The 288358-nt window shown below is 40.3% G+C and overlaps 4 protein-coding genes and 1 non-coding gene across 27 annotated transcripts in view; 2 read left to right on the plus strand and 3 right to left on the minus strand.

Annotated features, from left to right (window-relative positions):
- Positions 1-1040: 1040 nt before the first annotated feature.
- On the minus strand, positions 1041-121524 carry Ppef1 (protein phosphatase with EF-hand domain 1). 3 transcript variants are annotated; one of them, XM_042269333.2, is made up of 18 exons: positions 121362-121524; positions 106554-106653; positions 97995-98151; positions 67707-67834; positions 65427-65487; positions 55681-55844; positions 48814-48928; positions 45177-45223; positions 25382-25548; positions 22390-22426; positions 21412-21561; positions 18706-18858; positions 14767-14952; positions 12801-12943; positions 10059-10165; positions 4484-4647; positions 2824-2908; positions 1041-1654 (listed from the first exon to the last, which is right to left on the minus strand). In XM_042269333.2, exons 3-18 carry the CDS (start codon positions 98038-98040, stop codon positions 1455-1457), a joined length of 1953 nt encoding a protein of 650 aa, XP_042125267.1. In that variant the 5' UTR covers positions 98041-98151; positions 106554-106653; positions 121362-121524; the 3' UTR covers positions 1041-1454. The 3 variants fall into 3 exon arrangements, with proteins under 3 accessions (XP_042125267.1, XP_076417581.1, XP_076417580.1); XM_076561466.1 differs by lacking the exon at positions 67707-67834; XM_076561465.1 differs by lacking the exon at positions 21412-21561.
- A 12666-nt stretch (positions 121525-134190) lies between these two features.
- On the plus strand, positions 134191-134263 carry Trnav-uac (transfer RNA valine (anticodon UAC)). Its single transcript has one exon. It is a non-coding gene; the product is annotated as a tRNA-Val (tRNA).
- Positions 134264-152685: 18422 nt separating this feature from the next.
- Cdkl5 (cyclin dependent kinase like 5) overlaps positions 152686-288358 on the minus strand; it is a 201750-nt gene continuing 66077 nt past the window's right edge. For 4 of the 21 annotated variants that reach the window (XR_013048080.1, XR_013048084.1, XR_013048082.1 and 1 more), the window contains 17 exons: positions 242682-242727; positions 232696-232832; positions 226458-226578; positions 223562-223621; positions 221118-221208; positions 217063-217252; positions 209019-209099; positions 204024-204175; positions 197496-198462; positions 193951-194052; positions 193559-193678; positions 189396-189519; positions 183189-183288; positions 177650-177769; positions 173988-174204; positions 156127-156209; positions 152686-153076 (listed from right to left, as the gene is read on the minus strand). Coding sequence is in view for 11 of the 21 variants with exons in the window: in XM_076562113.1 (XP_076418228.1) it covers positions 173818-174204; positions 177650-177769; positions 178980-179102; positions 183189-183288; positions 189396-189519; positions 192603-192620; positions 193573-193678; positions 193951-194052; positions 197496-198462; positions 204024-204175; positions 209019-209099; positions 217063-217252; positions 221118-221208; positions 223562-223621; positions 226458-226578; positions 232696-232832; positions 242682-242727 (2925 nt within the window). In the remaining 10 variants the exon portion in view is untranslated. Of the gene's footprint in view, positions 153077-156126; positions 156214-167260; positions 174205-177649; positions 177770-178979; positions 179103-183188; positions 183289-189395; positions 189520-192602; positions 192621-193558; positions 193679-193950; positions 194053-197495; positions 198463-204023; positions 204176-209018; positions 209100-217062; positions 217253-221117; positions 221209-223561; positions 223622-226457; positions 226579-232695; positions 232833-242681; positions 242728-288358 lie in introns of those variants that run through there. The other 17 variants (XR_013048081.1, XR_013048085.1, XR_013048086.1 and 14 more) reach the window with 9 other exon arrangements.
- Positions 157158-160745, plus strand: Rs1 (retinoschisin 1). The gene is made up of 4 exons (XM_076562283.1): positions 157158-157215; positions 157467-157608; positions 158052-158247; positions 160593-160745. Exons 1-4 carry the CDS (start codon positions 157158-157160, stop codon positions 160743-160745), a joined length of 549 nt encoding a protein of 182 aa, XP_076418398.1.
- LOC102911457 (gap junction alpha-6 protein-like) lies at positions 266290-271809 on the minus strand. Its single transcript, XM_015992123.3, has 2 exons — positions 271635-271809; positions 266290-268694 (listed from the first exon to the last, which is right to left on the minus strand). Exon 2 carries the CDS (start codon positions 268632-268634, stop codon positions 267780-267782), a length of 855 nt encoding a protein of 284 aa, XP_015847609.1. The 5' UTR covers positions 268635-268694; positions 271635-271809; the 3' UTR covers positions 266290-267779.

Here is a 288358-nt window from a genome sequence, read left to right on the forward strand (position 1 = left end):
AATGACTTCATTTTGTGATTGTGGAACATTCAAATGTTTCAGCCCAAGTCAAATTATTTTGGGCTGTTTTCAGTCCCTTTAAAAGTCATGCATTACCCATTCCTAAGTTTGACAGGAGCCATGAATTTGAGAGAGAGCAGGGGAGGGGGGGGCATATATGGGAGAGGTTGCAGGGAGGAAAGGGAAGGGGAAACAGGATGTAATTATATTTTAATTTTAAAAAAGAATGAAAAAAAACAGTATGGATGTATTTTTAACAAGCCGCTAGCTTCCATCAATCCATTCTAACAGTGTCATCGATAGTGTGTGAGGCCTATGATGGAGAATTCCACACTTTGCTATAACTCTCATAACCAATGTTTCCACCAATGTATTGATGTGTTTTGATATATGACTTTCTTTTTTTTTTCACTGTAAAACTTTATGAAACTGTTGCTATGTTAGAACATAGAATTGGAGGTAACATAGGTTTCTGGGCATGGCCATACATAGTTAAATAAATTATCACTTATTCTTTGAGGTGAAAGCTGCGTTTCTACATCGATAGCATCTTGTCTGATGCTAGCATTACCACGATTTTGATTATACCGTTTTCCTGCCCCTGAGGGTTTCTTTTGCTTTTCTATAAGATTAGATAGTCATTTCAAAAGATACCTGGTACAGTTCATCCATTATTTCTGATATATGTAGCAGGCAGGCTTGTATGATCTGGATTGTTTCTTGATCTTGAGTTCTAAAGCTTTAAAAATAATGAAACATAGCCTCACCCTTAGACAGAAATAAATTGTTTGATATACAATCAGAACAGCAGAATAAGTTGTATAGTGTATATAACCAGGGCCCTGTCTTATCAGTCAAGTTGTCAGACCACATTAATTATAGGACTCAATCTGAACATACTGAATTTATATTTCCAGCAAACATGAAAAATAGAGGTACTATCGTTCTCAGTCTTTCTCAGATTTTTATATGGCCCTCATCCCTGAAGGTAGTCCCCCACTGAAGATGGCTGGTTATGGAATCTCCAAAAATGATTACAGTTTGATGATGGAAATATTTTATTTCAATAATAGTTTAGCATTCCTCTCCTCCTCAGCCACTCACAGATATTACACCTAATGGTATTCTCTCCTGCTATGCGGGTTCTTCAGGATGCTTCCAAATTGCTCTAGCCTCCTGATTAGGTATCATCTGAGACCAGCACTAAGCTCAAGCCTAGTTTATCACTGGCAATGTATGGATCCCAATACTGGAAGTATATTTCATCACTGATATTTAACCTAGTCTTACCAATAATGATTTGCTAAGGGCTACCAACACTCACACTGTGCATCTGCCTGCAGTGTAAATAAGGCTCTACTTTTCTCTACTACAATGGATTTCAAGGGCCCTGGTTAAGACTGGAAGTTGGGGTCAGCTGTTTTCAAGGAGGCTGGAAGAAGTTTTTGTTCATCTTAATCAGGATGGCTGTCTGGCTTCTCATATTTATGTACTACATAGAAAGCTTTTAAAAACTCATTGAAGTCTATGCTTCCATCTTTGTTGAAGTCCATTGTGTTGGCAAGCTCATCAATTTGGGAATCATCAATATGAACATTGTAGTGAGTATTGAAAAGTTTCCACATGGTCCGGAATTCATCCATAGAGATCATACCTAAAAGGAAACAGGAGAAGGTTAAGTGCCAATGTTAAGACCCCCCTGAAAGAGTAGGGGAGAAGCCACACTGACTGAACAGCCCTAATTACAAGCTCACTAATAGGCCTGAGACTCAAAACACTGAAGGAAACAGAAGAATAAGATCATACATGTAAGAAACAGTATGCCACTTGCAACTACCAAGGATCCTGGGAATATTCTAATGCCAAAAAGAGTAACAGGTGAAGACATAGTGAGCAGATGTGGACAAAAATGGTGTAGAAATTATAAGAACTAAAATCCTAGGGTGCAGGACATAGAAGGATGTCAGAATAGAGAGCAACATTAAAACAGGAGAAAGTATCCTGAGAGTCAATAAGGTGGTGTGTGTGTGTGTGTGTGTGTGTGTGTGTGTGTGTGTGTGTGTGTGTGTACCCACAGCCCAAGCCATATTGCACATGCTGAGATCAGAGGACAACTTGAGAGATGAATCTTGGGGATTGAATTCAGATCATCATGGACAGCAGCAAGCACCTTTGCCCGATGAGTCATCTCATAAACCCACTGTTGCTGTTTTTATATGCCATAATCTACTTTCATGGATCACTACTGATACTTTGTCATACTCAAATGTCTCTGCACAGAGGTTGGGGTGGTGGCAGGGTGCTGAGGATGATACCCAGAGCCTCCTACACAACAGGCAATCTCTCTACGACTGAGCTCTCTTCCCAGCCCTGCATCTTTAAGTTAGAAAATCAGTAATTATATATCAAAGCTAAATCAAAACTGATTTTCCAATCCCTTGAACAAAATTAGAACTCTTTTTCATATTAGCTAAGATACTAAAGCAGAAAGTGAATTATCCTTAATTGGTTCTTAGCCTTGTGGCTAAGATCAAGGGAGAGTGAGTTGTCTTTCTCATCTCTGCTGGTGGTTTATAGAAAGGAGCTATTCCAGGGAGACCAGTGACTTCAAAGGCTTCTGTAGAACGCTGTGGTCTCCAGCACAGAATTTGTGGCCAAGCTAAATTACTAATGATTTTAAACACTAGTTTATCTTTTCTCTTCATGTTTCCCCAAGTTTGGATGAAGAATGAAATTGGTGAAAACTGAGTCCTGAGTTCAAGGAAAAAAAAACAAACTAGTTTTTGCTTTGTAGTACTCCTGAACCAATCAACGTTCACTTACCTGAGTGATCAGTGTCGATGACATTAAATATGATTTTCAGGTCAGATCGGTATCTGTACAAAGTTTCAATTAGACTAGATTTCATCTAGAATAAAAAAATTTTTAGGTGTTAAAATACTAAGGATTAACAATGCAGATTAATTTTAGCAAATGTAACGAATACAAAATAATCTTGCAAATTCTTTTTCCTTTCTTTTTATCTTTTTATGGTGCTAAGGGATAAACCCACAGCCCCATAAGCATGCTGGGCAAGTGCTTTACCACTGAACTAGGTCTTAAGAGCATGGACTCATATACGAGAAGGCAAGCCATCACTTGGCCTAACCAGTTTGAGTTAGATTAAAGATTTGCTCATGTGCTCTACAGGGACAAACAGTCAACATGACAGCAGGAAATAACACTTGCAAATCTACAGAAAGGTCTTCAGGGATTGTTCAATTTCATCTTCTACGGTCTTTTTCTATTAAGAAAATTTTTTATTCCTTTTACATACCAATCACAGATCCCCCTCTTCCCTTCTCCCACTCCTCCAGCCTTCCCCCCACCCACAATTCACCCCTCCAGTCCCTCCTACAAGAAGGTAAGGCCTCCCATGGGGAGTCAGCAAAGCCCAGCACATTCAGTAGAGGCAGGACCAAGCCCATGCCCCTGCCTCAAGGCTGTTCAGGGTGTCCCACCATAGCTAGTGGGCTCCAAAAAAGCCAGCTCATGCACCAGGGATGGATTCTGATCCTACTGCCAGGGGGCCTCTTAAGTAGATCAAGCTACACAACTGTCTTGCTATGAAGAGGGCCTAGTCCAGTCCCATGCAGGCTCCATAGCTATTGATCTAAAGTTCATGAGTTCCTACTAGTTTGGTTTGGATGTCTCTGTAGGTTTTCCCACGATCTTGATGCCCCTTGCTCATAGAATCCCTCATCTTCTGTGGTCTTAAAGGATAGGGACAGAAAACAAAGAAGTAAAGCAACTTTCCCAGAGGTAAGGTAGCCACTGAGTGCCATTTGGATTGTTTGTAGTCCCTCTGTGCTGGAGCCTATGATCTGACTCATTGTGGTAAACTGTCTCTACCATCCAAAGCCTTCTTCCTATGGCTAGTTTCCCATCTAGCCTACATGATTCTCTCTGTTCTTCCCATCTTCCCTGCAAATGATCACCCAAGTCTTCCTTCCCATTCACTGTGTTTTATCGCTGATGAATTGCTCACTAGTTAGATGGGATCTGATCAGTGTTCATGTGGTATTGTCATTTTAATAAGATATTTTGTATCTTTTAATACTTTAGGGGATATTCTAGGACATGTCAGCAAGTCTGTACATGTATGTTGAGCATGTGAGTGGTATTTTTTATGAGAGACTGTTGTTACATTGTTATATCTGCCCTTTTGCCGGACAGCGCTTGAAACTAAGAATGTCAGATTTGATGGAGATTTGCTTACGAAGGTTTTGCTGTTTTATTTTGTCTGTTCTACAGAGAATGCACACATTTCCCAACCTCCTCACCACGTTCCTGGGAGATTCCCTTTTGGCCTTTCTTGAAACTGTCATTCCCATTCATTAGATAACTCCACCCTCACCTTTTGAAAGCATTCTGTTGCTTAGAGGTTGTCCAAAGGGTCTTTTGAGGGAACCCGATTTTTAGCTGGAACCAATATGTCACCCACCTCTTTCACAGGCTTTTCAATGTGGACATCCTGGAAGCTGGACATGTAGTCAACATTCCCATCACTGTCGATGTTGACCAGGTGTGACCGCAGAGATCTCCATGGTAAGTTCAGCCCCAAAATGCTCTCCATAGAAAAAGCCCACTGGGCCAATGAAATCTTCCCTAACAGCAACAACAAAAGCCCATATGATTGGTGTATAATTTGACAAGATAAAGGTGCATGCTCTCTGGCAGAGCTAGTGGCAGCCCGTAGTTTTTGAGGCCTGAGGGCCCCCGGCTCTCCTCCACGATCTAGCTGACCAGGCTCTAGAGCCTTGAGGGAACAATAAGTAAAGAAATTTTTTGTTCTGTAAATCTTACAGTCACATGAAAGAAATTCCATTTGTAGCTAGGCACTTGGGAGGTAGAGGCAGGTGGACCTCTGAAAGTTCAAGGCCAGCCTGGTCTATAGAGCAAGTTCCAGGACAGCCAAGGCTACACAGAGAAACCCTGTTTCAAAAAAACCAAATAAACAAATAATAAGTAGAAAAAAGAAAAGATCTTTTTCCCTGTATCTAATATACAAAGTAAGGTATTACAGAGGATTTGAAGACACAGAAAAAAGACTTACTTTCATTTTTAATATTTTAGCATATCATTCATCTATTTTTCCCAACTAATATTTTTTGGTTTAATATTATATTGTAATTTGTCAAACCACAGATATTTTTATTTTTCTGATTATTGAAGATATATATTCATTCGAAGCAACTTTTTGTTGGGGATCAAACCTAGTATATATAATAAGCAAGCTATATTTCCAAACCTTGGCTTTTGAGACAGAGTCTCAATATATAACTCAGGCTAGCCTTGAACTCACTATATAGCCCAGGCTGGCCTCAAACTTACAATCTTCCTTCATCCTTTCCGACAGGTGTGAGTCACCATGCCCAGCACTTAAATGATTTTGAATAATCACATTTATTATTTCTAGTCTTTCTACTAAGTATATCAATATTTATCCATAAATACATATATATAGTTTGTCTTTCACTATTAGACTTACTTTATGTGACTGAATGTTTTGCCTGCATGTATATCTGGGCACCATATGTGTACAGTGCCCATACCTTGAATACAATATGTAGCTGAAGCTGGCCTTGAATTCTTTATCTTCCTCCCTTCACTTCCCCAGTGCTAGAACTACAGGCATGAGCCACCACATTCAACATTTATTCTTACTTGTCTAAATGCTTTTACAAACCATGAAATCAGGTCTCAGGATGGAGCTCAGTTGGTAGACTGCTTGTCTAGCATGCACAGAGCCCTGGGTTTGATCGCCAGTACCACATAAATTTGCCATGGTGGCCTAAATCTATAATCTCATCACAAAGGAGGTGAAGGCAGGAGGATCAAAAGTTCAGGTATTCATCCTTAGCTCCATATGGGGTTTGAGACCAGATTGTTGTAGACACTTGTCTCAAAAATTTCCAAATAAAACTAAACCATAAAATAGGATAAAATATATCAAATAATTATTATTTTTTTTTTTTTGGTTTTTCGAGACAGGGTTTCTCTGTGTAGCTTTGCGCCTTTCCTGGAACTCACTCGGTAGCCCAGGCTAGCCTCGAACTCACAGAGATCCGCCTGCCTCTGCCTCCCGAGTGCTGGGATTAAAGGCGTGCGCCACCACCGCCCGGCTCCAAATAATTATTTTTAAGTGAATTATAGGATATCTTTATGAAAATATCAAATTACACTGACTGGGTTTTGAATGACAAAACAACTTGGAATTCCCAGTATTCATAGCAAAATCCAAATTTGGTTGTGATATTCTAATATTTGACTATTTCATGTTTTTTCATATACATTTATCAATAAGATCAGCCCTCTTGCAGGCCATAAGAATATATTATAGAGATTCAGCTGTGTATAAAAGCTATACTTTGATGGACCAAGGGTCCGTCAAATGGGAAGCCATTTATCACGGAATATTTGATGTTATACAGCTTTAATATTCAGCTGCACCTTGCTATGAATTTCTTGTGGGCCTGTATACTACTAGACCATTTGGCAAACAGTTCTGCTTCTCAGACCTGCTGAACCTCTAGGTAACTGACTCCTCCACTGAGCCTTGGAGACAAGCAGGCTGTAGATGCACAGCTTTGCTTCTTGTGCATCCCTTTCCTTCAGGCCTAGTGGCTTTCCAGAGCAATTGACTGAGAACAAAGGAGGTTTTTGCATAACCAGGTGGAGTAAGGACTGGAGTGGAATTCCAGAGGCAGACACAGAACTGCATGGCCAGAGAAAAGAGAGGAAAACAGAGATTCTGTAGAGAGTAAGGCAGATCTCTTGTAGAGTTTATCAGGGCCAGGGGTAAGGAGCCAGGAAGGATAGATGGAGGAAGAAGGAGCAGACGAGGAAGATGGGGACTTAGTTATTACCAGGGCTATGAGGGGACAGAAAAAGTAGGTACAAAGAGGAACTGAGACTCAGGATGAAAGTGAAGCTGTATAGACAGAGTTTTGTCATAAAGGAATAAAGCAAATGGACAAAAGAGCGTAGTGTATATAGATTCCTTTCCCTCAGATACCCCACACCCGATGTAGGTCTTCCTCAAGACTCTGGGAGGAATTTTCTCAGGGCTGGAACTTGGGAAATTTCCATTACAGCCCTTAATTGTCCTCCATATTCTTGTTAGGTTTAAGCACAAAGGTTAGACTGACCTCCTAAAAGAGTCTGTCCTTAGTCTTTATAAAAGGGGGTGTAAGAGTTTTCTTCAGTGCTTGCTGTCATGCTGAGTGAAGCTGCCTGAAATCAGGGATTTTTTATAGAAACTTCCAAATTTTATGATTCAGTTTCTTTAACAGTTACAGAATCATTAAGACTTTTGATTTGTTTCTGTCTCAGTTTAGAATGTGTGTATAGAGGTATATATTTTAGGAATATGTCCATTTGATGTAAAGTTCTAATTCATTGCCAGACAAATTTTCATAATGTATCTTATGATCTTAATGATTATAAATTCCATAATAACACCTCTTTCTATCTTACTATTGGTTAATTGTACTTGAACATGTGTTTTCTGTGTGCTCTTTCTTCATTTTATCAAATTTTCTAGTTTCTTCAAAGAACTATTTTCTTTTTTTTTTTTTTTTTGGTTTTTTCGAGACAGGGTTTCTCTGTGTAGCTTTGCGCCTTTCCTGGAGCTCACTTGGTAGCCCAGGCTGGCCTTGAACAGAGATCCGCCTGGCTCTGCCTCCCGAGTGCTGGGATTAAAGGCGTGCGCCACCACCGCCCGGCGAACTATTTTCTTATTAGTTGACAACAGTTTCATCTTTTAAAATACATGCATTCAAAGTGACCAATGTTTCTCTTTGTATTCTGTAAACTTTACATGGTGAATTTCCATTATCATTCAGCTTGAGTATTTTAATTTCTACTGTGATTTCTTCTTTGATTCAAGGATTATTCAAAAGTACATTTCATTTCCAAAAGTATGTATGTGTGCGTGCGTATGTTTGCACATAGGTGTGTATTTTGTTATATATCACAGGCTAGCACCGAACTCATGATTCCCTTGCCTCTGCCTTAAGTGTTGGGATTATAGGCATGTGCCACCAAAAGGGATTTTTATGGTTAGATTATATTGAGCTGTACCGCTGCTCACTCTGTCAGGGTATTATCTTTGGTCTGCCTCCTTTAGTTGCTGAGGGAAGAATATTAAAATCTCCCACTATGATGGCAGATTTTTCTACTTCTGCTCATTGCTCTCTCAGTTTTGTTTTACATATTTTGAGGCTATATCAGTAGAACATAAACACAGAGAACAAATTTGACTGGCAAATTAAGTGTTTGCTATCTTGAAGTGTCCCTTTTCATGTCTAGTAACGTATATTTCCTCGGAGTCTACTTTGTTTGCTATTAAGAGTAGTTCCAGCTGTGTTTCTGTTAATGTTTTCATGCTATTTTTCTAAACAGAACTTCCAATCTTCGTATATATGATCCACTATCTACTGGCTTTTTTTTTCTCAGTTGCTGATTAGCCTATCAGTCTAACTGCTGTCTGTGTCTTTGTAGCAATGTGTTTCCTCTCTGCCTGTATTTGAATGTCCTCTTCCCTATTGGCTCTTTGCAGCTTCATTACAAGTGAATGCAAGTGCGGATCTGATTTTATTTATTTGAGAATCATTGTTCCTCTTTCTCGTCAGGAGTCTGTCATCCATCCTGGAAGAGTTGCAGGCATTATCATGTTGACTATAGCTTGCCTCCCCTTCAGTCTCTGTAGTCTTCCTTTCTGGTACCCTGATATATGTTAGACTTTGATCCTGACTAAATATTTGTTAAACCTTCACTTTTTGCTGTCCATAACAATTTTTTGAGACAGGGGGTAACTACATAGCTCAGGCTAGCCTTGGGGTTACTGTGCAGTTTAGGCTAGCCTTGAAGTTCATATCTCTCAATCTAATTCTTGAGGCTAATCTTCTCTTTAACACATTCATTATGAACACTCTCTTTCTCACTCTCTGGGGTTTTGTCTTTGTTTTGAGACAAGGTCTCACATAGCTCAGCTGGCTCAAATTCCCGACTTCCTGCCACCACCTCCCAAGTGCTGGCATTACAGGTATGCAGTGCCAGCTCTGTTTTCCTCTTTATTTTAATAAACACAGTGTTATAAGTATTTGCTGCTTCTTCAAACCATATCATATTTCAAATATTTCAAGCATGTATCTGTGGTTCTCCTTTGTTCCTTTCTTAGACATTTTATATTTTGTATATGACAACTCCAACAGCTGATTTCCTTGGGGAAACTAGCTCCGTTATTTGCTGGGGTTTGTTGTTGACTCTTAGTCATCATAGCTCACCTCATCTGTTTAATAGTCAGTCCTTAATTGCAAGCTCATACTAATTGATGTTAACCTCTGAATATACTAGTGGCTACAATTAAGGATGTTTTCCTCAAAGATGCAGCTGGGAACATTATTTAGCCACTTGGAAGGTACAGCAATTCAAAATTCACCTTTTCTCTCTTCCTACCATCCTGGAATTTGGTATCAGGATGGTTGCTAGAGCAACATCAGCCTTCATGGCAGCACAGTCTAGCCTTTGGTGCTTACTCATCGCGTCATGCTTCCATATGTCATTCAAATCCTCTTTTTGTTATGACTGTTGTTTTTCAAAGACAGGATCTCTCTGTATAGCCCAAGCTGGCCTCATACTCATAATTCTCCTGCTTCAGCCTCAGCCTGGGAATCACAGCCATGTGCCTCTATAGCCGCCTCGACTAATCATTCAGAAGAATGGCAGCCATGAGCCTAAGACACCGGAAACTGACAAACACATTACAATTCTGCATCCTCCAGAATCTGTTTCTTCACAGGCAACCAAAAGAGAAGTCTAATTCGGGGCTGTTAGTCTCTGGAGCTCAAAGAAGCTTACTGTAAAGGAGATACATAGTGATATTTTTTAGTGATTAATGGATTCTTTATTTTCTATCATTCCTTTCTAGCAACAAAGAAGAACTAAAGTCTCATTGAAGAAAACCTACTCTGCATATAGGCAGATACATTGAGAAATGGTAAATAATTTATTACCTGATCTACCATAGTCACGGAGCTGGAAAGCATTGATGAGATCAGTTTTTCGTGAAAGCATTCTTTCTTTTAATATCTTGAAGGCATTGAATTCCATAGCATTCACCCTGTGTTAAGAGAACAGCATTTCAGTGAAACTTACATAAATCATCTGTTCTACTTAATTTTAATGTGCTATTTTACCACATACCAGTTTCCACTTTAAATAAATTGTCTATGTTTATACATACTATGTCGCTAGGTAGTAAATTTAACATATTGTGTGTGCATTTCGAGATCTGTTAGACATTTGAAACATTACTATTATTGTATTTATTATTTGTATATTGTTCCTTTTTCACTTCATAGACATTTTATATTTGACAATTGGATACGGTGATGGGGTTGTGTGCAGTATATAAGTGCAGATCAGAGGACAACTTTATGGAGCTGGTTCTCCTCTTGTACCTTTATAGATGTTCCAGGGCTCAAACACAAGGCACTAGGCTTGCACAGCAAGTGCTTTTACCTGCTTAGCCATCTTGATGATTTGAAAATTCTCTTTTAAGACAGAGCTTAAACTATCCTACAATCCAAAATCCTCCTGCCTCTGACTCCCAGGTGGTGGGATTACATTTATGTACGGGCATGCTCAGCCATTTTGTTAATTTTTATTTTGCATTTTGTTTATGATCCAGTTTCACATTCTCACAGGGTCAGCAATTACAACAGCCACAAATAGTATTTTCCTGGATTTTTTTTTTAAGATTACAGATTTTACAGAGTTTTCTGGAATTTGAAAGATTCATATAAATAATTATTTGAAAAAAGGAACTTGTTATATGAGATATTGAAATTTGCCATTATATTAGTGCTGTGGAGCAATCTTTTTGTACACTGAGAATATTTGTTGCTCTCATTGATCTAATAAAGGGCTGAATGGCCAATAGCTGGGCAGGTAGAAGTTAAGCGGGACTTGTGGACAAAAAGAGAGCAGGGGGAAGAGGGAGGGCTGAGTTGCCAGGAGACACAGAGGGAAGCAAGATGAATATGCTGTGCTGAAAAAGGTACTGCCACATGGCAGAGGGTAGGTAAGAAATAGGCGTTAATTTAAATGTAAGAGCTAGCTAGTAACAAGCCTGAGCTATCAGACAAGTATTTACAATTAATATTAAGGCTCTGTGCACTTCTTGGGGAGCTGGCAGTCTCGATGAAAAACTGCCTACACATTAGTGAGACAAAATGGGTTCTGGCTGTGATAAAAGAAGATATGCACATGAGTAGAATATAACAGGAACTTCAAAAAATAGATCCAAGTATTATGAGAACACATACAGCTAACAGAGATAGTATAATTTAGTAGAAAAGACAATCTTTTGATCGATGCTAGAATACTTAGTTAACTACCTCAACATGAATTTCTACCTCAGATCATTCATAAAATGAGTTTGAAGGAGGAACAGAAGAACAGAATAGTCCTGAGACAGACATCTTCAGTATTCAAGGAGTATAGATTCTAGGATACAAAATGGATTTTAAAAATCTGAGGCTTCTCTCCAGGACAGTCAGGGCTACACAGAGAAACCCTGTCTCAAAAAAAAATCCACACAAACAAACGAACAAAAGGTAGTTTTTCCGAAACTGAATGATCCTAATTTTGCCAGGTGATCATTGCTGGGTTCATCATTTAGGTTTTGTGAAGGAAGTGATCTGGTTTCATTGTGCCTTTTGTTCTCAGGTAAGCAAAGCAGACTCCCTATGTTCTGATAACCTCAGTTCTTCCCTAACTTAAAGCCATGTTGAGGGGCTCCACTCCCAGTTCCTGGGTCACAGTGAATTAACCCCTAAGGCGGAGCAAACAATGCAGATACGATTTAGAAAGACGTGCACTACATTCTGTCTGTTGAGAAAACTGTCCACCTATGGAAAGTCGTCGTGACACAACAGTTCTGGTTTGATCAGTCATTTGTTTAAGTATGTATGCAAGGTGGATCCTGGCTGAGTGAACATTGCACTATGGATACGTATCTGTGTTTACATGTGATTGGACAGGAGTCACTGTACATAGGAGTGTTGCTCTCAAGTAATATTTGCAAAACATGCGAACTTCTGTATCTGGAAAAAATAATACAGGTTCTTGTTGCTATGTGTCAGTCACATAAAAAAAATCTAAGGCTTCTCAATTTCCTCAAATAAACCGACATTGTATTTGCATATAATTGATGTACAACTTCCTATATACTTTAATTTATAGATTATTTATAATACTTAATTTAATATAAATAGTTGGTGTATTGTATTATTTGGGGGATACAATAAGAAAAATGTCTGTACATTTACAGAAAATACTTTTTAAACATATATTTTCAGTGTGGAGCCCACGAATACAGTGTGGGCTATGTATTAAAAACATAAAATGGCAGATTAAAATATGAATGATAAGAGCATATGTAAGTAAATTAAGCAATCAACCAAAAAAGACAGAGATTATGAGACTCAAATGCGGCTTCAAAATAAAGAGTGTCATGCTAATAGGAGACAAAACAGACATTAGATGAAAACTGAAAACTAGAATAAAGGGGGACAATTCTTAATGACAGAAGATAGCAAACCTAACAGCAGAACTGAAAACTACATGAAGCACAAACTAAAAGAAACAGATAACTCAATAACGATGTCTACAAACTTCATTGGCTCTTAGTCACTCAGGACTCATTCTACTTGGTCACAAATACAGTCCTTAGTATTTTCAGAGCTATATACCTTTGGTGAAGAGGGCTCAGGCATGATGTACTAGTTACTTGGTACTGGAAAAATTGTGGAGATGTACCATAACCTACTCTGATGTAAGCTCCTCGGTTGCTGCCTTCTTCATAATAATTGGAAGCAGAAAATACAGTAATAACCTGATTAAAGGAAAAGAGGATCAAGTTCATTACATTAATTCTCAAAAGGTCATTCAATAAAAGCCAGAAATAGCTCAATTCGCAAAAAAAAAAGAAAAAAGAAAAAAAAACCACACAAACAAACCTCATAATCTCTGCAAATTATCTGGGTCTGACATGATTTCATATGATTGATTCCCTTGGAGGAAAGGAAAGTCTTCAATCAGTGTCTCTAGTACTAATTTCTAGCTTTTCATCCAGTATCCCCAGGGTATGGACCTGAGTTCCTATACACTATTGTAGTGCCAGACCTTAGAATTCTCTTTAATGTTTAGTTTTATAAATTCTAATTTTCAACGGAGATAAATCCCATATTTTCTTACCTTGTGATGTCTGAGGGTTCAAAATAAAATTTGCTTAGAAGCTCATTCTTTTTCTTTTGCACAAAGATGAGTGCTTTAGAGGTTTTAGAGCTGCACAAAACCAATGTTTTAAGAGAAGAGACATAATGGGACTATGACCACCACCTTAGGAAGAAATCAGCCTTGAAGGCATGGTAGGTCGATTATAGAAAGATAATACTCGTTATGAAGAACCATCCCAGGGCAACTGAAGACAAGAACCAGTTTGTTAGTCCTCGCCTCTTCTAGCATTATTGACATAACTGAAGAACATGATACTCCATTTTCATGGCCATAGTTAAACTGACCACAGTAAGATACTTGCTAGTGATCACCTCTCAGCGAATTGAAAGAAATGTGCTGTGTGTTTTCATTTTACATTCCAACCACAGTTCCCCCTTCTCCCCTTCTCCCACTCCTCCCCACCTCCCCCACATCCGCTCCTCAGAGTGGGTAAGGCCTCCCTTGGAAGAAGAAAGAAAACTGGATTGGATCTGCTTTGTAAGGACAAGTGCTGTCTGTGGAAATTGTTAGAATTGGCTTGCAATTAGTGAAAAATGAAAAATGAAGTGTGTGTGTGTGTGTGTGTGTGTGTGTGTGTGTGTGTGTGTGTGTGTAACAGAGAGAGAGAAAGGGAGGGGGAAGGAGAGAGAGCATACTTAGTGTTACTGTTATGGTTTAAAGTGATGTATTTGGGTATCAAGTTGGAAAGAGGTACACTTGTGATGGTTAATTTTATTTGTCAACTTGATCAGATTACTGAACAGAGCATAATTCATAATTCTGGGTGTGTCTGTGAAGGCATTTCCAGAGAACATTAATTAGGAAGGAAGATTTTCCCTGGATGTGGATGGCACCATCACTTAGTATGGGGTCCTGGACAGAACAAAAAGGGGGAAAGGGAGGAAAAGGATGGTGCACACCTTTAATCCCAGCACTCAGGAGGCACAGACAGACAGATCTCTGAGTTCAAGGTCAGCCTGATCTACAGAGTAAGTTCCAGAACAGCCAGGGCTTCATAGAGAAACCCTGTCTCAAAAAAGGTGGGGTGGGGAGAATGTCAGCTGAGCATAAGCATCTCTCTCTACTTCCTGGTCATCTGAGATTTGAGAAGTGGCCTGCCACCAAGTCTTCTCCATCATGTCACTATACTCTCAAACTGTGAGTCAGAATATAGCCTTCCTTCCTTCCTTAGGTTGCTTCTTGTTACTTGGTTATAACAACGAGAAGAGTAATTAATGCAATCACACATCAGAATTTCTGCTTCTGGGAGTAGTGAAGATCGAGAGATAAGCCAAATATTTCTAAGGATAAGAGAGAGCTAAGCCCCTTCCGTCTTTGTTTTCTGTTTGGAAGTAGTGAAGATGTTGCATGGCCTGTGTGGAGAAGACCAGGCTTGTGGCAAGGATGTCTGTGAGAATTTCAGCCACGATGCTAGCTCACCTTTCCATCATGACAGATTTCATACCCATCGGGTTTACACTCATGAGACCTAATGAGCATCTTCAACTGGTTTCTGCTAAGAATCTTGGAGGTAACATCTGGTCCAAAATAGCAGCCCCCTCCTCGGCTTGTGTTTGGATAACAGCCTTTTCTTCCTTTGGGGTCACTCCAAAGAAGATCAACAATCTTGAAACAACAAAATAAATTAGGCTTCTACTTACAAGTAACAGTTTATCATCTTTTTTCTATTCCAACTTATTTGGCAGAAATATTAAAGGTATCTGGTGTTACAGACATGAACCACCATGTCTGGGCTAAATTCAGAAGAGAAAGTAGTGCCTTCCAGTGATCGCATAGTAGGTGTATTAATATATTTAAAGAGATTAGATAGATCTCCCACCCATTGGCCCAGATTTTTTGCCCTGTTGAACATAATAAGGAGACCTAATATGTGTTCATTGGAAGGTACTACTTTCTCTTCTGAATTTAGTCGGGCATGGTGGTTTGTGTTTCCCCAAGAACTTCCCCCATAGCTTCTTTTGCTCTTTTGCCCACATAACGACGTCCTCCAATTCAGTAGTACATTCACCCATTGACTAGATTCCACCAGGCATTCTAAACCCACAATGATTTTTTTCAGCTTACTATTTCCTCAGGTGGCTAGAAGAAGCAAATGTAGGTCACACAATACCCAGGACTGAAGACTCAAATTTCTAAGAATGTGAAACACAAATTGCTAAATGGTCTTATCAATAAAAAAAACCTGAGTAAAACTTGAGAAAAGCAGAAGGAAGCCAGCCATGTTCTTACCATTTGGAAATCCTTAGCCAAAGAGACTTACTTCCTGTATACCCACACCTATATGCCTTTCTGTTCTGCCATCTCATTTCCTCTCTTGGCCCAGCTACATCACTTCCTCTTCCTGCCCAGCTCTGTCACTTCCTGTCTGTCTGTACAGACCTCCAAACCTTTATGGTTAGTGCTGGGATTAAAGGTATGTACCACCATGCCTGGCTCTGTTCCCAGTGTGGCCTTGAACTCACAGAGATCCAGTCGGATCTCTGCCTTCCAAGTGATAGGATTAAAGGCATGTGCTACCATTGCCTGACCTCTATGTTTACTATAGTGGCTGGCTTTTTCCTCTGCTCCTCAGATAAACTTTTTTGGGGTACACAGATAAAATATCACCACAAGAATGTTTTCACAGAAAGTCAGAGGCTTCGGAGTCTCTGATCTACATTGAATATTGAACTCAATTTTTTAAACTACTATTGTAACAAGAACTTAAGAAAGAGTAGTTTAAAAAAAACAAAAACACAAGCTTCATTATCACTAAAGACAGTGACAACCTTGAACAGACAACCATCTGTGTCTCACTTTGAAAGTCCCTCAATTATGTATCAGGGGTCTAACAGACAATGCTTCTAAAAGTCTACTATTTTCCATAGTTTTCTCTGTTGTTCCTATGTGTGCAGAGAATTGAATCCAGGGCCAACTGTAGGCTAGGCCAATGTAATACTTCTGAGCTACTCCCAGCCCCTCCACATCTACATGTTTCTTTGGAGAAAAAGCATGCAACTGAAATTTGTATGTGTGTAGAAGCCAGGTCTACATCAGGTGTCTTCCTCAACTATTCTCCTCTCTCACTGAACCCATAGCTTAACAATTTAGTTAGACTGACTGGCCAACAAGCTCCAAAGATCCACCTATCTTTGCCTCCCCAGTGCTGGGATTACAGTTGTGGACTGCCACAACCAACTTTCATGTCAGTGCTGGGGCTAGAAGTTAGGAGCTCATGGTTGCCCACCAAGCACTTTCTGACTGAGCCATCTTGTCAGGTCTCTTCAATTGAAAATCTCTGGTTATTCTAGTAAGTCCAAATCAGGTCTTTAGAAGAGGTCCAGATACTGCTGCTCCACTCAACTGGGCTGGGCAACCATTTCTAGGTTTGATATAAAAGGAGACCTGGAGATAAGTGAGAGAGGGGACACAGTGGCAGAAAGAAGAGCAGAAGTGGAAGAACCATTCTGGGATGATCAGTACCTGGTCAGCACTAGAGATACTCTGTACCGGGCTCAGACCAGACAGGGAGTTTCTGATGACTAGTTGATGTGAGAATTAAAATAGCCCAAAGAAGAATCACTCCAAGCATCTCCTTCCTTCTCACTGAATTCCAATATTGGCACAATTGTATCCTACACATAAATATAATGTAACACCTATAAGTTCTGGTGTTTATGACAAAAATACCACTTGCATTTCAAACCGAGTCATCTCTGGCTCTTATACAATGAACTCACATTGTGTGTGTGTGTGTGTGTGTGTGTGTGTGTGTGTGTGTGTGTGTGTGACTTGACCTGTAGTATAATAAAGGAGGAAACGTGAAACATAAGGGGTCATATTTTATTAGGAAAGGATTGTGGCTAGGCGGTGGTGACCACGCCTTTAATCCCAGCACTCGGGAGGCAGAGGCAGGCGGATCTCTGTGAGTTCGAGGCCAGCCTGGGCTACAAAGCGAGTTCCAGGAAAGGCGCAAAGCTACACAGAGAAACCCTGTCTCGAAAAACCAAAAAAAAAAAAAAAAAAAAAAAAAAAAAAAAAAAAAGGAAAGGATTAAATTTTCAATTCCTACATGAACATAGGTAAAATTTCCTCTGGAAAGCATCTTAACTTACCCTTGAAGTACAGCATACATTATGTTATGCACTTAACCCTATATAGGAATATATATAAAAATATTTTGTGTATATGATAATGGATGAATATTCCATGATAAAGTATATGAAAGTAAACTCTCAAAGCATCTTCTTTTCTTTTTTTCTTCCTTTTTACCACTACTACCAATACTCAAAATTTACATAAATTACATATACATATGAGTGGAGCATGGAGGTATACCTTATAGGGAGGCAGAGGCAGAAGGATTACAAATTCCAGGCCAACCTGGGCTATGCAGCAAGTCCCTGTCTCAAAAAACTAAAGACTAACACACACACACACACACACACACACACACACACACACACACAGTAATATTAGAGTATTAGAGTGCCTACCTAGCCTACATGAAGCTTGTGTTCAATCTCTAGTACTATAAAAAAAATGCAAGTAACATTATATGGACTGACCAGGATGTATACAATATTTAGGTCATAGATAGATATAGATATATGCAACAGCAATTAAAGCAGTGGTTCTCCACCTGGGAGTCATGACCCCATTGGAGGGCTGAACAACCCTTTCACAGAGGTCTCCTAAGACCATTGGAAAACACAGATATTTACATTACAATTCATAACAATGGCAAAATTATAGTTATGAAGTAGCAATGAAAATAATGCTATGGTTGAGGGTCACCACAACGTGAGGACCTGTATTAAAGGGTTGCAGCAGTAGGAAGGCTGAGAACCGCTGAATTAAAGGAAAAGAGGTCATGACTTTAAATGAAAGCAATGGGTCCATGGGAGGAGTTTGAGGGAGGAAAGGGAAGGGGGAAATGATGTTATTATAATCTTTAAAAAAATTAAATCATTTAAAAATACATATTGCTGGAACTCCATTGAGACAGAATAAGTACCAGCCAAGGGGCTTCTTCTTCAGTAGTTATTTATGTTACCTTGAGTAAATCACTTTACTCACTTGAGTCTTATTAACAAAACAAAGAAGTATCTATTATTCATTTTTTTATTGACTTAAAATCACAAGAGCTAACAGTTTTAAGAAATGAGTTTCTCTTTCAGAATTCATTCCATGAGTTCTAGATTTCTTTTTTCAGCCTGGAAATATACTTGATTATATGTAAAACACTGAGATGGATTTCGAGGAGATGATCTATTGTGCTTACAAAGGTAAAGTCATTTTAACCTGTATCGTAAAGGACAACATCATCACTGTTGAAGAGTTGATGTTACCACTCTGGGGAATGTTTTGGTGACCTACTTGTTCCCATTCCTGCTTTGTTAGCTGTTCCAAAGAGGATTTGTCTAATTCAGCCTTCCTGGGTCCCCCACTGATCGAACCTGCTTTATTTCTCTTTAAGTCAATGGCATGCTCTCGATTTATCGACATTGGTGGCATCAACACAGATCTCATCTGTAAAACATAGAGTCATACTTGAGTTAAATACCGTATGTGGGGACCTCAGCTCTGGTTGGAAATCTGTCTATACCATGCATCAACGCTGAAAAACCATGCCATTTCCCTTTTCATCTCACTCACCTCATAGGCATTGTTAATTTACTAATTTAAGGTGGGCCTATTAAAATGAAAAACTAAAACAAAAAAAGAAAGAAAGAAAAAGAAAAGGTTTTCGAAAATACAACATGATAAGCTCACTTGATTGTCTTACATAATCTGAGACTGGAATTTTGTTCTTGTCTCTTCTAAGCATTATACTTTCATTCAAAGAAATTAAAATGTTTTTATACGTGTGTGTGTGTGTGTGTGTGTGTGTGTGTGTGTGTGTGTGTGTGTGTGTGGCGCGCATGCATGCGCGCGTGTGCGTGCGCCTCACTCCACAACACATAATGGAGGTCAGAGGACAACTTGTAGGAATTGGTTCTCTCTTTCTACCATGTCAATTCCAAGGACTGAGCTCGAGCTCAGGTGGTCAGGCTTGGGGACAAGCATGTTTACCCATGGAGCTATTTTACTGGCCCACAAAAAGCAACTTGAAATAATATTTCTGTTACACTGGTAGCCATAGTTCAGTGATGGACAACTCTCCATGGCAGATACTTAGCTTCTTCACTAAACCATGGTATGAGATTCTGTTTTTATTTTTCAAAACTAAAACTAAGGTTTATTCTAAAGTGTCCTCATAAAGTTGGTTAGAAACTCAATCTCAGCTACTAATTACTAGTCTATAGCCTACCTTGCCTTCCCCAAGCAAATGATCTTAGGTCTTAGGCAGAAAAGAATATTCTGGGTAGACCTTCCAGCATTATGTCCACATAATTTATTTCTGATTAGCTCATTAGGCAAGGCACATGGTCACGTAAGAACATGGAGCTCTGTAGTTTTCAATGCTATTTAGGATTGGGATACTTTCCCTAGACCCCCATAAGGCACCACACCACCATTTTCTCTTAGGAGTCCTACTAACCATCTTTCTCTATACTCCTGCTTGGAAATTTGAAGACTTCTAAACCAGAGCCTTTGTCTTACAGAATGTTATTTCTTGGCATTGACCCCTACTCTGCTCACCTTACAAAAGGCCTTTAATGAATCTAGAATGGAGGCTGCCATCAGGCTAAATCACCTAGAAGTTTTTATTCTGTATTTTTGACATCTTGAGGCCTTGCTCATGGTGGAGACTGCCCCTCTCAGGGTATCACCATAGACCAGGGAAAGGAGTTTTAAGAAAATTCCTATCCACTTTTATTTTGCCCTGCTTTGGTCGTAATTTCTAAAGAAGTATTCAGCAAATAAGACATACTTATTACATCTCAGGTACTGGAGTTTTGCCAGGGATTGGAGAAGCATGAGAATATAGTAAAAAAATTGTATCACCATTCCCTACTTGAATTTGGTAACTTATGAAAGACATGTATAAAGGCCTTGAGAGTCCAGAAAGGGGACCTATCCAGCCTAGAGGTTATAGTAAGGTTAAAGTGAAAGGCCAATGAGAAGATGGTAATTTTATCATTCACATGTGTACTAAAGTAGGAAGGCTCCCAAACCTCAAGGTGCAACTGAGACCACATTCTGTCTATCAGATCAATACCAGCTTCAGCCCCACCTTTCCCAGAGTGACTGGATATTTATTTTGCGTCTTTAAAGATACTGGCTCAAGTTTCCCACGTGGACCATATACCATCCTTTGTTCTATAGCTACTATTGATCTTCCTGCCCTCTGGCACCTGGTTTATTTCTAGGCTTGGGGCTTCAGCTTGGCTCTGGTATAAAGGAGGAAGATCTGGTAAAGGCTCTAGTTGTGTGTAAGGTACAGCCCAGGAACCCTTTAGTAGGTGTGGAATCTTACAGGCACCATAGAGCCAGTTCCCTGCGAGGGTCTACACAGGCTCTTGTCCTGGCTGTGTTGTATTGAATGATTGTTTAGAGTTAAAAGACTCTGAGGATAGTCACTCTGCTCAGTTGAAATAAAGGGGCAGGATGGCAATTCAGAAACAAATCTACATGAGTTACCTAGAGTTCATGTGGAAAATGTTGGTCATCAGAGCCAGAAGGAGAGGGAAGGGGGCATTACTGTTTTATAGGCATAGATTCAGTCAAGGAAGTTCTGTGAGTGGATGGTGGCCACAGCGGTGACAACACAATGGGAATGCACTCAGTGCCCAGGAACGTTAGACTTACAAAAGATGACAGTGCCAAATTGTGTTTCTTTTGCCACAATGTAAGTGAATGTGTTTAAACTTTACTTCTAAAACAGCTCGCTTTTAGAAACTATCCGATGTGCTAATGCATCCCCATTTTCCATTTTCAACAGGATTTCTTTTTTAAAAATGTACTGTGTATAGAAAAACCACCTAGTTGTCATGCAATCAATCACAGCTTTTCTTAAGACTTTTACTAATTCTCTCAGCTACACCACCAAAGCACATAACTATTTAAAATGACAAAGGAAAAGAAGCATATGCCATTATAAATCTCCGAGACAAGATCCATGCACATAATACTTCTTACTTTATTTCTTTGTAAGCAGCGGAGTGTATTCAAGTCTGTGGACTCTGATACCCCTCCATGTATGATCAGGATTTCATCGTCAATAATTGTACCAATTGGGAGCCAGGTATAGACTTCTTCCAATATTTGCAAGATTTTTCTTCCATGTAGCTGTAAGTAAGGGCCCGAGTAAGTTTTATTTTCCTGATATGTCCTGTTAAGTAAATAGTCTCAATATATAGACAAAAGCCATGTTTTCCATGTCAACCAAAGGAAGCCATCAGGGAGCTATCAACCGACCATCAAGTATTTAGCATGGGGAGTTTTCATTCTGTATTTTTGATACTTTGGCATTTTGGGGCCTTGCTTAGGGAGGAAACTGCCCCTCTCAGGGCTAAGTCCTAGAGATCTTAAATGACTGTTTTCATGTACAAACCAGCCATTTCAGATTCCACACTAAAGAATTCTTTTCTTGGACTCTAACCCAGGGCAAGATAGTAGACAACAGTGATACCCTCATGCCCCTCAGCTGGCTGCCATTGTTCACACTACTCAGCTTTCAACACTGAGGGGCTTTGCCCTTTCTCTCCCCTGAAACCTAATAAATGTCCTTGTCTGTGTTTTCTTCTGGCTCCATCTGCCCCTGTCTGCCTCTGATAATTCCCCATGTGGCATCCCTAATGTGGCATGCTATGCCTCCTGCATGCAGGTAGCTGAATAAAACCTCCTCCTTCATATTGTTCACTTCTCTGCCTGCCTGTTGTGCTACACCTGAATAAAAAATTCTGGATGGGTATCTTTAAAGCAATGCAATATATTCACAGCCATGCTGAAACTGATCCAACAGTCATAATGAAAAAGAAAATCTAGGATTCCTGCTGTGCTTATTATTTTATTGGCACAGTTTCTAGCTAATTAGCCCATCACCTTTCTTAAAGCAACAATCTGGTCTTCATTAGCTCTTTTTTTTCCTCACAGAAAAACAAGTATGAGTCTTACCTTGTATTTATGTAAGACTTCTCTTGTAAAGCCGTACCTGAAAAATAGATTTTAAACTGTTAATTATTGCAAAAAGGAGAGCCATTGATGTCTCACTATTACCAAGGAGTAGGAACTCAAGAAACTAGAGACTTCAGTTAAAATGCTTAGCAGAGTCTCTCTGGAGCATCATGAGAAAGAACAAAAGCAATCAATGGTACAACCTTTATTCTCAAGAAAGCTAGAGTATAACGAGGGAAAGAGAACAGATCTTGGTGGAACAACTGTAAGACAACTTAACAAATGCATGCCATGGGCTATGTGAAGGCTCTGAGTCTTTGGAGAGGTGTGAGATGACAGTTAGAGGAAGCTGTACGCAGAAGACTTCTCATCTAGATAGCATTGCTCAGACATTGGATGATTCAAAATGAATGATCAAGAAGAAAGAAGAGTGACAAAGACAGAGAAAAGCACACAGGCAAGTTGGGTCTTCATGTCTCCTCTGATACGGATCATGTGAATGAATGGTACTACAGGGTTTAACAGAAAGTATCAGGAATTTTAATGCCTGGCTAAGAAAAACGAAGGGAGGTTTTTCAATTACTTTATAATATTGTATACCCATTTTCATGTACCCCTGCCTCCTGAGTGCTGGGATTAAAGGTATGCAATACCAAACCCAGATAATAATGTGTACTCTTAATCCCCAACAGGCAAAGTAGGAACAAAGCACACTTGCCCCTTTTCATACAAACCACATCATGTCAGGTTTCTCTAGTATGACACTGTATTTTTCAAGGTGAATTCCCTCCCTGTACTCACCAAAGGCATCACAGTGTTAGACCAATATACATCTTGCCATCTTTGATGGTTTGAATGAGAATGGCCCCCATAGGCTCATATATTTGAATGTTTGGTTCCCAGTTGGTAGAACTGTTTAGGAAGGATTTAGAAGGTGTGGCTTTGTTGGGAAAGGTGAGGGTTGGCTTTGAGGCTTCAAAAGCCCAAACCAGGTCTATTTTCTCTCTCTCTCTCTCTCTCTCTCTCTCTCTCTCTCTCTCTCTCTCTCTCTCTCTCTCTCTCTCTTTCTGTGTCTGTCTGTCTCTGTCTCTCTGATGCTTGTGGATAAGATGTAAGCTTTCAGCTACTACTCCAGCACCATGCCAGTCTGCCACCATGCCTCCCACCTGATGGTCATGGACTCACACTCGGACACTGTAAACAAGCCCCCAATTAAATGCCTTCCTTTATAAGTTGTCTTGGTCATGGTTTCTAGTCATAGCAACAGAAAAGTAACTGAAACAGCATCCTTACCTTTCTGGCCTGCTCTGAAACACTAAATATAATTGGCTGTACTATCCTTCTAGAAAACTTCCTCTCTTCCATTTTGTGACAGTAAGCTTTCAGGGTATTCTAAAATGACCTCACAAGTTATCTTCTTCCACATAACCTCTGTTGTTAGAATTCTTTCATATTCTGTCCTAGGCTATCCATTACCTTCAATTTCTTCCTTAGTACTCTCACTCCTACCCAGTCAGGGTTTCAGTTACTATCTAGTGTCAATACTATAGGGTGATATTCTGGGTAACACTTCACTTTTATCTCTGGACCTATACTCAACAATACACCAAATAAACCTACCTCAGACTGAATGCATTCCCATTCGGAATGATGCTGTTATACCCTTAAACTCAACCATGCTCATCCTCTTTCAAGGCCTCCATATCAAGTTATTGGGTGCTAAACTTTCATTGCCTAAAGTCTTCTTAAGTCTATTTTTTTTGCCATCTCCATTGCCATTATGCTAGTCTAAATAGGAAGCTACCATTTGTTCAACTACTTCCTAGTCAAACTCCCTCTATCCATTCTTGGCCCTCTTCCAAATCACTCTTCTTTTAAAAACAGGTGTAATATTCTTCAATGATATTCTCTTATCCTTAGTTGCATGCTCATATTCCTTCACAACACTCAACCGTCTTTTACATCTCCAATCCTACCAGGCCTAGTTGGGTCTCTATTGCTGTGGTAAAACACCATGACCAAAGGCAACCTGGACAGGAAAGGGTTTATGTCAGCTTACATGTCCTAATCACAGTCCATCGTGAAGGAAACTCAAGGCAGAAACCTGGACATAGAAGACCTCTGTTTGCTGACTTGCTCCCCATTGTTTGCTCAGCCTTCCTTCTTATAGCACCCAGAATAGGCTTCCAATAGCACCTCTAGATTCTTGTTCTTTATAGACTTTGCACTTGGGAATTAGAACTGAAATTCTGTACTTGAAGACAAAAGTGATTTGCTAAAGCTTTGATCACAGCACCCAAAAGCCTAGGACCCAAAGCCTGAGACATCCCATAACCTTATGGTTCTAGAACAAATTGATTTCTGTTTTCCATAAAAAGAAAAGAAAAAGAAAGACAGGAACATTTATTACCTACTGTGCCTTTCAGACAGAATTCATAAACCATTTAAGCAGTCTTTATCCCTCAAATCTCCAGTGAGTCAGATAGTCCAAATGCTATGTTACAGCTGTTCTCAAAAAATGTTTATGAACAACTATGCCAGAAGCAATTACCAGGACACAAAAAATGCACACAGCAATGTAAAACATTGTGCTCGCTTCTGAGACAGAATTTATAGCAAGCCAAGAGAAGCAACAGAAACTTCCATCTAAGTCTGCTCATACAACCTACCAGACCCACAACCCTGACCTAACATGCCTACCCAGCATGCAGTTTGGACTGTGAAGGGTAAGTATGTCAGGAAAAACAAGAATATAATAAAGAGGAAGAGGAAACACAGGACTGGAAGAAGAGATAAGAAAAGAGCTTCAGAGCAGGTGATACTTAGCTGAAAAGACTGGAGTTGGTGAACAAGGGTAAGAACTTGGAGATTTTCCTTGAGATTCATCTTATCTCTCCTTCTACACAGCTAGGCTTAAACATATCTGCTGGGAACTAAACACAGCATCAATTCCAGAGTGAGATGAAAAGATGAAGTCTAAAGTCAATCTTACCTGAGATTCATCATAAAGTCTTCATGGTTCCCCCTGTTCAGATGCACGTCGGTGGGGTAGACAAGAAAACTAACTAACAGGATCATTAGGACTTCCATAGAATTGTTCCCTCGATCTACAAAATCACCATTAAAAACATACAGATTGTTCTCTGAAGGCAGGCCATTCTGGGGAAGGAGAGGGAAGAAAACAAGGAGTTAAAAGAATGTTCTTTGAAAAGAAGGGCTATGTGTTTGCTCCTGCAGAAACAGAAAAGAGGTCCAGTCATTTCTTTTACTGGGAATAATCTGCTCACTGGCTTGAGCTTCTTCCAGGGTACATACCAGCAAGGGACCTGAAACCAAAGAATGAGCTTGGGACAGGAAGATTTCAGGGAGGATGGGGATTGCTTATTCTACCCATCACATACCATGCAATTTTTGTGGAAGGAGCTAGGATTTGTCCTATCAAAAGTAGATACCCTTGTGGGAGAAGGGATAATTGTAAGAAGAATGTATTGTATGAAAAAATCCAATAAAAAAGAAAACACATAATGTAACTACCAAAAAAAGTGTATAGTCTTATCCCATTCTTCTCTGAAAAGAGGGAAACTTCTACCCAGAGAAAAACACTAAATTAACAGTTGGAGCACTTTCATTCAAAGGGCCCTATATTTAACTTCTATGGCTTGCAATTATTTCAATCTACAAAATGTAGATGACAATATATCCCTTGCCAAATCCTCTGTGATAATGGACATGTAAGAACTCAGGCAAGCCAGGCATTGGTAGTGCATGCTTTTGATCCCAGCACTCAGGAGGCAGAGGCAGGTGGATCTCTGTGTGTTCGAGGCCAATCTGGTCTACAAAGTGAGTTCAAGGACAGCCATAGCTGTTACACAGAGAAACACTGTCTTAAAAAAAAACCACAAAAACAAAAACAAAAATGACCCCCCCCCAAAAAAAAAGAACTCAGGCAAGGGGCAGTTCTTTAAGATATGACTGGAACAGGACTGCTGTGGATATCGCTCTATATAAATAAAACACTGATGGCCAGTGACCAGACAGGAAGTATAGGCGGGACAAGGAGAGAGGAGAATTGGGGAAACAGGAAGAAGGGGGGAGAGACACTGCAGCCACCGCCAGGACAAGCAACTTGTAAAGATGCCGGTAAGCCACCAGCCACGTGACAAGGTATAGATTTATAAAAATGGGTTAATTTAAGATAAAAGAACAGTTAGCAGAAAGCCTGCCACGGCCATACAGTTTATAAGTAATATAAGCGTCTGAGTGGTTATTTTATAAGTGGATTGTGGGACTGCGGGGCTTGGTGGAACCTGGAGAGAAGCCCTCCAGCAACACAGGACTGACATACCAGTGGGCAGATATAACCATACCTGGTACCTCTAGTCAGTATGTATTTTGATTGATTGATTGCTGACCAGGCCATATCAGATATCAGCTACTTTGAGTATCACTCCTGAGTATGAGATATTATTTTTATTATTTATTTATTTATTTATTTATTTATTTATTTATTTATTTATTTATTTATTTATTGTTAAGATAAAAAGTCTTTGTATGAAAAGAAACTGAGAGCAGGGGAAAGCACTCATTTTAAAATAGCTGTTAACCTGTTCAGTCTTTCACTACAAACTCTAAAACCAAACATATTTACTATGACATGGTTACATTTTCTCAGTGTCACACTTGATAAGGAAATATCCAAGTGCATTCCTACTGCACAGCAAGATACAGTCAAATGTTTTGAAATGCATTACAAAGAGGAAAGCCATGTCAAAATATACACTTTCCCCCAGAAATGTTATCTTCAAGAAAGAATACACATATTCTAATTATTTTACTGTTTCAAACTATTTTCAAATTCTTCTTTTGATAGATTTCAAACTATGTAAGAAAATCTCACTACTTTATTTCAACGTTCTACCATTTATGGGCATTTTAAATCATCTATCTCAGTATAAAAAGTAATTTAAAACAATTCAGGTTATAACACATGACTTAGGGATTCCCAAAATTATTTTTACAGTGTAATGTGTTCTGAAGGTAAGTGGGGAAGGGAATCAGTGGTGTATTGTAATAAGGTCATTAATATCACAGTCCAGCTCCACCTATAACACAGTTATCTTTGAGAAAGTTATTTAACCTTTTCTTCGTCTGGAAAATGGGAATGAAACCCCTCTTTAATTACCATGCAATAACATTTGGGAACTCAACATTATATGTACAAACAATTCCATGCAAACCATAAACACAAATAAAGATTCATTAATTATGATCTCCATGCTATTTCTAATTTTAAGATTGCATTACTTAACATTTTCTTTTTTAACTTGCTTTTCATTTATTCTTTGTGTCTTTCACATCATGCCTCCCAGTCCCCCCCCCATAATAAAACAAAATAAAATTTAAGAGAAAAAAGGGAAAAAAGGGGGGTGGGGAGAAAGGGAGGATCTCATCATGGAAGGTGCAGTGTGACACAGTGAGTCACGCAGTAAATCCCCTTATCCATACATTTTTACATGCGGGCGTTCATCACAAAAAAATTATTGGTCTGGTTCAAGGCCCTGGTCTCTGCTACACCATCGACACTAGGCTCTCGCTGGGACTCTTCTTGGACATCCCGTTGTTGCCCTGTGTCTTGGAGATCCTGAAGCCCTGAGTCCACAAAACTGACCCCACCAACCCCTATCCTTGTGCTCCAGCAGATCACAGATGGGCTGGATGTTGGGGTGGGCCAACACATAATCCTGGTTCTGGGCCTCAGTAGTTGCAGGGTGGGTCAGCCCGCCAGCTCTCCCATATCTTCGCCACCAGGGGGAGCTCTCCAGCATTGCCCTGGTGATAATTCACCGCTAGCAGCAATGAGCAAGGGGCGGGGCCAGTTCTCCTGCTTTCACATCCTCATGGTCAGTTCTCCCACACCTACATCTTCAGGACCGGCTCTACTGTGTTGCCCAGGTGAGGTATAGGGTCCACTCTCCCAAGTGCTGCAGCTGATGAGGAGCACAGACAGCTTTTCTGCTCTTAGGACCTCAGGGTCAGCTCTCCCACCTGCCTCAGGAGTTGATGGGCAGGGGTGGGGTTGGGGGGGGCATCTCTCCATCCCCTAGGCATGATAGATGAGTAATGAGGACAGCTCTCCCATGCTCACAACTTTCGGGGCTGGCTCGCCCACATCCCTGCCAACAGGGTCAGCTCTACTGTGCTGCCCTTTTTCTGAGTGGGCTGCAGCTTATACCCTCAGGGCCAGCTCTGGTGTGCAAAGAAAATATATCTTCAATAAAAATATTTAAATAAGAAGTACTGCTCTTGCACAGGATCCAAATTCTGGTCCTAGCACCACATCTGGTGGCTCACAATCACTTGCAAAACCAGCTGCAGGGTGATCTGATGTCTCTAGTCTCCAAGGGCATCTGCATTCAACTACACACACACACACACACACACACACACACACACACACACACACACACACAATACAAATAAATCTTCCTAAAATTCATGACATTAAAATAAGGTATTTGACTTTTAAAAATTAGTGGATTAGAGATAACTAAAGAAGAGCTAAAATATATTACTGGCTTCAGAGATCAAACAGATTTTTAAAAACCAAAAATGACAGAATTCATAAAGAATAAGTAGGAGCCATGCACGGTGGTGTATGCCTACAATCTCAGCATTTGGGTGTGAGGTAGAGGCAGGGGTAACAGGAATTCAAGGTCATCCTAAGAAACACAAGGCCCCTCAAAAACAGAAGAAACAAAGGAACAAAGAAAAATAAGAATAAGAGAAAGGGAAGCAAGGAGGGAGAGAGACAGCTCAAAACCAAGAAACTAATATACTAATAATAGGCATTCCATGTTGGGGGGAACAGATGGAGAAGAAATAATTCAAATAATACTAAAAGGAATTTTCTATGGCTAAAAGACTTCAGGAGCTAGAGTGACGGTTCAGTGGTTAAGAGAGTTTGTCTTTCTTGCAGAGGATCCAGCACCCATATTGGGTGTCTCAAACCACCTGTACACCCCAGAGGAAGAGAATACAAAACCTTCTTCTGGCCTTTATAGGCATCCATATTCATGTGCATGCACACATGTATGCAGAAACACAAACACACAAATTAAAAATACAATTTTAAAAGGAAATTTCAGTTTGATGTTTGAAAGAGCTCATTACTCTTAGGCATAATGAGGGAGAAATTCCATTACCTGTTAAAGATCTTAGAAGATGCCAAAATAGCCAGGTGGTGGTGGTGGTGGTGGTGGTGGTGGCGGCGGCGGCGGCGGCGGCGGTGGTGCATGTCTTTAATCCCAGCACTCAGGAGGCAGACGCAGGTGGATCTCTGTGAGTTCAAGGCCAGCCTGGGCTACCAAGTGAGTTCCAGGAAAGGCTCAAAGCTATACAGAGAAACCCTGTCTCGAAAAACAAAACAATAAAAAAGATGCCAAAATAAAATAACAAAGGGAAAAGAAAGAATAAGCCTGGTATTATACTTATCATTTGAAGTAGAGGAAGGCAGAAGATGGCAGAATAAAAATCTATACATTAAAGAGAAAAACGAGACTATGAGACAAGAATTCTATATCAACAAAGACATCATTAACATCTAAGAATAGCAGAAAATATTTACACAAATATGTGAGGGTTCAAAGGTTCTTCAGGGTAGAAGAAAAATACGTAGTGGTTTAGTACCACAAAAACAATGAGTATGTATACATGTATACCAAGCACAATTTCAGGTGTGAGGAACAAACAAGTTGATAATACAAAGCCACTGTATTCAATGCAGTTGCATTCATATGTTTCACAACAGAAAGCACTCAACAAAATTCTCTAACCAAGTTACAATAACAACTAAAATGTCTTCAAGCCAGGGAAAGATTAAGAGGAAAGAGTACTGTTGTGGAATAAACTTTTTGTACACACGAAGATGTGTCTTTGCCAAAGTGCTTTGTGATTGGTTTAATAAAGAGCTAAATGGCCCATAGCTAGATAGGGAAAGAGGTTAGGAGGGAGTTCTGGGGACAGAGAGGTCTCAGAAGAAGAAAGGCAGAGTCACTAGTTGAATGCAAAGGAAGAAGGACATGTAGAAGGAGAGGTAAAAGCTACAAGCCACCTGGCAGCACATAAATTAATAGAAATGGGTTAATTTAAGTTATATGAGCTAGTTAGAAACAAGTCTAAGCTAAGGCTGAGTTTTCATCATTAATAAGTCTCTGTATGGTTATATGGGAGCTGGCAGGCAGGACTGAGAAAGACTTGCTACACATGGCGCCCAATGTCTGGCACATATAGCCACATAAGGCCTAAGAAACATTTTTTAAAAAGTTCAGAACACAGAGCCAAATGAGGCTTCCTGGTGACAGAGGTCTCTTGGGTAGGCTTGGCATACAGAGATGCAGCTACCGGCCACTGCCTGGGGGCTGGAGCCAGCTGTCAGCACCGTGTGCTAAGCTGAGCTGTGCAGCAGCTGACATGACAGTTTAAGATTTGTCTTACTTGGTCAGAGAACACTGAAGACAGATCCAGATGGAACAAAACTCTAAACAGGTTACCGTGTGTTTAAAAAATGTGCTTAGGCTTAAAAAAGAAAAGAAAATGGGTATAGAGAATCATAGAAAAAATAGTTCATAAATAATAAGATAAAGTCTTCAAAGAGAGAATAAAATAATATAAAAAGGATAAGGCAAATAATGATGGAAAAATATACCCATATATGGTGTCTTGTTGACTTTGAATTTTTTGATTACTGGTGAGTGAATAACAGCTGCTGAGAGACATGGGATTGTAACAGGGACCGCTGAATTAAACCAGCCTGGATATGTTAAGGATGCCTTAATTTTAAAATGGAAGTCAGAAAATGTATTGCTTTGATGAAGAGGTTATGCTTTTGTTTCCACAGAAAATGAAAGGCTGTGGATTCCTTCAAGGTTGATAGAGATCAGGTTTGATCAAGAAAGACCCCCTGAAAATCCTGGCTACAGACATAAAGAAATAAACCTAAAAAAGCTACAATACAGGTAGGTATAATTTACCTGCTCAAACATAAAACAAAAGTCATCTTTGGCTGGCTTATGTACAACGTGCAGTCTATACTTGTGTTAATGCAGATATGTGTTACCTTTGAAAAGTTTCTGTGTTTTGAGATGAAGGGGATCAGACACCAATGAAAATGAGTAGCCCAGGTGATCCAGCCTCTCACAGTGCCTCTGTTGCAGTTTCCTCAGAGTTCTGTATCAAGAACAGCTTTAAGGCTGCTGGCTGAGATGGTCCAGCCTCACAGACTATTCTAGCCAGGACTTCAGATAAGCCTTGTGCTTTCCCATTGCACAGAGACTGGACAACAAATGTTACAGCTAGTTTTCCCAGGACTGACCATTATCTCAATTTTCTCAGGTTCCCTAAAGATGCCATCACCCATAGACAACAGGAAGCAGTCAGTCTAGAGAACACAATGCCCACATTCCCAATAGGTGGGGTAGGTAGCTTTTGGTTGTTAGGTGGGCTATGGCTGTCATCATTTAGGGTGATTAGTTACACATTGGGAAAAAACTAAACAAAGAAGATTAGACTCAGGAATCTATTCTGAAGGGAAAAAGGGGGAATATACTACAGAAATGATGGGATAAAAGGGTGGATTGTTGAGCCTACTTTTGAACAATCACTAGTCTTAAATATTTTTCTTTGGATTTTTGTATATTGATACAAATTTAAGGTTATTTTTTGTTATAACACACACACACACACACACACACACATTCTTGTTTAAAGTATTGTACCTATACAGCTTATTTAAAATGTAAAGTTTTAGTCCTTAAAAGCTATTTAGGATAATAAAGAAATACAGGTTAATAGTCATCTATAACAATCAAACTTATAGTCATGTTAGGTATATTTTCAAGGTTAATCAGAGACATATTTTAAATAGATGGTCTTCAAACAGAATTTGGCATTTTAATGTTTTAATGACATAGGGCTTTTTATGACAATGACACCTCTGCTCCTGGCAGCACCAATCTACTTCATAAAAGGATGATGGGAATCAAAGAACCTCCATCTGGAGTTTGCTTTCTTTATGGCAAAAGCTAGCCATTTGGACAAGAAACTGCCCTTGCCTCAACTGCTGACAGTATGCTGTTCAAAATGGACAAGCAGGACACAAAGGAAAGCAACTGCTTAACTTTGTCAAGTCAAGGTAGGACAGTCTTTCAAAATCCTGCTTCGCAGAAAAGTTTGTCAGATATTCTAGGCCCATAGGCCAAACAAAGATAGATGCCCCAATGTTAGAGTGGAACATTGGATGACTATTCAGGCAGCCAGAAGTCTCTGTCATTTCTTAATTTTGGAAGTCACTCTCTCTGCACTTCCAGTTTACTCAAATAATATTTTATCATTCTTGGGTCTCTGATGGGTATTGAAGATTAGATAGTTATAGTTTTATAGTTTTCCTTGTTACTCAATTCAGAAAAGAAACTTACATAAAAGATACAAAGTTTATAAGGTTGAGAGACATAAAAGTTTAAATTGTTTATCTAAGAAAATGTTTTGAGTTCTAAAAAGATAGTTTTAAGATGGTAATACAAGCTATGATAGAAAATGTTTTAGGCATAAAACTTTAAATTCATCAAGATAAGATAGATAATATAGTATTTTCTCTGAATTTGCAAAATGCAAATGGACTGGACATTATAGATGTAATTCTTATCTCATAGTTTTTCTTATTGTATATAGTTTTACTATGTTAGAGTTTAAAACCTTTTTTTTTTAGGCAAAAAGGGGGATATGTTGTGAAATAATCTTTTTGTACACTGTGAAGATGTATCTTTGCCAAAGTGCCTTCTAATTGGTTTAGTAAAGAGCTGAATGGCCAATATCTAGGCAGGGAAAAAGGTTAGATGGGACTTCTGGGTCAAAGAGGTCTTGAGAGAAGAAGAAAGGTGGAATCACCAGCCAGACATGGAAAAAACAGGATGGGCAAAATGGAGATGAAGTAACAAACACGTTGAAGAACACAGATTAAAAAATATGGGTCAATTAAGTTATAAGAGTTAGTTAGAAACAAGCCTAAGCTAAGGCTGAGCTTTCATAATTAATAATAAGTCTCCATGTCATTTTTTGTGAGCTAGTGGCCCAAAGAAAAATCTGTCTACAGAATACAACTATGAACAGTTAGCATTCAAATATATTATTAAACATAAGTCAATATGAAATTATCAAACTTATATTTAATTACTAAGCAATAATTCTAGAAACAGAAGAGGAAATTGTTTAAAATTACAAATACATTATTCAGATTCAATAGACAGAAATTAAAGTTCAGAATCTCAAAAATGGGGCTGGAGATGTAGTCTGCTAGCTTAGCATGTGTCTTAAGGTTTTCTATTGCTGTGTAGAGACACCATGACTACAGCAACTCTTATAAAGTAAACATTTAACTGGGGTGGCTCGCATACAGTTTCAGAGGTTCAGTCCATTATTATCATGACGAGGAACATGGTGGTATGCAGGTAGATGTGGTGCTGGAGCTGAGAGTCCTACATCTTGCAGGCAATAAAAAGTCGACTGATAGTCACACTGAGGGAAACGAGCAAAAGAGACCTTAAAGTCCACCCCCCACAGTGACACACTTCCTTAACAAGGCCACATCTCCTAATAGTGCCACTCTCTTTGGGGGCCATTTTCTTTCAAACCACCACAGCACACCTGAAGTCCCTAGTACCACACAATACTGAGCATGATGGCAGTCAACTGGAATTTCAGCACTTGAGAAATGGAGACAAAGGAATCAGATATTCAAAGTCATCCTCAGCTACAAAGAGTTTAACACCAGCCTAGACCATATAACATGAGACTTGGTCTCAAAAATACATACATACATACATACATACATACATACATACATACATACATAAGAAATAAATGATTTACTCAGTAAAAGAGAATCATGGTGTACTTGCTAGTTTTATATCAACACAAGCTAGAGTTATCAGAGAGAAGGGAGCCTCAATTGAGAAAATGCTTTTATAAATTCAGACTATAAATCCTGTGAAGCATTTTCTTCATTAGTGATTGATGTGGGAGGGCCCAGCCCATTGTGGATGGTGCCATCCCTGGTCTGGTGGTCCTGGGTTCTATAAGAAAGCAGACTGAGCAAGCCATGAGGAATAAGCAAGTATGTACCAGCCCTTCACAGGCTCTACATAAGTTCCTGCCTGCAGGTTCCTGCCCTGCTGAGTTCCTGTCCTGACTTCCTTCAGTGATGGACAGTGCTGTGGAAGCATAAGGCAAACCAAAGCCAAACAAACAAAAAACATTCCTCTCAACTTGCTTTTGATTGTGGTGTTTTATCACAGCAATAGTAACCCTAAGTAAGAAAGATGGTGTAAAAATAAATGTTTAACTATTTAATAAATACACACAATGTATTAGAAACATCAAGAATAGGAAGGAAATAAGAATAAATGGGAAAAAGTTAAATCTTCAAACACAATTTTAAAAATTAGAAGGAAAAATTTCAAACATGTAAATGAGTTAAATTTTCACATTAAAATATGAAAGCTATGTTAAAACAAAAACTCAGGTAAATATTACTTCTGAAAAATATATACATATTAGGTTAGAGAAGATTAAAAACAGGTAGATATAACAAAGAGAAGATAAAAATGGAAATATTGTCAGGAGAATTTAAGATTAAAATGTTAACTGGGTGCTGTATCGTAACATCTATAATCCTAGTACTGGAGAAGTAGAAACAGAAGGATCACAAGTGTTAAACTAACTCAAGCTACAGAACAGGTTCAAGGTCAGCCTGAGTGACATAGTGAGATGCTGGCTCAAAAGCAGGTGATGGTGGTAATGTGCCTTTGTGGTAGAATACTTGCCTAGCACACAGAAGGCTTGGGTATGATCCCTAGTACCCTAAAAATTAAAGTGTTTAATAAAATCATAAAGTTTCATTATAACAGGATAAAAAGCACTTCATAAACAATATACATTTTATGAACTTGTAGTCAATATTCAAAGAAGGAATATTTGTTTCATATTCTAACCACAAGTGCAAAAATAAATTGTTTAACAATACAAAGGTAAATCTTGACACTTTTTTTAAAAGGTAAAATCTAATTTTCTTCCCCTTGAGTGGGACAGACTTAATGGCATGCTTCTAATAAACAGAAAAAAAAAAACGTAGATGTGATTATGTGAAACTTTAGAGACTTAAATCATAGAAGACAGTGCAGCTTCTTCTTTCTGTCTCTTAGATTGCTCACTTTGGGGAAAACCAACTGCTATTGTCATGAGAATGTTCAGCCAGCCTTGTAGAGAGGCTCGTGAGTTTAGGAAGGAAATGAAATGCTGCACCTAGAGCCGTATGAGTCTCTTTCTGTACTTTCAAAAGATTTAAAGATTTATTTTGTGCATATGAGTGCTTGTCTGTATACACACACACACACACACACACACACACACACACACCATGTGTGTACAGTGCTCTCAGAGGCCAAAAGAAGCCCTGAACTGGAGTTAAAATGGTTGTGCAGGGCCATGTGGGTGCTGGGAACCAAACATGGATCTTGTGCAGGAGGAGTACTCTTAACTACTCTGTTTTCTCTCTAGACCTGAGTTAGTCTTCTTGAAAATAGGCTCTTTTGATCCAGTCAGTCTCTCAGATGACCACAGCCCTGGCTTACCTAGAATCCCATGAGAAATCCTGAGTCAGAATCATGTAGCTAAGCTGCACCCAAATTTCAGACCCACATAAACTCTTACTTAGACACTAAATTTTGTCATTTCAAGGCACTAAGTACGAAGGTGACTAATTATTGTAATATACAATACACATACTTAGGCAACTAAAATAGAAAAGATACACAAATTGAAAAAACAATAAACTTTAATAGATATATAGAAAATTTTACAAATACAGTATAATTAATTTTTCAGATGCCCATGCAAACTTGGTGAAAATTAACTTTATACTTGGCCTAAAAGAAATCCTTAATAAATTCAAACTGAAAAATATCTCACAGGGCATTTTCTTATATCACAATTCAATAATATTTGGAAGAAATAATACAATGTGACTGGAAAAATTCTTGCTCCATGAATTGATTCTTAGAAATTAACAGTTGTATTCTTGATAAGCAGTGGCTCAAAGAAAAAAATGAAAGCAAGACTCAAATTTCACCTGAGGGCCGAGGAGAAGGCTCAGTGAGTAAACTAGTTAGTTGTTAGGCAAGCAGGAGGGCCTGAGTTCAGATTCCCAGAACTCACCATAAAGATTGGCGTGCTGGTACATGTGTGTAACCACAACACTAGGGGACAGAGACAAGTGGATCCTAGGACTCAATGGCTATCCAGCCTAGCCAACACAAGAAGCACCAAGTACTTTGTAAGACCCTGTCTCAAAATATTACGTGGAATGTGATGAAGGAAGACACTGATGTCAACCTCGAGCCTCCATATATGCTAGCAGAAGTGAGCACACACACACACACACACACACACACACACACGCACGCACGCACGCACACGCACATGCACACACACACACACACACGCACGCACGCACGCACACGCACATGCACACACACACACACACGCACGCACGCACACGCACATGCACACACACACACACACACACACACACACACACACACACGCATGCATGCACAGACACCACTACCACTTCCCCACTTCCACAATTTAAAAAAAAATTAAGAAATCTTAAATGTATACTGACCTAACTGTTAAGCCTCTCAAGACAATGGCTTCAAGAAAGGCAAGATTTATTTGGATATATTTCTGTCTTGCTTGTTCAGGATTAGTCAAATTACTTTGCATAATCTAAGTTAGAATGCATTTTAGTCTTCAAATAATAAAGGAACTAAGTCTCCTTAGTTACACGAGTCTCTAGGCTCCTGCTACTGAGAGCTCTCTCAGTTCCTTTCAAAGGAGCAAAACTTCTTCACTCAGTTCCAGTAAACTCAGATTTGCACTGTAGCTAATAAATAACACATCACTCACGACATGGAGATTAAGCCAAGAATTACAGAAAACCCAGGGTAACTATAGTTTTGAAAAGCACTCAGATGATCTGCAAGGGAAAAAAAGAAGCAGAACATAATTAACTTAAATAGACACACACAACAGATGAGACATTTTTCTATATTCTTGCTTACTTCCTACCGAAGTATTTGATAATAGACATCTGGAGGTTATTTCAACATATCTGGACACACCCTAAAGCATATCAAACAATAACATCTGGACTTCAACTCCACAATATTGCAACTTTCATTTTTCCAACCTTGATTTTCAAGATCTACTCTTCTCAAAAAGGAAACGACTTTATCCCAGTGGCAGCATGAAGTATCCCAGCGATTGGGAATAAAGGGTTTGATTACCTTCACAGTGGGAAAGCTATGGGCATGGGCTGAGGTGGAGGAGTGTGGGCAAGAAAGGAAGAAAAGTGAAACAAGACAGCATGGAACCCAACAAACAGCATCAGTATGATCCCCACAGGGTTAAGAGTTAATTAGCTGCTGCTCTGTGATCACCGCCAGCTCCTTTTCAGCTTCAGGAGCACCACTGTCAGCACCAATTTAACAAACTAATTCACTAATACTTGATTTACAGTTTCAAGCTTTCCATTCAGCGAGGGAAAATGTCTTATAATGTTAGCAAGACTGAGGCTCTAAATGAAGTATTTCAAATTGGTCACTCCAATTAAGCAAAAGTGGCTGATTAGACTTAACCTTTTCAGAAAATAAAATCTAAAAACATGACCTAACTAATGATATGTAAATTGCTTCACTTGATGATAAAATTACATTTGAAGACATATAAGTGGAGGTGCCCTTTTAGCAAAGGTCTGTTGTGGTTAGGAGTATGGCACCTAGAGGGGAAAAATTCTTTCCCAAGCCAGATGGGATTGTGTGAGCTGAAAATATCTCAATATTAAAGTGCTAAATGACAAAAATATTAAGGATAGTCAAATACTAAACAAACAAACAAACAAAAACCTAAGAACAATTCCTCAAAAGCAATCATTGCTCTGAAATTGCAGTATAACACATGAAAATATATAACAAAGTCTTCCCTACCCTTCAAGAATTTCCTTTATGATTTGGGCCCTTACTTACTGATTAAACTCCCTTAAAAGGCTTGTCAAAACTACTATCCCTTAACCCAGGCATTGCAGTACATTCCTGTAATCCCACAAGTATTCAGAATGCTAAAGGATAAAGATTTTGAGTTCAAGGCTAGTGTGAGCTGTACAGTGACACTGTCTCAAGATAAAATAAAATGATAAATCAGGCGAGATGCCGCACACCTGGAGTCCCAGCATTTGGGAAATTGAGGGAGGAGGATTGCTACAAGTTGGAGATCAAACTTTGGTCCACAGCAAGATCTTGCCTCAAACACAAAAACTAGCCACTTCATCCAGGAAGTCTTCAGTGAAGTTAGTGTCCCGCCAATATGCTCCTTTAGAACTTCAAATTTATCCCAATCATAACACACCTTCTCTCAATTATCTTTTGTTCCTTATGGTCCCCACCTCCATATCTGTGCTAGGAACTGATTCCAGGGTATCATATCTTTTTTATCAATCAAATTTCCCACTAAACACTGTCAAGGCAATAATTTCCTCTTAGTCATACTATGTTGCCAAGTTTTAGCATATTATCTCATATATAACTGGTATTTAATAGGTATGAAATGAATGAACCCTATAGTCCATCTTTGGATGTTGCTCTAGTTTGTACATGATGCTTATGCCTTCAGCACCACAGAGACCAAGTAAAAAGCTTACTAAGTGAATAAATTAGTGAAAAGATTCATTTTTTGCACATGATCAGATAGAATGTTAAAAGTTTTGACCCTGAAATCCCACTACTTAAGAGGATGAGGCTGGAAGATCACAAGTTTAAGTCATGTCTGGGTTCTGGAGTGAGTCTAATGTCTCAAACATTTAAAAAAAAAGGAATAAAGGATTGAGGATATAGCTCAGTGGTAGAGTGTCTGCCTAGCATGTGGGAGGCTCTAGGTTCAATCCCTAGCATTTGTAAAACAAAGTCTTGAGCCAAACCAATCACTTGGAAGGGAAAAGTAAACTGATAAGGCATTCCAGTAATGCTGCTATCTGTCAGACTTGGTTGACCTGGACCAAACCTGAGTATATAGCCTTGCTCATATGATAATGTACAGAGGAACTGATGAGGAAGAAAGGTTATAGCAAAATGCCAACTGAGAGGTGAATAAGAATTTTTCATTAAAGCAAAGCTTCTGGTTTCTTTAGGGTTGACGGAGAAGAATAATTTGGCCAAAGGAAGACAAAAACATCAGGTATTTCTAGCTTTAAAATTTTCCAACAGGATACAGTTGAGCAAACTGTTCTGCAAAATTCAAAATTTGTTTCCCTTAAAGCATAATAATAAAATCAACATAAGTTAAAGTATGACCATTAGCTAGCTCTAAACAAGCTTTGGAGACCAGGGTTCACACCAACATGACTCAACCCCTAGCTCCTGCCAATGAGCTGGAGTGAATCATTGCACTGGACAGGGATTCAGTGACCTGTTGTTGCACTAACTGAGAACAAAACATTGCAGTGAGAATCAGAGCCCGTCACAGAAATCCTACCATGCCCTGAAGTGTTCACTTAGCGCCTAGCTGTGCACCTGCTACAACCCTGAGTAAAAAACCTTTGTATCTGATGCCACAATAAGATTCATCCATACTGTAAGCATTGTTTATATTCATTATCCAGGTCGTGGAAACTTACTCCTTTCAAAGTTAAAATAGTTTGTGAGTTACTTTAACCTTCTTGGTTGGGAATTTGGAAAATGTGTCATTTGTTCATCTTCTTAACAGATTATATGGCATACAATCTAAAAATTTCTTCGTCACACAGCCTCATTGATCTAAACATCCCCTCGGGTGCGTCTGCAAAGTCTAACATGCTTCCTAACATTACTCAGTCCATGGTAATGTTGTTTTTATAATTACACACCTCCTCTTACCATAAGGAAGCATGTTCACTTTCTGTTGCTGCCATTGTAGCTGACTTGTGCCTCATCTCTTCCTACTGACTAATCGCATGTGGGGTGAGTAGCAAGATAGGCAAGTTTATGTGGACCTTGTGTGAGAAAATGTTTCTGTGGTATATGATTAATGATCTTTGAGTTAGAGCCTATGGCCTGTCCTATGAATAGTCAAACGGATTCATGACTATTTCAAGAGGTCAAGAGATTAGATTTGAACCCAGTCCTCCGTTTGAAACCATAGGAGTGACAGTGAAGAAAGGAATGCAGTTGTAAGTTTGACAGCCTGAGAGGTGAGGTATCCTTTTCCTGATATGGAAACACAGTTTCTAGAACAGTTTGTATACTTGGTTTTATGTAGGACCACCCTCATGCAAAGTGTTACCATTCTGCATTTAAATTACGGACCAAAATGAGACAGAGAGGGCCAAAATGTTGACTTTTGGAAATTGGAGAGTGCTTCTTTGCATGTGTCTTTTGTCCTGACTCTTCACCTCACTGTCTTTATCGAAGGTATTCAGTTGTCATAGGCTGAGGCCCAATAGCATCATCATAAGATCTTCCTGCCATTTCTTCTCCCTGATACCATTAAACTGCATCTTCTCAGGCATTTTCCCCAATATGATAAAAAAAAAACTTTATTCAATTGGTATAAATGCTTTTCAAATAATAATATGAGGCTTGGCATGGTGGCACATGTCTCTAATCTCAGCACTCAGAGGCAGAGGCAGGATCTCTGTGAGTTCAAAGGCAGCCTGGTCTACAGAGTGAGTTCCAAACCAACCAATGCAACATAGTGAGACCCTGTCTCAAAACAGTAATAATAATAATAATAATAATAATAATAATAATAAGCTGAGCATGATGATTCAGATCTGTAATCTTAGCATTCAAAGTAGAATCATCCTGAGTTTTAGGGAAGCCTGGGCTCATTGAGGACAGCCTGGGTTACAAAGCAAGATCCTGTCTCAAAAACTGAAACTACACACACACACACACACACACACACACACACACACACACACACACACACACACACGTATGAATGTAAGGTTTCAGCACTTTTTCTTGTGCCATTGTTAAAAATACTAATGATATTAGTGCCAAACTCCCTTGCCCTCACTACCTTATCATAGTTACTCCTGACTTCCTTTTAAAAGTTTTAAAAGGTTATTATTTCTTTAAAATTTTTTTCTTCCTTTTAAAAGGTTATTATTGTATATGTTTCAGATATATGACATGATGTTACAGGCTACATACAAAGACTAAAAAAGGAACCATAGTGAAGGAAATCAACATACCTATCATCTCACATAGCTACTCATTTTTTATTTTTTTGGCACACACCACTAAAATAAACTCATTGAGCATGAATATTAGACAGAGTAAGTAACTGAACACAGTAGGTTCACGTCTTGGTGATCATAAACCCAAAACAGGTGTGACCAAGAAATGCACGCGAGGGAAGTTTGCTCCCTGTGGTAGGTAAGGGAACAGCAGACATCCTCTCCCAGTGAAAGCAGCATAGGGGTTTTACATGGGAAATCTCTGTAAGGGTGGGCACGTTCCTGGAACACTCACTCAGGAAGTACATTTTTGAGCATGTTCAGTTTAAGAAGGAAAGACAGTGGACACATTTTTGAGCATGCTCAGTTCAGAGTTATGAAGCACACAATTCAAAGGTTAAAATGATAGATGGGGACACTTTGGGGTATGCTAAGCTTGTCTTATAAAGATGGCAGAAAGGAAAGCATCTGGGCATGCTTACTTCCCACATTTGGTTTTAGCTGCAGAAGGAGAAGGACACTTGGAAAATGCATTAATACAGGAGTTTGTCTCTAAAAGCACTTACCTCGTAACTCAGCAGCCAATAAATACAATTTGATTAATATAGTCCTCACGTTGGCCATAGATCTCTTTGCAGTTTCTTCAAAGGGAAACCTCGCCATCATCAATGGTCCTTCCCTCCACTCTCCATTAAGTCAAGCAAGTGATGTAGATGGCTCATTCCAGGCCCCATCTGCATTTTACCTTCTCACCTTGAGCTTGGCAAAATCCTAACCCAGGGCTCTTCTACATCACTCCAAAATGTCCCCCAATCCATGCTTCCTTCTCTGTTTCTTCAGGGCCTCTAATCTCCATTCCCTGAATAATGTCACTGGAGAACTCTTGAGATGTTTCTTGCTTCCATGTGGATGCTATATTTTCACCTTGAGTTCCTTTTATGTTTCTTACCGCCCACCGCCTCCTGTTCAGTCTTTACATTAGCACCTTCCAGTTTTATATGTTCCATGTCACTTTGCCAGTGCAATTAAAGAATGGTGTCAGAATACTCTGTTCTGACCTCTCTACTACGGGACTCAGTGTCTGATCACACCCCAATACCTTCAGCTCCCCCTTGAAAAAGTTTCTTTTCCAAATGCCTTGGAATTTAGAGACCACTTTCCCCATTTAACTTGTTCAACCAATTTCCTTTTCATGTCTTTTCTAAAGTCTCTAGGTAAAGACTTGCCAGATAGTTTTGGTTATTGCCAGATCGTTTTGGTTATTGCCAGATAGTTGTGATTATTGCTTTCCATATCCCCGTCCTCAGATCATACTTTTGGACATTTAGTATGGAGTATTATGGTAAGTCAGAGAAATATTCCTCACATTGGGCAACCGGAGACTTCCCTTTACCACTCCATCCTTCATCTCCTACAGCTTTCCAATCTGGCCAGGGGTATCCCCATATCATAGTAAATAAGCTCCCTCTAATTCACCTCATCCAGAAAGAATTCTCTCCACAATGTGGGCCTCCTTTAAGGATGCTGCTGGACCCCTGACTCCAGCATCACTCTGGAAGAAAAGAACCCATTTCCTGCAAGGATAAACACTTCGGGGTCAAGGTAGGGGAAGGCCTAACACTTTGCATACCTGCTTTCAAACCCAGAACCTTTGACTAAATCTCTTGCTCAGCTCCTCAGCTCCTCCGCTCTAGCTAGGTCTACGGGGCCAATTCATTCAACACATATTTTTTGCCTTGTACTTGCCCTCCTTGTTGCTGATAATTTTTTTACTCATCCTTGTAGCTTGCCTTCTGATTCTACCTCAGACCTCATATCACCTGGGAATATTGCTCCTGCAATTTCCCACCCATCCTGCTTCCTAAGGCCCTTCCAGCTACTCCCTGAACCTAGTGAGCGTTCTAATCCTTCAATACTCCCATTCCTCCCACACTGGCTCTTCCTTCCTTCCTTCCCTGGCTTGACTCCTATGGCTGATAGCCAAAAGTTCTCTTTACTAACTCCCTCAGTTCCCTACCAGTAAGCCTTTGTCTGAAATTCCTGTACCACCAACAGCCTAGGGAGCTTCCAACTTCCTATGAACACCCTCCTTGCTTAGGCTGCTGGAAGTCTCATCCAAATCTGCTCCAAAGTGCCAGATCCATTGACCTACTTCTAGTTTGGCCTATCCCATTTTCTTCCAAGTTGCCATTATGAATGAATAAAACAAAAGATTGCACTTCTGTTATAATGTAGTTCTTTAAAAATGCTGCTGGGTAAGCCAGGCATGGTGGCACACACCTTTAATCCCAGCACTCTGGAGGCAAAGGCAGGTAGATCTCTGAGTTCAAGGCCAACCTGGTCTACAAAGAGAGTCCAAGGACAGCTAGGGCTGTTACATAAAGAACCTCTGTCTTAAAAAATAACAGTAAAATTGCTAGTGTGTGTATGTGTGTGTGTGTGTGTGTGTGTGTGTGTGTGTGTGAGAGAGAGAGAGAGAGAGAGAGAGAGAGAGAGAAAGAGAGAGAGACAGAGAGAGACAGAGACAGAGACAGAGACAGAGAGAGAACATGAACTTGAAGTTGAGTTGGTAGGGACATGGGGAGGATCTAGGAGAAATTGGGAGAAGGGAAAGAATATGATCAGAATATATTATATGAAAAATTCAAATAAAAATATAATAAATAAGAATTAAAAAATAAAAATGCTCTTGGATAATTCCATTATTTTATCCATAACATAATGTATGGAATAGAAGCCCAAGATAATATGGAAGCTAAAAAATTAATTGTGGTTAATCTTGCTAGTCACGAGGATAACATAGGTGAATAATAAATGCATCAAACAAAAAGAGACATTTAGAATAGCAGTATTAAAAGATAGCCCTGGAGTCCCAGGAACAATTTTCTAGATGTCATCATCGGCTTGGAGAGAAGAGTGAATCCAGTCAAAGGGATCCAGATCGACTCCATGGCAGCCACACTATGTTATACCCTCCGTGAAAAAGATGACACACCAGCAGAGCCACTGAACTCAGAGCTGATGAATCGAGGGAGAAAAGACAGCAATTTGAAACTTACTAAAGGAATCTCTTTTCACACATAATTAGTGTGCAATCAAGGAGAAGACTCATTATGCGATGTGTTAATTTCCAAGCAAAATAAAACAGACTACATTCCTCTTCATCCTGTACCACTTCAACCTCTATGGCATAATAAAGGTACACATTCTAACTGATACACAGATAGCCACAATGTTGAACAAAGAATCTAATTACATTTTTTAGCAAATCTCTGAGATGTGTGAAAAAAAAATCAAAAGACATGTCTCTACAAATCTTTGAGCTTCTAAGATTAAAAAAACTGTTACATTACATTTGTATTTGTGTGTACAGGCATGCATACAACGAAACTAATATTGTTATATGCCCTAGGACTGCCCTCACTCACCAAAAGCACAAATAGTTAGGAAAGCAATCATTTACCTTATAGAAGATCAACAAAAGATCATCCAATTTCCCATGCAAATCACCTGGAATACAAATGAAAAATCATTATTCAGTAGGCACCAAGATGCAATGCTTACTTTGTTATGGAATTTTAAGTCTCAAATACCCTGAGTACTCTCATGGGATTGGGTTTCCACCTTAAGTCGATGATGCTAATTCAATATGCAGCTTGCTTCAACGGACTCTTTCTTCCCCTCCTCTGGTGCCTAGAGGGGTGGGGGCAGCATCTGGAAATCTGGAACTGTTTGCTCCAGCCATTTATGTAGGGCTTCATTTATTCTCAGCTAAACTCTATACTAAGAATTTTATGTTTATTTTCTTGTTCAATCCTCAACAACCATTCTATGAGATGAGTAGTATTGTCATCATTCTTATATTCCAAAGGAGGCTCAGAGTAGTTACGAAACTTATCCAGTCACCTAGCCACCAAAATCAGAGCTAGAATTCAAACCCAGCATACTCTCAACTCAAAATTAAAACTCAGAGTGATTTCCGCTGTATTGCCTATATTTGAATGCTCAGGAGTGCAACAAAAGTACTTATCTCAGGGAGCATTAGCTCTCTCCAAGGACCTACCATAGACCCTAGAAGATTGCAGGCACTCAATATGTGATATGCATTTAATCACTAAATCCATAGCCATTCATTGTTGGGTTTTGCTTTATTTTACTTCTAACTTTAAAAGTTTAAAAATTATGACTAGATAGTTGAGATTCTCTTGATGAGCCAGTTATAGGAAAAAAACAAAATCCAACTAAAGCTATTGAATATATGACTCATTAATTAAAAAATGAGTGGCTATATGAATATTCAACATTTCTATTTGGATAAATAGTTTTAAGTAAAATATCTATCTTTCATAATCTTTTCTCAAAATTTGTTTTCAACTTAATTACCATATAATTTAATTTAGGAACATTTTTCTCAGTTTATTTAAAGTCCCACAAACAAGATAAATCAAGTATATGTGACAGAAGACTTGAATTACACCAGAAATAATAAAGTTTAAATCCCACATCACCAGCACTTATTTATAAAATTGTTATAATATTAACAATAAGATAAAGGGTATGTTGATGTGTCTGAATACTTAAAGGTCAATACTTTTAGATATTCTCACTCAAAAAGTTACACAATTAACTGTTGAGTATATTTTGCTAATTATTTTGTTCTAATTTGCATCAGAGTCATTTGCCTTTTGAAAATATCAGTATTTTGGCAGTGGAGATGATTCAGCGAGTATAGTGCTTGTTATTCAAGCCTGACAACCTGAGTTCAGATCCCCATCAACCAAGTCAAAAACAAGTGCATTGGCACCCACCTGTAACCTCAGTGCTGCAGGCAGCAGAGACAAACAGAGCCCCGGAGCTCACTGGCCAGCTAATCTTGCCAGTTAGTGAGCTTCAGGTTCAGAGAAATACCCTGACTCGAAAAGTGAAGTGGATAGCAATGGAGAAAGACATCCCTCATCAATCTCTGGTCTCCATATGCATGCACACACATTCCCGTGTGCATGCGTGTGCACATGCACACATGTATGTGCGAGCACACATACACAGACACCACCACCACCACAAACACCACCACCACTACCATCACCACATGTAGAGAAATTTGAATATAAAGTACTATGATAACTGGATGCTAAAATATGAAGTTGTTTCAGCATATTAAAAGTTGAGGATCCTTGGTTCGAGTCACAGCAGATGGGAGAAAAGAAAGCTATACAAATATTTTTAGGGACTTAAGATCAACATACCATGGGAAGGCAGACATAAAGATATTTTCACTGCAAACAACAACATGAATACAGAATTGATTATGATTTATAACACCATCCTATATTACACAGTGAGTTCCAGGCCAGCGTCAGCAACATGAGACACAATCTAAAACATTTTTTTTCTTAAAAATGAAGGTGGACAGAAAAAACTAATTTATGTTAAGGAAATGTACTGGTTCTGGCGTTTTCTTTACCAAAGGTGCTATGCAGTGGGAAAAAACCTGGAAATAAATGCTCCAAATGTAGGGTCCCTTAAATGAATGGACTTGTCCAGTATACCTGGTCTCCAGTACTTTTCTGATGAAGATAAGTGAGAAATAGACAGACAAGTACAAAGGTAGCACTCTCCTTAGTCTGGAATATAGAAGATCTCATTTTTAATACCAATCCTAGCACTGACTAGTTGAGCAAGGTAGGGTACAGGGTACTACGTAGAAATGAATTGATGACAACATGTATTTCTCTCTGGGCCTCTATTTCACCCATATGAACAAGATATAAGGGCTGGGAATATAATTCAGTGACAGTGCTTGCCTAGCATGTGCAAAGCAGGCCCTGGGTTTGATCCCTAACATGGGAAAAAATTTAAAAATGTAGCTTTCAGTAAAGGAACCAGTATATCTCTGTACAAGATTTTTTGGTACTGGGGAATTCTAGGACCTCCATGCCCTCTAACTCATTTCTTCTTCTAGGGTGCAGTGGCACACATCTGTAACCTCAATGTTGCCAGATCTGAAATGGCAACTGGAGGGTTAATGGAAAATGCACAAGAGCAGATCCTAACATCTGGTTTGGACTGTTAAAGTATATTCTGCTAGAAAACCTAGCCCCTGGCCTCAGAGGCTTCACAGGTTGGCATGGTTTACTAAGCCTTATGACCCATAGTTCTTTATTTCCATCAAAAGCAAAGCCTCTGTGCTTAGGTACATTATTATCTAGAGAGATCTGGTGGCCTGATAAGGTTGAAATTAAACCATTAGAGACTCTTCAAAAACCGGAGTCAGGCCATGTCATGAAACACACACTGCTACATCAAGTCCCTGTCACCACTGTGAGATGCTGGGAATGGAAAGGGTTTAATTAGATTGTCAAATCCACTTCTACCTGCCAGCATAAGAGAACGTGGGCTAAAAACTGATTTGGAAAATAACAATCACTGTTTTGTAACCTAAAGCCTTAATTAGAAGTTAGGGAATTGCTGTTCCTTCCATGCACCCCACTCGCAGACAGTGTAAGCATGCTGAGCACCAACTGTGATGAATTTCAATGTGTACTGTTTCTTGAAGCAATATCCTGCCAGGCTGGCCTATAAGATAACAAAATCTCGAATCTTGTTATTTAGAAGAACAAGAAACAGATTTTGGGGACATTCCCACTCCTTTAAAAGCTGCAAAGACCAGTTGGAAAAATCCAAAACAGCAGCCAAGGGCAGAAAAGACTATAATCTCCACCCTGCCTTGGGTGTTTCTCTTCCCAGTAGAAGCGGCATGCACACAGAGGCCCACCTGGGAAAAGCAACATGGGACGTAGATAATGAGAGCTAGTCAGGGCAAAGAACACTTATTCTACCCATTAGTGGCTTTCCATATTAAAATGCTATCTGCCTTTAGAAAAAGCTACGAGAGTTCTTTAATTTCCCACATAATTAATTCCTGCCAGCTGGTATGCAAAACAAAGACAAGATGGGGAACAGTATTATCATGATAGATAATTCTATATTAACATTTTCCCCTTAACACAATCCAATTTCCATAGTTTTCAAGTTAGGCAAATGATGCAGGACCAAGAGGCTCCTAAATATTAATGTGACAACTCTCCTCTGAAACTTACCACAGATTGTTACCTCTTTGCAGGGAAAGGTTTTGATGTGAGTGAAATTCGGCATTTGCTTCAGGACTTTCCTAGCTTCAAATAGCACCTCTAAGACATAATGAGCATGAAGTGTCTGTGAAGGGGAAGCAGAGGAAATAGAGATAATGAACGAGGGAGAAAGACATGGCTGTGTAGAAAACTATAAAAAATGAAGCATGTGAGCACATTTTAGGTCGCTGTATTTCAGGATAATCTTTCTTCTCAAATAGATTATTCTAACATAGTGTCTAGTATATAAAAAGCTCTCAGGAGATATTTGTAATTAAATAAATGAATGGTTCCTAAAATTATTTATAGTCTCATGTTCTTTTTTGACATTATACATTTGTTTAGAATATTTTTGTTTATTTTTGGTGTAGATCCCAAGAGGAGAAATGGGGAAATGGGGGTGGGGTTCAGTTGCCCAAAGAAAAGTTTTAGACAAGAGTAACGATAAGAATCCTTTAAGGCTGCACGAGGTGTCCCATCATAGGTAGAGACAGGGGGAAGGGCTTGGACTTGCCTCTATTGGATGTGCCTCCCCATGGGAGGCCTTGCCTTCTTGTGGGGGGTGAGTTGGGAGTGAGTTGGGGGGAAGGCTGGTGGGGGCTGGAGGAGGGAAGAGGGGGATCTGTGATTGGTGTGTAAAATGAATGAAAAAATTCTTACTAAACAAAAGAAAGAAAATAGTGGGCATGAGATAAAGGACAAAAAAAGAGAATCCTTTAAAAGGGGAGGGGAAAGGGAAACAAGGAAGGAAAAGCAAAGCAAAGCGCCTGTGGCTGAGGTGTAGCTTTTCATTGGTTGACACACCTTGCCACTTGTGTAGCAGGTGTTGCTGAGCACAGAGACCTCACTGGGGAACCACACAAGCTCCCAAACCTCCGAAGTATAGCTCCAGAACTGGGTGTACAGAATGCTCAAGACAGCAAGCACATTGTGTTAAAAGTCTAACTAGAGAAAATGTTCCAATCTCAAAACACTTGGGATTACTTCCTATTTATTACTGACTTACCACACTCCTCCAGTTACAGCATCAATGGGGTCATTGCTTTCTACAGACTTACTGTCCTCTCCCTTAAGCTTTTAAAAATCCACTGTGTCTTTCTCCTTGGTTTTAAATTATGAATTTTCCAAACACATACTCCACAAGAAAAGATAAAAATATGTGATTATCACACAAACTTAACTGATGTCAACATAGCTTTAGTGGTCAGATGGACTTAGAATTGGGATGTTCAATATGGTAGCTATTTGCAATATGAGATAACAGAGTATTTGAAATGGGGGCTAGTGAGAATTGAGATGTGCTATGAGAACAAATTTCAGGCAAGGTGGTGGTGGCACATACATTGGGGAGGCACAGGCAGGCAGCTCTCTGTGAGTTCAAGGCCAGCCTGGTCTACAGAGCTAGTTTCAGGACAGCCAAGGCTGTTACACAGAGAAATCCTGTCTCAAACAACAACAAAGAACGAAATTCAAAGTGGATTTCAAAGACTTGGGATGGGAAAAAAAAAGCACAAAATGTCTCAATAATTTTAATATGATTGTATATTAAACTGTTTTATATACTAAGGTGTACTGAGTTAAATATATTGTTAAAATTGATTTTGTCTTTTTTATGGGAATACTAGAAAATTCTAAATATATGGTTCATATGCTTCTATTAGACCATCATTTCCTGCCCACATAAGCCAACGGACTCACAAATCTTTTCCCCTACAAACGTATTCTAAAGCCATTCAATCCACAGCCACATTTTATTACTTTTTAGTTTTCTATTTATTTATTTAGATTTTTTTTCATTTTGAATACCAACTACAGATCCCCCTCTCTTCCCTCCTTCTGCCCCCCAGACTTCTCCCTCCAACTCACCCCTCATTCCCTCATCCAACAAGGTAAGGCCTCCCATGGGGAGTCAGCAGAGCCTGGTACATTCAGTAGAGGCAGGTGCAAGGCCTCCCGCACCCCCACCCCCCGCCTCAAGGCTGTGTGAGGTATCCCACCATAGGTAGTGGGCTCCAAAAAGCCAGCTCATGCACCAGGGATGGATTCTGATCCTATTTCCAGGTTAAGTAGATCAAGCTACACAACTGTCTCTCTTATGAAGAGGGCCTAGTCCAGTCCCATGGAGGCTCCACAGCTGTTGGTCTAAAGTTAGATTTTTAACACAGGGCCTGGATCTCATTATGTAGCACAGGTTGACTCAAACATCATGACATCCCTCCTGCCTTAGCTTCCCAAGTCCTTGAATTCACATTTTATTTATAGTTTTATATTTTCTTATGTATTTTATTGGGGAGTACATACATGTCACAGCACATGTGTGGAAGTCAGAGGACAACTTATGAGAGCTAGTTCCTTCCTTCCACCATATTCCTCAGCTTGTGTTATGTGCCTTTACCCATGATCCATCTCAATGGCCCCTGGATAAATATTTTTAAAGAATGGGCAAAAATGTTGCTGTTTAATGGTTTGTTTCTGTTTGTATATTTAATCTACAGATTTCTAATGCTGGTTTAATGTGCAATTGTAGCTTTTCTGGACCATTGTATCACTAATCAGAATAACTGCATCTAAAGTCGTCTTTATTTTCATTTTGTTTTCTAATGTTAACAAATTTCACTGAAAATATCTTATAAACAGAAAATTCTTAATATTAATATAGTGTTCTTGAACATCCTTAAGATTGACTAAAATAACTTTGTTACTATTAGTACTTGCTTAGAAAGCTATATATCAACAGGATTATAATTGTTATGTTTATAACCAAAATATTAAATATTCAAAGTAGTTTATTCAAATGTTGGATTTTACATTTATAAACACATCAGATAAAAGAACCACTTAAATAAAATATTAACATTATCATAAAGGAGTTCAAGGAAGAAACTTCTACTTTGCAAGGATATTTTCCTCTTTGTGTGTGTGTTTGTGTGTGTGTGTGTGTTAATGTGTATATGTGCTTGTATGCATGAGAGAGAGAGAGAAAGACAGAGACAGAAAGGGAGATGAGGCAAAGAGAGAGACTGGCTATCCTAGAACTAGCTATGTAGACTAAGCTGTCTCTGCCTTCATTTCAAGTTCTGGAATGCAGACATATGCTACCATGCCTGGCTTATTTCTGTTTTTAAGTTGTTTGTTGAGACAGGGTCTCACTATATAGCCTTGGCTTGCCTAGAACTCACTATAGAGATCAGGCTAGCCTTAAACTCATAGTGACCCGATTGCCTCTGCCTCCCAAGTACTGGGATTAAAAGCATGTGTTACTGTGACTGGCTCAAGTAGCTTTTAAATGACAAACAACACATTCTTTTGGCTGAAATAAAAAAAATCATTAAAAAGGGGTAGAATAATGAAAAATTATTTCCCCTTCCCCCAGACCTTTGTCTCTTAATCTCTGTCCCTCGAGACAGCTAATGTTGATAATGTTTTGAATATCTTTCCCCAAAATATTCTTTGTTTATGAGCATATAAAAATTAATATAACCACACATTAATATTCAAATGTAGATATAAATGTTTAATTCCTTAAATAAATGTGATGTTATACATGGAAAGTAACCATACATTAACCTAAAATATAGGAATAAAGCACTGGTTTATGTAACAACATGGATAAACTCTGAAAGCATTATGACAAGTGAAAGAAGCCAAACACCAAAGGCCACATATGTTCCATTAATATGAAATATCCAGATTATTGACTGTCAGGAGCTGAGGGTTGGAGGAAAGAGAGTGGTTGCTAATGAGTATAAAGTTTCATTTTGAGATGACAAAAACAATTGGGAAATAGGAGCCCTTGCCTGATGTGGGAATGTCTTTCTGTATGCTGTGAATATGTGTCATTCTGATTGGTTGATAAATAAAGCCATTTGGCCTATGGCAAAGCAGCTTAGAGGCAAGCGGGAAACTCAAAGAGGGAGATAAGAGGAAGGCTAAGTGAGGAGATGCCAGCCCACCATCCAGAGAACAGCATGTAATAGCACACAGGTAAAGCCACATAAATGTGGCGATTTATAGATTAACCAAAATGGGCTGAGTTTAACTGTAAGAGCTAGTCAGTGGTAGGCCTGAGCCAATGCCGAGCTTTTTAATTAATATAAGCCTCTGTGTGTTTACTTGGGTCTGAGGGGCTGCAGACCAGGCGGGACACAGGAAATCTTCAACTACACTTGCCCAGTATATACAAGGCTGAGGGTTCAATCCCTAATACTGAAAAATAAGTATTTTTTTTAAAAAAAGTTCTTGAAATAAATAGTGGTGACAGTTGTATAGCATTTTAATATATCCAAAACAATATCTTAGTTACTTTTCAATTGCTGTGACAAAACAACATGACCAGGGAAACTTATAAAAGAGAGCATTTAATTTAGGGCTATGGTTCCAGAGGGTTAGAGTCCATGATTGTCATAGTAGGGAGCACAGCAGCAGGAAGGCAGGCAGGGTACTGAGGCAGTAGCTGAGCGCTCACATCTCCTCAGTCAACAAGAACTAGGCAGAAAGAATGGTTCAAGTCTTTTTAACTCTCAAGAGAGAAAGAAAAGAGGAAAGGAAAATAAAACAAAATAAATCTTGCCTGATTTTTCAATTTTTCTGCAAAGATTGGGCCTTGGAGTTTCCTACACCACCCTTTTCTCTGACAGCATCCCAAACTGTCATTCTCTGATTAGGACACTAGAAGACACACCCCAGAAGTAAGAGTGATCTGGAAGTGATAGATTGGTTTTGCTGGAACTGAAGCAGAGCTTTGAATCATCTAATTCCTAAAAATGATTTGAGATCATACTAGAAGGCTAGTTCTTCTGGCCACCTGCTAACAGCAAGTTTAAATTATCTGGAAGAAAATAGGCCTAAAAATATTTTTATAGTTTTTCATATATAATGTCCAGAACTCGGTATAACTGTAACCAGGCCTATGAGGTTATAAAATACATGAAATAAAACTGAGGCAAATAATAAGCAATGGCAACAGACTGGTAGAGTATTTAAATAATTACATCATTAGACTCAGAGTTAAAACAAACATGGATAGTGTGTTCAAGTAGATAAAATATGCAACATTGATTCAAGGAACCATTATAGAGATGTTAATTTTATTTACATGTTAATCATTTTGGATCTATAAATATGGAAAAATTATATTAAGAGAAGAATCAAGGTTAAGCACAGTATATAATGCATTCTCATTTGTGAAAATAAATCAAGAAATATGTATATTTAAAGTTGAGATAAAATTGTATTTCATAATCGTATAAAAATTGATCATTTTAACTATTTCAAAGTATATGCTTTGATGTTTGTGTTGGTCTGAATGAGAATGGCCCCCATAGGCTCATGTATTTGACTATTTGGTCCCCTGTTGTTGAAGCTGTTTGGGAAGGATTAGGAGGTGTGAACTTGTGGGGGAAGGTGTGTCACTGGGGGTATGTGTATAATATATGCATGTAACAGCAATTAGTGAAAACGAGGCTAAAAAATTGAAGAGTGGGGAGGGATATATGGGAGGGTTTGGAAGGAAGAAAGGGAAGGGAGAAATGTTGTGATTACATTATAATCTCACAAATAAAAAATACAAAGTGAAAAGACAAACTAAAGAAAGGAGAAAATGGTTTCAAGTCATATGTGATAAGGCACTTATATCTAGAGAGAACTCTACAACCCAATAATAAAAAGACAACTGATTTTAAAATGGGCAAAGGTTCTGCATTGATATTTCTCCAAGGAAGTTATACAAATGGATGAAAAGACTGAACATTATTAATTAGAGAAATGTCAGTCAAAACTATAACTAGACATCACTTCACATACATTAGGAAAGCAATAATCAAAATAAAATCATAAATGTCAAAAAGTGGAGTAAGTAGAACCCTTATATACTGCTGGTAGAAGTGTAAAACTATTCAACCACTTGTAAAAAAAACTTTAGCAGTTACTCAAAAACTTAGACATAGAGTTAACTACATAACCCCAGAATTCCTCTCCTAGGCACATATATAACCAAGTAAATGGGAACATGTCCATTAAAAATTGGATGTGATTTTCATAGCAGCATTATTTATAGCAGCCAAAAGGTATAAAACATTCAAATATCCATGTGTTGATAAATCAATAAACAACTGTATAGTATACAATGAAATATTATTTAGCCATAAAAAGAAATTATATATATATTGGTTTTTCAAGACAGGCTTTCTCTGTGTAGCTTTGGAGCCTATCCTAGAATTCACTTGGTAGACCAGGCTGGCCTCAAACTCACAGAGATTCACCTGCCTCTGCCTCCTGAGTGCTGGGATTAAAGGTGTGTGCCACCATGCCTGGCCTAAGAAATGGTATATTGATACATGCTCCAACATGGACAAATATTAGAAACACTATGTTTAGTGAAAGAAGCCAACTATAAAAAGCCAATTTAGTACATCCTCATTTATATATATGAAATATCTGGAATAGGCAAATCATCAGAGACTGAAAATGAATCAGTAGCTGCTTAGGGCAAAGGAGGAATAATAGTAGATGGTGATGATGAGAATGTTCTATAATTAGATAGTGCTAGTAAGTATACAAGCTTGTGACTACATTAAAATCTTTGAACCATATATTTTTTTAAGTAACAAACTTTATAGTTTGTAAACTATTCTCAGAAAACGAAAAGAGGAACATGCTGTAGGCCTACAAAGAGGAAGTTACTGTGCACCCAAGGAAACATCTATTTATTAGGTTAAACAAAAACAGTAATTGTCACACAATGAAAAACATTCCCCATGGAAATACATGCTACAGCATTTTCATTCATGCATTTGATAGCTGCGAATGAGAACCAGAGCAGCTTCTGCTTGAGGTTACCTGCTGTTGCTTGAAGGCCTGAAGAAGTAAATCAATATCAGTAAACGTGAGAGGAAATTGCAGCCGAGGACCATCATAAGAGTCGGGCACTTCTATCAAACCCACATAGTCCTGTCTAGCCTTGTTTTCTTGAATGGTGCTTTCAAGAAGTCGACTTACTAATGCTGAAAAGGAAAGACAAAGAGGTATAAGATGGGAAATCAACATTCTAATGCTTCAAAACACCCTCTTAAATATCTGTCATACAAGGCACTGTGCTGTTATGAATGCCAAGTCAAAGCACATAAAACTATGAGGAATAACTGATTCTGAAGGCAGCAACCACGATTGTCCCTTCCTGGAATCATATTTTGTCAAAGCAGTGAGTCCATAATCAATGGGGAGAAGACCACAAAGCATGTGAAAAACTGCTCAGTGAAGAAGGTATTCTGATGTTTGGAAGTTGAAGCTCCAATTCTTTTGTCCACTCTTACTCATCAGACTCTTACCAGCAAGGCTAAAAGCATGAACAATGCACTGCATTTGGTTCCAACAGCTGCTGCTATTCATGATCTGCACGAAATTAAACTGCAATATTCAATTTTTCCCTTGTTAAATACTTCAGAGGATTTTACTTAGCTTTAATTGATTTGTTTCTTGCTTTATGTACAATGTTTCTTCTGTGATTTTTCTCTTTTATTCTTGGGAACAAAGCAGATAAAACTTAAAGGACAAACCATAGGCAGAAATGACCAAAGGTCTCTCTCTCCCTTAGATATTTCTGTATTGTGACAGACTGCCTGCATTGCCCATTTACTAAGGCAATTTAGTATGGCTGAGACCCACAATCATTTCTTGCCAAGTTGCCCATGAAACGGCCCCTGAACAGAAACCTAGACAATTCAGGCAGAGAAAGATGCAAGGATGTGGTAGACCAGCTGCAAAGCAGCCTCAATACTGTATCCTAACTTCTATCCATGTTTCTTAGAATGTGATTTTCATCAAGAGTCTACTTGCCCTCGCTTTCAAGATGAGCTAGGCTCATAATTTTATACTATCCTCAACAATGTAGTCTAAGAGCTACCTAGCAGCTCCAAGTCCAGGTCTCAAGAAGCCTTATATGATTCCGTGTTCTCTGTTTGGGAACATAGCCATTTCCACCCAACCCAGGCTTTTCCTATTGAAAGGCCATGATTACAATGAAACAGAGCAGATAAAACCTAGCCAAGGATGTCCTAGATCAGCTAACAGCCAGCAGACCTCTAGACACACCAGTAAACTCCAGCCAATATTCAAAAATCTGTCAAATCAACTATGCCAATGTCAGAAGTGTTCAGCTAATTTGTAGACTTGCTAGGAAAAGAACCCACTTTTTTACTATGTCACTGAGATATTGTGGCTCCTTTGCAGTATTATAACCGACCCAGAGGCCAATGACATACTCTTTAACCCATTAACACTTATTCGTTATTAAGGCTATCACCTTAAACTCTCTGAAAACAAAAGCAAAAGCAAAAACAAACAAAACAAAAACAAAGATAAAAACCCAAACCCTATCATTTCTGAATGTTGAAAGTTGGTCACCTACAGAAAATAGGATGCTAACTGATGTAGATAGAATGTATGTTTTCCGTGACCAATTATGATGAGCAGTAGTAAGTCAAGAAATTTGAAAACTTGTTCTGAACTAAGAAATAACATTTAATAATTGCATTAAAATATATTCTAAGTTGTTGTGTAGCCCCAGTATATTTTGGTGATAGTTGCTAATGCTTTATACAAAGTGGAACTGAAGTATAATAACAGCTGTATTCAATGTGGTCAGCAGATATCATTTTTCTCCTTTGGTTTTGGTCTGATATTTAAAAACAACTGAATTTTTCAATTTATTTAGAAACCAGAAATGCAGGACATCCTGGTAAACTTGATTTCAGATTCATCATGTAGACAGTGAAGTCTAAATAGTCTACTTAACTATCCTAATGTTCATGCCATCCATTTTAGTTGGGAATTATCCTCCTGCAAAGGAAAGCTGAAATATTAGCAACTCTTAGGAATATAACACTCCTGCCCAGAGAAACTCCATAAGAATCCCCAACAGTTGCACTGTATCAGCTAACAGAGTCACAAATATTTTGTTATAGACTCTATGAAAGAAAGTGAATATGGAGCACATGTGATCAGAACTGAGGGATCTTGTCTTTTAGGTGAGGTATATTTATGGCATGACTATAGTGTTCATGGAAAAGGCTGTACCTGACTAAAACATGGATGCTGGCAGAAAAGAGAAAAAGTTGAATATATAGATTTGTATATGCCAATATATATAGAGACCCACACACTCATGCAGCCCCTTTCTAAGTCCTCAGAAGCTTGGCAACCTTGGGAGTCACTTTCTGTTGTCTGTATCTTCAGTATAATCCTCTCTTCAGGCTCTGTAATACAATAAAACATGGCCAAAGACATGGCTAATTTAAAACACTGTCCTTGGATCACATGTTTGCTTTTACTGACATTTCTACATTAATTGTTCCTAGTTTTTTTTTCTACCCTTTGACAACCCTTACTTCTTTATCTTTCTGCTTTGGATAAATTATATTCATCCTTCAAAACTCCACAGGATTCCCATGTTGAGTCCCCAAACTCTACCTTTTCAATAACAAAATGATGATGATGATGACGATGACAATAGATAGCTTTAACTTACTAAATGCTTATTATGTACCAGGCAGTGTTATAAGAAGGTAAGGATTGCTATTTTCTCATTATATACATGAAAATGAAGCAGAGCATCTAAGTAGAGAAATGAAATTGTGTCCCTAAACTCTCTGTGTATCTGTGAATGTGTATGTGTGTGCATACACATATACACATATGTGTTCAGGTGAATGTGGAGACCAGAGGTCAACATCAGGAGTCTCCTTCAATCACTCTCTAACTCATTTTTTAAAGATTTAATATGTATACAGTGTTCTGTTTGCATGCCAGAAGAGGGCACCAGTTCTCATTACAGATGGTTGTGAACCACCACATGGTTGCTAGGAAATAAACTCAGGACCTCTGGAAGAGCAACCAGCACTCTTAACTGCTGAGCCATCTCTCCAGCCCTCTATCCCATTTTTTGAGACAGTGTCTCACTGGACCTGGAGGTCACTGATTTGCCAGGCTGCTTAGTTAACAAGCCCCATGGATCCTCCTACCTTGCCTTTCCAGCACTGGAACTATAGGTGCACACCACTGTGCCCAGATTTCTATGGGAATGCTGGAGATCCACACTCAGGCAGGTCTCATGCTTATGTGTCAAGTACTTTACTGAGTCATGGACCTAGCCCCCAAACTCTTAACCATTGTGATTTTTACTATATATGAAAATACATTTATAGTATTTATATATTCTTAACTGATATATTAAGGAAACCCAGCTTTGTGAGACATAAATAAGAAACATCAACAATAAAAACTTTATTTGTGCATTAACCAAAATAATTCATTTTAATAGATGATGAAAAATGTTAACTTTTTTAATTGAAGGAACTATTCCATTTTCCTGGTCACTGCCTTCACACCTGATGCCATTTGTCCCCTTTCCATCGGCTAATAACAAGTACATTCTCTCAATGCCAGTGATGAAAACACAACTTCAATTGTTTTAAGAACAAAACAAAATATCCTTTTAAAATCAATAGCTCAGTATAGTTCTTCCTGCCAGAGATGTAAAAACATTTAAGATGGATTAATAAAAAAAATACCACTTCTCTAAGCAAATTCTTCAGTAACACTATGCAACATATTTTATTCTAATTTTGGTTTATGTGTATGAATTTCTGCCTGCACATATATTTTTGACCATCTACATGTCTGGTGCCCACAGAGGCAAGAAGAGGACATTGGATTCCCTGGCATCAGAGTTACAGAAGGTTGTGAGCTGCTATGTGGACACTAGGAAATGAACTCAGGTCCTCTGCAAGAGTAGCAAGTGCTCTTAACTGCTGAGCCATCGCTCCAGTTCCTGTTATGAAATATTAATCTATATTAAATCATTATCCTTCTGTCAGGTTTTTATCAACATGAAAATTAGTAACAGATTCTCTTCTAATAACTAGTGTGTATCATGTACGAAAATTAAGCTTTAATATTTCTTTCTTTTTCTTTTTCTTTTTCTTTTTTTTTAATTTTGAGACAGGGTTTCTATGTGTAACAGCCCTGGCTGTACTGGAACTCACTTTGTAGACCAGGCTGGCCTCAAACTCGCAGAGATCCACCTTCCTCTGCCTCCCGAGTGCTGGGATTAAAGGTGTGTGCCACCATCACCCAGCAAGCTTTAACATTTCTAATGCATATATTGTCGTTGTGGCCCACAACTAATAGACAATAATTCAATGAATGCAAGCAATATATGAAGATTTGTGCAACATTTAATTGGAGTTAACCCTTAGTTATTTGATTTATAACTTTGTGAACATGGAGCTAAAGTAATTAAATATAATAAAATATTAACAACCAAATGATACCTCTACGAGTTTTTATAAGAAAATAACTTTTAAACCCTTGCCTTAACCCATGCTGCCGTTTCTCTTTCTCACTAGCTGATAACAAGTATATTCCATCACTGCCAGCGATTACAACTCAAAGAAAAGATCTTTTCTTTCATCTGAAGAGGGATAAAGTACATTTTTAGGGAAAAATTCAATCTGTAATTTTTTTCACACAGATAATATCAGCTTATACTAACCACATACTCCTTTGAAAATAAGGCCCACATGTTTCTGGACAAGGAGAAACACCATTTGACAACATTTATAGTTATTTCATTTCCTAATTATAAAGCTGAGTCAAAATCATTAGTGTCCATATATTAAATCCAATGGATGCCAAAATGACAGTTAATAAAGATAACCATAAATCTCTGTCAAAATCATTAGTGTTCATATATTAAATTCAATGGATGACAAAATGACAGTTAATAAAATTAACCATCAATTTTTTATTTAAAAAACATGGAATGGAAGGATATATTCTTGACATACTTTTTTGACATAATTTTTAAATTAAATAAATAAGAGATATGGGTTTCCATTAAATCATCAACAAAAAAGGCTACCTACTTTTATCGGTTTTTAATATACTTCTGTTATCTCTAACTAATGCAATAGGACTTGAAGCTGAAATAAGAATAGTAATTATTATACAAAAATAGATAATAATAAAATCTGTTGATATGATTAAAAAATAAACTCAAGAAAAACTCTAAAAACTGATAAGAGAATTAAATACAATACAGAGATTAATCTCACAGGCTTGAATAATATTTTTCTTACTGATGAAATAAAGAACCTTGGAAGGGTACCCTCAAACCCTCAGATTCTACACTTATAAAAGGTAAATAATTAATACTAGTACTCTTATTAGTTTGTCATGAAAACTAAATGAAATGACATAAATTATTGAAACACCATGGTACATGGTAAAGTTTACTGAAAAAAATCAATAATAATATATGAACTACTAGTAATATTCAGTAGAATCACAAGATGAGATATGGATATAAAAATTTAATGGAATATTACAAATAAGTAATGAGAAGATAGCATGCTAGAAAATATATTCACCGTAACAATAAAAAAATTTAAATACTCTAGCACCACAAAGGTTAAAAATATAAATACATACGTGCACACAGGTAGTCCTAAAGAACATATGTGTAAGCTATGTGACCTGAGGGGACATTTTGGCTGATGGGGAGGCAGAAGAAAAGTCTAAACACCACTTGCATATGACTCAGCCTACTCCCACCAGCCTCTGCTTAAACCTATGGCAACTATTCCTTTTTGACTGTAGAAGGAATTGTTATAAAACGCACACTGGGAACTTGTATGTGGACTCTACTCTCTCTCGAGTCTATGGATCTGTTTGAGCTCTGCAAGTAGGAGAACAGGGACATAAGCTGGCATAACTGAGTTTTGCATAAGATGTAGTGTGCTTGCCGGCACAAGTACTCCGTTCGGACCCCTCTTTCCTTTGGAACCAAAATGTCTTGAGATACTCTGCACTTCAAAAATTACTTACTAACCTGGCCTCTTTTCTGGGAATGATAAATAACTTTCTGGCTGCTAAGAGATCTTAGCACTTCAGTTAAAAGTTCAAAGGTGGGAGAAATCAGCTTACAAAGTATATGCATAATGGCATATGCCTGTCATTCCAGCGCTCAATATGCTGAGGCAGGATGAGTAAGAGCTCGAAGTCAGCTTGATCTACATAGATAAAGTCACCTCACACATACTGACATTCTGCCTCAGGAAAGGAGAAGGAGAAGGGAGAAGGTGTGGAGGAGAGGAGAAGGAAGGAGGCAGGAGGATGGAGAAGGAGGAAGAGAGTGACGAGAAGAATGCATGATCACCCAAAGGGACGTGTATATAAATATGCACAGCAGCACAATTGTACTGCCAAACTGAAAATAACTCTAGCACACATAAACAATAGAATGCAGAAATTATAGTGTCTTGGTAAAATGGAATGCTATTCAACAGTAAGAATGACTAAGTTACAACAACATGAATGATCTCACAAATACAATGCTGAGTCAAAGAAGCTAGATTCAAGGTCTATTCTGCATGTTTCTACTTATACAAACAAATTTAAAAAACAAGCATAATTAAGTAAGTTGTGGTATAGACAGTCAAAACTAGTTCCATGGTGCTGTGGAAGTTGGGTTGTAACCAGAAGAGGCAGAAGGGAGGCTTCTGTGGCTCTAATAATGATTGAAGGGTATATTTTTGGTTTTTGAGACAAGGTTTCAGGTAGCAAGGATGACCTTGAATTTCTGATCCTCCCACCCCCTCCTCAAAAGCTGAGATTGCAAATGTATGTCACCATGCTTGATTTATGCAGTGCTAGGGACTAAGCCCAGGACCCCTGCATGCTAAGCAAGCACTCTACCAGCTGAGATCCATCGCCAGCCATCGTGTTTCAGTTCTTGTTCTGAGTACCTATTTTCTGGGCATGTTTTCTTTGAGAAAATTTCAGTCATTTATTATTTGTATACTTTCCTATAACATATTTTATATATATTTCAAGGAAAGCACTGTTCCTTTCTTTGAGAAGAAACATTCTGTTATATTTTTTAAATCATCTGCAATTTTTTTTTCAAAATGCAGATTTTGAAAAATGGAGAATCTGAGCTGTAACCCAGTCATATGTGGCTCTAAAACCCCATATAAGTGACTATAATCAAGTGAGTCTAGGTTGAAATATTAGGTCATTAACAGAAAGAGTCATGTTTCATTTCATCATTATTATATTTTCTCCCCAAAACATTTTTGACCAAGAACATGAAGCAGAAACGACTGTCTTCAAAATGCAGCTACCTAAAATGAAGAAAATGGCCAAGTACCCACTTCTTTGCAATTTCCACTCATCGGGTTTGGCTATTCCACCACTCAGAAAACCTCTATAGATCCATAAATGCCGTCATTAGTTTCATACAAATATACTTGTCTCAAACCATGCCACTAAAATGCCACTCTTCTTCCCACTTTAAAGAGTATTTACAGGCTGAGAAGATGCCTCAGTGGGTAAAGTGCCTGCTGCCACGCCTGATGACCTGAGTTCAATTCCTAAAATCCACATGGGAGAGAGAACCAAATCCTGCAAGCTGTCTTCTGACCTCCACAAACATGTCAATGCACATGTGTGAACTCTCATTCTCTCTCTCATTCTCTGTCTGTCTGTCTGTCTGTCTGTCTCTCTCTCTCTCTCTCTCTCTCTCTCTCTCTCTGTGTGTGTGTGTGTGTGTGTGTGTGTGTGTGTGTGTGTGTAAGAAAATTTTAGAAAAAAGTATTTATTGGCGTATTTAAAGATGCTCTTAGGGGGTTAGGCAGATGGCACAGTGGGTAAGAACACTTCCTGTGAAAGTCTGAGGATCTAATTGTGGCTGCATGTGGATTCTACGCTCCCACATAAAAAGCCAGGTGTGGCTTCACACTTCTGTGACTCCATCACTGGTAGAAGCCAGAGATATGAGGCTTGTTGGCTAGGCAGCCTACCTGAAAAATGGTGAGCTCCACATTCAATGAGAGACTATGTTAAGGGGATAAGGTAAAGAGGGATAGAGCAGGTAACCTTAGATCCTCTGCTGGCCTCTGTATGCACACACACACACACACACACACACACACACACACAGAGGCATATGTACACATGCACATGCATGTATGGGAGTGTGTCCTAAATACATTGCATGTTGTTAGAATTAAAAACGGTTTGCTCAAGGTGTTTTTTTTTAAACAGCTTTTAAGCTTGGCATCTACTTTGGAAGTAACAGGCAGATTTTATTTAGCTTGAGAAATATATGTCTTATGAATAATTATAATTTTAAACTCGTATACTGCCTGCATCAATTCAAAATGATTATATAGATGATAGACAAATAGATGATATAAACACATCACACAAAGTACCTTAGTCTAGTTTTTGCTATTATAACAGAATACCACAAACTGGATAATTTAAAGCAAACACAAGTTTATGAATGGGACTAGTTGTTTTTGGATTCTTTTAAATTCTGGTTCAGACAAAAAACAAACTAAAATGAGTTCACATGTACCTTAAGTCTGGAACTGTTGACAATTTTTAAAGGGAATTATAAAACCAATTAGCGTATATTACAGATTTTTTAAAATGCAGGTATAAATGAGAAATAAAATAAAAATCACCCACAGTCTCCATACCAAGACCAAATGACTGTCTAAGGGCTCTAAAGTCTGGGAAATGGAAGACCCAGGAGACATGTTTGGTGAGGACTTTATGCTGTAAGTCGTAACATGACTGAAATGAGGGTCCATACTTTACAAGGTCACCACTGTTCAAATAACGAATCCATTACGGGGGAAGGGGGTCTAACTTAGACAGCTCTTACAGGTCCCACTTTCAACATGTTGCATGAACTTTGGGGAAAAGATTGAAGACATAGCAGGCATACAGAGTGGAGAGAGGGGAAGAGATTACATTTTCACCTAGACTCCACTGCATGAAATATTCAAAATACTCTGGTTTCTTTTTTCTTTTTTTTTTCAAGACAGGGTTTCTCTACGTAGTTTTGGTGCCTGTCCTAGATCTTGCTCTGTAGACCAGGCTGGCCTTGAACTCACAGAGATCCACCTGGCTCTGCCTCCCAAGTGCTGGGTTAAAGGTGTGTGCCACCACCGCCCGGCTTAATTTGGTTTCTTACCATAAAACTTCTGTGGGTAAAACACAAGATCCTCATTACTAAGTTACTGTTGTGTATCAACAGATTGTGGTTCAAGACAAAATATTTAACAAAGGAATGCTGAATATTGCTATTTTCTAATTAAATGCTGATTTAGCAAATTCCATCCATGCATGGTGTGTGTGTGCATAGCATCTACCATCTTCATTTACATTTTCAGTGAAGACAGTTCAATATATAAAACTGCTTTTCAAAAGACCACACTTTAGAAGTGGAATGATTGTTTGGCAGTTAGGAGTATACACTATTCTTGCAGAGGACCAGAGTTCAGTTCCCAGCACCCACATTGTGTGGTTCATAACCTCCTGTAACTCCAGCTCCAGAGAATCTTATGTCTCCTTTTGGCCTCCACGGACCCTGTACTCACCTTCACACACACACACACACACACACACACACACACACACACACACACACACACACACTTCCCCCCACATAATTTAAAAATAAATGTGAGTAACACCTTAAAAGGCTAAACCTTTTTTTTTTTTTTTTTGCTTACCTGAATCTTCCTTGGGTGTCTTTGTGTAGTTTTCCAACATGAAGGAAAAGAAGTTGGACAGCTGCACAAGATAAAATGATATACATCATTAATAAAGACTGAGGAGCTGCTGCAGCAAATATCGGAGGTCTATGCAAGTCTCTTATTCTCCTGCTGTACTCATCTTCCTGCTACACTACATGTCAAGAGTCACAGATGGGCAGCACCACACTGAGCTGCATAGAAATGATATATGCACCCCTCCTGGGAAGCTGCCCATATATGACTGACTGAAGCAAAAGTGTAACAACCCAGTCCTCCACCTCCTTGCCATGCATGGGACAAACAATGATCTATTTCACATTTAAACACTTCTCATGGGATCAGGCTGAAGTTAGACTTGTCCAGAAAGTATAGTTCTTCCTGGCTTCTTTGTTCCTTATGGTCTCCTTTTTATCTCTTGGGTAGCAAAATTAATACTGTTTAAATTGACAGCCTACATGGGTTTGGAGGGATTGCTCAGTGGCTAAGAGCACTGGCTGTTTTCCCAGAGAAACAGGGTTCAATTTGCAGTATCCACATGGCAGCTTACAACTATCTATAACTCCAGTCTCAGGAATCCAGTTCTCTCTTTTGGGCACTGAACACACATGGTGAACAGACATACATGAAGGCAAAACACCTATACACAAACAAACAAATAAACAAATACTTGAAAAAAGACAGCCAACACTATGAGCTCCTAATAAAAGCAAAGGGAATATTGAATGACCTGTCTCTTTTGTTGTTGGTGGGTTTTTGTTGTTGTTGTTGTTGTTGTTGTTGTTGTTTTTGGTGGTTTGTTTGTTTGTTTGTTTGTTTGTTTTTTGAGACAGGGTTTCACTGTGTAGCCCTGGCTGTCCTCAGACTCACTATATAGACCAGGTTGGCCTCAAACTCAGAGATCCTCTTGCCTCTGCCTCCTGAGTGCTGGGATTTAAGGCATGCACTACCATGCCTGGCCTAACCTGTATCATTTTAATAGCTACCAAGAAGAGATTTGCCAACTTAACTCTTTATGAAATTTGCTTAGTTCTCTTTAAAGACTAATTCTGATACTTAAGTATGCTTGTTAAAACTTCAGCCAATACCAAGGGAGCATACCATCTCTCTTACCATCCCTACCCACTCATCAATGCCACCCTTGTCTCTGCCAGTAGCCATTATGCAGAGTTTGCTGTGTATCTTTTTTCAGAGTTGGTTAAATGCTTCATTTTCTCTTCCATGCATGGGACAAACTCTAGGTAGTACTCCGTAAGTTCGTTCTTTCATTAATAACTATATTGAATATTTTTCAAGATCATTTTATGGTTAAAAGGTGCTCATTTTTATTAGTGAGTATTTAAGCTAGAGTTATGAATTTGTGCCATCATTTTATAAAGGACTTCCACATTCACATATTTTCTTTTAGAACTTTCATAGGCTTGTTCCCTGGAAGACCTTCTCTATTTAAGGCCTAAAAGTCGCCTGTCTGAAAGGCTTTGGAGAGAGCTTAGTTGGCAAAGTGCTCACTATAAGGACCTGAGTTTGATCCACAGAACTTATATTAAAAAAGCCAAACAGTGGTATTTTTGTAATCCCAGAACTGGGGAGGCAGAGATTTTAAAGAGTCACCAGGAATCACTTCCCTAAAAGCCAACCCAACAGGGTGGTATCCATTTGTAATCCCAGAACTGAAGAGGCAGAGATTTTAAAAAGTCACCAGGAATCACTTCCCTAAAAGCCAACCCTATTGGGAAGTTTTAGATCTCACTGAAAGATCCTATCTCAAAAAAGCCAGGGTGGACCGCTCTTGAGGACTGATACCCATTCCACACACATACACACGGATGTGCACACACTCCTGCACCCACACACACAACATATGCAAACACAACTATTCTTTCTGGGCTGAGGCTATGGCTCAGTGGTATAGTGTTTGTCTAACATGTACAAGGCTCTGGGTTCAACCCTTCCACTTCCATTTTTTTTTTTAAATTCCATTTATAAAGCAACGATTTTATTTACCATTATGGAATATGCTCAAGAAATAGAAAAAGACTATTTTTATTAGTTAGCTAGACATCTGGCATTGCTCTAAAAAATGTGAACTTCAAAGCTGAGAAATACCATCTCCCTAAATGACAATCTCTTAACAACTAGTTACAAAACAATGTCATTACAGCCTCTAAGAAAGCATTTCATCAAGGTTCCTCAGCGTCAAACAGACCCAGTTTCATGCCTTCAGTAACAAGAAGGGGGGTGGATGCTTGCCAAACAGACCTGCATTTGGCCTTGCTCATCAGCATATTCGATAGACTGGAAGATGGCGAGGGCATAATGTTGTCTAACCCTCAGTCGGGCTCTGTACCGTCGGTACCAGGTTTGGATGATTAATGCGGCTTTCAGCGCTGCAGACCCACAGGATATGAAAGGCAGAGAAAAACAATTACATACAGCTTTAGGGGAAGCAGGTGTTTTAACAAAAAACAATCAAACAATTTCTTAGTCCTAGGAAATAGGAACATTATAAACAATGAGTTTGACCTTTATGCTTTTTATAAAATGTTCTTAAGTTTCAAACACTCAGAGACCTCAGAGAACAATGATGTCATAGCCATTAAGGGTAGAAGTTTTAAAGTAAGATTGCCTGAATTTGATGCTTCCTGGCTGTCAGTCACTAGGGAAAAAAGTGTAGACTTGCAGTGAATACATACCATGGAGTATCTTGCCACCATTAGAAACAATGAATTAGGCCGGGCGGTGGTGGCGCACGCCTTTAATCCCAGCACTCGGGAGGCAGAGCCAGGCGGATCTCTGTGAGTTCGAGGCCAGCCTGGGCTACCAAGTGAGCTCCAGGAAAGGCGCAAAGCTACGCAGAGAAACCCTGTCTCGAAAAACCAAAAAAAAAAAAAAAAAAAAAAAAAAAGAAACAATGAATTAAATAAACCCTTGGAAATATGGGTGGGCTGGTTGCTTTTTGTCAATATGATAGAAATCTAGACATATATGGGAATAGGGGAAACTTAATTGAAGAAAAAAAAACGCCTCCATAAGATTGACCCATAGGGCATTATCTTGATTCATGATTGATGTGGGAGGGTTCAGACCATTGTGAGTGGTGTCACCTCTAGGCACGTGGTCCTAGGTGGTATAAGAAAGCAAATTGAATAAGCCAGGAGGAGCAAGTCATTAATCAGCACTACTCCATGTCCTCTCCAACAGTTCTGCCTCCAGGTTCAATCTCGGCTTCCCCAGGAGTTACTGTATTCACCAAGTACAGAGGTACTGTTCAACAGGTTCACCAAGTATTTGAAGAGTCCCTGCAGTCTTCCCAACACTATGAAGCTAAGAGAGGTGGAAGTACCTACTTAGGCTCACTTAGCTAGTAAGTGGAAATGGACAGTGAAAATTTGAACACAGATCTGACTCCAGAGCCCAAGCTTTTCACCTCCAAAGACATGCTGACCTATCACTGTGCATCAGTTTCCTCTGTTATACAATGATATAGTGAAATAAATGATCACTGGAGTTTCATCTACTAAGTATTAACAATGTCAAATAATACAATGTCAATAATAGACAACCATGCTGATTTCTATTTAATAATAGAATGATCTACTTCAAAACTTTCAGTGCCCACAAACATCATCATCTCCATGCTACATGCAAGGAAACTGAGTTCAGAGTAGCAGGTGTGTTGTTCAAAGTCACCTAACATAGACACCTCTGATTCCAAACCCTGAGCTCTCTCCATCTAGGGCCAGTTACTTTATTCCCTAATTCATTTGTACCTTTCCTTTCTTTGAATAATAATAACCACTAAATACTAAATGCCTACCATGATCTGGCAGTAACGAGACACTACATAGACTACCCTTTCTGCTCCTTCCCAACACAAGGAGAAATGGGAGCTAACATCCTTCTGTCTCTGCTTGGTCTCTGTTCAGTGCATGATTGAAATCCTACCCACATGGGAGGAGTCATTGCTTTCTCTGGTAGACAGCTGCATTCATGGGGTTCTATTCTAAGGCAGGATAGAAAGACAGGGATGTGGAAGGGAAGGGAGCCTCTCATCCTGGAGTCTAGTGAAAGTCTTCAGCGAGCTGAGAGTCAAATATTCCACAGGTATAGGGTATCTCCCTATGGTCAGAGAGACCCCAGAGGCCCCCCAAATAACACAGCCTATTGCTATTACTCTTGTTTACTCACCCAAACTAGATGATAAGACCCTATTTCTGGAGGCACAATGTGTATTTGCTACATCATATATGTAATTCAGTTGGTAAATCAATTTGGAAGCTTCCTCCCTGATGGCTAACTAGTTTAGTGCTGAAAGGTACTATGTAGAATTTGGGGGGAGAAAAGTTATCCATAGTCTTACCCAACTGTGAACTCTGAGGTCTACAATACACTACCCCAAGCAAGACATGCTCACTGGAGCATGATGGTTATGGGGGTAACCAGTTTCTGATTGGATTTGAGGTCCACTCCAAAGGAGGAAGGCATGCCTGGTACTGTGAATCTGGCTGATAGCTCATGGCTGAGGAGGTCATAAGGCCCCAGGAGGAAATTCACTACTATTGTTTGGCTAAATGGACATGATAGCAAACTGCCTTCTAAATATTTGTGTTTATACCCATAGATTGGTGCTACCTTTAGTCTGGGTCAGAGAAATTTCTGTGTACAGTGGGAAATGATTAATGCAAAGACTCATAACTAGTCAAAGTGCTAATAATAAATGACTTTTAAATGCAAAGGCTCATAACTAATCAAAGTGCTAATAATAAATGACTTTTCAAAGATATTTAAAATTTTATATGTATGGGTGTTTTGCCTACATGTATGTATGTGCACCATATGTATGCCTGGTGCCCACAGAGGTCAGAAGAAGGTGTTGGATTCCTGAAACTGGAGTTATGGGTGGTTGTGGGTCACTATGTTGGTGTTTAGAACAAAACCTGGGTCCTCTGTAAGAACAACAGGTGCTTGTAACTGCTGAGCTATCTTTCCATCCCCACAAGTGACTTTTGAGTGCTCATCCCCAAATGGAACATCTATCTATATTACCCCCTTCAAGGCTAATGAAGCATCAACTAAAAAGAAGTATAAAGAATGTAAGTGCCAGAGGATGGAGAAGAACATCATGAAATGATGTCTTTTGGACTGAACTGGATGTTACATCCATGAACTCACATCAGTGGGGATTATCTGCACATGACTGGGCTCATCAACATTCCACCATAGATGGAATAGGAGCCCCTGTAGTCCCACCCCTCCATAAGGAGCTATATTCAGTTAATGATATATATGGTGGGATGGGGAGTCATATTCCTCAGTGGTATAGCCACTGGTAAGTTGTTCTCACTCAAGTAAATAAATAACCCCCAACCCATGCTCATGCAAACAACCCCAATTAAATCCCCCCCTCTCTACACACACACACACACACACACACACACACACACACACACACACATACACACACACACACACACACAAAGACAGGAAAGTAGGAAGGGGATTTGTAGGGGAAAAGAAGAAGTTCAGTGTTGGGGGGATAAGAGAGAAAATAGGGGGAATATGACAAAATATATTTTAAATGAAATATATTATTAAAGAAACAAAAATAGTTAAAACAACAACAAAAAAGGAAAGAAAGAAAGAAAAAAGGAATTGCAGCATATTTGAGGTTGGAGGACTGTACCTCAGTTGCCTATCACGCACAACACCCTGGGTTCAATGCCCAGTACTGCATGAAACCAGGTGTGGAGGCCTGCGCGTGTAATCCCAGCATTTAGAAAGTGGAGGCAGAGCAGCAGAAGTTCATTGATCCTGGGCTACAAAGCAAGTTAAAGGGCAACCTGGACTGTATGACACCCTGTCTTAACAAAGAAAGAATTCCAGTGCAGATCACATTTACTGTGAAGGTTACCTACAGAGAGAAGGCATTCCTCTTATATATACGATGGGAATGGGGAATACGAGTTGAGCATCATACAGAGCCATTCTATGTTCTGCCTTGTGACTTGTGGCTGATCCCAAATGCCATGTTCGGTTCTATAGCACAATGATCATGCACTTAAGTTCTAGATTAGAGATCTGAGTCTTGCTCTGCATTCTCTCACTGACAAACAAGGTGACCGCAAACAATTTATCTCTGGATCTCAGTTGTCTTAATTTTCAAACTATGGCTTATTGGTGAAATTATTAAGGCCACTCCACATAGTTAAAAGGGAGGTTTATTTAGTGGTGTAACTTACAAATGAAGGGATAGGTATGTTGCAGGGTCTGGGAAAGGTATAGCGCACTCTGGGGTGTTCGCTGGAGAACTCTGCTCGGTCTACCTCCAGCGTCCAGGGTCCAGGAACCAAGAGAGCTGGCGCATCCAGATCTCGGGTCTTCAGGATCCTCTCTTGGCCCCGCCTTGTAGGCATGACAGTTACCGAAGCCTCAATGGGGGTTGGAACTTCCAGATCAAAGCTGGAATGGCTACCCACTACAATGGCTAATGACAATTCATAGGAAGGATTAAATCAAATCAAGTTATCTACATCATGATGTCTGCACAAAGTAAATGTCCCTGATTTGTCTTGCTCACCCACCTCTTACCCGGATTTTTTTTTTATTTCTGGTAAAATGCCACAAGAATAATCAACACCAGAGACAAGAATCTATTTAAACAAACAAACAAACAAACAAAAACAACTTGGCAATAGAAAAACCATCCATGCTGGGGGAAAAAATGTTGGATAGGTAACTTACTAAATAAACCTATGCTGTTGCTTTCCAAGGGATACATATGGCAGTAACTCTTTTTTCCTCCTGCATAGGATTAATATGATCAGGAAGACAGACCTTCTTACACATCAATACAGCAAGATCTGAAGCAGCTTTAAGCTGTCCAAAAAGGTGACAGTTAAGCAACACAGATCTTCATCTCCTTGGGCTGGATGTATCGAAGCTAACAACCCCTCGGGTAGTCTATCACATCTGGGTTCTACCTCGTGCTACTTTGGAATTTTCCAATCCAGAGGAAGGTCGTCAATTGGCTAGTGTTGCCCTGCAGTGTGTAGCTGGATTCTCAGGCACCAAATAAGGTTTTAGAGGCCTGCTGTTGGTATGCCTACTCCTGCCCTATCAATCTCCTAACCTCTCCTGGAGGGGTTTCTGAGGAAGTTGAATGCTCAAAAAGACAACAGTAGGGTATGGATCAAAATCCATTTTATTGGTCAACTGTGGCCCAAGTATTCAAAATACCAGTGTAGAATTCTAGAAGGGCCTGAGTTGGAGGACCCAGGAAGTTGAAAGCTTGAGATCTAAGCAGGTCCTTTTTTTTTTTTAACTCCACTGAGACCAGCCCCCACCAAATGCCCTCCAATTCCAGTCCTCTCTCCTCATACTTTCTCCATCCATTCCTCCCCCACCACCTGATCCTTCCTGTTCCCATCCCTACCCGCCCCCGCTTTACCCAGGAGATCTCTTCTATTTCCCCTTCCTAGAGAAATCCATGCATTCCTCTTTGGGCCCTCCTTGTTACCTAGCTTCTCTGGGGCTGTGGATTGTAAAATGGCTATCCTTTACTTTACAGCTAATATCCACTTATGAGTGAGTACATGCCATGTTTGTCTTTCTGGGTCTGGGTTACCTCATTTATACATTCATTTTTTTTTTAAAAAATGTAACAAAATAAAATACAGTAAGATAAAAATAAAAACTAGCACATTGAAGTTGAACAAGACAAACTAACAGAAGGAAAAGAGCCTAAGAGAAGGCACAAGAATCAGAGATTCACTCTTTCTATATGTGTTTCTCTTTATGGTAACTGGTAGAGATGTCTTATCTTGCCTGGTTCTTGTTTTTTAAACAGGAGCTTCCTTGGCAGGCAGTTCTTTAAACCTGAAGTTTCGTATTTGGAATGATAAGGCATTCAGACTCTGCTTTTGAAATTCTGCTGGCAAAGGTCTTCTGAGGAAGCACCAGGATGAGCAAATTGCTAATGTACTTTTAAGGAGCCTGGCAGCCAGTCAGGAAGACATGGAGCACAAGTGCAATAGAACTGATTAAAAGGAATTCAAATGAGCTGGAAAGAGAATGGATCCTCTAGTGGCAAAAGGCTTTAATTGAGAAGGAAACACACCCATTCCCTGAACTGCTCAAAGCATGGTTAAGACTAGAGTATGGCTCACCCCTACAGGTGTGATTCTTGTTAGTTTTGCTTATCTATATTCTATAGCTGCCACCTGCAAGAGAGCGAGGTTATTCTAGTCCTTCTTCCAGCGCCACTTGGGAGAACATTAAGCACATGCTTTGCAGACATGAGATGGCCGCAAAGCCTACTTCTTGAAGAGTGCCATGGTTTCTATGTTAAATGTCAGAGTCATACAAGGCATGGTGATTCACACTTGTAGTGCCATCACTCTTGAGGCTAAGGCAGGAAGATGACTGTGAGTTCAAATCCAGCCTGAACTACACAGTTAGTTCTAGGCCTTCCTGGGCTACAGAATCTCTCTCTCTCTCTCTCTCTCTCTCTCTCTCTCTCTCTCTCTCTCTCTCTCTCTCTCTCACACACACACACACACACACACACACACACACACATGCACACATACACACACATGCACACTAAAACAAAATAAACCAAAAAAAAGGATATGATTGCTAGCATGACAATATTAAGAGATAGGACTTCTGGGGTGTCCTTAGGTCCCTTATCTTAGGAGTGGGTTCCTAAGGGAAGGATGATGCAGCCCCATTCTTCTCTCTGCATGCACAGGCTCTTTGACCATATGATGTCCTTAGTCATGTTATGGGGCAGCAAGAAGCCCTTTATCAGATGTCAATACCTTAATATTAGACTTCCACTTCTCCAGCACTGTGAGAAATGCCTTTTCTTTATACATCACACAGTCTGCAGTATTCTGTTACAGCAGTAGAAAACGGATTAAAATAGGAGGCAAGCAAAGCAACGAGCTTATTGCGCCTCATTCATCCACAAACTCTGGCTTCTCTGCAGAGCAAGGGATAGTCCTGAAGGACACACTTTGACATTTTTAAACTACACTTATTTATTTACTACTGTTTCTGCTTCTGCTGCTGCTGCTGCTGGTGCTGCTGCTCTTGTGTGTGTGCTATAGTACACATAAGGGAGACAGAGGACAACTTGCAGGAGTCATCATATGGGTGCCAGGATCAAACTCAGGTCTTTAGCCTTGACAGCAAGCCCTTTACACACTAAATCAGCTTGCCAGTCTCTGAAAGGTATTTTTAAAACGGTTTTTTGAAGTGTGTGTGTGTGTGTGTGTGTGTGTGTGTGTGTGTGTGTGTGTGGAGAGAGAGAGAGAGAGAGAGAGAGAGAGAGAGAGAGAGAGAGAGAGAGAGAGAGAGAGAGAGAGAGGCCTGTGGACACTAGAAGCATTAGACCCCTGGAGAGGGAGTTGCAGCTGAGCTGTTGTAGATGGGTTCTGGGTACATAACTCCATTCCTCTACAAAAGTACTGTGTGCTCTTGACCACTGAGCCATCAGCCCAGCTCCAGACATTTTCTTAAAAAAGAAATGAAATCAAGAAGCCCAATCTCCAAATGATGGTAAGTGTTTTAAAACCATCACATCAAGTGACAATGGAGATGATAAATTTATCTTTGTCAGGAACCCCTGGCTTTCCAGTTAGAGAAGAGTAAGAATTAGAAGCCATTTATATTACATTTTATTTACTTGTTCATCCACCTACCAACCCTATCTATAAGAGTTTAAAAAAAACCCAAAACAACTGAGTTCTTAATTTGTAATTAGAAGACTTCCATTTTGGTCTTTACTGACCCAGGTGCCAGCTGTGTGACTTCAGGCAAATCATGTAACCTCTCTGGTCATCATCTCTCCTGTGAACACTGACAACTTCGGGCTTCTGTGATCTCTAAGATCCTTTCCAATTAGAAAATATTCAAACCATCGGCTTTTTTAGTGACACAGCTGCAGCCAAACTATTATTGCACATAGCAAAGTTGAAAATAGCTGTTGAGGGACAAAATATGACGAGGAAAACTTAATGCTCAATCAGAAACTTCTGAAAAAACAAGACAAGTTCCACAGGCTATTCAAAACTAAGAAAGACTTGATACAGATGTAGCCTAGTGGAAGAACACTTGCCTAACATGTATAAGACCCTGATTTTCATCCCTACTACTGCTAAATAAAACTAGATAAACAATGAATAAATAAATTATCCCTGTAGAAAAATATAAGTAAAACTACAAAAACCTCTTGTTTTGCCATCAAGTTGTTTCAGGAAAATTATTTTTTTCCTAGTATGACCTTTTGTCTCAAGTCTTGTTTTATTTTGTTGGTTGTTTGCTTTATGGCAGGTTCTCTCTATATAGTCAAGGAATTTGCAATCCTCACCTCTGCCTCTAAATGTTCAGATTACAGGCATGTGCCACCACTCCCAATTTACCTCTTTAAATGCTCTACAGTGTGATTGCTGGGGCTAAGCTGTTAACTGGCATGGTCAAGGGTGGGGAAGGATAAATGGAGAAGAAAATTAAGCCCAGAGGGAACTGAAACCAACAGGCACACAGGCAAAGCCTAAGGTATAGAGGTTTCCATGTAGACAAAGAGGTAAGAGTATGAGACAGTAACTGCAAAGATTTCAGAGGTAAGCCACTGTGGCAGGAAAAGAAAGTAAGCAAAGAAATCTCAGTAGTGGAGGAGGCTGCTAAACTCCAGAGATCAAAGAACTGAGGTGTCACCAAACATTGTAGGGGCAGGGGAGGGTATCAGGATGATGAGGCTTGGAGAAAATCCTTGGAAGAATTAGAAGTTAAGGGAAATTTCCCCCCACTGAAGCATCTCTTCAGCCCAACACTGAAATTATTGAAGAGTACAGGATAGTTGTTTATAAAATATCCCTCAATTTTAATTTTTCTGCTATTTCTTCTCAATTCTATTTGGGTTATATATTTTGCTAGGGTAAGCAATGTGTTCTTCTTGGGACAGTTATATCAAGAAGCACATGATGGAGCCAGAAAACTGGCTCAGTAGTTATGAGCACTTACTGTTCTTGCAGAGGACCAGGGTTCAGTTCCCAGCATCTACATGATGGCTCACAAGCATCCATGACTCCAGTTCCAGGAGATGAAATACCCTCTTCTGACCTCCCTGGGCACCAGGCATGCACATGATGTACATGCATACATGCTCATAAAACTACTATACACATAAAATAAAAAGTGAATCTAAAAAATGTAAAAGGCAACCTTTAAAAACATAAGCACACGATGTTCAGTCTCAGCGATGATTATGCTAACTTGGATAGCTTGGTAAAGGTGGTATTCAAAGGACCAGAAATCCTCTACCAAAGAAGTACTGTTTTGTATCCTTTTAATAAACAATTTGAAGTACCATGCTTGGAAACTATGTGGATAGTCTGTCCTACAAAATATCAGAGTTTTGCTTAAAGCAATTGCTTCTGTTGTGGTCACAGAACAGCCATGTTCCAACTCATTCTTTCTATATTTATTAGGACTTGGATTTTTAAATACCCCATTTAAAGCCCCATTTTATCTAATAGGGAGATGGCACAATGCCATCTTATGAAAGTTTATATTACAAGTGTAATCCTTGGCTACACTAATGTAGGAAAACGTGAAGATGCATCTAGGTAATACCAAAATAAAACAAGACAGCTCAGTAAAACACTCAGAACAGAACAAAAGCAGTATCAAATTTTCTAAAAGAATAATTATTGTGAAGATATCTAATTTGTAATGCTATTATATTCTTAACTATCTAAAAGAAATGTAGACAAGTATCAACATCATTTTTAATTATTTTAATTTTTTCTTATAGGAAATGTACCCTATGCAACAGTCTAGTAATGATCTTTAATCTTACTTAGAAAAATATTAACTATCTTGATAACAATTCTGTTTTGTCTCCCTTGCTATTAATTACTAATCTGAGTTATATTACCACATTTGTTATTCATAGGTCAAATACAATCAGCATTTTGTCATTTACACCTGCTAAAAGCCTAATAGACTATGAATCGCAATTATATAAATGTTCTGATTATGAAAAATAACTGGCAACTGGAGCTTAGGTACTGCCCTTTATTAATTTGAAATATGTTCTCTCTGCAACAGGATTTTCTAATGATTAACAGGATGCAGCCGTAGAGATGGCACATTGGCCTAGTAAAAACTTGAAGCTGGTGGAAAAAAAAAGTCACTTAAATAGATAATGCCACATCATTTAAGAGGTATTTTGTTTTCTGCCTTCTAAAGACTCCTGATTCAAAAAATGATACTTAAATAGCCTCTGTCAGGGTCTGAAAATAATGAGGATTTTAAAAGCAAAGGTGGGCTAATCACACAGAATATAAAGAAAAAAGTGAAAATCCATTTAATTGGTATACAGAATGAAAAGGTTGTTGGAACTAGGCTGTTATTTTGGCTTGATTTGGGATTTTTGCCCATTTTACTCAGACAATAAATGTTTGGAATATCAATCCTACACAAGTCTCGAGGCAAACATATTACCATATCAAAAAGTGATCGATTCACTATTATTGAGAGGGACTACAATTTGAAATGAAAAACAAGTGATCTCCTTTTACAAAGAGAAGTCCTTATGATAATTCTCAGTAAACTAGGAATACATGATGTGGTGAAAAATGAAGACTTATGATTAAAGTCATAAAGCCACCAAAGGGGAGTATAAGGGTGACAAAGTAAGAGGCCTAAGAGAAAGCCACAGAATTTCGGTATTTAAAAGTTGGAAGAAAGTGGAGCCAGTGTGAACATTTAAGACAAAGACATAAAAGGAAATCCAGGAGAAGGTGTTGTCACTGAAGCCAAGGGCAATGGCTATTTTAAGAAAGGGGTGTGCAGGAATGCCACGTTCTGCCAGGAAGTTGAGCAAAATCAGATCAGACATGCTCCACTGAATTCTGAAGAGATTTAAGAATCTATCTGATCATTTTCCCTGGTCTAGGACTGATGAGGAAGAAGGGAGACAGCAATTTGGACAACTGGGGAAGTCTGAATGCAATGTTATCTATTTGTAGATATCACCGATGTTAAATTTCTTCAACGTGATTCGATTTTGTAATTATGTAAGAGAATAGCTCTCTTTTTAGGACATTCATAGTGAGGTATATATAGGTCAACATCATAATGGCTCTAGTTTTTTTTTTTCTTTTCAAATGGAAAAGAAGAGAGAGGATGGACAGAGAGAAAGGATAGCAAAAACGTCAACAAGTGAAGCTAGCCAATGAATATATGGGGATTCACAGTCCTTGTAGGTTTTAATTGTCAAGAACAGGAAGTTAGAAGGAAAGCAAAGTGAAGCAAGCCAAAATTTCATGAGAAAAGGAAGGGGGAATGGAGCGATGATTCACGGGCTAAGAGTACTCACAGTACAAATCTGAGGAGCGGAGTTCTGACCTCAGCACCCAAGTCAAAGACCAGGTTGAGCTACACTTGCCTGTAAGCCAGACACTGTAGGGAGTGGACACAGGAGGATGGGGTACGCATCTCAGCTGCCAGCCTAGATCCAGATTCACCAAGATACCTTGTCTCGGAGAAATAAGTCCGAAAGAGGTAAAACAAGGCATACTCTATGTCATCCTCCTGGCTTCCATTCATGCAGAGGTGTGTACATGTACACACACACACACACACACACACACACACACACACACACACACACACCACTCACATACATACAAACACATACACACCCAAAAGAAAAAAAAAATAAAGAGCAGGAACTTAACATACCCAGTGGCTTATGGGTAAGAAGAGCTAGTGAGGGGACAAGCAAAAGAGGCAGAATGGGGAAAGCCCTGTCCCTGCAGCTCTCTGCAGTCCAGCAGACTTTCAGTGACAGACACCAGTTACAAGGCATCTTATCTGGTGTCTGTACTTCATGAAGAAGGGAAACAAGGGAGGTTCTGGCGACACTGGCTGCCGCTACACTTCCCAGTGCTTATGGCAACTACACTAACAAATATAACAGGACTGGCAAAAGACTCTCTAAAGTGGGGAGAACATTCTTTAGGGAATGCCAAAGAAATATCATAGTTCATTTTCCATATGGTCCTAAATTTAAATATACATTTATAATTGATAGTGAGGGGCTGGGGGACATAGGGGTAGAAGTGACCACAGAGAATCCCTCCAGCAGTTGTGAACAGCTTGTGAGATTTTTAAATAACTAAATTAACTTTAAGTTAATGAACTCTTTTTTTTCCTATTTTTTTTTTAAAAATTATCAAGAATTAGAGAAATGTTTGGTGTGCTACTTAGTATTTTTCAGATTTAATTTTTTTTTTTTTGTGTGTGTGTGTGTGTGTGTGCATATGCATGTGTGTGTGTGTTCGAATGCACCTGTGTGGGTATGTGTTCAAATGCATGTGCATGCATGTAGAAACCAGAAATCAGTAACAGGTATCTTTCTTTTTTTATGTCGAATTTTTTTATTTTATAATTTAATTTAATTTTATATATCAGCCACGGATTCCCTTGTCCTCCCCCCTCCCGCCCCCCCCCCTTCTCCCCAGCCCACCCCCTATTCCAACCTCCTCCAGGGCAAAGACTCCCCTGGGGATTGAGTTCAACCTGGTAGATTCAGTCCAGGCAGGTCCATTCCCCTCCTCCCAGGCTGAGCTAAGTGTCCCTGCATAGGCCCCAGGTTCCAAACAGCCAGTTCATGCACTGAGGACAGGTCCTGATCCCATTGCCTGGATGCCTCCCAAACAGTTCAAGCTCATCAACTGTCTCAGTTATCCAGAGGGCCTGATCCAGTTGGGGGCCCCTCAGCCATTGGTTCATAGTTCATGTGTTTCCATTCATTTGGCTATTTGTCCCTGTGCTTTATCCAACCTTGGTCTCAACAATTCTCGCTCATACAAACCCTCCTCTTTCTCACCAATTGGACTCCTGGAGTCCACCTGGGGCCTGGCCATGGATCTCTGCATCCGGTTCCCTCAGTCATTGGATGAGATTTCTAGCATGACAATTAGGGTGTTTGGCCATCCTATCACCAGAGTAGGTCATTTCCGGCTGTGTCTCAACCATTGCCAGCAGTCTATTGTGGGGGTATCTTTGTGGATTTCTGTGGGCCTCTCCAGTACTTTGCTTCTTCCTATTCTCATGTGGTCTTCATTTATCATGGTCTCCTATTCCTTGTTCTCCCTCTCTGTTCTTGATCCAGCTGGGATCTCCCGCTCCCCTAAGCTCTCTTTCCCTCGACCCTCGCCCTTCATTACCCCCACTCACGTCCAGGTTGTTCATGTAGATCTCATTCATTTCTCTGTCATTGGGCGAAGATGGCTCAGCTGTTAAAGGCTAGGTTCAAAACCAGGTATCTTTCTCAATCACCTCCTGCCTCATTTTTTGAGACTTAGTGTCTGGCTGAATCTGGAGCCCACTTATTCAGTTAGAATGGTTGGCCAATAAGCCCCAGGGAGATCCTCTCCACCTCTACAGTGCTGAGATTACAGTAACTTGCCATTCCATTTTTCATATGGGTGCTGGAAACTGAATTTAGGTCCTTGAACTTGCATGGCAAGCACTTTATTATGCTGTCACCCCAGCCTCTCCCCATTTTTTTCAGATTTCTAATGAAAAACAAAGAACAAATAGTTTGATAAAAAAAATAATCTCCATTAGAGAAATTTTCTGTTATAGTTTAAGCATCAAACTTCAAAGCCAAAGAGGTGTTTGCTTTCTGCTCTTTAGCATTTAATGAGATATATTTCTAAGTGGTTTCAAGGGCAGAAATAAAACATATTAGTGCTCTTAGAGTGCTCTGTGTAGAACAAAAAGCAATAGATCATTAGCTGAAAGCCCATCAACATAAAAGTTTAAGTGCAAAGTGAATTTCAGCAGAAAGAAATTATATTTAATTTCTGTTCATTGCATAAATTCCAGTTCTCCAAGTCAGGATAGCATATGACACACGACTTAAACATTGGGACTGGGATAATAGCCCAGTCACCGTAAATGCATGAGGACCCAAGTTTGATACCCTAGAAATCTGGGCATAATGGTATGTATGCATTTATAATCTCAGAGCAGAAGAGGCAGAGACAGGCAGATCCTCAGAACTCAAATTGTCCAGCCTAACCTACTTTGTGAGCTCCAGGTCAGTCAAAGACTTCATCTCAAAAATAACATGGATGGCATTTGAAGAACAACAGCCAAAGTTGCCTTACGGCCTCCACATGCACATACATACATGCACCCAAACACACACAGATGGAATTAAACTCTGGACACTGTAGAGCTGGCACTAATTCAGCCTCTACCTACAACTAGTGGCTAATACTTAATAATTCTCTAATCCAAGTCTAAGTTTCTTTGTCTATGACTAATCAGAGCTTCCTCTAAGAGTTTTAATGAAAATGAATGAATGCAGTAAGTATTCAATGAACGATAGCTATGACTTGTATTCTCTTATCTATTACATATCACAAAAGAAGCAAAATAGTAACAATCATAGCAATAGTACAAGTCTAGATGCTATTTATGTTTATAGATGGTGCCTAACCCACAGGAAGAAAATGGACTTGATTTTCTTTTTTTTTTTTGTTTTTTTTTTGTTTTGTTTTGTTTTTCAAGACAGGGTTTTGCTGTTGTTGTTGTTTGCATAGCTTCTGAGCCTGTGCTAGAACTCTACACAGACTATTCTTCCTCAAAATTGCCACAATACACCACAGCCAGAGTACACTGATGGAGTTGGGTGATTACACAATAAGACAAAACAAACACTTAAGCAGTCAGACCCCAAGAAATAAGTATTAAGTGTTGGCCATGGCCATAACAATTATTGAGCAAATCAGTTTCCCTCTCAAAACCTCAGTTTCCATTCTGACAAGAATAAACCTTCATACTAGGTTATTAAGATCAAATATACATAAAAGGGCCTGGCCTATAAGTAAGCACTACAGAAACAGAAGGTATTTTTTATATAAGTAAACTTAATGAAAGCTAATTTCAGGGCTGGAGATGTGGCTTGGTTGGTAGAGCACATACCTAGAATGTACAAAGCCCTGAGTTTGATCCTCAGCGCCAAGTAAACCAGATTTAGTGGTACATGTCTGTAATCCCAACACTCCAGAGGAAGAAACAGAAGGATCAAAAGGAGTTCAAAGTCATCTTCAGCTATATAGTGAGTTTGAGAGCAACCTAGAATACACGAGACTCTGTCACAAGAAAACAAAATGAAATGAAAAGATAATTTCTGAAAGGAGCAACTGTAGGAGGCATAGGAGGGTGGAATGGCTGGCAGCAAAACCACTTTGTAGCAAAAATGCATGAGCTCCAATCCCAGCTCTCATAGTTGAAAGCTGTGCAATTTTGACAAGTATTTGCCATCAGCTGCTTCAGCTATACGAAGAGGAATAATGAAACTTCACTCAAGAGCAGGGCTTGCTGGCTCTTGCATAACTCACAACACTCTGGTATGCTGAGGGAGCAGGATTCACACAGATGTGAGGCCAGCCTAGCCTACATAGTAAGACTCTGTCCCAAAAGAAAGGAAAATTAAAATATGTTCAGGTTTACTATAAGGAGTAAAAAAAAATGGGTAAATAAAAATGCATGTGCAATATGGTGAACACTTTCTAGAATACTCAGGAACTAAAAACTATTATTTTCTATCCAGAGCTTTCAAATTATCCCTAGCCTTTGACACAGTAATTTCATATCTAATCACTTGATTGTAGAAGTAATCTAAAATAAACAGCTTTGCATGAAGAAATTCTTCCAAGTGTTATTTAGCATAAAGCTGCAATATTAGAAAAATACTTCAATATGTATAATTTATCTCTGAAATGATATATTTATCAATGGAGAAAATGTTGTCTACAAAACACTTATAAAAATTGAGAAATATTTATATATAGCAATATTTTGAGTTGCAAGCAAGGCTTCAAAAACTAATATTTAGGATGATTAAAATACCTCAAGAAAATATCTGGAGTTCTTAATCTATGGGGAGTAGAATGATGAGTCTTAGTTCTATTTGCTTTTATATCTTCCAACATTTCTAAAACTGTGAACATTTATGGGGACAGGGTGCTGGTTCAATAGGTAAAGTGTTTGCTCCCCAAGCAGAAGGATTGAATTTGCATCCCCAGCACTTACACATAAAGATAAGGATGGAGACAGAACCTGTAACATCTCCTGTTCCGGAGGTGGAGACAGAAGGATCTCTGAATTGGTGAGCTACAAGTTAACTGAGTGATCCTCTTTCAAAACCTACGGTTAAAAGTGACCAAAGAAGACACAGAAAATCAATCTCTGACCTCTACATACAGGCACACGCACATGTGTACACACACATCACAGATGAAAAAAAATCTTTTTTAAAATAAAATGTTCATCTATGGATAAATGAGGGTAAACAGTATTGTATTAGCATTTCAGATAGTTATTATATGAAGTCATAATAAACTTTGAGTAACACATTGAACAGGAGATAATAAAAAGAGAATAAAAAGAATTATAAGTAAATAGCCCTGTGGTGGTTAGTGTGGTCATCTTGACAGAATCTAGAATCACCTGGAAAATGTGCCTCTGGATAGGCCTACGGGGAATTATCTTGATTACTTTAATTGAAACAGGAATATCCACCTTAAATCTGGGCAAGGGATCTTGCTCTGTACAAACGGAAAAGAGGAGATGAACTGCACCATGCATGCAGCTCACTCTGTTTCTTGTCTGAAGATGCAACCTGAGCAGCGGCCTCAAGCTCCTGTCTCTATGACTTCCCCACCATGATGGATGGTAACCTGGAACTGTGAGCCCAAACAAATCTTTTCTCCCTTAAGCTACTTTGCTCAGAGTATTTTATGTATTAAATTATTATTTAAGCATTGAAATTCAGTACACGTATTAAAATTTATCCCCTTTCCAGACTTACTCTTAGTCCAGAGCCCTCCTCCCACACCACCTCCATACCCTGGAGAATCACATTTTGGCACAGACCCAGGGTTTCCCTAGATTTTTCCTTCAGACCAGCTCAGTCTTCCCTTCCAGCCCATCTCCATTCCTTTGTGTTATCCACTGACCCTGAGAAACACTCTACCAGGAAGCCCACAGCCCTAAAAGCTATTATTTTCTATCCAGAGCTTTCAAATTATCCCTATCCCTTGACACAGTAATTTCATATCTAATCACCTAGTGGTGGAAGTAATCTAAAATACTTGGCTAAGATCCAGAGTGGGCAACAGCAACCAGAGAACAGAACACCCACCCAACAATGACAAGACCAGATATCTACACCAAGGAGCACCTCAAACATCGTAACTCCAGATGCCTAGATCCTGGCACAAAACACAAACATAAACAGTCAAGCCAATATGCTTCTTACAGAAGCCAGTAACATTATGCAGTAGGCCTTGAGAAAAGCAATTTAGCTGAAGCACAAGACAAAGACTTAAAAATAGCAATTGGGAATATATTCAAGGACATTAAAGAGCATATGAATAAATGCCTTCACGAAAACATAAGAATTGAATAGAACAATGAAAACAATTCAAGCCATGAAGGCAGAATTTAACAAAGAAATAGAATCCCTAAAGAAAACTCAAACAGAAAAATACAACTGGAAATGAAGAATGTAGACAGTCAAACAAAAACCTCAGAGGTAAGCCTCACCAACAGATTATAAGACTTGAAGACAAGGTAGAAGAAAGATAGCTCAGACAAAGAAAATACTAAATCTTAAAAAAAAATACAGGCACAAAAGTTCCAGGAAATCTAGGACACTATAAAAAGACCAAATCTATGAATTATAGGTATAGAAGAAGAACAAAGACAGGTTAAAGGCACAAAAAATATTTTCAACAAAATCATAGAAGAAAAAATTTTTCCTAACCTAAAGAAGGAGATGCCTGCCCACCCATCACAGCCATCAGCAGCCAGTCAGCAGGTAAGACTCCTGCAGTCAGGCCTCTCCACCACCCCTGCCACCCAGTGGACCCTGTAACTACAAGTCCCACCCCAACCCCCAAACACGTGGGACCCATCATCCTCTACCCCACACACAACCATCCCCCATGGCTTCAGAGGCCGCCTGGATACACAGGCTCCACCTGTGTATGATTGGAGGAAGAGCAGCCCCCCAGAGGTACAGGCACCACCTCCACCAATTGGAGGAAGAATCAACACCTGTACCTATAACTACCCCAACCCAGATGGTAGATGGCAGTGTAAGAATACATTCAACAACATAAATAGCAATATGGCATCACCAGAACCTAGTGATCCTACAACAGCAAGACCTGAACATACCAATGCAGGTGAAGCAGAAGAAAATGACCTTAAAAATAACTTTATGAAGACGATAGAGGTCTTTAAAGAGGAAATGAAAAATTCCCTTAAAGAAATGGAGGAAAATGCAAACAAAAAATTGGAAGAAATCAAAAATCCCTTCAAAAAAGCCAAGAAAGCCAAGAAAAAAACAATCAAACAGGTGAAGAAAATAGTTCAAGACTTGAAAACTGAAATAGAGACAATAAAGAAAACACAAACTGAGGGAATTTTGGAACAGAAAATCTTGGTAAATGAACAGGAACTACAGAAGCAAGCATAACCAACAGAGTACAAGAGATGGAAAAGAGAATCTCAGGTGTTGAAGATACAATAGAGGAAATAGATTCATTGGTCAAAGAAAATGTTAAATACAAAATATTCCTAACACAAAACATCCAGGAAATCTGGGACACCATGAAAAGACCAAACTTAAGAATAATAGGGATAGAAGGAGAAGAATTCCAGCTCAAAGGCACAGAAAATATATTCGACAAAATTAAACAAAAAACAAAAAACTTTCCCAATCTAAAGAAGGGCATGCCTATGAAGGTACAAGAGGCTTATGGAACACCAAATAGACTGGACCAAAAAAAAAAAGTCCCCATGCCACATAATAATCAAAACCCAAACATACAGAATAAAGAAAGAATATTAAGAGCAGAAAAGGAAAAAAAAAAGCCAAGTAACATGTAAAGGTAGACCTATCAGAATCACACCTGACTTCTCAATGGAAACTCTGAAAGCCAGAAGGTCCTGGACAGACGTTTTGCAGCTGCAGACACTAAGAGGCCACAGATGCCAGCCAAGACTACTATACCCAGCAAAACTTTCAATCACCATAGACGGAGAAAACAAGATATTCCACGACGAAACCAGATTTAAACAATATGTATCCACAAATTCAGCACTACAGAAAGTACTAGAAGGAAAACTCCAACTCGAGGAAGTTAGCTGCACCCATGAAAACACAGGCAATAGATAATCTCACACCAGCAAATCCAAAAGAAGGGAAAAACACACACCACCACCAACAAAACCAAAAAATAACAGGAATTAACAGTCACTGGTCATTAATATTTCTTAATATCAATGGACTCAACTTACCTATAAAAAGACACAGGCTAATAGGATGGGTACAAAAACAGGATCAATCCTTCTACTGCATAAAAGAAACACACCTGAATTTCAAAGACAGACACTACCTCAGAGTAAAAGGTTGGGAAAAGATTTTCCAATCAAATGGACCTAAGAAACAAGCTGTTTTGTTAGTAAGCTACCTTACTAGCAAAAAGACTTCAAACTAAAATTAATCAAAAGAAATGGAGAAGGACATTTCATATTCATCACAGGTCAAATCCATCAAGTTGAAGAGTCAATTCTAAACATTTATGCCCCAAATACAGGGGCACCCACATTTGTAAAAGAGACATTAATAAAGTTAAAAATCACACATCAAACCCCACACACTAATAGTAGGGGACTTCAACACCCCACTATCACCAATGGACAGGTCTGCCAGACAGAAACTTTACAAGGAAATAAGGGAACTAACAGTTGTTATGACTCAAATGGATATAACAGACATCTATAGAACATTTCACCCAAACACAAAAGAATATACCTTCTTCTCAGCACCTCATGGAACCTTTTCTAAAATAGACTATATACTCAGGCACAAAGCAAATCTCAACAGATATAAAACAATTGGAGTTAGCCCCTGTATCTTATTGGATCACCATGGGTTAAAGTTAGGATTCAGCAACAATACAAATTACAGAAATCCTACAAACACATGGAAACTGAACAACACCCAACTGAATCACCAGTGGGTCAAGGAAGAAATAAAGAAATTAAAGACTTCCTAGAATTCAATGGAAATGAATGTACCACATACCCAAACCTGTAGGACACTATGAAAGCAGTGCTAAGAAGAAAGTTCGTAGCACTAAGTGACCACATAAAGAATTTGGAGAAATCTCACACTAGCAACTTAACAGCATACCTCAAAGCTCTACAACAAAAAGAAGCAAAGTCACCCAGGAGGAATAGACGCCAGGCAATTGTCAAAGTGAGGGCTGAAAACCAATAAAATAGAAACAAAGGGAACAATACAAAGAATAAATGAAACAAAGAGTTGGTTCTTTGAGGAAATCAACAAGATAGACAAACCATTATCCAAACCAACCAAAAGGCAGAAAGAGAATATCCAAATTAACAAAATCAGAAATGAAAAGGGGGACATAACAACAGATACTGAGGAAATCCAGAGAATCATTAGGTCATACTTCAAAAACCTATACTCCACAAAATTGGACAATCTAAAAGGAAATGGACAATTTTCTGGATAGGTACCACATATCAAAGTTAAATCAAGACCAGATAAACTATTTAAATATACCAATAACCCCTAAGGAAGTAGAAACAGTCATTAAAATCTCCCAACCAAAAAAAGCCCAGGTTTCAGCACAGAATTCTATCAGATTTTCAAAGAAGAGCTAATACTAATACTCTTTAAATTGTTCCACACAATAGAAACAGAAGGAACATTACCAAATTATTTTTATGAGGCTATAGTTACCCTGATACCCAAACCACACAAAGATGCAACAAAGAAAGAATTACAGACCAATCTCCCTCATGAACATTGATGCAAAAGTACTCAATAGAATACTAGCAAACCAAATCCAAGAACACATCAAAAAAAGCATCCACTGTGACCAAGGAGGCTTCATACCAAAGATGCAGGGATGGTTCAACATATGAAATTCTGTCAATATAATACACCATATAAACAAACTGAAAGAAAAAAAAAACACATGATCATCTCATTAGATGCTGAAAAAAACCTTTGACAAAATCCAACACCCCTTCATGATAAAGGTCTTGGAGAGACCAGGGATACAAGGAACATACCTAAACATAATAATGGCAAATTACAGCAAGCCAACAGCCACCATCAAATTAAACAGAGAGAAACTCAAAGCGATTCCACTAAATTCAGGAACAAGACAAGGCTGTCCACTCTCCCCAAACTTATTCAATATAGTACTTGAAGTTCTAGCTAGAGCAATAAGACAACAAAAGGCCATCAAGAGGATACAAATTGGAAAGGAAGAAGTTAAACTTTCACTATTTGCAGATGATAAGATAGTATACACAAGTATACCAAAAAAATTCTACCAGGGAACTCCTACAGCTGATAAGCACCTTCAGTAATGTGGCGGGATATAAGATTAACTAAAAAAAAAAAAATAGCCCTTTATATAAGAATGATAAATGGGCTGAGAAAGAAATCAGAGAAACATTACCCTTTACAACAGCCAAAAATAACATAAAATATCTTGGGATAACTCTAACCAAACAAGTGAAAGACCTATATGACAAGAACTTTAAGTCTTTGAAGAAAGAAATTAAGAAGATATCAGAAAATGGAAAGATCTCCAATGCTCTTGGATAGGTAGGATGAACATAGTAAAAATGGCAATCTTACCAAAAGCAGTCTACAGATTCAATGCAATCCCCATCAAAATACCAACACAATTCTTCACAGACCTCAAAAGAACAATACTCAACTTCATATGGAAAAACAAACAACCCAAGATAGCTAAAGCAACCCTGTACAATAAAGCAACCTCTGGAGGCATCACCATCCCTAACTTCAAGCTCTACTATAGAGCTATAGTAATAAAAACAGCTTGGTATTGGCATAAAAACCGACAAATGCATCAGTGGAATCAAATTGAAGACCCTGACATTAATCCACATATCTATGAATACCTGATTTTTGACAAAGAAGCCAAAATTGTACAAAGGGAAAAGGTAAGCATCTTCAGCAAATGGTGCTGGCATAACTGGATGTCCACATGTAGAAGAATGCAAATAGATCCATATCTATCACAATTCACAAAACTAAAGCCAAGTAGGTCAAAGACCTCAACATAAATCCAGTTATACTGAACGTAAGTGCAAAGTAACTTTGAATGTATTGGCACAGGAGATCACTTCCTAAATATAACACCAGCAGCACAGACACTGAGATCAACAATTAACAAATGGGACTTCCTAAAACTGAGATGCTTCTGTAAGGCAAAGGACATAGTAAATAAGACAAAACGGCAGCCTACAGAATGGGAAAAGATCTTCACCAACCCCACATCTGACAGAGGGCTGATCTCCAAAATATAAAAAGAACTCAAGAAACTAGACATCAAAATACCAAAAAAATCCATTTAAAAATGGGGTATGAATCTAAACAGAGAATTCTCAGCAGAATAATCTCAAATGGCCAAAAGACACTTACGGAACTGTTCAACATCCTCAGCCATCAGGGAAACGCAAATCAAAACAACTCTGAGATACCATCTTATACCTGTCAGAATGGCTAAGATCAAAAACACTGATAACAGCTTATGTTGGAGAGGATGTGGAGCAAGGGGAACATTCCTTCATTGCTGATGGGAGTGCAAATTGTACAGCCACTTTGGAAATCAATATGGCAGTTTATCAGAAAAGTGAGAATCAATTTACCTTAAGACATAGCAACACCACTCTTGGGCATAGACCCAAAGGGTGCTTAATCATACCACAAGGATACTTGCTCAACTATGTTCATAGCAGCATTATTCATAATAGCTAGAACCTGGAAACAACCTAGATGCCCATCAACCAAAGAATTGATAAAGAAAATGTGGTACATTTTCACAATGGAGTATTACTCAGTGTTAAAAAAAAAACAAAAACACAAAAAACAAAACAACAACAACAAAAAAAAAAAACAATGAAATCATGAAATTTGCAGGCAAGTGGATAGAATTAGAAAAATTCATCCCGAATGAGGTAACCCAGACCCAGAAAGACAAACATGGTATGTACTCATTCATATGTAGATATTAGATGCAAAGCAAAGGATAACCAGGCTACAATCTAGAACCCCAGAGAAACTAGGTAACAAGGAAGACCCTAAGAGAAACATGCATGAGTCACCCTGGGAGGGGGGAAATAGATAAGATCTCTTGGGTAAACTGGGAGCGGGGAGAGGATGGGATGAGGGATGAGAACATGAGGGATTGAGATGGTGGAGTTGGGGGAGGAACAGTGAGGGAGAGCAATGAAAGAGATACCTTGATAGAGGGAGCCATTATGGAGTTGGGGAGAAACCTGGTGCTAGGGAAATTCCCAGAAAAACCACAAGGATGACCCCAGCTAAAACTACATATAATAGTGGAGAGGGTGCCTGAACTGGCCTTCCCCTGTAATCAGATTGGTGAATACCCTAACTGTCATCATAGAACTTTCATCCAATGGAAGCAGATGCAGAGATCCATAGCCAAGCATTGGACTGAGCACCTGGAGTCCAGTTGAAGAAATGGAGGAGGGATTGCATGAGCAGGGGTGGGGGTCAAGATCATGATGGGGAAACCCAGAGAGACAGCTGACCTGTGCTAGTGGGAGCTCATGGACTCTGGACTGATGGCTGGGGAACCTGCAGGGGAAAGAACTAGGCCCTCTGCATGTGGGTGACAGTTGTGTGGCTTGGTCTGCTTGTGGGGCCCCTGGCAGTGGGAGCAGGATTTATCCCTGGTGTGTGAACTGGCTTTTTGGAGCCCATTCTCTATGGTGGCTTTCCTTGCTCATCCTTGATGCAGCGGGGAGGGGCTTGGGCCTCCCTCAACTTGACTGCAGACTTTGTTGACTCCCCAAGGGAGGCTTTACCCTCTCTGAGGAGTTGGGGGGGTGCGGTGGGGAGGAGGGGAGGGGGCGCGGCAGGAGAGAAGAGAGGAGGAACTGTGGTTGGCATGTAAAATGAAAAAATTTAAATAAAAAAGGAGATGCCTATAAAGGTACAAAAAGTTTATAGAACACCAAATAGACTGCATCAGAAATGACATTCTCCACAGCACATAATAATCAAAACACTAAATGTACAGAAGAAAGAAAGAATATTAAAAGCTGCAAGTGTAAAAGACCAAGTAACATATAAAGATGAGCCTATTAGAATAATGAGAGAGAGCCGGGCGGTGGTGGCGCACGCCTTTAATCCCAGCACTCGGGAGGCAGAGCCAGGCGGATCTCTGTGAATTCGAGGCCAGCCTGGGCTACCAAGTGAGTTCCAGGAAAGGCGCAAAGCTACACAGAGAAACCCTGTCTCGAAAAACCAAAAAAAAAAAAAAGAAAGAAAAAGAAAAAGAAAAAAAATAATGAGAGAGAAAGAGAGAGCAAGAGAGAGCACAAGCCAGCACGTAAAGATGGGTGGGTATGGATATGTAGGTGAGGAGGATCTGGGAAGAGTTGGGGGAGGGGAATCATGATCAAACTATATTGCATGAAAAATTAATTAAAATAAAATAATGTATTCTATCAAATCTCCAACCCATGGGATTATGCTGCCCACATTCAAAGTGGGTCTTCTCCCATCAGTTAATCCATTTTGAAATGCCCTCAAAGACAAACACAGAAGTATGCTCAATCTACTAAGTGATTCTACATCCAGTCAGGTTGACAATGAAGACTAGACAATACAAGGAAACTTACCCTCTTGTTTCTGTTCAATATTTAAACAAAGTATCTGGCTAGAATAATTAAGCAATAATGTAATATGAAAAGCATTGGAAGAAAGTAAAACTAACCCTATTTTCACATGAAAGGACATAAATAAAAATCCCTAAATAACTAGCTCTTCATACTAATAACTCAAGTTAGAAAAACTTTGGGGGATATAAAATTTAGTTATTAGTCAGGTGGCAGTGGCGTACACCTTTAATCCCAGCACTCACTCTGTGAGTTCGAGGCCAGCCTGGTCTATAACAGCTAGTTCCAGGACAGCCATGGCCACACAGTGAAACCCTGTCTTGAAAAAATAATCAGTTATTTTATAAACACTTGGCATGAATATTTTTAAAAAGTTAAGAAAATCTTTTTTTTTTGTTGTTGTTGTTTTTGTTTTTGTTTTGTTTTGGGGGGCAGGGTTTCTCTGTGTAGTTTTGGTGCCTGTCCTGGATCTTGCTCTGTAGACTAGGCTGGCCTCAAAATCACAGAGCTCTGCCTGGCTCTGCCTCCTGAGTGCTGGGATTAAAGGCATGTACCACTGATCTTATTTATAGTAGCACCCAAAACTAAATAAATGGGAAGACATACTATGTTCATAGATTTCATGTTTCAGTTGTTATACTGGCAATATTCCCAGACATATTCAGTATAATCCCCCTGAAACATTTCATATGGATTTTTAAAATATATTGACAAATATATTTTTAAAAAAATATATATAAATATATAAAATATATTGACAAATTAACTATAAAATCCTTATGAAAATGCAAAAGATCCAAAATACCTACAGTAACCTTGTAAAAGAGAAACAAAGTCTAAGCGACAGCTTTCATATAAAACAAGCTGGCCTCAAAATTGCAAGGTAGCCAAGGAAGACCTTGATCCTCCAGTATCTGTCTCCTAAGTGCTGGGATTATGGGTGTGTGCTCTCTGCCTGGCTTTATAGCATGCTATAGATCAAAAACAAGACCTTGTGCATGCTACACAGGTACTCTACCAACTGAGCTACATCTGAAGTCCCATATTTTTTATAGTGCTGAATACACAACCCAGGACTTTCACACACGCTAGGCAAACAGTCTACCACTGAGCTAAACGCCCCAGTCCTCCAGTTAATTCATTTTGTGAGAGTGTCAAAACAATTTTAAAAAGTAGTCTTTTCAACAAATGGTATTGGGAGAACCAGATATCCACATACAAGGGATGTATTTATACCCATACCTCATATATGTGAAAATAACTCAAAATGGATCAAAAAATCTAAATGTAAGAACTAAAACTACAAAGACCTTATGGGTTAAACACGAGCATAAATCTTCTTATATTTGGCAACAATTATTATAGGTGACATCAAAAGCAAAAGAAACCAAAAATTAAAAATAAGCTAGACTTTGTCAAAATTAAAAACTTTTTCACTGCAAAGAACACTGTAAGGAAAGTTAAAAATCCCCTCTGCTTTGCAGAGGGTCTTTCTCTCTGTGTGCTGGCTGCAGGCACACATGCCTCACCCCTAATAAAGGCCTTTCTTTAGCAGATTTCTTTAGCAGACTGCTGTGTTTGAAAACTCCCCCCATTGCTACCTATTGAGCTTGAGATTTTCCCTGCCTTTTAATTTCTTAATTGGCAGAGAAGATGTACTTGATCAAGACCCCTACATGGTAACAGAACTGACCTCAGGATTCAGATGTAGAGTGTCTTCAGCCCCAGCCCATCATATGCCCTAGAGGAGGAGGTGGGTTCACCAACCATCAAGTGTGGGGCTTTGGAAATGGAGCCTTTATTCTATCTTAGTTCTTTAATTCATAACATTTCATTTGGAATTACATTCTGGTATTAAACTTATATTGAAATCCAAAAGATTTCAAAGATTCCCTTCAGGAAAAAAAAAGGATTCTTTCTCTGTCTCTATGTGTCTGTGTGTCTGTCTCTGTCTCTGTCTCTGTCTCTGTTTGTCTCTGTCTCTCTGTCTATGTCTCTCTCTCTCTCTCTCTCTCTCTCTCTCTCTCTCTCTCTCTCACACACACACACACACACACACACACACACACACACACACACACACACACACACCTCCCTCCCTCCCTGCCAGGGAATATAACCCTGGGTCTCCAGGGTGACACCATTAAACTCACAAGGACGACAGTTAAGTTAGATGGCAGCTAGAAACCATGTGCTGCTCTTTGCTGTTACGTTTTAACTGCACAGTAAAGGAATTTGAAGAGGAAGAGTTCATGAGTACCAGGCCCTCCCTGAGATCTATAGGCAGTTAACAGTTGCAGGAGAGAGATTCTTCAGCAGTATAGCCCCTGATAAATGGTCCAGGCTTCTGTAACTATCCCTCAGCTGTGCTCCAGTAAGTAATCCTGATTAAGCATGTTAGTTCGCAAATTAAATGAAGCAAAATACTGTTATTTCCCAATTCAAAAGAAGAGGAGGAAGAGTAGGGGGAAGAGGAGAAGGATGTGGAAGAAGTAGCAGAAGCAGAAGAGGAGGAGGAGAAGGAAGAAGAAGAAGGAAGAGGAAGAGAAGGATGAGAAGGAAGGAAGGAAGGAAGGAAGGAAGGAAGGAAGGAAGGAAGGAAGGAAGGAAGGAAGGAAGGAAGGAAGGAAGGAAGGAAAATCGAAAAAGGCATCATGCTAGTAGGCAAGTGCTAAAAAATACAAGGCACAAAGTTTAGTATTTAAAGACCAGCCTGGACCATGCCTTAAACCAGATATGGTGGTACACACTTGGAAAGTAGAGGCAGGTAGATCAGGAGTTCAAGGTTATCCTCAGCTACATTATGAGTTCAAGGCCAGCCTGAACTACAGGAGACCACCTCAAAAATAATAACAAAAAAATATTTGAAGACAAGTTATTGAGTGAGAAAAAATACTTACAAATTATATATTTGAGTGATAGGTGGGTGAACACTGATAAACATAACTGCTTTCCAAATTATATATTTGATAATAACTTTGTATATAGTATTCATAAATAACTCTTACAATAAAATAGTATAAAAATAACAATTCTTAAGGTGGTGTTTGGACATGGCAGCACATGCCTATTATTCCAATACTAAGGAGGCAGCAACAGAGGGTATCTATATTCCATAGCAAGTTACAGCTTCATGGGCTCCCTAGGGACATCCTGTCTCAAAAAATTGGGTGTGTGAATTATCGTAATAGACACTTATCTAACGAGACTGGTACAAATGGGCAATAAACACATGAAAAGAAGCCCCAAATCATTAGTCATTAGGCAAGTACAAATAAAAAGCACAATGAGATGCCTCCTGATACCCATTAGTATGGTTATTATTTTTTTTAATACAATAAAAATGGAGCCAAATATGTGGAAAATTTGTAGCACTAACATATTGCTAGTAGGAACACAGAATGGTGTAATCACTTGAGGAAATAGTTTGGAAGTTTCTCAAAATGTTAAGCATTTTAACCCAGCAATTTTACTCATTGGTATATGCCTAAGAAAACTGAAATCCTGTGTTTACACAGTAACCTATATATGACTGTTCATAGAAGCATTGTTCATAAAAGCAAAAAGGGGGTAAAGCATAAACAATTTATAACCTAGTGTCTACTAATTAATAAATGGGATAAACACAACATGGTCTGTTCTCACAGTGAAGTATTATTCAACAATAAAAAGGAGTGAAATACTGATAGATGCTACAACAAGAATGAAGCCAAACACAAAAGGCCACATAGTATATGGTTCCATTGCAATCATACAACTGGAATAGATAAATCCATAGAGACAGATCACAAATTGAGTGTTGTTATACATTGGAAGGAGATGGAAATAGACAAAAACTATTGGGGTTTTACCTTGGAGTCATGGAAACATTTTAGAATGAGACAAGAGGGGCGGTTATACAATATTATAAACACACTAAATGCCACTGAGTTGTTTACTTTATGACTGCTAATTTCATGTTATGTGAATTTTTACCTCAATAAATTACTTAAAAGAAAAAGCAATACAAAACCTAAGCTAGTATTTCTATTTATAAATAACATTTTAAAAGTTGAAACGCAATTCAAAGAGCTAGAAGTTACTTAGGTCCCCCAGAACTGGAGTTACAGATGTCAAAGATACTATGTGGGTGCTGGGAAACAGGCCTGGGTCCTTAAATATATGATCTTTTAAAAAAATTATTAATATTTATTTATTTATTTATTTATTTATTTATTTATTTATTTATTTATTTATTTATTTCAGAGCTGAGGACTGAACCCAGGGCCTTGCGCTTGCTAGGCAAGCGTTCTACCACTGAGCTAAATCCCCAACCCCTAACTTTTATTTTATATATATGAATGTTTGCCTGCATGTATATATGTGTACCATGAGTGTATAGTGCCTGTGGAAGCCAAAAGAGACCATCATTTTCCCTGGAACTGGAGTTTCAGGTGGTTGTGAGCCACCATATGGCTTGTGGGAACCAAATCGAGGTCCTCTGCTAGAGTAGCAATTCTTAACCACTGAGCCCGCTCTCCAGTCTGAGCTTAGTGTTTTATTAACCTAAGAAATCAGACAAACTGTGAAGGAGTAGGCAGGAAAAGACGATATGAAGGTGAATATGAGCAAAATACATGTGAGTATGGCAAAGTACATGATGTACATAGAATGGTATCATAATAAAACCCTTTATTTGTTCACTCATTTTGTAAAATCAAATAAGGTAATAGTCTCCTCTGTTTGTGTTAATAAACTACTACCATGGAATTAGTTTCTGGTATACTTAGATTCCAAACAGTTAATACACCTGTCATATTCCTTCCTAATATCAGAAATTAGCCTACAAACCTAGCACACTTCAGCTGATGAGAACAACAATTGACTCCCCAAAGAAAATACCCTAGACTAACTAGTATAGAATATTCTGCATCCTAAGCTCTCTACCATAAACCCGGGTAAACTTTGAACCGAGATATAGAATAAAAACCAATGAAAGAATCTGTAACTTAGATAACGAAAGTGTTCATATAATTGTTGCAGCTAGTTATTTTAGTTTGCTTGCAGAAGCTAGGTGTCTTAAACATGCAAGTGAGTTTCAGCCGGATTCCAGTAGCTTTGAGAAAGTATCTCTGCACAGAATACACAAAGGAGACCTTTAAGTCTCCAACTACATGGAGGTAGAAGTGGGTATGTCATCTGTGCAGAAGCAATGCACTTCTTTTGGAAACGACTATCTGGTATTATCACTGGAATATTTTTAAAACATCAGGCAAATCTCATGAAGTTCTACACTGAACAGATATTTTTTAAAATGCGATCATTGAGCTATAAAATCCAATTAAATTCAATGCCAGCACTAAATGTCATATAGGTATAGTATGCCTATTACATGAGTATAGAAGAAGTAGATATATAAATTCCATTGTCTTTCTGCTTCCTTGTCACTGATTTATAAAATGATACTTTATACTGGAACATTTTAACTGAAATGAAATCAAACACATCTCTTAAATAATACTTTATAGTATATCATAATCTCAAAGCTGCATCTTTCTACAGATGGTTTCCCATGTTCCCCTAATATTTCACCTTCAGTCCACATAATGATGTTTTAGTACAGAAACACACAGGGCAGCTTGAGAACCATGGGAATAATAAACAAGAAACAGAAAGGAGTGTGAGTCCAGCTTGATCCCTCTTTTTCATTCATAAAAAAACAGGCTTGTACCCAGCACTCACCTTTCTCAGTGCTGTTAATTTTTATTGAAGAACTGCCACAGCCCATGACTCTAAATCGTATTGTGCTTACAAATTCAACTGGCTCCAGATTGAGTGTGAAGTCCCGCCCTTTATGCTTCAAGAAGCCGCTCAACTGATTCCCTTCAGTACATGGATGCTAATGAGGAAGACAGAGCAGGGAGGGAGAGAAAGCACCAGTTAACACCATGGTAGCTAAGAGGCCTGCTCAGCAAGACTCACTTTATGCTTCCGAACTGCTGTTCATCACTTGATGTGTAAAGCGAACACATATAATCTGATCCTTGTTTATTTTTCAAACCACAGGAACAGCCACAAAATAGCTACAGATAGTTTTTGCTGCTGCACCAAAATGATAGTTTCCCATGTTCAGGTCAGCTCAAGCTTTGTATAAAATTGGGCACTAAAAATGAAAAGAAACATTGAAATGCAAGAGTGTATAATTTTCTAATTAAAATACAGGGGATGGAATATGGAGGAGCTAACATAATTCGGTTGTTTTGGCTTTAAAACTGAAAGTAATTAAATCTATCTAGGCTTTTAAGCTCAAATTGGAGGCTATGAGACAAAAACAACACATTTAACTATGCCAAAAATCAAATCAAAGTGAGTTTTTGGCAACATTCCTTAGAATCAGTCAAGAAGGGCCTTCCTTACAAAATAGGAGGCTCAAGACCTCCCCTAAAACTTACAAATCCTAATTTGAGTGTGTCCTTAAACAAGCTTCCAGATGTGGCAGAGGCAGCTCCAAAGCCTTGCCATCTCCCCTCATACTTACTACATCCTTCAGAGAAGGGCACCCAATTAGTCCTTTTGGAATCACCAGACGAAGGCTTTCAATAGGGTTCCTCTGTGGAGCATACCATCTCCTCATCTCATCCCATTGTTTGCTGTGTGGGGGGGAGGGTATTTCTTCTATTTTGTGATACATTCAGATGGCCTATTTACATTTATTGATAAGAACACAGAGAACAACTGTATTTTTTCTTTTACTTCTACACTAAAAGCTTTAAAAATTTTCAATTCAGCTAAAGAAGGGAAACATTAAAACGACCAAACCAGAAATATAGCTCAATGGTATAGCATGTTCCTGGCATTCTTGATGCTGTAAGTTCAAGTCCAGGCACTAAAAATTAAATAAATAAAATTTAACTATAAAATTATTTGTAATCAATAATAGCCTTAATAACCAGATTTTCTAATCAGAACTGATTTTATTATGTATTGAATTAATCAACCCTTCTAAACATTGGGTTATTTCCAGTTGGATGGGAATTTCTTTTGTGGATTGTTTTGTTGGTGGTGATTTTGTTTTTGCATTTTGGGGCTTGTCTTGTTTCATTTTGAGATTGAGTCTTATGTGGCCCAGGGTTGCCTCAAATGCCCTATGCAACCAAGGATGATTTTGACACCATATCCTCTTGCTCCACTTCACAAGTACTAGAATAACAGATATGTTCCACTCAGTTTATGCAGTGCTGGAGGCTTCATCCATGTTAGGGAAGCACTCTACCAATTCAGCTAACATAATTCAGATGCTTTGGCTTTAAGCTGAGAGTAATTAAATCTATCTAGGCTTTTAACCACAAATTGGAGGCTGACTATGAGACAAAAAACATTTAACTATGCCAAAAACCAAGTTAAAGTGAAATTTTTGGCTATTCCTTAGAGTCACTAAGGCAGAGGCTCCTTACAAACAACAACAACAACAACAAAAACCCAAACAAATAAACAAAACCACAAAAAAACAACCAAGGCCCAAGACCTTCCCCAAATTTATTAATTATAATCTGAGATCCTCAGATTCCCCTTTTGCATATTTGTTTTATAAATCATGGTGTTATATAACAGTTTCCTCCAAGATTGAAACATCCTATCCTGCAGGGTAGCTCTTTAAGCAGGGAGGTAAACAACTCAAAATAGCTCCAGGAAGTCCCTGAAACTGACTAGTTTCACTAGGCTCCTCTCAACTCGAGTAAGCAACAAAGACCACCAAGACTCACTCTCCAACAAGCTGCTCACTCTCAGAAGAGCCAAACAGTAAAGACTCTGAGACCATACCAGCTGCCTGAAAGAGGTTTAGACCGACTGAGACACCTGGAAAGGACACTCTCCAACTTGTTGAGCTGCCTGTAGGCTGTGCAGTACACTCCAGGTTCCCAGCTTTTGTAAGTTGTTACCCATGCTGAGGTGGGCTTTGGTGATGCAGCTGTCTTTGAGTCACTCCTGCTATAAGTAACCCTTCAACCATAATTGTAAGTAACCCCAATTAAATTCATTGGTTCACCAAGTTGGACTTTGGTGGTATCCATATGTTGGTCTGCCATGGGCTTGTGTGTTACATCTCCCCAGGAAAAGTTTTGTCACACAACACATGGATAAAAATGTTAACAAGCTCAAGTTCAAAGGCTGAACAAACCTTGTGACACTCCACATCATTCTTCAGGATCACCACAGATCCACTACATTCATAATCTATCAGCCTAAGCTTATTTGTTTAGGAGGTGGGAAGGAGGAAGAAGAGGAGATGAAGGAGGAGGTGCTCTGGGGAGGGAGGAAGGAAGAGAGTCAGTTTGGAGAGATTTTAATAAAGGGATCACAGACATTTAAAGATGTGAAAGATCTTTACAATTAGTATGTATACACAATGCAAGAAAGTTAAGCAATTTGCTTAGTGTCATACAGACCTATAGTTGTCAAACTTTGTTAGCAATTAGAATTATTGAAGGGACTTTTTAAAACTTCCAATCTCAGCCTGAACCATTAAATCAGAATCTCTAGGAGTTTAAAAAAGACTGATGCCCAGGACCTACCAATTGAGATTCTCATATAATTGTTACTGGATGGGATGATTGAGCATCGGATGAGGGGGTTATGGAGATGGCTCAGTCAGTAATGTTCTTGCTGTGCAAGCATAAGAACCTGAATTTCATCTCCAGCACCCGGGTTAAAAAACAAAACAACAACAAAAACCAGGTATGGTAGTATACATTTGTAGAGCAAGCAATGAGGAGGCAAAAAATGAACAGACTCCTATGTCTCAGTGACCAGCCTAGCCTAACCAAGGATTTCTAGGCCCGTGAGAGACCCTGTCTCAAGAAAACAATGTGGACAGCTTCTGAGAAATAATACATTAAGTTGTCCTTTGGCCTCCACAGCACATACAGTACACACACACACACACACACACACACACACACACACACACACACACGAATAAAAATGATGTTAAAGTTTTCCAAATACTTCTAATATGCAACAAAGTTTGACAGTCTCTACTAGAGGGCGTGTGTTAGCAAACCCATGATTCTACCTAGCAATCATTTTCCTAGAAGTGCTTTCAATCCATCTATTTGAAGCTGAATTTTGCAGTCATAATTACAAGCCTGTAGTTTGGGGCATCTATTCTTTTCTCACTTTTTAAATTAGTATACCATTTCCACTCTCAGGAATTTCCCAAAGGTCATTTGTGGTTACCAATGAGAAAGCAAGTTCTTTCATCCCCCTTTGAAGTTATTATTCCAGACCTAGCCGCTTTCTCCAAGTCAGTGCTTTCCAGTGAGAGAGAGGGGTTAAGATGCAGATTCCCAGGCCTTACCAATAAAGCTAGACATCTTTTTAAAACCTAGGGTCTTGGAATCTGCCTTGGAACACAGCCATGGGCTGGGGGTGTAGCCGAGTGGTAGAATTCTTTCCTAGCATGCCCAAGAACCTCAAGTTGAATCCTCAGAAGTATAAAAATAAACAATAAAGTGTACCCTTCAGGGAACTTTGATATTGTTGGCAGTCTGCATATCGCAGATCAAAAACCACTATCTTCCCATAGTATCCATATTTCCTTATGCTACTTCTTCTATCCCGTTGTATGAATTATAAGAGTAGGACTTTGAGGGGTTGGAGAGATGGCTTAATGGTTAAGAGCACTGGCTGTTCCTCCAGTGTATTCTGGCTCTATTCTCAGCATCCATATGTCAGCTTACAATCATCTTTAACTCCAGTACCAGGATTCAATGCTCTCTTCTGGCCTCCATGGGTACCAGGCATGCACATGGTACATAGACTTACATGAAGGCAAAACACCCATACACATAAAATAAAATAATTTTTAAAAAAAATTTAAAGAGTTGGGCCCTGAGCAGGCAACAAACACTCATTGGATAACAGGAAGTAATATAGTTTAATCCTGACGTTTTCCTTGGCCAGAAAAAAAAAGCAGCGCATCTCCAAAGATATTTGTATCGAGGCCCCCTCAAAGTTAATTCATCACATAACAAAATTACACAAGATTCATTAGGAAGCTGGGCACAGTAACACATGCCTATAATCTCAGCACTCAGGAGAGGGAAACAGAAGACTCAAGTGTTTGGGGCTCTGGAAAAAACTAAACCTGTCAGTACCCAGTCCCAGGTGGAGGATAGGCACATGGAGCCCATTTTCTCACAGCTGAACCATTGGCTACTGAAGGATTCTGGATGAGGTCAGTCATTGTCTTCACCAGTAAACCCATCAAGCTTCACCAGACAGCTCCAGACCCAAGGACACACCAATGGCCCTGGTTAACCTCAGTGGGTCACGAAACAAACTAAAAAAACATGAACATGGTGAAGGGACCAATAGGGAGAAAGGAGTTTGACAGGGGTGGGAAGGCAGGAAGAGGCAGTGAAGGTGAGAGTAATCAGAGTGGATTACACGCACGTCTGAAACTCTCAAAAGGGCTGGCAAGATGGCACAGTGGGGGAAGGCACTTGCCACCAAGTCTGAGGACCCGAGTTCAATCCCTGGAACCCACACAGTGGGAGAAAAGAACTAATCTCACAATCTTGTCTTCTGACTTCCAAGTGCATGTTGTAACAGGTACCACACATCTGCACAAAATAAATATATGCAATAGGAAATTTTGAAAGAACTTGTGAAAGAAGAAATTTCATTAATTTGTAAAACTAAGAGCTGGAGGCCATCCATCCTAAGATACAGAGGAATAGCTTGTCTCAAAAATAAAAACAAAGCAAAAGAGTCACTAGGAACTTCAAAAGCACAAAACCTGAGTTCATTTCTGCACACTGTGAGCTCCATACTGATAATTTTCTTCCTGAATGCCCTCTGAATCTCCAGCACCTGTACAGTGCATTCCCATAGAATGTGTTTGATAAACGCTGAAAAGATAAGTAAAGAAATGAATATTTCTAAGCTAGAGTTCCTTAAAAATTAATTACTAAAAATCATTATTATTGCATCATTTCATACACAAATATGTGCTATTTTGATGGTATGAAAGCTTTCTATTAAAGTAGAAATAGGTAGTGCTTATCGAGCCTTTGTTAAAGCATATTTTAAAATCAGGATGGAGAGAAATGGTAATTGTTCTAGAATCATTTGGTTGTCTGTTAGAAACAGTAATTGACTGCTGGAATTGTATGTTATTAATTATTAAATTATTTTAAACCTATTATTCTCTCTCCATTAATGGATGGAGGGAAAAGGGAAGGGAGGAAGACAAAGAAACAGAGTTCTGTTTAGCTCTCACCAAAACATGAGCCAGTTCAGGATTGGAAACGCTGTTTTAGGCTGCCCAACCTAGACTTTGAAGCAGAGGGGGCAACAATTTGTGAGCCGTGCCCATGCGCCTCTGAGGACGCCTCCGACTGTATAGCTGATAAAGATGATGGAGAGATTTCCCACTCCTCAGTGCCGCCTAAGCTGCTTCTAGCCCCACCCGGGGCCGGCATTAGCAGAGCACTTAATGCACTAACAAAGCCTCAAGAAGCGCTTCCCTGAGGAGCTCTCAGGCTCAGGGGGCCATGGGTTTTTCAGGGGTTCCTAAAGCCCTGCTCGAGTTGACACGTTGCATCATGAAAATTTCTCTAAAACCATACCACGGATGGTTTTAAAGAACAAACATGAAATAGTGAGTCATCGGCCACTGGTGGACAATCTGTAAAAGGAAAAGGTTCTGTTAGAAGGTTTGCACAGTGTATTCAGGGGAGGTCTGGAGGCGGGAACTGCTGGATGGTGTTCATTCTTCTCACCTTTACCACTGTAACTGCAGAGCTGAAACGGTGCAAAGAACAAAAGGTGGCCCCTGGAGGCAGCTTCACCTCCAGCTCTAGGAGCTTTCCGAGTGTCAGCCCAGCCTCCTCCTTGCTCTTATTCGGTCTCAGCATTCTTTTTATTACAAAGTGCATCTCTATCCAACTCCCACACCGTGGCTCAGCCACCCTGACAGAAGTCCACTTCTGACAATGCCTTGGATGTCAGCTTTGCAGCTCCCCATGTCAAAAGTGCAGCTTTTCCCAAAGGTTTTGTGAAAAATTGCTACACAAGCTCTGGCCCTACAGAAGTAAAATCTGGAACCGGACTCTGTCCTCAAGTCCTTCCTCACCAGCATAATAGGAATCCGGCAGGAAGGTGTCATTCATCCTCCATGAAATGAGCAGACCTTCGCTGGGAAGAAAGAGGGACAGGTGCCTCATCAGGCTGTGCATTTTTATTGGCGCTTGCGGCAAGGGCGGTTCTGAGCCTGCTCCTATGGCCTAAATATACTTAACGGAGATAGGGTGGGGTAGAGAAATGGCCGTCAGACGCCGCTAAGTACGTCCTTTGCACAGCTTTCTTCTACCGAGAATTTGCCAGTGTCCAGGGTCTTAAATGACCAAGGGAAGACATGCAAGACTGATGTGGTCATTCTTCCTTGATCCCATCAGATGAAACGGTAGAAAAAAAAATAATAAGGAAACTCTATCAACTCCTGGAAAGTGCCTGAAAGTGCCTGTTGGTGCATCTGAAATTGTTATAGCCAGGCTATAACAATTTTCCAAACTTTTCCAAAGTTTGACTGTCTCCGTAGTTTAGGATTTTAGAGATACAGGTGAGGCAAAGGTCCCACCATCTGAGAAGTTCAGGAAAGGGCAGGTTGAACAGGTTTCCTTACCGTAGGACTTCTTTCTCACAATAATAGGCATTGGGAATCTCTAAGCAATCCACTGTTTCCCAAAGAACTCTTGAGGGAAAGCATCTCACAAAACACACAAACAAACAAACAAACAACTGTTCTTCCTAATGGCTTTATGCTGGCCCAGGGAGCCTTGGTTTTAAAGTCTGACAAACTAGAATTTGAATTCAGCTATAACCCCTATGGCTCAGACTGTGCGTAAGAAAACTGGGTAAGAGCACTTCACCTGATGGGACTTGTACTCAGTACTTAGTGAAGAGCTTCTGGAAGGAACACAGAACCGGCTGGAACAAAGAGCAGCCCTTCTTAGTGGGTGTCAAGTTAGGAGGGACTGTGCGTGGCAGGTACCCACTGTGATTGCTCACCTCACTTCCTTCAAAATGACTTGTTTGGGGCCTCTCAGAGGCTAAACCCCCAGGGGTAGCTAGAGAATCTGGGATAACTGAAGATTCACAAAGAAATGGGCTCTCCTAGTCCCCACCAGGGTGCTAAGATCTGAAACAATGCTATTCTAACAGTAATGATAATAGCTAAAATCACAACTATTTATTCACCCAGTAGGCGCTTTATGGTTAGAGTATTCTAATGAATTTTCAGCACATCTTCAAGGTGGTATCATCATCATTCCTTGTTATGAAGAAAATAAGGCTCAAAACTAAATACCATATTCCTTGGCACAGGTTATTAGTGGCAACACTAAAACCTCTTAGCGGTCATTAAAGAGTGATAGCCGGGCATGGTGGCCCATACCTATGATCCTGGCACTTGGGAGGTGGAGGCAGGAGGATCGGGAGTTTGCAAACAGCTTCAGTAACACAGAAAGTTTAAAGCCAGCATGTTATACATAAGCCATGGCAAAGAGGCAGGCAGGGGGGCATGGGGAGGTGGGGAGAGTAGACCTAAACTGGACATGGTGGTTCACATTAGAATCCCCGAATTTCAGAGAATCACCTGAAGTTCCAGGCTAGCCCAGGCTACAGTGGAATGTCCAGGCCAGTCTGAGTTAGAAAGTGAGACTGTGTCTGGAAAACAAACCAAAAAATGAAATGCATGCCTGCTAAAGGCTAGCTAGATCTTGGTTTCAGGATCTTGTCTATCATTCTATATAAGAACTAAATCAGTAAACAGAATTCTTGACCACTGCAAGGTGTTAGTACCAATTCTTAACACACAGATAGAAATGTGGTGGTCTACTAAGATTATATGAGGACAAAGGAGAGAAAGGGAAAGTTCTACACATGAAATTATATAGAGGAATGTGGAAAATACTCCAGGTAGGACCTGCCTGGAAGGTTCTTTCCTCATTTATCTCTTCCCTCATTTCTTAGCCTTCATCCAAGGAAACCATAGAGTTTTTCCAAAAATCAAATTCATTTGGAATAGACCACAACTCTTCAGAGTGCAAAGTCATCTGCACATTCTTTTTAAATGATGCTACTTGCTTTACAAACAGCAATGCTGAAAAAAATCACTCTGAGAAATTACAAAACCATAAAACATACTGTAAGGAGTACATATTCCATATGAGATATGTTTATAGTATATGATTTTGCTGACCCATATTGCCTAAGTACAAAAAAAACCCATATTACCTGTATCTTCTGCTTGACCAGTGTAGAAGTTTTCCTCACTCCAAGTGTTTTGGGAGAAGCAAAGATGAGAAAAGCCTTGTGTGTGAAAGAATTCAGAGGTCTGAAAAGAAAGAGGTACAGTTTCAGAACTCTCTGGAGCGCCCCTCACACCTGTACACACAAAACCACACTTCACATCTTTGGAGGGAAAGTTCTTGCTTAAATAACCAGAGAGAGAGAGAGAGAGAGAGAGAGAGAGAGAGAGAGAGAGAGAGAGAGAGAGAGAGAGAGAGAGAGAGAGAGAGAGAGAGAGAACCAGCACTAGCTAGAGCAGGGCCAAACTACTGTGCCTTTCAGAGTGGAAGAAAAGCCAGGATATGCATACCCTGGGGAAGCTGATCAAGCCTCTAAGGCGTGGCTGTCTGCCACAACCCTGCTGTTACTGGCCTGGACATAATAGGGCGTGCCCAAGTAATGGTCTGCAATCTGCAGTCACATGACTACTTCCAAGGGGACCATACTCCATCCAGGCAGGACCAGACTGCTGTTTGCAAAGGCAAGCCACATCAGCAGAAAGAGAAATTCAGTAAATAAGCGCAGAAAAATTGGTCTTTGTGTCCAATGAAGGTGAATTTTAGAAAGCATTGATATAATTTGTATATAATTAGGACAAAGAAGTAGGAAAATATTCCTTAAGACTAGAAAGGCATGAGTTTAAAGGAAATGCATTTGAGAACACTCAAACACTATTTCATATGATGTTTATATTGCTTTAGCTGTTCAATTAACTCCTTTTAAGAGAACCTAGCTATGAAAGAGACACAGTCTCCTTATTATCAAAAAGGAAACAGAAAATTGATCTGTAGTTCTGCAGGGTTTTCGAAGGAAGAGGTGGAAGGCACACGTGAAACCTCGAGCAACAATATCATTACCAGATGCCAATGGCAGCAGCTCATCTCCCTTCTGGAACAATGCGAGGCCCTTGTTCCCAGAGACTCTATTCCCAAGACTCATGCTGGCTTCAGGCTACATCACCAGCAATTTTTCTCTCAAACTTTCACGAGGTGGTTACATCCATATATGTTTTCACACTTAACTGTCTTTAGGCTTTGGCAACCAAGATTGACAGGACTCTGGATATAACCATTTCATAACCCTACCCAAACTGCTCTTTAGTCCAATATCTTTCTACAATTGAGAGCTACAGGAGAGCTAGCAAAATAGTGACTAGTTTGCTGTTTAATCTAACAGAGTCACTTCAAAAATAACTGCGAAGGCAGTTTGAAGGTTCTGTATTTTATTAGCATATTTAATATTACCAGAGAGTCTCCTTATGAGGCACTACAACCATACAGGTTTTCATGGCAGGAATGCCAAAGCTAGGATCTGATGAGGCTGCCACACACATTGTAAATGATAGCATAATTACCCAGGCTCCCCCGCAAAATTGTGGACCATGTAGCTCCATGGGCAGCTTTCCAGCCAAGTGCCTGTTGGATCCACAGTGAGTAAATGATGGCTATGTCTAGATGTAGTTGTTCAGATGTCACCTCCTCTGTGTGAAGCCTTCTCTGAATCACCAAAGGGGAATTAGTCATTCTGTCTCCTGTCTCGAAAAGCCATGGGCGTGTCCAATCACAGAGCTTCCCAAAGTGTGCTCTAATTTGTCCTTTTACAAATTAAACCCTAAAGAGAAAGAATTCATGCTAGTCCTCTTGGCATCCATAGGCTTGGATACACAAGAGGTACTCAATAATTATTTGTTTAATCACAGAAAGAAGGAAAATAACTCGGATGGTTATTTTAACAGCCAGCCTCTGCACCATGAATTAGATTAGCTATATCTTTAATATAATTAAAAAAAAAAGACATAGGGTGACTTCTAAGGTAGGATAGCAGATTGGAAGCTGCCTCCATGGGACGAGTAAATGAGCACAATCAGGGTAAAAGAGAATAGACATGAGAAATCACAAATAGGATAATTAGGGCAGCTGAAGAGTGTAGAGAAACAGAAAAGGAAAATGAGTGACCACCACATGGCTCCCAGCATAACTCCCAAGAGAGAGGAGGGGACAGAAACCTCATATAGAAGCAGTTTGCCTTCACCCCAAGTGGTCCTTTATGCACATATACATATATTTGTGTATACACACATATGTAACAAAATAAAGAAAAAGAGGCAGTAGATTTGAGAGTAATGGGGGAGAGGGAATGAGCAGGGTTAGAGGGAGGAAATGGAAGGGAGAAAATTATGTAATTATATTTTGATTGAAAAGATTTTTAAGAGAGAGGAGATTGCTAGCCAGGCCTGATGGCACAAACCAGTATTTCCAGCAGTTTTTATAGGCTGAGTTAAGAAAATGGTCAAAGTCTGCCTGGCCTACAGAGTAAGCTGAAGGCTAACCTGGGCAACTTACTGAGATACTCTGTCTCAAGATAGCTGAGGATACAGTTCAGAGGTAGAGTGCTTACCCGGCATGCATGAGTAGCTAGGTTGAATCTTAATACTGGGAGGAAAAAAAGAAATATCTAGGTTTCTCACTAGTACTATTTCCAAAAAAAAGCTGGATAAAGTACTCAAGTCAACACATGCACAAATTACAACACAGAAACACAATAAGAAAAAGTATGCAACCTGATCCCTCCAAAAATCATTATTGAATCCAAAGATACTGAAATGGTTGATATACTGAACAAAACATTCAAAAGTCTGTGTTATATAATTAATCAATGATGCTGAGTGTGGAACATACACTTTTTAATCCCAGAGCTTTGGCAGCGGAGGCAGGAGGATCTCTGTGAGTTTGAGGCCACCCTGGTCTACATAATGAGTTCCAGGATAGCCAAAGTTATATGGTAAGACTCTGTTTCAAAAAAAAAATAGATCAATTATTTCAAAGAGGAAACTAGATGAATTAGGTAAAGAAGTCAGTTCAAGACATGGATAGGTAAGTTAGCAATTGTGGTGTTTTGAATTAAAATGGTCCCCATAGACTCATAACTTTGAAATATTGGTCTCTAGTAGGTGGAACAGTTTGGGAAAAGAAGAGGCGTGGCGTTGTTGAGGAGGTATGATGCTCGGGGTAGACTCTGAGGTTTAAAAAGACTGGCACCATTCCCAGTTTTCTCTTTCTGCTTCCTGTTTGTAGATCAAGATGAATGCTCTCAGCTGTTCCTACTGTCCTGCCTTTGCTCTGCCAGCATGGGCACTAATCCTCTGAAATTATAAGCCCAATTAAGTGTTTACTTTTGTAAGTTTCCTTAGGTATGGTGTTTTACCACATCAATAGAAAGTAACTAAGACACAAGAAAAAGAAACTAGGAGCAACTAAAAGAAAAAGAGAAAGAAACATGGATGAAATTTTCATCAAGGAAAAATGAGCTTGGAGGTAACTCCAATTTATCAAGCAAAATTACAATGGGAAGCATTACTAACAGGCTAGATAAAAATGTCAAAAAGAATATTAGAGATAGAAGACAATGGCAAAGAAATATTACATTAACACATTGACAAAGAAAAATAAACAAATGTGACTTCAATGGTCAAGAACCCTGGGACATGAGAAAGAAGCCAGACATGAAGCAGAAAAAGGAACTGAGGTAAAAGCTAAAGAAATAGACAATCTATTCAATGAAATCATCATATAAAATTTCCTATGTCTGTGGATATTTAAAACCCTAAATAGGCATGGCCAGAGAAGAATGTCTGTCTTAGTTAGGATTTCTATTGTTGTGGTAAAACAGCATGACTAAAAGCAACTTGATGAGGAAAAGATACATTTCCACTTACAGTTTGAGATTACAGTCCATCATTGAAGGAGGTCAGGACCGGGACTCAAACAGGGCAGGATCCTGGAGGCAGCAGCGGATGCAGAGGCCATGGAGGGGTGCTCCTTATGGCTTGCTCAGTCTGCTGCTTTGCACAACTCAGTACCACTTTTCAGGGGTGGTACCACCCAAGGTGGGCTGGGCCCTCCCATATCAATCATCAATCTAGAAAATACACAAGCCAATCTTATGGGGGCATTACTCAATTAAGATTCCCTCTCCCCAGATATTTCTAGGGATATACCCAACTAGCACACTATCCATGATGCTAAAGTGACACAATAAATAAACTGTTAAAAGCCACAAAAGAAAATTCATAAAAGCAGATCTATCAGAGAAACATCTGGCCTTTCATCACAAAACCCCGAATCCAAAAAGCATGGAGTGATACCTTTCAAGCTCTGAATGTAAATCACTACTAACAAAGATTATTCCATCAAGCAATGGTATCATTTTAACGTGATAGCGAGTCAGGCTTGGTGGTGCATGCCCATAATCCCAGAGTTTGGAAGGCACAGGTAGGCAGATATCTGTGGTTTTGAGGCTAGCCTGTTCTAAACAGTGAGGCCCAACCTAGCCAAGGCTACAAGTGGTACAAGTGAGAACTTGTCTCAAACAACAACAACAACAACAAGTTATAGTCTCCAATTAATCAGTGCTGGGGAGATTGAATGTGCATATGCACAAGAATCAGATTGGATCTCTATTTTACACCATACACAAAAAGTCAACTCAAAGTGGATTAAAATCTTAAATGAAAGACTTGTGTCCATAAAATTCCTAAGAAGAAAATAAAGAAGAACTTCTTGGAATAACAACAAAAGTTTCAAGATTTTAATCTTGACAGAGATTTCATAGATGTGATGCCAAAAGCACAGGCAACAAAAACATCCAAATGGGATGGAGAGCCGGACATGGTGGGACACACCATATGTTTGGGAGGTGGAGGCAGGGAGTCGGGAATTTAAGAGTATCCTGTATACATAGTCCCCAGGAAAGCCTCCCTCGCAAAAGACAGACAGACAGACAGACACAGAGGGAGCTAGTTCACTCAATTATGCTGAAGGAAAGGACACAGATGGTAACTAAAATACAGTATTTGGTGGAGCAAACACATAAGTAGATGAGAAATGGCATAAATTTACAAACAAAAATCTTCTTTATTGTTTTATAAACTTCAGGTACCTCTAATGGTGAGGGGCACAAAAGCAATATTACATCAATAAATAAAGTGATATGGTAAGGTAGAATACCTAATCTAATAGGACAAATACAGGGCATTTCACGGGCACCAAAAGCCCATAGAGGGGGATGTGAGAAGGCTTTCTAAAAGAAGGGACACATGACCTAAAGACTGAGAAGAACTTAGAAGAAGTGAGAATAAGAGAGCCAGCCCCCAAAATGTGACCATGGGAGAACTGTCTCCACTACCTATCTGGTGGTGGTGACATGGGCAGGGGAAAAGTGCCCCCCACCCCCCATCAACACCTGGGGCAGGTAGAAGAGCTGGCCTTCTAGTCATAAGTGCATGTGTGGGTGAGCCAGCCCCGAAGTTGTGAGTATAGGAGAGCTGTCCCCATTCCCCATCTGGTGGACCAACTCTACAGCTGCCCAAGCTCAGACCCAGGGTTATGACTTGGCCTACCCCAACATAGAGTACTAGAGGGGGCCCAGCATCAACCGTGTAGTGGAGACCAGGGGCCTCGAACCAGACCAATGACTCTGCAATGAACACTTGCAAGTAGAGATGTATGGACAAAGGGGTATATGGCATGATTTGTTGGGTGGCATTGCAGCTTCCATGATGTATTTTTCTCATTTTTGTATTTTTCTCATTTTATTTACTTCCTTTTTTTCTCTTGAATTTTGTTTTATCGGGGGGGGGGGACGGTGCAGGGGCGGAGGGCAGATACAAAGGGATGGGAATAAATGGATCAAGATACATGATATGAAAAACACATAGAATTTTAAAAAAGGTTGACTGTTCTCACAAACATGCACTTCTACAATGCTTAGCAATGAGTTTCTCTGTGTAGCTTTGGAGCCTTTCCTGGAACTCACTCTGTAGCCCAGGCTGGCCTGGAACTTACAGAGATCTGCCTGGCTCTGCCTCCCAAGTGCTGGGATTAAAGGTGTGTGCCACCACCGCCCGGCATGAACTGCATTCTTAATAATAATAATAGAAAAAATGTTGTGTCCATCTCTACAGGAGGAACTGGCTCTTCACTGTCTCCCTCTTCTCACTTCTCCACTCCCCTACTGGCTTTGCTTTCATTTTACAAATAAACTTCTTAGACAGGCATAGTGGCTTGCACACACACACACACACACACACACACACACACACACACACACACACACAACTTTAAATCCAGAATTTGGGAGGCAGAGAAGCAGATCTCTGTGAGTTCATGACCAGCCTGGTCCACATAGTGAGTTTTTAGAACAGCCAGGGCTACATAGAGGGACTGCACCCTAAAAATAAAAAAGCCCACAAACCCAATGTTGGTTTCAGGCTCTGCTACTGAGGGACCCCAAGCTAGGATATTTGGTTAGTTGGATGGTAGTAACAAACTCCTAAAAGACAGAAGGGAATAGAAAACGTTGGCTAACAGCAGAGGCAAGAGGGGGCATTGCAGGAAAAGCTCTCTTATTTCACTTCTTGGAACTGGCTACAGCTCTAATTTCTGCCAAGGCAAAGTGCTTCTAATAGGTATCTGCCTTTATGAATCATGACACACCCTAAGGAATATGGTAGCATCTAGGCACAGTAGCAGGTTTGAATAGACTGAGAAATAACATTCACATATCTGCTTGGCTGGGAATGTTGAAGGAGTCTCTCTACTCATGGTCCCTGTTGCCTTCAAGTTCAATAGCACCAAAGTGATGAGAAATCAGGACAGACTTCCCAACCCTAGTAACTAGGAACTATCCTTCTAATGCCGGGGCCACAGTAGTATGCAATCACACCCAATTAATACATCCTGATTCTTAGTAGTTTCCTAATTGGGGTGCTTTTCCCAACAAATACACAGAGATCTGCTAGTATAAAACAAAGTATTAAAACATGTCTTTATCTGTTTTCTTTATCACTAATTTTCTATTTCCATGTGCATTTAATCATGTATACAAAATGTGACTTTAGTAGTCTAGCTGTAAAAAAACATAAATGTCTATATCACAGGTCCATCCTCAGAAAAAATTTATTGCAACAGGGTTAATTTATCCAAAAACACAAAGAATTTTGATATAAAGGGCCCACTCTCTTTTGAAGAGACTAAAGGAATACCAAGTGATTGTATTTAAATAAATAAAATGGCTCAAGCATATCTTCAAGGATGAATTCTAGGTATTGAACAAACAAGGAGACTGCAAAAGACAAGAGAGAGGTCATATTTGATTAGTCACAGAAAGTAATTAAAAGAGCTCTTGCCAATGACAGGTAAGGGCCTTCCTGAGACCCAACCATTCACTTTACATTCCTGGTCAACTGAGCCACAACCCCACAGTATGTAAGGGCCCCTGGCACCAACAACTCAGCCCACACTACTCAGGCAACCCAGTTTCCAATGCCAACATGTAAGTAACGCCCAGACCCAAACCAGTAGACTCAAACTTTCCCTATCTGCCCAGTTCCTGGTACTGACTTATAAACAGTCCTCTACCTGAAACCAACTGTTCACACCTCTGCAGTTCCCCTAGTTCTTAACACTGAGAGGTAATGGTTCAAAGACCATTAGCCCCAGCCCCACACTCCCATTCAACTAACAAACTCCAAATGTACAAATCTCAGTCCAAAACTAGAAACATGAAAATCCAAGAAAACATGTCTCCTCCAAAAATTATTAATCCCACAATATGGACCCAAATGAGAATGACTTCAGAGAACTCTCAGAGAAAGATTTCAAAAGAATGATTATAACTTTGTTCAAACAACTCAAAGAAGACAAAAGCAAAGAGATGAATGAAATAAAGAAGTCAATACAAGATATTAAAATAAAATTCAATAAAGAGAATTACTGAAGAAAAGCCAAACTGGAATGAAACTAGAAATGAAAAACTCAATAATCCAAATAAAAACTTGAGTGGAAAGATTTATCAATAGAATGGACCTTGAGGAAAAGAGAGTATCAAGGTTGGAAGACAAGGTAAAGGAATTGTATCAGTCAGTAAAAGACAGTAACAAATTTATAAAAAAATCTGTGAGCTGAACATGGGAGAGCTTTTGGACACCACGATAATCTATTACCATCAGATCATAGAAATAGAGAAAAATACTCCCATGCAGAAAGGTATGGAAAATATTTTCAGTAAAATCATAGAAGAAAACTTTCCATACCTAGAAAAAGAAATGCCAATCTAAGTATGGCAGGGCCAGAAAAGAAATTTCTCATGTGTCATTACTTTTCTAGTGCTGTGAAGAAACACCATGACAAAGGCAACTTGTAGAATAGTTTACTGAGGCTGACAGTTTCAGAGGATGAGTCCATGACCATCATAGTGGGGAACATGGCAGAAAGCAGGCTAGTATGGTGCTTAAGCAGTTGCTGAGAACTTATATCCTTATCAGCAAGTAAGAAACAGAAATGGGGTGGGGGACTAACTAAGAATACCCTGGGCTTTTGAAACACTCAAGCCCACTCCCAGTGATTGTCACACTCATCAAGGCCACACCTCTTAACCCTTCCCAAACAGTTCCACCAAGTTTGCAAACATATGGACCTAAGGGGGATAATTCTCATTCAAACCACCACATCATGACATATTATAGTTAAAATATTAAAAACACAGGATAAAGAATGGGTATTGAGCTGGGCGGCAGTGGTGGCGCACACCTTTAATCCCAGCACTCAGGAGGCAGAGGCGGGCGGATCTTTGTGAGTTCAAGGCCAGCCTGGTCTCTAAAGCAAGTTCCAGGAAAGGCACAAAGGTACACAGAGAAACCCTGTCTTGAAAAAACAAAAAACAAAAAACAAAAACAAAAAAAAGAATGGGTATTGAAAGTTGCAAGAATGATCAAGTCATTTGTATAAAGGCACACCCATCAGAATAACATGATTATTTAACAGAAACGTTTAAAGACAAAAAGGCCTGGAAAGATGTATTCCAAGTTCTGAAAAATCACAACTGTCAACCCAGACTATTATAACCAACAAAACTGTCCATTAAAATTGAAGGAGAAATAAAAACCAATGATAAAAACAGATTAAAGGAATTTATGACCATTAATGCAGCACTATAGAGGATACTTGAAGGAATACTTTAGTGTGAAGAGGAGGAGAAACACACCCAATAGGTCACAGGCAAAAATAAACAATACCAGGAAAGTCAATCAAAAAAAAAAAAAGATCAAAGGAAACACCACAAAATCAACAAAAGGATAAGAATTAACACTCATCATTCAATAATAACTCTGAATATTAACTATCTCAAATTACCCAATAAAAAGACACAGACTAGCAGATTAGATCAGAAAACCATAAGTAGGCACAGCAAGAAAGCACCAAACACAGCCAAACTTTTGGAAAAGAAATAGCAGCTTAATAGAGAAAATCCCTGGGCCTCCTCGGATAGTACAGAACAGTGCCCAGCTAGGAAACCTCGTTGGGTTATATAGAGACAAATAGTGTGTGTGTGTGGGGGGGGGGGGGATGCGGCATCTCAGATACTAGAATAGCCAGGTGGGTTAGCATGGAGTTGCAGACGAATTTCTAAACAGTCTTATTAAATAAGAATCACAGAGCCCAATACAGAGGTAAACACAGGTTACACAGGATGGAGACTATATCAGGCAGAGGAGATGGGGCAGCTGTGGTCAGAAGCGTGCAGGTGTGGCTGACAGGAGTACTCAGCCAGCCATTAAGGGCTTTCCAAAAAATGCTTCCGGTTTCTGTTTCTTAGCAAAACCAAATCTCCTTAGTAGGGCCAGGCCCTGGTGTGTTGTTGTTGGTCTTTTACTCTTTTTTGGGGGGGCCACCACCCAGCTCCCAAATAAATCATATACAGAGGCTTATTCTTAATTATAAATGCCTGGCCTTATTTTGGCTTGTTGCTTGCCAGCTTTTCTTAAATTATCCTGTTCTCTTACTTCTGTAAATCTTACTCTTATTCTGTGGCTTGCTATGTAGCTGGGTGGCTGGCCCCTGGAGTCTTCCTCCTTCTTTGGCTACTTCTTCCTCTTTCCCAAATTTCTCCTCCTATTTTTCCTCTCTGCCTGCCAGCCCTGTCTATTTCTCCCTCCTGCTTCGCTATTGGCCATTCAGCTCTCCATTAGACCATCAGGTGTTTTAGACAGGCACAGTAACACAGCTTCACAGAGTTAAACAAATACAACATAAACAAAAGTAACACACCTTAAAATAATATTCTACAACACTTGTAGGACCTGGACCACCACCCTAAATATGGCCATCAGCACTGTCATTTGGGGAGCCCTGTCTTGAAGGCCTAATAAAAACAAGATCTAGCTTTCTGTTGCCTCTAAGAAACACACTTTACCATCAATGACAGATACCAGTACCACCTTAGGGTGAGGAAAGGATGTAAAATCAAACAGGTCCTGAGAAACTTCATCTTGCCAACTACTAAATGATCTTGTAAGAGAGTCCTTCTTCAATCAAGCCTTCAAATGACTGCACCTCAGCCAACTCCTTGATTGCAATAGCTCACTTGCTCAAGTCAAGGACTGGATAAGTTGTGCCTGAGTCCTAAGCCACAGGAACAGCGCTATCACCGATGTGTGTTACTTTCAGTCACTGTCTTAGTTAGGTCTCTACTGCTGTGATACCCTGACCAAAAGCAATTTGCGGGGGGGAAAAGGTTTATTGGTTCATCACCAGGGGAGGGTAAGGCAGAAACTCAAGCAGGAACCTGGAGGCAAGCACTGAAGCAGATGCTGTGGAGGAGGGCTGCTCATTGTCTTACTCCGCATAGCTTGCTCAGCCTGCTTTTCATACTGCCCAGGACCACCAGCCCAAGATAGCACCACCCATAGTAGGCTGGGCCCTCCCACATCAACCACCAGTCAAAAAAGAAAATGTTCTACAGACATGCCTCCAGGCCAATCTAATGGAGGCATTTTCTCAATTAAGATTCCCTCTTCCCAGATATGTGTAGTTTTGTGTTAAGTTGATAAAAAGCCAACCAACACAGTTCCCGAAATGTTAGTCCGTTACATAGAAAACTATAAGGATTCCTCTGGAAATTAAGTGGTAAAAGGTAGATTAAGTCAACAGATCAGTTTGGAGTGCCTCTGAGTTTGCCTTGTTTTCTCTTTCAGTTCTTTCCGACTGGATTCAAGGCATCAGAACTTAAAATTTAGACCCCAATGAGATACACTATTCACCTACTAGTATGGTTCATTTTTTTTTAATATTAACAATGCCTAGAACTGACTAGAATGGTAAATAACTGAAACTTTAGTACCTTGCTGGTAGAAATGCAAAGTGGTATTATCCCTCTGAAAAAGAGCTGGGTAGTGTCCCTGTTAGCTTTTCTATTGCTGTGATAAACACTATTACCAGAAGCAGCTTGAGCAGAAAAGGGTTTATATGGCGTGAATGCCAGGATGACTGACTGTAGGATGCCAAGGTAGGGACTAAAGCAGGTCAGGAACTTGGAGGTAGGAACTGAAACACAGACAATAAAGGAACACAGCTTCCCATGGCCTTCTCAGCCTGCTTGCTTAGATAACTCAGGACTACCTTCCCAGGAATGGCACTGGTCTCAGTGGACTGGGCCCTCCTACATCAATCATTAATCAAGAAAATGCCCCACAAATTTGCAATCTGCAGGCTAAACTGATGACCCAAGCTTGCATCAAATTGACAAAAAACCCAACTAGCACAGATAGTTATTTATAAAGCTGAACATATACCTACCATATGAGAACAGTTTTACTCCAGAGCAGTTCCTCTAGAGAAATCAAATGACTCACACGAAAAGCTGTCTACAGATTCAGATAGCAAATACTGAAAACAACCAAAGCAGGCAGCCAGAGTAACACCCAACAGTAATTCAAGCAATTGGAGAGTGTGGACAGCAAGACCAGGAGTTTAAGGCTAACCTCAGCTATATAATGAATTTCAAAAAGTCAAAACAGGCTGGAGAGACAGCTCAGTGGTTTAGAACACTGGCTGTTCTAATAGAGGACCTGGCTTTAATTTCCAGCACCTACGTAGTGACCCACAACTGTATGTAACTCCAGTTCCAGGGAATCCTATGCTTTTCTTCTTACCTCCAAGGACACTAGGCATGTGTATGTGATACACATACATGCAGGCAGGCAAAACACCCATACACATAAAACAAAATAAATGAATCTTTTAAAAAAAACTCAATGCAAAAGAAGAACAAGAGGAAAAGCACAAGGAATGCAGCCCATCTTTTTCTCATCTAACAGATACTTGCTGGATCTGTTCCAGCTATGAAACACTGACACAATGATGAATCAATTTATGGTGCTCTGCACTACATATTCACAGCAGGATGAAGGGCATGGGCAGGAACACATTTTTTTTTTAAATGAGCATAGAAATATGCCTACATACTACTGGAGTCCACAAAGAAATTAGCTATGCCTGGGAAAGCCAGGAAATGTTTCATGGAGCATAAAAGGTAGGAAAGCCATCCCAAGGGTCATGAAAGCATCTTAATATGCAATCCCTCCCGTGTTTAAGGAATAAATAGTGTATAGAAGGTGGGGACATTAAGCTGGGGAGGTAGGTTAGTGACAACTGTGAGCATTCTTATAAATCACAGCCAAAAAAATTGGAATTAACCTACTGGTGAGGAAAGGTAATTTCAGGATGTCTAATGGGGCTGGAGTAGATAACAGCCTGGGTAGAAACTACAGACGCTGCAGAGAATTTTGTATCTAAATAAGGCAGCCGCTACTTGCCAACAGCCCCATCTCAGGCTACCATCCAGAGATTCTGGCCCAGTGTTGCCTAATGCAATTTTTTTCAAGAAGAGCTAAGCATACTTCTATATGCATGATCTTCTATTTTTAAATGTCCACATGAGTACATTTCAGCACAATCAGGATGCCATAGATGACAGGGTACATCACTACTTTATGTACTAGTAAGAAAGAAAACCATCAGCAATCAAACTATGACACTGTCAATTTAAAGGCAGTCCCAAATCAGAGATGCTAAAATGTGAAAAAATATGCATCTTAGAATCAACAAAATACAGTAATTTTCCTTTCCTCAAAACCATGAATAAACTGTTTGGATTCATTTTGAAGCTGCCAGATTGCACTCTGTTTAAGTCCAGAGGATCCTGAGGGTAATCTGATTAAATTCAAGCTTTAGGACAGTCACTCTGGGGGTCAGCTGGTGATGAACCAGGAAAAAGCTGGCAGCAGGAAGACCAATGAGGAGGCTCCTGCAATAATCCAGGAGGCTGAATTAAAACCCCAGTTGTGGGTATGAAGAGGAGGGAGGGGTCAAATGTAAGAGTTTTGTGTAACAAGTCCCACAAGTCTACAAGTGAGGACCGGAAATGAGGAAGACAGAAACATCATGAAGGAGTCCAAGGTTCCTAGTTTGGAATATACAGATTCATTATTTGTCCAACAGTATTTACTAAGTGTCTACCATGTGCCAGGTGCTGTGGGTGTAATGGTGGGTGAACAAACATGTATAACTTACAGTCTAAGAGATAATAACTAGATTTGGGTACAGTGAGACTTCACTGTTCCATGTCCCATAGGTAGTAGAGGCCTAGGTTTCAAGGCCAGGAAATTAACTAGGTCTGAATAAGGAGCTCATGGGTTGTAGATAACAGCTGAAATACTTAGGGAAAATAAGATGACTGTGAAGAGCATGGATATAATAGGGTAAAAACAGAACACTAGGGAACCAAGATGAGAGAGAGAGAGAGAGAGAGAGAGAGAGAGAGAGAGAGAGAGAGAGAGAGAGAGAGAGAGAGAGAGAAGAGGGGGAAGAGGAGGAGGGGAAGGAGGAGGAGGAAGGAGCAGGAGCAGACAGGGAGGCTAACAAAGAATAATCTGCAAATAGGCTGAGGCAAGTGGTATCTGTCAACCAAGGGAGACTCTCAGTACCGTGTGAGTGACACCTACCTTTATCTACAATTCAGCACAGAAGTCATTACTTGGCAACGTACAATTCCAGTTTTCAGAGTCCATGGGTGTTTTGCCTGAACTCCAAGTAAGCTTATCAGAACTGCTTCTTATTTAAAGAGCTATGATATTTTAAGTGTTGCTACAATCTGTTCCTTTATCCTGTAAGTGCTTACATTTTACACGTATCTCAGTTTGACATCTAGAATATGAGTCAATAGCAGAGTGATGGTAATTCCCTATTTCTTCTTATTTTCCTTCTGTGGGAGCTCAAACGTGCCATTCCAAGACAAAATCGAAGCAGAGCTTATGTGGGAAGGCATGTCCCTTTCATGTGAACACAATAGGCAGAAGTGACTTAGGCATAGACATCAAGGTAGCATTGCAAGACCATCATGACAACATTCTTGTACCTGAGATATGTGAGGCTACTTTGGTCCTTCAGACTCATCAGGAAAGCCCTCAGACATCTCCAATTCAGAAGAGTGAATAAGCAGGCATAGAGCTCTGTAGGTAAAGTCATATGCTGCCAAACCTGATGACCCAAATTTGATTCCCAAGATCTAGATGGTAAAAGGAGACAGCCAACTCCCACAAATTGCACTCCGACCCACATGCACTTGGGCTCATGCACACACACACAATTTAAAATATTAAAAAAGAAGCAGGCCTAGAAAAGTTACAAAGACTCCCCAAAGTCAAAGCCTTGTAATTTAGTAGCTAGTTGGTACTTTTTCCATCCCATCAAGATGATGCAATTTCTGCCCTGTACATATACATTAAAGCATATACTTAAAACATGAAGTTCACAAGAGTTGGGCCCAGTTAACCAGAGAGTAAACAGATGAAAAGCTCAAATGGTCCCTTGCCTAGCCAGTGCTCACTCACTGCATCTGTCTACTAAGGGTTCTTACCATTCCCTCTAGGTTTTATGTTCCACACAAGTTCAAGGAAGCTAGACTCCTAGATCTTCATTTTAGCGGTGGCTGAATCTTTCAACCTGGAGGTTCAGGACACAATCCATCATCATGTTTACAGGTCCTACTTAGGTTTCCCCGGCTTTGTCTGGAATCTTTCAGAGAAGAATTCTAGAATGACTCTTTAATAGGTTGCCTTGGCAACCCCACAATGTAGGATAGAGATATGACAATATCCGTCAATGAAATATGGGCAACGTAACCCAGATGAGATAACTACCCAGATGAGAGAACTACCTTTGGCTTATGAAAAGGTTCCTTAAGGTTTCTTTGGTCATCATTACCTCCCTGTCAACCATGTGTGTGTGTGTTTGTTCATGAACATGGAAAAATAAAGAACAGTTTGTTTCTTAGGAAAATGTCAAAACCATTAGTTAAAACATGCCCTATGGAAGAGCCATAGCTTTGTGTTAAAAATTCTTTCTACTTCTTCAGATGACTAACAGTTTATGACAAGGCCTTTGAGAAAGTTTTTAAAGCGTTTTCTTTTAAAGCACTTATTCTTGTCTTGGCATCATTCATATATCCATTCAACAAGTATTTGTGGAGCATCTTTTGTATGCTACATACTGTTGTACCCCCTAAGGTAGAACAGTTAATAAAAATTAACAAGGTCTCTTCCCTCTTGAAGTTTAAAGCCTTGTGGAGAAAATACATATTAAATAATTAAAATTTGAAGTTGAAAAAAAAAACACAGAACAAACAAATCAGGGATGCATATTGCAAGACTAAATTAAGAGCCAAGGGAATGCTGTGCATGATGGCATACACCTTTACTCTCAGCATTGGGGAGGTAGAGGCAGGCAGAGATTTGTGAGTTCAAGGCCAGGCTGGTCTACAGAGCAAGTTCCAGGACAACCAAAGTTACATAATGAGACCCTGTCTCAAAAATTAAAAAAGAAGAAGAGGAGGAGGAGGAAGAGGAGGAAAAAGAGGAAGAAGAAGAAAGAGAAAAAGAGGTAAGGGAAGGCTCCTCTGAAGGATGTATAGGGTTTAATTAAGTGAAAGGGATGGAGTAGAATGCACACACTGCAGGGAAAAGGGGCCAGCTAAAGAAACCCACCCTGACCCTGGAGCCCAGAACTAGGGAAAGAAACACAGCCTAGACCTGAGCCAGAGGAAGAAACATTTTATCCCTGAACCTAGAACCAAAGAAACATGCGCTGACTCCGAGACCAGTGCCAAAGAAACACACTTTGTCCCTAGAATCAGAGCCAGTGAAAGAAATATGCCCTGGCCTTAGAATTAGAGCCGAAAAGGTAAGAAAGGCCGGTGAAAGAAACATGGTTTGGCTCTGAAATCAGGACCATCTCTGCCCCTGGCCAGCTGACCAGTGAAACCAACCAATCACAGAACAGGAAATCAAACACCCTGACCCTGGAGCCCAGAACCTAGGAAAGAAACACACCCTGGATCTGAGACCTGAGCCAGAGAAAGAAACACTTTATCCCTAAACCCAGAACTAAAGAAACATGCCCTGACTCTGAGACCAGGGCCAAAGAAACACACTTTGTCCCTAGAATCAGAGCTAGTGAAAGAAATATGCCCTGGCCTTAGAACTAGAGCCAAAAAGCTAAGAAAGGTCAGTGAAAGAAACACAGTTTGGCTCTGAACTCAGAGCCATCTCTGCCCCTGACCAATGAAAGTAACCAATCCCTGAGCAGGAAAAACTAATCCATCCCTGAACAGAAAATCTTCTCCCTGGAGAAACTCTGCCCCCAAGAGATCCTATATAACCACTCTGCCTGTTCAGCTGTGGGCTGTTCTTTCCCACCCTGGTAGAGGCAGCCACTCTCCTGGACAACTCCTTCCCAAAAAAATCCCTGTCTCAAAAGAGTCTTGGGTGTGAACGTCTTCATTTGCTGATGCAGAGAAGAACCTTGCTAAGATGTCCCTTAGTGGACTGAGCAGAAAAAATCTTGCAGAGACATTCCCTTAGCCGGGGCTGAGAAAGGCGGACCTGAACAGGAGAACCTTGCTGAGACATCCCTTAGAGAACTGAGCAAGGTGGAGCAAAAAAGTAGCAACTTTTCAGAGGCCGAGGAGATAGCTGCATTTCTGCAGGGTTTTCCCCTTTAACAGAGTGAAGCAAAAGAGGCAACCTCTTGGGCCGGAGAAGGAGCAGAGCTCGGCTAGGAAGCCCCCTTAAGTGGGGACTGAGCAAAGCTTAGCTGTAGTGGCTCTCCAGGAGAGGAGCAGGATTGCTATATCCTGCAGGGAGACCATCCCCACCGCACCTCAACTCCAGGTATAGCCTGCTTCCTAGAACAGTCAGGATACCTTTCCCCCAGAGTTGCAACACTCGCCTACACACACACGTGTAATGAGTCTTTTTCTGTCCCGCCAGCCAGCTCCCAAATAATAACATCGAGACTTCTTATTAATTATGAAAGCTTGGCCTATAAGCTTGTCCCTAACTAGTTCTTATAACAGATTAACCCATTTATATTAATCTATGTTCTATCACATGGTGTTACCTCTCTTCCAACTTGCACCTCCTCTTTCCTCTCTGTATTTCCTGGGGTCTCCTGCATGCATAGATTCATCTCCTACTTCCTCTCTCTCTGCCTGGCAGTCCCACCTATACCTCCTGCCTAGCTATTGGCTGTTCAGCTCTTTATTAAACCAAATCACAGCAATATGTCTTCACAGAATGTACAAATATCCCACAACACATAAGTCAAGGCCTCTAACCTGGAGCAGGTAAATAGAGTCTAATTTGAGGTCTTTGAAGGAGGATGTTTTCTAAGGCTGAGTTGTTTGTTTTCCAGTATGGGAGGGTTGAACCTAGGACTTATACGTGCTAGATTAGTACTCTACCACCCCCACGACCTCCACCCCCCCACCCCACCAGTGCTTGCTTGCACTCTCCCCTCCCCGTGGATCTCTGAGACAAGATTTCAGTTGTTTTCGGAGTGTTGAACACTGAATGTTCTCGGAGTTCACTCAGGCCGTTCTCAGACTCACTAAGTAGCACAGGCTTGTCTTGAACTCACATTGATTCTCCTGTCCCACTCTCCCTAGCTAGGACTGCATTTCAGTAGTACACAACCATGTCTATCTTTTTCATGACTTTTGAAGTCAAAGTATATTACACAATTGTCTTGAGAAATGTTACATTGTATAGTTAGTAATATCACCAAAATAGGGTATTAGTAATGTTGTGAAACTTCATTAATTTGTCCCAGTGAGATAGATGGGCTGTCATTCTTATTCAGTGAAAGGCCCAATTTACAAAATAGTTGTAAGGAAATGGAATATAAAGTAATCTGATGTTGTTAACTGCTAGAAAGCTCCTTATATTTTATGACCTGTTCCCCTTAACAGGTAGGGCTACTGGTAACTAGAACTTTCATTTTCTGAATGAAGCTCTGATTTTTATGAAGCTAAAAAACTGGCCCTTTAAATTGTTTTGTTTACTAAGGGTCTTGCTGTGTAGGCCTGGCTAGCCTGGAATACACAGTGAAGTAGCCCGGGGCTGGCTGAGACTCATTGCAACCTTCCTGCTTCAGCCCATCTAGGATTAGAGTGTGACCCACAATGCCTGGCTCCCTCTAAACATTGTTACACTTATTTAGTGTGTGTGTGTGGGGGGGGCATGTGTCACAGCGTGAGTGTGGCAGTCAGAAGACAACTTGCCAGAGTCTGTTCTCTCCTTCTATGATGTGCTTCCCTGGGATCAAACTCAGGTCTTCAGGTTTATAGGGAGGTGCCTTAACTCACTGAGCCATCTCTTGGGTCCCTCACCTCTCTTAGAAATCTCTGTTGCTTACTACTGAACACAACTCCTGCTAATGTGCCATGTTCTTGCTAGTGTGGCAACATGAAAAGAACACTATGCAATCAAGTTGGTAAGAGATTCAAGATTTTTTCTTAATTGTTTTTCTTTCTAAGAAGATCATGAAGTTAATAAAGAGCATAAACAGATCTCTGTGAGTTCGAGGCCAGCCTGGTCTACAAGAGTGAGTTCCAGGACAGGCACCAAAACCACACAGAGAAACCCTGTCTTGAAAAACCAAAAATAAATAAATAAATAAATGGCCTAGAACAAAATATTGTCTTTTTTTAAAACTAAGATGAAGTTCTTAGTACATGAACAAGTAGGAAGATTAAGAAAGAGAACTAGAGCCGGGTGGTGGCGCATGCCTTTAATCTCAGTACTCGGGAGGCAGAGCCTGGTGGATCTCTGTGAGTTCAAGGCCAGCGTGGTCTACAGAGCAAGATCCAGGACAGGCACCAAAACTACACACAGAAAACTTGTCTCAAAAAAACAAACACAAAAATTGCCACTTACAACCTTTAACAACTTATATAATCCCCTCTGGGCCTCAGCTTCCTCATTTTAAGAATGAGCACTGGCTGTCTGTGCAAAGGACCTGGGTTCTATTCCCAGCACCCACATGGCAGTTCACAACCCCATGTAACTCCAGTTCTAGGCGGTGCAACACCATTGTCTGGCCTCTGAAGGCACTACATGCACATGGTGCACAGACAGACATGCATAAAATAAAAATATTTTTAAATGAAGATAATATTTAAAGAGAACATTTTCAGTAGAAATTTATTATAAGTGATAAAGTGCTACATATGCCTCAGATATTTCTTGGCTTCATATCACATAGGATTAAAAACAACAACAACCCTTTGGTGTTCAACTTCTGCTGTTTTATTAATTGAAGCCATATACTTCCTCTAACCAATATACTTGTAAGATGGTATAAGTAGTACCTTGTTTATATTAGTCCATAAATACAATTATTGTTATAAGACCAGCAAGTGTTTCCTTGACCTCCTTGCAATAGAACCTCAATTTTCCTTTTTGAAGTCAGCCTTCTCCAGATTCTCAGATGTATGTTTTTGCATTAGATTAATACCACTCCACACTAACTGTGGGTTCTGATGACGTATGCCAATTAATATCGTCCACTTCCCAGGCAATGTCAATTGTTCAAGGCTGGGCATGTATCTCAGACCTAAGGCAGTTAGCACATCCTCTTCTACTAGAAGATTTGAACAAAACACACAACTAGAGAGGGAACATAAATGAATCTCAGGGCTCCTGAAAATAGAATTGGGACCAAGATTCAATGTACTCACCCAAGTAAGGTGCTCTGAGCAATGCTGCCCCAATAAGGACAGTCTACTGAAAGGGTAAACTTGATACTTGGGGAAGGGGAGACCAAAAGAAGATCAGAGAAATGGAACTGCTTTATAAATCTCTGTATCAAATCTTACCTTGGGAATTTCAAATCAGATTTGTTTGAAACTTGTTTTCCAAAATCATTTGGGATGGGACGCCCTTTCGTTTGGAATTACAGAAATTGCTATACTTGTATGTGCAAGATCATGCAAAGTCAAACATTGGGTGCCTTAATCATTTCTCCATCTTATTTTCTAAAATGTCTTCTTTAGTGTGTGTGTGTGTGTGTGTGTGTGTGTGTGTGTGTGTGTGTGATGAGTGTGAGTGTGGTGAGTGTATGTGGTGACTGTAAGTGTGTGTGGTGAGTGTGTGGGGGCTTCCATGTGCCATGGTGCATGTGTAGAGATCAGAGGACAACTGGGTGGAGTTATCCTCCTTCCACCTTTATATGGGCTCCAGGGGTCAAACTCAAGCTGTCAGGCTTACATGGCAAGTGTCTTTACCTGTTAAGCCATCTCGCCAGCCCTCCATCTTATCTTTGGAGAGTGTCTCTCTGTGTCTCATCAGCACTGAGACTACAGGTGCACACCACTACACCATTACAAGAAATCCAGAGTCTGTTTAAAGGGTAAAGGAATTTATTAGGAAGGAAGATTCTCTATAGAACAGACATAGGGTCCTGGAAGGCCAGGGTACAGTCCCATGCTGTTCTTCTGCCTGAGTCCGTCCCAGCATCCAAGCCCACAAGAGGGAGCAGCATCCATGCATCTCAGGTCTTAAGGGTGGCCCTGAGGCCACGCCCCAGGGGCAGGTACTTCAGGGTATAGATAGGTAGGACAGTTACCTGCTACATCTCTAGGGGTGGTGTTTCAAGTGCTTCAAGGTCATAGCTAGAACAGATATGAGCTACACTATATCAGGCTGTTTACATACGTGCTAGGAATCCAAACTCAGGTCCTCACACTTGCATAGCAGCAAATACTTTACCAACTGAGCCATCTCTTTATCCTCAAAATCTATTTTTTTAAACACATGGACTGCTTGTCTAAAAGGAAACTTCCTTAACTCTGATTGAGTGGACCTATTTAATGAAAGCTAGAGTTGAGCTCAATATAAATTTATGTCCAAATCACCTTTTCCAGGAGAAAAGTAAAAATCAGCAATGAAAATCCATAATCAATTTGCAATTGTATATATTCATTCAAATCTCTCTTTGAAAGGAGAGCGCCAGCCAGTTGAAAGTGTGGTTTTGTTTTTTGTAAACATGTCCAGGAGAACTCCATCAAGAATGGATGTGCATCTGGGTTTTAGAATGAACATTGGACCCAGAGGCAGCTCCTGGAAACTAATGACGAATAGTAAAATAATATTCGCAGACAGTTGTCATGGCAGCTGGCTCATTTTGCACAAAATAGAACCCATTGCATTTTAGCAGGCTTTAGCAGAGGAAAACTGCTAGCCTGAAGACAGCCTTTAACTGAGTTTTTTTGTGTTTTGTTTTTAATCCATTCATTGATCTTGGTTTTATTATTGCACATAGCCTTCAGACTATACTCTAACTGTATTTTTAAATCCCAAATATTTTAAATCACGAATAAAAATACACATATGATTTGGGTTGAAGAACACCTGCACCACTCTTGAAATCTTTGGAGATCAGATTAGCAGCCGGTTTGACTGTGTGCACAGTTGAATTCATGTGGACACTGGAACAAGGCAGTAAGTGCTGAGGAAGTAGAGGGACCAGCATATTTCACTGGTTGCTTTCAGATGTTGCCCTTTAAGTCATGCTCTATGGAAATGGGGAGTAGCCGATTTTCCTTGTGTCTACTTACCTGGTCCCAGGGAGTGACCTTAGGAATTAGAGGTAGCTCAAGACAAGTGAGAAAGGGGGTGACGAAGTATTCGGGGATGATCTATTTCTAGAATGTCTGTTTATATATAATCTCATCTCATTGAATGTGATTGTAGATAATTTTAAAGATTATAAATAGCTAGTCTGGAGAAGAATATGGTACAGAGTACTTCACTATTAAGACGGGCTCTTGCCTATCAATCACAGTCTCCTATCCCATCTGCCTTTTTCTCTTTGCATTTCTTCTTTCAGATAAAGGACACATGGCCCTAATTATTATAAAAATCAATTTATCATCCTAAATTAGGAAACCCATACAAGCCATTATCTTCCATTAACATCTTAGAACAAATTAGTCCTTTGAATCAACTAATGTTCTTTAAACTTCTTGAAATGGGCCATGTCTGAGGCTTAAAAAAAAAAAGCCCTCCCACACCATCCAACACTGTGATCCAAGACATATTCCCCACATAAGCAGGGACACAAAACAGTCCATCAGCAGCTGGAGAGCAGATTAAAGACAGGGTCAAAGTGATATAGGAAACAGCTACCAGTGGGAAATGTGGGAATCAATCATCAATCAGTAGGGTTGGATGTTCCCTCATATAACTGAAACTCCCACTAAACAGTGAAATTACAAATGAGGGGGTTTTATTTTTCACCATATAGCAAGGAGTCTGCTAGTAGGAAATGCAGCTGCTTTCCTTCTTTCAACCAAACCATGTAGTTTTTTTCTTAATACTTGTCCACATGTGATCACAACGGCCCGTCCGCCGCCAGCATGACATGCACATTCTGGACAGAATGAGAATGGCCACTTTTAGTAGGATTATGTTTTAGTTCACAGCGGTTCTCATACAGCAAGGTCAATGTGCAGAACTAATGCAAACATGGCACATGCCAATAGTTTACTTCCTTTTAAAGAAAATGTTTTGGACGCCCACAGTCCTCTGATTGGCCAGAATTATGTCACATCATCTCTGCCAGCTGTGAGGGACATAGGAAATCAAACTGTTTTAGTGAAACATTGCAAAATCAAAATTACGCTGGGTAATGCTGAAATGAAGCACAGCTTAGGGAATTTAAACATGGCCTGGTTTTCAAACCCTGCTCCTTTACCAGCTGTGTGACTGAGTTGAGTTGCCCAGTTATTCTGTGCTTTAGTTTTCCCTCCTGGAAACCAGACATAATAGTTTTTTCCTAGGGCTGCTGTGAGAATTAAAGGAGTTAATTCATTCTCTGACCTCTGCGCCTCTCTCTCTCTCTCTCTCTCTCTCTCTCTCTCTCTCTCTCTCTCTCGATAAATAATGTTTTTTTTAAAAGAATGAATACAATTTATCTAGATCAAGGTTTTTCAACTGTGACATTTCTGTCATTGAGGCCAGGTAACTCCTTCTAGTGAGGAAATCTTCTGTGCTTTGGAGGATGTTGAACAGTATCCTTGCCCTTTATCCACTAGATGTTAACAGCATTCTTCTCCCAGTCATGACAAACAGAAGGATCCCAGGCATTATCAAAGAGGCCTTATACAACATTCCCTCCCCCAGGGCATTTGAATTGTCACAACGAGGTGCTGAGGGTGGGTGCTATAGTCATTCAGTGACTAGAGGCCAGGGATGCTACAAAACACATTAACGCTTATCACACAGTCCAGTCCACAGGGCTGTGATGAGAAAACACTAAAGAAAGAAGTATATGAGACCAAAGAGAGGGGCAGGTGGTCCTTGTAGTTCTCTTCAGATTGCTTTCATTTTTTCTCTCTCCAGATTTGGGGAGGAGATACAGGTGGCATAGGAAGGGGAGACTGAAACTGCCTTGTGGGGGAGTGCCTTAGTTACTGTTCTATTGCTGTGAAGAGACACCATGATCAAGGCAACTCTTATAAAAGAAAGCATTTGATTGGGAACTTGCTTACAATTTTAGAAGGTTAGTCCATGATCATCATGGTGGGGAACAGATAGGCATGGCACTGGAGCAGTAGCTGAGAGCTTTACATCCTGATCCACAGGCAACAGGCAGAGAGAGAGAGAGACAGAGACAGAGACAGAGATAGAGAAAGACATAGACAGAGAGAGACAGAGACAGAGAGACAGACAGAACAGACAGACAGACAGACTAGGCTTGGTATGGGCTTTTGAAACCTCAAAGCCCACACTCAGTGACACACCTCCTCCAACAAGGCCACACCTCCTAATCCTCCTCAAACAGGTCCACTAACGGGAGCCCAAGAATTCAAACATATGAGCCTATGGGGGCTGTTCTCATTCAAACCACCATAGGGAGGTAGAGAACAAATGCCAAAAGTAGCCACCATGCTGGACTACAGGGCTCACTTGAGGTATGTAATAATGTGTTTAATATAAAACCACTCATCTTGGGGTGATGTTTTTCTTGGACCAGAGGCAGTGTATCAAGTTGAATTGAAGAGATTCTACTTTTGCCAACGTTTTAAGGAAGCAGGCCACTGTACACACCTGTAATCTCAACATGCTGGAGGCAGAGGCAGGTGTATCAGTGCAAGTTCAAGGCCATCTGGTCTTCCTGTCAAGTTCCAGGCCAGCCATAGCTTCACAGTGAGACCCTGTCTCAAAAAATAAAAAACAGCCAGGCATGGTGGCACACGACTTTAATCCAAGCACTCAGTAGGCAGAGTCAGGTGGTCTCTGAGTTTGAGCTCAGCCTGGTCTACACAGCAAGTTTCAGGCTAGCCATGTTTACATAGAGAGACCCAGTCTCAAAACAATAATAAAATGAAACCGTGTGTGTGTGTGTGTGTGTGTGTGTGTGTGTGTGTGTGTGTACATGCATATATATCTGGAAGCAACGAAGCAGACAAGAAGTGATAAAAATGGCCAGAGAATCTGAGCTGAATAAGAAGACAGATAAAAGGGACTGTGGAAAAACGAGACTCAAAAGCAGCAAGAGTGTGTTACACAAGGTAATTTCAAGGTGTTTTGAACATGGCGAGCTAGAAGAAGTAAGGTAAGCTCTGTCATGCTGTAGCTGTGATTTGCTTTCCCAACTAAATTCTCAGTTCTCATTAAGGATGGAGCGAGACAGTCTGCAAAGGCAATTGGATAAACTAGGCTTCCTAGCTGGGGCTAGGGTTTCTTAAATGAAATTGCTTTCCATCAATAAAGCCAAACACTAGGGAAGCAACACAAACCATTGAGAAATCAGGGCACTTCAAACAAACCTCTGAGGTGACTTCTAGTCTTCATTATTAATTTATTTACATATCTTTTCCTATATTTGTTCAGATACTTGTAAGTACACATGGGGGTGTCAGGCCTCACATATTTAACTTACAAAACTGAAACTCCAGGCAAAACTATCACCATTGGAGACCCCACCAAGTTAAAAGTCATCAGCAATTGTTTTAGCATGCTCATAGTTCCTACTTCTGAGAATCTTGTTTAAAAATTGCAAAAGAATAAAATATGCATCTCCACTTCCCTACTTCCACACAAAGAAAATGCACAAGAGATCAAACCACTCTTAGGAGAACATGGAGCCTTTATGGACTTGATCCTTACACAGCCTCTTAAGCATCAATCGGCAGTGTGAGTACCAACCCAGCCCTACCACTCATCAGCTGCAAGGTCATGGACAAGGTACTTCAACTCCTCTGCTTCAATTCCTCCAACTTAAAAATGGAGATAGTAAAGCATGGCTACCTCACAGGGCTATCACCCAAGGAAAAGGTCAGAGTACTTTGTAAGCTATCTTGTACTTGGCTAATAATAGTCATTGTGACCACACTTTGAGAGGGACAAGGAGAGTCTTCCCTTCCAGTTAGAATGGAGAAAAGGAAGAGAAACCAATTTCGGCAAAGACACAAATCTCTGTTGCATGCATTAGTGGAGCTCCGGCTTCATTTGTCCACAAAGTGTAAGTGGAGGGACTTGGCTAAAACCTACACCTGGCAAATGACCCTTATAGACAAGGGAAGAGTTGGAAATCTGGGGACAAAGCAAAGCATTCCCTAGAGATACAAACTAAAACACAACTGGTAGGTGTAATTTTAGGGCCAATCCTTGGCCATCTTATTTTGAATTAATGGAGGGTTTGGAAATAGGTGGGTCATAGCCACTGAGGAGTAGGAAGAACGGCTTTTGAAAACTCATTCTTCAGCTGATGGCTGACAACTAGACATCAAGTGCTCAAAAGGCCTCACAAAAAAATGTGTCAAAGAAAAGGCAGGCTGGAGTGGAGGACATAGCTCAGTTGGTACAGTGCTTGCCTAGTATACGTAAAGACCTCAAAACTGGCCATGGTGGCATGGGCCCGTAATCATAGACCTCGGGAGGTAGAGGTAGGAGGGTTTGAAATCATCCTTGGCTACACAGCCAGCTTGAGGACAATCTGGACAACATGAGATCCAGCCTTAAAAAAAAACCAACAAACTCAAATAATATCACTAACCATAAAGCTTGCCTTTAACTAGGTCTGTGAAGAAACAAAAGATGACTGTCTTCATTTTTCTGTCTGGAAAATGAAGCTGAGATTTAGATTCACTGTGAAAGTAGAGATGTCTGGTCCAACCCTTGTATTTCATAAAGGAGATGAGAATTAGCATGTTGAACTGACCATTTTGCATGTACAGCTCGTGAATAGCAACAAGGGAGCTAAAACTCCACTCATCTCCACATTTATGTTCATTCCACCCTCACCCCCACCCTACCCCGTTTTTTTCTCCCTCAGCATTATCAGAAAAACAAGGGTGTTATTTATAATCACTATCCTATCTCCATTATCCTGCCAGCCCCAGAGGAAGATGCCGAGAGAAAGGACAACCGCCACCCCACAGGTCATGCCCATCATGATGGTTAAAGACATCTTCAAATGGTTTTTAGTAGGTTTTCAAGTTTGAGGGTGGTGAGCAATCCTAGGATGGTGACAACGATCCACTCAGAAGCCCTAAAGAAGGCAAAATGACACAAATAAGCAAACAACCCACCTGAGCGCCTTTGGTGATGGGGAATCAATCCCCAGACCTTAGATTCCTTGAAGCAGGGTCAGAGCGCTGGGTGCAAGACTGTGGGGTCACCATTTGAATTCTTCATAACCTAACAATCACGAAACAATCATTTTCCTTTGGCACCAGGCCTCTCAAGTTATGTGATGTGGCTGGTGCTATTTCCCCCTGTGACAACCACAAAGAGTTGGCCTGCATACAACCGCTGCTTCTAGCCCTGGACAAGCGAGGCTGAAGGAAAGCCCTGAGAATTTGATCCCCTTGGTGACTTCAGGAAGGGAATAACGTTGGGAGAGGTAAGGGGGCTGCAGCCTTGGATCGTTTCCAATCCTGGCAAGTCAGATGCCATCATAAACATGACCCCCAAACACACTCTGCAGTACCTGATTCTTCTTCAGCTTGGGCAGCCGCGTTCTGGTCTCATGTCCAGAGCTAAGAGCCTAGACGCTGCCGCGAGCGGCGGACTTTTTGATGACTTCAGTCCGGTCGCTCTAAGTGGGAAAGGAAGACACAGCCGAGGATAGGTAAGACCCGACCCTTCGGAGGGCCTCGCCGCTGCTGAGGAAGTTTGGAGTCAGGAAGTTAGAGGGAGCCAGGTTTCAGGTGGCCGCGACGCTGGGGCCACGAGGTGGGCTATCTGCTAGAACTCCTGAGCCTAAGGGTCAAAATCTGGCTTTGAACTCCGCGCCTCTGAGGAGGGGCGGGGCTACGGCAGAGGGCAGGGTTTCCTGTGGCGCCTCTGCGTGTGGCTGCACCCTCTGAAAAGGCTTGTAACCAAAGAAGCGAGCACGAGGGTTCCATAGTGTAGCGGTTATCACGTCTGCTTTACACGCAGAAGGTCCTGGGTTCGAGCCCCAGTGGAACCATGGTAGTGGCTTACACCTTTTTCATAAGGAGCCTGCATAAAAGCAAAAACCGGAGACTGTTTTTCTCTTTCTTCTACCTATATTATTCCTAACAGCTTTATATCGCAGCCTCTACCGCCAGATCCGAGAAATAACCCAGAGTGGAGGCGGGGCGGGTTGGAGCCTCGGCTGCTGTTTATCTCACCTCCGAGGTGCTCCGGGGTACTTCAGGAGCGCCCCGCAGCAGCCCTTCCTCCCGAGCCAGAACAAGTTGACCGCCAAAACTTCCCACGAAAATGTGTCAACAAAGCCACTCTTTGATTGCAGCTGACGTTTTTAAAGGTTGATTATGATTAAGTATTTAATATCTTATTCAACTCTTTAATATCTTATTCAGCTCTAAAATACAGAGCAAGAACAATGTAGCTGGAGGGTTAGTGGAATGAATATTCCTCTTTTTAAACAGGAATTCATATACAGTTTAGAATAAGTGTCATGCTTTTAAGTTTATTAATTAAATGTAGTTTTTGACAATTTCATGCATGTATATAATGCACCCTGATTACTCTCACTCCCACCCGTGTGTTAATTGATGATAAAATATTTCTCCAGTTCGTCTTTGCTCCCATTATTACGGTTCTGTTGCAGGGAGAACTTCTTTCGAGGGGGTGAAGGGACGTTTTTATCTTTGACAAAAGTATGAGTGAAAGGTTTCTGGGGTTCTGGGGGTCAAGGGTGAGATGATGGTAGCAGAGAACTAAATGGAGAAAGAGAAACTTTTAGTTTTGTTTTTGTTTTTGTTTTCCCTTGGCTTCTCCTACCCCCCAGTTTTGATTATACAGTATATGAATTTACATCTTTTTCTAACTCAAAAAAAAGTAATGTGATTTTCTGGTTAACAGTCAATTTACTCTTTAAAACCTCAACCATTAAGATGCACATTTAGTTACTGTTAAGTATTGCTGTGGACTGGTTTCCAGAAATTTTTCTTGCAAAACTGAATCTCTACATCCGTTCACCTTGTTCCTCCCATCAACCTTATTTTTAATGGCCATGTAATAATGGTGGCTGAGTAAGCCAGACATTGACCTAAGTACTTGGTTTTGTTTTGTCATGCTGAGAATCAAATGCGTGCCTGTCCCCCATGTTCCTTCCAAACAAGGCTCTCCATCCTAACCTAAGATACACCTACAGCCTTACTACGTGTTTTGTGGCATCATCCCATTTCAACCTCAACAGAATTCTATGAAGTAGCTCTCATCATCATCATTTTACAGACAGAAAATTTGCCTCGAGGTCACACCATTACTATGGGATTTCCTCCCAGCTCAACTTGGGAATCTGCGCACTTAGCCAGCTTCCTAACCTTGGACATTCTCATGATTTCCATGTTGTCATTCTCATAAGTAACTCAACACTGCACATCCTTATGTAGAACTGAGCCGCCACCACCACCCAAAACAGTGTTTTCCTGAGTGAGCAGGTGTCAACAGAGCACTGTGTTCTCCTGGGAGAAAATACTATGACACTTCCCTGTAAACAGAGTCTGTGGGACTGTTCAAGGTCACTCCCTAGAAAATGATGTCGGAGAAAGACTTAGGGACCCACGTCTGACTATAGTTTCCATTTCCTTCCATTACTCACTTTACATTTAAAGGGACTAACACCAGTCTCTTCCTTGCTTAACCAACCTTCAGGCCAACAGTATCTTCTGCAACTTCCTGTTGAGGCTGGGAACGATGTGGGTTAACTAGAGGTGGGCTGAGTGGACTAAGATGCTTAGTGGGGCCAGTGGCTCAAGTTAATCGCCTGCTCCTAGGCCAGCTCCCCACTTCAGTGAGGCAGAGCTGTGGCCAAGGACAAGGAGAAAATGCAACGCAAGATTGAAGGCTTCTTCTTATTACTTCTCTTTGGCTATGAAGGTATGTGCTATTCTGCCATTGACATTTATTAAATATTTAATAATGTGATTTAATAGAAAGTAGTTGACAAAGAGAAATACAAACTGAATAATAAAAATTATTGAATAACAACATGTAATTAATTAACAGGTTATTAATTTTAAAAATCATTCTTGTGTGGCTGTTTGTCACACTGTCTTGCTACTGGCTTCCTGGTTCCACGAGGAGCTTCCTAAAGTTCAAATGATGTTTATAATCCAACAGAAAGAAAGAAAGGCCTCAACATCTGTATATATAAAACAAGTGTAAATTGGGACAATTAAGGAGAAATCGTGTATTCTTGGAAAGTTTAGGAGGCAAAGTTAGAGCAATTGTAGAATTTAATATTCTAAACCTGGCTATTACTGAGGGTTAAGGATGAAGCTATTAATAGCTCTGCTGGGGCAAGGGTAAATGAGGACTGTCCCTGGCAAATCAGGACAAAGGGTCACCCTAGTTTAAATATGGATTAGCATAAGGCCAAGTACCACTGGAGTCTAATAGAAGTCTAATAAAATAATCCAAAGAGAGTCAATAAAGCCTAAATACTCAATATACTCTGTCACTTTTAAATGTCTAAATGTGGCCCCGGCAGCCATGATATACTTAAATAAGAACAGAATAAAGCTAAATCTCTAACATGTCAAACAAATAAACTTTAAATTCTCTCTCAGTCTTAGAAATAATACTCTTTCATGCCTCTCTCAACTCTCAAGCACCCACCCATCAATTCAGAATTCTTTTTAAAGTTCATACTTTCAAATACTAACAATTGATTGAAGGGCTGGGGATGGAGCCCAGTGGTAGAGCCCTGCCCAGTCTTCAAGAGTCGCTGGGCGACTCCAATCTCCAAAAGTACTATAAAGCAATCATACAAAAGCCCGATTCCATCCTTGTTCTGTGGTAGCTACACATACTTGCAATCCTAGTACTGGGCAAACTAAAGCAGGAAATTCATGAGTTCAATGCCAACCTCAGCTACTTAAGCTTGAGGCCAGCCTGGGCGACCTGAGACTCTGTCTCAAAACAGGGAGGGAGTCTAGGCTATTTAGGAAGATCCTGTCTGGGAGGGAGGGAGGAAGGAAGGGAGGGAGGGAGGGAGGGAGGGAAGGAGGGAGGGAGGGAGGGAGGGAGGGAGGGAGGGAGGGAGGGAGGGAGGGAGGGAGGGAGGGAGGGAGGGAGGGAGGAGTTGGAAGTTGGTTGAATTACTTTTTGTGGACACTGTGTGTTTGAGTGTTAGAGGGAAGAGAAGACCTCACTCCCCTGCAAATGACTTGTCAGTCAGACAAGATGAATACACATAAGGGTCAGAATTCCTGGCTTATCCCAGTCTCCTCTGTTTTCTCCAAACATAAATACACAAATATAACATATATAGTAAAGTACCAATTTTCATGAACTATCAATCTTGTGACTTTCATTATATAGTTGTATGTCTAGTGTTTGGAAAGACTTATGAGAATAAAATCTCAAGCTCATACTGCAAACCCTAAAATATAGGGCTTTTTTTCCCTTTAATTCTTGTTGTTGTTATTTGGGGGCAGGGTCCCATACAGAAGCCCAAGCTAGCCTTCAACTCACTATGTAGTCCAGGCAGGGTGTGACTTCATAGCAATCAGCCTGCTTCTACCTCCTGAGGGCTAAGATTACAGGCATGAGCCACCACACCCAATTTCTAAGATATGTTTTTAAGGAGGGTTCATGCAAACAGTTGTCAGAATTCCATCCTTGCCCTTTGCAATTAAGAGTCAGAAATTTGTGCCTTTTATTATTTATTTATTCATTCATTCATTCATCTATTTGGTTGGGCATGGAGATGGAGCCCGGGGTCCCGGGCATGCTAAACAATGGCTCTATCCCTGAGATATATAGCCCATTTCCCCCATGAACTTTCCCAGGCTTTTTGATATTTTCTGTTTTTGTTGCTTCTCTTTTGTTCCTTGTCCTTTTTTCACACAAAAAAAGCTCTAAGCAAAGTCTTTGATCCAGACACCCCTGTTTCTCAGACAGGATTTCACAGTGCTCACACTTAATTTCTCTTACAGACAAGCTGGCGTTGAGATTCATTTGTTCACTACTTTGTTCTTTCAAGAGCCTCTTGGCTGGTTGGAGAGAAGCTTAGTCTGTGAAGTGCTTACAGCTCATGCACCAAGGGTTCGATCCCCAGAACCCTTGTTAAAAAAAAAAAAAATCCAGGCATGGGAACTAAAAAGATGGCGTAGCAGTTAAGAGCACTTGGAGAGGACGTGGGCTTGGTTCCCAGTGCTTTATAACTCCAGTTCCAGGGGCTCAGACAGCCTCTGCTAACCTCATCTGTCACCAGGCATTATGTATTTGCATGCAGGTAAAACATTAATACACATAAAATGAAAAATAAATAAGTAAAAAAAATATGAACATAATAATACATGCTTCTAATCCCAATGCCTGAGCCTTGCTGGTCTGCCAGCCTAGCTTTCTGGGTGAGCTCCAGGCCACCCTGGAGAGTCCCTGTTTCAAAACATGGGGTGGAAAGTAAAAGATGCCCCCTGAGGAATGATATCCACACTTGTCCTCTGGCCTCCACAGGTATAACACAAACCCATGTCTGAATATCTGTAACAGGGTAAACAGAACTTGGCACTCAGAATCAGAATAGGTCCCCTCCTCTGACAACGCTGCTCATTGGCCCTCCCTGCCTGTCTAAGTTACTTTTCTATTGTCGTGTTAATGCACCATGACTAATGCAAGTTATAGAAGAAACATGTTATTGGGGGCTTACAGATATAGAGGGTGAGTCAATGAAGATCATGGCAAGGACTTGGCTGCAGGCAGGCAGAGTGCTGGAACAGTAGCTGAGAGCTTATATCTTGAGACAGTCACAAAGCTGAGAGATAACTAACTGGGCCCGGTGTGAGCTTTTGAAACCTCAAAGCCTGTCTTCAGTGACATACCTCTTCCAACAAGGCCTCACCTCCTAATCCTTCCCAAACAGTTCCATCAACTGGGAATCGAGTATTCAAATATATAAGCTTGTGGGGCCCATTCTCATTCAAATCAGAACACTGCCCCTTGGGTAGAAGTCTTCTAAATGTGTGTGTGTGTGTGTGTGTGTGTGTGTGTGTCCCAGTGATCAGATTGTCCTGTGTATGTGTGAATCCCAGTGAGGTGATCCTCTTGTGTGTGTGTGTGTGTGTGTGTGTGTGTGTGTGTGTGTGTGTCCCAGTGATTTATCCCCACAGCACTGGTGTTGCAGGCCCAGCTTTTTGCATAGGTACAAGGATCCAAACTGCAGTCCTTATAGCTGCCCAGCAAATGCTCTTAACCAGAAGCCATTTCTTTAGCCCCTAATGCATCTTCAAATTAGACTCGCCCTCTCATGATCAGTAACAAAAGACAAACTGTTGAAAGCAGAAGACGACAGGACTTGGACTGTTCTACAATTTACTAATCCTGGTGCATGGCTCAGGAGCTCCAGATATGTCTACCAAGACCATAGATAGCATCTGTCCAAGTCGAAGGGTTGAGTGGGGAAGGTTGGGAAGTATACATTTTCTTGCCCACCTAACCCAGGCCCTCCACCCTTTACGCCACTTAGAAGAAAATAAGCCAACCCCAAATGGACGGTGTGACCTGGTGGCCTTCTGTGCACTCTACCCAGAGCCAACATGGACATTGTGGGAAACAGGGAAAATACAGGACACAATGACTGCACTTACTCAGTTTATAGTCCAGATGGAGACATAAGCCAACACACATGGGAAAGACATGTTCCATTGGATAGTGGGAACCCAAGCACAAAGGTTATTTGGCTCATTTATTCTTTGCTGTTTCTATTCTTTGGTGACAGCAGCTTCTTATTATTGTGAAATAAGATCAGCAGACAGGCTTCGTTTCTGCACTGGAAGGTTCATTTGGGAACACACATGTGTGATCACATTAAAACAACCACTGATGTCATAGAACTAAGTTGGGGTCCTATTTATCTTGTACTTGTGCATTGTGGATCCTATGCTCTTCATGATTATTAAAATATCCATCCTATTAAATGTGTTAGTCCATTCTTTGGTTATATTTATTGTACAAAGGCAGAGGGAGTTACCTAGCTCCATTTTACAGGTAACTGCCCCTTTTGCAGGTGTAACAGCCATCAGGCATTGCAGATCTTTGTAAAAAGCAACTTTTTAAAAAAGATTTCTTTTTAATTATGTGTATGGGGAGCAGCACGTGCATCTGCAGATGCCTGTGGAGGCCAGAGGCATCGGATCACCTGGAGCTGGAGTTCCAGGCAGCTATGAGCCACCAGACATAGGTGCTAAGAATAGAGTGTGGGTTCCTGCAAAAGCAACCTCTTAACCTCTGAGTCATCTCTCCAGCCAAAAGCAACTTTTTTTGAGATGTGGTTTATGTGCCATTTAATTCACCCACTTAAAGGGTACAACTCAATAGTTTTTAATATACTTAGAGGTTTATGGCACGTGAGATCTAGTTTTAGAACCTTTTCGTCACTACAGATATTAAATAAATACTCACTCCCTGTTCTACCCACCCCCCAGTCCCAGCCCCAGCCCCTGGCATCCACAAATTCCCTTTCTGTCTATAGATTTGCCTCTTCTAGACTTTACACTGAAATGGTATTGCACGACATGTGGTCTTTTGTCTTTTTGCTTGCTGTGTGCCTGTGAGGTTCATCTGTGTTGAAGCATGAAAGGATAACAGATTTACCCATGAATATGCCTGTCGCCCAAAATAGCAACACTTTCACACCAGAAGCAATTTCCTTCTTTCTTCTTCCCAAGAGGGACATTATTGCAGCCTGCTGCTTTTCTCCTGTGTCTTTATTCGTGTTTCTAAAGTAGATTAAGGGGCTGGTTGCTTTTTTTTAATCATTCATAGTTTTATGCCTTTCTCCACTGCTTTGTCTGTTTCTATGGGAGTGAATACGGTATTTGGGTATTTGGTGATACCCAATTAAAAAGAGCAAACTGATTTCTCTGTGTCTCTAATGTACACCTTTTCTCTTGGGCTTGCAAGGTCCAGAGGTGTGCAGAGAAATAAGCATGCCTCGATTTACTTTTTTGTTGTGGTGGTGGTAACAAGGGTTTCCCCTTTGGATAAAAAGGGCACACTAGCCCATATTGCACACATCTAGGATGAACAAGTGGCAGGCATCACCTTTAATCATGTGCTGGGGGCATGAGAACAACCTGAGTGGGCTGAAGAAGATGCAGCTACATGATAGAAATCGTTGATGTGTTTTCTTCTAAAGGCTGCCTCCCTCCCTTTCTCTCTTTCCAAACAATGTTATATTCTGCTCTACAATGTAGACAAAAAGAAAAAAAGCCTTGTGCTTTGATTCCCCAGTTGTTTTGGTGATTAAATCATTTTGGGGGAACTGCACAGCTACTTTCGTTCCTTGCTCCCTTGGTGACAGCGTTTTCTGTAAAACGCTGTTCCTTCTTTCTCTGCTCATTTTCATAGGAATCTGGCACCTTAGAATCCCAGGCTGCCTGCAGACAAATGCTTGCAAAGAAGGGGAGCCAGTGGGTGGGAGAACCTGCAAGAAATCAGCCCCCAATTCAGTGAGCCATGGGAATAAGCTCCGACACCATGCCTGCCTAGTGGCTAGGTCTCACCCCTACCCCTCCAGGAATAGGAAGGATGCAGAAGTCCCTGAAGGCCATTTGATGAACCTCTTGTGAACTGTGGGTTGGCTCACCTGAAATTTAGTAGCTGTTCTTCAGTGACAGATTTGGGCTTTGATCCTCTCTTTTATCTCTCCACAAAAGTCTTGGCAAACTGACATTTGTGCAACCAGCAGGACTTCTGGGAAGCTGTCTCTTAGCTATTCCAGCTTCATTTGAGGGTGGGAGGTAAAACACAGTGCCTCCTGATTGACAACCCCTAAGTCAGACAGGTGCTAACTGCTCATTCTCTGGTGTTAGAGACATAGCTCAGTGGTCTCATATAGCTCAAGCTGGCTGCAGGCTGGTTTTGAATTCACTATGAAGCAGGGATGGCCTTGAGCTTCTTGACCCTCCTACTTCCATCTCTCAAGTGCTGGGATTATAGGAGTGATTGCCACCATGTCCTGTTTATGTGGTGCTGGGGATCAAATCCAAGAGGTCTCTAGCTTTCTGGGACCTCATATTCAAGCACTCATTCCATTGATGAAGGCAGACAGCCTAACCACAACTCCGGAATGATTTAATCACCTCCCAAATCCTCCATCTCCTGATGCTATCACATTGGTGAACAGATTTCAACATAGGAATTGAGCAGGGGGGAGGCAAATCCAAACAATTAGAACACAATGAGCACTATTGTAAACTCCTACAAAAATGGCCTTCACAAACCAAGTCGCAGGTCTGTAATCTCAGCACTCAGGAGGTAGATGCCGAGTAATTATGACTTCAAGGCCAGCCTTGGTTACCTAGTTAAGTTTGATACTAGCCTGAGCTATATGAGATCCCACATCAAAAAACCCAACACAGAAACAACAAAAAATGGCGTTCCTCCACTTCCACTGCTACCCTAGAGGGTCAGTTCTGCCTGTACCAGGTGACTAACAGTGGAGGACTTGACCTGGAAGGAGATACACCATAGGGCACTACCCATGGTGTGTGCCTTGATGCTGAGGTTGTAATGGAAATCAAGGAAGCATATCTCTTGAATCCAGTAAGATTCAGGGTCAGCAGCTTCACTGGCAGCCACCACATTGCTAGCTCTTCTAGGAGCTTGTTCCACTGTAGCAAACTTACAATGCTCCAGTGCCGGACTCACAGTGAGTGCACCAATGTGGCCATAGAACAAGAAACTATGTATTCGTTAACTGGTAGCTTTTATAATCATGATGACAAAGATGAGTGTCTACTCTCAAGCTCTAAGTTTTCCATGGACATCAGATTCTCTTGTTAAACAGCAAAGAGGATAATGGAGGGGCTTCTAGTGCCAATTGTCTACACTCAGGGTTGTTTTTTTTTTATTTTACAGTAGGTCTGTATTGTTTTCTAGTCAGAACAGAAATAAAGCGAGTTGTTTTGTTGAAAAGAAGTGGGACTTTGGCACCAATGAGGAGAAAATGAACATGTTTTACTTATTCCTTCTAAGGTGCATGGCTGAGGTTTCTTATGACAAATGACAGGTTAATGAAAGCATGCAAATTTAGGCTGATGAGAGAGCTCAGCCGACAAAGTTCCTGATATGCAAGTATGAAGACCTCTGTTCAATCCCCAGAAGTCAAATAAGAAATCTGGGCACAGTGGGGAAAAGGAGACAGAAGGCTCCCTGGGGCTTACTGAACAGCTAACCCAGCCTGTATGTCCACTTCCAGACCACCAAGGGAACGTATCTCAAAAAATATAAAAAGAGATGGCTCCTGAGGAACATCTGAAGCTGTCCTTTACATCCACAGGCACATGCACGGTACATACAGGAACACACACAAGCATGCAAATTTACTTATTAAGTTGAGTGGGGGAAGAAGAACACTTATTCAGCGTTGGTGGCTGTGTAAACTGGTGTAGCTACTATAGAAATCAGTGTAGAGCTCCCCCCCCAAAAAAAAATCCTTAAACTAGAACTACAATATGATCCAGGTCTACCACTCCTTTTACCCATAGGATTCTAAGTTAACCTGTGACAGAGAAACCATATACAAGTAGGTGGTGCATGACTTTAATCCCAGCACTTGGGAGGCAGAGGCAGTTGGATCTCTGTAAGTTTGAGGCCAGCCTGGTCTACAAAACTAGTTCCAGGACAGCCATGGCTATAGTGAGACCCTGTCTCAAAGTGAAACCATGACATTTACAAGAAAATGAATGGAACTGGAAATCATTATGTTAAGCAAAGTCAGACTAAGGAATGCAAATACTGCATGTCTTCTTTCATAGGAAAGGCTGAGAAGAAAAGGAGAGATATTGGATGGGGATAATGTAGAGGCCCACAAAGGTCTCCTAGTGAGAGCTGAGCTTGCCTTACCCACCAGAGCTGCATTAGAGGATTGCTTGACCATGCGCATAGTTTCTAGGTGATTGGAAGGGTCTACACTTGGCTGTGCTAGGGGGAGGTCTTTTGCTCCACCCCTTGGCATGCCTATAAATAGCCCTTTAGAAGAGACAGGAAGGGCCGGTGGATAAGGATCCAGGCCCTCCCGAGGCTATCCTCTGTTTCTATCTGTTTCTTTACCCTCTATATTTCTATCTAAATCTCCTATCCCTCACTTCTCAAGAGTACCCTGAGGTAAAATGTGGGAGCCAGCCAAAGCAGAAGAGGAGTTAGTTATTGGAGGGTAGAAAGGGGACCAGGGGGATGAGGGGAGCAGAAAGTATGGGAAGGGAGGGAAGGAAGAGGGCCAAAAAAATGTATGGGGCTAGCTAGGTGTGTTGGTGCACGCCATTAATGCCAGCACTTCGGAGACAGAGACGGGGAGAGCTCTGTGAGTTCAAGGGCAGCTTGGTCTACACAGTGAGTTCCAAGATTGCCATGGCTACATAGTGAGACCCTGTCTCAGAGAGGGTGGCTGTGGAGGGATGCTAATGCTTACAGTTTACTTTAGCCTCCATAGCTGAAGGACTCAAACCTGTTCTTGCTAAATTCGCACTTTCAACATCCCCAGATTACGTGTATGGAATTCATATTTTATTTGGTTTAGTATCTCTTGTATACTATAGACAAACCTTAAGAAGACCTTCCAACCAATAGCCCAACCCAAAATAACCATTTGGTTGTTGTTTAATTATTTTTTTTATGTGTATGGGTATTTGGTCTGTATGTATGTCTGTGTGCCACTTGTATGCCTGGTACACCCAGAGGCCAGAAGAGGGCATAGGGTCTCCTGGGACAAGAGTTATAGATGGCTGTAAGCCACCATGTGGGTGCTGGGAATTGAACCTAGGTCATCTGGAAGAGTGCCCAGTGTTCTTAATTCTGCTCCCAGTTGTTTGTTTATGAGACAGGATTTTGCTAGGTAGAGCAGGCTGGTTTTCAACTTTCTTTTTCAATGAGACAGGGTCTCCTGTGTCCCAGGCTTGCCTCAGACCTATCTACCATGCAGCTGAAGATGACTTTAGACCCCAGATCCTCCTGCCTCTTCCTCTTGGAGTGCTGAGATTACAGTCATGTGCCACCACGCCAGACTTTTCTTAACAGGGATGTGGCACAGTGAGGGAACTGGGAATCAATCCCTGGGTAGTCTGTTTAGGCAGACACTGGAAGGAGGAGGAAAAGGAAGAGGTGGAGGGGAGGAAAGGCAGCAGGAGGAAGAGGGGGAGGAGGAGACAAAGGTGGAAGAGGAAGGCCTAATCAATAAAAGAAAAAGGTAAAAAGAAAGGGGAAATAGAGAAGAGGTTCTCAACCTGTGGATCATGATTCCTTTGGGAGTTGAACAAACCTTTCACAGCAATCACCTAAGACCATCAGAAAACAGATATTTACATCATGACAGTAGCTAAATTAGTTAGGAAGTAGCAACGAAAATAATTTTGTGGTTGGGGGTCACCACAACATGAGGAACTGTATCAAAGGGTCGCAGCATTAGGAAGGTTGAGAACCACTGGTTTGGAGAGTAAACTCCCCAATGTATTTGTTAATGATGTAACTTCATTATTTATTGTGCACACATACCACATTTCCTTTCTCCATGTCTTTGTTGATGGCCATTTAGACGGGTTCCATATCGTGGCTACTGTAACTAGTGCTCAATAAATGTGGGTGTGCAAGTGTCTGTGGTATGCGGGGCGACCAGCTGCCTCAGGATCCTGCTACCACAGCTCTGCTGCTCTTGCCACCACTACACCTTGTGTGCCATGGTAGACTGCACCCTCGAACTATTAGCCCAAAGAAAGCTCTCCTTAAGGCGCTCTCTACAGAAGTTTTGTCACATCAGTGAGAAAGGAGCAAATGCAGATCATTTTGTTCAGTGACAGGTCTGTACCACTAAAGAAGAAGAATCAAAATTTCCTCCTGTCCCATATGTCTCCTGAGACCGTGTTGATTCTGATTCACCGTTTAATTCCCAACACCAAATGTATGTTTTAAAATGCACACAGAAAACTGTCTGAAGGGCTGGGGATGTAGTTCAGTTGGTAGAATGCTTGCCTAGCTCGAATGAATTAAATCTCCAGGACCACATAAACCAGGGCTGGTGGTGCATGCCTTTAATCCTAGCAAAGGGAGGGTGGAGGCAAGAAGATCAAGATTGCAATGTCATTCTTGGCAAAAGAGCAAATTGGAGGTAAGCCATGCCACGTGATACATGTGACTCTGTCTTTCAAAAAAAAATGAAGGAAGAGAGGGAGAAGGAGAAGGAGGGACAGGAGGAGGAGGAGGAGGAGGAGGGTGACTGAAGGGGATGGGGATGTAATTCAGTGGTAGATTGGAGGCTTAGCATGTTCCAGGCTCTGGGTTCCACAAAACAAACCAAGCAAACAAAACTGACTGGAGGCAGCTGAGGAGTGAGCAAGGTGGCCTGCCCCAGGGAAGAGCAGTCCAGTGTCAAACAGTCGGCCCTGAAAGCATACATACAAAGAACATCATACAGAGCAAACAGGTTATATTTAGGAATGTATATGTATATATACACATCTATGCACACAATAGCAATTATTGAAAAAGAGACCATGAATTTGAAGGAGAGTGGGGAGGGGTATATGAGACGGTTTGGAGAGAGGAAAGGGAAAGGAGAGATGAAGTAACTATATTATCATCTTAAAAATAAAAACAACTGCCGGGCGGTGGTGGCGCACGCCTTTAATCCCAGCACTTGGGAGGCAGAGCCAGGAGGATCTCTGTGAGTTCGAGCAGCCTGGGCTACCAAGTGAGTTCCAGGAAAGGCGCAAAGCTACACAGAGAAACCCTGTCTCGAAAAACCAAAAAAAAATAATAATAATAATAAAATAAAATAACAACTTTAAAAAGGCTTTTCTGACAGAAAGGAGGGGACTGGAGAGATGTATATTGGGATGCTAATGGTGTTGACAATGACCGTGGGAAATAAGGTGGGCTGGGGCTGTCAGATAGCTCTGTGGGTAAAGCCAAGGCTGAGGGGCAGAATGCAGTCCTTGGAATCCACACGGCGGCGGTAGGAGAGAACCAGACTTCTTCTGCAAGTTGTTTTCTCATCTTCACGCTGGTGCAAAGGTCCCCTTACTCCCCTACACATAAACAAATAAACAAACAAACAAATAAACAAGTGTAGTTTACAAAAGAAAGGTCTATTGTGTCCTGCTTTATTGATGTATTTTCCATAATTCTATAAGGAACAACAATAATAATTGCCATCCTTTTCTTACCTCATCTCCCAGCATCTGTGGGCGATTCTCCTGGTGGGCGTGCCCTCAGCCAGAATGAGCTTCTAACCTTTCATGGTGTTATTTTCATTTTGCTTTTCTATGCAATTAATGAGTCTGTGGAATTTCTCTCTTTCTTTCCTTAATTTCATTTTTTCTTCTCTTGTTCTTTTGCTCAGCCACATTGGGATTGTCATCGACAGAGGTATGTTACAGTAAGCAGGCTGGATTTTCCATCATCGTTATTGCCTTTGAAGTAAAACTAAGGGATGAGTCCAGCACTATTTGGGGGAGAGTGCGAGGAGGGGGTGAAACCTAGGGCCTTGTGCATGCTAAGCAAGTGATTTGCATTGAGCTACATACACCTGAAGCCTGGGAGGTTTTTTCAAATCTATATTATTTTGTGTGAGGGGTGTGTACATGAGTGTAAAGGTGTGCACACCTGTGCACATGCATTTGAAGGTGAGGGGAAGACTTTGGACGTCGTCCTCTATTGTTCTATCCCTCATTACCTTGAGACAGATGCTCTCACTAAACTGGAAGCTTTCTTTTTTCGGCTGGGTGGGCTGGCCCTGAGCTACCTACATCACCTGTCTCTATCCCCTAAATGGAGCTACAGGCATATGCAGCCACACCCAGCTTTCTACCTGGGCGCTGCATATTTGAACTCAGGTCGTCCTCATGTTTGCATAAGCCGAATCCTCTTACCCACAGAGGCATCTTCCCAGCCCCTTTTCAAAGGTATTTTTAAAAAAGTTTTAGACTGAGATTAGGCCTATCATTTCAGCACTCAGTGATCAGAGACACTCAAGGCTAGCCTGGCTACACAGTGGGGTCCTGGCCAGCCTGGGCTACAAAGTGAGACCCTGACTCGAAAAAAAAAAAAAAGAATAAAGAAAGAAGAGAAAAGAAAAAAGGAAAAGAAAGAAAGGAAGGAAGGGTGAGGGTGGGGGAGCAGCTAGGAGCATAACTCGGGTGTCAGAGTGCTGATCTAGCATCCATGGTCCAGAACAACATTAAACTGGATGTGGTGGTACATGTCTGTAACCCCAGAACTCTAGAGGTAGAAGTGGGGTGTCAAGGTCTTCTTTGACTACACAGAGTTCAAGGCCACCCTGGAATATGTGAGAACCTGTTTCAACGAAATAAGAAAAACAAAAACAAACCCAAAAATCTAAAAAACACCCACCCAGACCTATTTTAGGTACCTTTGCTCATGCTAGGCTATGATTTAACACTTAGTCACACCCCTAGTAAGATTGCGGGGGGGGGGGGGGGGGGCTTCTTTGTTCTTGGGATAGGATTTTTCTATGTAGCACAGATACCATACCCAGTTAGGTTGGCATCTGTTTTGCTGTTGTTATTGTTCCTTTTTTTAAAGGCAGATTCTCAAGTAGCCCAGGCTGGCCTGGAACTTGATATGTAGCTGATGATAACCTTGAACTCTTGATCCTCCTATCTCTGTCTTCAAAGTGCTGGGATTACAGCCATGTACCACCACAGGTAGTTTTTAAAATCGGATGCCTAAATAGGACCCTCCAGGGAGCATGATGAGTCCAATCTTGTACTGGAACTCCATCCCCAAGGTGAACATTACCCTTGTGTACAGGGGTAGTCCTGGGAGATAATTAGCTGGTTGCCTATAGCGACAGGCATTTACATATTTAGAGTCAAAGATGAGAAGGGCATGGTGGAACATGCCTTTAATCTCAGCATTTGGGATGTAGAGGCAGGAGGATCAGGAGGCTCAAGGCTATCTTTGGCTACACAGAAAGTTGGTCAGTCAGCTTGTGCTGAATGAGACCCTGGCTTGAAACAATACAAAAAGGGCATAGGAGGATGGCTCATTTGGTAGAGTGCTTGCCTTTCATGCACAAGGACTTGTGTTCAATCAATAGAACTCATAAAAAAAATTCTGGGCCATGTTGGCAGGAGCTTATAATCCCAGTGCTGGGGAGGTAGAGACTGGAGAATCCCAAGCCAAGCTGGCCAACCAGTCTAGCCTAATCGGTGAGTTCCAGGCAGATAAGAGACCCTGCCTCAAAGGAAGTAGATGGAATTCCTGAGAAAGACACCCAAAGTTGTTCTCTAGCCACCACATGTATGAGTATTCAAGCACACGTGCACCTGAACATGTACACATGCACAAACACATTTTTAAAAAGTAATATAGAGCTGGGGTGTACCTTAGTTGGTAGAATGGTTGCTTAGCATTCATGAAGAAGCTCTTGACTTGATCCCAAGCACCCTATAAACTGGACAAGGCATCCATCTATAAACCCAGCACTCACAGGTAGAGCTAGGAGGATTGGGAGTTCAAGGTCATCTTCTGCTATGTAGTGAGTTTAAAGTCAGCCTGCGATACATGAGAGAGACCCTGTCTAAAAACAGCGGCAGCAGCCACAACCCAAGTAACACGGAATCAAAGATGAGTGGCCACTGTGTGTGTTCAGAGGCACACCCCGTAAGGAGTGAATCTGACCTTTGCAAACAAACTTCTTGTGGTGCACTGGCCACTTGTCTTTGACTATGACTTTCGTGACTTGTGCCACTCTGGCTACCTGCAGGATGAGGTCGAGGACCCCTGGTACCACAAAGCATGCAAGTGTGATTGCCAGGGAGGAACCAATGCTCTGTGGTCTGCAGGAGCTGCCTCTTTAGACTGTATCCCAGGTGAGTGGCTCAACACCTGAGCATTCCTCCTCCCCAAACCCAGTCCCTCTGCTCTGCTTGCGTATTCTCTCATGCTCACTTGTCAGCTTCGAATCTCACACTGGCCACTGCTTCAACATGTTCCTTCCCTTCCCGGCTTGCCTGAGATGGTCAGGTGAGACCCAACTGTCCTTGCAATCTGAAAATAACTCAGAGTTGGGGGACTCCCCTTCTTATGGGTATCAGAGGAAGGGGCGGGTCTATGGCCTGTGATTGATGAGTAGTCCATAGTATGTACTTGGAATCAGGCTGTCTCCAAATTAGCTTTGAGAGTAGGGAGGGTAAGAATCTGGAAAAACAGGTTGCTTTAGTTCTAGAAACAAAATTACTATTGTTTCATGGATTGTCAGAGTTCAGCTAAAATAGAGGGGGCTCTACAAATGGTATGGTCCTGGCTGACACTTAATTCTGCCATTGTGGGTTTGGAAGTAGCCACAGACATTATGTAAACACATAAGCGTGGCTGTGTCCCAATAGCATTTTATAATAAAGCAGACAGCGGTGAAGCCAGACATGGTGGTACAAGCCTGTGATCCCAGCACTTGGGAGGCAGAGGCAGGAGGATCATGAGTTTGAGACCAGCCTGGGCCTCAATAGTGAGACACTGTCACTAACAAATGGGGGATGAGTCAAACTTGGTTTAGAGGTTACAGTTTGGTGACTCTGCTCTGTGGGGCCGTTAGGAGGAATAAACAAAACAAGGCATCATTGTGTTGAACTTGGCCAACTGCAGCCTTTAATAGACATTGGTTCTTTTGTTTTGTTGCCTCCTAGGAGTTCACACTGAGAAATTAGGGCAGACTTGCAGAGGCTTGCACTGGCCCTGCAAATATTTGCAAAGCTTAATCCTTTCCATGGCCCAGGGCCAACTGTGCATGAAACTGGCCCGGCCATCCCTCTCCTGGTTATGACAGTGCCCTTCCATCTGGTGTTCTCAACAGAAACTGAGTCTCTACAGACAACTGTGAGGTCAGGAAGGGGAACTGGGGGACAGGAAGGCTGTTCAGTGAAATTGGGATTTTCCTCAGGGTTGTTGTCCCATTATGTTTGGTGGCAGGGACTCCCGCAGATGTTAAATGTTGTTGTGACCTGCCTAGTCTTAAAGGACCTTCTCTATCTGGTCAATGACTTTAACCACACACCTACTGTGTGCTGGGCACTGATAGGAAGTCAGGAACCAAGGCTTTGGCTCCACCATGGTGAGGTTTACCATTTGGTGGAAATGGCTATTTTTTTCTGCTGTGAATGGGGAGATATGCCTCCTCCTAATGGATGATCCTCTAATCCTGTGGTTCTCAACCCTCCTAATGCTGCGACTCTTTAATACCGTTCCTCATGTTATGGTGACCTCCAACCATAAAATTATTTTCATTGCTACTTCCTAACTGTAATTTTGCTACTGCTCTGAATCAGAATGTAAACATCTGATATGTGACCCCTGTGAAAGGGTTGTTTGATCCCCCCAGATGGGTTGAGACCCACAGGTTGAGAAGCACTTGACTAACCCCACCTGCCCCAGCACTCTCCATTCTTGTGCCCGAAGGGGGAGAATCACACTGGGGCACAGATAAAGGTGCCAGTGGTCACTAGCAAGCCAAAGGATGTTAGAGGGTGAGGAAGCAAAGCAGAAAGTGAGTCCACCCTCCAGAACCTCCTGCGGGGACAAAGGGCTGTCTCTATTGTCTAGCCTTCTAAGTCTGGGTCTACCATTTTCTTGTCCTTGCCAACCCTTGGGGACAGCCTGAGGTGTAGTCCTTTTCCTGCAATAAAGAGTTCAATCTGCTACACTTAGATGCAGTAATATGTAGAAAAGTATAACCACCCATAAAGTGAGACGCTGAGTAGGGAAAGAGCTTTTGCTGGAAGCCGGCTGGAGCCTGTTGTTTTCCTCAGAGCCCTGTCCCTTCCTTCTCTTAGCTGGTCAGCCTGACTGTCACACACACACACACACACACACACACACACACACACACACACACACACACACACGCTGCTGTCAGCACTCTTACTTTCTCATTGGGACTGACCTCTCCATTTTGAGCCTACCATTTGTTTTAACCAAAACATTTCCAGTAGAGACATGAGATCTAACGGGATTTCGCTCTTAAGAAGCTTCTTGGAAAGTAGACAGAGGGCTGGAGATGTAGCTCTGTTGTCAGAGTGCCTGCCTAGCACAAGCAGAACCCCGGAGTTCCATCTTTGGGCTCAGGATCCCAGCAACTCTGGAGGTGGAGGCAGGAGGGCTGTTACTTCAAGACCACACTCAGTGCCACAGAGGGAGTTTGGAGCCAGCCTGGATTAGGTAAGACACTGTCAGAAATAAATGAAGAGGGCCAGTGGCTACGGTGCCTGCTGACCGGACTCACACGATGGAAGGGGAGGGAGACTGCTTCAAGTTGTCCTCTGACCTCCACATATGCACTGATTTCCACATGGGTGCTGTGGCGCACTCCCCCTCCCCCCCCAATAAATAAATATATTACAAATACAGAAGGAAAACCCAGAAAAGAAACTGGACAGGCACTGTTTCTGGAGATCGGCTTTATTAAGTCAATCAACTGAGGAGCTGAGAAGGTCCTACTTTGGCTATTTGGTCCCTTATGGAGTTGCCGTGAACTTGAGGTTCTAACATGATACTGTATCTTAGCATAGTGCTCTCTTTAGAGTGTTTACTTTCTAACAACAAAGACACTTCAGGGAGGAGGGAAAAAACCACGTCAGTGTGAAAGAGTTGATCACTGTGTTAACTGGCTGTTCTGTGACTGGAAAGATTCAAGGCAGCAGGACTAGTCTCAAGCTTCCAGAAGTCATTTGTTGGTCACTGTTTCAGTTTCTCGTGGAATGCCAAGGACTCGACTTTGTCTGGATCTTGATATTGAGTGCTTCCATCAGGGCCTGCCTTAGGAGGGAAGATCCTAGAAAGCACAGAAGCATGGGTGCTGTCACTCAGAGAGTCCCAGAGATCCCACAGGGGTACCTAGGTTAAAGTCTAGGGGCTCCACCCACAGACCAGAAGGCCAGGGACCTGTAGTTTCAGCTGAAACTATTACAAATACCAATTCTTCCTTTTCCACAGGTTGGCTTGGCCTCCTGATGATGGGGTATGGCAGGGTGGGGGCACGCAAAAACCTAAGAAATCCAGGGGTTCAGGCTGGGGTTCTGTCCTTTGAAGGTTGCAAGAACTGCCTGGTGGTGAGGTACACAGGAAGTGCACAGCTGGTATGGTGGAACCTCTCTCTAGGCCACACTTCCTTAGAATCTCTAGATGGCTTCCCAGGGGTGTCCAGAGGGCTAGCTCATCCTTGGTCCCATTCCTCAGTGGAAGCATGTCTCCAGTGAACTCTGGCCTCCCTAAGGTCCCTTTGGCCTTAGCTGAGGCTGTCACCTCATCATTCAACTTCCTAATCCTGAAAGATGCTGCCAGTTGCGTAGGTGGAGCGGAGGACAGACAAGCAGAGGGGTGTTGGATTTCTGCCATGGTAAGTCCAAAGAAAAACATGCAAAGCCGAGAAAGAATCCATCTAGCTTCATGAATTTACCCCACACCACCAACCAGTATTACAGCTTGCTTCTTTTTAGCTAGACACTGTACTCTTCAAAGCCTACAGTTGCCAAACAGGATTTCACGTTATCTTTTGCCAAGTGTCTCGAGGCAATATTACTATGATGCTCATTCACAGGTGAGGGAACAGGCTCAGAGGGCGTTAAGAATGAAGTGCGCTGGCACTGGGCAGGCCTGCTTATTCTTGACGGCTCACTATAATCACCTGCGACTCTGGGGCCCTACTCTGCTCCAATCCCTGCCAACAATCTACGGGAATGTGTTGGAGCACTGGTATGCCTGAAGCTCCGTGGGTGACTAGAAGGTGCAGCCCAGCCTGAGCCCTCTTGGTCTGTAGTCTTTGATTTGTGGATTAAAAATGTCAAGGCCTGAGACCCAGAGCACCAGACAGGAAGTAGGATGACACAGAGCCACTTTAAATGATAAAGGACACCAAGCTTCTTTGGGCTATCCAAGTGGCATTATTCAAGGGATAGCAAGACAAAGTTTGGAACCTAGCAGTTGGGCATAGGATCCTGGAGGCCACATGAAGCCCAGTTTCTTGCCCTGGAGAGTGAGTGCAGCCTAGATAAATGAGATAAATGTGTCTGTATTTGCTTGTTTTGTGTCTGTATTTGCTTGTTTTCTTCTCTCTCTCTCTCTCTCTCTCTCTCTCTCTCTCTCTCTCTCTCTCTCTCTCTCAAAATTTATTTTGAGACAGGGTCTCAGATATTCCAGGCTGGCCTTGAACTCACTATGTAGCCAAGGATGTCTTTGAACTCCTCTGTCCCCCTGCTTCTAACTCCCATACAGGCGTGTCCAACTATGCCCAGGCTCTGAGGATGGAACCTAGGACTAGGTAAGCTAACAATTGAGCTGTATCCCAGGCCTCCAAATCACGTCTTTGGAGCACAAGTGAACCACTCAATCTTGGCAGCTGGAGCAGCCCTTCCAGGTCCCTGAGGACGCTGCCTCTGTAGGTCTTTACCTTATTCCTGTCACATGGGTGACGTGGGAAACAAAGCGAGAGTCAATGGAAATGGAAAGAGCAAATGGAAGGAGCAAACCGCCACAAACAGGGACAGCAAAGTGCTACCAAGTTTCTTCCTTTTCTGTCCCTCCTCCCCCACCCCCCACCCCCCCACCCCCCGCCCTTGGCCCTGAAGAGAAAGGGTGAAAAAGCAAAGGAATTTGGTCATTGGATGTTCAAAGCAGAACTGACTTAGAGATAACTGGTTAGAATTGGACAGAGTAAGGCTGCAAATGTAGCTCATTTGGTAAAGTGCTTGGCAAATTTACCTTCATGGCAAACAGACAAACAAAAACACCCGACAAATGAAAGAACCTGAGGAGGCGGGTGGGTGTATGCCTATAATCTCAGCATTTGGAGGTGACGGCAGGAAGACCAAGGCCAGACTTTACTACATAGCAAGTGTTCCTAATGAGTTTGAGGCCAGCCTGGGCTACACGAGACCTTGTCCCTTCAAAGCAAACCAAACAGGTTAAGTGACAGGTGAAGAAGGCCCATTAACCCCCTGTTTTCTGCCATTGGGATCTTTTCCCACCTTCTGGTAGCTTGACCCTGTCTTGCAGGCTGGAAGGGTGTTAGGGGCTGGGTGTGTGGCTCTCTCAATCCACCAGTCCACACAATGCCTTCCCTGGCAGGTGAAAGCTTTTCCAATGCACTTTGAAAGTATGCTTGTTAAAAATACTCCACTCCGGGAGTGGAGTCCTAGACACTGCATTCCTAATAAGCTCCTCTAATGATTCGGCCACACCAGGTGTGATTGAGTGGCTCATAAAAGCACCGAACCTCTCTCCCGAAAACGGGCATGATTTTAATAGACTCCAAGGCCTTGAGTACTTGATAAACTACAAATGCTGTCCCCTCAGCCATGGCCCTGCTGAGATGTACATACAGGTAGAAAGGAAGCTGAGCCATCCCGGCCTGAATGAAGTCTGCAGCTATTCTGCTCTGGCATCCGAGGACAGGGCATGGCCATTTCTGAAGGTGGTGTGTGTGTGTGTGTGTGTGTGTGTGTGTTTGTGTGTTGGAGATGGAACCTTGTGCATGCTACAATAACACAACTCCCACCGATCTACTGGCCCAGCCTGTTTTACTGAATTTGGGAAGCTCATCCCCAAAGAAGACTCAAACATTTCCTGTTAGTTAAGGTTCTAGGTGATGATGCCACAGCAAATACACATCTTTTGCTTGAACTTAGATTTACACCTGGAGAACATAATTTCATTTGCCTCATTTGGAACTTACCATTCTCAGGTAGAAGACTAGGTGAATGGATGTATATAAAGTTATCGTTTGTTTTCTATAGGATTTCAGTTAGGAACTGGATTAGGATTCCAGTAAGAGGCTGCCTCCAGAAGTAGCTTATGCTGCAAAAGGACTAGGGGTTAGAGAGTTACCTAAGGCTAGCAGGCCTAAGGGTCCTGCAGGCTCCCCCAGAGTGCAAGTGACCTGCAGTGGCACCAGCTATCGCGACTTCCTTCTGTCTAGGCAACAGGAACAAAAAGGGGACAAAGAGAAAACTTGATCAGGTAACTTTTACAGACAATCTCTTATATCAGACATTACGTCATGTAGTCACTCCTAATTTCGAAAAACTCTGGGAAAGACTTCAAAATTGGTGTATGTGTTTCATCTATTTATTTATTTATTTATTTTGTTTATTTATTAAACAAGTGATATTGCTGCCCTTCATAACACTGTTTTGTTTTTGTCAAAACAAAAGGGAGAATAGATAGATGCTTGGTTGTCAATTGGCAAGGTAACCCAATGCCGATTTTTTGTTTGTTTTTGTTTTTCGAGACAGGGTTTCTCTGTATAGCTTTGTACCTTTCCTGGATCTCGCTCTGTAGACCAGGTTGGTGTTGAACTCAAAAAGATCCATCTGGCTCTGTCTCCCGAGTGCTGGGATTAAAGGCGTGCGCCACCACCGCCCGGCTCCAATGCCAGTTTTAATGTGAGGACTTACAAAGAGAAGGGAGTGGCAGGCGACTAGGCTATAAGGACCACTTTGGCTGTCCCCGTTTGGAACAAAGTAGTCCCCTTCAGCTGTTGCCTATTCATAGTTGTCCGTTATTTTCCTTCAGACAGCGAGAAAATGACAATTTACAAGTAGGAAGTCAGTCTCAGTATATAATTGCCACTTTTGTCGCTCACCATTGTTTTCTTCCTATAATTGGCTTCATCTGCTGCTCAAGAACAATTAGAGACCCTAATGTTCTTATGCAGCACAGTTCAACCTGTGATAATGAGGGAACTAAAGCTGGACGCCTGGCATTTTAATATGCTATTTTGCTGAGCACCTCTTGGCATTTAGGTCTCTAAGTTGATGAGGGAGGTGATGCTTTTCTCATACACCCCCATGAGGTTGCCATAGAACCAGCTCCCCTTCCCCCCCACCTGCTTTTATGGATGTTGAGTGAATGTCTCTATGGCAAATCATCGACTTCAGTTCACTGTCATTCCATGTGAGCACTTAATAGAAGCACGTTCAGCTCTCTGCATCCAGTACCATGCTGAGAAATGAAATGTCCTCCACTTGCAAAGTGCCAACATTTCTGCTTTGTTCTTTAAGCCATTTCCTGTTGGAGTTCTGGGATAAGGGGTTCATACCTTCTTTTGGATTTTGAGATGGGATCTCCATACTTTCTCAGGGCAGACCCGAGGACCTGGGACTCCACACATAAACATGCCATTACGCTGGCTAGTGTGTTGAGTGTGTGTTGTTTTTCCTTCTCAGAATGCCCATATCACAAGCCCCTGGGTTTCGAGTCAGGGGAGGTCACACCAGATCAGATCACCTGCTCCAACCCAGAGCAGTACGTGGGCTGGTATTCCTCATGGACAGCAAACAAGGCCCGGCTCAACAGTCAAGGCTTCGGGTAAGTAGGGCAGGCAGCCCAGGTGGAGTCATTCTTTCCTTTTTTTTTTTTTTAAGATGAGAAATTAGGTCAGTCTCATCAACGGATGGCAGAGAAAACACTTATTCAACAAACCTTGACTGAGTGCCTTGTTGTGCCAAGGACTGTGAGCACAGTGGTGGCAGGATGGGTGAGTTCCTTGACATGGGAGGCACACAGTGAAGAGGGGAGGCAGAACTGTAAGCCTATCTCTGCACACCCACTGAGCTTAAGGGATGAACACTGTTGGGAAAGACCTCATCCGTTAAACATGCCACGGAAGTCTTTCCTAAGGAAAAGACCTGAGGATTGCCAGAGTTGGCATGACCTTTTGGTGCTAGTAACCCCTCAAAATCCGGCACCTGTGGGCTTTTTGCAGACACTTATAGAGGATGGCTCCTGGTAATTTGGTGTGTTCCCGGCAGGTGCGCTTGGCTTTCCAAGTATCAGGACAGTAGCCAGTGGCTACAGATAGACTTGAAGGAGATAAAGGTGATTTCGGGGATCCTTACCCAAGGACGCTGTGACATAGATGAGTGGATGACCAAGTACAGCGTGCAGTATAGGACTGATGAACGCCTGAACTGGATTTACTATAAGGATCAGACTGGAAATAATCGGGTAAGTGGGACTCACTCCAAGTCTTCTCCAGCTCACATCCAATGAGACTTGCCCCAGACCTAGGCTCCTATTATCCATGTTTGTGTCAGAGCACTGATCCCTCTGCATGTTGGGTCATCCATGTTCCACCTCCACTGTATGATCTGTTCTCTTTCCCAGATATAGCCTGGGCTACTAGTAGTTTGTAAATGAACGCTGCTCTTTTGTGCCAAAGAGGTATTTTTCTAGTTCTCAGTGTTAGCCTAGAGTCATTTGAAAACACTACCCTGGCTATTTGGGCTGTTCCAAACTCACTGGCTCATTGACTGTGGGGTTTCATGGGCCTGACTTACCTGTTATCACTCATTTGTACAGTCATGGTCTCTTCTTACTATTGACTGAGACTGACAGCTGCAAAGGAAGCCCAGCAAGTTAGGCACTTTGATGCTAGAGAGATGGCTCAGTGGTTAAGAACACATGCTACTCTTGCAAAGAGAGAGTCCAGTTCCCAGCACGTTCTGTAACCCTAGCTCCAGAAGATCAGATGCTTCTGGCTTCCGAGGACATCCGTACTCCCTTGCACATAGCTACACAGAGACACACATGAATACACATAATAATAAAAGCAATACTAAAAACAAGTTTGAAAATGTTAGTAATGGCCTAATATTAAGATGAACTAATTTTAATAGCCTAAATGACTATTTAAAAGATGGTGTCAGTCCAGACACACTTAATTTATTAATCCTTGCAGACTGAGTTCTAGATCTTCACTAGGAACTAAACATATTAAGTGCCTGGCTGTCTTTGCAGTCAATAAAAACGAATCCAAAACTCACTAGCTGTTTGGAAATGCTAACCCATTTTTTTCGCCCAACAGCAAGGGATTCTTCAAGCTATTTCCTTATCTTTCTCCTTCCCTCTCAAGTGCAGTCCAGGCTGGTCCTGATTCTCTTGCCTCCCTCTCCTGAATGCTGGGATTACAGGCACATGCCACCACTTCCAGTTCTCCTCGGACTATTTTGGACATTTAATCAGATTAGGTAGATATGTGTGACTGATAATCAGAAGGCCAACAATTTGCTCAGTGAGACAGTCATAGGTTGAATTTTGAAGAGTTTGACACAATGGGAAAAACCCATTATTTTTTTTTTTTTTTTGAGACGGGCTCTCATGTATCCACGCTGGTCTCCAATTTGCCATGTGGCCGAGGATAACTTCCACTCCTCCTGCCTCCATCCATCTCCCGAGAGCTGGGATTAGAGGTTTATGTGCCATGGACAGTTTATGTGGTGCTGGCATCAGAACCCAGCCCTTTGTGCTTGTTGGTCAAGCACACTACCAAATGGGCCACACCTCCAGCACCTCCTAATTTCAGCTGCTGGTCTTCCCAGTCAGTCACGTTCTCCAAAAGACATTAGAGTTCTTTGTGAAGCCTTGTGCTTGTGAAGAGCTCGGTGGGGCTCTGAAGGAGACACTCCACTCCATTCATGAAGTCTCAGGTTGCAGTCCATCAACTCCCTCTCTCCTTCCTGCTGACTTGAAGATGCTCAAGGACAAACAGCTTAAAGAGAAGGCAGCTCAGGCCTTGTTGCTAGGAAGAAAAGCAGGGTCACTGCAGACAAGGCCCTCCTATTTTGTGGCTGGATAAAGCTAAGTGCAGCAGTGAAATACTTTTAGGAGAAAGTTACAGGAGGAAATGAAGCGCTCTTATGTCATGGAGCAGAACACCATGACCCTGGAAAGAGTATGAAAAATTCAGAAAGTGTCAAGTACCTGCAACATTTTACGTTGCTTCCTGCAAAACATTAAGTGAACCTTTTATCTCTTTATGTCAATACCACCTTCTCCATGCCAGAATTTCCCCTCTAGTTTTTGTCTGTTTGTCAAAAATATTTTTCCAAGCCTAAAAGGCACTTGTCACTTGGAACAAAGTAGAAACACACATTTAAGCTTTGCCTTCCAACTTCAGAGCACAGGTTTGACTTGAGTGCATCCTGGATATCTTCAGAACATGCGAACACCTCTCTTGTGTGGGATGGACCCTTTCAAACTTTTCTGTCGAAGTGTAAAGGATTAAAATGGAAAAGTGGTGAAGAGTCAAGAGGCATATTCTAGCAACCATCCAATAGGACTATCTGTGATGACAGAAATATTCATAATCTGAACTGGCCACCAGGGTGACTACTGGTCATGTGGAGCTGCTGACCACTTGAAATGTAGCTAATGTGGGCTGGGCATGTGGTACTGTGGTAGAGTGCTTGCTTGGCACATACAAGGCCATGGCAACACACACACACACACACACACACACACACACACTTGTGTGTGGATATTATATGACCAGACTTCCTCCCTCTGTTTAGGTCTTCTACGGAAACTCGGACCGGAGTTCCACAGTCCAGAATTTACTGCGGCCCCCCATCATTTCCCGCTTCATCCGACTGATCCCTCTAGGCTGGCATGTCCGAATTGCCATCCGGATGGAGCTGCTTGAGTGTGCCAGCAAGTGTGCCTGAGGCCTGTTTTCAGCTCAGTCAGTCCTGCCACAATAGGGAGAGCTTGGTGGGGGTGGGGGGCCCCCGACATGCCATTGTGATGAACAGGGCTGGAGATTATAAGCACTTCCAAATTCAGATCTGGGTAGAGAATATTTCATTTTTCAAAAGATATAGTTTCCAATTTCAGTGGAAGAAAGAAAGAAAAAAAAGAGCATTTCCTCAACTCAGCCAAAGAAAATAAGAACAAAGAAAATATCCCTCAAACCAATTTTCTTCCATAAACCTAAATAGCAAGGGTAATTTGCTGCTCTCGCTCCCTCTCTCTTTTTCTTTTTGTCTCAGTGACACTGTCAAAGGTGCAGACCCAGGGGAACACAAAGCAGCTCTGATAATTTGAAAATTCTTTTTGGCTCTTACCACATTCAGAACAGGAGCATACGATTTTGCAAAGCCTCACATGAATGCTGAAGGCTTGCCCTTAAAACTTTCATTAAATCCCGACTAGAGAGGACTGGAGAGAAGCAGGCAGGCATGAATAAAGCAGAGGGGAGCCTTAGCATAGCCCAAGAGTCCGTAAACAGCAACCAACCAACCAACCAACCAACCGACCGACCAGTCAAGGCTTCCCCCTCTTGTTTTTGCCTGGAAGGGGTTTGGGCTTTTAGCCACAGACCTGAGGGAATTAGGGCCGGCTGGAGTTCCTTTTACATAGAGTTCCAGTCTGCGACCCATTCAGCAAGCTGTCCATCTGTGCTTACCAGGAAATGAATGCAAGTAGCAGGCTGCATGTGTGTGGGTAGTGAGGCTTCCCTTACATAGAGGACGCCCAAATGGCTAGACTAGATCACACCTTCTTTATCTATGGCTACAGTTTTCCAGAAATTGAACATACTTTGAAAACAGCTGAGGCAAGACACAGCTCTGACTACTAGGAGGAGACCATGCTTTGTGGGAAGGGGTCAGAGCTCATGTCATAGAGGGCTGTGTGGGGATGGCTCAGTCAGTACAGGGCTGGCTGTACAAGCATACGGAGGTGAGTTTATAATCCTAGAATCCATGTAAAAAGCTAGGCATGGACAGGTATGGTGGCGCACGCCTTTAATCTCAGCATTTGGGAGGCAGAGGCAAGTGGATCTCTGAGCTCGAGGCCAGTCTGGTCTACATAGCAGTTCCAAGCCAGTCAGGGTTACACAGTGAGACTCTGTCACAAGAAAAAAAGCCAGGCATGAAATCCTACGACTAGGAGGCAGGTAGACGGGAGGATTCCTAGAGCTTGCTGGTCAGTCTAGTTTAATCAGTAAGCTCCAGGTTCACTGACAAACCCTATCTCAGAAATAAAGTGAGGAGCAACTGAGGAAGACACCCGATGTGGACTACACACACACACACACACACACACACACACACACACACACACACACACACACACACACGCAGGAAAAGAAGAGCCTATAGCTTCTCTCTGAGATGCTTCTCCCCTCCAGCCTCTGCCTTGCCCACTCACACATGCTTGCCCGACATGGCATTTGAAACCTCTTTGGGTAGAAATGGACTTGGCTCATCACTCTCTGGCTGGAGTAGCTCATTTAGCGGGGAGCTTTGGAACCTCAGAGAATGACTACTGGTCTTGGTCTCATTTGCCACACAGCTCATGCTGTGTTTGAGGCCCACCTCTGGGAGAGGCACGCAGGGAGAAATTGACAATACACAGGATGAGGACCCTCCAAAGACAAGGGCCTGGTCGCACACACACAGTGTAGCCTTGGTTAGCAGCTCTTTTCTCTGAGATAACTTTCCATTTCCAGATATTAAAGGGATTGCATGGACCCACACTAAAATGGCCTTGGATGGCTGGACTTGGTGGCTTACATCTTTGATCCCAGCACTTGGGAGACATGGACAGGTGAATCTCTGTGAGTTCAAGGCCAGGTCTACAGAGCAAGCTCCAGGCCAGCCAAGGCTACACAGTGAGACTGCCTCTCAAAAATCAATCGATCAATAAAATGACCTTGGATGTCACATTCTTCTCAGTGAATGGAACAACTTCTCAAAAGCCTCCAATTCCCTACCTAGTGTTTTGGAGTTCCACAGGTGTGTGTGTGTGGGGGGGTGGCATTGCACAATGACATTCCTAATATAAAACACACGTACAAATCCATTTGGGATGAAATTCCTGAAAGCAGACTCTTATTTGGAAAACCGAATTACTTTGTTCACCACACTGAGTAACTGTCAGAGAAAATGGCAATAACTTAAGAGTACTGATCAGGGAAAAATTAAACAAAAGGGTGTGAGGCATGGAGAAAGACTTGTCAAATGACAGCCCACATCATAAATTTAATAATAGTTTTATTAAGTTCACATAAACAGCCCTTATCCATTTGAGGTATATAATTCAATGTCAGTATGTTCAGACTTGTGCAATCATGACCACAAGTAACTTTAGACTATGCTTATCACCCCAGAGTGAATCCTCAACCATGAGTCATCAGCCACACCAGCCCTAGGTTACTTGTAATTCATTTGCTGTCTGTATGTAGATATTTCCTGTTCTGGGCATTTTCCCACATAAATGGAATTCTATGATATATAGTGGTTCGTGGTTTCTTGTACTTATGTTTTTTTTGGTTGTTGTTGTTTTTGTTTTGTTTTTTCGAGAAAGGGTTTCTCTGTGTAGTTTTGGTGCCTGTCCTGGACCTGGATCTCACTCTGTAGACCAGGCTGGCCTCGAACTCACAGAGATCCACCTGGCTCTGCCTCCCGAGTGCTGGGATTAAAGGTGTGTGCCATCACTGCCTGGCACTTATCGTGTTTTTAAAGTCCATGTGTTGGAGAAGTACTTCTTCCCTTTTTGTAAATATCATTCCATATAGGGATATTCATTTATTATCTAGCCATTCATCTGGGTGGTTTCCACTTTGGGGGCTGTTTTTTTTTAACATAAATATTTGTGTGTAAATTTTTTTGTGGACATGTTTTATCTTGAGCATACACACTGTTAGAATTATTGGGTCACTTGGTGACTCCATGCTTATCCTTATGAAGAACTACTTTACCAGGTGGCTGCACACACCATTTTCTGTTCTCACTAACAATGTATGAAGGTTCCAATCTCTCCACATCTTCAGCTATGCTTCTTGTCTTCCATTAGATCCATCCTAGCATGAATGAAGTGGCATTCCATGGTGATTTTGATTTGCATTTCCATAATAACCAATGGTGTTGAGTATCTTTTCAAGTAACCATTTGCATACCTTTGGAGAAACGTTTATTCAGACCCTTTGCCCATTTTAAAATTTCAATTCATTGATCCATTAAGAGTTCTTTGTATATTCTACATACAATTCTCTTATGCATACATTTCTTCCATCCTGTTTTTGTTGTTGTTTTGAGACAGGATCTCACTATGTAGCCCTGGCTGGAACTCACTATGTAGACCAGGCTGACCTGGAACTCGCAGAGATCCTTTTGCCTCTGCCTCCCAGGTTCTGGGATTATGGGTCACCACATCTGGCCTTTCTTTTTTAAAACTCTCTTGGTGAAGTCCTTTGAAGCACAACAACACATTCCAAATTTTAAGGAAGCCCAACTTTCCTGTTACTTCTTTTGGTGTATTATCTGCTGCCAAGTCTAGGGTCAAGGTTTACTCCTGTGTTTTCTTCAAAAAGTTTTGAATTCTTTAAAAAAAAAAAAGAGAGGCAGCTTTAAAGCATGAGCAGAATTTCATTCTTTGCATGTCAATATGCATTTGTCCTGGTACCTTCTGTGGCAATCCTTCCCCTAATGAATGGTCTTTGTATTCTTGCCAAAACCAACTGGCCCAGAATATGAGGGTTTTCTTCAGGCCTCCTAATTCTATTACTTCATAGTCTTCATTACTGTATAGCACTGTAGGAAGTTATTCTGGTCTTTTTCAAGGTTGTCCTGGCTATTCTGAGTTCCTTAAATTTCTAAATAAATATATCTGGAGCCAGCCAGGGGTTTCACAATGGAAAATGCTTACAATTATAGAATTTAATAGAGAGTGAGACACTACGATCCGCAAAACATGTATCTGTAGTTAATTTACTTTCAACAGCACACAGATTATTTACTTCATTAAATTTGCGACAAGATATATTAAAAACTAAACTGTTATTGAAGGAAACCTAAAGCCTAACAATCTTGCTATTAGACAAAAAATATGCTTGCAATATCATTTCTTTTAGGGTGTAATTCAATAAAATTATATAATGGAGCAAAATCACTCCCATCTTAGCATATTTTGTTTATTTTTAATACCAGACTTTGGGCTATATGTGGGGGATTGTTTTTTATGATTTTGAGGACCTAACCCTGGGTCTTCATATATGCTAGGCAAATGCTCTACCACTAAGTTCCATCTGCAGCCTGCAGATTAAAACAAAATAGTAAAACACCCAACATTTTGCATACTTTTAATTAATTATGAAGCATTATATAAGTCTATTAAGAAAAACAATTGGAAGTGACCCTTGTACTTGATGTGGGAGGTTATATGGACAAAGCAAAGGTATTTCAAAGTGGAGCTGCTATGAATCCAGTTTCAGAGCCAAGAAGACTACATTCCATAAGCTTTTGAATGACTGCTGACAGCGTCCACCTCTCTGACCACATGAAGTGCAGCGGAAGAGGACAGCTGAAGAACACCTTATAAGGGCTTCTGCTTCCCCCTGCAAGCCCAAGACCAGCCCTAAGTTGGATCTATTTTTTTATATGAAGAGCAAAGGGAATACATGTACCTAATATACTAACCACAGAGATGTCTATAGCCAGCTTTCCATAGTCAGTGAAATTTCTTCCCAGTTTCTTTAAGATTGATGATTGATTGAAGAGAGAAAGAGAGAGAGAGAGAAAGAGAGAGAGAGAGAGAGAGAGAGAGAGAGAGAGAGAGAGAGAGAGAGAGAGAGAGAAAACGAATGTGTGCGTGTGCGTGCATGGAAGCCAGAAGAGGGTATCCAGATCTGGATCTGGAGTTACAGGTAGTTGTGAGCCACACAATGTGGTACTAGGAACTGAACTCAGGCCTTCTGGAAGAGCAGCAGCAAGTGCTCTTAATTAGTAACTTATCATCTCCAACTTGGGAACTAGCAACTGAGGCACAAATACAAAGCATGATGTTATACTAGCCAACATTTACCAAAATTCTGTTAAATGTTTGGCAGCATCTCATTAAATGCTCACAACAGCCCTATGTTATAGATACCAGCAGTGTTTCCATTTAAAGGTAAAGAAACTGAGGCACAGAGAAGCTAAGTAAGTATGTTGCCTCAGGTCATGTCAGAATTAAGTGATAAATCCACTAAGGCCATCTGTCTATTTAACCACTTCATTAGCATCCCTAGATGTCCAATAAGTTGTTTCATTGAAGAACTGTTTCATTCTTAAATCAAATCAATCACTACCAGCTGGGAGATAGAGTGGAAGGTGGCACATGAATTGGTGTGAGCTTTTAGAAAAAAATTGTTATGCTGGGCATGATAGCTCATGCCTATAAACATGGGAGGCGGAGGCAGGATGATCAGGAGTTCAGGAGTATTCTCAGATAACTGTGAATTGAAAGCTAGCCTGAGCTACACAAGACCTTTCCAAGATGAGACAAAACAAACAAAAAGCCCCATACACTTGTTTTAGTCTTCCATTTCTTATGAAACAGGGCCCTCTGACTTCCACACACTTGCTGTGGCACATACATGTCTACAGTCAGTGACAGACAGACACACAGAAGATGAAAGTTCTGAGTTTCAGCTCGTAACCCCATTTAAAGAAAGATATATAAAACTGGAGAAGAACTGCCATATAAAGTACTATGGATTCGAAGTTTCTGTCTCCCTACTGAGAAGTACACAGTTATACACTGAAGAGGTGCAGCCGTTGTGACTGTATTTATCCTGTCCCCAGTAGCATCCCTTTGGCTCAGAGTAGTCCAGTAGCATCTCCCTTGGCTCAGGATAGTATGCACAGTTGGCCTAAACCAGGTATCAGTCAACTCTGCCCGTGCATATTATCTAGCTGTTTCTGTGTTGTATGCACAGAGTTCTGTGGAGTCAACCAAGTTCTTATGGCCCTTAGAGCCCATTTACTATCTGACCTTTCTGAAAGAGTGCCAACCCTTGCTCTAGAACAAGAAGCAATCTTTCAGAGCTGACCATCTTTTCTTCATAGCACTCAGCACACCAGGTTAGCATCTCGCTTCATCTTCAAATTACCAAGTGAGCACCAAACAATACAGATGACAACACTCAAGTGTGAAAGAAACCAAGGTTTTCACAATGCCATAAGGGGAAAAGAACTTTATAAATAGAAAAAAAAAAACATTTGAGTAACAGGATTTGCTTTGCTTTACATTAATTTCTCTCCTTTAAACTGATTACAACTTCAAAGGCCCATTGCCCCTCATTTGAATTCAAACACATTCATGTTTACAAAGAAAGAATTAAAATGGAGCTGCTTTCGTGTTCAAAGGCAAGAAGGACCACAGTGCTCAAGATTGGGAAAGCCTGGCAGTCACATCAGTCAGTGCAAAATCTGCATTTTATTAAAGACATGTGGGAAGATCCATTCAAAAATACATTGTGCTCAGTAAAAATTAACCGTTTCATGCTGTTAATGAAGGTTACCACGGAGTAGATATTTGTAGAATATGTACAGCAACAATAGAAATTTTACAGAAGTTTAGAATGGAATACATGCCAGAAAAAACTTGATAAGATGTACCAACACATGATACAAAGAGTTATAGAAACACTTTACAAATGGTTCATAATTAGCTTGTGAGGAATTTTAAGTATTCAACACTTTAAATTCAGTTTGGATTCAAAAATTAAAAAGATTAACAACCACATCACACCCTTGCCACAGTAAAAAGTATGGAATACATTTTATATAATGAATTATAAAGTCTGTGCAATTAAGAATGTCCACTGATTCTTTATCTACCACACATCAGATGGCATATCCCTCTGGCTTATCCCTATTTTTGTATTTAAGAATGAACAGGGGTCTCAATGTTACCCTGTCCTGTGCCTTCCCAGATTACCCCCTTCAAACTTAGTAAAGATTGAAGAAGTTCTGATAATTGTCTAAGTATATACAGAATAACTACCTGAATTCAGAATGGCACAAAGCAATTCTTGGAGATTGAACTCTGGGGTAACTATTTTGTTTGGCTTAATTGTCTCTGTTCATCAATGCGAGTTTACAGTAAGAATTTACTTCTTCCCACCACCACATCGCCACTCCTCCTCCAACCCAACTCCATCACTGACCAGAGAGTAAACAAGGAGAGGGAGAGAGACTGGTGACTAGAACCCACTGATCATCCCTAGGGAAAATGGATTTTCTGCGAGCTTTACTTTCCACGTTTGGAAAATCGAAGCCAGTGTGGAGAATATACATTCTCCAGAAGGAAAAGCATCGTCTTTCTCACGAAACTCTACTGAGTTTAACCAGAGCTTTTGATGATTCTGGCAAGAAACACTTTAATCCCCGAACAGGGACAAAAGTCAAGGCATCTACCTTTTCGATTCCTGGGTTTCTTCGGATTAGACCTGAAGCACAGCACTAGGACAAGCTTGTCTATGCCTGAAATGACTCACAGCAGCCTTCCGGGAAGGGAAATCCCCAACCAAAGGAAGTCCTGAGGGATTCTCAGCGGCTCTGCCAAACAGGAGGGGACACGGAGGGACAGATAAGGCCTCTTTCTCCCTGATACTCTGCCTGGGAAGAGCAGCAAACAAGGCAACTTCTAATCTGCATACAACACGAAGACTGATTTCAGATTCCCAAGGAGGACCAATTGGACCGAGGATCAAAGGGGGTGGAGAGAGCTTACCCTTGTGAGAAATGAAGGGCCTTAGAAGTGAAACCAGTTCCACTCCTGGCAGTTCTGCTGGCCCTACAAATCCAGCGTACAGACTATGACAATTTTATTTTATTTTTTCTGGCAAAACAAGAGACAACCCTCCCTTAAATGTGGGAGTAAACAATTGAATGAAAATACAAGGCAGGTCAAGATCATATTTAACAGCCTACAGCAAATAGAAAGAAAGATGGGTCATGCCCAGAGAGGAGAAAGATGGAGTAGGGACCAGGCCAAATGCTGATGAATTAACAAAGCACTGTGGGCAACGATGATTTATGTAAGTAACTGCTTTGCACAAAGTCTACCATCTTGTATAGCTACATTCAGTTAAAAAAAAAAAAAAGAATCACATGGGCAATAGGCCCAGAGTTTCCTAGCCAGCTGGCTTTTCCCTTCGGGTGTATACAAACAGATAAGGGGCTTCATTTTCTTGCATGTCTCCTCATTCATTGTTTCCAAGATTGAATTTTTTAATCAGGTGAACCAGACCTCAAGATAGTCTAGATTTCAGCTGGTCAAGAAGCAAAAGAGGAAACCACAACCACTTACAAGTTTGGATTTTTTTTTGTTCACTTGCTTTTTATTTTCTGGTAATTTGCCCTTTTATAATTTGGTAGGGACCTTCTCCTAAGAGTCTGGTCCCGGGGAACAGTGACATCTGTACTGTCTTTTCTGCAGTCGCGTTTCAAGAAACCAGAACTGTTATTTCTTAAACCATAAACGAGCTTCAATGAACTTTGATTAGTGACGAACTGAAGAAGGCAAGGATTAAACATACCACAGTCCCAGTTCACAGAAGTAGGCATCTATAGATCTTTACACCCACATTGTGGAGTTCAATGGCCCACTCTAATGCAGTAGGTAATGAACTTCCAGATGCAAAAGTAACGGCACCCAGAACATAGGTTCTGAGCATAAGAGAAATGCAGTTTCGCTGAGTCTCAGCTGAGCCCCAGCAGTGACTTCCAATGAGCTACTTATTGTCCTTGCCAAAAGTTCTGTCACCACCAAGAGCTAGGTGAACAGAATGGACAAAGCCTTCTACACACTGGAAAAGTAATCCTCTGGCCTTTGAAAAAAATTATACACATATGAGTTATTCTCAATACATGGCTAGAAGAAAATAAATGGCTTTTTTCCCTTATTTACTCTAAAGACTAGTTTAAGTGAGGATACTATGATATCAACTAAGAGGTACTGGGAAGGGAAAATGGGATAGCATTTCCTAGTGGAGTCCACTAATTTTCTGATTAGGAACATGCTAAACTGGCTAAATCTACAACCACAACGTACTTTTATAAATACACAGCATGACTAGAGACTGACCAGCATAGGTCTGCTTAGAATTAAAGTATACAACTGCATATGGTGAGTCTTAAAGCATGTTTTAAAACAGATTTAACCAAAGCATACAGCACAATACTTCTAGAATAGCCACATCACAACCACCAATAAAGAGTTTTGCTTCTAATCGGTCTGCCATATGCTAATATTTGTAAAGAGCTATTAAATGACTTGAATAAGAAAACAAAGACATTTTCTTTCGGTAGACACAGCTGAAAGCCATGATGCCTTTGAGCAGTTGGTAAAAATCATGCCAATCTGCCAGGCTGTTGCTTGCTTCTAAATATAAGCCTCATGGCTAAGAAAGATTTCCTAAGGCTGCTAACCTAGAATTTAAGTTCTCAAACATATGTAAAGTAACTCTGGTTTCCTCCCAAAGTATGCACCTTTTAGCAGGTCCAAGACAATGGAAACGAACAATAGGGTTGTAAAGATTTGAGAACAGCGGTAGAGGATTCTTAAAGAGAATATGATGTTGAGGAATTCATTCCTGCAGTTATGTAGCCTGGAAAGCCCACGGCCAGAGGCAAGTTCTGCAGAGCGCTTTGCCTGGACTGGTCTCGGGCAAGACTTCTAAATGTTGGTACTATTTATGGGCTGGAACACTCTGGAGGATGTCTAGCAACATCCTTGGCCTCTACCCATTAGATGCTGGTAGCAGCCCAAGACAACCAAATGCCTCCAGACATTGTCAATTGTGCCCTGGGGGACAAAACTGCCCTTGGCTGAGAAGTGCTGCTGTAGAGACAGCTCACTTGAGCCTCTTGGCATGGGGCACTCTCTTCTGGTCTGGGGCTCTGGAGAAAGTCCTAAACTTCAGTCAAGACGGAACAAAGATTAGTTAAAGTTTACTTAGAACTTCAGAGAAGAACAAGAGGATGATAGAGAAGAGAAAATAGAAAAACAGCGGAGCCAAGGTTCTTTTCAAAAGATCAGCAGTGATTTCCTAATGCTAAGTACTCCATAAGCCTTCAGTTCAACCTGTGTGTCCTTTAGGATGTCAGGGCAGATAACAGAACGTGGATGTCATCAATTCCCCCCTCCTAAAGAAAATGTGGGGGTTTTGTGACTTTCAGTCAACTCCTTCCTGCCACGGATGGCATCTTTTTGAGGTCAATGAATGACCTACCAGAGGGGAAAGTGACAGTTAAAAGCTAAGAGAGGGCCCATTCGATCTGAGAAGAAATGTTACTGTCCCCATCTGTGAGCAGGAAGAGAATAAACGGGATTGTAGATTCACTTACAGCTTATTGAGGATCAAGGAAAAGTCAGAACAGACAAGAGCTAAGAAGAGGATAAAAGAGCTAGCTCAGAAACACTAGTTGAAAACATTGTAGCTATTTTCTGGCTCAAATCTGGGAATGTAGGAAAAGTAAGTATTGACTTCATCAGTTAGGATTAGTTTGTTCTAGGTAGAAGGCAATTATTCTAGCCCTTCTTTGAAGAACCACCATGAATATAAATGTTCTGCAAACATCTGAGATCCCAGTGTTAGCAAAGATGACAACATGGGAAACCAGCCCCTTGGTGATGACGAGCCACTAATGCCACAGCATGGCAATGGGACCTCACAGTTCCTAAGCACACAGCACAGTGAGAAGTCTTTCCAGAGGAAACAAAATGTAGTTTCTGGTTTGCAGGGGGAAGGCGGGAAGGGGATACAAGGTACAGATCTAGTATGAAAAAGAAGAGTTAAATATACACCTTTTTAGTGTCACTATATCCAGGCAAAAACTGCTGAGGGTCTACCTCACTTGGATAATCAAAGAGTTGCCTGGGAAAAGCCAGAATTCAGAGCTACCCAGACAGTACTGAACTGGTAACAGAAACAAGATAGGAAAAGAACTCAAGAGCATGCAAAATGAATCAAATTGTTTCCATGATAGTACCCAGTTGAGTTTCATTTTAGTGCCTATTATACTTATTAAAATTAAATAAAAGCACCTTAAAATGACTTCTATATATAATCAATACACATCATTATAGTATTTATATAAATATGCAATATGCACACAATTTAAGCTTCAAAGAATCTAAGACCTTTATAATCTTCATAATCATCAGTGCTACGATTCTCAAAATCTCAGGGAAGGGTTAACAGTAACTCAGCATATTTCAGTGACAGCTGACTTTATTTGGGGACTGACACTCTCAGAATTCTGGAACAAGTAGCAAATACTGAAAAGTTACCTCTTTGAGGGATGGGAGTGATCTCTAAAAGTCTTATTGCTAAGAGACTACTTTCAAAACTATGACTATTGATAGATGATGGTGTTGAGGTGTTTATTTTTGTCAAAGATGGTCCAGAGACAGGTGGGTATAATGCTTGCTGGCCAGAGGCCTTGATGATACTTGATACTAACTCGGGAGTCGAAAGTGATCAAATGAGGGAAGGATAGGTCCTGTTCTGATGGATGAGGTGTATGTATATACAGGTGTGCATGATGACCTTTGATTAATGGACAGTCCCAGGAAGGAAAAAAGGATACAGCAATTTTCTCTACATCTGGAATTGCTTCAGGAGCCTTTTAAATATATTAGAAGAGCAACAACAACAACAAAGCATTTAGAAGAAGAAATGCCATACACGTAGCTCATATCCCACCTGGAAGCAAGAATCTCCAGGCGGGCAGACAGCATTCAGGAGCATAGAGCTGGTTTGCAAGATCCGCAGACAGGTGCCTCTTACAACCTCACAACAAGGAATATCCACTGGTAAATCTTTGGTCTACACTCTAACACTAATGCTAAGCGGAAGAGCACACTCTCTGTAAAGAGCCATGAGCACTACTTCTGTCTATCCTCTTGTGTGCAAGTTAATGTCCCTGGACACAAATGAGAGCCAAGTGTCTGAGGACAGAAGTGAGGCCTGCTGGCGTCCTTACTGGCTTATCCAACGTTCTTCTCCTGTGGGCCTGGAAAGAGATGCTGCATTTGTCTGCTACCAAGGATCATGTCTAGAGGCTACTGCTGGGGCCAAAAAGTTGAGCAAAGTTCATACTGTTACAGTCACATGTAGCCACAATTCAACTCCCTTTGTTATAAGTATAATACTCACTTCATATCACAAATGTATAAAAATATGGCAGATAGTGTCATAATGATACTTTCTTTAAATGAATATATTTATAAAACAGACAGTTATTTACCATATATATTTATATAGAGAATAAAATACTCCTGATGCAATATATAAATGTTACTGTTTAGTTTTTATAGAAACTACTGTAGCTGTCCCACTGCTTCACAATGTTCCAAACAGCTCAAAATAACTTTACATTATAACATAAAAGGTATGATTATAACAGTACAATATTAATTATAAATAAATGTTACAAATCCTATCAAATATGGAAGCTTAGAAAACAATTTAAGACATACAGTTCATCTGCTAACCCTTCAAAGGGATACTCCTAGATTACAATAAACCCCACATTTAGTCTAGTCAGAAAAAAATATGTGGGAAGGGCATCGGTCAACATGAATTTTCTATCCCTCACAGCCAGGACATACATACCCTGGCTACCCCAAGTTCAACAGAGATTGCACTAAAGCTGGAATGAAACGGGGAGAAACTGGCAAGAAGTTCTTCTTCCTCAATGGCACACTCTATCCATTCTCACACAAGACCTGTGGGGAGTGGTGATCCCTAAGGAACTCCCGAGGCTCTAAGATCCCTGACTAGCATCTGTGGCTGTGAGGAGCCAAATGGCACCCTCCACGCACAATATTGCACACACCTTCATAAAGCTGAAGATACTGGCTTACTACCCTGGCCCGGCCCATTTCCCAGCCCACCCTGAACCCTCCCCTCCCGACTGTCTTGTCTCCCCCCCACCCCCGCCCCCCCCATGCCAGCATAAATTACAAGGCTGTCTCTTTTAAATCATTCAGATTTGGCATTCGTGAGCGATTTGTTCTGTTATAAGGGTGCCCGTTTGGCCCACTCTTGGCACCCAGCTGTTCAGAATAGGAAGGCCCCTCTGTGGCACTCCTGGTCACAGAGGACACGTGCCATCCAGGATCCATCTGACCTGGCAGCTGAAGGGCTGGCCTGCCCTTTGGTGTAGGCTCCTGCCGGATGTTGCTGCTCCCACCAGAGGCCTGGCTCAGGGGGTGAATCCGAATTTCTGAGAAGGAATTTTTGGTTTGTTGAGCTGTTAAGGGCTGGAAACGAGGATCTGAAGAAGCCGGGTGATTGGTCGATGAAGAGAGATGCAACAGCTTGCGAAGGGATTTTAGTGGTTGGCTCTGAAAGATTAAGGTGTACACAAGATTTCATTTAGAGTAGGCGAGGGAGCTGTGAGGACATGGAGCTCAGGTGCAAGGTAAGATAACTAAACAGAGCTGGGTTATAGCCATATAACCAGAACTTGGGCATATAACCAGAGAACATGTGGCTGGAGGGGCGAGTCCAGCTCTACCTGGTCTCTGGGTTTCCTCAAACAAGATTTTAGTCACTACCTTTGAAATGAAGGTCTAGAAATGTAGAGAAAATAACTAGAGCTACTCAAAGGTAGCACCTGAAAGTCAGGATTCCTTTGATCTGGCTGCATCCTGTCTTTACCCAGAAAGGAGAAGCAACAAGAGATATGCCTCTCCTTTTTCAGAAGACTTCCCAAATAAGTCTTCCATTTATAGTTCACCGGTGTTAGGATTAATCTTAATTGTCAACTGACTAGATTTAGAATCCCTGAGGAAATACACCTCTGGGTGTGTCTGTGAAGGTGTTTCCAAAGAGATTTAACTGAATGTGGGTAGCACCATCCCATGGGCTGGTGGCCTTGATTGAATAAAAGGAGAAAGTAGGCAGAACACTGGTATTCATGACTCTTTTTCCTGACTGTGGATACAATGTGACCTGCTGTCATGCCTTCCCCACTGTGATGGACTGTACCCTCAACCTAGGAAGGTATTTTGTCACAGCAATGGGAAAAGTAATTAATACAAACTCGATAGAACTTGGGCATATAACCATATTTAGCTGCAAGAGAAGCTGGGAAAATGCAGTGTTTCAGGTAGCTTGAAACGAGTTAAAAATAGCACTTCTTTCTTATTTGTTTAATGTTCCCTTTCTCTTGATACTACATGTTTACATTCTATGTTGTACTTTTACTTTTTCATTTCCATCTTTTTGAGGTGGGAATGGGTACAGTTCGGACACTAAAAATACAAAGCATTTATTTCAACTGCTCACAGAAAAACTGGCTAATGGACTTCCTGCCTGCAGAATGGCTGCTGGTCAAAGGCTCTACAGGGTATAGCACTGTGGAGGGAGACTGGTGTGAAAGTAGAAGGCCAGGTCTTGGATGAGACCAGACCCTCAATGGCCAACTATTTTCAGGTAAGTCCTAAGCCTTAAGTTTCTTAATTGTGAAAGGCAACTCTTTCTCCTTTTCCTCTACCTTTAGCACGGGGTGCAGGAGAGTCACTACCAGAAAAGGCATAGAAAGCCAGGTATAGCAGCTTATGATTGCAATCCCAGATAGATACTTGGGAGGGTGAGAGAAGAAAATCACAAGTTTGAGGATAGTTTGAGTAACTTCTCAAGATTCTCTGAAAAACAAAACAAAACAAACAAAAAACACCACAGACACAGACACAGACACAGACACAGACACACACACACACACACACACACACTCATAAACAAACCAACCAACTTGCCGTTGAAGCACTTCTAGCTAGTAAACCTCAGAGTACTTTTTTTTTTAATTTTTTTAAATTTTATTTTATGTGCATTGGTGTTTTTGCCATGGATGTCGGGTCCCCTAGAACTGGAGTTATAGACAGTTGTGAGCTGCCATGTGGGTGCTGGGAACTGAACCCAGGTCCTCCGGAAGAGCAGGTGGTGCTCTTAACCACTGAGCCATTTCTCCAGCCCCAACCTCAGAGTACTTTTATCCTGAGTGCCATGGTAGTATAAACCACATGCATTTTAGCTATCAGTCAACTTTGAATATCACTGATAATCTCTAGGAAAACTGCAAGATTTGAAGAAACAGGGTGCTAACAACCAAGGTAAATGAATTGAGAATCAACTCAAGGAGAAAGAGCTTCTAGAGATGCACCCTCCAAGAATCCTCCAATGTTTTTCCAAGAAAGCTGTGGGGTCCCCACAGGAGGTAGCAGAATATTCTACATGCTGGAGATACTCAAAAGGGCTCTTTCTCTACAATCATCTCTTTTATGTTGCCCAGGGTAGCCTCCAACTCTTGCTCCTCTTTACTCTATGCCTTTATGTAGCCCAGGCTGGCCTGGATCTCTGTACATAGCCCAGGATACTCTCAAACTGTTCATACTCCTGTCTCCAACTCCCAAGTGCTGAGACTATGGTATGTGGCACCATTCCTGACTACTTTTTTCTTTTTTATTAAAATGATGAAATGAGTCTTTCCTAGTGAATTTTATAAATTTATCAAACAATCATAATAATACAGAATCAGCTGGAGATGTGAAGTTACTAGAAAAGGGTTCCTTAGCATCAGACCCTCAGACCTTTGTGTTCTCAGTTTGAATAATCCAAAAAATTAGGATATCTGACTCTCTATGCCCCCTTAGCCCTCAGAATAGATCATGCTCTAAGTAGAAGATATAAATGGCCAGGCAAAGAGAATGGCAGTTTTGGGGAACTCCTGTTATAGCTCCAAGTAACCGACTATAGTGAAACAAGTCAGATCTATAATCCTGCAGGTGGGACGGAAAGCCAGTAGGATTGTTAGTTCCAGGACAGTCTGGGTTACACAGCAAATTGCAGGCCAACCTGGACTAACTGCTGAAATGTTTTCTTAAGAATGAAAGAACAGGCCGGGCGGTGGTGGCGCACGCCTTTAATCCCAGCACTCGGGAGGCAGAGGCAGGTGGATCTCTGTGAGTTCGAGGCCAACCTGGTCTCCAAAGCGAGTTCCAGGAAAGGCGCAAAGCTACACAGAGAAACCCTGTCTCGAAAAACCAAAAAAAAAAAAAAAAAAAAAAAAAGAATGAAAGAACAGAACACAAAGCCTATAAAAAGTAGAGCCTCTGCTTCTAAATCCCTCAAATTTGGTTAAAATAAACATGGAAGATTATGTCACCATGTTTATTACAGAATATTGAAGGGATCCAATACTGAAACATTTCCAATTAGAATAACTGTTTAAAATTGATACATTAGTTATTTGAAAAAAAATTAAAGTTCCCCATTATGGCAAGGAATTATAACCCCATGTTACTATGTAATATGTAATTCCTAATATAATGTTTGGGTGTCTTTATAGAAAAACAGTTTGGATTTCAGAAATTAAAATGTTCTTTCAAGAATGCTTCTAGTATCTGGTTTTCAAGGCCCAACTTATATGCTAGCGTCTTTAAGGTTAATCCTCTCATGACCTCGGTTTATCATCCCCAATATTTCATAACATACCTTACTTTTTACTAAGATCTTGATGAATCTTTGTCTCCTGAGCTGCAGCCTATTTGCGGGCTAGGACTATTTCGTCATCTCTCTACATTGCCCCACTGCCCTCCACAGCCAGATGAAGGAGAGTGGGGGCTAGCTGTGCCCAGTGGGACGGGCACCACTGACGGGATCCATCCTGATGTCTAAAGTGCATCAAGGCTACTCATTAGGGTCTATTTGGGGGTGGCTATAATTTTTCCTCTTTGCCCTCCCATCCCAGGACACACCGTAGCATGAAAATCAGTGAGCAGAACTCACCTGGGTCTGTAGATCTGAGAGCTTCTCAGGTCGCCACTCCTTTGGTCTGCTGCTTGCAGTGCTAGAAGAATGAATGGCTTTCTGTAAAGTCAGAAGATCGGGACCATCAGTATTGGGTACCTAGAGGGAAAGATGGAGAAGGACTCAACAAGCATACCAACAACCCTAACTTAGATATACAACAACACCCAAGAGGAGACCCAAACCGAAAAGTAAATCGAACTAAACCAAAATTCCAAAGAGGGAGGAAAAAACCAAAAAGACCCAGTAAGTAAAGCAAAATTCTCCAAATGTCCATGATGCAAGTGGTGCTAGTTAAGTTCTGCTGCCTTCTTAATAATTTTCCCTGCATTAGGAAAAATTGGCAGATGTCATGCAGCTTGGTTAAAACCTTAACCCTTAAAGCATTCCCATGCTGTTAGTTTCAGTAAGCTGTAAGAGAGAGCAGTTAAAGTGGACTGGACCAGGAACTGCTGTTGTATCCTCATTCCATACTGTAGTTAGGTTATGAACCAGTTCAATAAAAAAATGTTCATGCTGGGAATATGATGCAAACTCTGTATTTGATGTTGTCAAAGAAGTCTAGGGGGCTTTCAGGGAGAGAGAAGTGGGGAGGTATGGCTTGAATCATAGCCCCAAACTGCCCAGTAAATCTGGGTCTGGCATTGTACACTCAGAAAGTGCTAGAAATTTATGCCACAAATTCTGAATGAATGCAACTGGTCTATTCAATGACTTTGGTGGACAAAGGAGAGTTGTGCCAAATGCCAAGCAAAAGCCATGGCTTTACACCTAGGGACCAGCAAAAGCTAGAGGCAGGTAAGGAAAGAGCAAGTTATCAACTAGTACAAGCTGCCTGTTTCATGGAGCCTGCTAGCGCAAATAATTTGGTCAGTTCAAACTTGGTTTCAAAGAAACAACTGCCAACCCAATGGTAAGAAAGCTCATGTGGTGAGCCAAGTGCAAAGACATTTGCTGACTGTAAATGTTAATCAGATTCTTTACAGGAATTAAAGGACTTCATGAAGGCTGTCTGCCAACAACTGGCTAATCAGTTCATTCAAACCAGCCTTACTAGTTTGTTTAGTAGGCTTAAATGCTTTGACATCTTTAACTGATGTAGAAAACCCAGACTAGATACAAATATATAATAGATATCAAATATATGTATTATATATATCCATATATCCCAGTGAATTTATGGAACTGGCTCAGTCACTTAACTAGCACAAAGAGAATATGACCCCATGAAAATAAGACATGCTGATGTCATCAGTAAAACAAGTTTACTGGAGCAGTTTTCAGGGCTACTATATGTAAAAACGGGTACCATGGGTGGAGTGACTACAGGAAGCTTTTTCAAAGAAGAACTATGCTTTAAATGATTCTTTGAATTAAAAAGAGGAAAGAGGGATTTCTTGATGCTTGGATTCTCCCCGTTGGTGGAGTCTGTCTGTAATATAAGATACAAATGAGCTAATTGCAAAAAGAAAAAAAAGTAAGTAAAATAAATAGGTGCTTTAGTTGAAACTTCTAGCCCTTGTTGGTCCTCAAATGATTAAATATTAACACCCATGGAAAGAATCTCTGTGCTATGCATCTAGAGAGATTACTTGTTATTTTTCAACTGGAAACAATAATGTAAGTTTAGGCAAGTACAAAAATTTCACAGCCTATATCATAGTTTTGAGCAATAGCCCAGGAATACCTGGAGACCTTTGGGCATCTGCTTATATTATGCTTACTTAAAAATGTATTTATTATAAAAATAAGACTATTATGAAGAATTGTGTTTAATGAGTTAGTGATGAACTTCAATCATTTTCTAATTGTTAGGACTTCAGTAACTAAGAGATTCTACCATATGCCTCGGTTATTATACAAGAAAATATACTTGAAGTCATTTTTGAACTGCTTGGTCACTTATTTTGAACCAGTAAATATCACGTGGAAGGGGAGTACCACTGTTGTGGGATACTAAGGTTATTTAAGTAGCCCTATTCTACACTGTTAGAAATATATACCTCATTTAAAACATCTGGCACAATTCCAAATTCTGGCTTTCCAGCAAAGAGACAAAAGTTTAATCTTCAGGACTGGTAAGATGGATCAGTGGGGCACTTGGCAACCTGAGTTTGATTCCCAGAACCCACATAAAGATCAAAAGAAAGAACCAACTCTACAAAATTGTCCTCTGACCTTTATATAATGTGGCTCCTTTGCATCCTCCTCCCCAATATCATGCACACACACACACAATAAATCCTTTTAAAAGTTCAATCTTTAAACTGAAGTATCATTTCAAGTTGCGATACTAAATAAGATACAATTACCAAGTTGGCAAAGTCACCATATGCTCTGAGGGCTTATGTAACTCCCTGGATACACAACTGAAGCCAGATTCCCCAAGGCAGTTTCCATCCAGACTTCCTTGAGTCAAAGCAGGCACCTTTACAACACAGAATTTGTTTTGGCACCTCTTTTCTCTTTTCGGCCTCCATTGTCAGAGAACAAAAGTGGATAGCAATGCAGTGGGATCATCTTCTCACTGGCGTGTGAATGAAGGCGTCTGGGTCAACATCTGCATTTTCCTGCTTGAATGACACTAACCCTGTATAGGGCTTTAACTTGGACTGCCAAGAAGGCCAGCAGGGAACTCTCAGAGACCTTTCACAGGGGAGCTCAGTTTTAGTCCTCGCCTCTCATTGTGTGACTTTGGACAGGTCACCTCTTGCCTGGCTCAGCTCCTATACGAGTAAACTAGATTTAGGATACACCTAAATTTAGGATGAGTGGCATTAGATTTCAATTTCTTGGAATCTTATGTAAAAGTTTCAATGCCTTAAATTTTTTGGTTTGCTCGACTTAGTTTTCTTGTTACTAACCTTTGGAAAGTAAAAGCAAGTTCCCCTTAGTTACATTTGAATGCTCATTCAAAGGAAGCAGAGTTAATTTAATGCCAGGCCTCAGTGCCTGAGGTCTGGCATTCTGTATGTAGTGCTCTTTGAAAATCTGACTCTATAGACTCCAAAGCCCTTACAGTGTTTCTTAATTAAAAAATGGAGAGGTTTGGAAAATTTAAGGTATTATGATCTGTGGACAGCTATTCTGCAGTTAGAATAAATATTTAATAAAAAATTTAAGTGGAGAGGATGCTAGAGAATAAGAATTTTTCTATTACCCTAATTTATTTAACTATTTAAATATCTAAAATTTGAACCAAATCCTAAATAATCAAGTTAGGCAAGATGTATATACTTTGCTTAGCCACAGTCAGGCTTTAGGTTTAATGTTGGTCCAAGGTACACAACCATTAAAATCTAAATATATACACGACAGCCTCAATTCTTCTATCCTTACTGTTTTCTACAACTTAATCATATCACAGGACTGTAGGCATGTAGTTAACAAAAACTCACAAGATTTACAGCAGTAACCAGGAAAAAGTGTCTGAAGGGTAATGCTTAGGATAGATAGTATGTTCTATAGACAATGGGCAGAGTTTAAATGTTTTTAGCACTTAAAACATTTTAAGCATCCTGAAGCAAATTCAAGCCCATTTCTTCATTTCTTTACCCAGTTTCAGCAACAAATGTAGTTGAGTGGCATTTTGATTTGACATTTCAATCTAGGCAAGTTTCAGTAAGAGATATAAGTACCCTTTTCTACCCTCATGAACATTTCAGAAATACCACGTAACCATTAAAACAAAGAGATAAAACACACACACACACACACACACACACACACACACACACCCCTTCCTTGCTTTAGTAAAATATTGTATTGTTTAGTTCTCACCTCTCATTGTGTGACTTTGGGCAGGCTACCACTCGCCTGGCTCAGCTCCTATACTAGTAAGCTAGATTTAGGATATGTATACATATGTATACATACATATCCTAAATGTATACATAGACTAAAAAGCTATAGGGAAATACTAAAATCCTAATATTATTTGTGGTAGATTTGGGTAAGATTTAGAATGATGTTTTCTTTTATTATTTTTTTTCTATAATGAAATCTTCTGTTGCTGCTGGTGGTGGTGGTTTGAGACATGATTTTACTATGTAGCTTTGGCTACCCTGAAACTCACTATGCAAACCAGGCTGGTCATGAACTCTCAAGAGATCTGCCTCCTTATGCTTCCTGAATGCTGGGATTAAAGGCTTGAAATACCATGCCCCAAGCCCACTCCTGGCTTGAAGTCATTTAATTTGAATGAAATAATTACATTTAATAAGCAAGTGAAAGAATGTTTTACCAAGGTCTAGATGTAACGGGGCCTTAAAAATACTTTTAGGGGATGGAGAGCTTTTAAGAGGTCTTAGCTGCTCTTCCAGAGGACCTAGCTTTGAGTTCTAGAACCTATTTGGCAGTTTACAAAGGTCTCTAACTTTAATTACAGAGAACCCAATGCCCTCTTCTGGTTTCCATGGGCACCAGGCACACAAGTAGTGAAAAAACACATATGCAGGCAAAACAGCCAAACACTTGTAATAAAAACAAACAAACAAACAAACAAACAAACAAACAAACAAACAAACAACTTTTAACATCTTTTAAATATCTGAGACAAATCTCCTTACCATGAGTTACATACTTTCCAACTATTAACTAAAGAAGACATCTTTAGTCACCACTAAGCTATAACTTCTAATTTTCACGATGGCTTGAAGGGCCTCAGAAGCACCGACTAATCTTATAGACAAAGTCAATGAAGCTTATGTGAACAGGTCATTCTGGTTAGGCAATTTTCTTCTTAAATGAATAAGCGTGGATCTTGTGTGAAGTGAAGCTGAGACCCAAACCCAAACTGTTGAAAATGGCAAACTCAATGTCACTTAGTTGTGAGGGTACCATAACATGAAGGGAAGCAGGTTTCTTTGGCGTGAACTGCCCCTAGTGCCCTCCCGGAGGCCTGTTCCTCCTCCCCACTTTCTCTTGTTACTAGCTGGCTGAGAATTTTTGCTTATGTGGTTCCACACACTGGTGACACAGTCAAGCAGAGCTGGTCCACTGTGCAGATGCAGAGCTCCTCGGCTCTCCAATGCCCTCATGAGTGAAACTCGTTTTCTTACGAAAGCAAGCGCTGAAATGTAAGATGAAATTGCATCTCTGTGACTAGACAGTCCAGAAGTCAGGGAAGGATAAGGGATGATGGTTACTTATGAATTTCACAATTTAGATGCAAACTAAAATCATTTCCTAAGTTTTTGCATATCTTTATGCTCCCAGAGAGAAACAAATCCCATGTCTCCATAGTTTTTACAGGAATCTAAAGTCACATGGATAAGTAGTTTATTGAGAGAGGCTTGAAGCATTTTCTCATCCAAATTCAATTTCTTCTACTCCTTGAGAGTCTGCTGAATCTAGAAAAGGCTTTCTGAAAGGACAGTAGGGTAAGACTTCAGAAAGAGGTAGCTACAGCATATTCACATGAAGAAATTAAGTCCGATTGTTGCATGCAGAGTATACACTGTATGCGCAGAATAATACAGAAGCTGAGGTCATATATAGAAATTAGTCATGTACTTACTGTTTGAGACTTCTTCTTTTTCTTTTTCATTGACCTGAAAAAACCTTGCTTCTCCTTTTCTTTGAGTTGATCAGAATGACTAATATTTTCAGGGCTTTTCCTAAATGAGAAGACATTTTTTATCATATGGATCTTTGAATCATTCTCTTGCCACTGTGTGGCAAACATAATGAAGGCTGAAAATGTGTGACACCAGATTCAATCAGCCATGAAAAAGCAAGCCCACAGGTAAAGGTCCTCTAAAAGACACAGGAGGAAGCAAGGCTAATCAGCATGGGGAATGGCTGTTCTTTAGCACGGGCTTGATCACACTAGCAATTTGAGCATTATTACAAATGGTCTGTAACTGCACTACGGGACCATTTTCCTGCTGTTGTTAGTCTCTGAATTAGAGATTCAGTAAAATGCATGGCTTAGAGAATGCCTCTCTGTAATCCTCCAAAGGAAAGAACAGAAACATTTTCAAAACCTTCAGTTTTTTATTTACCTTTTAAAAACAAGCTCAACAAGTTTATTATTAGTAGCTTGCCAAGTTTCTAAACACACAAAAAAAATCAATGCTGCTATAGAAACATTATAAACAGAAGCAAAATTTGCCCCAAACTGGAAAATTCCTATTTATTTATTAAACCTTTAATCTATTAAACCTAAATAAAAAAAAAGTACTCAAGGAAAAAAATGTAGACACAATGAATGCTCTAACACAGTATGTTGGGGGCGGGGGACAACCCTTCTACCTGAAAATAATGATGTTAAGGTTGATACCACACGTAGCACTAGGTATTTTAATAAAAATAGAAGATACTCAAAAGAGGAAGCAAGACAGGTGTGGTGGCATATGCCTGCGATCCCAGCTCTCAGGAGGCTGACAAGGAGAGAGTGAGTTGAGGGCCAGTCAGGCTATCTGCCAGGACTGACCCTGAAACAAAAACCCACTTTTCAAAAAAAATCCTAAAAGAGAAGAAAAAAGAAAAAGGAGAAAAAGAGGGGCAGTGGTAGAGTGGGGTGTGTGTGTGTGGAGACAGAGAACATCCTGGCTTCTGGCTTACACTCTTTAAAAAGCAACTCAACTGGTATTATTCTTGAAAAAAACACCTCACATATTTACATATTCCCTAAAAGTAAGAATGGTAGAATTGTTAAAAGTGACAGTTAATTTATATTCATGGTTTCAGAATACCTAACATTGATGAAGTGATTATAATATCTAAGAAAATATGAGCAAAGCAGCACCCAGCTTATTTTATTAAAATATGTAAGCCAGAAAACTTCTAAATAAACCATTACTGATTGCATGGCAGAAAACACAATGAAGCTATTAAAAATAAATCACATCTTCAAAGAATATCCACTGACATGAAAGAATATTTAAACTAAAATATTAAGCAAAAATAATGATTTCAAGCTTTCTATATCAGATAAGTCCAACTACATGACAATATAGGTTATACACATTCACTTTCAGTATTATTTGTTTATTTAATTTTTAAAGATGTAGTGTTGAGTGTTTATTCTGTCTGTCTGTATGTGTACTACTTGTGTGCCTGGAGCCCACAGAGGTCAGAAGAGGGCAGGAGATCCCTTGGAACTGGGGTTATGGATGGTTGCGAGTCACCATTTGTACTTGGAACCAAACCTGGATCCTTTGCAGGAACGATGAGTGTTCTTAACTCCTGAGTCATCCCCCCAGCCCTTAAATGCACTTCTTAAAATGTAGGAAGAAATTACAATAAACATCTTGGCTGGAGATGTGGCTCAGTGGAAGGGCATTTGCACAACATTCACAAGACCCTGGGTTCCATTGCAAGCACTGGGGGACAAAAATAGGCTCGGCCTTATGGCATATACTTTTGTATTCCTAATTATGACTAAGGTGGGAGCACTTTAGTGCATGTTTGAGAACAGTAGGTAACAAAGCGAGATTCCCCCTTCTCAAAAAGGACCCCCTAAAACCCTTCAAAGCTCTATCTATGTAATACAATTATTGATATTCTTTTTAATTTCTGAGAACAAATACATCAACAAAGTGTTATATAGCACAGACTATTTCAGGGTTGGGAACATAGCTCAATTGGTGCTGATGTAGCTCAGTTAGTGGAATGTGCACCTAGCATGCACAAAGCCCTGTGTTGGAGCCCAGAACCACAAAAACCAGACATGATGGCACACACCTGTAATCCTGGCACCCAGGAGCACCCCAGGTGTTCTGGCAATCCATTAGAACTTGTAATTGTAAGCACCACTTAATAAGTTCCAAGTTCTGAAGCACAAGTTCTGTGATTCAATCCAGCCATACTGTAACCAATTTGGGAACTCGGAGCAGTGCATTTATCACTTGGAAAGCTAGAAGCTTTAGATGTGGTTGCATGGGTGCGAATGGGATGATGGAAAGTTACAAGCTCTCTGGATGCAGTCGGTGTGTGGTTGGGGAAAACACTCTCTTCATGAACGCAGTCTCAGGGGGCAAACTGGCATCAGGGCAGAATTTTAGTGCTAGCAGGAACGGAAAGAAGGCTGGAGATGCCACTCCTAGGAGGAAGTAGAATTCTCCCGGGGAAGATAAAAGTCTAGCTAGGATGAAGTAGAGAATAATATGCAAGTGAGAGGCTGGAGAAGTCAAGGGGAGGAAGAGAAAGGGGGCAGGAAAACAGTTCAGAACTTGCACTTTGGCGCTGCAGAGTTGGTTCTGGGAAAGAGAAGATGGATCAAAGACCATGCCCGGGGTCTTTAAGGCACTGAATAAACTACAGTCCAGGTGGGGCAGGAGAACTGAGTTAAACATTTTCAAACTGAAGCAGAGCAGGTGGTAGGGCTGAGATGTAGGCAGGGAAAGAGTCTAGGGGCCAAAAAGAAAAAGGGAAATACATTACCCTTGAACAAGATGAAAGCTAGGACTGGAGCCTGAGTATGTCTGCATCACAAGAGACAGAAGAAATTGAGCCTGAGCAAAGAAGGGGAGACACAAAGAACAAAGCAGGACTGCACAGAAACATACCCAGAAAGCCCAAAGCAAAAAGCCTGAGCGAGGAAGAGACAGGGAGAGCAGCTATGGGGAACAGAGGCACTTGGAAGGCTGTGTGGCACACGAAGGAAGAAAGAGCCTTGTACAAGCAGCACTGAGCCAACCAGGCAGGAGTGTGGCAACCATTGCCCTATCGGATTTGGGGCCTCTCTTATGTCACCCAGTACAGTGGGCAGCTTTGGGTGTCACATGAGTTTCAGAGATGGAAGCTTTGAGAAGAGTTATGTATCCAGTCACCTAGCTCATCCCCTTGGGTAGTAGCTCTAATCAAAACAGTATGGCTTATGGGGTGGAGGGAGGACACACGATAAAGGATGAACAGGCAGGGTCTTACACAAAACTGTGACTCCTATGCCATCTAGTCCAAGAACCATTCCCATTAAAGGAGTCAAGACAAAGGAGGGAAGTTCAAAGACTCACTGCAATCAAGGAAGGGAGGAATTAAAGTTGATCACCATTTCCTGAGTATTGTATTAGGTATTAGAGAAAGAGAGAAAGCAATCAAGGAGCTGACCTCTCACTCAAACCGCTCCCAGACTCATGGTGCAGAGCAGAGGGGGATGAGACGGCAGGGCCTTTGGACTTCTGTACACTCCTTCTGGGAGCAGCGTAGACAGTGAGTGGAAGAGGTGGGGAGCATTGCTCTGTCACTTCCCCTGCCTCATCCCCTCCCCTGGCAGTAACTAAAGCGGTCAGTTCTTGTGTGACGCAGGAAAGTCAGACAGACTGCCAAGCTATAATGGACACATAACCCTGTAAAAACACTTGTCATCATTCAAGTGAGCTTCACAGTTCTTTACTTCACCAGCTGGATTTTTAATGAACTTAAAGTATCAATTTTTTAACCCAATTTTGATGGCCGTTTTTCTAACCCATTTCCATACTTTGTATTTATTTATTTATTGTTTGTTTGTTTATAGTAAATGTCATTCATTTGATGAGCATGCACTCTAAATGGACAGCTATGATGCAGAGGATTTCCCCAGGTCTGTGAAGTGATGAAACGCACCTGCTTTTGCCCCATAGCCATTACTCGTGATCCTTCCCCCCTCTGCACACTGTGCTGTTAGCTGCAACCACAACTCATTCTAACGACCTCGGTTCAAAGCGCTAAAACTGGGCAGAAGGAGGAACAAATAGCTTCCAAGTGAGGACTGAAGTGTCATCCTATTAGTAAAGATGATGCATCTGGCTGTATTAAGTCTATTTTTCTTGTTCTGAGATATTTTGGCTTATCTCCCATTTCTTAAGTGGGTTCAAGACAACCGAGATGGCCAGAATAACAGCTCTGGGTGTTAAACTGCAATATCTATTTATTGTTTTTAAGTATGACATAGTACCTTGATCATTCTGTTGCAGAAAATATGTACACTGTACAAATACTCTCTTTCCAGAAGAAATTTAAAGTGGTACTATCACAGAAAAAGACTGGCCTGAGGTTATGTGATAGTTTAAGAACAGGATTTTACCATGTTTCTCTAATAAGACTTTTATGTTTGTATTATCAAATGCATAGTTCTCTCAGATATAAAGAATATAGCAAACCAAAGAGATCTTAGAGAAGAAAAAAAATCAAGATGAGTCAAGCTTAATTAAAGATTAGATGATGTTAGATGTGATGCATAAAGGAGACATGCCATAGAAACATTATCAGAAGGAGTAGGGAGCCAGTTCACAGCTGGGAATTCTGGAACCTTCTTAAACCTACATAATAGCAATATTAGAGTAAGGATGACTTGATGACATCTTAGCTAAAGATTAACATCCCATCTAAACTTCTGATTCTTTTCAAAACAGTCAATTACATAAATATGCACACACATACACATCTAAAGTTCTATTCAGACATGTTAGAACATATGGTTATCATATACTAGGCCCTACATTCAAGTCCCCACAACCAAGCCAAATCAAACCCCTAAAACACACACACACACACACACACACACACACACACACACACACACACACGAGAAACACACTGTTAACAATGCCTACCCTACTTTTAAATTTCCTTTTTTGGAGGGGGATGGCATTGAGATAGAGCCTCACTACATAGCTTGGGCTAGCTTTAAACTGGCAATCCTCATATCTCAGTTTCCCAAGTGTTGGAATTACAGGCCAATACTACCATGCCAGGCCAGTCCATACTTAAATTTTGATCTGACTAACCTAATTTTTAAAGGACTATGCTAGTTTATAACTGATACTGTTTTAGATTGTTACCACCTCATTATTCAACAATGAAGCAAAAACAGTTCCCTCTGTGCATCTGTATTCTGACACTTCAGATATTATTCTCGGGGCTTGTCCAAGCCACACCTGAAAATGTCAACACTGAAAACTAACAAAAGCTCTACCACTTTGCTCATATTTTCTACACACTAGGGAGAAAAAAACAGTCGCAAAGAGGCATGAAAGTTTATGGCAAAGTTAGAAGCCAAATGGTTAACAAACCATGGAAAGATTAAATGACATTAAGTATAATAATCACAGCTACTAACATAACGAACCTTTACACTGTTTTAGGTGTCTTTTATATACACTTAAAATTATTTTTTTATTTTGTTTTTCGAGACAGGGTTTCTCTGTGCATCCCTGACTGTCCTGGATCTCACTCTGTAGCCCAGGCTGGCCTCGAGCTCACAGAAATCTGCCTGGCTCTGCCTCCCGAGTGCTGGGATTAAAGGCAAGTGCCATCACCACCCGGCTACACTTAAATTTTTACACCACTTAAATACCCTAACAAGTCTATGTGGGAAGTGCTAGTGTCCTTTGTCCCTGATCCATGTTACAGGTCTTTAGCAGCAGGTATGTTCCCTAACTTCCAAGCTTCAGTGTGTATGGAATGGGAATAGCACCCCCCCCTCAAAAAGGGCAACTATGAGAACTGAGACAACGCACACAGAGCTATGCAAAGTGACAGTAGCAAGTTCACTGTCAATAAAAGAATGAGTATGATAAAAGACTTATCTGATAATTAGAGTTTTTCTTTTACAAGCTATTTAATAGAAATTTTGAACTTGAAGAAAATTTTACCCCGCCCCCAACATATCATGTTTTCCTTATTCTTAAGAAAGAAAGACCTAGTGGGGAAAAACACTAAAAAGTTTATCCTGCATGTCTTTGAATTCCCAAATCTACAATTAGTAAAAGGAAGAGTAAGAACAAAGCAGAACACTCACCATGGATCGAATCCTGGTTGTCTTTTTGAATGATTGGTACCAGAACTGCTATCAGATGGCAGAGAAGAAACCCGGGTAGATACATTATTTTCATGGAAGGAATTGTCTGGTCGTGGAGAGGGCACTGGATGAAGGAGGAAGAAAAGTTACTGAAGTACTTCTCAGCTTGAAGTAGCGCTAATATTATTTCACTGCATTTTCTTTCACATAAACAAAGTCAAAGTCCTCAACTGCCTTTCCAGAACTTTTTTTTTCCCCCTGAGGGTGGAGGTGGTCCAGGTAAGTTTCCCTCCTCAACTCCTTACATATTAACCTGCAGGGGTCAGTTATAAAGATTTCCAAACAGAACCCTGGGCTGTCAGCTGATACACAGCAGAGCATTTGAAGACAGTTTTAAATGGGACACCATTTAAAGTATGATTATTGTAGCCACCCCACCCCCACACCATGGTTTTTGACATTCTTTGAAGTTGAGTCTTTCTTAGTACAGATCCAACTATGCAACATCTATTGTCAGCCCAATATCATCCTTAACAATATGTGTACTGGGACACACAAATTACAGTTTAAGCCCTGCAATGGTGTGCTACTTAGATCTTTAAATTATAAGGAAATTTGGCCCTTTGCACAAAAATACTATGCATTTTCTATATTCATTCTCATGCAAAAGTGAGCAGAAGTAGAAACTATAATGTACTGAGTGATTTTTTGCTTTGGGGAAAAGGGTAACCATGTTTTTTGTCCATTTCTAGAGTTTGCTGTTCTGTAAGTTTCATTACAAAAGTAATATGCACACTGTATATCAGGATCTGTGACACCAAGTAAGGAAGTGCTGTATGTAATTACAGTGCTCAAGAGGCTGAGGCACGAGGACTGACATGAATTCAAGGCCAGAATAGGTTAGAGAAGTTCCTGGTCATCCTGACTGGCTGACAGTATGGGATGTTGTCTCAAAACAACAATAATATATGTTTGTATTTATACAGTGAATTACACACATGTATTGTAGTTCTTTAGGTAAATAGTTAATAATATGGTTCCTTGTCACTTTTTCAGGTGCTATTACTGCTATTTTACCCACCTTCCTCTGTATTTACTTCAACTCTCCCTCCTCAAAGAGGCCCCCTCTTACATTTCCCTGATCAGATCACTTAGACCCTGCCATTCCCTTCTCTACTGCTCCCTAACGCCCCTATCTTGGCAATGGTTCCATTTTCATTTCCTGGTTGCTGACCAGAGCACAGAGATCTGTGAGCTGGAACTGACCTAAATGCCCCTCTTTGAGGACAAGCTTTCACGGTACCAGAAGATGCCACCTAAGTGGCTCATAGATTTGAATGCCTGGTTACCAGGGAGTGCCACTATTCGGAGGTGTGGCCTTGGAGAGGTATGGCTTTGTTGGAGGAAGTGTGTCAATGGAGGATGGACTTTGAAGTTTTCATATGCTCAAGCCTCTTCCATTTCTCTCTGCTCCTGCTGCCTACAGATTCAGATGTAGAACTCTCAGCTATCTCTCCAGCACCACGGCTGCCTGCATGCCACCATGCTTCCCGCCATGATGACAATGGACTAAACCTCTGAAACTGTAAGCGAGTCCCAATTAAATGTTTTCTTTATAAGAGTTGCCATATAAAGAGTTGCTTTATAAAGAGTTCTTTATAAGAGTCACAGTGTCTCTTCATAGCAATAAAATCCTAACTACCCTAACTAACTATCCTAAAAATCCTAACTAACCTAACAGCTACCCAGCTACAATGCCTATAACCACACCAAGGACCAGCATTGCACAATAATCCTAAGGATGCAATAGTGGCATGCATACCTTGCCAGTAACCAATAGCTCTCTAATTACACCGAAGACTGGCTCAACAAGAGGAAAACCATGCCTGGTACTAGAAACCTAGCTAAGTATTCAGTGCTAGTGAAGTCATGGTTATTGGAGGAGAACCGACAACCACAACTTTACTAAATCATCATAATCCAATCGATAAACAACAATCTATAAACATTGGTCCTTATACCCACAGAGTACTGTAGTCTTTACCCCTCATCAAGGAAACTTCTCTTTGCAATAGATGGAGACCACTACAGAAAACCACAACCAATCAAAATGCCGAGCTGTGGAGCCTAGTCTTAATGGATACATCTATAATACACTCCTGAACCTGATGCTTCAGAAATATTGTGGAAGAGAGGGTGAAAAGATTTTAAGAGGCAGAGAATTAGGAAATGTGCTGTGAGATTATGTCTCCTAGGAACATAAGAAGCTATACCCATAAAGTCTCACCAACATGCCCAAATGTGAGTTGAACAATGACAACACCAAAGGACACGCTAAAGTGGACGAGGGAAAACCCAGGAGGCCTCGAGCCTACACCAAGAACTATAGGCAACTGGGGAAAGCTGGGAGAAGGAGAGGTGCCAAAAGGTCAGCCCTGAAAACATACATACAAGGAACATTATACAGACTGAGCAGGCTTTACTAGGAGTATATATGTATATCCACATACATATATACATACAATAACAATTAGTGAAACGAGAGACCATGATTTTGAAAGACAGAAAGGTGAAGCATATGGGAGGGCTTGGATTGAGGAAAGAGAAGGGAGAAATGTTGTAATTATAATCTCAAAAATAAAATCAAAACAACAAAAAGTGACACCATTTCATTTGCCTCTGGATAAGAAAGAAAGAACCTATTCTAGAAACATCAGTCTAGATATATCTGGAAATATTTGTCATTTTTTTTAAACCACTATTTTTCTCTAGGACTTCCCAGTATCGTTGAAATAACAGATGTTTCCAGGTGTTTCTTTTAATTGAAACTTTTCTCTCTATTTCTGAACTTTTAAAAATTGAAATGTTCTACTTTCCAAATCTCCAAGTAGATTATAAGATAGATAAAGGAGGTGTTTTTCCCGTATTAACCAATACAATCCATTTGTAACTAAAATAGTATTTCCAAAAGTTCATGACTAATTCATTGATTTAAAACTCTACTTCTACTTTATTTTGAAGTATTTCCTCTATGGGGCCTGATAGCACACACCTATAATTCCAGCATTTGAAACATAGAGACAGGAGGGTAGAAATCAGCTGGAGCCCAACCTGGTCTACATTGTTAGACCCTCCCCCCAAAAGGATATTTTCTCCAATCATCTGTAGAAACAACGAAGTATAGGATATTTTTGAAGAAAAACTTACTTGAAGATGTTCTTACTCCTGTATAAGACAAAATTTTTAAATTAACTTTAATCTGAATTAAAAGTTCAGCCTTCTAAGATTCTAAAGTCATCATGGAACGGGGGCAGTCATTAAGAAGCATATTTGATGCCTAATGCTTTTCCAAAGGTAGAGCTGGGAGGGACCATAGTAGCCTAATCATTCAATACATATATATTCGTGGATAACACTTCTGTGTATTCATTCAGCTCAGATCCCAAATTTTAACAACCAATTATCTGTGTCCCCCCTGACCCCAATTTCTGACCTTCTCCAGTTGTCTCTCTAAGACACCAGAAGGAGCAGGAAGTCAGGGAATATGGACTTAAAAGTCAAGGCTGTGCTGAGTCTTACAGGCTTTGTACAGCTGAGCCTCCTGTCCATTTCTCCACCGAGGCGCTGGGATTCTCAAATATTTGCTACTTTATCATTGCACGGTTACAAGCCAAAGGGGTTGCCTTTCTCTATTAATTCTCTCCTAAATTCACAGAACCTCAAAAACATCTGTCTTAGTCATCTGTTCAACGACAAAGTACATTTTTAAAGCTATGTAAATATTCTTGAATTTCTTCTTTAACTCAGTTAATAAATATTTTTGAAGCTGGGTGAGGTTGTTGGTGCCTCCCTCTTTCCTTTCCTCCTTCCCTCCCTCTGTCAAATGAACGGATTGGCATGGTGACTATCTACCTGCAGAAGGGTCGTTCTGAGCACTGTTTGGATGGGTACATGGAGACAGAGACCAGTCAAGGGCTCAGACAGAAGAGACAAGGGACTGAACGAAGATGGTGAGACCAGTGGCAAAGAGAACCCGTAGATGGTGGCAATGCAGGTAAGGATGCTGTTGGTCCAAAGTTCACCGGGGCAGTGAAAACAGCGGTGCGGTGGACGAGGAATGGAGATGTACTCAGCAGAACATAGAGGAGGACTCTAGGAAATACGGGGGGTGGCTTACCTCTATAAAAGCTACCAACTCTCCGTGGGACAGGATCATTGTACAGATGCCGATTTTCTTTGGGAGCCGTGCCATCGTCAGAGTGTGGGTCATGGTACACTCCAGCCTGAGGCAGGAAACAAGGTTATCAAAATTAAACCATGGATTGATGCTGCTGCTGCTGCTTAGAACAAAGTCTAACCAGTGTCTACTATTTTTTTTTGATTGTTTTAAAGGAAAACTTGGGTTTATGTCATGAAGAAAACTACTTACTTTCTAAGTCATTTCAATTTATTTATGGGAAATTGGGCATGGATCAAGTTTAAGTTAGGCTGTAATGCCGCTCAGTGAACAGTCCTTACAGATCACTATAAGATGTAGCAACTCTAAAGCTCAGACCTCAGACTTCTGACGGGTGTGGAATGAAGAGGTGCCTTCTCGGGAGGACTCTTTAACAGAAGGTCTTGCCACAGTCATCTCTGGAGGGAGCTGCTCTCCAGGCTGCAAGGCAAATACAAAAAGATTTATAGAAACTTCCTACCCCCAGGGGAGACTCATCTTCATTTAATATAGTTAGGACCTAAACACCTAAAATAAAGACCATGGGGTGGCTTCAACCTAACCCATTTCATAAAGAAGTAAAGTATCTGATGGATGTAAAATAAGGCCAACAAATTTTAATAGACAGAAAGTGGGATTCTCATTAAAGTTAAGGCAAATAAAGAATACATTAGTCTGAAAATAGTTCAATTAATTATTTAAAACAACAAAAGAAATCACCTTTCTATCTAGACAGTTACAGCTCCAAGCGGCAGTATGCTTAGAGTCTATCCATCAATCTAAAAGTGCTCTGACAGATTTTAGGCTGAGTTCTCCAAAAGGAAAGATGCAGAGACAAAAGTATTTTCCTAGGAGACTAACATAGTAGATGCAGATGAAAATAAATGGTTTTTTTGTGAATGCAAAAAAGAAAAGGAATAATCCCTCTAAATGGTTTTTGTCTTAAGAGGCCCCAACTCCTGTAGTCTATGGTGCTTCCTGCTCCTTCATATGCTCCAGGACAGTAGCTTATCTGTTCAATTCATGGTTTAGGAATGATCATGATGGTGTCTGTCTCTAGGGATGCTCCCACTACTTAGCTCCTTATCAAGTAGGTGAGTCACAACCCCAGCACAGCATTGGGTCCTCAACAATACTGGAGGGAAAGAAAATAAATCACATTTTCTACTCTGGGTGGGAATTAGAAGGAGTTAGATGGAGCTAGATGCATTTAGCATCTATATATTATGCACAAAAATTATCTCAAGCCTAGATGATATACATAAAATGTTTTACTTTAAAAACTGAAATAAGATTTGGTATTTCTCCCCCTTCCTTCCCACCACTGTATTTAGAGAATTCTGGAAAGAATTTCTTTTTTCTACTTTGCCACCTGTACTATTGACAAAGGCCCAGAGAAAGACTTAAAAAAAGAAATGAGTTATTAACAATCAAACTCAACTCAGTAAGGGTCCCCATGCTTTTGAAAGTGGCTGGAATACTTTACATGAGAATGAATGCCATGATTTACTCACCACTCTTGTTACCTTTCAAACATTCCAGCCACCTTCAAGTCTTTAATTGTGGCCCTTTCTAAGGCTTGGCACTGCACCTCCTGAACTAGACTTAAGTAACAGCTGGATCTGGGCTAAGCCCTAGCAATTGTTTATAATTAGTTTATGACCAATATGTTCAGAAATTCTGTTTTCTGAATTCCCAGAGAGCTGGTCATTTCTCCATTTTCCAAGGGAGACTGCCTTTTGTTTTCCTTTTCTGCTTGACACTTGACTAGATGCCAACACAATCTGCTTAGTTCTGACCTCCAAGTCCATTCTAGGGGCAGTGGTCAGGACCTAGAGATCTTTCTAGATATTCCAGGTTCTCTTATCTCTGGAGTGAGTTCTCAAGGCCTCTTTGTCCATTCCCATAACCCCATTTAAAGCCCCTGCACACACTCATCTCCTGCCCGACCCTTAAGCAGGCACCAGGCCATCCTGTCAACATTTTATACTTGGGGAATTGGAGACTGCTTCAGAATCCCAGTTCCACTTTGAACTACTAGTTGGGGAAAGTTGGGCAGCTCACCCATCTCCTGTGAGCCTCATCTGAGAGGGAAAATGATGGGTTAAGGAGCTCATAAATCCCTGTTCCAACTCTGAAAAGGAGCTCCTAGGAAACCCCGAAGGCTTCCTTCGACACTGCAGTGGACAAGTCCTGTTGTGTCTCCTTTTGCACAGTCCTTGAGATCCACTCCGCTTTCATACTGGCACTCAGTCCTGAAGACTCTCTTTACTGCATGTGAGAATTGTTCACCTCTTACATTTCCATTTCAATAATGTGAAACCTGTTGGGATGTAGCAGCCAGTCTCCTTGGAATACTTTCTCTCCCTTCAATCCTCTTTCCTGCTACTATCACTTTCCTCCCTAAGTGGAATCACAACCTTCCCAGAAAGTGTCTGCTCAGATTCTACCTCCTGTGGGAGCCTCCAACAGGGCCCAGGCTGGACGGACAGAATTGCTTCCATCTTTCTTCTGACACACAAGCACACTTCTGCATGGCTACTGGAATGAAGTTTTACAGTATTCGAATAAATCATTTGTTGCCAAATGTCCCCTGCCATTTAACATACTTCAAAATGACAGGGACACTTTACTTTCATTTTTCCAATTAGGGCTTCCTGTGGTGCTTAGCTCTGCTTCACTTTTCAGCCATTCATCTGTCTACACAGGGCAGATGGTTGGCTGCACTGAAGCCCTTTCCGCCTGTTCCTGCTCACAGTGATGGCTCCCTGTTTTCTATGCCTATGTGTAGCCAGTGCTCTATTAATATAGGCTTTAACAATTTCATAATTTAGCAGGTAAAGTGCTTGTCATGCAAACCCAATGGACTGAGTTAGATCCCTAGAACCCACATAAAAATGGTCGGGGAGAACCAACTCCACAAAGTTATCCTATGGCTTTCACACGCATGTCATGTGTACATTCCTTGTCCCATGTCATAGACATGTACACAATAATGAAGAAATACATAATTAAAAAAAACCCAAGGAGCCAGAGAGATGGCTCAGCAACTAAGAGCATGAACTGCCCTTGCAGAGGACCTGAGTTTGGTTCCTAGGACCCATTATGATGGGCAGCTCACAACCACCTATAACTCCAGTTCCAAAGGCATGTGAGATCTCTGGCCTCTACAGGTACCTGCACTTATGTGCACATACCTAGACACAGATATATACATAAATATATAATTAAAAAAAACTTTTAAAATACAAAATACTGGGGAATTATCATTTACCCTGGCCTGAAGTTAAACTTACCTAGTTTAAGATAAATTTAAAATTCAGTTAAGATATTTGGTATTAACAAAAAAGTTTAAACAAATTGTGGTTTAGAAAGATTAGAGAAAAACAATGCAAAATTTTGAAATAACTAAAAGCTAATCCATATTTCTAATTTCAAAAAAAAGTGGTCTGTCAACAAAATATGTCCAAAAGGAACATTTAAAAAATGGATTACTAAAAACAAACTTGAGATGTCTTGAGCAGTCAACAACTGATTTAAACATTTAAATAATAAATATTATTATTATTGAGACAGGATTTCACTGTGTATCTCTGGCTGGCTTGGGACTCATTATGTAAACAAGGTTAGCCTTAAACTCACAAAGATCTCCCTGCCTATGTCTCCCAAGTTCCCAAGTGCTGGGATGTGCCTTTGTATGTGCTACTACTATACACAGCTACGTTATATTATTTTTTTAAACAGAAATAATCCAAAGATTGCTTTCATTCACTGTCCCAATGAAAGCAAGGCTGATTGCAGTAGGAAAAAACTGCAAAGCAAACTGATAAATATTCCCTGTAACACTTCCCCAAGATAAGCCACCAGACAGATCAAAGTGGTACCTGGGGTGATAAGAGCTGCAAGCTGTTTGCTCTGGCCGCCATCCCTTGCCCTATGCTCAAGTTTCCATCAAGGCCTTTAGCTCTCACTTTGTCCCGGGTCACATACATGGAATGCCTGTGAGGACGTTGCTGAGAGGAGAAGGGGCTGGTGTAGCCTAGCCCATAAGAAAATGATTCATGAGGTGCAGACAGCGAATGTGAATGGCTGCTGTCCATGTGTTCAGGCAGCTTCAACTCTTCCATGGTTTTTGAGTGTCTGGTGGTAGTTCGGCGGGAGTCCAGTGTGCCCTCGTTTCGGTTATTTCTACCTGAAGGGCTGAGTAAAGTTCTTGTGTCACTGTGCCTGGTGGGGGTTGGGCTGGTGGGAGAGTTCAAGTCCAAGCAACTGGATGGGAAGTATCTACTGGTATTGGTCTCCGTGATTTGGGCTCTGGCTTCTGAAAGGTTGCTCACAGACTTGGAGTCACTCAACGCCCCATGGCTTTTGGCCTTCGTCCTGTAGGATGGACTCCTGGAGGACTGGGGAATGGTGTCGATATAGCTGTGCCGACTCTGCTTCTCACTAGGCTGCAGCGTCCCAGCTTTGCTCTGGGAGCTTTCCATGAACGAGTGCCTGTTCTGCTGAGATCTGCTGCTAGACTTGAGGTACTTGGTGCCTGGACCTTCTGAAGGCTTTGGGTCAATATTGAAGTCAAACTCTGTTTTGGACTTGGCTTCTTTCGGGCTGAGAAGGTGTGGTATGTTGTTGTTTGTGAGATCTTTGCTGGAAGACCCAGGCTGGGTGCTTGCTTGGTAGGTTTTGGTGTGCATTGGACTGAGAGTAGCTCCAGCAAGGTTTCCATTCAGGAAGCTTTCATTTGCAGGAAGGCCTTCATCAGCCCGGGGCAGACCCACACTTAGGTTCTGAATGTCCTTGCTGTTGGATCTGTGGTGAGTCTGTAAGGCAGCACCCTTGCTGGACTGGCTTCTGGGTTTAAAACAAAAGAGGCACATCAGTTTCCTTCAACAGGGGGCAAACAGCTCATAATGCTGAAAACAAATGAGCAACCCAACAGTAAAGCCAAAGAGAACATACTAAAATGACTGTGAAGGCTTAGGAACACTGCGAAGGAAGGAGTGGAAGGAATTTAAGAGCTGGAGGATGTGAAGGAGTGCTGCTTTCTGGATCGGACATGGCTGTTCCACTATAATCTTCACCCGGAGAGGGCAAAGAGAGGGGGGATTCATAGTCTGTGATGGGGTGGCCACTGGCGCATCGCTCCCACTCCAGCTAACAAGCCCTTACCATGTTCATGAAGGCACCCCTAATTAAACGCAGCAGGCTGGGCCCACACACGGCATGAGAGTCAGCCAGGGCCTTGGGAAGAAGGGGTTTGTTGGAAGGAGTAAGAGGATGAGGAGATAATAGGAATGTTTTGATCCAAGGATACTGCATGGGTGTGTGGGAGAGAGAAGTAGGGGGAGTGGGGGAGAGAGAGAGAGACTGTAAAAGAATAATTTTCTAGAGAGGTGAAAAATGACTAAAATCACTAACCCTCTCTAATATGTGTCTATCAAGAACAAGCTAGTTTCTCAGACTAAGTCACTCAACGATAAAGCACTTCCTATGAAGTTGTTTTGGCATCTTTAAACGCGTGTCTGCCTTGCTGGCTGCCAACACAGTCACTGAGAGAGTCAGGTAAAAGATGCTTTGGCTAGGAGGGTCTAGTCCAGCACAGCTAGTAAGCTTAATAAGCTTAACACGACACTCAGCTGGCTGCTGGGAACACATCTGCTCGAATGGCAGAGGGCAACACCCAGACTGGATGGTTACTGTGTTCCTTGAACTTCATTTCGTTTGTAGACCCTGGCGGCTGCCTCAGATGCACACTCACAGTACCTACAACACACATGCCAACATCTCCATCTTCAGCCCGTATAGTCAATGAGTGAGAGTTCTAATGATGTAGAAGAAAATGACACTCCGAAAGAAATGGGAACTGACTAGGGAGGGTTGTTGAAAAACATGATGATCTGTGTTTATGTTTCAGAGAAGTGGCAATTACTTGGGGCTCTTGAGCTAGCTCCTTGTACATTCAACAGAAATGCATCACTAACTGTTCAGATATTTCTGTGTAAACTAAACAGGATTCCTATACTGGAACACAAGGTCTTAAGTGCTAATTGCTTGGTAAAAGACACAATTTAGTCTCTTCTTCATTTCACACTTCATTATTCCAAAGTGACTGAGCCCTTCTTTAGGACTTGAAGCTTCATTTCCTACCTAGTGTAATATACAAATAGTCACCCAGAGAGAACCCTTGTCTTCTGTTTGAAAGCCAAAATGGACATTCTAGAAGTCAGCTTGTTTTATTATAACTAACCAAAGGATGAGACTGTGGGCTTGAGATAGGTTCCAAAGTTAGTAATGATTTACAAAATTCCATTTTTTACTATGAATTCAGAAAATGTTGCAAGCATTACTTCTGGTGAAGATGGATGGATTTGGAAGAATTTTGTCCCATCAGACACTAATTGGAAGAAAAGTCCTTTTGGGCTGTTGTTACTATTTTATAAGAATGGCAAACCACAAAACTCTGCCTTCATTTCCCCAGATTTAGAAAGGAATTACAAAGCCAAGTTAAGTTTTGTTTTCTGTTAAATGATGTACAGAACGATCCTCTAGATCAATAAAATACAGTGCCATACATGATAAGTGTCTGCAATACTGATTTACAGGGATAGTAAAAGAATTTATCACACACACACACACACACACACACACACACACACACACACAGTATGGACGGTAGAAAGAAAGAAATGAGGGGGTTACTGAGGGACATTACAAAAAGTACCTTGAGCAAGGATCTAGTGTTGGAATGAAGGATAAGTTTTTTTGTAGCAGTCAAAAGGAAAGTGGCTAGGTCTTATTAGATGGTTCATCTGTGTCATATCTAGATGACTAGTGCACATTTCATAAATTTGCCAAAAAATAATTGTGTTTTTATTTAATGTTGAGCCTAGCCCTTAACAGCTTAGCCATTTCTAGCCCAGCTGTTCCTTCTCCTTCATATTGGTTACCCATGTAAGGACATTGGGAGTTACTAGGAGCCAGGCTCTGGATAGTTTGCTCTAAGACAGAGTGGAACTGGGGCTTATTATGTTTACTATGGTGGACTCTGACAAGATAATGGTCCTGCTTGCAGACAGACAACAGTCTTTTTCTGAGCTCCACCTGCTCTGATGTTACAATAGCTCAGCAGTGCACTCCATCCAACAGCAGCCAGCCAGTCTATGTACCCTAAAGGCATCAGGTTTTAAATCACCAGAGTTGCCTGATTACTTACATCTTGGTAACCCAGATATCTCAGCAACTTCTCAAAAACTCAATTACGATATATGGTCTTATCCACAGATACAGCTTGGTAAGTATGTTGCGATTCTCCACTCCTCTATCCAGTCCTAGGCCTCAAGAGCCCAGCACTGGAGACTAGGTCCCTCATGCTCCTGGCTGGCTGGCTATCTTCTGGAAGGGCTGACCAGGGGAAGGAAGTATCACAGGAAAAGGGAATGGAGGCTGGGGGTGGAGGCAGACTTCTCTGTCTTCCTGGCCAGGCACCCTGACTCAGGTCCTAGTTCAATCCTTCCACAGGGCTCCTTGTGCCAAACTCTAGCTCCCCTGGAATCATATTTCCTCCCTTTTCCCTGCACGTGAAGATACAGCAATGGCAGAAGTACTCTAACTTCAAAAGAGGACCAGGAAGGGGTGACGAACAGTGAAGAAGTCTCTTAGAGCTGCGAGAACCCTTAGAAGTACTACGACACGAGACCATGTGTGATCTTACACACACTCACAGCAACGGAACAGAAGGGAAGCTATAAAGTAAGGCGGAAGCGGTTGTTAAAAATCCAAACTTGTCATAAATAAACAGCTACTCTTCATGTTTCCATCTCGGGATTAATTGGAAGCTACTGAGCTTTAGACATACAATAATTTCTATGTAGAAAGGGCATCACATTATCTTCACATTGGAGCCCTGCCAAAGCATAACAACAAAAAGCAGCTTTGAAAATTGCATAGATCTCGTCAACACACAACTGCGAAGAATCTGTATTAAACTGCCAGCCTCTTAAAAAGATTTCATGTATAAATCACTCAGTCACTTGTTTGTTTTAGAGACGGGTACTTGTGTTGTCTACATTAGCCTCAAACTGCTCAAGGCTGGCCTTGAATTCACGATTCTCCTGCTTCTACTTCCTGAGTGCTGGAATTACGTGTGTGCACTACTGTCTGGCTATAAATCACTCTCAAATGGTTGGCAGAGTAGATAAATGGATAGACAGTTAATGTGTTTATTTAAAATAAGTTTAAAAGCAAAAATAGCCAGGCATGGTGATATAAACCTATAAACCCAGCACTTAGAAGGTTGAAGGATAGCTGCAAGTTCAAGGCCAGATTGGTACATCCCATAAATGAACAAGCAAGCGGAGACAGAGGCACACAACTATATTAGTAGGGAGCAGGTGGTAAAGCAGGACCATTGAGAGGACTCACAGTCAAAATGACATCACACCATGCACAGGGTGAACGGAACCTTAGAAGAGCCTGCAGGTGACATGAAGTGACTACTGCCTCCTAGAGAGAAAATGACTTGGGATGCGGGGTGACAGTGCATCTCAGGGACAGGGTAGAGGAGTATGTGAGCAACAACCAACAGATAGGGTGTTATGAACACATCTAAAAAGGTCTTAGAAGGCCTGTGTTGAGACACCAGCTAGAATTCATATCCCTGGCAAGATAGGCTTCTGTGGAGTAAGTATGGACCACAGACAAGAGTGGGGAGAGAGGCATCAGACGATGTAAGATTACTAAAAGAGAAACCACTCAGGACCTTCCCTTTTGATATATTCAATATATCGCCAAGACCTGAAGACGAACTCTTGTAGAAATCTTTCTTTCCTTACAATTCCTACTGCCAAGTTAGTCTTTGCAAGGCTAACAACATACAGGTCTCCTCTCAGAGTAGATTATACCAGTGATGACTACACTACAACTCACAAATGTATCACTGCTCTACCAAACTTTACATCATTGGGATAATTTTCTTTGTAAATGTAAATTTGAGAAGTCATGTGCCAATTCAAGTAGAAGGGAGACTAAAAGCCACAAACCAAGCCAGGCAAGATCCCAGAGAAGATACAAGAATAACAGTAACCAGCCAAGTGCAAAGGAGCAACCAAACGATGACAGTTACTTTGAGGCTTAGTATACTACAATCTTGCAGATTCGAACAGTGAACAAACCAGGTAAGAACGGCTGAAAGCTGTGCCAGAACAAGTAGCTGTCTTGAAGAGTAAACAGCTCTGCACCGGTTGGGCTTTCATGGCTAAGTAGAACAAATTGGGGACCAACGCTTCTCCTAATTTATGGATGCCCTCCCAGGCCTCAAAGTGCTATTAAGTATAATTTTCCATATACAGAAGGAATATTTGTGTGTGTATGTGTGTGGGGGGTAGTATTCAAATTTTAAAGGCTTCATTGTTTTTGCTTTCTTACATGAAATAAATTACTTCTACATCCCATATATAAAAATCCTCAGATGCCAAAATTGGGTTCTAGAGGATGAAGGAAGTCAGGGAGGTTGCACAGAAGACCATTCTCCCGGAACTGCAGTGACAGAATTGGGGGATGTCAGTATAGGAAAGGCAATCTAACTGATCCAACAGAGGGGAGGAGGAAGAAGAAGGGGAGGGAGGGAGGAAGAGAGGGAATGGAGAGAGGGAGGGAGGGAGCGAGAGAAGGAGGGAGAGGGAGAGGGAGAGACAGAGACAGAGACACAGAGAGACAGAGAGAGAGACAGAGAGAGAAGAAACAAGTTTTCAGCCAGATGTGGTGACAAGCCTGTAATCCTGGCACTCAGGAGGGAGAGGCAGGAGGAACCAGCCAGCCTGAAGCCTGTTTGATTACCTAATGAGTTTCTCGGGGCTAGGATTACAGGTATGCCCAGGCAGGAAACAAATATTTAAAAATACTATGCTCAAAAAGCGATTTTTAAAACATACTACTTTTAATTACTGACTTCACTCTTTTCATATACTTATTTTTATTAAAAAAAAAACACCTTATTTCTCAACTCAATGATTGAAAGGCAAGAACAATCAAATCACAAAACCCTTCGAAAGAAGCTTCTTCCTATTTGGTTCAGTTGCACTGTCCCCCACAGATGTGTTCAGTGTCTTCTTTTCCTTCCCCTGTCATTTACACAACATCTGCTAGGTCTTAATGCTGGAAACCTCCTGAGTTGCTACCTTTCCAAGGGAACACATAGGTTTTCTTCATCTACTTGTTAAATACAAGAAAGTCTTTAAGAGTCCCACACGACTCTTTAATTATAGTTCTGAATCATGTAATAAGCATGCAGAAGCTATTTTTGAATAAAGAGGGCTTTCCTTCTTTTCTCTAATTGCATAATTTTAGCAGCCACCTCCTCCACCTACTTATAAGACCACGACTGCATTTGTATTTCCTTAGAAGGGAATATTTACCTATTAGACAGTGTGCTGCTTTCCACATGATAAGGTTTCCTTTTCGTTGACCTTGAAGGAGACCGATCCAAAAGTCTCTGGCTTTGAAATGTAGGGTGATTCAAACACTGTTCTGTCAAGTATCTGTCAGCTGGGTCCAACTTCAGTAAATTCTTAGGAAATAAAAGTTTAAGAATGGAAAGAACAAAGTTGAATTTAAACTCCACCAAATACCTTTTCCTCCTAGAAAAGAAATATGTAGTCACTGCAAAATACTTAGCAACAATAGCGCAAGGAAAGAAAAACATCATCCAAATCACCCACAATCTCACAATTATAATCCTCTTGGTAGAAATCTTTCTAGCCCTGCTTGTGAATACCATATATAGTCTTTCTGCTATAATACCGGGATCATGATATACACTTATTTTTATATCCCATTCTTTTCACTTACTTATAAAAAAACATTTTGCAATATAACTTCAATATTTAAAAATCTTTTTAATAAGCATATATTTATATTCTTCATCTTTCTACTGTCTTCAAGATACCCAAGATTCTCTCTGGAGACAGCTCACATCACTAGTTCCCTGTGCATTATACGAGGGATATATCTATATCTATATCTATTCTATATATATGGTATATTCTGCACATACTTTCATCTGATTCTTTTCATTTTACCACAGTAGTTTAAGCACATAACTGTATGTATTTAGTTTCCCTTCCACTCAGCACACAATGTTGAGTTCATTCCATAAAGTGCAGAGCTTTAACTCTGTGTGTATACTTTATACTTTGTTTCCAGAATTCCCAAAAGACAAATAGTCAGGTTGTTTCCTTTTCCTGAACCATCTGGCAACACACTATCTCATAATATGCTTTTTGGGAAGGGTGGAGTGCATTACAACTAAGCTACATCCTCAGACCTTTCAAGGCTTTCAATGATTGTGTAGAAGCTTGTGCTATGGGTCTATCATGATTTACTTAGGAAGCATCCTACTATTAGACATTTGACTGATAGCCACTTTTCACTACTATGATTGATGCTATGAAAAAAACACACTTGAAACCTAATGGATTCTTAAAGGTGGCACTGGTAGGTACGCAAAGCTTTAAAGAATCTTTCCTCCATCCTGCTAAATTACCACTTAGGGAGGTTGTCTCAAATTATGCTCCTCTCACAAAGTATAGGAGCCTATCAATTTCTAGATACCCTCACCAACAACAGGGATTCTCATTCTTCTCAGTAGTTGGAAATCAGATCAGATATTTTAAAAGATACTATCTCACAGCTGTTTGCTTAAAATTATTTTATGCGTGCGTGCGTGCGTGCGTGCGTGTGTGCGTGTGTGTGTGTGTGTGTGTGTGTGTGTGTAGTTGCCCTCAGAGGCTGGAAAACGACACGATCCCCCTGGAACTGGAGTTACAGGTGGCTGTGAGCCATCCAATATAGGTGCTAGGAACTAAACCTGGGCCCGATGCAGGAGCTGCAAGTGCCTTTAACCCCCGCATCATTGCTTCAGTCCCTCTTACAGACACTGTCCCTCCTATCTTGGGCTGTTAGCAAGGCTGAACACTTTTACATGCTTACCAGTTACTTACATATTCTCTTCATGTACTTTCCTGTGTCTGCGCTATCTTTACTTAGTTCTGAATCTTCTTTGTTCATTAAGGCACTAACCCTCTGTTTTATGTTGAATGCACTAGAACTTTCACAACTGAAATGTTTTCACCCAAAATTGTTTATCTTATATGGACAGGATTTTTTTTATTTTGACTTATAAAATGATCAAATATCTTTAAAAAATAACCAACATACACAGCATAATGAAGCACAAAATTCACTCTTCTAGGTATTTGTTATTTTCTCTCAGAAAAAGGAGGAAAGGTAAAATTCCATCATTTACAAATTCACTTCTAGTTCAGTTTGGTCTTATCCATAATTAACATTTTTAGTTAACTAGTGAGAGCAAATTTTCTCCCAATAAGCCAGACTTCAATTTTAACCTAGCATCACAGAACATTTCAATTCTGGTCCTACCAGATACTGACATATTCATCTTGATCCAAAGATTCTAATTATTGAGACTCAACCACTAATTATGCTCTGGTGAATTTATGTCCATATTAATTCAGACACAATTGCAAACTTAATTCTTTCCCCCCCTTATTATAGAACAAAAACTGTGATGGTTTTAACTAGTATTTCTAACAGCTACCATTAAAATGGTTTCAAATATAAGATGCTAATTAAAAAGAAAAATCAGCCTCCAAGAAGTCTTTTTAAATTCAAAACACCGATGACCTTTCAGAAGTGTTGGTGCTGTTTTAACTTATTTGATAGCATGTAGAAGTTACTGTACATATAAAAACTGTATTCATATGCTATGAGTACAATTACTCTAAAGCATGAAGACCACAAAAGCAAAGCATGAAGTTTATCTAGCTAACAGTTAAAAAATTAGCATGTGTGTGTGTGAGGCATCCTCATTTTTTAAACTAATGTAAAACAAATACAATTATTGTAGTTATTTTTTAAATTATTAAGGGCATTGGTGTGCATTAATTCCAGTGCTTGTATCTTTGCTAAAGTGGCAGCTATAATAAGGTACCAAATGAGATAAACATTTTAAGTATTAGATGTGGACATAATTAGCATACATTTAGGGAGCAGCAAAGAGGCTAACTAAAAGGACAATGGGGGCTTTCCATCTTTAAAATTCACCTCCAAAAAGAGATAAAAAGAACGGTGATATGTGTGTGTGTATAATTCTATAATAATTAGGCAATATTAATCAGGGACAGAAATCAAAATCATGGTTTCTGAAGGAGGCGGAGTGGGCCAGGAGGGTAAGACCTAGGAAGGACCCAAAGGAGGCTTCTAGGATATTAACTAAGTTTCTATGTCTCAATGCAGGTAAGGTAACAAAAATATGCTCACATTTATAAAAACTCAGATGTGTAGACATAATTTGAATGTGTAGTTCATATGTGTGTGTGTGTGCATATGCATATGTGTGTTTTGCATGACTGTATGTGTGCACACTTATTTGTACAATGCCTGCAGTAGTCAGAAGAGGGTATCTGATCCCCCAGAACTGGAGTTAAAAATGGTGTGAGCTGCCATGTGGATGCTGGAAATTGAGCCTGGGTCCTGTGGAAGAGCAGTCAGTGCACTGAGCCATCTCTCTAAGCCCCTGGATTTGTATTTCAATAAAAACACTTGCTTTCTTTTAGAGAACAGTGACAATAAACATATTACTTTCCAAACCCTTCCAGATAGCCCTCTTCACTCTCCTTTAAATTCATGGCCTCTTTTTCTCACTAATCATCATTGCATTTTAACTAAAGAAAAAAGCCAGGAAACATAAAATTGTATTTAATTCCATTTTTCTACTCTGTTCTAGTTATATTTTAAAAGTTACTAAATGAGTAAGGCCCAAATTGACAAGTATTGGCTACATGAAAGAAGGTATTGGCAAAACCAACTGATTTTCCTAATAATTTATGCTGAATTAAATTGAAAGAGTGTTGGGGAGTCATTAGAAAAAACTAGCAGTTCTCAATCTGTGAACAACATCAGTGCTTTATTAGAGCTTCATACAACACAGTATTTGGTAAATGTTGAAATAGAAATGCTTTACTGTAAGACTTCAGAAATCCTTTATAGGTTAATAAAGTCTGTGCATCTCTAGAAAGGTTATATGGTATGTGGCTCCTCCTAAATGCCAGAGCCCTCCTTCCACATCTGCCCCTACACCTACTTACACTGTTCACTGGGACAGATGGGAACATACCATAAAACACAGCAAAGTTCTAAGAACACAGCTCAGTAACTTGCCACCATGCTAAACATGCCTTTTACAGTTTCTGCACACAGTGTAGCTGCCACATTTTGACAGCTGAATGAATGAGCATAAAACAAAACTGATTCACAATCAAGCATTGAAGTTCTACTCTCAAACAATCAATGTCTGCCTGTACATTTACTACCTGCAACAAAAAATGGGAAACTACGAAAAATAGTTTTCACTCAAGGGACTACCGTCTAGTGAGGTGGAAAAATCTTTATTTGCTTGCTTATTTTTGAGACAGGGTCTTTGTAGTTCAAGCCAGCCTCAAACTTAGAGAGGTCCTCCTGTCTCAGCCTCCCAAATTCTGAAACTACAAGCATGTGCTACTATACCCAGCAAGAAAATCTTTAATAAATAATTTTGGGGCTGAAGAGGTGTCTCAGTGGTTAAGAGCACTGCCTCCTCTTCCAGAGGACCTGGGTCTGATTCCTAGCACCCACATGGCAGCTCACAACAGCCTTTAGCTCCAGTCCTAGGAGATCTGATGCCTTCTTTTAGCCTCTGTAGGCACTGCATGCCATGGTATAAAGACAGATATGCAGACAACACACACACACACACACACACACACACACACACACACACACACACACACACATCTTTAAAAAAAGGATTTTGAGGATTTTTTAGTAGTTTGGAGTAGGATGTCTTTTGACAGGAAGAATGAACACTCAGGTCATCATGTTAGTAGTGATCCTGATACATCTAAAAAAAGTCAGAAAGAGCAGTCTGTCTAGGGGAGAAGAGGTCCAGTCAGAGAAAAAAAATTAAATTCACTGATTAAATCTGCATAAACCATGAGTAGCCTTCAATGTTGTATAAAAATAATTGAAGAACCTTTTTGTCTTACAACATTCACTTTAAGATTTGTTTTAAAATGTAAACATGAGTAGTTCTTGAGTGCCAACAGATTTTCATCATTCTGTCCATTTTAGGAAAGTAATTTAGGGATTACATGCTCTTCTGTAGATGGACTGAGACAACACCAGATTCCTGTTGCAATTACAAACAAATTACATGCCTTTTAACATGACATACTCCCCATTAATCATCTACTAACAAAACATTTAATTCATAAAAGCAGGCTATGGTCCCAAGTAGGCAGAGGAGAATCCACAAACCAAAGGGCTTTTTTTTTTTAGAAACATACTTTTCTTACCTTCATAAGGTCGAGTAAAACACTATTTAAAATTCCAAGGTATCTTCTCTCTAATGACTGAGGATGGTTAACAGCCGGAAACTGCAAGGACAACACAGTATGGATATTAGCATTTGGGGAAGTATATGTGTACATACATTTGTGGGGGTTACACAAGGCAGCATTTGGACAGAAATCATTGCCCTTGTGTCAATCCAAGTCAAATTACTATTTGTATATTACTTTTTGTGTCTATATATTTTAGATATGAATTAATAGGACCAAATATTAAATATTGGGAAAACTTACAGGTAAAAGATGATATATAAAGCTAGATAGACAATATTAAAGCTCACAAAATGAATAAAAGTCTGAGCCTGTATATTTAATAGAATCTTGTCTGCTTATACAACAACTTGCTTCTAAAACAACTTACAGACAAACTGTGTGTTTCAACAGACAATTCTCAATACTGACAGACTGGAGAACTAACAGAAGGGCCATGATATGATATCGTATAAAGATGTATTGACTTTTCCACAAGAATATGTCATTTACTCCTGAAAACAGAGGCATAAGAAAGGAAAAAAGGCAGCAAGAGGCCAGAACATGAAAGGCTCCATTTGAAATAGTGAATTTAGGCACATGTCCTATTATTGTTTTGAATATACTCTTCTAATGATTTACATTAAAAATCTTATGTTAAAGTTGTAACAGAGGGCAAACATAGGCACCTATATCAACAAATGCATTTCTAAATAAAGTAAGGGGTTGGTGCTTATTTTGATGTTGTTTCTTTCCTTCTACCTATTTCCACTTGGCAATAACTTGAGTGGTATTGAAGCAGTGGGTAAGACACTGGCAGAAGCCAAGCATTTATACACCTTCCAAATGTTGAGTGCTAGTTTGCTTTGCAATACATATTTCCTTTATACCAACATAGGAACAGTTCAAAATACAGAAATCTTTAAATATACGGAACAAAAGGACAGAGGAACTAATTCTATAGTAACATCAAACAAAATATTAAGAAATAGTTATGCTACCATTCTCACATTATATTCTGTAGGGCAAGAGACACACTTGAGAAATGTGTTGCCTGGTTGAAAAGGAATTAACTGTGCATCTGTAAAAGAGAGGCTAAAGCCAGGCATGGTAGCATACACCTGTAGTCTCAGCACTCACGTGGTTGAGACAGAAAGATCTTGGGTTCGAGGTCAGCTTGAGATACATAGTGAGAACTTATGGCTGCAGAAGAACCTGTGGCTATCTTGCACTTGTGTACCACATACTCTTCTTTTCCTTCCCCAGGGATGACATTTCAGTGATAAGATAATTAACTATGAAAGCTAAAAGGTCTTAGAAAGATCAGAATAAACAAAATTGACCAGGACAGGGAGTTTTCTGTGAGATTGTGTCTCCTAGGAATGTCAGAAGCTATATGCATAAAGTCTCACCAACATGACTGTCCAAACATGAATTGAACAAGGAGGACGTCAGTAGACATGCTAATGTGGACAAGGAAGCTCACATGGCTTCAGCGCTGTACAAGGAACTACAAGTAACTAAGGAATGTTGAGAGCAGGAGAAATAGTTTTTCCTAGCGAAGAGTGCAAAAATTTGTTATACCATGCCAAACTTTGGTGAGCCTTGAAAACATACATACAAGTAACAATATATAGATGGAGCAGGTTATAAATACACACGGACACAGACAGATACACACACACACACACACACACACACACACACACACACACACACACGTCCCAACAATTAATGGAAAAGGAGGCCATGAATATGAAAGAGCAAGGACTGGTACATGGGAAGGCTTGGATGAAGGAAAGGGAAGGGAGAAATGATACAATAGTTTGGAGGGAAGGGAAAATGATGCAATCACATTATAATCTTAAAATATATAAAAAAATTAAATTTTAAAAAACAACCAGGCAAACTCCCAACTTAAAAAAATATAATGTATATGCTGCTGAATGAAATCTGTTATTCTAATATGAGATAATTCAACAAAGAGCCAAAGCTGGAGCACACAGTTTAAAACTATACCCTAGGTTTTTAACTTTCCTAATCATTTGGCTAATAAAATACAATGTGAGTGAGTACCTCTTTACTGAGCACTATCTACACATTGCATGCTGGTCTGGGAATTTGGTCCATTTTCAATGCTAGAGATGGAAGCCAGGGCTGCAGGCATGCTAGGCAAGCACTCTACTATGTAGGTATACCCTGGCCCTTAGGGGATTTCTCATAGATCATTTCATCTTCATCACAACCTATCACTATTTCACATGTGAAGAAAAGAGAGACACAAGAGAATGAAATAGCTTCTGGAAGTTATTGAAGGTAGGAAATATAGAGACTCTAATGTTCTACTTCCATTATGGCACATCAATAATTACTTTTCCAAATAATGAATATAAGTAGAATGGCATGTTGTGGACTTTCCAGTCTCTATACAAGTGGATCACGCTGGATTTGTTCCTGGTTTGCAGCAAATGCAGTTCATAGACCCTATGTGCTTTGCTATCAATCACAGACAATCTCAAAATATATCATAAAGGAAAACTTTTCCCTCAAAAGATATTTAAACCTCTAAAGAGACTGCACTAATTTTGTTAAGCTGCCATGAACACTTCAGACTGAAATGCAAACATAGTAAAGTCTACAAAAATGCCCCCCTGAAGCAGCAGCCTCCCCAAAGGCTATTTACAAACAGAGCTGTCACAGGCTATCTAGCCTTCTACAGACACTGTTGTTTAGGGGAGGTCTGTGAACAGACAAGACTACAGACAAAAGAGAAAAAGATGATTTTTGTGGGTCCTCTAAATTTGAGTGCGGCCTCTACTTCAAATGTGATTTATTCTTCAAAGAGCCACCTTAAATTTCAAATCTGCCATAAAGCTGTTCTAATGAAACACCAGATATAATTTCTAACTTTCCAGAATGTGAGACATGCTCATGGTCCAAATCTAAATGAAATATGTTAGAAGCAGAATAATGAAGTGGAATGTAGTGTATTATGCTTTCCTATAAATTTCTAGTTTACTAATTGATTCAGTATGAAATTCTTTTTGTGCTTTATACTAGTAGTTTGGGTTTTCTTTTCCTCTGTGAAATTCTCATATCTGTGTGGCATAAGCATAGCCTATAATACCTGCACTGGAGATGTTGAAATCATGAGGGCAAGGCAATCTGAGCTACAGAGAGTTTCAGGTCAGCCCTGGATATTTAGTAAGATCCTGTCTCCAAAAACCAAAAACAAAAATTTAGCATCTATTAAGAACTAAAAAAACAAAAAACAAACAAACAAAAAAAACCCACTAGACACCCAAACCCCAGATCATTCAATCAACAAATGGGTAAATGAACTGAATACATTTCTCAAAAGAAGATATACAAAAAGCCAATAAACATTTTTAAAAATGCTCAACAACCTTAGCTATGAGGGAAATGCCAATTAAAAGTGCCTTGAGATTCTATCTTATCCCAGTCAAAATTAAGAAAATGACAGCAAATGCTGGTGAGGATGTGGGGAAAGAGGAATTCATAGTCAGTCACTGCAAATAGGAATGTCAACTTCTGCAGCTACAGGGTCCTCAAAAAAGCTGAAAACTACCATCTGACCTATCAGCTATATCACTCTTGGGTATCTGCCCCAAAGGAATTGACAATGGCATACCACAGGGTTACCAAAATATCCATATTTAATGCAGCACTATTCACAATTGCAAAGATACAGATCCAGCCTAGATGCCTACCAAAGATGAATAGAAAAAACATGACATATATGCACAATGGAATCTTATTTAGTCATTTTTGAAATTGAAACTATGTCAGCTGTAGAGAAATGGATGAATGGAAGATAATCATGTGGAACAAAATAAGCCACATTTGAGAAAGCAAAAACAACCTTTCCTTTCACACGTGGCATATAGATTTTACTATGAGGCAGAAAGAAGCAGTCTGGACAGAGCAGGGGATGAGACAAGCCAGGATAGTGGGGAAAGAAAGAATATATCACGTTTTCTCTTGTATGCAGAATCTAGATGTGTGCGTCTCTCTCTCTCTCTCTCTCTCTCTCTCTCTCTCTCTCTCTCTCTCTCTCTCTCTCTCTCTCTCTCTCTCTCTGTGTGTGTGTGTGTGTGTGTGTGTGTGTGTGTGTAAAAAGCAAGAAGAGAGCCAGGCAGTGATGGTGCACGCCTTTAATCCCAGCACTCGGGAGGCAGAGCCAGGCGGATCTCTGTGAGTTCGAGGCCAGCCTTGGCTACCAAGTGAGTCTCAGGAAAGGCACAAAGCTACACAGAGAAACCCTGTCTTGAAAAACCAAAAAAATAATAATAATAAGCAAGAAGAGGACTATTGGGGGGGGAGGTCTGCTATGGATATCGCTCTGTATGCTGTGAATGTGTTGCTCTGATTGGTTAATAAATAAAGTGCTGACTGGCCAGTAGCCAGGCAGGAAGTATAGGCGGGACAAAGAGAGAGGAGAATTCTGGGAAGAGGAAGGCTGAGTCAGGAATCACCAGCCAGACACAGAAGAAGCAAGATGCAAAGGCAGAACTGGGAAAAGGTCCCAAGCCACATGGCTAAACATAAATAAGAATTATGGGTTAATTTAGGTGTAAGAGCTAGTCAATAGCTAGCCTGAGCTAATGGCCGAACAGTTTTAATTAATATAAGCCTCTGTGTTTTTACTTGGGACAGCGGGGCCATGGGAGCCAGGCAGGACCAGAAAAACTGCAGCTACATAGGTCAAAGGGGCCAGCAAGAGAGGGGATGGGGAAGGGCAATGAGGATGGTAAATAGGAGCAAGATAGAATGATACACATGCATGAATACAAAGACAATTATTTTGCATGTGAACTAAAAGAATAGAAAAAATAAAGTTGGGGGGGATAAAGAAAAGAAAACATCTTAATTACTTAGTTTCTAAGTTATTAAGTAGACCTAGAAATGTCAAAATCTGCTCACCATTCAGATTCTGTGGCACAGACCTTCTAACCAGGCCTGTAATAAATCAACTAGCAGACCAAATTTAATGACATTACAATCCTGCAACCAACGATTTATTTAATACTATGCAATCTAGGAGATACCATTTTAGGTGTGCTATATAAATGGAGCAGTTTCTTTCCTAAAGAAGTCATGAGTCTGGTGAGGAGGCATATTTGCAAACAGCTACTTAATTGAGTATTAATGGGTATGACAAAAAAGAAAAATGTGATCAGAGTGCTATAGGAACTTAAAACGACCTAGAGGAATCCTCTAGAAGGGAGTCACAGGGTTCGAGGTCAGTGCCCGGAGCACTAGAGATGTGTAGTCCAGCACTACAGAAGACACATGTCATGCCAAACAATTGTGTGAGGTTCTCAGTGGCCTGAGAACATAGGAAAAAAAGCAGGACAGGTGATGATGAGGCCAGAGGGCCTTTAATGCTACCCTAGAGTCTAAATTTTCAACAGAAATCACAGAAAGTTTTAAGCAAAAGGGAGACAGCTTTCAATGTGTGATTAGAGAGAAAGTTTAAGAGATCAGTTTGGAAATAAAGCTCAGGTAAGGTTGATGGGGTGAAAGGAACATTAGAGGCAGAAAGGAAATGCAATTGACTCTGAGTGCTGATGGCACAGACTGACTCGGCCATTCAGTGAATATCTACCACACACATGATGGTTAAGTGTTCACTGTCAACCTGACCGAAATCTAGAATTTCCTCTGGGCATGTCTGTGTGAGTTATCTAGATTAACTTAACTGATGAAGAAAGGCCCATTTTAGTTGTGGGCATGACCATTCCTGGACTGGATAAATTGGAGAAAGGGAACTGAGCAGAAGTTTGCCCCGCTCTGCTTCTTGACTGAAGATAAAATGTGACCAGCTCCCTCAAGCTCCTCCAGTTGTGACTTCCCTACCACAATGGACTGTAACCAAAACTGTGAGCCGAAATAAAGCCCCCTCCCTTAAGTTGCTTTTATCGGGGTATTTTATCACAGCAGCAGGAAAAGAAACCAAGACAATGTATACTAGGTTCTATGTTTAGTGTTCCAGCATCTAGTATAACATTAAACATTAAACTGATAACATATGCGATTTCCGTCCGTGGGAAACTTAGGAGCTAGCAGAGGGAACGCTGACATTGATAAGGAACAATTAAGCAAAGAGATGAAATAATTCCATGTCATGTTAAGTGGTGTGATGGGAGAAAGAAAGGTACGATAGCGGAGAGAAGGGACTGCATAGAGGACTGTCAGAGGGAGGAGAGAGTCTTGGGTTGAAATTACAGAACGAGAAGGGGCATGCAAGGCAAGAGTGTTCCCAGGAGAAGAAAGCACTAGTCCCAAGTTCATGAAGTACCAAAACCTTGGCATGCCTATAGAGGTCAAAGAACAGGCAAGTGTGGTGAGAATTTGAAGGGAGGCGAATGGAGACAGGTATGAGACAAGGTCAGGAAACCAAAGGCCCCCGTCATGCAAATCCTCACAGGCTATGATAGACAGTATGGAATGCTTCTCAGTGAAAACAGAAATTCAGTAATCACGACTACCTTTATGTTATTTGTGAATATAATACTTGCCTTTCAGTTAGACCAAGAACAGGTCCTATTTATTGACACATTTTCAGCATTTTCTAGTATGAGAAATGTTCCACGACTGTTAAATTAATTTGATGAACTACATACTATTTGTAAACTAATCAATGGTCACGATTTGGCTAATACAAGCAAAACTAAAAGGAGAAAAACTAGTCTTCAGTAACTTAGGCGCATTTGGAAGAGGATGTGAAAGGAGAAGGAGAGAGAGGAATGAAAAACTATTATAGATACAGCTCACTTTGTTCACTTCTTCCAAGTGTGCTGATCTCAGCAGGAGCTGGGGCTGTGTTGTACATTCACATGTGAGCAGTAGTGTTCTCAAACAGAAACTAACTGAGGCCCAGAAAGTCAAAGATAAAAAACATAGTGCTTTACAAAGGGCAAGTGACATCATGAACTTGTCATACCAGGATAGGTGATGGTTGCGAAGGGAAGCAGAGTCATTTTCCTTCGGGGACATATCTGCTAGTAAGTCACTCACACACACATGGGAAGTACCAACTGGACTCACATGGTTATCAACAACAACAAGGACGAAAATAACACAGGACACGAAGTCTAGAGGGAGGTGAGGTAGGGAGACCCTAGGGCAAGTTGGAGGGAGGTAATGGTGGTTGGACATGATTGAAATATATTGTATGAATATACAACGTTTTCAAAGAATAAAAAAAAATACTTAAAAAATCATAATAGCATGGTTTAAGAATTATACATTTGTACTGGAAAAGAAAAGAAAAGACTAGGTACGATGAAATTGTTTAATAGTTTCTACAATGACTACAAATTGACACACTGGCTGCTTTTGGGGTAGATGGAAATAAGGAATAGTCTGTAAATCACTTGTCATTCTCATTCTGATGAGGTAACTCGGGCAGTTCCTCATTTGGGCAAAGTTCATGGTTTTGAAAATGGTTTCCATTATATTTTCAGCAAACAAGTCTTTCACTAAGGTAGCAAGTCTAAGAAAATCTGTCCAAGTCAGACTTCTACAGAGATTTAATGTTCCACTGTCAATGTATAAGAAATATCTGTGGAGCAGTCCCTCTAAATATGTAGGATGCAAGTATTCCTGGCCATCTTCAAGTCATCACAAATACATTCACCTAAGTAAACAGCAGCACATTTCTATCTTTTTGAGATGCTTAATATTTTGAATAAAGAGACAGTATGAGATAAAGGTTTGGAATATAATAATATACATACTAAAAAGATTTTGAAAAACCCAACTTTACAGATTAGAAAAAAAGACATTAGCAGCTCCTGCTTTCCAATTGTGGCTATTTTTAAATTTCACAATTACTATTTAAGATTCAGAAATAAAATATTACAGTGAGAATTAAAAACACTGTGATGGGAAGGGAAGAGTATGCAATGTATAGCTTAGAAATCCATTATGCAATGAACAGCATGTGAAATACTGCCAGACTGATTCCATTTTGGATTTTAGCAAAGCCTCTTACCCGGAGCCCATGGAAACGAGGATTACTATAGAAGAGCTTCATCTGCTCAGATGGAAGTGGTCCTAGCACCTTCTGAATAGTAAAGAGTTGGTCAATTTCACTTTCTCCAGGAAATAAGGGCTGTCCATCACTCAGCTCCCCAAGAATACAGCCCACTGACCACATGTCCACAGATTTTCCATAGGGAGCTCTGAAAAGCAAAAGAAGAGACGAGCTTAGCAACCAAAGACACAAAATGGTTTAATAATTCTCAACTTATTTTGGACCAATTTATGATTTAAAATATGCATGTACTTAAGGAATTTAAAAGGGCCACTGGCAAACATAAGACTAGAAATAAGGAATTAGAGCTATCTACATAAAAACTCTGAACACAAGTCTATAACCCACCCTCAAAAAGAAATCAATTTAAACACAATTGAGTTAGTATATACTGATTTGAAATCTGTGTCTATCTTGACACAAATGGCTTTAATAAACCCTAATGTAGTGTACACAGTGGGTGAGAACACCTCACTTAGGGAATGAAATGTTCCCAAGAAATATTTTCAAATAATGATACTTTAAGCTTTAGTCTGGTAGAATGTGCCATTGCCTTATGTACCTTAAACAAATACTGAATGTCATTTCACTTCTGATTGCTCAGTATCACAATTTCCAACAGCTAAGATGAGTTATGTGAATATAACTATTTTATATAAGGCATTCTGATAGTTACTTCTCTCGTTTTTCTTTTCTTTTCTTCTTTTTCTTTTTCTTTGGTTTTTCAAGACAGAGTTTCTCTGTGTAGTTTTAGTGCTTGTCCTGAATCTTGTTCTGTAGACCAGGCTGTCTTCAAACTCACAGAGATCCGCCTGGCTCTGCTTCCCAAGTGCCGGGATTAAAGGCATACGCCACCCCCACCTGGCTTCACATAATGTTTTCATGTACTTAAGGGTTTGTAGCTCTCTTTTAGGACCTAAATCACTAGAGAGAGAGCTTTACAAAGAGAGTTTGCTACAAATGGAGGCCATAAATGAAAATCTAAGGCCTTATAGCTTGGTACCTAAAGCCTAAAATAAGTTATTTATGACAGATTAAACAAAAACTATATGTACAGTTTCAAACATAAATAATCCAAGCCTTAAAAAGGGAAAGCCAAAATAAGATATGTGAAAAATAATTTCAAATGAAATTCTAGAATGCCATAATAATAATATAAAAATTTAAACTAAAGCACTATTAGCATACAGAATATATTTAGGTTAATGTAAGTTACTGTAACAATAACTCAGTATTTCATTTATCTCATTTCCTTCTCACACACAAAAAATCTAAAACTATGAGGAAAGCTCATTTAGACATTTTTGGTAGCTTTCTGGGCAATTAATCATATTGATTTTAAAAATACTATTTGAGATAAAGAAAACCTGTCATATGGTACTAGATTGAGAAACCTATGGAAAAAGCTCATGCTTATGACAAGCTATTTTAATCCTATCATCTAATTTGAATACTTTATGCAGCTGAAACTATTTTGGATATCAAGGACAAAGTCCTTGGAATGTATAAACACGTAGACTCTTAATATAAAACCAAATACCAAGTGATTTCAATGAAATTTTTACAGAAATAGTATGGTACTTAAACTAGAACATGACAATCAATTCAACTGAGCTCAAGTTGGCTGTGCTGTGCTCATCTAATTTTAGCAACTATCAAACATATCTAAAGATAACGTCAGTTTTCCAATGGGTACCATTAGAGAACAAACGTTCTCTACAAGATTCACAATAAAGCTATCCTCACAATACATTCCGCAGGTCTATTTTATAGATGAAAATCACATTTTAAAGACTTCTGCCATACTTGGGCTCTTGCTTGCAGTTCAAAGAATGATCTACTTCCTACTCTTCATTGGCAAATAGTGTCCTGTAAATTCAAATTACAAATCCCTCAAAAGAGTATAATACAGTCCAGTGATCCACAAAGGCACTCAGGAGAAATGCAGATGGATACAAAGAAAAACAATCCTAAGTCCAAGATCAAAAATAAGCACAAGAAGCTGAGCCGATGGCACAGTGGGTAAAGTGCTCGCTAAGTAAGCATGAGAACACGAGTTGTGATCCCTAGCACCCACATAAACATCTGGGGGCAGCAGTGAATGTTTGTAATGCCAGCACTGGGAAGCAGAGACAAAAGGATCCTGGGGGCTCACTGGCCAGCCAACCAAATGAACCAAAAGACCCTGTCTCAAAGAAACAAGAACAACATAGGAAGACACCCAATGTCAATCCCTGACCTTTCCATATGCACTCACGGTGGCGTGCACACACACACAGATGCACACACAAATTAACACAGAAGTCTATAACTTGGTCCATTCAAATGATGGGACAATATGGGGACTAACCATAATTTGCTTTGCAGGATAAATCAAGCTTTTGATTTAAGAGAATAATAAAGATTTTTAAAACATCAGTAATTTTTATTGACCCTTAGATCAGCAATAAATCAAGAATTGCATCAGACAGTGGCTGGTAAACATTAGAAAATGAATAGTTAACATCCAATAAACTCTCCATGAGTAGTACATATAGTCACTAGTGCTATCCAGAAGAACTACAGAAATTTACATCGCTATTACATAAAAGGTATCTTTTAGGAATTAAATTTCTCATATTCCCCCAGACACATATATGTGACATGCAAGAAATGTGGTAAAACCTACAATTTGTGTAGTTTTCATTATTTACCAACATGGCTAATTTTAATTGTTAGAGTGTTTTCTTTCTCTGTTACTGGGTTCCAAAGAAGGAACTCTGGTTAAGAAAAATGAGAAAACACTACAGCTAGGGTAGGCAGAAAATTCTTAATGAAACTATGTGATGGAGATACAGACTTCAGGCTCCCTCTTGGCTGTAAAGTTAACACGTACAAAAAAGAAACTTTTTAGAAGATTTTCTGGTACTATCAGATGAATGACAGGACACTAAAAGTGGAAAGGTGGGTAAAGTGGATGAATGTGGAAATGAGGCTGAAAAGAATCAGCAATGCAGGTCTAAATGTGCATAACCATTTATCATCAAACAAGATTTACATTGTTCAGAAGAAAACTGAAAATTGGTTCAGTATTCACCTCATGTCTAGCTAAGTGGCTGAATGTAAACTCAAGTATGTGTCTAATGTGTCAACAGATAAAAGAGACTGTCAAACCATCCCCTTGTAAGTCATCTTTAATATCATTATCTTCTATCAAGAGGTAGGATTTATTTCTCCACACTTTGAACTAGGGTTTGGTCAACAAGGCAAATGCTGTACAAACAGGGCCTTGGAAAGCACCTCTGCTTTATGGCTGTACTTCATGCTGCACATAATTGTCCTATCACATTAGAAACTTGGACTAGCTTACCGAAAGATAAGTCCGGATGAATACATGATGCTTTGCCAGGGGAAAAGAGAATAGCTCAGTTGGTAAAGTTCCTGCCTTGCAAAAACTAAGGATCTGAGTTCAGTCACTAGAATACACATAAAAACGCCAGGTATGGTGGTACACACTTGTAATCCAAGCATTGGAAAGGCAGAGGCAGCAGGATCCCTGGGGTTCACTGTCCAGGCAACCGAGCCCAACTGATGAATTAGAGGCCGGTGAAAGACCTTGCCTCACAAAAGTGACTGGATGCCTGAAGAATGACATTCTGGCCTCTACATGCACATACACCCCCTCCCCTGACACACACAAGGAGAAAAACAAAAGGTCTATCAGATACCAGCCAAAGCTCTCTACATCAACTAGTTCCTACTCCATCTGCCAGCTAACTAGGTACCATCAGAGTGACTCCAAGAGAGGTCACTCCACTCAGCTCTCAAGTTACAGGTACTCAGAACTGTGATAAATAAAATGAAGCTTGTTTCTTAGCATCAAGTTCTTAGGTGTCTTTTTTTTTTTTTTACAGTGAATATGCAACCAATATATTTAAGTAACCCAAGTTTTTATTTTCCATAAGTGATCCCAATACAAATGATAAAGAAAGAACCAACGTGTATGCGCCACTCTATTTAAAAAAGGAACTTACCCAAGCAATAGCTCTGGTGACCGGTACCACCTTGTAGCCACATACTCTGTGTAATTCGCATTATTGCCTTCAGAGAGATTCCGAGCAAAACCTGAAAGAATAACAATTTCCCGTTGGCAAAATAGTTCACCTCTAGTAATACTTTCAAAGAATACCAAAAGAACATAATGACTAACATAAATGGACTGCTTATTAAGAACATCTTTATTTGAAATAGTTAATAGTGCTCATGTTTAAGTACATGATGAATTTGCTATCGACTCAGTCTTTTTTCTGTGCTAAAGAGATTCATGTTTTTAAATGCACCCTGTGTTTTCATAAGCGTTTGGAGCCATATTTTCAAATAGACTCTCCTAAGATTTTCAATTTAAAATTGTCTGCTCACTAGGGCCAGAAGTCAAAGTACACGAGCATTAATTCTGCTATGTAAGATGCCCATAGTGGTGTGTATTTACTGTTGCTGAGCAGTTCCAGTCATTAAGTAAACAATTAACAGTTGGCACAGATAGACACAAGTAGGCTGAAAATTACTCTTAGCCCTTAATGTTGTAGAAGTGACTTAGGGGTATCTTAATTACCTCATAGATGCTAGCATTGCTTTTGTCCCCCACTTTTTCCAAAGGGTTAGGACCAAACAATGAAGCAGTAGGCTAAATTAATTACCCATCTAATTCACCAGATGCAATAGAGGTTCACCACCAGGGTTATAGAGAACTAAAATATGAAAACTGGAGTAGAAATTAAGGTTTATGTCAGTCTGAGAAGCAAAAATTAGTGTTTCTTAAAGTGAAACAGTTAAAAAAAAAAAAGAAGGAAACAACAGCAATGACAAAGCCCCCAACTTCACCTAATCAATTCTTTTTACTGAGGCAGTTGCTGGATACCTATGTGCAATTCAAGTCAGACAAAGGAGTTGCTCTCTGCTAGGGAAGGCAATTAATTAGGAAGTCCTCGATGGGACCCACAGGACATAGGATGCCACACGGAATGCTGACCACTTTTTAAAGCAGTAATGCTAGAGAAACAATCCTCTTTTCCTATTATTAACCATTCTGCAGGCATTTCTTTTGTATTTATACCTGTTTTATAATCTTCAGTCACCCTGGACCTTAATGTAGAATCACAGAGGCATAGAAAATTGTGTCTGGGGGACAGAGAGTCTGCTGACACTTTAGGAGGTAATCATAATTACAGATGGGAACTCACAGACAATATTCCTGGAAGCCAGTTGAGGCCAGAAGAGGGAAGTCAGATCCCTTGAACTGGAGTCACAGGCAGTCCTGAGCTGCTTTGTGGGTACTGGGTACTGAACCCAGGTCTTTTCAAGAGCAATAAGTGCTCTTAATCACTGAGCCATCTCTCCAGCTCCCAATAATATTTAAAGAGTTGCCATGTTCTACAATGTAGATCAGGTAAAAGGATCATTTCAAAGGTGACCTCCTGGGGCTGGGAATACATTCAGTTGGTAGTCTGCCTAGCATGCTGGAATCCCTGGGTTCTACGCCTAACATTGCATAAACTGGGTATGGTGGCACATGTTTATAATCCCAACACTCAAGAGGTGGAGGCAGGTAGATCAGAAGTTCAGGGCCATCCTTAGCTACATAGTGAGTTGGAGGTCAGCCTGGGATACATGAGAACCTCTTTCAGAATAAAACAATAATTTAAGTATTTAAATCAACTGTTAAGTATTAAAGATAACTAAAAAATTTTACCTGTCTGCTTCTTTTTGTAAATGCTCCTTTCTGACATTTTATCGAGCCATGCCCTAAGCACTATTAACTCAGGATTTTAAAACTTTTGTATATTATTTAAAATATTTAACAGAATTATCCACATGGGAAACAATACAGATTTTCACTAGGAGTATAAATTTTTGAAGCCTTCCCATATATTTGAGAAATAAGAGTATTGTACACCAATTACCCATTTCATTCATTAAACATTTAACAGGAATAAATGGATGTGTTCTAAAAATGTGTACAACCACTGTATGTATCCCATACATAAGTGTGAATAGATATGAGTATTTATCTAATGGTTATGACTAACTGTAGAACAATTTCTATCAATATACAAATCATTTTACCCTACTCTAACCAGGAATCTATACTGATGGTTTAAAGAACACTCTAATTCTGGGGTCATTTGGCACTGGGATACTTAGTACATTACTCTTATGTGACAAGCAAGTATTTGCTTCAAACTAATTGCCATTAAACAAATAACTGCATAATTTGTTAAAATTGTACACAATATAACATATAACAAAGGGAAAGCAACGCTATCCCAGCTGTCAACTGTTAGCACATGACCCAACTGAATGCTCTCCTACTAATTTAAATCAAAATATAAGATTACTTATAATATACCTTTAAAAGCTACCCATGTAGTATATTAAATTAACCCTCTCAATATTGGGGCTTGGTTTCTTTTTAACTCACCGAAGTCGCATAGTTTCAGGACATCGTTGTGGCTGATTAAGAGATTTTCAGGCTTTATATCTAGAATATCAAGATTAAAAAACAGGAAGTGAAAATGTTCTCTTTTCTGCTGACCAACACTTACAATGCTGCAATGGCATCCATCTGAAACCATCTAAGCAGGATTCGACCAGAAAACTGGGCAGTGTAAAGAAGACATTTTATGCTGTTATATACACCTTTCGATTAATTTCATTTCTAAAATTATATTTAAAAGATTTTTTTCCATTTTACATACCGACCACAGTTCCCCCTCCCTCTCCTCCTCCTGCTCACCTCTCACCTCCCCCCACTCCTTAGAGAGGGTAAGGCCTCCCATGGCAGTCAACAAAGCCTGGCATAACAAGATGAGGCAGGACAAGGCCCTCCCCCTTCATTAAGGCCTAGCAAGGCATCCCACCATAGAGAATGGGCTCCAAAAAGCCAGTTCATGAACCAGGGATAAATCCTATTCAGGGCCCCACATACTTCCCAAGTCACACAACTGTCACCTATATGCAGAGGGCCTAGCTTGGTCCCATGCAGGCTCCCCAGCTGTCAGTCTAGAGTCAGTGAGCTCCCACTAGCTCAGGTCAGCTGTCTCTGTGGGTTTCCCCACCATGATCTTGACCCTTTGTTCATATAATCCCCCCTCCCTCTCTTCATCTGGACTCCAGGAGCTCAGCCCCATGCTTGGCTGTGGATCTCTGCCTCTGCTTCTATCAGTTACTGGATGGAGGTTCTATGATGACAATTAGGGTAGTCATCGATCTGATTACAGGGCAAGGCCAGTTCAGGCATCCTCTCCACTATTGCTTGGAGTCTTAGCTAGGGTCATCCTTGTGGGTTCCTGGGAATTTCCCTAGTACCAGGTTTCTCCCTAACTCTGTAAAGAGGAAATAGATAAGATCTCCTGAGTAAATTGGGAGTTGGGGGTGGTGGTGGTAAGGGGAGGTGGCAAGAGAACATGAGGAAAAGGGACAGTCGAGTTGGGGGAGGGACAGAGGGAGAGCAAAGAAAGAAATATCTTGATTGAGGGAACAGTTAATTTCTTTTTGAGACATGCAGACCACAATTACCATGAAGATTCCTAAAAAACCAAAAACTTATCTCTTTCCCTTTCTCTGGTAAGGATTGAACCTAGAAGCTTAGGTTGAGGACACATCTTAATTCTGTAAGAAATTTTTAAATGAATAAATTTAGGCCAATATACTTCAAGAAACTATTTTTGCTTCATAAAGAGTTAATACAAATTTTTGGAGACTGAACCTAAAATGTCTCTATCTACATGCTATCTTTAAAAATCTACACACCAGTAGTTAAACAGTATAATATTTACTGGAAGAAAACTATAAAAAAGGTTCTCTGTATAATTCCTATATTCACATACCTATTTAGTTTTCCCATGTGGATCACAACTAACAGACAAGGTAAGATTTCCATTTCCCCCCCAATAGGTCATGTAAAGATGTAATAGGAGTTGAGGAGCAGAAATTTTCAGAAAATGAAATGGAACTATTCCACGGAGAGGCATCTCACAATTTTATTTGTTGACATAGGGTTTCATATATCTCCTACTGGCTTCCAACTCTTATATAGTCAAAGATGACATTGAATTCCCAATCCTCCCGTCTCTACTGCCCAAATGCTGAGAACACAGGTATATACCAACATGCCCAGCTACAACATTTTTAAGAGTACAGTAGTTACCATCTATATTACATAGTGGAGGTAAAAATGAGGTGAGTACAGAGGTAGTGGGATCTAAAGATTTCACAGTCATGGGCCTGTGTTTTCAAATCCTGGAGTCTGAACCAAAGTATGCATGCTAGTCAAGTACTCTATTATTTACAACCCTAGCTCAGAAACCTTATTTCCTACCATTTAATCAAATCACAGTCAATGGAAATACACTTAACTCGGCTCCTCATTAACATCCTAAAGTGTAACACAGGCTGTTTTTAGAACCATTACCTAAGACACTAGATGGTCAGTTGCCCGGGGGTTTATCCATGACATATAGAATCTTGATAACAGGGTGACTACTATAAGAGTCAAAGAGTAGAAGCTGGAAATCTTCATAATACCTTTCAGCTACTCTTAAAAGTGAGACTATAAAGGTGATTATCCTTGCACATTTGTGCAGATAAATTTAGTATAAAATAATGATGATGATGATGATAACACAAAGACAAGTACATATGTCAACATTTTCTGATAAGCATTTTAGCTTCATTATTATATCAAATTGTATCCCACTGCTATAAACTTTCCAGTGTGAGATTATTAGAATAATTAGTCAAAATGACAACAAGCAAATCATTTTCCTTATTACTGAAATCACGGACTTTGTGGTGTTAAGGAAAATGATATAGTTTAGAGAAGTATAATCATGGCCCCTACAAGATCATTTATACCTTCAACCTAGAGACAAGGGGCACTTTCCACCAACAGGGGGCAGAAGTCAGGAGGTGAAGCTATAGACTAGAGATTACTGATCTAAGACAGAATGAAAGGAAAGCTCTACTGGAGGGTCAGTGACATAAGACCACTTATAAAGCCTGCTTTTGAGTTGATTCATATTACTTGGTCTAATCGTAAGACACAAAGGCTATAGAAATTGTCCATCTGCTGACTCACTGGTATTGCTACAGTCATAGCAGACTTGGTTATACAAATAGAGATATCACCACAATATCCAAATAAACCTGTATGCTGTCCTTTGGTGGGTAGAGAGGGAGACTTGAAGAGCAAAGGGCTTCTCATATCTTTACATTCAAAATATGTTTAACTTAAATAGAAGTATTCTTAAGACAGTAAATCTTGAACTTTAGCTGCTTTATTTAGTATGTTATCATTTCAAAAGTCCTATACTCACCTCTATGGACAATGTCATTCTTGTGGCACCAGTGAATAGCTTTGATTAGTTGGTAGATATAGCTTTTCACTTTTTCAGGTGGAACTCCATTTGGCATTTCTTCCAGCAATTCAAGCATATTCTAAAAGTAAATACAGAGCCATTCATCTTCAAAATTAGGCAAGCCTATCAATTATGTACTAATAATCTATAGCACCTTAGATAAAGATTCATCCAACATACATTTTTTTGCTTTGCATTTAATATACAGCTTAGTTTGTGATGGATCAGGATTGAGCATTGAATATAAGTTTTCCTTTAAGAGAAATTAATTTTTTTTTACTCCTTACTGCTGCCTCTAATACTGAGAGGGGGGAGGGAGAGAGAAAGGGGAAGGGAGGTATTTTAGACTATTATGTTAAGGTGTGTTAATTTGTTTATGTTGCATTTGTTTAACTCTGTGAAGCTGTGTTACTGTGTCTGCCTAAAACACAGATTGTCTAATAAAGAGCTGAATGGTCAATAGCGAGGCAGGAGGGAGAAAGGATAGGTGGGGCTGGCAGGCAGAGAGAAGGAGGACTCCAACAGTCACCCAGCTATACAGCCAGACACGTAGTAAGAAATAATAAAAGGTATACAGAAATAGAGAAAGGTAAAAGCCCAAAGGCAAAAGATAGATGGGATAAGTTAAGAAAAGCTGGCTAGAAACAAGTCAAGCTAAAGCTGGGCATTCATAATTAAGTATAAGCCTCTGTGTGTGATTTATTTGGGAGCTGGGTGGTGGGTCCCCCTAAAGAGTAAAAAACCAACAACAGGGGGGTGAGTGAGAGAGAAGAATGATTAGATTTATACATTTGGTATAAAAATTGAAACAGGCTAGAAAATTCCATTGAGGGTCAGTGGGATAACTCAGCAGGTAAAGACACTTGCTGCCTAATTGATGCAAATCTGACAACCTAAATTTGATCCTGAAACTCACATAAAGGTGGAAGGTGACAACTAACTCCACAAAATTGTCCTTTGGCCTTGATATATGCACTGTGCCCCCACACATACACACATAAATGAAAATTTTTAAAGGAGAAAATATTGTTAAAAAACACACAATCCCCAAACAATTCAAAACCGTCAATCTGGAGTCAGAGACTATTTTGCATAAGGTTCATGCAAAATTTTCTGGTAAGTCAGGTATTGTGGTACATATCTGTCACCCCAGCATTTAGAAGACATTACATAGTGATACCCTGTTTCCCCAAACACCAGAAATACTAAGGCAAAACTTCACTTAGCCAGTCTCCAGTCTCCATTGCATTACCACATTAACCACGTTCTCCATCTGTTCTGCGAAACACATCAACAGGGCGCACAGTATAACCTTAGCCTATGTGGGAAGGTACCCAAAGAGAGAAGCAGCTTACAGAGGGTAACCTGGGGATACACAGAGGCACAGATGCCGCTCATAGGCTCATGAAGTCACATCATCTTCATCACATGCTCAGATGTTTGCCTTTTTCACTATTGGCATGTACACTAATGGTACACAGCAACAATGGGTAGTTGCTGGAACACTACTAACAGGAATCAAGACAATGGAATTCTGAATCCAAATGACCCTTGCCATTACATTAAATAAAGAACAAAAGAGCAATTAGCTAAAGATGCCCTTGATGAAGCAGTAGAAAAGCATTGCTTTTATGAAATCTTTTTTTTTTTTTTTTTTTTTTTTTTTGGTTTTTCAAGACAGGGTTTCTCTGTGTAGCTTTGCGTCTTTCCTTGAACTTACTCTGTAGTCCAGGCTGGCCTTGAACTCACAGAGATCCGCTTGGCTCTGTCTCCCTAGTGCTGGGATTAAAGGTGCATGCCACCACCGCCCGGCGCTTTTATGAAATCTTATTGTACATGTTGTAATAATTAAGTTTTGATTGTTAAGTTGGCACAATGGGAAGGGAGTCTCAATGAGGGATTGCCTAGTCTGGATGGCCTGTGAGCAGGTCTGTGAGGGGATTGCCATGACTGCCTTCATTGATGTGGAAAGACCCAGCCTGAAAGTGTGTGGCACAATTCCTGGGTTTGGGGCTCTGAACTGTAGAAAGAGTACAGAAAGCTGGCTGAGCACTTAGCTATGCATTAGAATGCATGAATTCATTTCTCTCTGCTCCTGATTGTGGATATGATATGACTAGTTGCTTCAAGCTCTTGTGTAGCTGCTACTGTGACTTCCCTTCACTGACAGACTATAACCTGGACCTATAAGCAAAAATGAACTCCTTTCTCCTCTAAGTTGCTTTTGGCCAGGATATGTTGTCATAGCAACATAAATAAAACCAGGACACATGTCTTTTTAAGAATCTACATGTCAACTGAAGAAGCTACACAGAGCACTTCTGCTGCACACATGCCATCTGAACCATGGCCGTCTTCACTGGGTGCTGAGATGCATCTGAACCATGGCTATCCTCACTGGGTACTGAGATAGATGCATCTGAACCATGGCCGTCTTCACTGGGTCCTGAGATGCATCTGAACCATGGTCATCCTCACTGCATGCTGAGATAGATGTGTCTGAACCATGGCCGTCTTCACTGGGTCCTGAGATGTATCTGAACCATGGTCATCCTCACTGCATGCTGAGATAGATGCATCTGAACCATGGCCGTCCTCACTGGGTGCTGAGATGCAGCCGAATGTGGTGGTATTGTGTTCCCCAAAATATTGTACACTCTAATAAACTTATCTGGGGTCAGAGACAAAACAGCCACAATATTAAACAGAGGTTAGGCAGTGGTAGTGCACACCTTTAATCGCAGCATTCCAGAGGCAGAAACCCATCTGGATCTCTGTGAGTTCAAGGCCACATTGGAAACAGCCAGGCATGGTGACACACGCCTTTAATACCAAGAAGTGAGCCTTTAATCCCAGGGAGTGATGGCAGAAAGCAGAAAGGTATAGAAGGCGTGAAGACCAGGAACTAGAAGCATTTGGCCTGGTTAAGCTTTCAGGCTTTCGAGCAGCAGTTCAGCTGAGATTCATTCTAGATGAGGACTCAGAGGCTTCCAGTCTGAGGAAACAGGATCAGCTGAGGAACTGGCGAGGTGAGGTAGCTGTGGCTTGTTCTGCTTCTCTGATCTTCCAGCGTTGACCCCAATACCTGGCCCAGGGTTTGATTTTATTAATAAGACTCTCTAAGATTCATGCTACAGCTGAACCATTGTTGTCCTCACTGGGTGCCGAGATGCATCTGAACCATGGCCATCCTCACTGGGTGCTGAGATGCATCTGAACCATGGCCATCCTCACTGGGTGCTGAGGTGCAGGCTGCATCAGGCACTTTTTGTGCTGTACCATTTTCTATCTTAAAGAACAACTGAGATGCAAGCCACTTGTGTTAACATTATTGGGTTTGTTGTTAATTGTTGTTTTATTTTTGCATTGCTAGCTAAACACTCTTAACACTGAGCTACAACTCTAGCTCCAAACAAATATTTTTACATTGCTCAGCTTTGTCCAACATGAGAAACACTACTAGATAAAACCCACATGAAAGTTGTGAAGGCTCTCAAGAATCTTAACATAATTAAATATCATTATCAGCCACTGAAATAATGTTCCTTTAAAAAGAGAGTTGCTGCGCATATGAAAATCATGTTTAATACTTCGGAAATACCCAACAAAAGGGAGCCACAAAATGCATTACTGTCTAGTCAATGGTGACAGACATGCACAAAGCACGGGTAAGGAACAGGTGCTGGCAACTGATAATCATAAATACTGACAGGTTCTGCACAGAGATTGCTTTCCAGTTGTTTGAGCCTTTGCTTCCATTTAAAGATGCCTTTATGAGCAGGTTGTATGCAACAAAAACTAATAAGAACTTTAATCAGAAGATCAATATGCAAAGCTCCTCAACCTACCTCTGTAGAGGATTCAATATATATTTATGGTTTCAGTTAAAATGTCGAAAGAATGTTTGTAGCTTTTTAAAAATCTCTATGCGCACTGCCTTTTTCTAATTAAGAAATACGTAGGAGATGCCAAGAACAAGGAGGCATGGGAGGGCTGAATAATACAGAAATAATGGTTATCTCGCAGTTCGCGTTTCACTCAAGGTTCCTAAGCAGCAGAAGATACTATCACTCTTCACAGCCATTTTTCCTTACTCTGTAGGGAATACAATTTTCAACCACAGACTTAAATACTCCGAATGATGAGTACATTTCCTCTGCCTTGCAGCAAGTGTGACCATGTAACTATACACTAGCTAACAGATGTGACAGCTGGAGTTGACACTAAAGACAAGCAGAGCTGCCCTTCAGTCCCGTGTATCTCCCCTTGTATGTTTGTGAGGAAGAAAGAGATTCCCATTTTGTTTAAGGCATTGTAATTGTGAGTCTCAGCTAACAACTCCCTATCCTGTTCGAACATCTTTCTCTTTATGCTCCTGAGACTCACTGTAGATTGCCAGACACTGTCACTGGTGGGCAGGTGGAATGGTTAATTTCCAATCACCGGGGTGGGGAAAGAAGCCCAGGCCTCAGTGTGAGAAGACTGCAATACTGGTCACAGCACTATCACTTGGGAGCAGAGAGATCTCAGGCATGTCAAATTGCTTCTCCCGGAGAGAAAACAGATATGCAGAAGAGATATCTCTATTTGATATACTAAATTGTAATTTACCATAAACCACCACCATGAATACAACGGAAATATAAAGAGACTGAAATACTAGATGTGTCAAATTTTATTATTTGCCAGTGAAAGCTGAAAACTGCACAAGAATTTGTGAGAACTAGAAAATAAACATAATCTGTTTTTTTCTATAATCCTAGTACAGCAATATTTTTCTTAAAACAAAACATTTTTAGTTTTATTTTGATAGGGAAGTACTAAAACTAACACAGAAAAAAAAAGATTTTGGAAAAGTAACAGGATAGCTGATTTAAAATGGCAGAGCCTTCACTGGGTACAGTAACCACACTTAAGGGTAGGCCCCGTGCCCTGCAGTAGATGGCCAACACAAAGCAAACTCAATGCTGTTTCTGTAGACCTTTTGTTTGGCCATTCTTGGTCTTACTACTCCTGTGCTTCTACAGTGTGGCTCCCGATTCTAAGTTTTTATGGGTCTTGTTTTTGTGTATGTGTATGTGCATTTCTTCTCTTTTACATTCTATTTTTGTTGTTGTCGTTTGCCTGTTGGTTTTCTAAAAAGAGGGAGAAAGAAGGGGCATGGAGTTGGGTGGATTGGGAGGTGAGGAGGAGCTGGGAGGAGTCGGGGGAAGGGTAACTCATGATCAGAATATATGTAAAAAAATTTTTTCAATAAAATATATATTAAAATGAGTCTTGTATATTTTAAATTGTGCTAATAATTACTATTTCTATATGGTTTATTTCAAAAAATGCTTTGCAAATGCTGAATGAACTCAAAGTCACATTCCCAGGTCAGGTCTTCTTGAAAGCATTGCTTTCTTGTCACTTACATCACAAGACCCATCAGGGAATTGACCTAAGAGCAAACAGCAGCCTGTTTTCATCTGTGTTAGGTAACAGCCCATGTAATCTTCAGAAACCACCCAGTCACACAGCAGCAACACCTTCAACAGGCTCCTCGGCTTCCAGTTTCTCTTACTGTAATCAGCTGAACGCAACTGCTCAGTCAGTTGCTCTCTAACAAATTCTGAGACAGCTAAACTTTTGCCCTTAGATCACAATATTAAACCATTCGTTAATGAGTTAACCTTCTTTACACAGTGTTACTAGTGATCTTAACAGCAGCTTCAGGCCTTACCTTACAATTCCCTCAAGAAAGCCAGAGGACTGGCAGTTCCCAAAAGACTGCTTCTGCTTTGGTCATTCATCATCCTGGGTCTGAGTGAAGGAGCCAGCTCGTGCTTGCATGGATCTGATGTGTGCCTCTACCATCCTTTATCATACTGTCCATTCACCTATTTCTCCTGCAGAGCTTTTGTTCATGTTTAATAGTAATAAAACTAATCTGAAAACCACTTGTTGTACATAGATTCTACGACTTCAGACGCCATCCCACTACGATCTTTAAACTTAAGATCATCTGAATGCTTCTACTTTGTACAAAATCCCCAAATCTATTTCAGGGCATCTAGTGACTGTGGGAGATATTTTCATTTTAAGACCCTCAGATTATGAACACTCTGATAAGTCATACTAAGTAATACTACTTTCTTCAATAGTGTCAAAAACAAAACAATAATGTGAATCTGCACACTGGCAACTCATGACTTACTTTCTCAACATACTCAAACACCAGGTAGAGCTTCCCTCTCCGGCGAAAGGCTTCCTTCAGCTCCACAATGTTTTCCTGCTTGAGAGTGCGAAGCATTTTAAGCTCTCGTAAAGTCGTTTCCTTGACTTCTTCATTTTCTAGAATACAAGCAATGGTAAAGAGAAAATACATTAAAGCTTGCAAAGCTACCATTCAAAGACTTTTAAGAGCGCTGACAATATCTTCTCTTTAAGAAGTCCACAGATAGAATATTAACACATTTTCGGGAGGCAGAAGCAGGCGGATCTCTGTGAGTTCGAGGCCAGCCTGGGCTACCAAGTGAGTTCCAGGAAAGGTGCAAAGCTACAACAGAAAAACCCTGTCTCGAAAAACCAAAACCAAAACCAAAACAAAAACACATTTTCTTAGTGAGAGAAAGAAAATCAGAAACTTAGTTGGATCTGGTGATACATACTTATAGTCCCAACACTTAGGAGGCTGAGGCTGGAGGATATTAAGTTCCAGGCCAGTCTGGAACATGAGGTACCCAAAAAGCCCCAAACAAAACGAACAACAAAGAAAAGCCTTCCTCCAACAGCTCAAACCCATTTTTTTGCTTGTCTTTGCATTTTGTTGTAACAAACCATAGATTTATAGACAGAGCATATGAATTCATCATCATTTTAGCGCTAACATTCTGTTTTGGGGAAGAAAATATTTGAAAGGGTTGAAAGTCAACCCCATCAATGTACAGAGGAGGCTCTGTGTCCAGTACGTGTGGCAGTTCATGTTTTATGGTTGGTTTCAAGTTTTAGCTTAAAAGAGCATTTTCGCCGGGCGTTGGTGGCGCACGCCTTTAATCCCAGCACTCGGGAGGCAGAGCCAGGCGGATCTCTGTGAGTTCGAGGCCAGCCTGGGCTACCAAGTGAGCTCCAGGAAAGGCGCAAAGCTACACAGAGAAACCCTGTCTCGAAAAACCAAAAAAAAAAAAAAAAGAGCATTTTCTTCTTCAGGCTGCTTGTGAATCACCTCAGTGAGCACAGGTTGTGCATCAGACATTCATGACGCAGTTCATGGCCAAATCACAGGGAATTCTTAAGAGTGTCTTATTTCTCTGAACAGCAGCTGCTGTGGGTTCCTGCTGCCTTCCCATGGCATGTCCATCTGTCTATCCCAGATGGTGTAGCTGTTCTGGGATGGAGAACTTATGCTGTACCAGGATTTGTCCTTCCATACCATCAAATTCACTTGTGATAACTTCCACAGACATGGAGGAAGGACAGAAGTCACGTTGGTGGTAATGGATTAATGGGCAGGCAAACAATGAGCTAATATTTCACTTTAAATATATGCTTATGATAACTTCAGAGGTGAATGGGAAATTCTATGTATTGTGTTTTCAATATGTATGTTCAAGAATACAGGTTCATAATTCTCAAATCCTTAGTTGGAAAACTAAACCTGTTCTAAGTTTATAACAAATTCATTCAGAGGCAAAATGGAATTGATATGAGACTCTTTATGGTCTTTGTTTAATGCATTTGATATGAATATTCATAATGTAGGCTATAGAAATATGCCTTGATTACGGGGTGCTATGTAGCATGCCATATTTCCAGTCTAAAACTTTGAAATTATGAATGCAAAAAACACATTTGGCCTCAAGGCTTTGGTTAGGGGCCAGAATCCAGACTTGTGAGAATATGTTGTGGAGACCTCCATTTCTGGCATGTCTTAAGTCTGAAGAGAAAGAAACGGAAATTCTGGGACAGGGACAAGAAAACCTATCGCTTTCAGGAAGACATGCTGTGTACACAAGGCACCCGAGAGGGAAAAAGCTAGCTGGGGGCTGTGATGCAGAAAGGGAAAGATTCTAAACCATAGTTAAGAATGCTTATCAGCTGATTTTCTGTCCAGCCCCTCATCCAGCCCTTCTCCAAGATAAGTTTAAAGAAGAGGCTGGTAGGAACACAGCTCTGTGGAAGCAGTGAGTCTGTGACCATCAGGAAACATAGTCAATACTTCTTTGTGACTGGGTTATATAGGTTAGGCACTCCAGCTAGGAAACTATTGGAGATTGCTGGAACACAGGTTAGTAAGGGACATGGATGCTGCCTGTGTGGAAATAAGAAGCAGCAGTAGAAAAGGCCCACAGTAGCAGAAACAGTGACCCCTCTGAGTGAGGGAGCAGAACTGCACAGTGAATCCCACATGCCAGGAAGAATGGGAGAGATGCAATGGAGGACCTGCTGAATTTGTGAAGGGGCAAAGGGCTAGCTGTTGTATAAGCCAGCGGTCTTCATGACTGCTGAATACTACAGTGGCCCCAGCCACTGAGGCCTGGGGACAACCACCGGACTCCACAAGAAACTTCATCAGGATCTCCAATTTCATGTCCCCCTCACCTTGGTCTTTCAGTTGCCCAAACAACCCTAATCTTTGTCAGCACAGGGCCCAGAATGTTCAGTCTTCTACCTGGGCTCTTGACAGCACTGGTTCTTTTGGGTTTCTTAGGAAAATTTCATTCCTCATGGAGATTTTCCAGATCCTAAAGTGAGAGGACTCCTCAGGCTACCATTCCATGTCACTATATGAAGGGCTTTCTTCTCACAAAGGAGTGACCCTGATCTGAGATGCTTAGGACTAAGAAGTATTTAAAATTTTAGATATTTTCAATTCGTGTGTGTATGTGGTGTCTGTGATGTGTGTGTGTGTGTGTGGTGTGTGTGTGTGTGTGTGTGTGTGTGTGTGTGTGTAATGAGATCTCTTGGGATTTGGACTCAAATTCAAATACAAAATTCATTTACGTTTCATATATCTGTATTCTGGAGACAACATTATACCATGTTTTCAGTGTGCTTATGTTTTGACTCTAACATATCACATGAGGTCAAGTTTGAAATTTCCCCACTTATAGTATCAGACAAGCACTCAATGAGTTGTAAACTTGACTACAGTTCACATTTTGGAGTTTCTTACTGATTAAGCTCTTCTGTTCAATATACATTCAACTTTGCAGAACTGTGAACAACGAGAACTTCCTATTACAAATGCTTGAGCTGGGCCAGTGAGGAGATCTTTGTGCATATATGTCTAGCTCTCCCCAAGGGAAGGGAGGGTTGGCCAACAACATAGGCACTTTGTCCCCTCCATTTTGAGTAGAATGCTTTCAGTTTTCCTTTGAGGACTTTGAAAGGGCTGCTTGTGAGATAATGTAGAAGACAGAACTTATTTTCCCTTGCTTTTTTCTAGAATATGAAAAATGGGGAATCCAGAAAACTAATAGTACTTAGGGTCAACAGTGTGTACGTCTATACACAAAATCCTTAAGAGCATCAACAAGCTATGCTGGAGCTGAGTACAAAGTTGCTAAGTAAATACAGCTGGTGTTTCTTCCCTGATCAAATGCTTGGGAACTCTTGGCATTTAAAAAGCAAGCAAAAAGAGGGTGTTGTGCACTATTATCAAGTTGGGGCAGTTTCATTGTGCTAATAGATAAAATGACTTTGGAATGTCCAAATTAAAATATTGATGATATAAACGTTAGAGCAACATCTGTGGAGACTCCACTGGACTAGACTAGGCCCTCTGCATACGGGAGACAGTTGTATACCTTGGTCTGTTTAAGGGGCCCCCCTGGCAGTGGGATCAGGATCCATCATCCCTGGTGCATGAACTGGCTCTTCAGAGCCCATTAAGTATGATGGGACACCTTGCTCAGCCTTGATGCAGGGGGAGGGACTTGGACCTCCCTCAACTGAATGTACCTGTACCAGGGCTTTGCTGACTCCCCATGGGAAGCCTTACCTTTTCAGAGGAGGGAATTGAGGGGTGGGTTTGGGGGAAGGGCTTGAGGGGGAGTGGGAGTAGGGAAGGGAGAGGGTTCTGTGATTGGTATGTAAAATGAATAAAATTTTTTTTTTTTTTTGGTTTTTCGAGACAGGGTTTCTCTGTGTAGCTTTGCGCCTTTCCTGGGACTCACTTGGTAGCCCAGGCTGGCCTCGAACTCACAGAGATCCACCTGGCTCTGCCTCCCGAGTGCTGGGATTAAAGGCGTGCGCCACCACCGCCCGGCTAAAAATTTTTTTAATGAAGAAAAAAATAGCGATGGTAGAAGGAACACTGGAATAGAATTATGGAGATCTAGATTTAGATTCTGCCTTTTAAGTAATTTATGCTGTAACATGCAACTATGGGCAAGTTACTTACATTTTCATCAGTAAAAAAATCTAATACTTTGTGATTTTTTTCATTAAATTATTTCTGATTATAAACTTTATCAATAAATAAATCTAATAAACTGTGATTTCTTTCATTAAAGTCTTTCTGATTATTTTTGGTTGTGAGCCTAGCCTTTAACAGCTGAGCCATCTCTCCAGCCAAAGTCTTTCTGATGATAAACCTAAACCTCACTGAACTTTGGTAACTGATAAATATATAATTCATTTATACTTGTTCCACCAAGTGGAGTTATAAAAAAAATAAAGGTTATATTCTGAATGTCTATAAAGAGAGAAAAAAGTTAAATAATTTTTCAAAAAGAAGCACACACTAAACTAGGCCTGATGACATCAGCTTGTAATCCTGCCTACTTGCAAGGTTAAAGCAGGAGAATTCCAAGTTCAAGGCCAGCCTGGGCAACTTCCTGTCTCTAAACAAAAAGTAAAAAAAAAAAAAAAAAGTAAAAAGAAAGCCTGGGATATAGCTTAGTGGTAGAGTGCTTTCTGAGCAAGTGCAAGCCCTTAGTTCAATTCCCAGTAACACACAACACACACACACACACACACACACACACACACACACACACACACACACACACACACAGATTGGGGGTAGGGAGACACATGAGAACATCACTTAGGGCATAATGTGCAAGAAAACCTCATTTGAGCTGCCTTTTAAGGAAATGAGGCTCCTTTATGCCAGCCATAAGTAAGCACCTGAGCATTAAGACTGTAATGACTGGAAATGGAGGCAGAAATGGAGCTATTAATTCCCAAAGTGCAAGCAAACTATGCACTTGTCATTACTTGGAATATCCTATAATTTTGTTTCTGTGAGTACTTTTAAGGTTTCTATCCCACTCTACGGTTAATAGTGAAAATTTGTGGTACTAAATGATGGGATGATGGAGAAAGGTAATGCACACTCCACTGACACATGCCCTTCTAAAACATGCAGAAAGTAGCAAAGCATTAAAAATCATAGCACAGTCCATAAAAATCAGCATCCTTGACCCTCTCATCCCCAAATCACCACTAGCTAAGATAATCCTTATGTGCTATGTATGCTCTTTTCTCTAGTTCATAAATAAAGAGTTGAGTGCTAAAAAAGGATAGTTAACTTTCTCAGGGTGCATAGACTCAGAGTCACAATCAACCTCATGTCCTGAGTTGAACATCAGGACTTAGATGGCATGGTATATCACAGTGAACTTTGGAGAATGAGTCAAAACACCTAGGTTGACACCTAGACTTTGTTATCAGACCCAGCTATTTGGCTGCTAAAGCCACATACTCAGAAGGCTGAGGCAGGAGGACTGCTACAAGTTCAAAGGCACCCTTGGCTAAAGAGTGAGTTCTAGGTCAACCCTGACTACAGAGCAAGCTTTTTTAAAATATAGAGAAGAGGGAAGAGGCAGGGATAGGAAAGAGAGAGGGAAGAGGGGGGAGAGAGCGAGATTGATTGATTGAATGGATGGATGGACGGATGGATGAAAATTAAATTTCAGGTTATCCTGGGCTACAGAGCAATATCCTGTCTCAAACAAAATAAAAACAGTTATCACTGGAGGGGGTTGTCAAAGTCAAGAGCAACTATGGAAAAGTTATGTGCAGTAAGTATACAATCCAACCTAGTAAGGACAAAGTGACATGAACAAAAAAGATGCCAACTAAGACCAAACCAAAAGCTGACCTACTTCTGTAGGCTTGCCATTGAATCAAGTTAACACACCTCAAAATCAAGGGAGTCACTAAAATAAAAGATAGCAGGTTTGAAGAAGAAAGCTCACAGGAGCAAGAGAAATTCAAAGATAAGTCGGCGATGAAAAGAAAAATCTAAAGATCAGCAGAAACTCTATTGTAACCCTATTTTTAAAGAACCGTGGGTTTGGAAAAGAAATCCAGGAATAGCTGTAACCTACTTTATGAAATCACAAACCTGACATCTTTGTATAGCCAAAGAGGCCCCCCCAACAGGCCTTTAAACAGATATAATGAAAAAGAAAAGTCAATCCATCCTTGAACAAAACCATAGGGGTACCATGTTTGATTCTGGTTCCTCTGATTGAAGACAGGACAGCAGCAGGACAATCAATGTGGCCACGGAGGGTTGAATGGTGATGCTACTGTTTTATGTACCAAAAAAGATAAAGACTCTTCAGTCTTTAGAGATGAAGGACAAGGTAAAGAACAGAGAAAATTTATGAAATCACAAAAGGTGCAGAAATGTCGCCAAATCTTACAAGAATCCCTGAGGTTTGAAAGAGATCTGGTTTGGGCATAAAAAGGAGGTGTGATAGTACCAGGAGTAGCCAGGGCACACAGCTCATTTCATCGAATTCTTTATATAATAAATATTGGAAATTTTGTTTCAAGGCCCCTCTTACACAGAACTCAGGTTCTTGAATTTTAGAAATCACGAATTCCTGTTTTATAGCATCAGACAAAACGAGAAAGCAGTGTAAAGTCATCTAGTCTCTAGGTAAAAATAAGAATAGAATCAACTGGAGGGAAGACTAGATGATTAACTAAACATTTCATAAAAATTAAAGAAATAAATAAACTCATTTCAAGAGAAAACTATCCATAGGAAACAAGCAACAAAAAATAAAATTCCAGCACTTTTACTTGATATAAGGCAGAGAAATGACCTAGCACCGCCCCACACTGCTCTGCAATTAAACATGACGGCTACACAGCTCTGTGGAGTTCACCATGTCCTGAGACATTTGATAAGTAAGAAGAATTGTTCATTCATCAAAGAAAAGTAACAGTCCACAGAATTAAAAGCAGGGCTGAAATATAAATTAAAAAATAAATTCTGACTACATTTTCTCCTAAAGCTTTAATAGACTGTATTTTGTAATTATTGCTATTTCAAAACCATCTAGTTTAAACTGGCACTCCTGGGTTGTTCAATAAATTCGGTGTATGTCTTTATATGAGAATGATGCCTTGAGGCCAGTGAGATGGTTCAGGAGTGAAGGTGCTTGCCACTAAGATTTGGCCAAGTGCGTGTGCGTGCGCGTGCGCGTGCACGTGCGCGTGCGCGTGCGCGTGTGCGTGTGTGTGTGTGTGTGTGTGTGTGTGTGTGTGTGTGCTTGTGTGTGTGTGTGCGGTGGAGAGATGGCTCAGAGGTTAAGAGTATTCTTGAAGGACCCTAGTTTGATTCCCAGCACCCACATGGTGGTTCACAACTACCCATAACTCCAGTTCTAGGGGATCCAATGCCCTCTTCTTACCTCCATGGGCACCAGACACATACATGGTATATACATACATACATGAAGACAAAACATTCATAGATACAAAGTAAAAATAATTCTAAAACACTCTTAAACATGAAGATAAACATACTAAAAAAAAACTGACAAAGCCTTTTGCCATATTTTGAGCTAGTATACAATTTTACTGTAAAAACTGACTTTCCTGCTTAAAAGATAATACTCAATTCTCTTAAGAACTAAAATAGCACACAGTTGCTGTTATAATCAAAATTGTACTTACTATAAAGCAAACTTATTTTCATAATTTCAGCCTTTTATTTACTATGAAAATTTGGGTGTTATTTTAAACAGCAATCCATTATTCTGGGATAATATCTTTTGCACTAAAATGTTGTCCACTTGGAAATATATTTTAAAATAAAATAATATACTTTATATAAGTTAAATAAAATTTTTACTTAAATTAAATTTAAAAATAAAGTATTGCAAAAAAGTTTTACACAAATTTTTGGGTTCATATCATCTTAACAAGACAGTAGGACATTATTATAATCTTTTAAAGCTACTAGAAGGTGGTATATGTTCTCAAACACACTTCCTGTATCTCATCAGTTAGAGAATATTTAGAAAGATTCATGTGAATGGCGGTCAGACCAAGCACAGGCCCCATTTCAATTTAAGTTTAAGATTGCTTTTATAGAATTGTTTCACTTATGTTCTCAAAGATTTGGAAATATTTGGTTTAGAATAATATGAATTTTCATAGTATCTAATAAAAAGAATGTTTGAGGGCTACTAGATAATGAGAACAATATTATCAGAACACTCATTTTTTATTATAATAGACCTGGTTGAAATTTAGATAATAAAAGAAATTTTGAATTATAATAGCTTACAAAGGAGATCAACAGACAACTTCATCTATATGAAACTATTTATGTATAACTCACACTCCAAAAGAGTTGGTCACCAGACATGTATCATTTCTTTCTATTAAGTAAGATAGTCTTCTTGCTAAAGGAACAGGGTAAAGAGAACAGTACTATACCTCTCAAGGTTTTGAGCAAGCTTAGGCTACATGAGACCTTATGACAAATTTTGTTTAAAGCTCTGCTGACAATTATTACTTTTCAGCTTGCCAATGTGACCTTAAAGGTGAACAAGTCAGAAGTCTGCATACACATGCAAGGGTGGGGCTTTGACCTTGTGTTGTAATCACTTGTGGTATATCATTGGTCATCATTTGTCTGTGGCTTACTTGTCACTAGTCTAAAGTCACTGCTCAATGAGCCTATTTCCAATGGTCTCACAGTGAGTTAGCCAGGGGCAACTGCTTACATTAGATCACAGGCACACAGGCACATAGTTCCAAGCAAACTGTATCCCAGAATAAGCTAAAAAGCATTTCCCAGCGCCTTCCTTTAAGACTGTCCTCACAAATGGCTGCACAGGGTCCTGGGTAATATGCATGCGCTCCACATAAGTAGCACATCGTAGTTCAGTTACATCCATTGCTGTGGAAGCTATCCTTGACAGGCTTATGTTAGCAAGCTCTCTTTGTTATTTCATGCTTTCTCAGTATCTGAGGTGAGGGTGATATCTGAGGTGGTGTGTTAAAGGGTTGGTCAATGTGCACCAACGAAGTCAGGCTATGGTGTCCATCTTCAGGCTTCACATTAGATACCGAGGCTGACGCTGACGCCTTTTACTGCTTTTTCTTATGGTAGCTTGCAACTCAATGTCACAATGTACTATTTTTCAAGATTTTACACAAACCAGGGAAAGCAGAACACAGTACCTCACTAGTATGTGTATGGAAACTAGGCTAGGGTTTAGAAAGTATTTTTACTGGGGTCTCTGTACTAAGAATTGTGAAAAACTGCTGCCTAAAGCTCCTCAAAGGCCATATAGACTTTCACTACCAGTCTTTCTTTGTCTGGGAACGAGTTAACAGCTAAGGTTTCAAAACTAATGCACTAGTAAAATATTAATAAAATTTATTTGAAACTTTCTTGCCCAGGAGAGATTTTAATACTCCATTTGAAACAGTCTAGAAGTGTGTTCAAGACCCCCAAATATGGTATTTCCTATTGAAAGGCTTTTATTCTCTCAACAAATGGCTCTAAATATAACAACTTCCCATCTCTATACCGCCTCCCACTTCTCCCTGTATCTCTTGCTGTGACTAGGAGTTGCAGAACACAGTGACCAAATGCCCAGTCTTTCAGAGCACTCACTACTTGTGGGAACTACAGATGAATTTGCTTTTAATCAGCTTTTCCATTGTAACCTACATAGATTACATGGAAACATATAGTCAAAAAGAAGTCTATCTAGCCTTTGGAGCAAAAATTCCACCCTTGATTATAAATTAAAATAGATATTCTAATATCATGAGGCACAGTGTATTTCAAAGTAAAGCATGTTAATAAATAAGTTATACTCCCTGCCTGAGATTATGATTTTAAAATCACAGGGCTAGGGTCAAACCAACTAAACCCCACCCGTCCCACATTTTATTTACAAAAAAATTACAAAAGTAAAAATGCATATATACCTTCACTGTCCTTGAATTTCTTGATTGCCACAATTTCATGCGTTTCCTGGAAAGAAAAAAGAAGCAGAGGGAAAATTATTCTCCAATCCCAACTGGGGATCCCAATTATCTGGGGAGAGCAGAGAAAAGACACAGATCACCATCTCCATCTACCATTTCTTTGTTTCAAAATCCTCTCTTATCACCCTGGAGACATTGCCAAGGATGGAGAAGAAAGGGAGTGGCAAGGAGCAAAGAACAGACACTGCTATGATATGCATGAAAAACAAATCTGAACCGCCAATGTCTTCAAAAGTACAGGCTGTGAACAAAATAAAACAAAGATGACATCCAGAACTATTCATATAACAGTTTGGTATAGCTTCATCAGTACGTTTTCTCAACTTGGAATATTATGTTTGGAATTGTATGCTTTGTTACATATTGTTGTGTATGTCACTTCATATTGTATAAATAACATTTAAACCTGTTGGTAAATAACTGTTTAAAGCTCCATTTGTAATAGATATAAATAATTTTAATAATTTAAATAATATTTAAACAGTGTACCAATGAACAGCCACCAACAGAGCAAATGCTGTAGTGATATAGATGGTTCAAAGGTCACGAATGCTAAAGGTCCCTAAAACATACTGCCATGCTGACATACCCCAACACACGGCTTTCACAGTTCCCTTGAGCAGTGTGTAATAGCCAGTTCACGATCAGGGCCAAAACAGCATATCATTACTTAAAAGAACATTTTTTTAATTCAATGATGATAGCAGATAAGGTTTTTTAGAATTTTAATTACATTTGGTTATTTATTGGGGGTTGGCTATGCATGTCACAGTGCAAGTGCAGAGGTCAGAGAACAACTGATGAGGGCTGGTTCTCTATTTCCAGCATGGAAGTTCCAAGGATCAAACTCAGGTTGTTCAGTTTGGCAGCAAGTATCTTTATCCACTAGGCCATCTTTCTGGCTCTGACTAGAGAAGTTTTCTATTACCTGGTAAATAAAATGAACTCTACCAGGGCTATCTATTTATTTATACAGATTCATAGATGAAAACTTGTTGACAAACTGAACTACTTAAGGTTATTATTGTAGAGTACAATACAAGATAACATTTGATGTAACCGGCCTTTGTAATTTATGTGCATCATTTTTGTGCTCCAAGTCCTCACTTGAACATGGTTATTTATTCATATTTATGCATTTTGATATTTTAATGATTTCATTCCTTAAATCTTTATCCAATTATAATTTACTTTAGTAAATGAGAAAGTGAGCAGTTTCAGATTTCATATAATTTCTAAATGTTGAACCAATTTCCCAATCCCCTTTAGTGATGATTTGTAACTGTTATATCTTAGCATCCTTATAGACACTTTCTAGAGTTACTTGTCACTTGGCTGAATCAAACTAAGAACAGGTTTTGGCTGTTAAACCTTACATAACTATATGCACACAGGCTATTATGTCAACTTTCTTACATATTCAGTGGCTTCACCATTTACTAAAGTCCTTTACTCCAATGGTTTTCATATATTGAAATGCTTGATTTGAATCGGTTTTGTTCCATCCTAAATGTTTCTCTGAATAGTTTTCTGAGGCACTACCTTATTTTTCTAGCATGTGAACACCCTCACCCATGCAGCAAGGGGGCAGGTACAGAATTTATGGAATGGCTTGAGATGCAGCTTAGTGGTAGACGGCATGCTTAGCATGTATGAGGCTAAAAAGAAAAATGTGAGAAAGGAAGAAAGGGAGGATTAATTAATTAATTTGGGGGAAGGGAATCTTGTATTCTTACTGATTTTCTGTATGCTTGTAGCAAAACCCTGGAACACTCACATCACAAATCTATATGCTTATTAAGAATGAAATGTCTTACAAGAAATCCATATAGTAGCTATTTTTTTTCAAGAGGAAAAAAACTGAAGGGTTTAAAAGAAAGGAATGCTCATGTTGGGGAGATATCTTAGTTAGGAAAGTGCTTTGCCAACCATGTTAAAAAGTAAGGTGTGGTAGCATGAACTTGAAAACTCAGCAGTAGGGCGGTGGAGACAGGCATATCCCTGAGGTCAGCCTAGCCTACTTGATGAGCTCCATGCCAGTGAGAAACCCTCTCTCACATAAACAAGGTGGATGGCACCTGATGAATGACACCTGAGGTTGTCACCTGGCCTCCTTCCGTGTGTGTGTGTGTGTGTGTGTGTGTGTGTGTGTGTGTGTGTGTGTGTGTGTGTGTGTATCTCCCCTGCCCCACAGAGGTCTGCTGTGTCCTAACATAGATTAAACTGACAGCACAGGGAAGAAAGAATGCCATGATGGTCTCTGGTTTTTAGAAAAGAAGTCTGTGTCCAATATGGTTTTTGTTCTAAAGTAGATAACTTATTTTTTTATACCCAGATTCTCTTAGGTCATTTCTTTTCCTTGAAATAAAAAAAAAATTGAAATCATCTGCCTATATTCTAGAAGAAATCCATGTGTTTGTGTTCCGAACTAATATCTGAAAAGTACTGATGTTCAGAAGATTTCCTTCTAATAACCTTAAATATTGTTTCTATTCCAATTTTTCTAGTAATTTCCACTATAAACCTTGTATCTTTCAGGTGTACCTTTCATAATTGCTTCATCTGTTTTGGTCAGTATTATATTACCAATAGCTACTGTATCAGGCCCATAGTGAGATATTTGATCTTTAGTGGCCACTCAATGAGTGAATTATTCAAATGTAATCAATGTTGTTCTTCATATGTTCCATTTGGGGTCTCTGCATCTTCCCCTATGTCAGTCAAGTCCTGAATCTGTTGCCATGGTTCAGTTTGTTCTCCACTAGATAGGGCAAATCTCCATTGTTTCCTTTCAGGTGACCAAGGAGACATCTTGACTTCATCTGCTTGTTACACAGAAGTCTTTTCAAGACTGGGTGTTGCTTCTAAATCTCAAGGTAACATTTTATCTTGACTCCTTTTTATCATAGTCCTCCTCTACTCACATGCCATTTTTAACCTCATACTTATGACTGAGATGGAAAGAAATTCAACGAGACTGGCACCTGGCAGCAAACTGGGTAGATGGACGTATCAGCCACCTGAACTTCAAATAAAGATGGATGTACTCAGAGCCTGATTTCAAAACTGATGCCCAACCAACTCCCTCCTCACTGGGCTTGGCTAGTTTGAACTTACACTGTCTTGGAAGGGTTCTCTGAACAAGAAGCCAAATGAACACATGCCATGTGCTCTTTCCTGTGTGGGCTCCAGAGCACATTACCCTGGTATTGGTGGTTCCCACACTTTTCTGTGGATGTTACATGTCTCTCCCAAGCCATCTCTATTTCTTGCCTTACTTTATGTATTTGGGGCACATTAGTCTCTGAAATGATCTGGGAATATGGATGTTAAATGGGCTACTGGGAAATTGAGAACTCCAGTTGCTTGGTAAGATGGCTGCCTGCTGGCCAGCCATTGTAAAACACAGATGCAGGTCTTTTCCTGCTCCCCTTGGCTATTTTTTTTTTTTGCCTTAGCTGGTTTCAGAAAGCATAATAAATAACATGACATTCAAGACTGCTTTTTAATCTACTCTTGCTAATGAAATTCTCCCTAGAGTTTGTCACCAATCTTTGAATCTTTTTTTTTAATTTATAGGACTATTAAAAGTTTCTGTTTTTCTTTTAAAATATCTTCATGGGTTCTTAATGGAGAGGCAGAGGTGACATGCCAATTGTTATTACTAGTTCGTCCACTATCCTGGGATGGTATACATGACAGAGGTGTGGGCAAGGAAGGAAATACATGAAAATGGCCAAAGAACTTATGTTTTAAATTCAGTTTATTCCCCCCAGCATGCCATTGCCCCCACAACGTCTGCAACAGAATGTCACCAGCTGTAGTTAGCAAGATAGACATAATCTGTTTCTTGTTTCAGTGGTCTGCTTTATTTTTAAAATGAGGCACTTCAAAGCAGACATTTTAAGCAGTAAACTGAGAATGAGATAAAATATATCCACAATTCATTAATGTAATTCCATATCTCATCCTTTATTCTACCTCAAAATTGGACTTAAGTTTACTTTGGAATGCAAAAAAGAAAGACAAGATAATTTTTAGATAAAGGTTTCTAGATTATACTATCTCTATACTGAGGCATTTAATGTTTCCTAGAATAAGTTTTCTTCAGTGAAAGGGGGAAAAAATCAAGCAGGGTATGGTGCCACAGGTTTGTAATTTCATCGAGGACTTTGAAGCAGGAGTTTGGAGACCAATCTGGCTTACATGAAACTGTCTCGAAAAAGACAAAAGGTAGGGAAGGGGGAGTGAGAAAAATGAAAAACGTATGTAATGAGTAGTGACTAGGAGAAAAATATCTGGGAGGCCTATAGTTATTCTTGCATCAAGACCTCAACTCCATTCAAAAACAAACAAGGCTCCAGTCATATTGGACAGAGAGACTTATGACTAGAAGTCACTGCTGTGGCTGAGTGTCTAAAGCTTTCTAGGTTAACATATGCAGTATGCAGCATGACACAACAGCAGAAAGAAACCACTGATCCCATCTTAGTCCACTAGTCAGGGATTAAGCTACTTCAAAGGCTATGCTCAATTATTAATTTTCCAATTATTCTCTGCAGAAGCCCTTTCTTAGGAGAAATGCTTTTCTTCATCTAAATATGAGGAATACAATTTGATAACCAAGGTATTTTAAGTCACTCTACATTTCATATGCAAAGATCTCCAACAGTCTGTGTTCACACATTCACTTGCCCATTCAGTAGAAACAAAACCTTATAGTCATAGACATACTTACTTTATTGTCCAGTATGGGAACTGAAAAGGCAAATTTACTTAATTTTTTAAGGCAGGATCTCATGTAGCCAAGGCTAGCCTTGAACTCCTGATCATTCTGCCTTTACCTCTCAAATTATGGGATTATAAGTACGTACCATAATACAAGGCCAAGATAAGCATTATTTTAGATTACCATTTTTAATAATTTTTTTTTGTGTCAGGCCCCATGCTAAATACTTCCCACAAATTATGTCATGCAATCCTCAAATCACTACTCTGAGGATCTTGTCCTGCCCACTTTATAGATAAGGATGCTGAAGGGAACAAATGAGAAAAAAAATAATGACATATAAGCATGAAGAGGCCATTCTAAAACCTGAAACTATGTATGCTAACCTAAAGCAGAGACATAAGAATGCTGAGTCTCATAGTATAAAAGTATAAGCTAAGAGTGCCAAGGACACAGCTAAGAGATAGAAAAAATGAGATTGCACACCCAATTGATTCTGGATGTCCTTTTACAAGCATGGTAGTGCTATATTGCCTTTTCAAACAATAAATGAACATGTGTTGTAAGAAAGGGTAAGTTTTAACACACACACACACACACACACACACACACACACACACACACACACACTGCACCTACCACTTACCAAGGAGGATCATTATTTCAATTCTATGTTTTTGTGAAATGCATCTTAGCACTAACAAATATTTCCAGATAGTTTTTCAATCATAGCTATTATTATGTTTATTAAAGTATTTATATTAAAATATATTTCTATTAAACTGAATATATAAATACTTCATTATTTCCATCATTATTCTTTCATCATCATTATTTGTGATAACCTTAAAAAACAACTTAGACTGAAATTGTGTTTTATATAATGAGTAAAATTATAAAATGGAAGTAAACTGAAGCATGAGACAAATTCCACAGCAGGTAGACGACATGTGTAATAGTCTCTAAAATATTATACATTATATACAATGATAAAAGCTAGAATGTGACACGAATCTTAAATGGTCTTTTTAATAAAAAAAAAAACCCAGAGCCAGTTATTGGAGTGAATGCTGGAAGATCAGAGAAGCAGAACAAGCCACAGTCAACCTCACCTTGCCAACTCCATGGCTGATCCTGTTTCCACGAATCTTCAGACTGAATGTCTCTGAGTCCTCACCCGGAAGGGATCTCAACTGAACTGCTTAAAAGCCTCTGGTTCCTGGTCCTCACACCTTATATACCTTTCTACTTCCTGCCATCACTTCCTGGGATTAAAGGCGTGTGCCACCATGCCTGGCTCTGTTTCCAGTGTGGCCATTAATTCACAGAGATCCAGACAGCTCTCTGTCTCCTGAGTGATAGGATTAAAGGAGTGTGTGCCACCACTGTCTGGCCTCTGTGTCTAATCAAGTTGCTGTTCTGTTCTCTGACCCCAGATAAGTTTATTAGGGTACACAATATATCAACAAGAGTATGTGACCTGCATTGGATTATTACCATAGTCTGTTTGTATGAAAAGATGGATTTACCACCACCCCCACCACCTCTACCTCCCTGACCACCTCCCTGACCACCTCCACCACCTCCTGAAGTATTTGAGACTAAATCAGAAAGGAAACAATCGAGTACAGGCAGACAGGAAGACATGTGAATCTATTAATTAACAAATGCCTGCTGGTTCTTTGATATCAGTACTGTTGTCTGCTGCATCCGTGTTTGACATGAGGGAGAAAATGAAGCTGGCTCATGTACACAGACGTTTATAACATGCTGTGTAACAGTGCATGAGAGTTGGTTGAAAATGCATGAAAGAAGTTGAAAAATGCAACAGATGTTGTATGAGATATACCACAGGAGCTGAAAACAGGTTAATCATGCAAATGTACAGAAAGAAATGTATACTCCTTTCAGATTTGGCAGGTGATCATGTCTCGGGCTTTTTTGCTTTTCATTTCACCCTTGCTTTTTGAAATTCAAAACATCACGAATTTAGCTTCATTCATTTCCAATTGCCTATTTTCAGAGGTAATTTTTAAAGCAAAACAAAATGTTTTTGTTATTCATTTATTTATTGTGGTAGTGGTGGTGGTGGTGGTGGTAGAGGTAGAAGTGGTGGTGGAGGAGGTGGAGGAGGAGGAGGTGGTGGTGGTGGAGGAGGTTGTGGAGGTGGAGGTGGAGGAGGTGGAGGTGGAGGAGGTGGAGGTGGTGGAGGAGGAGGTGGAGGTGGAGGAGGTGGAGGTGGAGGTGGAGGAGGAGGTGGAGGAGGAGGTGGAGGAGGTGGAGGTGGAGGAGGAGGAGGAGGTGGAAGTGGAGGAGGAGGTGGAGGTGGAGGAGGTGGAGGTGGAGGTGGAGGAGGTGGAGGTGGAGGTGGAGGAGGTGGAGGTGGAGGAGGTGGAGGTGGAGGAGGAGGTGGAGGAGGAGGTGGAGGTGGAGGAGGTGGAGGTGGTGGAGGAGGTTGTGGAGGTGGTGGAGGTGGTGGTGGTGGTGGTGGTGGTGGTGGTGGTGGTGGTGGTGGTGGTGGTGGTGGTGGAGGAGGAGGTGGAGGAGGAGGTGGAGGTGGAGGAGGTGGAGGAGGAGGTGGAGGTGGAGGTGGTGGTGGTGGTGGTGGTGGTGGTGGTGGTGGTGGTGGTGGTGGTGGTGGTGGAGGAGGTGGAGGTGGAGGAGGAGGTGGAGGTGGAGGAGGTGGAGGAGGAGGTGGAGGTGGAGGTGGTGGAGGTGGTGGTGGTGGTGGTGGTGGTGGTGGTGGTGGTGGTGGTGGTGGTGGTGGAGGAGGTGGAGGAGGAGGTGGAGGTGGTGGAGGAGGAGGTGGAGGAGGAGGTGGAGGTGGAGGAGGTGGAGGAGGAGGTGGAGGTGGAGGAGGTGGAGGAGGAGGTGGCAGTGATGGTAGTGGCGGCAGTGGCGGCAGCAGTGGAGGTGTAGGTGGCCAAATCAATTTAACTAACAACTACTATCTACGCCAAAAGCCAGCAAAATTGCTAGTAAGGCTCATGTTGTTTAGACATTACCATAAGAACCACAGGTATAAACTTGGCATTGCTCTCAATTTGAATTTATTAATATGCCAAGAGTAATTTCAGAAAAACTTTAATATTTAGTAAGGAATATAAAAAATTCAATGTATTTATTACTTAGTGCTCATACTCTAAAATGAGCATAGTCTTATGAAAATATTAACACTTTTAATAACATATAACCAAAATAGATATGAATAATAGTTTCCATGTTTTTCTTGGGTTGTTTCCCTTTTCTTTTCTTTTCTTTCTTTTTTCTTTCCTTTTCTTTTCTTTTTGACCCCTGCAGAAAAGGTCTCATATAGCCCAGGCAGGCCTCAAACATGCTGTGTAGCTGAGAATAACTTTGAACTCCTGATCCTCCTGCCTCTATCTTCAAAGTGCAAGGATCACAGATTGATATGTACCACTACACTACGTTTTGTGTACACCGCATGTGTGCAGTGCCTACGGATGCCACAAGAAGGCATCAGATCACCTGAAACTGGAGTTATATACAGTTGTAAGCCACCATGTGGATACTGGTAACTGAACCGGGGTCCTCTGCAAGAGCAAGCGCTCTTAACTATTAAGCCATCTCTCTAGCCCCTACATTTTTTTTTAAGACAGGATTTGTTACAGAAATTGAAACTCATCAATTTGGCTGGGCTGATTGGCCAGTAAGCTTCAGGGACAAAACTGTGTCTGCTCCCTAAGTGCTGAGGTTATAGGCACAGTCACTAAGCCCTTCATTTTTTTTTTTTCCGGAGCTGAGGACTGAACCCAGGGCCTTGTGCTTGCTAGGCAGGCGCTCTACCACTGAGCTAAATCCCCAACCCCGAGCCCTTCATTATTTATGTAGGTTCTGAAGACCCAAACTCAGATCTTCATGACTGCATGTCAGTTACCGTATCAACTGACCGACTAAACCATCTCCACATCCCCACACCCATGCTCTTTTTTTTAATGAGGTGCTGGGGATGAAACCCAGAGCTCTGTGCATGATAAACAAGTACTCTACCAACTGAATCACATCTCAAACTGAGAAATGGCATCTTAAAGTGACACTTCCTCCAGAGAAAAACTGTCTTCAAACCAAGTCAGTGATACAATTCCTACGTAACAAATTCTATTTTTTCTTTTAGTTCCATAAAACTTAGAATACCTTTCACCCTCAATAAACCATATAGGCCCTCCATGAATATTTAGTTGAAACAGAAAATGGGAGTACAAAAGTATAATTTATTCCGACAGAATGCCTAATCATTCTCAATGTTCCTCTACTAAACCTGGGCCTGTTTCCAATCCCAAATCTCAGTGAACACTAGCCAGAAACTTAGGATCCCTCTTTCTATCTCCTACATCTGCACCTCCAAATAGATCTAGTTTATCATCAAGTGACAGTGGCTTATATCATTTCAGTCCTTCCAAGTGCACATGAACGCTCCCATCACAGGTCAAACCCTTTAGGACTCTCACTCCTGCATGTTTACCCTCAGCAACCAGGACCTTGTTTGAAAAAAGAAATCCAATTTAATGATGTCCCCCTTAAAGTGCTCCCAACCTCCACTAACTTAAAAACTTTACTGTGGTGATATCTTATTTGTGCTGAAATGTGGTGATATTTTACTTGTATGTTAATAAATAAAGTTTGCCTGGAGATCAGAGGAAATAGCAGGCCATTTTAAGTAAACACAAAAGTCAGGCAGTGGTAGCACTCGCCCTTAATCCTATCACTTAGTAGGCAGGGTCTCTCTGTGTTCAAGGCCATACTAGGGAACAGAGCCAAGTGTGGTGACATACGCCTTTAACCCCAGTACCAACCATCACTGTACAGGCAGTGATAAGGAAGTAAGGTACCTGCGCTAAGGGGCCAATGAGAGCATAGAACAGCAAGGCAATAAAGGTGCAGGTAGACAGGAAGTAGCACACTTTGGAAGCAGCTGCATGGTGAGGTAAGGTTAGCTGGTGGCTATTCCTATTTCCCTGATCTCTAAGGCTTTCACCCCTATATTTGGCACCATGTTTTTATTTAATAAGACCACTTAGAAATTGATCAACACTTTATCACTCCTGCCCCCCCCCCCCCCCCCCCCCCCCGTGGTGGGCAAGACCATTCTGTGATCAGAACATGAGACAACCCTTGATTCTTTCTCTGGTTTCATGTGCTTGCCAAGCTGTAGCTGTTGTGGTATTCTAATTGTACTGAAATGTGATTTTGATTGTATGTTAATAAATAAAGTTGCCTGGGGGTCAGAGCTATTAGAGCCATAGACAGAGTGTGGTGGTGGTGGTGGTGGTGGTGGTGGTGGTGGTGGTGGTGGTGGTGGTGGCACACGCCTTTAATCCCATAGATCTTTGTGTGTTCAGGGATACAGCCAGCATTGGAGACATATGCCTTTAAGACCTAGGGGGCTGTACATTCAGACAGTGACGAGGCAGTCATGTGTTTGGGTTTACAACCAATGAGAAGGCAGAATGACTAGAAAAACGACTTACACACAGGAAATAGCTCTTTTTCGGGAAGCTGGGACACAGCAGGAGGAATGGTGAAATTTTAGCTCTGAGTTCTGACCTCTTGGCTTTCTCTTTTACATTGTTTCTGTGTTTCTTATTTAATAAGACGGTTGGTTACATCTACATGTAGCCACTTTCGACCCACTTTCCCACTACCTGGCTGTTCCTCTTGCTCAACCCCATTCAAGTTCCCATGCATGTTTCACAGCCTGTAGAAAATCTAAATAAAACCCAGGTGTTCTCTTGGAACACACCTTTTATTCATCGCCCATATGAAATGTTCACTTTTACAGTTTCTAGTCCACCATCAAGGCCTGATTCTTCATTAGAGCAATTTTCTAAGTGATAAATGACTACATGACTCTTCGTAACAGATATTCAGTAACAAAGGCAAATATTGGAGGACTGCAAACTGTACTGAGTGTATTGAAAACACAGATCCTAAAGACCCAGGTCATTCTTCTTACTGGGTCTCATTCATATGTTTAATGAAGAAATTCTTTTTTCTGCGATAATTAGAAAAAGAAAAAGTAAAGAGCTATGTCTAGGCATGCAAGGAAAAGCAAACAAACAAACCAAGAACACTAAAGAAATACACATATTTCTGGATTGGTCTTCTTCTTCTTCTTCTTCTTCTTCTTCTTCTTCTTCTTCTTCTTCTTCTTCTTCTTCTCCTCCTCCTCCTCCTCCTCCTCCTCCTCCTCCTCCTCCTCCTCCTCCTCCTCCTCCTCCTTCTCCCCTCTCTCTCTCTCTCTCTCTCTCTCTCTCTCTCTCTCTCTCTCTCTCTCTCTCTCTCTCTTCCTTTCTTTCTTTTGATTGATCCCAGGGCCTTGAACACACTAAAGAATTTCCCTACCACTGAGTTATACCCCAAGCCCATTTCCGGCTTTGTTTGTTTCGGTTTTTAAGACACAGTACTCCCTAGGAAACACAGGAGGACAGATCTGTTCCTCTAGCCTTTAGAAGGTTTCAAAAAACGAAGATACTTCAAAGAGACATGCTGTAGGATCCTTTATATCTGGCCTTAGCCCTCACCAAAGTCCCTTAGAGGGCAGGAATTTAAATTAGCTCTTAAAGTGAAGAAAAAACTGGTACTGGCTCGGTAAATGCCTCCTTTGCTACTTGACTGCCCTGACCTCCTGAAGGTCTTTCAGAACTGCCATTGCTTTCCCTCTGTCAATACTGCTTCCACATCAGGGCTCTGAAATGGATGAATGGGCTAGGTTGCCAATATATCAGGTTTACTATTTAAAAATTATTACTCAAAGCCTGGCAGTGGTAGTGCATCCCTTTAATCCCAGCACTCAGGAGACAGAAGCAGGCAGATCTCTGTGAGTTTGAGGCCAGCCTAGGCTACAGAGCAAGTTCAAAACAGCTAGAGCAACACAATGAGACTGCTTTAAAATAAAAAAGAAAATCATAAATTTAAGACTTTTGGCTGGGCATGGTGGCTTATGCCTTTAATCCCAGCACCCAGGAGACAGGGACAGGCAGATCTCTGAGTCTGAGGCCAACAGAGTCTACAGAGTGAGTTTCAGGACAGTCAGGGCTATGCAGAGAAACCCTGTCTTGAAACAGACCCCCCAAAATGTATTATTCAATGATGTACAATTAAACAATAAAACAGTTTCTTTTTTGGGCCAGTGAGCTGCCTTGCTGGGTAAAGGTGCTTGCTACACAAGCCTAGTGATGGGAGTTCAAGCCTCATGTAAAGTGAAAGGAGACAACTAATTCCACAAAGTGGCCCTTTGACCTTCACATAAGCACCATGGCACACAAGCACCCCTCCATATAGTCCCCACGCAAATAAAAACATTTAAGTATTTTTTAAAGACAGGGTCTCTCCCACAGCCAAGCACTTGGCCAAGATCCTGGAGTTTAGTTGAAGAGAGGGAGGAAGGATTCTGAGAGCAAGGGGGGTCAGAATCATGATGGGAAAAACTACGGAAATAGCTGACTGAAGCTAATGGGAGTTCATGGACTCTGGACTGACAGCTGGGGAGCCTGCATGGGACCAAACTAGGCCCTCTGAATGTGGGTAAAAGTTGCATGGCTTAATGTGTTTGTGGGTTCTCGGGCAATGGGACCAGGACTTATGCTTGGTATATGAACTGGCTTTTTAGAGCCCATTCCCTCTGGAGTGATGCCTTACTCAGCCTCGATGCAAGGAGGAGGGGCTAGGTCTGGCCCCAACTTGGAATGCCAGCCTGTGTTACTACCCAAGGGAGGCTTTACCCTCTATGAGGAGGGAGGGGGTGAGATGGGAGTAGGTGGGGGGAGCAAAAGAAGGGGAGTGAGGAGGAACAGGGGTCAGAATGTAAAAGGAAAGAAAAAAATCTAAATAAAAAAGACTCTGCAAATAATAAATAAATAAATAAATAAATAAATAAATAAATAAATAAATAAATAAATAAATAAAAAGACAGGGTCTCTCTATATATCCTTGACTGTCCTGGAAATTGCTAAATAGATCAGGATGTCCTGGGACTCATAGATCTACCTGCCTCTGCCTCTGAAGTTCTGGGATTAAAGGCATATACCACCATATCAGGATTCATTTTTTAAAAAACATTTTTACTACTGGATCTCTGCATCTGCTTCCATCAGTTACTGAATGAAGGCTCTATGATGACAGTTAGGGTATTCACTGATCTGATTACTGGGATGAACAAAGGGCATCAAAATCATGATGGGGAAACCTACAGAGACAACCAAACCAAATTAGTGGGAACTTATGAAATTTAGACCAACACCTGTAGAGCCTCTATGGGACTGGACTAGGCCCTCTGCATAAGGAGACAGTTGTGTAGCTTGATCCGTCTGAGGGGCCCCCTGGCAGTAGGATCAGGATCCATCCCTGGTGCATGAGCTGGCTTTTTGGAGCCCACTACCTATGGCGGGACACCTCGCACAGCCTTGAGGGAGGGGGGGTCTTGGACCTGCCTCTACTGAATGGACCAGGCTCTGCTGACTCCCCATGGGAGGCCTTACCTTCTTGTAGGAGGGACTAGGGGGTGGGTTGTTGGGGGGATGGGGAAGAGGAGGATTTGTGATTGGCATGTAAAATAAATAAAAATATTTCTTAATAAAAAAGTTTTCCTCCCACAGTTACCTGTATTCTAGTGTGGCAAAGTTGTGCAATTTGCTTTAGTCTGGCAAAATGAAAAACACAGAACTACTGATAACACATATTTGAACCATCTGAGACATTACCAGTATTGGAACAGTCATAAGATTGCTGGCTGGCTAATAGTTACAGGGCTTATGTAGTATGGCATCTCTAAGTCCTTGGGATATTGGGCATCTCGTAGTACTTAGAATGAAGTTGAAATATTTTTACTTCTACAATAAAAATCAAAGTTTCTGAAAAAGATGGTTGATATTTAAGTGCCAAAAAATATCAGAATGAAACACATAAAACATAAAAAAGTCTTAGACCGCTTAATTGAAAGATGCACACAAACCCACACACCAAAGGAAGCTTCTGTGAGCACTTCTACTATGACCCAGTGGACCAGTATCAACTTGACCAGACACTGCCTGGTAATGTCGAAGGATTTACAGGGAAACAATGCACTACAAACAGACTCACCTTGTCCTGTATAAATAAGTAGACATGTCTTTTTTGTTGTTGTCATGGGCTGGGAATGAAACTGGGGGCCTTTTGCAAGCTAGGCAAGTGCAGCACCACTGAGCTACACCCACAGCTCTAATGGGTACACTTTTGTATATAGATTACCCCTCAAAAAAGTAGATGTAAGATGGATGGCTGAGGGTTGGAGAGAGATGCAGCTCATTGGTAGAGTGCTTCCCCAGCATGTACAAGGCTCTAGGTTCAATTTCTCATACCATTAAAACAAACAGACAAACAAACAAAGACAACAAATTAAAAAGTTTAAAAAGAATTCATCTAATAGCTACAGATTAGGAAAAACTTACTAATTTATGGTTATATAGAGAAGGTAAGTAATAAAATGTTCAAAAACTGCAAATCTAGCTATCAAGATGAAAAACAAGATATATAAACAATTTTCACTACCCCCCCCACACACATAGAAAAGAGCACCTCTTTAATTAGAAAGGGAGAGAGACAAGGTAAGTATACTCCCAGCTAGTCAGGAGGCTGAGGAGGAAGGATTGACAATTTGAAGTCAGCCTGAGATCCATAGCAAGACCCCATCTGAGAAGAAGAGAATAGTGATGAAGAGAAACAAATAATCTAGCTCTCTATTAAAAGATTGTGCCAGGCGGTGATGGCCCACGCCTTTAATCCCAGCACAGAGGCAGAGTCAGGCGGATCTCTGTGAGTTCGAGGCCAGCCTGGTCTACAAAGCGAGTTCCAGGAAAGGTGCAAAGCTACACAGAGAAACCCTGTCTTGAAAAAAAAAGATTGTGTAAAATGAAATATAGTTGATCTTCCTACAATCCATACCTTTATACACTATATGCAGATGTCCTTGAACAATCTTCTATATAGAAAATACAGACTTTGGTAGTGGCAAATGAATAAAACTTTCAGAGACTACGAGGTAGTGATGCCTGTCAGGCTGCCTTCAGTTAAGTGGTATTAACCACCTCTGCTTGTATAGCAGTTATCACACAATTGTGGGAATATTTCATTGCACCCTTATTTTATAACAATAAGGCAGTAATGAAAAAAAATGAAAGTCCTACTTCTAGTGATCAAAGAATTGAAACCAAGATGGCATTAATTAGGCAAGCCCAACGCAGGCAGTGTACAACCTCAATCAAACAATCACCAGACTTAAACGACATTCAATTGTGATGGGTGAATACAAAATTTAAATTTAAATGCAGAATATATTTCATCAAAGATTACCTTGCTAAGGCAGCAACAGTAGCTTACAACACACTAAATCCAAGTTGTACCAAGAAAATGTATTTTTTTTCAATTTTCTGTAAGTAATTTAAGTTGGCTTTTTAAAGTACATGCCCTACCTTGAACTTGCACAGTAGTGACTTGGTCCTTCCTAGTTTATAGAGTCCTTCAGGTAAATGCTCAGATTTTTCAGATCTTTCTCCCTGCTTCTACCAAGACAGGAGCTTGGTCATATGGAGAGGCTGAAGTAGAAGAAACCCACTGTAGTAAGGCAGGGGCTCTCTGTTCTCTAAGAAGTTTCTTTCTGGGATTGAATCCCTGATACTTCTGTTGAGCCCCCAAGGGATACGTATCAACTCTGGAGAGTTCTCTTAGCTCAGAGCATGGGAGTTTGCCAGTTGATTAAGTTCCTTCTTAGCTTTGTTGGTGCTAAAGACATCTAGACCCTAGTCTCATTTACATCTACCCTTGGTCACCAAATGCTCTGTTGCTCTCAGCCTGTGCCTCAAACACAACTTCCCCACTGATGGTGCCACTGGCTTTCAACCCAGCTACATAAGATTGTGTTCTTTTGAGATCCTTAGAAACGGCTCACAAGCTCAAGGAGGCCTCTCTCCACTTAACTACACTAGACATTTTTTTGTGTTGTTGCTGCCCCAGTCGTGATGAGGCAACCTTGGAGAGAGCCCTTTCCAAGAGGGGAATGAGAGATAAGCTTCCTTCGCTTTTGGCAATAACTTCAAAACATCCATTTTTCTGAAGTTGGGAATGTTGGAAACGTCAGCCAGCATATACTGACCTACTCTAACTTGCCCTCTTCTTTCTACATTGTTTCATCATTTGAAAGGACAATTTTTCACTTCTTTAATTTTCGAAGGAAATTCTCCTAGAAAGTAGCATCCATGCTTCTCTCCCCACCCTACTCCTTTTCTCTCCTAGGGCTTTGATAAAAAGCAAAGTTCAGGAGAGAAATTCCAATATATTGACTGTCTTGGGTTTATATTGTTGTGAAGAGACACCATGACCATGGCAACTCTTATAGTGGAAAACATTATTGGGGTTGGCTTACAGTTCAGAGGTTTAGTCCATTATCATGGTGGGAAGCAAGGCAGCATGCAGGCAGACATGGTGCTAGAGAAGGAGCTGCCACATGTTGATCCACAGGCAACAGGAAATAGACTAACACATTGGAGAGTATCTTGAGCATAAGAGACCTTAAAGCCCGCCCCCACAGTGACACACTTCCTCCAACAAGGCCATACCCACTCCAACAAAGCCACACCTCCTAACAGTGCCATTCCCTTTAGGGGTCATTTCCTTTTAATCCACCACATTGGCCATGGATATAATAACGGGTATTTGAAAATTACTATACTAAATACAGAAATTTTTAGGTATACTGATAGAAGAACAACCAAATTCCTTTGAAATCTTAAAATTATGGACAAATGACCAACATGAAAACTTGATACATGATACTTGGGCCTGGAGAGATAATTCAGTGGTTAAGAGCTCATGCTGTTCTTGCAAAGGACCCAAGGTTAATTCACAATTTCCTGTAACTCTGGCTCCAGGGGATTTAATGCTCTCTCCTGACCTCTGTGGGCACTGTACTCATGTGCATATTTTACATACATACATACACTTTAAAATAATGAAAATATAAAAATGGTCAAAATAAAGAGAAAACGTTATTTCTCTGTTAAACTAGTGAGAACAGCTTTGTACAGATTCCTTTAAAAGGGACACTGACTGTCTAACTTCCTTGGGATGCTTCTCCTGTGCATTGTGTAGGTAACACTAAAGTCTTAATATTTGCAGTGATGTAGATAAACGATGTACAGAAAGCTAGCAATAACACAGGTAACTAGTATGCAGCAAGTGGCTGACTATTTCTGAGGGAATACAACAACAAAAATATCCAGGGGTACCCACACATTCACACCTGCTGCTGAAGTTAGAGGTATTAGAGCAAAATGGTAAAATAGTTATAAATTAACATCTGTTTTGCAATTGTTCCTCAACACTCTGATAAATCTCTCTCCCTCTCCCTCTCCCTCTCCCTCTCCCCCTCCCTCCCTCCCTCCCCGCCCCCCCCCCCCTGTGTGTGTGTGTGTGTGTGTGTGTGTGTGTGTGTGTGTATTCAGTTTGTATTTGGGAAAATATCAAACTACCTTAAGTTTATATTCTCCTATAAAATATGACAATATGAATATTAAACTCTCTTAAATAAGGCCAACATGTCACTGGTTATTTTTCTCCAATTCATTTGAAATATGGGTGGCTTGGGAGGTCATAGACCTTAGGTGGGAAGCTATTGCTATTGTTCCACAAAATAAACAGAATGTGGCCATGAAATTGTCCTCTAAGAATTATATTTATACCCATAGATTAGTGCTGCCATCAACTCTGGTCAGAGAAGCCCCATTTACAATGGGCAGTGATAATTGGTCAAAGTAAAGAACAAAAGACTTAGCCATAAGTGACATCAACAACATCCCCTTCAAGGCTCAAGGAACAGCAAAAAGAGGGTGGAAATATACGAGCCAAGTGAAGGAGTAGAATGAGGTGAAAGCTGTCTTTGGAGCACAACAATGCAGTTGAACTCTTGATCTCTCTCTCTCTCTCTCTCTCTCTCTCTCTCTCTCTCTCTCTCTCTCTCTCTCACTCACACACACACACACACACACACACACACACACACACACACACACGCAAGTTATAATTAACATTAACAATTTTTCTTTCCCTAAAACTTGAGGGGGTAGAGAGATTGCTCAGTAGTTAAGAGCACTTGCTGCCCTTACAGAGGACCCAGGTTCGATTCCTAGCACTCACATGGTGGCTCACTTCCATTTCCAGGCCCCATGCTCTCTTCTGATCCCCTCAAGTCCCTTCTGATTTTCCCAGGTACCAGCGCACTCATGTGGACATATATACATGCAGGCAAAACACTCAAATATATACATACATACATACATGCATGCATACATGCATACATACATACATACACTTTTCAAAGTGTCTAATTTAGTGAGAACTCTTCATGCCTTATTATGCATTGTGGGAAAAAAAACCCAGAAAATCCCAGCCTTGTGCTCTCTTACCAGAAAAAGTGTATCAAATATAAAGCAACAGACTTGGTATTTTTTAAAAAAGTATTTGGTCTTCATATTCAACTCCCCATTATTTTATCTTACATATGAACTATATCATATTAAAGACCTGGAAGATGAACTATTTATCATAATCACACATGGAAGCTTAATGACCTAGTCATGTCACTGTAAGCACTAAAGATAAAAAGAGGAAGACAAATTCCCCAATGTGGCAATACTAATGGAACAACAGTCATCTGTAACTCTTTAGTAGTTCAATGATGTTAGAGAAATAGCCAAACAACACTAAAAATTTGAATCAATGTTTTGTGTCTGGTTATCTAATGTCAAGAATATCACTTAATATAAAGAACTCAACCCAACAGCAAAACAAACAATAACAACATACCCAAACAAATAATTGAATTTTTAAACATGGCAATAGACAGGCATCTCTCAAAAGAAGACACATAAATGGCAAAATGGAATATGAAAAAATGCTCAACAGCATCACTCCCCAGGGAAGTGCCAATCAAAATTACACTGAAGGAGCTGGAGAGATGGCTCAGTGGTTAAGAATGCTGTGACCGCTTTTCTAGAGAACCCAGATTTGACTCCCAGGACCCACGTGGTGGTTCATAACTGTCCAAAACTCCAGTCCCAGTGGAATCCACTGCCCTCTTCTGGCCTCTAAAGGCACCAGGAATGCACATGGTACACAGATATACATACATACATACAATCACCAATACACATAAAATAATTTTATAAAATTTAAAAACTACAACAAAATTATCTCCTTACTCAAGTAAGAATGGTTATCATCAAAAAGACAAAAGACAAAAGACATGACGTGCTAGGGGCAACATGGAGAGATACACAATGTTGGTAGAAATGTAAATTAGTATAGGGGCATCATAGAGAACAGAATGAAGATTTCTCAAAAAAAATGAAAAACAGATCTTCCACATGGTCTAGCAGCCCTACTACTAGTTACATGTGTAAAAGAAATGGAATATAGACATCTGCACTCTCACATTTAGTGCAATACTATTCACAATAGTGAAGAAGAAAATAAAAATGTACATATGCATAATAAAATACTATGTAGCCATAAAGAGAAGGAATCTTAGCATTTGAGACAACATATAAAGAATTAAAAGTCATTGTGCTAAGTGAAATAAGAGAGGCATAGAAAGTACCATATAATCTCATTCACATTTGGATACAAAACTGTGGACCTTATAGGAAAAAATAATATCAATGAGTAAAATATTAAAAATCCTCTTCAAATATCATTATCAAAGATCTCAATGAGATCACAAGTTTTTATCTTTTAACGTGCTTCTGCCACATCTAATTACTTGCAGTTTTTCAACTGAGTCTTTATATATACTTGTTTCCATCTGTTCAAGCATTCATTCATTCTTCATTCATTCATCTCATTGACAAACATTTTTCAAGTTTCTACTGTGTGACAGGCACTATGCTAAGAGTGCAAGGGGGGCTCTTTTCTCATGGAGGGTACATTCTGGAAGGAAAAGCTAAAGACAAAAGAAGAAGACCAGAGCCGGGGATGTGGCTCAGTAGTAGGATGCTTATCTAGAATACATGATTTGACCCTAATACCACAAACAAGGAGATGACGGCAACAGCTTATTAGAGAAAACAGAGATGGGACAACGCCACAGTATCTGTGCAGGCAGGGCAGTTCAACGAAGTAACACATTTCAGCTTTCCTTACATGAGAGTTCATTCCTCTTTCACCTTCACACCATTTCTCTGGGAAGCATTTTCGGGGCCTTCTATCTTGTTCTGTCTCTTCTCTTTTCATGATCTCTAGCATTCTATCTACACCTTCATCAAAGAACTTCCCTATGACTGACCATGTGGCCTTACTTCCCAAGCTAGGCAGCAATTAACATTTGTGAGAACAGGGGCCTTATTTTAACTCCGGACCACAATGCGCAGCACAAAGGACCTCCAAAAGGATGAGATGGACCAGCTGGACATGCCAGTTTTGTGGTTATTTTGTTTTGCTTTTTTTTTTTTGAGACAGAAGCCTACTTTGCAGTCCAGGCGGCTCCCCACTTTGTTGCAATCATCTTGCCCCACCCTCCCACATGTTGGGCTTGCAGGTGTGAGCCACTGTGATTGGCTAGTACACAACTTTTAAGTACCTCTGATGAAATTTTCAGTTATCATAAAGAAATGCGACAAAGGACATCCTGGACAAGGAAATGAGACAAGAAATTTTAACTAAAAACACTGAAAAGGGAAAGAATGGAATATTACTTTGTTAAAAGGATGAACTAAAACTAAGCCTAAAGCCATCTTCTTTTTGTACATTGTTCATTCTCTGACAATCTGCATTCCTCAAGGACAACCCATTACTGTATTGTTGCTAGCCTTTTCCTTCCATACAGTAAGCTTTCTATAGATGCTGACCATGCCCTTCATGTCCTTTGTCCTATATCCACAGCAAACTGTCTGCTTAATGAATTAATTTCAAGTTTTAAAGTTCATCCGTGTGGTTTGTCTTTAACTAGGCCAAAGACTATCCTTACATCAATAAATTATATTCAAATTGCATGGTCAATGAAGCTGAATGAATTTGAAAAATGTCTGCTTCAGATATCACAATGGGCTAAGTGCTTCAAGATATTTAAGAGAAAAAATGAGAAATTTTGGGAAGGCAAAATATATATCATTTCTTAACAAACAGCAGAAATTTTATACTCAGTACTCTGTATTTACATGGAATAGAACAAACTGTTAAGACACAGTACCAAGTACATGGAGTATGTATACAAATGGGGAAATGAAATATTTTTGCTGAAAAGGTAAAGAGAAGCATGGATCTTTTCTAGTAGAGGAACATGTCTGACTTATAACTGCTTCACTGAAGTCCTTGGGTTCACAGTCTAAATTAAGCATGGATAACATTGGCATACTGGCTTTGAATTATGTCCTTCTAGTTATTCTGTATTTGGACAAAAATGAAGCTAAAGTAGCAGAATTGATCAGAAGACATAAAGAAATCCAATATAGAATAAATATATATATCAGAAACCACATGTTAAATTTTCTATCAAGCACTATGAGCTATTTAAAAGCAAGGACTATTGATCACCAAGGGTCCACTGCAGCTGCCTGACAAAATTCTGAAGAATGAACTAATATTATCATATAAAATATTGCTTATAGCCCGATATGCTAGTGTATACCTGCAATTCCAGCACTTGGGGGCTGGGGCAAAAGGATTATAAGTTTAAAGCCACTCTGGGCTATACAGTGCATTCAAGGCAACCTTGAGCCACACAGATATATAGCAAGACCCCATTTCAAAAATAATTCTTAAAGTGTTGTTTATAAACTTTATTTGGGGATCTTTATTATAACACACAGATACATACACACACAGAGGGAGAGGGAGAGGGAGAGGAGGGAGAGGGGAGAGGGGAGAGAGGGGGAGGGGGAAGGGGAGAGGGGAGAGAGGAGAGGGGAGAGAGGAGAGGGGAGAGGGGAGAGGGAGAGGGATCTAGCTCTGGCCCAGAAAGGATAGCCTCTTTCCTCCCAGGTTCCCCAGGTGGTATCAACCTCTGACCTCCACATGTGCTTGCACAGGCAGGCGCGCGCACACACACACACACACACACACACACACACACATACACACACACACACACACCACGATAGTATGCACAAAAAACAACAAATGCCAAAAGAACCAACTTAAAAAGTGTTATGGCCTATATTATTTGTTTAAATAGCATCCTTGAAATGACAAAACTATATAGGTTAAGTAAAGATTAGGAGTTACCAAGGGCCAGGAATAAGGAAAAGATGTGGCTATGACTATTAAAAGGTACTATTGCTAAAACTACAGCATATTTTGACTATAGTGGGCACACAACTCTGTACAAATTATAAACAACGCTACACAAGTTATATATAACTAAACACAATGAGTGTATATCAAATTGGTGAAATCTGAAGGTTAATGGATTATGTCAATGTCAGTTGTCTACCTATGATATCATGCTAAAAGTTAACAGGCATAATGGTGCACAGTTCTATTTCTAGTAAATGGCAGGTAGAAGCAGAAAAAAAGTCAAGATGTTCAAAGTCACCCTTGGCTACATATTCAGTTCAAGACCAGCATGAGTTACAAGAGATTCTGTTTTAAAAACACAAACAAAAAATACAGTAAAAGTTGGGGGTATAGCTCCACGGCAGAGTGCTTGCTTGGCATGCACAAAGTCATGGGCCCAATCTGCAGCACTGTATAAACCAGGCATAGTGACACACACCTATAATGCCAGCACTAAGGTGAAGGCAAGAGGATCAGAAGAAGTTCAAGGTCATCTTCAGCTTCATAGTAAAGCACCACATCTTCAAGACCAGACTGGGATACATGATACCTGGTTCTACGACTTTCTTAAAAAACACTTATTTGGCCAGATGTGGAGGTACACACTTTTAATCCCAATACTATGGAGGCAAAGTCAGATGGATCTCTGTAAATTCAAGGCCAGTTTTTATCTACATAGGGAGTTCCTTAAAGGCAAATTCTGAACCAAACAAAGCTACATAGAAAGAGCCTGTCTCTAAAAACAGTTACTATTGAATATAATGATATACAGAGTCTGTTATTTCTTACAATTACGTTTGAATCTGCAATTACCTCATGGTAAAAAGTGTAAAGAACACAAGCAAGCTACATGTGAAAATGAAACAGGAACAGGAGTGACAGTAGCAGTGCCCAGTCTGATTCCATGGGCACTTGTGCAGTGTCCAAAAGGCACAAGCACCCCATTACTAAAGAACTGCTTCATCTTCACAAACCACTTCTAAAAAGAAGAACTCAAACTCATCATTTAACTAAGAGAATAAGTTTTCCAAATAAGACTGTGTCAACTGTCAGAACCAGACGTTATAAGCTACAGGTTTGATGATCTAGTCCTGTGTTCTCCATTTCCCCCAGTTCCCTGGGAGGGGAAGATGCTTCATGATGAGAGTACATTCCTTAAAAGGGAAGGGAAAAAAAAACCAACTACATTCTTTTTGCATATCTGGAAGTCATGGATATAGCCATGATTCTATTACATGAAATGAAGGAGGCTGATCCTAGAATCATGTCACGGAGTCACTCCACCTGAATTTTAAAAACTGTGAATACAGTGTCTTTTGCTTCATGGGCAGGAGGTAGGGGATTGTCTCACACTGTAGCCCAAGCTAGCCTAGAACACTCTGCAATTGTGTGGCCTCCATGAGCCACAACACCCAGCTTAGTTTGCTTAAATTAAGATGCACCAATGAAGAGTTCAAAAGACCAGTAAGAAGCTATCAGAGGAGGAATGCACATGGACCACTCTGTCTCTCACAACTTTATTGAATAAAGAATTCTCTAGAATAAGGTATGATAGGCCTGCATTGCATGAAACAAAGCTGAACATGATAGTAGATTAACATTAAATGGTAACCAAATTATTATTTCTTGAATAAAATTGTGTGTGGAGCTGACATGCAGGAAGAAAAGTCTGCAGCTCAACATTTTTCAATCATCTGTGGAATGTTTCAAAAGGCATTAGAAGACATGGGTATTATTTCTTACTTGTTTCAAATCAGTTACACAGGTATTTCACAAACCTTCCTCACCCTCTCCTACTTTCCAAATAAAATCTCAATATGAACATGAAAAATGCCAGTCATCCCAAGAGACTGCCAAACTCACAGCAGAAGGTAACATCTGAATTAATATGCATTATGTAGAAGAAAGTCAAGAATTTCCACTATTACCAAATTCATGTAGGCACATTTCATAGTTCACCTCTAAGCATTTCTTTACGTTTGTAGTGTTCACAAGTGCTGTTTTCAGTACAATTGTTTCATTTGGGGCTCTATCTTGGAAAAGAAAAATAGTTTCTGCCAGCAATATGATTGCTGCTATAATATACAAGAAAAAAAGACAACTCATTATAATCAACAGAACTATTATACATCATTCAATAAATTGGGGGATGCATTTTAAGGGAAAAGATAATTTACTTTTACATCAGGAACTAAACAGTATAAACACAGTATGGACTCAAATACTAAAATCCAAGAGAAAGTCTCAACTTTCAATGGTATGTTTGTATTACTTTAAAATGTAGGTTTGTGCATTTACACCATATCTGCTTCTATGGATAAATAATAAATCACTCTTCCCCATACACAGAACCATTCTAAGGTAATATGGAAGAGGAATGGCCCTTATGCATTGCCTAATACAAGTTATATTTGGACTAGAAGTTCTTTGAGTCAATCATTTTATTTATTTAGTTCATTTGTTTAAGTTACTATCTTTTCATTCTTGTGCTACTTGAGGTCTTACACATGCTAAACAAACCATCTACCAGTGAGCTAGATGCCTAAGCCTCCAGAGTCGAGCACTTTAAACAGTAACACATGTCTTGGTTACAAGTCTCTTCCACTTTCAATCCCAGACCCTGTGGTCTAATGTCTTTGTATTTGCTAATTTTTACAATTGAGGCCACTGAACACCAGCTGTACTGAAGCATGGGTACACTTTCTACTACACTTTGATTCCCTTTAGCAACCAAGCAAAATCACAATGTTTTCAAGCCCAAATTGCAATATCTAGGATATCAGGCTGCTATTGTCATGACCACTACTACTGCTGGATATCTGTTACTCTACAACGCTAGTGTTCAGTATCTTTGTTTTGCTTTTTCTCCACCCAAACCCTCTGAAAATTCTGCTCATCATCAGAGTGAAGACAAGGCTGAGTGCAGGGCCTGCCTGCCCTTCCCTGCTTTGGCTCTGTTATGCACTGTAACTGATGTAGTTTTGCTCACTTTAAACATAGACTGAAGCTTGTTTCACAGGACCCGCTTGATCCTTAGGAACCATGGCAGTGAGAACACTTGGTGAGGACTCCTGGGAAAGGCTCTGCAGATCAGCTGTACCATAGTAAAACTCATCCTCATCTCTCACACAATTCTTAACGGTGTTACATAAGACTTGGACCAGCTCAATTATATTCAAGACTAAAGATACCAGAGACACCACCAGCATGAAGACGATGAAGATGCTTTTTTCTGTGGGGCGAGAGGGGAAGCAGTCCACCTGATGCAGGCAAGGAGAGTGTTCGCAAATGTAAACTGCCTTCAGGGTAAATCCATAAATGTACCACTGGATCAGCACAAAGGTCACCTCAAAGACAGACTTGAAGAAGATACTGAGTAAGTAGGTCAGCAGCAACCTGCCTCTAATTTTCACCTTACTATGGGCTTCACTGCCATACTTGGACTTCTTTACTTCAATTTTCTGCCAGTGCATTTCCACACTGGCACCATCAAAGCGAGCAACTCCCAGTTCCTTCTCTTGCTTCTTCGACTTCTTTTTCTGCCGAATGGCATAGAACACATGTGCCAGGTATAAGAGTGTAGGCACAGACACGAATATGATCTGCAGGACCCAGAGGTGCACGTGAGAGATCGGGAAAGCTTGGTCATAGCAGACATTTTCACAACCAGGCTGCTGAGTGTTGCAGTGGAAATTGAGCTGGTCGTCATTCCAGGCTGACTCGATGGCAGTCTCCAGGAGCAGAATCCGGAAAACGAAAAGGATCTGCAGCCATATCTTTCCTCCAGCTCTGGAGTAGGGTTGAGACTCTTCCAGGAGCTGGCCTAAGGCACTCCACTTACTCATGCCGCCCTTTTGTTGCTCTTGCACTTTAAAGGGGAGTGGGCACCCCAAGTGACTGCACGCCTTGGAGGACGAAGTAAATGAAAAAGTGAGTTCAAGAGTCACGCCTGCCTGAAGGTTAAAAGCCTGCCACTGCTGTGTGGTGCCTTCCTCGTGCCTTCTCCTAATAAAAGACTATTGCTGACACCAGGTAAAAGCCAGCTTACGGGAATTCATTTTTTATAAATGGCAAGTGTTCCTGCACCAGAACATATGTGTATCTAGAATGGAACAAGTTACATAAATGGGAAAACAGATAAATTTAAAGGTCTTCTTCATTTAAGTAGAAGACAATCTCCAAAAATAATGAGTCAACTCTTTGGCATATTAACAATTCATACTCATACACTGATTGATGCAGCTTCAGAAGTTGGGCCAACATTTCCCAAAGAGAGACAATGATATTCATTCATCCATTATTTATTCAGTGTCTACAAGGTGAAATGTACTATAATAGGCATGAGCTCTTACTGTGAGTAAAAGAGAACATACTTGTGGAACGTACAATCAACTGGGGAAAATAGATCATTGCAAATATGGTGTCTTGCTGGTACATGCCAGTCTCAGAAAACCGAGGACGACCTCTGCTACCTAGTGAATTCCAGACCAGCCTGGGATACCTACTGAGTTATCCTGAGCTACAGAGAGCTTGTCTCAAAAAGCATAACATTTTATTAAATATGTGGTATAATTTGTAAATACATAATATAATTTATTATAAGATAAGTCATTTCATTTTGGAATTATGAAATGACTTATCTTATAATAAATTATATCTTGTATATATGTGTAAGATGTATCTTACACCTTAATTTCAGAAATAGGTGTGTGTGTGTGTGTGTGTGTGTGTGTGATATCTTATAATCAAAGCCAAGTCTCAGTGAGCAAGTGAATATACAAAAGCTGCAAATTTAAATAAATGCTGAGAAGATAACAACCAGGAGGCACTGACAAAGAATAAAGTAAGAAAACTCCAGCCAGATTGATTAGAGATAGTCAGACAAAAAGTAAGAAAATGATTGCTGGATGTGAAGGAAGCAGCCGAGATTAGAAAGGTGAAGACCTTGCTATATTCAAAGAATTAAAAGGCAGGAGGTTGAGGCAGCTGTTGGGGAAGTGGGCAGTGTAAGGGGTGAGGGTCCCAGAAGAGCTGTGTCAGGTCCCGCTTAGCAGCAGAAAGCCTGGATGCTGAAACGAAGATAACACTGTGAAACTAGGACAAGAGCAAGGCCATGGAAGAAGTTACAAAAGGTTGGCTGAGGCTTGCAGGGCGAGTGGGAGGGCTAGCAGGACCGGCAGCACAGGATTAGAGCAAGGGACATGGAGATCAGAAAAGGATGGGAACGCTATGCTAAGAGATAGCAAGGGAGTTTGGGTGGACACAAAATGTGACGAGGATATCAAGAACGACGGGGACCGGGAGTTAGGAGGATGTAATTATGATATATGAAGGTCTTAAGATGAAAACATTTTCAGGAGGAGCATTGATGCCATCCCCTAGGCGACTGAGTGTGGGTGGAAGCTGGTATGATGCAAACTATGAGCTGAGCAGTTCTGAAGACTTGCTAGTCTTCATCCATTTCCTCCCTAGAGCCCCTAGCTCTTTGCGAGTGAAGGGCTTTCTATCTCCAATTCAGAGAATAATAAATGAGTTTCACCAGGAATGGGCCACAGATAATTTTTACATAACAAACAACTAATATTTTTAATTAAATACTTTCAATGCAGCCAATCATTTATAAAGTAATTTTCATCTGCTGAGTTAAAATTACATTAATCATACTTAACATTTTAATTCCCCTCCTTCAAAAAACATTTTCCCAAACACAGATAGTCATTGTAAACAATTGGGTATAATAAAACAGGAAATTTTCTTAACACAAACACAGAAAGACTTTGCTGATTAATAACTAATTTTAGACACCATACAACTAATTTGCTTTTGGTTTAATGGCCATTCCTCACAGTACATTCTGTGAGGAAAAACAAAATTTAAAAGGAATCCTAGAAAAAAAAAAGTACAAGGTTAACAAAATTCACAGCATGTCAATCACCTGAGACTGATTGCAACTGTTATCCACGAACAAGAACTGGAGCTTCCCCAAATTAAAATGGTTAGCAAGTTATCAAATTATAAGGCTTCAAAGTACACAAAGTACTTTCTCAGCTGGATAAATAACACATTTTAGATTAACTGTCCTCTGTCGCACAGATTATAAAAGTAGTCCTATTAAGCTAAAGTCACCAAGATCTAGAGTTTATAATTAGTTCATTCCTCCAGGCTAATTGAAAACAAGGCCCTGGCAGTCTAAGACTGCCACTCTCATTCATTGGTCAAATTTAAACAGGGCCGAGTCTAAAGAGATTGTAAAGTGCCTTAAAAATTGAGTTACTTTTGCAAAAACAAATAGGGTCAAACAGTAAAGAAACTCCCCTAAAACTACCTTAGCATATTCTCGAAAAGGTAGCTGGTAAATCAAAAAACAAGGCTGGGGGAAGCAAGAGTCGTTTGGTTTTTTTGTTTGTTTTTTTTTTAAATGAATTCAGGGCACAGTTCTTAGCAATTTTCAAGAACTATATCAGGTCTTTAAGCTTTTCAAATATTTTGGTCTGAAAAAGTTCTTACTAAACATATGAAAATGGAGATCTAAGATTCAAAAGGATGAAAATAGCTGAGAATGAGTCATCTCAGCTAAGCAAATGGTGCACAGGAAAGTTTAAAACCCTCTTGTAGAGCATTATTTTTAAACTGGACAAGATCCTTCTAATTTTAAAATATAAACGTAGGACTTCCAGTTTCAGCTCCGACACATGCAGTGCTCAGAGATATCATCATTCTTGTCGTTACAGCAAGAGAAACCCTAACAAACTGAAAACTGGCAAGTTTGCCCCAGCCCACCGGAGAACATAAGAGCCCCTATCTCTAGGTAGGAAAATACATGCAATCACACCCAAGACTCTTACCTGAGGCAGAAGGCACTAGGGTAAAATATTAGCAAAGGAAAGAAAGCTGACAGACGCTGAGTGAGACACGCTTGTGGATTGAGAGTTCCAAGGGGAAGAGACCCTCCTACTCCGCGGCTTTGCCTCCGGGAATCTCACCAGGTTCTGCCTCTGAAATCTCCTCCCCTTTGAAGGAGAGGAAAAGTAACCATTCTGAAATATCCCCAGAAGAGCGAGCCAATAAGAATCTTTTCCTCGCTCCGCATGGTGGCGCCTGCCTTTAATGGCAGCACTTGAGAGACAGGCAGTTTGAGGCCAGCTTGGGAGTTCCAGGACAGCCAGAGCTTGTGTGTGGCCTTGGGAGTCCCAGGACACACAGAGACCCTGTCTCAAAAACCAAAAATAGCCGGGCGGTGGTGATGCTCGCCTTTAATCCCAGCACTCGGGAGGCAGAGGCAGGCGGATCTCTGTGAGTTGGAGGCCAGCCTGGTCTACCGAGCGAGTTCCAGGAAAGGCGCAAAGCTACACACAGAAACCCTGTCTTGAAGAAAAAAAAAACAAAAATAAAATAACAACAACCAAACAAAAACCTCTTCTTCTTTGGGGAAGGAGAATGTAAGCATTTCTGAAATAAACACCGGAGGAAGGCACCAGTTTTCAAGTCAATTCACTCTTATCGCTCAGGCCCACCTTTTACCTGGAATCTCCTGCCTCAGCCTCTCCAACAGCTAGGATTATAAGTCTGTACCATCGGACCCAGTTCAAATAAATTCAGAATGTTCTTCAATAACAAGGGCTAACAACACTCCCAACAAAATATATCAGAAGCTTATGTATCCCGGAAGAAGGGGAATTAATTAGCTCTAGTCCGAATGTTCCTTCTGTTTCACCTAACACAAGGGAAAAGAGAAGCAGTAGCCCTACAATATTTGTAAAGAATACAGCCAAGGACTTGTGCCCGACTGAAGCCCTAGATTACAAAACACTCTCCCCATCTTATTCTTTGCCACCATTTCAAGAAGGACCCAGTGCACAACAATGGATCATCACCAAATGTGGTGCAAACAACAGTCTCTATTGAAAGGTCTTAGGGAAAGGAAAGGGCCGAAGGGTAGAAAAAAAACAAACAAAAGGCTCTAGAGCAGTGGTTCTCAACCTGTGGGTCACGACCCCTTTGGATGTCACATATCAGATATCCTGCATGTCACATATTTATATTACGATTCATAACAGTAACAAATGACAGGTATGAAGTAGCAACGAAAATCATTTTATGGTTGGGGGTCACACAACATGAGGGTCCCATGAGGGTATTAAAGGGTCCCAGCTAGGAAGGTTGAGAAGCACTGCTCTAGAGACAACTGAAGGCAGTAGCAACTAAACTTCTACCATTAGAAACGGGCCGGCGAGGTAACATAGCTCAGCAGGTAAGGGTGGTTGGTGCCAACCCTGAGAACCTGAGTTACATTCTCAGAACTCACGTTTGAAGGAAACTTCAATCCCTGTGAATTGTCCTATGACCTCCACATGTGCAGCCACACACTTGCATGCATGCACACATACAAACCCAATGAATGAATGAATGAATGAATGAAAAGAATTTAATGGCTCAGTTCCTGGCTGAGAAACATAAGCCATTTACTAAAGGCCTATTTATTTCAGTTTGTATCATCCAATAGACCATATCTAGTGAGCACATACACAATACAAGGCATGCAAAAGAGTAAGAAAAAAACTACCTTAATAGACAAAGAAGTATCAGAACCAGATGAAGATAAGGCACAGCCTTGAGAATTATCACATAAGGAATTTAAAATAACTATGAATAAACCAGGCATTATGGTATATGCTTATAATGCTGGCACTCAGAAGGACCACTAGTTTAAGGCCAACTAAAGCTACATAGTGAGACACTGTGTCGAACAAAAACAAAACTATGATTCATGTATTAAGAACTCAAAAGTAGGCCTTTAATCGCAGCACTTGAGAGGGAAAGGTAGGCAGATGGACCTCTGAGTTTGAGGCCATCTGGGAATATACAGTAAGATCTTATACCTCAAAAAGAAATCAGAATGTTAAGAAAGAAAGGAAGGGGGAGAAATCAACTTCCCTCACCCTCCACAACTCCTCAAACCCTTACAGCAATAGGAAAAGCTTGTTGAAAGAGCTGCTTGTGATAAGAAAGCACTGTTCCTCCATCTCCCCCACCTCCCACTAGAGCTCACAAAGAGAACTAGAACACAACTTCCTCAGCATTCACCACCGTGCCTGCTGAGGTTATTTTTGAACATTGTAGCTAACATCATGCACTGGAAAGGTAATGGTAACTGAAAGCCTTTCTCTAAACATCGGAACAAGACAAGACCACCTGTTTTGGTCATTTTCACAACTTTGTACTTGAAAGTTCTAGCTAGATCAATTAGGCTAGACAAAGAAAGACACCCAACTTGGAAATGAATAAGGAAAACTTTCAATTTTCACAGTTGAAAATCCTAAAGAATCTACAAAACAAAAAAATCTATTAGAGCTAATAAGGTTAGCAAAGTAGATCAAATAAGATCAAAACACAAAAACGATCAAGCCTCAATGTGTTAAATGTGTAGCTAGCATGTGACCCAGGAATTCTGCTACTAGGTATACATCTGAAAGTACTGAGAACAAGTACTTGGATCCTTGTATGTAAAGCAGTGTTCATAATAGCCAAAGACAGAAACAACTTAAGTGTCCATCAGCAAATGAATGGATTGGAAAATGAGAGGCACATATGATATATACATAATGTATACAATACAATACATATAGTGTGTGTATCATATATATTATGCATGTGATCATATGATGATATGTATATGATCATATATAAGATACATACATAATATGTACACATACACGACAATACAATAGAACACTACAAGAATGAAGTTCTCATATGTACAACATGGATGAACCCCCACAATATGATTTAATGGAAGAAGCCAGATAAAAAGGACAAATATTGTACTATTCTGGCACCACAAAACATCTACAATAGGCAAAAGTCACAGAAAAGGAAAAGAAGCTTGAGGTTACTAAGTGCTGGGGTGGAGCAGGGAAAATATAGTGCTTAATTAGCTCCAAGTATCTATTTAGGCTAATGAAAAAGATTGAAAACAGACAATGGTGCTGTTTTCACATCACTGAGAATACAATTAATATCACTCAACTGTATACTCAATTTAAAATGGTAAATTTTGTTATACAACTTTGATCACAGTTAAAAATAAACAGGAGTACTGCTCTATACAACCAACAAACAATCTTAAACAGAAATTAACAGATCAATTTCAGTTACAAAAGCATGAAAACAAATAAATGAATAAATAAAATACTTGGGGATAGATTTCAGATTCTTTGTCACCCCTAGTAAAATTCCAATGGCTTCCCCACCTCCAGGAATGAAAACGCTGATCATACAATCAATATGGCAGCACAAGGTTCCTCAATATACAAAAGAGCATTGAAATGAAAAGAGCTGGAAGACTCAGATTTTCTGATTTCAAACTTTCTTACACCGTTGTATAATCAAGACAATTTGGTATTGGCATGAAGACAGGCACAAAGCCCAATGGACAAAAATCAATGAAATGTACCCCCCCCCACACACACACACAGACACACATATCTATGGCAAATGATTTTCAACAAAGGTCTCAATACAAGTAAACGGAAGAAAGGACTGTTTACCAAAAGGTGCTAGTACAACTGGATATTTGTATGTAAAAGAATGAAAATAAGAGCCAGATGTGGTGGCTCATGACCGCAATCCCAGCACTTAGTATGTGGAAGCAGGGAGAGTAGATGTTCAAGGTCATCCTTAGTCAAAGTTGACTTGGAAGGCAGCCTGAACTATTTGAGACCCAGTCTAAAAGAAAACAAAAGCAGGGGCTGGGGACTTTGCACCATGAGTAAAGTGCCTGCCATGGAAGCGTAAGGACAGTCCCAGTTCAGATCTTCAACACCCACATAAAAAGCCAAGAACAGCTGCACAAATGCCTAACACTAGTAGTGCAAATATGTCCATGGCGGATAGGGGTATCCCTGAAGCTTGCTGGCTGGCCAAGTTCAGTAAGAGACAATGTCTCAAGAAGTAAGGTGGAGCAGGGCATGGTGGTGCACACCTTTAATCTCAGCACTAGGGAGGCAGCAGCAGCAGATCTCTGTAAGGATAGCCTGGTTTACATAGTGAGTTCTAGGACAGACGGGGATGCATAGTGAGATTCTGTCTCCAAAAAAAAGGTAGCTACTGATAAAGGAAGATACCTGGCATGTACACACACACAAAGCACATACATTACACACAAACGTGCACACACACACCCCCAAAAAACCAAACCAAACCAAAAAACCAAAACCAGGGGCTAGAGGGATGGCTCAATAGTTAAGAGCACTACCAGCTTTTCCAGAAGTTCAGAGTTAGATTCCCAACACCCACAGGACAACTCACAACCATCTATATATAGCTCTCCTTCCAGAGGATCTACCACCCGCTTTTGGCCTCTGTGTGGATTGCATAAATGTGGTGCATAGACACATGCACATTAAATTAATTAACTAGTTAATTTAAAATAAAAATAAGGTTGGACCTCTATATCACATTATAGGAAAATCATACAAATATTAACTCAAAATAAAACAAGGATCCAGTAGACATAAAAGCTAAATTATACTAGTATTCTAAACTTTCCCATCCTTAGATTTCAGGATGCAACCAATAAAGGGAAAGTGAATAGTATATCATCAAAATTAAAAGCTTTTATGCATCCAAGACATTAACAAGAATATGAAAAGGCCACCTATAGAATGAGAGAAAATACTTGCAAACCACATGCCTGATGAGAAATTTAAACAACAAAAGAGACAAATCAATTTAAAAATGGACTTTTACAGGCAGATCTCTGTAAGTTCTAGGGCAGCCTGGGCTACGTAGTGATCTTACAGAGATCTTGTCTTTAAAAAGAGTTGAAGAGACAACTCCCTAAATAAAATATACAAATGGTTGGACAGATGTCTCAGTGGTTAAGATTGCTAAGCAATCACAGGGACCAGAGTTCAGATTCCTACAACCATGTCAAAACAGGCATCCTTGAGAAAGTCGGTAACACTCCAGGTCTAGGGAGACAGAAACATAAGGATCACTGGGGCCTAGCTAAGACAGAAGCCCCAAGTTCAGGAAGGGATCCTGCCTTAAAGAAACCGGTAGAGAACGATTAAGGAGGATGCCTAATACCTTCTCCAGGTATGTGTCTATAGGCAGGAACACGTGCACATGCACACATTTATATGCATACATCCACAAACACAAACAAATCAACATAAATCTTTCTTTAAAAGAGGACAGTATGCAAATGGCCAATAAGTCCATGAAAAGATGTTCAACATAACCAATCACAGAGAAGTGTAAATCAAAACAACAATGAAGTACTACTTTACATCCACTTGGAAGGCTACAATGTTTAAAAAGGGAAATAAAGTGAAGATGTGGAAAAACTGGAGTCTGCCTACATTGCTGGTGGGAATATAGAGTGGTGGTGCTGCTGCTGCTGCTATGGAAACCAGTGAGGCAGTTCCTCAGAAAAGTTAAACATAGACTTTCCATATGATAGTCTTTCCACTCCTAGGCATACACCCTACAGAACTGAAAACAGGATCTCTAATACTGGTACATGACTGTTCATAACAGCACTATTCACAATAGCCAACAGAAAGAATGATCAAACATCCATCCACTAAAAATACATAAACAAAATATGGGAGATGCAAACAATATAGCAAAATGTCAATCAGGCATGATAAAAAACGGATCACTGATACATGGTACAATGTGGATGAACCTCAAAAAAACTTTGTTAAGCAAAGAAAACCAAATTCAAAAGTCATGTCATACAATTTCACATATATTAAATATTCAGAGTATCTAAACCCACAAACACAAAAAGCAAATCCAACTACCAGGAGAATTGAAATGGGGAGTTTGCACTTAATAAATATGGAGATTTCTTTAGAGATACAAAAATACTTTGAAACTTGAATGACTGTGAATGTACTAAATGTCATGGAAATGTGCATCTGAAAATGGCTAATTTATGTAATGTTAATTGTAAATTAATTGAGGGGGTTAAAATTGTGTCTTAACTACCAGTTCTATTAAGAATCAATTTGTAGCCGGGCGGTGGTGGCGCACGCCTTTAATCCCAGCACTCGGGAGGCAGAGCCAGGTGGATCTCTGTGAGTTCGAGGCCAGCCTGGACTACCAAGTTAGCTCCAGGAAAGGTGCAAAGCTACACAGAGAAACCCTGTCTCGAAAAACCAAAAAAAAAAAAAAAAAAAAAAAAAAAGAATCAATTTGTATGGGTCTTAGGAAATTAAATTACATAAGAATCAGTTTCCCCTATATAAAAGATAATTCTGTTTTTCTAAATTAGTTAGGAGGTAAAGTAGCTAACACACTACATGGATGAGAAACTTTAAACAAGTGTTATTATTGTCTTATTAAAGTATTTATTTCTACTTGATTTATATAAGAAAGACATTCAATTGTTTTTCTCGAAAGAATTTTATTCTTCATATTGTGAGAATGTCTTTTTTTTTTTAAACCAAAGATGCGCCAGGCAGTGGTGGCACACATCTATAATCCCAGCACTCAGGAGGCAAAGGCAGGCGGAACTCTGTGAGTTCGAGGCCGGCCTGGTGTACAAAGCAAGTTCTAGGACAGACTCCAAAGTTACCACGAAGAAACCCTATCTTGAAACACCTAAATAAATAAATAAACAAACAAACAAATAAATAAATGTGAAAAACCCAAAGACTCTGCTCATTATTCTCAAAAAGAGTGTATTGTGCTTTGTTCAACTTTGGGTGGAATAACAGCTATTCCAAGTCACTTATTGGACAAGCATGAATAGTTTGTATATGTTTCTGTATGCCTGATTCCCAGAACATTCTACTTCTGTTTGACAGTTAATATATGAAAGAGGTAACTACACAAAACTTTCCATGTAACCATTTAAAGAATTTACCCAAATCCCAATCAAAGAAAAAGTAATGTTCAGTGGAAATCCCCTACTTTATTAACGTTAATTCCTTAGGCTCCAAGAAGCAGAAACTGAGACACTATGCTATTCCTGCTATATTCTCCTACTTAAGGTTTGCTTAGCAATAGAAATAAGCACATTCCTCTGTAAAAGCCAGATGAGACATAGTTTGTTGCTTCATGGGTCACAGAACACAACTACTCGGCTCTTTAGCTATATCACAAAAGCATCCACAGAAATAGCACAAATGAATAGGGCTGTGTTCCAACAAAACCTTATTTATTTATGAAATCTATTATAGGCCTGATTTGGCTCATGTGTGGTAGTTTGCAAACCCCAGATCTACACTTTCAGGGCAAATTCTCTTACCATCCTAAGATGGTGGCCTTAAACTTAAAGGAAATGGCCAGGGACTATGGCTCAAGTTTCCAGTGTGTTATCTGAGTTCTATGGCCATCATTACTATACGGAGGTTCTCACTATACTATTCTCACTCAGAGTGTCATCAGCTAATGGTGTTGCTACCTAATTCTACTCTCAACTGAGTGGCAGTTGTCATAAGGGGCACTGGGAAATATTGTAATATCCTATGGTTTTATTACTGACAAGAGTTTTTCATAAGCAGGCTTAAATAAAGAACTTAGCTGGAAAAAGGAGGTTTCACACTATCCTTTCAATTGTCATCTTCTATTAGATTTTTTTTTTTTTTTTTTGGTTTTTTGAGACAGAGTTTCTCCGTGTAGCTTTGTGCCTTTCCTGGAACTCACTCTGTAGACCAGGCTGGCCTCGAACTCACAGAAATCCACCTGCCACCACCGCCCAGCTTGTATTAGATCCTTTAAGACTAGCCTCCCTAAACTATGTTTTAAGCTTCCTGGCAACACAAAACATAACCTTACATGAGTTAGTTTGGCTAGGCTGCACTAATGTTCTCAAAAGAGTTAATTCTTACTGAATTTAGAAGAGCATCTTTCTAGCTAAGTAGCTGATATCTTGTCAGCACTCAATAGATTTTTTTCCCTTAAGCAGTTATTTGTTCAATTTTGCTTTATAATGTCAGGCCTAGAACACACTGATTTAAGTACAGAGGTAGATTTGAAAAAAAAAAGCTGGGTCAGTGAGACAGCTCAGCAAATGAAGGTACTTACTGACCAAGCCTATGACCTCGAGTTCAATTCGTAGAGCCTACACAAAGGTGGAAGGAGAGAAGACTCCCCAGTTGCCCTCTGACCCTCACACATTCGACACCCGCAACATGTGTGTGCATGTGTGCATGTGTGAAGAGGATGTTTTTAAGTTCTTGATTTTTTTCTAAATGAAAATACTTTAACATATGAAATAAAGCTTTAAATGAAGAAATATTAAAGTTCAAAAGTACCATAGAATATGAATGATAGCTACTAATTATTTTGGAGCTAGATTTTTTTTTGTAGGAATAGATCCACACTGCACTACTTTCCAGTCATTGCTTTCAAATGGACTATACTTATTATTTGAGAATATCCACTAAATGGGCATTTGTTAATTAACTTTTTCTTACATTATCAGTGAATGCATATTTCAAGCCTGTGCAGAAAAATAACCCATACTTATTTTTACTATGAAGTTTTGAAGAAAAGCAGCATTAAGGAGATGGTATAAATTACTTAACCACAGACCTTTGTTAGAGATAAGAAATCACTTTTCACTAAAACGATAGCTATTTGTTCTGTTCTTTTCCTTCCCTCCTTCCTTTTTTCCTTTCCCTCTCCTCCCTCTCCCTCTCCCTCTTCCCCTCTCCCTCTCTCCCCCCTCTCTCTTTCTCCCTCTCCCCCTCTCCCCCTCCCCTTTCTCTCCCTCTCCCTCTCCCCCTCTCCCCCCCTCTCCCTCCCCTCTCTCCCTCTCTCCCTCTCCCTTCCCTCTCTCTCTTTCTTCCAAGATAGGGTTTCTCTGTGTAACAGTACTGGCTGTCCTGGAACTCACTCTATAGATCAGGTTGGGCCTCAAACTCACAGAGATCTGCTTGTCTCTGCCTCCAAAGTACTGGAATTAAAGGTGTGCCCCATGATGACTCAGCTTGAAATCACTCATCTTAAAGAGATACAGAAAGAATGTTCTTGTCTTTGAATTAATTATGTTATGATTTGCATAAAAGGGGATTTAAAACTCAACCTATAAATGCTGAATAAAGAATAACACTGATTGAAATGAGAAAACTGAAATAAGCATATAAAAGAGAGATGGTACAAAAAAGCTGGACTTGGTCCCTAAAAAGGGATCCAACATGAATGATCCTGATCATTTGAATTTGATTAACTGGAATAGCAGCCTGGGGAAAAATCATCTATGGAGGGTAGAAATGATGCTTTAGAAACTGAGTCAGGGCCAGGCATGTTGGTGCAGCCCTTATTACCAGCACATGGGAGGTAGGAATAGGCAGAGGCAAGCCTGATCTACATTTCAAGTTCCAGCCCAGTCAGGATTAAATATCAAGTACCTATCTGATAGACAGATAGAAAAGAAAGAAAGAGAGAAAAGAAAAGCAAGTAAGCAAACAAAAAAACCTGAGAAAGAATGAGGCAAAATCCTCAGCATAGACAGAACTAGTACTGGGTAATTCTGATATGAGGATTTCTTTACTCTGTTAACTAAGGAATAATCATAAAACCAAATCCAGATGAGGCTGATGAAGATTAAAGCAACCAGGAAGCAAGAAAAGGTCCAAATTCTTCTAGTTCCCTAAAGAAGTCAGATCTGCCGGGAAAATACGCACAACTGATTATTCCTTTTGTTGATAAATGATTAGTTTTACCTATCAATATATTAGTGGAAGGAATTGGTGGCTGTGGTGGTTTGAAAGATGATGGCTCCCAAAGGGAATGGCACTATTAGGAGGTGTGGCCTTATCAGAGGAAGTGTGTCACTGTGGGGGTGGGCTTTGAGCTTTTCTCAAGCTTCACTCAGTGTGACAGTCAGTCGACTTCCTGTTGCCTGCAAGATATGGTACTCTCAGCTCCAGCACCTCATCTGCCTGCACACCATGCTCCCCACCATGATAATAATGGACTAAACCTCTGAAACTGTAAGCTAGTCATCCCAATTTAATGTTTTCCTTATAAGTGTTGGCTTGGCCATGGTGTCTCTTCACAGCAATAAAATCCTAACTAAGACAGTGGCTCAAGTTTGTTATTCCCATACATCAGCAACTGGAGCAGAAAGAATGCCACAAGTTCAAAGTCATCATGTGCTACATCGTGAGTTCCAGTAAAATACACTGTCTCAAAAAGAAATAAGTAAATAAATAATAAAGACTAGCAGATCCTGAAATATAAAACATAACTACAAAGAAGAGTTTAATGAAAGTCTTACAGTATTTCAGAAAATTAATTGGATAAAAAACAAAGAAAAACAGGTCAAGAGCAGAAACCAAATGAACTAATGGTTCCATATGAGAGCCTCTGTAAAAGAAGACAAATGATATTTTTTCTTTATTAATGATTCCTATTATCTTTGCCTTGAACCTGAAATTCAGTGATGTTCCATTAATCTCCATAACTCTCAGTAAATTAATGTCATTTAAGAGAATGAATCCTTTAAAATTAATTATGATGAAAAATATAAAGTTATTTCCAGCTTTTCACAATTTTTATTATAACCCTAAGTTTCTTCATGATTTTAACTAATAAAAATTTTACATACAAGAAGTAGGAACTTTGATATTATTTAAATAAAGAGGAAAGCAATGATGGAGAAAATAATATAACAAACTTATTTCTATTCTACCTGACTTATCTCTTTGATCTTTGTTTTAAATTTGTAATTCACATATGAAGCCTAAAACTAAATAGTAATGAGAAAGATTTGCTTTTTTAACGTGGTTTTAAAAAGCAAGTTTAGTTTTGTTTTAGTAGAAAATACTGCATGGTTTCAGGTGGCAGCCATTTGCCCAAAGTAAATATATCCGCCCAAACTATAAAGAAACTGTTAAATTGGAGATTGGTCATTGGCTTTTCCTCAATATTGCCTTAATACAATTTGATGTTTAAAAGGTCAGAAATTCTTGTTTTGTTTCAGAGAAAAGCAAAAGGAATCACTATATATGCTCCTGTAAGGTGTGATAGCTCATCCCTGAATCCTAGCTCTTGGATAAAGTAGAAGGATTGCTACATCTTTGAGGCCTGCTTAAGCTACACAATGAATTCCAGGGCATCCTAGGCTACAGTGGGGGACACTATCTCAAAAGAAAAAGAAAAAGAAATAGTATGCTGTTAACAATGAAGTCTGGTCAGGCAAGATGGCTCAAGCCTATATCCCTAGCACTCAGGTAGCTAAGGCAGGAGAACCAAGGCTAGCCTAAGGTTCATAGTGAGTTTCAGGAAAGCCTGGATTACATTATGAGGACACCTCCTCTCTCAAAAAGAGCATTAAAAAACTAACAATGAACCTTATAGCAAAAGATTAACAACTGAGTAAAAAACAACCAAGAATGTCTTCCCTGTACAGAGAAATAAAGGTATTTGTTACTAGTGACTTAATGAGGTTACTATGTCTTTCATGGCCAAAAGCAACTTGAGGAAGGAAAGAGTTTATTTCACTCACAGTTCCATATAACAGTTCATCATCAAAAGCAGCGAGGGTGGAAACTCAGAGGCAGGAGCTGATGCAGAAGCTGTGGAGGGGAGCTGCTTACTGGCTTGCCCAGCCTGCTTTCTTGTTCTACAAGAAACCACAGAACCCAGGACCACCAGCCCAGGGATGGCACCACCCACAGTGAGCTGGGCCCTCACACATTAATCATCAATCAAGAAAATGCCTTACAAACCTGTCTTCAGCCCCGATGTTATGGAGAAATTTTAATTGAGGCTCCCTCCTCTCAGATGATTCCAGCTTGTGTCAAGTTGACACTAGCCAGCACAACGAGTGAACATTTAATCAATTCTATACTGCCTACCACAACTTTAATTTTTCAATACTCAAAGGAGAAAAATAGCACATTCTAGATTGTCTATCTACTAAAAAATAAAAAGGAAAGAAAAGAAAAACAGAAAAAAAATCTTGTGACAATTTCACTTAGAGGTTATGTAATAAATGGCTCATTGCAATACATGGATTTGGTCACCTCTCAATCCTCCTCATCATAGGTCCTCCTATAACTTTTAGACTACTGATGAATACTGTCTTTCAAGCCCTTCCTTCCTTCCTAGCTTCCTTTAGTCTTGCCAATTTCAATAGCCCATTCATTCAGCTCAGCACTCCCTCACGTGAGCATTTCAAACCTCCATTTCCCTCTCAAGTTAGCTACTTCTAGAGGCAGGACAAAGCCTGGCTTCACCACTTCCCAGATCAGTGATCATGGCCTTCCTATGGTCCACTTAGTACTGGTTCCTAACCTGTAAAATGAGGATAAGAACAGAACTGTTGTGGAGATTGAAACATCTGCAGAGTGTCTAAATACATGACAGTGCTTAATATGTGCTATCTACTACTGGATTAATTTTTAACATCTTTCAATTTATTTTAAATTGTGTGTGTGTGTGTGTGTGTGTGTGTGTGTGTGTGTGTGTGTGTGTGTGTGTATGTATGTATGTATGAATGCAGGTGCCCAGAGTCTAGAAGGGTCTGATGCCTGCCCTTGGAACTGGAATTACAGGTTTATAATCACCAAGGTATCTGTGCAGGGTAAAGGTTAAAAATAGTGTATCTTACGAATATGAGTAGTCATAAGGCATTATAAACAGAAGCTTAGTCATTGCTAAGACCTTTTCGGATACATGCAAATGGGTATACATAACAATAAACAGAAGCTATCAAAAAAGCACAAGCTATGTATTTTTAATTGAGCAGAATCTTCAGAGTGTGAGATAGCACAGTATGTAAAAGTACTTGTCACCAAAACCTGAGTTTAATCCCCAGAACGCATGTGGTGGAAAGAGAAAACCCCCTCCTGAAAATTGTCCTCTGACCTCCACATGTATACGCTGTTGTACCACACCACAATCAATCAAGCAAGCAAGCAATCAAGCAAGTATAGTCTCCTATAAGTCACCTATAAGAGCCTTAGGTGCTGGAGTCTAGAGAAGAGCACATCAATTGGTTATTCGGTACTGAATGGTTAGCCCTGAAAACATACATACAATAAATATTATACAGACTAAGGAGGTTGCACTTATATGTATATTTATATATGCACATATATATGCATGCACACACATGTATGTAAAAACAATTAAGGAAAATGAGACCATAAATTTGAAAGAGAAGGAGTAAGGGTATATGGGAGGGTTTGAAGGGAGGAAAGAGAAGGTGAGAAATGATGTAATTATAATCTCAAAAAGAAATAGTTGAAGAAAAAAAATTATAGCCTTTGGGCTAGAATAGCCTATCATATTATGTTCAGAAAGACAAGCAATATTTGACCTCTAAACCTATCAGTATACAGATCTAAAATTATTTTCATACTTGCTTAGATGTACAATGCATTATGAAATATTTAATTATATATAACATTATTATGATGGTTAATATATATATATATATATATATACATATATATATATATATCCACACCTAACAACAGCTGATCTATGGTTAAGAAACAGGCCTACTGTATAAAAAAATCATATAGATGTAATGCATAAATTTTTAAGCATCTCACCAAAATGTTAGATATGCGAATATATTAATACAATTCTTTTTCATATAATGAACACAATAAGGAGGATCACATATAATTTAACTCTAACATGAACTCCATAGTAATCTGTTCATTTGATTCTAAAGCATAAATCCTATGAGGCGCATCAGATTCTCAATTTTTATATAATGGAACATAGATTTGAAGGTCTGATTTTAGCTGGGAAAAGGATATACTCTAACAAGTCAAGCGACTAAACAGCTGCCGATGCTAAAAAGAGTTTCATATTATTCTGAGTTCGGCACTAATTTATGCTTTAAATTTTCCATCCTGTGATAATCTTTTTAGATGCATGAGAGGGAAAAACAACAATACTGTGAATGCTGATCTGAGTCTCTCATTTAGTGGAAAGCAGGAAAAGATAAATTTTAGATGCAAGTCCAGAGTGTCTGGTTTGAACCTGGAATCCCTTATCTTCCTACCTCCATCTCCCAAGTGCCAGGACTACAGGTGTGTGCCACCATGCCTATTTTATGTTATCCTGTGGATTGAACCTAGGTGTTCCTGTATGCCACGTGAGCGCTCTATCAAATGAGCTACACCTCCAGCTGCAGTATTTTGTTTTCAGCTTTCCATTTACTTGTTTGTTAGAATATTGTCTTTACATATACTTCTTTTTTAGTTTTTTGTTTTGTTTGTTTGTTTGTTTTGTTTTGTTTTTTGTTTTTCGAGACAGTGTTTCTCTGTGTAGCTTTAGAGCCTGTCCTAGAACTCACTCTGTAGACCAGGCTGGCCTCGAACTCACAGAGGTCCACCTGGCACTGCCTCCCAAATGCTGGCATTAAAGGCGTGTGCCACCACCGCCACACGGCTCATATACTTGGTTTTGATAATAAATAGTATCAGCAAGATGGGCCTGAAAGAAAGTGGATGGGAGACGGCATCCTCTGCTCTTGGGAAACCCGATTTTGAATGTGAACTCTGATTCCTAGTAACTATATGTACAGCATTTTGAATTACAAGGATGAATATACCATAGTTTTCTTGCCCTTATGGTCTATATGAAAATAGTTAGTTTTAAAACTATCTATTTTTAGTCTTCTGCAAATGAAATTGCATCCTGCTGGGTGTGATGGTGCATACTTTCTAACCTCAGTGAAGGAAGATAAGGAGTTCCAACCTACATAGGAAGTTTGATGGCAGTTTGGACTACATGAGCCCTTCTCTCAAACCACTCCTCCCCCCCCCCCCCCCCCCGCCCAGAAAAAAAAATCAAAAGACAAAGAAAAGGCTAAAGGTCAATAAATAAAAAAAGACTAGCAGAAAACATTTATAGTACTTAACATACTAGAAAAGCAAATAATACATATGTATGTATATGCATGCTAGACATGTCCGTATCTCCTAATTCCTTATGGTTCAAAACCCACCACTAGGACTGAGTACAGATGTAGCTCACTTCATAGAGTACTTGTCTCATATTCACAGAAGCCCTGGGTTCAAATCCCCAACACTGCATAACCTGGCTGTGGTGGCACACAACTGTTAATTCTAGAACTCTAGTGGTAGAGGCAAGAGATTAGAAGTTCAATGTCATCCATTCCAGCCTACACAGTGAGTTTGAGGGCGGCCTGGGATTTTGGAGACCATGTCTCAAAAAACAATTAATAAGAAAGTAAAACCCACAAATAAGAACTGAAACTTCATTTACCATGCTGCACAAAATAGAGCCATAGCAGAAAAGTATTACGTTCACAAGAGTCAAATTTAACTTGGAATCTAACACCCTGTTTCTCACAAGTAATAACATCCCCCACCCAGGAATTCTGGTTTTTTAAACTTTAGAAATGTATTATAACTCAAGGATACTCATTAAAAGAAGAGCATTTCATTAGAGAACTTTCCATTTATTTAATTTCAAACTACAGTAATACTTCTTAACGAGGCATTCAAGGTACTAAATTTATTTTGATTGCATTTATTTTCAATTCTTAATCATCCTTAATCAAGAGCCAGTAGCATTCCACTTTTGAGGATTAGCTACTGACAAAGAGCTACAGATAACTGTTCAACATAAAAGTAATACAAACATCCAAATTCAAGAATTGAGAAGTCATTGTATCAAAATAGATCCATGATGTAAACCACAAAACCATACTGTCATGGATTCTAAAATCAAAAGGTTGCAAATATTTATAAGAAAAAGCCAACGTAAAAGCTTTCATTATTTACATATTATATATTATTATTTATGGATGATAGATTCAAATGATTAAATGTATGAGTCCAATAGTTGAACTCATTTCAGACCCAAACTGTATCACTAAAAAAAAAAATCACAAATTATTAAAGCCTTGATCTTAAAATTAAAACAACATGAGGCCAAATACCAATACTTTGAGCAGATACATTCAAATGGAAAAATATTTAACTACGTCTTTAAAATTGTTGCAATTTCAACACTTGCCATCTTAAATTTAGTCTCTGAGTGAGATGCATTCACTAAGCAACAGCTATGAAACTTCAAGTGACTTTATGAATAATTTATGGTAGCTGCAGTCAAAAACCTATAATAAGATTGATTTTGAGAGTGATCAACTATAGCCAGTACTCACAACAATATACTATTATCCCAAATCCCAGTACATAGCCAAACATCTACCCACTCACTACCTTTCAAATCTCAGATGGGAATCCATCAAGTAGTCAACTGGGTCTGCATGAAAATCTCACAACAAGACTCCTCCTCCTTGCTCCTAAGTAACTGAATATAAATTTAATATAGCACTATCTTGCTTCCTTCTTTCCATCAAACCTCTTTCTTCCCATTATATAACTTTTCACACATAGATTGGCTTAGAAAAATAGCATGTAGCTGAAAGAAAGCTAATGATCATTAACCATGACCATGTTTATCCCAAATGTTGCCTTTTCTCTGGGTTCACATATCAATTCTATTTCATTAAGAGTCACCACTGAACCAGACAATTTTAATTACATGCTCACATATAAAGAACATTGTGTTAGTTTCAAAACAGCTGAAATAATACATATACATATTT

Source organism: Peromyscus maniculatus, chromosome X (genome assembly GCF_049852395.1).
Source record: "Peromyscus maniculatus bairdii isolate BWxNUB_F1_BW_parent chromosome X, HU_Pman_BW_mat_3.1, whole genome shotgun sequence".
Taxonomy (NCBI): Eukaryota; Metazoa; Chordata; class Mammalia; order Rodentia; family Cricetidae; genus Peromyscus; species Peromyscus maniculatus.

Bases quoted from the DNA above. Each gene is read 5' to 3' on its own strand.
- Ppef1 (XM_042269333.2), bottom strand. From the start codon at position 98,040: ATGGGCTGTGGCAGTTCTTCAATAAAAATTAACAGCACTGAGAAAG. The intron at 67,835-97,994 runs GTGAGTGCTGGG...GTGGGTCTGCAG, and splicing joins AATTAACAGCACTGAGAAAG to CGCTGAAAGCCGCATTAATC. The intron at 18,859-21,411 runs GTAAGAAGTATT...TATGTTTTACAG, and splicing joins GCTGCTTACAAAGAAATAAA to ATGAGATCTGTGTTGATGCC.
- Rs1 (XM_076562283.1), top strand. From the start codon at position 157,158: ATGGCAAATCATCGACTTCAGTTCACTGTCATTCCATGTGAGCACTTA. The intron at 157,216-157,466 runs GTTCAGCTCTCT...TTTCCTTCTCAG, and splicing joins TGAGCACTTAATAGAAGCAC to AATGCCCATATCACAAGCCC. The intron at 157,609-158,051 runs GTAAGTAGGGCA...TGTTCCCGGCAG, and splicing joins CTCAACAGTCAAGGCTTCGG to GTGCGCTTGGCTTTCCAAGT.
- LOC102911457 (XM_015992123.3), bottom strand. From the start codon at position 268,634: ATGAGTAAGTGGAGTGCCTTAGGCCAGCTCCTGGAAGAGTCTCAACCC.